Source organism: Podarcis pityusensis (assembly GCF_964106645.2).
Source record: "Podarcis pityusensis genome assembly, chromosome: 2".
Classification (NCBI taxonomy): Eukaryota; Metazoa; Chordata; class Lepidosauria; order Squamata; family Lacertidae; genus Podarcis; species Podarcis pityusensis.
In genome coordinates, this window is record NC_138029.1 from 43,053,808 (window position 1) to 43,291,945 (window position 238,138).

Genomic DNA, 238,138 nt, shown 5'->3' on the forward strand with positions numbered 1-238,138 from the left:
TAAGAACTCGCCTTCCTGAGATCATATTTTAATACAGTACTTCATCCAATAAAGGATGTGACTGCCTAACGATATAACTTCGCTGCCCAGAGTGGCTGGGGAAACCCAGCCAGATGGGCGGAGTAGAAATAATAAATTATTATTGTTAAAATAATTATTATATCTCCCAGGAATGGCCAGGAAACTTCCTTGAGAAGGCATGGTTCATTTTTACTTTAGGTTGGCAAGTATCATCAAGCTCCACAAGGCCTGCAATATTCTACCTCCCCATTAGGCCCCCTAACAGTTCTGTTCAGTTATTCCCTGTGTAGTCTGTTCTTCTTTTTTTTTAACATTTCCAGTCTTATTGCTACAGCAGTTGCTCACCACTGTGTGGCAGCAGAGATGGTAAAGCTGCCAACTTGTGCTGGGCTGTTCTAAGGGACTGCGTTTTCTATTACGAGTTTATTGCACACATAAATAAAATACAAATAGTAGTATCCTGTAATAATTTAGAGTTTCCTGGCACCTTAAGAACAAACAAATTTATTGGGCTTCAGATTTTTGTGAGTGTGAACCCATTTTATCAGACCTGTGAAGAAGAAGGTTCAGCCTCCCCACCCCCCTCCACCAACCTGGTGCCCTTGAGACATTTTGGGCTATAACTTCCATAAAATGCTGTCCTGTTTGGTTATTAAGAAAGAAAGCCACTTATGTGACCACTTCACTTACCTGCTCAAAGGACTCTTGCCCACAGACATTTATGCCACAATAAATTTGTTAGGTCTTTAAAGTATCCCAAGGTTCTGGTCTTGTTTTGCTGCGACAGCCTAATATGGCCTCTGAAAACCAAAGTTTTGCAGCCCCGAATCAGTGAAAATGTCAGAGATCCTGCATATGGGAAAGTGCCTATAGGAACCAAGTACAGTGGTACCTCAGGTTAAGTACTTAATTCGTTCCGGAGGTCCGTTCTTAACCTGAAACTGTTCTTAACCTGAAGCACCACTTTAGCTAATGGGGCCTCCCACTGCCGCCGCACCGCCAGAGCACAATTTCTGTTCTCATCCTGAAGCAAAGTTCTTAACCCGAGGTACTATTTCTGGGTTAGCGGAGTCTGTAACCTGAAGCATATGTAACCTGAAGCATACGTAACCCGAAGTACCACTGTACTGGTATTACAAATTGCAGCTGGGAAGCTACCGCTGAAAAATGAAGGTGTTAAGTGTGATGAGCCTGATTTAAATCACTTCACAGGGTGGGCCTGCACACGGAATAATTTTCACTGGGCCACCATAACGTAAGCTATATAGTTTGGGTGACACAGTGAGAGTCACTCCGTCCACGTTAGAAGCTACTATCAGGCGTTGACATCATATGCTTTCTGAGGGCCATGCTTCAGCTAGAGGCCCACTGCCACCCCTTAAACCCCCTGGCCCTGATCTTCCTCTTCCTTGTTCTGCTTCTGCCTGTTCACCTGCCCGCTTGGAGTGAGCAAAGAGGGACTAGTCTGCTTACTGGTGCACCTCTTGATATATGTGCAGGCTGCACCCAGATAAATAGGGAAAGCAAAATGGGTGGCAGTGACAGTTGTAAAGGGGTGGTGGATCCACTAAGACCATCTTGCTCAAGGCCCTCTCAAAAACTGACTGCTATGAATGAGCAGCTCCCCAGAGGAAAGTGTTGCCTTTAATACAATCCTTAGTTTCCGTCTTTTGCTACAGGCAAGATGGTCTTTTAGATGCAGCCATTAGTATTGCTTTAGGCTGGCCATGTTCTTGCTGATTTTGGCAGGTGTGATGGAGGTTTTCAGGCAAGGAACAAACCTAGACACTGGGAACTGTGATAGTTTTCTAGACCAATAGCTTTTGGGGGTGAGGGAGATAAGTGGAGAGACGGGGGGGCACTGAACTATTCTATCTTTAGCTAATAACTAGGATCTTCCTTCCATTCTTTTTTTAAAAAAAGCACAGTACAAGAAAACAAGGGGAAACATGCAAGTCTAGGGTACACGAGTGCATCAAAATTTAAAGTCTTGGGTCAATCTAATCCTATGCCCGTTTGCTTAGGAGTAAGCCTTATTTATCTCAATGAAACTATTGAGTCAACAGGTTGCAAAACCCACAAAAACCACTAGGTGGAGGTTGTTGTAAATCTCCAAGCCTGATGAGTCTCCCTGTAGTGAAATGCTACTTTCCAGGATGTTGAGAATTTCCTTAACCACCTGGATTGGGTTGTTTTCTTCACATCACGGCAGGGCTCCTCTATGAAAGGATATGCAGTGTTGTGGATATTTCCCGAACTAAGGATTAGTTACTAAGGATAACAAAGGATTCTACGGTTCTAGGATACTAAGTTAACTAAGGATAATGTAGACTCTACTTCATTGGAGAAAGAGACATTGGCCAGCCTTCTGTCCAGATTTCTTTAGTTGTGATTCCTGCATTGCACAGAGTGAAGTAGATGGCCCTTGGGTCCCTTCCAACTCTACAGTTCTACTATTCCACCGCACATTGGAAGAATATAAGGTAATGCCTGACTGCATGGTGACAGCTGTCCTGGGGAATGCTTTAAGGAGGCTTTAAGGTGGCCCCTGACTTCCTTCCCATTTATGTATTCATGTTCTACACTGTTGATTGTCACCAGAGATAGACAAAGTAAATCTCAGTTGGGTGTGTTGATCTCTTAATTTCCTGTCACATCGGATGTTATTTTTATTTTATGTAGAAGGATTTACAGATCACAACATTCTCGAAATGGTGTCCAGTATATGTCTCTAAGTGGCATACATACCTCTTAGGGTGATTCTAACATCCAAAGATAAGTGCCTATATTAGGTGAAGTCTGAGTCCAGGTCTAAGGAACAAATGAGGTAAGACTTCATGCATTGAATTAAGCCATGAAAGCTGACGCCATAGTAAACTTGTTATTATTTAAAGTGCCACAAGACCCTGTTATTTTTGCTGCAAGAGACAGCACAGCTACCACTATGGAATACGTTTCTGCTACTGATGGCAATCAAAGACCAGCAGGGAGACCTTTCCCCACACCTCCACCTGCAGATAGCAACAGGACAAAATTCTAGCAGGACACCCTCTAGCACAGTATTCCTCAAACCTTGGAGTCCCACATGCTGTTGAGCTAGAACTCCCGTCATCCCTGACCATTGGCTAAGCTGGTGGAGGATGATGGAGTACAATGCCATCAAGGCTGAAGAGCAGTGCTGCAGAAGCACCCCCCCCAAAGGTTCAACCTGTCTGAACACACACACACACACACACACACACACACACACCTGTGCTGGAATAAGATTTGAACTTCAGCCTTCTGTTGATGCCCTCAGAAGACTGTTCTCAGGCCTAAATGCCCTGGAGAGGGGGAAAGGGGAAGCTATTGGCAGGATGGGGAGATCCCATGGGTCAGCAGTTTCCTACTCTAGCTCTGCATTGCCTTGAAAACAGAGGTATGTGTCTTTGTGTGTCAAAATCTATGCACTGGGCTCTGTTCTACTAGCTAGAGAGAGTACCTGCAGCCCTCTACTAGACTTTCCCATCCCTATGCTTTCCCTGCTCACAGAGCTTTAATTGGACATGTCTGGGCCACTTAATCCTCTTACTTTCTAGACCAGGGCGTGCACATCACATGGTTGGTACAAAGTCTCTGGGGAATGTGAACCCCATGCCAGGGGATTAACCTTTTCTGGCCCCAGCAGATTGCATGCCTACAGGGACTCCATGTGCAAATTCAGAAGGGCAAGGTAATGCAAATTCCTCTCTCCCTCCTAGAATTGGCTGAGCTCGGTGGGGTGGATGGGCAGACCTAAGGACAGATGCCCATCACATCTTTGCAACCATATAATACCAACATGCCCCCCCCCCCCAATATGGTAATGCTGCTGCTGCTGTAGTAGCTAAGGGTTGAGCAGGCACAATGAGGGATGCTTTTTAAATTATTTTTTGCATGTTTGCATTGCAGGTCATCTAAGGATGCTGGATGGGGCTTTGCCTCTGCAGTACCGCCCTATTGGACAGCAGTGACATAACTCCAGAATCTGGCTGTTGGGAGGTGCAGAAGGAGAAGGAGCAGGCAGGAGGCCCCCAGGAGACAGGTTTCAGGAATCAAGCCAAGGGTGTGCCAACATGCATATCTGGGATGGGATAAATGCCAGAAGCCAGGACCTGCTGGGGCCTGCATGGCTCTGGCGCCTGCACTGGGGATGTGCCTGAAAGTGCCAGGGTGGAGTCAGACCGCACGTGTTGGCAAGTGTGCCATGTGGTAAAAAGCATTCCTGATCACAGCAGTGTTGCCAGGAGCCTTCATTTTAAGGGGGGCATTTCTTCAGAATCTCCACTGAGCTCATGCACCGCACCCAGGGCGGCAGAGCTGCGCACTGAGCCCCATTTCCCGACTCAGGAAATAGCTTTGCATGTGGATCAGGGCCCTTCTCCATAGCTTGCTGTGTAAGACAGGATTGGAACAAGGCAAAGCAACAGTGGGCTTCCTAATGGACACGTCGGTCAACTGAAAACACATTTAGGCTGTGGTTTCTCTTTGCTGGCACCTTAGCTGGCTGAACTTAGTCTAGATTTCAAGTCAGTTTTCAAAATTCTGCTTTAAGTGGCCTGTCTAAGAGAGCTCAGGTGTGCTCTAGAACGCAGGTAGACAATGTGGTCCTCCCAATACACATTCAACTCTCATCAGCCCCAACCGATGCAGCCAGTAGTCAGGGATAGTGGGAGCTGCACTCCAAAAACATCTTCCAGGCTACACTGCTAGGCTCTACCCCGAGTCTAAAGGAAGCTGGAAAAAAACCCAACTGTGCATGTGAGCCGTCTATTTATGTGAGAGGTTAATACCAGAGGAAGGGATTTGTGTGTGACCATGATAATTAGAAAAAATATTTTGTGCTTTACTGAATGTGCAAAAGGGAATCAGATATGAATCAGAGTGGGGAGAGGAAGAAGGAACTGGTATATGCTCAATCCTTCTTCCCCCCTCTCCTACACACAGTCAATTCATGGATGGAACATGGGGGGGGGAGGGGGTGTTGTCCCTGGAGCAGCTTCTGGCCAACATGTCTCCCACCGACATCAGGAAGCAAGGAAGAGAAAAACCCAAAGAGGGGATCCCACCCTGTCCCATTTCTAAATATGCAGAAATTTCTGAATATTCAGAAATGGAAGGAAGAAGATTATGCAGAGTTTGTGATGTCAATCAATCAATCAATCAATCAATATCACAGGTGCAGGTGCAGGTTTGTAAAAAGAAGAAGAAGTTAGGATAGTGTATGTTAACAGCTTTCCATTCTTCATACTGCTTAGGGTTGAGTTAGAGAAATCCATTTCTTCCCTCATAACAAACTGATTTAGAACACCTTTAGTATTAAAGCTTTCAAGAAACAAAACATTTTCTTCTGTTTGAAATTTCTCTTGGGAAGGCTGACCAGGAAACTGGGAAATTTCCCAGAACAAATGAGGACACCGAAAAATGACTAGAAAGATGGAAAAGTTGAAGGAGAGGGAGAAGCGGAGAGGGAGAGGTTTTTTCTGTCTCCATGATGGCAAATAAATCCACATATTGAGAGAGGGAACATATTCCTACTGATCACTCCCCCCAATGGGAGATTTGTACTTTTCTTAAAATGGAACTTAATCACGTCAACACGTCAAACAAATGTAGGTCATGTTCATCTCAGACTAGTTCTGGGCTCAGTGGGTCAGTGGAACTCAAGCCAGACAAGAGTGACATATTCACTAAAATAATTTTAATCAGCTTAAAGTCAGCTTTTTTTTTTAATCAGCACTGGGTGGGTGGTATCCCAGAAGACAGAACAAGTTTAAAAGATGGAACCAAGTTGAGTTTTATTTTAAAAACACACACAAAGGGGTCAGTTAATGTCATTGTTTATTGGGAGGCTGGTTCCATTCTGCCCCTGCATCTTTTATTTCCCACACTGGAGTTTTACCTGTGCTTATTTCAGAACACTTTAGCCCTGGGATTCTTTCCCTTCTTCTTTTGAAAGACATACCATAAGATGGTACAGGAAATGGTTAACTGCAGCTGAAGTTGTAAGGCTCTAGTGTGCTTCTCTTCTCCTGAAATGAGTGCAGACCAAGTTCAGGACCAACGTGGCTTGTGATGAGGAGTCACCCTGAACAGGCCCATACAGTCATCAAAACAGCCCCTGCACAGATGGATCCTTTTAAGACCCCACATTTTAGCAAGAACTGTTGCGCTGTCGCTTTTCTGCTTGAACTGCTCAGACAGCGTCGACCTTCTCTGTCTTTATTCATGTGCTAAGCAGGGCTCTGCATTAAACATGAATTAAGACACTTCTCTGTCCTCGAGTCCAGAAGACAAGGAAAATAACAGCGCAGCTAGGATTTCCACACCGCCTGCAAATAGCCCAGCAAAAGATCTCGCCCACCCGTCCTCTCTCTTCCTGCCACCCCTTTTCAATCAGCTGTGAGAGGCACATCTGTTTGCTATTCCCTAGCCATGCAGGCCCTCGGCTGCTCCCACAGAAATGTAACTTGGGTGTGTTGCATTAATGATACATACGGTTGTAAGAGTGTCCTGGGAAGTCGTCACAGCAGAGATGCATGATGGTTGGCAGATGTGCTGAACTGGAGGGAAAGCACTGGGGGTGTGTGCAAGAAATGGAAACCTCCTTTCTTAGCTGAGCTATGGAAACAGCCGCTGCATTTCAGCTTCTGCGGGAAGCTTGGTTTAAGGGGCTGCGGCTTGTGGAACAGTCTGGACACAGATGCATGTGGTCATTTTGTCAACGAATCCCCCCGTTAACATTCCTTTTCATAGCATATATTCATTAATACACACCCTTTCAATTTATTTTTAAACATTGTTTATGTGTTTGTTACTATGTGGCATCGGCTTCTTCCCAACCTGCAGCGTAAGCTAAATAAGCCTCTCTCTTGCTCACACTCAAGCGCTGCACATCATGTAAGCCAGTTTCGTGTCTCTTTTTGGCCATCTTTTTGGCCAAACTTTTTACGGCAATAAACAACACATGTAAAATCCCAGCAAACTGGAAACTAAGTGTGGTAGTCCCTATCTATAAGAAGGGAGACATTCAAGATCCAGCAAACTACCGCCCTATAAGCCTTCTGGACATCGCATACAAACTTTATACCCGGTACTTATTAAACAAGCTGGTAGATTGGGCGGACCATTCTAACCTGTTCAACCAGGAACAGGCAGGATTTAGAAAGGGCCACAATACGATAGGTCACTGCATGGTACTACAGACCCTGGTAGCTAAATATGCAAAAGCGTATAAGAGCAGACTCTTTGTGGCCTTCGTTGACTTGACATCTGCCTTCGACTCAATCTGTAGAGATAGACTATGGAAAAAATTATATGAAACGGACATTGACAGACGACTTTTAAAAATTCTCAGAGAGTTACATACAGACATTACAGTCAAAATCAGAACTGGGTCATCGGGAACTCTTACGGACCCACTGCCATTGGGGAAAGGGGTCAAACAGGGATGCCTGCTAGCCCCATTTCTTTTTAACTTTTATATAAACGACATTGTTCAGTACATGGCAAAGTACAAGTCATCGGCTCCAGCCCTTGAAGGTAAACGCCTGAATATTTTGCTATATGCCGATGACATGGTTTTAATGGCACTCACCCGAAGAGGCTTACGCAGCATGCTGGAGGGGATCGCAGCCTACTGTTCCCATAATTCACTAAAGATAAACCATGACAAAACAAAAATTGTGGTGTTCACTAGAGCTCGCCACACCTTTAGATGGTCTTTAGATGAACATGTGATTGAACAGTGCCCTTTTTTTAAATATCTGGGTGTTACATTCCAGGCTACATCTAGCTGGCTAGCCCACTTTAAGGCTGTAACCATCCTAACACGAAGAACAATTGGTGTTTTGCTTAGTTTCTTCCATACCAGGGGAGGACATTTGGTGATCCCGGCATTAAGAGCTTTTGTTGGGAAAGCTATTCCCCAGATGTTATATGGGATAGAACTCTGGGGGTGGAACCAGAGGCTGTTGGAACGGCTTGAAATTTTGCAAAACTACTATCTCAAGAGGATTCTAGGCCTTCCTCAAGGAACCCCAGCAGCTTTCTTGAGGGTGGAGGTTGGTTTACCCTCTGTGTCTGCCAGGGCCCACTTAAGATTCCTACGATTTTACATCAACCTTGCAAACACTTCAAACACCTTATTGGCCAAACAAGCCTTTGTATCTTTTCAAAAGAACACCACTTGGCGCCAAAACTTATCTGAGATCCTGGTTAGATACACCCTACCGGAGTTTAATATCCTCAAACGGTGGAGCCCGGACAAACTCCGGAAATGGATCCTGGAGAGAGACGCTCTGTTAGATACCACAAAAATACAGATCCCAGGGTCCTCCCACTGGTTTCCCCGACTGAAAGCAGTCAAAATCTGCGCCAATTACTTGGCGAATATCACCAATCCCACTCTTCGGAGAGCCTTTACTATGGCCCGTTTTCAAACCATTCCTACGGCCTATCTGTCAGGCAGATATGCAAAAATCCCAGTAGAGCAGCGGATATGTCCTTGTTATATGAGAACCAAAGAGGATCTCATACATTACATGTTGTATTGTCCCATCTATTCGGCCTTCAGGGATGCGATGCTACAAACTATTCCCAAATCAATAGTCAACTCTGAGGACCAAGTAAAGTTTTTACTGGTGGACGCTGATCCACGGATTTCTCACGTGGTAGCGGTCTTTGTGGTGAAGGCTATGAAAACTAGGGTATGGTTCCTGGATGAAACGGTGAGGTCCCTCCCATTGCTCTCCTAACCTGTTGTTGTATCTTCTTCCCTGAATGGTGGGGTTTATTGGGTAGTTTCCTTGCTGGGACAGCATGGCATGAATTTTAGCTTACTTTTATAATCTTTTTGTTTATCTTTTAATAATGTTTTATGGTATTTTGTGTAAAGGCATGGACCTCACAAATTTAATAAATTTGTTGTTGTTGTTGTTGTTGTTGTTGTTGTTGTTGTTGTTGTTGTTGTTGTGTCTCTTAGTTCTTCCTTCTAAGCTGGCCTGAGTGAGCTCTGCTTTCGCCTTCTCTTTAGGCATCAGAAAAGCAACATCAAGCCTTCTAAGCAACAAGCAATTGCTCTTGATCTGCAGCCAGCACTGTCTAGTCTTCTTTGTAACAGCAGAGAGAAAGCTCCAAGAGGCAAGCCCCTTCCATTAGGGATCTGTCCAAAATATGACGTGTTCCTTGGAGCCATGAATACAACTAGTTTGAGACCACCAAACCATTGCACCAACCAGCTTCAAAGAAGGATTTAAAAAAAAAAAAGTTTCAAAGCAACAATTGTTTGGGGAATATCTTTTAACCCTACTGGTTTATGCTTCTTCTTTCCTGGGCCATTAAAAAAAAAAACAACTATGATTTTTGGTTATACATTTCAATAGTTTTACAATCATTCTAACATTTCAAAACGTGACTTCCTTTCTTCTCTTTCTGTGGCTCCTTATTATTATTATTATTATTTTTACATTTCCTGCATATTCTAAATTAACTTACAATTTATTCATCTAAATATAATGAAACTGCAGGTTATTACAGTGGTACCTTGGTTGACGAACAGTCCGGTTTAAGAACAATTTGGTTTACAAACTCCCCAAAACCAGAAACAGTGTCTTGGTTTGAGAACTTTACCTCGGTCTAAGAACGGAATCCAAATGGTCGAAGGGCACCGGCGGCGAGAGGCCTCATTAGGGAAAGTGCACCTCGGTTTAAGAATGGTTTTGGTTTAAGAATGGACTTCCCGAACGTATTAAGTTCATAAACCGAGGTACCACTGTACAACAATCCTGCCATTATGCCATACTGTTCTTCTCATCTATCCCAGCCCCCCAATGTAAAGCACAATTCCTTTCCTACCTAAGCCTACCTACAGGATGGGAGGCACCCCAGCTTAGAGGGTCATCCATCAGGAATGTCCAGGCTTGCAACGTGACTCTCCCACCCCACCCCTGGAACAAAAGAAGAAACCTCTCTGCACCTCAGCAACAAAGTGCCTGTTAGGATAACGTGCCTCTGATGACGTGCACTCTAGCCCATGAAAGTTTTATTACATAATGAATTTGTTAGGGTTATGCAAAATGTGTTGCTCATAAAGGCTTTTCGAAATATTTCAAACACCAACTTAGGCCTCTCCCAAGGTTCCGTTAGCAGAACACAAACGGAATACATTTCTGGCAGCTCCACCTTCCTTCGTTTCATCTGCTCCTGGGGGATGGGGACCTTCCTGAGCAGATTCAGGGGAGGCACAGGGACTATAGGGTGGGGTGGGGGTAGATTGCTGCAACCATTGGACGCAACAGTAGGCTGCAATTCACTTGGAAGAAATCAGCCTTGCACTATATTGAACATTTCATCAGGGCCAGCTTTAAAATTTTACAGACAGAATAGGGTTGCTATACGTCCGGGAGATCCCTGACATGTCCTTCCGGGGCGGGGGGGGGGGAGTTTACAATTGTAAGCAAATATCCAGGTTTGGGGGGGTTCAGGATTGGGCTCTGGTGCAGGCAGCTCTGGCTCTGTTTCAGGCTCAGCGGTAGCCCCCCCCAAAACTCAACAACCTCTGGAAATACGGCAACCCTAAGATAGAGCAATCCCCTCGCACCCCCACCAAAGCATGTTTCTGGGGGGTTTCACAACCCACCCAGAGCCAATTTCAGAGGGTGTGTAGGGCACAGGAGGAGGAGGGGGCAGGAAAACATTGCACCAGGGCTTCTGCTGACAAGACTCTTTAGGCTGCTTACACATCTTACATTTAAAGCACATTCTGCTCCCCAGAGAATCCTAGGAACTGTAGTTTAAGGATGCTGGGAATTGTAGCTCGGTGAGCAGTAAACTACGGTTCCCACAGATGTGTGTGTGTGTGTGTGTGTGTGTGTGTGTAATGTGCTTTAACTCTTGAACGTGTACACAGCTTTTGTTTGTTTTGCAACTGTTCTGTCTAGTTACAGTTCAGAACTTGCCTCTGCCCAGAGCAGAATGCACCAGGTGGAGGGCTGATTTGCCTAGGCACCCATCATCATGCCACCCACACTAGAGGCCTGCGTTCTGCTTCTAACTGTTATCTTGCCTTGCCTAGCTATTAATTCATTTGCAAAATGAGCTCGTAGCCACTTAACGCTCCTTCGACTTGCAGAACAAGACCTTAATCAGAACTTTATAAGCAGGTAAATCACAAAGCAACTGTGAACATTATGAAAACTGCTCTGGTGAGTTGCACAAACAGGTAGACCAGCACAGAGTTTCAGTCTCTGCAAGGAATATGCTACCATGGAGAACTTCTCTTTAAACTCAGGCACCTCGGAAGCCCTGGACAAATCCCACAGGAGGTGTTTCCCTGCACCATCTAAAGGCAAAACTTCGTACCTAGAAATTGTTAGGGCCTTCCAGGTTTAAAATCCAGCAAATGTGCAAAAGTTGTCACTCACTTCTTGTGCAGGATCTAGCCTTTCCCTAATAGAGGGACTTCTGCTTGGAGTGAAGAGAGTATCATGTTTTCTTAGCCTGCAAAGCTCAACACACTATCTCTGGAAAAATATTATTCTTCCTCCTATTCTGGGCCACATGGTGGTCAAATATCGGCAGTCCGTCTATAAGCAGGGACTTGACCTAAACTTGCACGCAAGGTGAAACTGACAAAGTGCTTCTCCACACATCGCCCTGAGACTAGTCGGTTTCAACTTCCATGTGAATCCTGTCATCGCAAGTAGAGAGACACTCCCTATCTCATATCACTGGAGTGATTTTCATCATCCAGACTTTAAGAATAGGAACCCCCCTCCTTAAGCGAGGCTACCACCCATCCCATCCATTTTGTGTGGAATGCATATCATGTGACTGCTTTTGAAATGTGACTTGCAGGACTACGTTGCAAAACCCAGAATGCAGATGGGGCGTATTTTGGACTGACTCTGTCTGGATCAGCCTAAGCAGATTGAAAACAATTGAATCCTATACTGTCATGATGCTGAATGGTTAGGGAGCTGCTCTGTGGTGTTGGCATCACAGTTTCAAGGTCCTGGGAGCTCCCTGCCTTTCACCCCCAATATGGCTTTTTAGGGTGTGTGTGTGTGTGTAAAGGTCATACATGCAAAAGGTAAGTGGGGCCATGTTACTGCCTTCCTCTTGTTGAGGCTTGAGCTTCTCTCTCCTGCTTCCCAACCTCCTTCCCTATGGAGTGAGCCCTTGGAGGTGGCCACCACCAGTGTGTCTCTGTGGCTACCATTGTTGCATGTCTTGGCCACTCCCTACATCTGCTTTGCAAGAGGCTGCTTCCCTCCCTGGGTGAGCCTCAGATTATTGTCCCAGAAGGGCCGTGTGTGCTCTTTGCAGCTGTGCTGTGGGAATCATCCTCCTATCCTCCGTGTGTGTGTGTGTGTGTGTGTGTGTGTGTGTGCGCGCGCACGCATTGTGCTCCAAAATGTTGACTGTGAGGACCATAAGGAGATTTACACTCCTGGCTGCAGGATGTCTGGGACTGGCCACAACAGGGGCACTGCTGGGTCAGCCCCAGTGCTATATGGATTGGGGGCACTCTGGCATTGCTGTCTGTGTTGTGATGCAGGGAGCACATCATTGTGAGCTCATTGGCTCCTTCCATGTTTCGGTGGCATCTGAACATCGCCATTTGGCTTTGCCCCCAAATCAGTGGGTTGTGTTTCCAGGGCTGCTGAGGTGTGTGTGTGTGTCATTTTTTAACCCTACCATGGGATTTCATGTATGTTTGCTTTCCCTTCCCCTCCTAAGCTGAACATGTACAGAGCTCAGTAGCCATTCTGCTGGCATATCAGTGGAATCTCTCTTCCTCCCACTGGCACAAGTTTCCTTTGTCATACAGGTCTCTAATACTCCCCACACTCTGGGTTGGACAAATTCCCATGCCAAACCACATTTGCTCACCTCTCCCCGAACAAACTATCCATTGTTCACCCTCTTATTCCCTTTTGCATGAAATGTTTTGGTTCAATGCTGCAGATGAGTGTGTGTAGTGTGTGTGTGTGTGTGTGTGTGTGTGTGTGTGTGTGTATGTATGCAAACACATGCACAGCTACACAGACAAATTGCAGTGGAACTGATGGAATGGAAGATGGAGTCTGGAACTGCCATTTAACACGTTGGCTCTTCTCTGAGCCACAGACTTTTAAGTGCATCAGAATCTCACTCAGGTTAGGATATGACAAGCCTTATTTACTTTCTGTCTGCACGACTACACTGGCTCTTTACAGATCTCTCAGTAGTAACTGATTAGGGTAGATGCACACCATACATTTAAAGCACATTTATTGCACCTTTAAAGCTCACAGCTCTCTCCAAAGAATATTGGGAACTGTAGTTTGTTAAGGGTGCCAGGAATGCCAGGATTATTTGGGAGAGTTCATGCTCTTTAAATGTGCATTGAATGTGATTTAAATGTAGGGTGTGGATCTGCCCTCAATGTTGCATTTGTTCTTATATTTCCTGCTGGTGATGGCTCTCCTACCACTCCTTGCTTGAGGGAGAAAGAAATTAAAGGGAAAGCAGGCTTTGACAGCTTGCTTCTTTCCTGCTGGGTGGCTGGTTCCTTGTGCAGCTTGAATGGGAGGGTATCTCAGCCTTGAGGCTGGTCTTGAGCCAGTGGGTTTCATGACCCACAGCAATGAGGATGCAAAGTTACCCAGAGCTGGTCATGCTACTGGTACCAAGGCCATCTCAGGAGAAAGAGAAGAGAGAAGAGAAAAGATTGGTGAGAGAAGAAAGACAAGGAGGAGAGGAAAGAGACTGCAGGAGAGATGTACAGCATGATCCAATGGATGTTTACTCAGAAGTCATGTTGAGTTCAAGGTGACTTACACCCATACAGGTGTGTGTATGGTGGCAACCTTGGATAATGATAAAAATAATAAATAATGTCATCAGTTTGTGTCTTGTTGCATATGGGTGCTTAATTATGGTATTCACTCTCTTACATTGAAAAGTTCATAGCAGGCTAATCATGTTGCTGTTGTTGTTGTTAATAATAATAATAATAATAATAATAATAATAATAATAATAGAATCATTCTTTCAAAGTGCCCAAAGCCCTTCATATGAAATATCTAGTTGCCCACCTTACAGAACAACCTTGTATGATAAGTCTGAATTATTATCCCTTAATATTGCAGAAATGAGGACCATGAGACGGTGCCTAGACGGGCGATGTATAAATAATAAATTATTATTATTATTATTATGACAGAGGTAAGATCTGAACCAGGGACTTCCTGGTCCACAGCTCAATTTATTACCTGCTACACTATACCAGCTCTTGTGTGGTTCCTAGGCAATATCTTGTTGAGGTGATTTATGAAGCCAGACTTCTTTATCTTCAACAGTAGACCTACCTCATGCGCTTTTAAGACCAGATCTTGGACCTCAGAATGTTAAAGGTCTACCTCTGCTCTTGCGTCCAAGAGGCAAGGAGTTCAAGTTCAAGTTGAGTCTGAAGCAGGAAATAAATAATCAGTGCTGGATAAAGCAGAATTAGCCAAACTCATCAGTGAAATATTGATCATAGGGGAAATTTAGGTCATGCAATGGTGGGACTCGTGGGAGGCATTTCAGTGGCTACTAAACCACTTCAATTGTGATAAATCAACAGTACAGACACACACTATCATTCAAAAAATCTGGGGTGGGGAAGGAAAGAGCTGGAGTTGTACTAGAAATTACAGGGGGAAAAACATTTCCCTCTCTTCCTCTGTTCTGTCACCCTTGAGCTAAAACAGCATTCTTTCCATTCTTTAAGGTGTAACTGCTGTGCAGCTGCTCAGCTATAACTAATGGCACAATGTAATGATTTCAGACGGGCAGACCTTGGCATGTTGTACTTGCTTCTGTAAACAGCCAGCCGTCTTTTACGAGCAGATATTGGGATAAACAGCTTCATGTCTGAGCTGGTATGAAGTGAGTAAGACAGCAAGGTAGTTCAGTCCCCAGGGGGCGCTCTTCTCTCAGGTTCCACTGAGTTCAGTCCAGCTTTCCCCCAGGTAAGCATGGGCAGAATTGTAGCCAATGTGAGAAGAATCCAGAGGACTTTAGCAACAATAGCATGGGTCGAGATAATGTTGAGGTGACCCTGAGATGGGATGGTAGCACAGAGACTTGCTGGGGATGTCGGCTAGATTTGGGGTGGGTAAGTCAGGGACCCGGCATTCCTTGTTCTTTGAAACTGCATCCAAATCTCCTTCGGTTCTCATTCGCTTAGTGAGGGGAAATTTGTGCAAAACAATTGCTTTCAAAGGGAATGCTGGAACTATGATGACACAGAAGCAAAAATACTAATTCTAATACAGTGGTACCTTGGGTTAAGAACTTCATTCGTTCTGGAGGTCTGTTCTTAACCTGAAACTGTTCTCAACCTGAAGCACCACTTTAGCTAATAGGGCCTCCTGCTGCCGCTGCGCCGCCGGTGTGCAATTTCTGTTCTCATCCTGAAGCAAAGTTCTTAACCAGAGGTAATATTTCTGGGTTAGCGGAGTCTGTAACCTGAAGTGTATGTAACCTGAAGCGTATGTAACCCAAGGTACCACTGTAATACTAATAATAAAGTTTCTGCATTCAAATAATGTAATCACCAACCTTTTTCCTACCAAGGCCTTAGCAAAGCATGGAAGATGGCTTTCTCCATTTACTGGAGGAATGGTGACTTATCCTAAAGTTTGTAAATACACCTGTGAGAGAGACCCTAGAAACCAGACTCAGTCACTCTGGAGAGCTCTGCAGTTTGCTTTGACTGCCTTCACATAATGATTAACAGTGGGGAGCTTTGCAACTGCATTCCCTTACTGAAGTAATGCCAGACTTTGCCCTGCATATGAGGGCCTCTGCTTTTTGGATTCAACCGGTGGAGTACATGAGGCTGTTGCCAAAGGAAGCAGAACATCTGGGTTCACGTATCTACAATGTCAAACCCCAACTTGCTATAGTTCTGCATACTTTTGTTACATCCAGGTTAGGCTACTGTAATATGGTCAATGGGAAGCTGCCTGTGAAAACCGTTCAGAAATTTCCAGCGGTGTAGAAGTCTGTTTTTGTGATCGTATCAGAATTGTACCAACAGGAATTGTCTCTCAGTTGGCATCTGGGCTGAATTCAAAGTGCTAAATCTCAAATGATTTGGGACCTCAGAACTGAAGGGCAATTGAGGTTCTACAGAGGAAGTGAAAGGTGAGATATTGTAATGAGTAAAATGTAAAATCCTTGGCCTAAGACAAAGGTGGGGAACATGAGGCCTTTCTGAAGTTGGTGGATTGCCAGCTCTCATCAGCCCCAGACAGCACAGCTAATAGCCAAGGGAATGATGGGAGTTTGAGTCCAGCAACATTTGAGGGGGGGTGCTCACATGTTCAACGGATTTACCCCAAATGGGAGTTATGGGATTATGGTTTAAATCTCACCTGGTATCATGGCTGTCTGATGCCAACTAAAAGTATATCAGAAGACTGCTACATATGCTACATTAAATGTTTCTGTATAGGAAAATATGACACATTATTGCTTGTACTGATTGCATGTATTTCTAGGTACTGGTGGAGAAATTGGCACCAAAGGCATTAATTTAGTGTGCATGCAGCAAAATGCACACGATGGTACATGCAGATGGCATTTTATTTCCTATGTAAAAAAAAAAAGCGTAAAATTGTAAGTCATTGAAAATTTGGGCTTACCTCCATCCACCACATCCATCATCATCTCTGCCAGGGCTCAGCCCTGGAACAAGTGATGGAGAGGCAATATTGATCAGTGCTTCTGAGCCTGGGTAGAGTAGTCAAATGGCCACTACTTAACCCTACACACCTGGAACTAGGAAGAAGCACGTCTAAGCACGTCTGTCTAACTCTGTTGGGGACCCTGATAGACCACAACTAACTAGACAGTTTAGGGATGCATTGATGCATCCAGTGCTGCTGAAATGTCCTTATAAGCAACTGCTCAGCTTATTAGAAAATGTGTGATATTCTTTTGTTGTAGCATAGTGGAAGAAATTGCCATCAGAGGGTATAGTGAAAGAGCTTTGAACATGTGCATGTAAGATTTTCAGGTCTGATTTACCTGCTTGAGTGTATGTGTAGATCAGAGCTTTCCAAACTGTGTGTCACGACACGTTTGTGTGTTGGCTGCAGTGTGTAGGTGTGCAGCGCAAATGCTCCCCTCACACCTCCCTGGTCTGGAAAGGGGTTAGTTCAACCTCTGGTTTGCTAGGAAAACTGAATGACTGTGTCCCAAAATGATGCATGTCTAAAAAGTGTGTCACCAACATGAAAAGTTTGGAAAGCTCTGCTGTAGATAGATCTTAGCTTGTGTATTCATTATCTTGCTCCACATCACACATCTAAATAAAGGCACTCCTCCTCCACTCCTTCTTCCTCTCCACTATCTTGCCTGGACCTCAGTGGGGCCTAGCAACCCACCCTGATTATCGCAGGATAACAGTGATCAACTACTCAATGTTTAAAATGTTTTCTGAATGAGAAATGTACTTTGAGAACTACCACAATCCTTTTGGGTAGTGTTTCATTTTTTCATTTTTGTTTGGGACTGAGGGTATGTTTTCCAGATGTCTTTATTTTATAGGACATTCCAGATGTTAAAATTCTAATGCTCCAAAGTGCAATCCATTCAACGTTCTGTGTATTACCATGGAAATGATACCCAATACCACCAGATCAGCTCTACTGGGACACAGAGAACAGGCACATAGGGTCAACCCACGGAGTCTTGTTTCTTTCATTATTTGATCCTTGAATCTCTGAGTATTAACTCAGATTTTGCCCCATAGAACTAGTTACTTTGTTAAAATTAGTATTATGAAAATATTGGATTGTAGGGGGGAAAGCCTTATTTTAAATGAAGGTCAATTGGATCTTGGCAGCACATCTGGCCCTATATTTACTTAGAAATAAGCTCAAATTGCACCAGAACTTGGATTGCATGCAGTAGAACAACCCTCTTAGACTGAAGCCAGCTGGTTGAAAGAGCACTTTTAAGCCAGGGATGAGGCATTTTGGCCTTCCAGGTGTAACTAGGCCACAACTCCCAGCATCCCTGATGGTTGGCTATGCTAGCTAGTGTTGATGGGAGTTGTGGCCCAACAACATCTAGAGGGTCACAGGTTCCCTACCGCTGCCCATGCATTCTGCTTAGAGCTCCCTCTTCAAAGACACGAAGGCTGAAATGTGAGGGCGATCTGGCTGCGACATCTGTCACCCCATTGATTGCCAGGGTTAATTCGGCTGATCTGGCCGGCTAGGCGGGTGTCCCCTCCCTCCCTCACCACTCCATGTGCTTCCCTCCCAAAGCTGCACACTTGGTGGAAGAGGATGACCATCCCAGATAGGAGTGTACTGTTCTTCGGTCAAGTGTACAGTATACAATAGCTGTGCTCCCCTGCATAGAACCTCCAAGCAAGACCATGTCCCCTTTTGAGATGGATCCACTATTAAGAGCTAAAGAGCTGAACTGGGCCAGAGCAAGGGTCCGTCTGGCCCAGTATCCTGTTTCCAACAGTGGCCAGTAAGCCAGATGCTTCTAGGAAGCAGGGCAATCAAGTTAGTGGTTCTTCTTCATTGTTTGCTTTCCTTGCACCTAACACTAAGAGGCATATTGTGCCTGAAGGTCGAAGTTCAATTTAGGTGGCAGAGCTAATAGCTGGTTTTAGGCTAATCCTTCTTCACGAGTTGGTCTACTCCTTTTACAAAGTCACCTAAGTGCCAGACAAGTTCTGATGGTAGCAGATTCCATGTGTAGAATTAGGATTGCCACCAACTCCCTATAAATCCTGGGGTAGACTGGGTGATTTCAAGTATAGCATTGGTGGGAAAATAGGAACTAAACCCAGCCACGTCCCACTCACCCTTAACAAAAATGTTCCTTCTGTTCAAGCAACCTCAGCCAGGAGAAAACTAAATGGGGCACAGAGAGGATGAGGGGTCTGCTCCTTTTTCTGCATAGCTGTCAACTTTCAGATTTGAAAATAAGGGATCAGCAGCCTCGAAAATAAGGGATCAGCAGCCTCACCTGTCCCGGGGACAGTCTACGGGATATTTAACAATCTGGGATAGCAGCGGGAAATGGTGCTGGAATAAGGGTATTTCAACAAAAAGGGAAGGTTGACAGCTATGTTTTTTTGGTATGCTGTGCTTTACATCTCCTCCCTCTTCAGAGGAATCCGTAAGATACAGACAGAGTCCTGCAGTCAGCATCATGTCTGGCTGCACCAAAAGCAGTAGCCTGCCATCACGAGAACATTCATGCTGAATCAGGCCGAGGGCTCGTTTAGTATAGCGTCCCATTGTCATTGTGGCCAACCAGGTTCCTGTGGCAAACCATTGCAAGAACATGAAGCATATCAGCACTCTCTCCACTTTTAAAAAAAAGTTTTTATTAAAGGTTTTCTTGGGTTACAAAAGTATTTACAGTGTCTCTGTTTTCCATTCATAGAATCTTTTCTACAGATCAGTTATACTTGATGTGAGACACTAATGTTATAGGCACTCTTCCCCATTTGTGATCACCAACAAATGGTATTCTGAGGCATCCTGCCTCTGACAGATGAGGGAGGACATTCTAGTGAGTTGCCATTGGCAGTGTTATCCTCAATGAATTTCTAGTGTGCCTTTAAAGCCAGCTTTGGGGAGTCAATTCCAAAAAAATTATTTATCTGAATCTACTCCCAGTTTCATTGGGTAACCCAAGTTCTAGTCTTAGAGGAAAAAGAAAAATTTATTTCCTCCATTTATAATTTTATACACTTTTATCATTTCCCCCTTCTTCTAAACCAAAGCACTCCAAAACGTTTAGCCTTTCCTTGGAGTGAATGTGCTCCAACGCACTTGGGTGAACCTTCTTCTAAATTATTATTTTAAAAACATCCTTGTTGGGAAGGGCGGGAGAGAATCAGAACTGGGCTTAAGTTAATTCCGGGCAGGGGACAGCAAGAAGAATTTGCAGAGCCGGACACGCACCACGTACTACTTGAATAAATGAGAATTTGCGGGAAGGGGCCAGCGCGGGAGGCCACCTCACTTTCCCCGCGCCCCGTGGGAGGGTCATGCCTGCCTCCCAACATGGTGGAGGTGTGCATGGGAAGGAGGGCGGGCGCGGGCGCGCGCGCTCTCGCTTGCTCCAGCCGAGGCTGCGGCTCCTTTGTGTCTCTCCCTCTGCCGGAGAAAAGGGTTGGGGCGCTCGCTTGCAGCCTAGGCAAAGAGGAAGCGTTATGCCAGGAGGAAAGGGTTGGGGGGAGAGAGGGAGGGAGCAGGAGGAATCCCAGCCTCCTCTTTGCCGCGTGTGTTTGTAAGTAAGATCAATGGAGCTGCAGGCTCCCCCCACCAGCGCCAGGCTGCCTGCTTACTGCAAGGCGCGCACGCGCCCCACCCACCCCGGGCTGCAGCTCCATTCCACCCAACCCTCTTACACCGCCTGCTCCTCCCCCCCCCCCACCGCGCACCCGGGGCAATTACCTGTCTGCAAGCCCCGCCCCCGCGCTGATTGACGGCCCGGATCACGTGGGGGAGGGAAGAGGAGGAGGAGGACGCCGGGGCGGGCGCTCGCACCTGGAGCTGGAGGGGAGGGAAAACCGGACGGGGATGCGCTCGGCTGGGGCCGCCGCTACCGCCACCGCCACCAGCTCGTTCTGCGCCGCCGCCGCCGCCGCAGGCCGAACCCAGCTCCTGCGCCCGGTGGAGGGGCCATGGTGGCTGCTGCCCCTGCTGCAGCCGCGGCCATGAGGAAAAGCTTCCTGGTCCCCGAGATCAAGCCCTTGGATCAGTATGACTTCCCTCGGGCGCGCAGCGCCGCCAGCCTGGCCTGGGTGCTCGCCAAGGGCTACGGGGGTGCAGGTACGGCGGGAGCCCCGCGCGGGGAAGGGAGCGGGCAGCCCGTTGGCGGGGTCGGGGTTTCTTTCCCTTCCTGATCTCCCTTCCGAGGAGGAGGGGCGGGATCTCCAGTGGCTGCGTGTGAGTTAAGGAGAGAGGAAGCCGTGATTCCCGTCCCCCCCTCCCGCCTTCGACCCGATCTCGCCGTCCCTGGCGGGCTCCTGGGTTTGTGTTTCTTCTGCCTGCTCCTCCCCGGCTAGGATAATATGTCCGCCTCCCCATCGCGCTCGGCTCCGTGGGATGCCCTACCTGCTATAGCACCCGGGGAGGGATGGGATGGGGTGGGCTGCCTTGGCAACCAGCCCTGCTGCTTCCATCCCACCCTTTCAGCGCTAACAATGGGCTCCGCTCGGTCGCCGCCTTCTCGACTAGATAGCCCGGGTGGGGCTGGGGTGGAGGGGGGAGCGACTCGAGTCTGCTCCTTTCTTCCTGGCGAGGGTCGCCTAATGTCTCTCCCCACGCAGGTGCCGGGCTTCCCCAGGTGTGGACGGAGCTGTGATTAGGAGAGGGGAATTGGCGTCTGGGCTGGGAGGGCGCCTTTTTTGTAGGTCGAAGTGGGGCGTGTGAGGGGAGGGGGAGGCTGCCATGATAGCGGAGGGGTGGGTAGGTGTTCTGCCATGTCTGCTGCAGCTCCTTTGCTAAGAGCAGCCCTGGGTAAGCCTCAGCCCCCCCCCCTTCCACTAAGCTCAATTCCTCCCTGGCTTTTTGTGTTGCCTTTTGTTAACAGTGTTGGCAGCACCTGCATGACTGGCATACTGTTAGGTGAGATCAGAGCCGAAACATGCTCTTCCCTGGGGTCCAGCTGGTCTGCGGAGCCTGAGGGTGTCAGTGCCGCCCCACCCTGCTTAGTGACAGCATTCACTTGCAGAAGCCGAGAGCAGGGCGCTGCTGTTGGTGTTTACCTTTGCTAAGTGGCATTATTTTGTGGCGTTAAATTCCTCCAGGGGAAGCCCTGCCAATGGGTGCCACCAGAACGGCCCCAGCTGTGGAGCTGTATTCTGAGGCTAAGCTGTGGCAGCTGGAAGGCAGGGGGGAGAGAGAGATGGGAGGTAACTAGTAAGGCTTCTGTGCTTGTACTTGATCCTCTGGTTTTGCCATCTCGGTAAGGACTACTCAAGGACCACTTTGCATCTTTAGCTTGGTCCTCTTCAGCTCCTTGGCAGTTCTGGGCCCAGGACTGTGCTCCTTTCCTTGGCAACCCTGGGCTCTCCCCGCTGTTCCCTTTGTCTCTGCCAGGCCTGGAATTAATGTTCTGTGAGGATTTGCAGATTGGCGTTGCTTTCATGCATGATGGAGGAGGAGGAGGGGAGGGGGGAGCAGACAATCCCTAGTGGGGGATTGACCTTCTTGCTGTTGCTTCATAGAAGTGTGTGCTCTTTGTCGCTGCTCTGGTGCCCCTGCTAACCCAGATCCCTCTCCTGGCTTCGCCCTCTCTGCTGCCAAAAGGGTGGTGGGCCAGCCTGTGCGCTTTGTGTTCATTGAGAAGCCATGCTTCCTTCGTGTTGCTCCACAACTGTCAGACTTGTAAGGATTTGCAGAGTAGGGGGGGAGTGTTCTATGGATGAAGTAGCCTAAGCACGACTTACATGGCAAGGTGGAGGTGTGGGTAAGTGAGACGGCCCTTGACAGTGGCTTCTAAAGGTATAAGGAGCTTCATGTTGCTGGCATACCTGTAGGCAGAAGGCTACCAGCTAGTGTGTGACAGGCCTTCCTCATTGTGTATGGGCTGCTATGGGGAGGGGAGGAGAGGATGACGACAACGGGTGTTCCTCTGAGGCTGTTGACCTGAAAGTAACATAATAGGGTTTGAAGCCTGCTGGTCCACAGCCAGCTCTGGAGCTGGGAGCAACAGGAATGGCTTGCAAGGTTGTGTGACAATGAATAACCAGAGTCTCCCTCCCTCCCTCCCGCAACTGAGGGCCTTTCTGCCCAGAAGCTGTTTTCTTCTTAGAGACTAAATGTACCCTGCTTCTGGGCTGAGGTGGGAACCACCATTCCGTGAAGCAACAGGAGGACAGTGAATTGCTGTGCTTGGTGGATGTTGAAGTGCCTTGTGTGTGTGTTTCTGTGTGTGTATTCACAGGCGTGTATTTGGATGACCAGTTCTCTTATTTGGAGTTAGTGTAAATATAGGATCTGGTCAAGCCCAAGCGAGAACAGGTTCCCCTTGTCCCTGCCCTTCCTTGTCACCCCGATGACACACCAAACAGTACACTTTGGTGGTGGAAAGGAGAGAGCCTTGTCATTTGCCTTGGATGGAGGCCAGGGCGATCAGCCTTGCTCAGGCAGTGCTGGGTTCAAAGTCTAGTGAAGTGTGTCGAGAATGTGCTTGCTAGGGTTTGCCATAGTTTTCCAAATAGAGCCTGAAAACCCCTTCGGCCTGCAAGGCAAGCCTTTATGGAAGCGGCACCTGCTTACCTCACGTCAGAAAATGCACATGGCACTGCTAGCATCTGCTCCTGAAATAAGCTACTGGTCATGGTGGGAGTCATCATTCGGCCTCAAGCCAGGGATTTTTTGCGACTGCTATATGATCTAAAGGAACAGTGTGGGGGCTGTAGAAAGTTAATGTGAAATGGCAAAGAAATACATGGAAGTGGCTTTTTCAAGTTTTACACGACAAAATTTTAAGTAATTTCAGTATGCATTTGAAAATAAAGATCTGCAAGTGAAACTGAGTGCCAGCTTGCTTTACTAGACACACTGCTGCCTGCACTTATTTCTTCACCAATAAGTAAAAGAGCCAGATGCTTTTAATTTACTGAAAGCCAAATGAGGAAGGGACTTGGAATTCCCTCAGCCCAACCTGTAGCTACAGGGCCTATGACCCAATGCTACGTATTACTCAGCTGATACATCCGGCAACTGGTCCCTTTCCCATAACTGGGTCAGGAACTGGCTAACCTCTGCCAGGTGTCCTGATTGGCATTGCTGTGTTTGTTGCACACCCAAAGCAGTTGCTAGTAATTATGTGCAATGTTGTAGCACCCTGAGGTTAATTCCCTATATTACTTGTGATCCCCTTTGTGTTCGTTCACAAACTGGGGTAATCCCCACCCTCAAGGGTTTGTGGCAATGGGTGGGGCAGGAAATGGAGGAGGAGTGGGAGTGACCAGAGTGAGGCTCACCAGCTGAGATAGGTGTACACACGCAAATGGCGCTGTGGTCTAGACCACTGAGCTTCTTGGGCTTGCCGATCGGAAGGTCAGCGGTTCGAATCCCTGTGACGGGGTGAGCTCCCGTTGCTCTGTCCCAGCTTCTGCCAACCTAGCAGTTCGAAAGCATACCAGTGCAAGTAGATAAATAGGTACCGCTGCGGCGGGAAGGTAAACAGCATTTCCATGTGCTCTGGCACTTGTCATGGTCCTCCGTGTGCCAGAAGTGGTTTAGTCATGCTGGCAATATGACCCAGAAAGCACCGATACGACCCACAAACATCGGCTCCCTTGGCCTGAAAAGCGAGATGAGTGCCACACCCCATGATTGCCTTTGACTGGACTCGACCATCTAGGGGTCCTTTACCTTACCTTTACACACCTATTGCTTGGCTAGTGGGATGGGTCATAGCTCAGCGACAGAAGCATCTGCTTTGCATGTAAAAGATCCTGTGTTCAATCCCTGGTATATCAATGTAGGACTGGGAGAGATTGCTGCCCAAAGTTCTGGAGAGCTGTTGCCAGTCAGTGTAGAGAATACTGAGCTAGATGGACCAATGGTCTGACTCAGTATAAGGCACATTTCTATGTTCCTGGTAATCCAGTTAGGAGGACTGAGCCCTGCTGTCCCATTAACCGCTGATTCAGTTTCACTTGCCGTTCTGTAGGTTAAACAGGTGTGGCTGTCTGGATATTGACTCCTGTCTCACCTTCGCCCAGTGGCAAGTTCTTCCTCCACCAAAGACACCAAGAATAAAGCAAGATCTCAACTCATGGGCAGCTTATCCTTGCATTGCTCCCACAGCCAAACTGTACCCTGGTCTGTAGTGCAGGCATACGAAATGAAATGTTGCCCCTTTTCCCCAAATGGCGATTTATATACAAATCAAACCCAGCCAGTTTCACCCAGTCCTGAGCCATAGCGGATGCTTTTTGCACTTTAGCAAAACTACCTGGAGTCTTCTTGAAACCACAGAACGGAAGGCCTAAAATGTGATACACAAAGCCCAGTATGGGAGAAGAAACAACGTTTATGGCAGTGGGATGGAAGATGCATGGGTACAGCAGTGCTCTGTACTTCAGTGTCCTAGGTACATGAATGCTTTCTGCCCCCCTAGAAAGGCACCTGAGGCTTGGATCATCTAGTTTAACTCAGTCCTAGGACGGGGCTCCTCCTGCCTGTTGCTAGTCAGACAAGATGTTTCAGAGACCAGCCTGGGCAGCTTGCTCTGCTGTCCATTGTTCTGTAAATCCATTTTGCGGCAACTGGGACCCATGGCTATTTATCATTCCTGGTTCTGGTGAATGGTGGCTGTACCTATTCTTCGGGTAGTTCTCAATGTTTTATTCCTAGTATATGGCATTTGGGACTGCAGAGCTCTTGAGTTCAAGGCCCCGCTTGGCTTTGGGGAAATCATCATCATGTATCAGCCTAACAAACCTGATGCAATTATGGTGAGGATAAAATGGGTGAATCCATGAACATTGCTTTGTGCTTCTTTTGGGAGGAGACATGGCTTAGAAATGCAGATAAGTAAATGGCATATAGATGTCTTATATCAGGCACCCCCAAACTCGGCCCTCCAGCTGTTTTGGGATTACAACTCCCATCATCCCTAGCTAACAGGACCAGTGGTCAGAGATGATGGGAGTTGTAGTCCCAAGCTAGAGGGCCGAGTTTGGGGATGCCTGTCTTATATGAAAAAAGGACAGAATAAAAACCTTCCTTTTCCACCTGTAAAATGATTGTCGTCTTTAGCCTTTCTGTATACCGTATATTATTTTGCTAGCCCTTCAAAACATTCCTCTGTATCTTGCCCTTGTGTTCCTAGAAGGTAATCTCTAAGTAGAACCTTTTACTACTTCTTTGTGGTTTGCTTCAGTGAGTGAAGCTATGTGTTTTAAAACAACAACACCTCATTGCCAATTCCTATTTAGTTTATGTTGATTCAAAAGTCTACGTCCTTTTGATTCTTTGAGTGCCTTGCTTGTTCCTTGATTTTGTAAAGCTACTTTGGAGCTGCGTGCAATTACTAGAGGCCCTGGATGGGGGCGGTGCCTTGTCATCAGCATAAAATATCAACCTTATTTATTTAATTTGTCACTTTTTTCACAGAAGTGACTCAAAGCAACTTACAAAAAACAACATTAAAACCAAGCATTAAAAAACCCCCCAAGAATGAAATAGGAACCGATCCAGAAAATGGTCTACTGATGTTATTTTACTGCTTGCACTTCAGTTAGTCAAGGACACTCATTTTAATCCTGCCCTCTGTGGCGTCCCGAATTCCTTTGAACTTTTGCATTATCTGCAAAGTTGAACATATTACCTCTTTCTGCGAGTAATGAAAATGCTGAATAGCACTACCCCCTAGGAGATAACTCCTTTTGGACATCACACAACAACGCCTCCAGGCTCACCCCCACATACTTTTTAATGCCTTATTGGTTGTTCTTGTGCAGCTTGAAAGAATAAGGGTTGCTTTCCTCATGGTAGTGCCCTCTGATCCACCTGCCAAAGAATATTCTGTAGAACTGTGTGGAACCTTCTCCTAGAGACTAACTTACCACAGAGTGACATTGATGGGGCAAGGCCATGCCTCAGTGCTAAAGCATTTGCCTTGAGCACAGAAGGCCCCAGGTTCAATTCCCAGCAAATCCAGGTGGGGCTGGGAGAGACTCCCTGCCTGAAACCCTGGAGAGCCTCTGGCAGTCTGTGTAGACAATACTGAGCCTGATCAGCCAACAGTCTGACTCAGTATAAGGAAGCTTCTTATGTTCCACATTGGTTTGGTCTTGGCAAGTCCATGTTGGTTGTTAATGATCACCTCATTTTCTTCTACATTACATATATTCATTTTTGATGAATTTGTTCTCATAACGTCTTATAGGTAGACATTGGGCCTGTAATCTCCTGGTTTCTCCTATTCTCCCTGTTAAATATAGATGTGGTAGCTATTTTTTGCTAGTCTGCTGGAACCTCACTTGTCTTGAGAGATTTCTCAAAGATGACTGTTAGCAGCTTTGAGATTTCTACTTCTAGTTCATTTAGCATTTCAGGGTGTATTTTGTTGGGAGATTGATGCAGATATTAACTAGTTCTGCCATTCCTTTCACATCTCTTTGATCCGATCTGGCAACCATGTGTGTGTGTGTGTGTGGGAAACTGAAGTGAGTTTGACTCTTCTTGTGAAAAAGGACTGAAACAGGTATGCTGCGGTCTCCTCTGGTGCTGTTGGATTTCACTTGTTGACCATGAAGTTGTGTATTCATCTACTATGGAATCCTGTTCTGTGCACCATTTTACCTTATTTTGGTAGGGAATGCCTTACCATGTCAGGCTAGATTGGCACAAACCGAATCCTCTGCTAAGTGCTTGCTATAGTAGCCTCAACTGGTGCCAGGTCAGTTATTGGTAGGATCCCTTGTTGGTACTTCCCTGAGATCTTCTGGTCCTTTCTAACTGTGCCATAGATGCTTGTTGCTGATGGCCTATTTTTTCCCATTGGCCCTGCCTAGCACTGACCTGACAACATGCACAGCTATGTATGCCCTGTAAATCCTGTGCTGAGGAACTCTGAACGTCTGCTAGGCTTTGAACAGTAGAGAACCCAGAGATACTCTGTATCTTACAGGTGCTCAATCTGGCTCAGGAATTATGACTGCAGGCACATCCATATTGCCATATATCAGGGATGGGGCACCTTTTCCAGTCCAAGGCCCTCATTCCCATCTGTTGTGAGGGGGTTGTCAGTGGTGGGTGAGTCTGGAGGCAATGGTGGGTGCAGGAGCACATGTAAATGTTACCTTTGTACAGCAGGCAAGCTTCCACATACAATCCTCTTTTGTCTGGACAAGGAAGAGGAGTTATTAAGGATACACATTCCGACCAGGCAGAAGCTCTTTGTGTGTGAAGCAGTGCCAGTGGGAAATCTGGCCTGGAGAGAGTTCTGAGGGCCAGATACAGAAGCCTGGGGGCCACATTTGACCGCCCCAGGCCTGATGTTCACCTGTGCAAGGGGAGTAGCGTGGGAAAGAGAAACAAGATCCCAAATTAACACTTCACAACAAAGGGCTTGCCTTGGTTAACCTTTGGGATATTAGCAAAACTGTTGGTTGCTACTGAAGTAGCTGTTTTCCATTTAGAGCCTGCCTTCAGTTCCGTTCTGCAGCTTGGACCTTCACTTTTACTTCCTGTGGTACCATATTATGCATCCCACCTTTGCTGGGATGCATAAGCCCAAGAACCGCCACTGGAACATGGCACGCACATATCATAAGGGGCCCTACTCTTAACATTATGCTTTGTAGAAGCTGACATGCTGCTTGACCTCTCTTCACTTTCAGCAGGTGCTGGCAGGCCCACCTTACTACCTGCAACTCAGCGTAACCCTGAATTTTGCCTATAATTGCCTGTGTGCAGGTGCTGTCTGTGCCCCTGCTGTTGATTGCCTTGCCTGTTTGCTTAGTCTCCTTCTCGTGTCCCTTGACTTAAGCAGCCCTTACTCTCTTGCAAGGAGTCGGAAACCACTGGTGGGAACGAGGTTCTCACGTCTTTGTAGCTGTGGAGAACGTCCTTGCAGGTGGGAAGAGATTTGAATTCTGCTCTGTCATGCCAGCTAGAGTGGGGTGGAAGTTGCCTGACATTTCCCAGCAACTCCCCTTTCTTGGCTGTGCCTCCAATCTAGTTTAACCTGCTGGAGGCACCTAACATGACCATGAGCTTGACAGCCTTTGCCTCATGGTGCTTGCTGGAAAATGGGTGGGTTTGTTTCGCTGCTGTGCTGATTGGGTACGAGATGGTGCGAGAGCTTCTCCCAAAATGCAGCGCACACCCACTTCTGTCAAGGACCTCACTTAGGGAGTGTCATTTGGCATAGCAGTTTTTCATTTTCCGCTCCACCCCCTCTCCTGGCAATCCTATAGATGTTGCTGGACTCCATCTCCCACTGGCCCCATCCAGAGTGACCAGTGGTCAGGGAAGATGGGAGTTGTAGTTCAGCAACATCTGGATGGCCACAGGTCAGAGGATATTTTCCCAACCATTTTCTGTGTAGTAGGATATTTGTTCAAAGAAAGGGCTGCCAAAATGACCAGTGGGCTGGGCCAAGTCCCCAATGAGGAAAGTTTCTAACATTTGAGAATGTTTTTTAGCTGAGGAAAGAAGCAAGTAACGTGGAACATGGTAGAGGTGTTTTAACACTTTTGCATGAGAGAGAGAGATAAGTTCTTCTCCATCTCTCGTAATATTAGAATCTGGAGCTGTCCAGTGAAGCTGATTCAGGACAGATACGGAAGTACTTCACACAGTGCATAGCTAGAACTATGAAATTTGGTCCCACAAGAGGGACTACCAATTTGGGTGGCTTTAAGAGGGGATTAGACAAATTAATGGTGGATAAGGCCTTAAATGGCTGCTCGTTGTGAGGGCTTTATTATCTCCCATATTGGAAGCAGCATGCCTCTGAATACGTTGCTGGGAGCATAAGCGGGAGGGTGGCGTTGGGTACATGTCCTGCTTGTGGGTTTCCCAGGTTGGCCGCTGTGGGGAAACAGGAAGATCCAGCAGAGCTCTTACATGAAATTGGAAGCATACGGCCGTCCTGTGCCTTGATCCTGTGCAGGCCTACTGACATTGTCTTGCAGCTGGCATGCCTCTGGATTTCATAAGATTGTCCCTTAAGCTGCTGGCTGCCTCTGTGCCCCTCCCTCTTGCCTGGCTGTAACCCTGCCACAGAGTTGGAGCTGCGACCTTGGCCGTCTGAGAGGGTGGGGGAGGCGGTGGCGGCTGCCCTGCTTGTTTTTCTCTTTAATCCGGCTGCCTGGCTAAGGCTCCCATATGCAGGTTTCCCCTGCCTCAAGAATGGTTTCTGGGCTTGAGTCAAATGCCTTTGCCCCTTGAGTCCTGTATCACACTCTGCTTGTTGCCTCTTCAGTGTACCTGTCAGTTTCTGCTTCTGATCTGTGCCCAACACCCTCTAGACTTCTTCAGTCAGAGAGCCTCATGCCAATGGTGGGCAGAGCCAGAGGCAAATGTGGATGGAGCAACAAATGTAATAATAATAAAAATAAATGTTATTATTTATACCCTGCCCATATGTACACTGGGCTGGTTTCTGCACACTCTTACACCTTTCTCTGACCTCCATTCAAACAGACAAGAGGCATTATCAGAGCTCAAGGACGCATTCTAGCCATACAGAGCAGGATTGCACAGCACCCTGAGGGCCAGATAGGCGCAAAGGGCCACATTTGGCCCCTGGGCATGGGGTTCCCCTTCCTACTCTAGAATATAAACTTATCCATGAAGTTTACGGCAGGGAGAAATTACCTCCCTCACCCATCTTGGTCGTATTTGTTATTTTATTTGGAATATTTTTATTCTGCCTTTCTATCAAGAAAAGACATTAATAATTGTAATTCCCTGAAAACTTGATTCTATGTTGGGACCGAGAAATTTAGGCCCCTGTTTACAGGGACAGTAGAATGTGGGGGCAGAGTTGCCTACAGGTTTTCAGATGGTGGTCTACGAGCGCCATTGAGGTAGACCATGAAACGATTGTGAATGTCTGTACTTTGGCCTGCACATGATTTATACTTTGTTGGCAGTGGAAGGTGAGGCCATGTTGATCGGGCGCGGATAAGGTCCAATGATGTCCTGGCTTAAGGCCTGTGATTTTCATTACAGTGGTACCTCGGGTTACATACGCTTCAGGTTACAGACTCCGCTAACCCAGAAATAGTTCCTCGGATTAAGAACTTTGCTTCAGGATGAGAACAGAAATCGTGCTCCGGCGGCACGGCGGCAGTGGGATGCCCCATTAGCTATAGTGGTGCTTCAGGTTAAGAACAGTTTCAGGTTAAGAATGGACCTCCGGAATGAATTAAGTACTTAACCCGAGGTACCACTGTATATGGTGCTGGTGCAGTTCACTCATTTTTACCTTAAAACAACAATTGAAGGGACTCTTCTCAGTGCCTTGACCTACGGCTCATTATTTTTATGATCAGGTTCTGGTTTTGAGAATGCCAGCCCTGAAGGATGAGAAGTTTATGAAGTGGTTTGTCAAGATCCCCAACAATTTTTAAGTGGTCCATTGGGGGGCGGGGAAGAGATTGAGAACTGACTATACTTGTTGAGGAATAAATTGAGCAGGGCACAATTTTTGAAATCTCGTGCAGGTTAAAAACAAAGGGCATAATGGGGAGACGTTCTAGCCTATCTCCGACTCTCAGCTGTGCTAATTTTCTACCTGAAGTGGGGTTTTTTTAACGACAAAGCATTCAAAGATGTAAAACCTCCATATCTATTAAAGGAGCACTGCCCTATTTTACCACCTTGAGACTTGACCACCTCAGTCCCTTGCTATGTATTGATCTAGTCTGCATATCTGACTTTCAGTTCCTCTGAAACAAGAGTCCTGCTGATTAACATTACAAATACAGTGGTACCTCGGGTTAAGAACTTAATTCATTCTGGAGGTCTGTTCTTAACCTGAAACTGTTCTTAACCTGAGGTACCACTTTAGCTAATGGGGCCTTCCGCCACAGCCGCGCGGTTTCTGTTCTCATCCTGAAGCAAAGTTCTTAACCTGAGGTACTATTTATGGGTTAGTGGAGTCTGTAACCTGAAGTGTCTGTAACCCAAGGTAACACTGTGTATCTTTCCTTGATTTGTTTGGACTCTGTGCTCACTTTTCACAGAGCCTTGCCATCTAAAGCTGTAGAGTAGAAGCCTTTTGCCAAACTTGGCTCCCTGGATTGGACGCCAACACTCTCATCTCCAGCCAGCATGGACAGCAGCCAAGCATGATGGGAGTTGTAGTCCAAAAACATGAGGAGTAAGAGGAGTCACCTTTTCTTCCCCATGTCCCCATCCACTTCAGTGGTCATGCTGGGGAGGCAGGCCGTCCATGGGAGGAATTCAATGTCACACTAAGGAGATTGTTCAGTCAGAGGAAGCATTTTTTAATCTCTCCTCTGCTCCATTGCGCATTGTTCTGGGGGGTTCTCCCAATCCCTCCTGAGCCGTTTCTGGGGGTGAGGAAAAGCTCTATTATGATAGCGGGGAAACCCTTGCCTGGATTTCTGCTAGTGGGACCAGTTACCTGAATCTTGCCTCATGTTTGCCTGCTTCCTGGTGATAGCAAGTTCCATCTTTCCTCATGAGTTTTCACTACGCTGTTTCGCCCTCTTCTTAGTTTGTTCAGACCTAACCTTCCTGAGATGCAGGCTGTGCTGTTGCATCAGTGCGATCATTTCTCACCAGAGTTGCTGTGTGGACGAGTGCTTTAGAGGAAGCACCCTGTGCTGGGTAGCAAGCCTAGAATCATAGAGTTGGAAGGGACCACAAGGCCTGATGGATAACGGCAAGAATGTGTTTTGTATGTGTGTAATGTAGCACTGATGTCATTTCAGGGCACAGTACTTACGCCCTGGAGCCTGTGTTGCGTGCTGGGGCCTGTTGTCAGGTGGGGGTGTGGTGCTATGCCGGAGACAGGTTTTGCCTTCGCCCCTCTGGCTCTTGCATAGTTCCTGGGGCGCTCTTGTCACGTGTAATTGTACAAGCCCCTGCAGCTTCAGACTGCAGCCGAATAGGCTTGCCGAGGCCTATGGATGCTCTGTGGTGGGGCAGTCTGAAGCTGCTGCGCAAGAGGCTGGTGCAAGGCTCCTTGGTTCATTCCCTTTCTAGCCTTACCTGCTGGGACTGGGGCCTGATCTGTGAGGCACGTGCCAGTGACTTCTGGATGGAGTGTGGTTCCTGCAGATAATGCCCACTTCCTGTGTCCCAACAAACTGCGAAACCTGTGTTAGAATTGTCATTTGAGGCACTTCAGGGCACATCCCCATCATTAAGTCATGACTTAACGTGGATTAGTAAGTGCTCAAGGTGTTTTAACCACATGAGTCTTTGCTACCTAAGGCCCAAACTGTGTGCTAATTTCAAACATGTATAATGGTAGCTCAGGGACCCTTTTGGAATAGGGGAAAACACTCAGTTTCCAGTGGAGGCTACTGAAAGCGCTTGGGAGAGACAATCCTTTTTTCTCATGGCTGTCCAAATCTTTCTCTCCACCCCACCAAGGCTTTTCCCTCTGCAGGGTTTCAGATGCAGGTGTCTGAAGGCCAAACTAGATGTGGCTTTCAGTTCATTGTGGCATGTGGTGTTAAATATGCCTGTGAGGGATTTCTGTGGCTCAGTGGTAGGCCATAGGGTCAGCAGCAGAGCATCTTCCTTAAATGCAGACGGTCACAGGTTCAATCCCTGAATTTCCAGGTAAAGCTGGGAGATGCTTGCCTGGAATCCTGGAAAGCCACTGCCAGTCAAGGTGGACAATAATGGGTTAGGTAGACCAGTTGTGTAACTCAGTATAAGTCAGCTTCCTATCTTTCCACAATGCAAATATTTGCTTCAGAATATTTGTCTTAGGACCACAGCAAGGAAAGGACTAGCTAAGCTCCCCTTCCATGTCTGGTACTGTCACAATAGTTGACAGCCCCCTCACCTGTGATGCTATTTGAATTTAAAAATAAAAAATAGACCGGCATGTTAAATGCTTTGTGTCTGGTTTGGAGTTGAGAGAGCACAACATTGCTGGGAGCGCTGAGGCTGAGAGCAAGGACTGCTAGCTTCCTTTCCCAGGCTTGGGAGTTCCCACTTCTCTGAAACATGATGAGGCTCTCATTTGGAAGGTGTTCTCGTTGCACCATGGCGTGTCCCTGCTTTTCTGAAGTTTGTTTGAAGGAATCGGCACAGTGATATTTTATTAAGTTTTTGCCTGCATTTCCCCCTAAGACCTGCGGGCCCAAAGCTGATCCTAATCATGTGCTGCCACTCATCTCCCATTGCAATTATGTCTCCATGATGCTTTTCTCTCTGTGTCCTTTGTGGCTACAAGCTTACCACATTGGGATGTTGCCTGGCATCATTTTTGCTGCTCATTAAAAGTGCAAAAGCTCATGCCAGGATGGCTGGGGGCAAGGGAAGAGCAGTGGCCCTGGATATAATTGTTGGAGAGCTTGTGTTGTTTGGTCTGCTCTTTATGGTTCAGATTCTTTTTATTAAGTCAGTGGCCTATGTGGCACAGTAACTCCCTGTCATGAGAGCTGGGCTTATACCTTTCTAGCATCTCACTGGGTGTCAGATTAATATCTTAATGTGAAGAGCAAACTAGACGTGACATTTGTTCACTTGAATGTCTGATTTTAAAACAAGAAGTTGCCAATGATGACTTTTTTTGGGGAGGGGGAGACTCTACGCAGATTGGGACCATGGCATGGGAGATAGAGGGGCTTTAAACCTTTGCCTCCCACTACAGTCCTGCTTGGAGTTAGCGAATAACCCCTCTCTATATCTGGTTTTTGTAAAAATCAGAAAACTCTTGATGCCTATTTTCCTCACAGTCCTTCCTTGCTTGCTACCTTATTTCTATTGTCAATAGCAGGTGTGGGGACCTGATTCTAGTAAGTACCCTAGTGGGGACAAAGGGTTAACACCCCCCTGCCCTCCCCACCCCCACCATGGTTTCTATTCAACTTTGTTCCCTCTGCACGTGCTGTTTATTTCAAATTAACAGCCACACGAATTAAAGCCAAGTGCCAAATGTCATATCTGATTTTTCCCCAGGCTGGCAAGACCCCCTTATCAAGTAGCCCCTTCATCTATTGTGAAGTACAAAACAATAATATCCCCCTTGAGGTTGGTGAATCAGGACTGAGCTACTCTTCACGTGAGTTCTTGAGAAGCTTCAGTGACAGGTTCTATCTAACTTTCACCATATCTAGTCTTTCCCCTTTGTGCTTCCCTTACATCTGGTGTGGTAAGGAATGCAGATTCCAAAGATCAACCTTGGTTTGGAGCAAACTCTCCTCCCTTTGTAGCTGAGCAGGTCCATTTCTGTACTCCACTCATGGAGTTTCTGACAATGGTTCTACGCAGTGAGCAAGCTGCCATCATTTTAAGTTTATTTGCAGTGGGAAAGTGGTCGTCGCTGCCTGTCATGTGAAAAGGGGCTGATCCCTTTTCAATTCTCAGCTCTGGATACTGCTGAAAAGGCATCCAGGAGAGGATGTTAAGAGACAGTAAAACCTGTTGGCTTCATAATCCTTAGAGCTGCATTACTCCCCACCCCAAATATTGGGTTTGCCTGTTGTGCAGAGAAGCCGCCCATTGTGGTTGCAGGAGAGGACATGGGTCAGTACTAGCAACCATGCTAGCCTTGGGTAGTAATTGATGTGGGGTGGGTGTGTTGTGTGGCAGGGACCCAGAGTATTATACATAGCCATTCATGTCTAGGCTGACCTCTTTGCACTCCCTTAGGTTCTGGGCTACTATATGCAGGCTCTGCTTTGTGCTTGTCCCCCTCCAACAAGAAGTTTGGTAATGATCTTGGTGTCTATGCCAATATTGGTGAGCACATGAAAAGCTGGACCTTTTGGCAGACATTTCACAGATTGCTCAGTTGGTAGAGCACGAGACTTGATCTCAGAGTCATGGTTTCAAGCCCCATGTTGGGCAAAAGATTCCTGCATTGCAGGGGCTTGGGCTAGATGACCCTCATGGTCCCTCCCAGCTCCACAGTTCTATGCTGTGAGGTTTCAATTCAACGTTGGCCTGTGGCCCCTGTTAGCTCTGTTACCTGCTCTGTCTATATTTCTCTGTAACAACATGTGCCCCCCTCCACAAGTTCAGCTGTGCTTGGGAGGGAAGCTGTGCTATTCACAGCCTAAAAGATTTGACTAGGGACTTGTGTGTGTGTGTGTGTGTGTGTGTGTGTGTCCCACCACTCTCCTTATCCCTCCCAGCCAAAGTAGGCTGTTCCCAATGTTGGATGCCCTGAAGACTTGGAGGTGGGTGGGATGGGCTTTCTGCCAGGAGGGGTGGCTGGGCTTTGTTAGTTTGGGCTCTGAGCCATGGGGCGGGAAAGAAGCTGGGACTGCAGCCACAAGTCTGGTCCCGTGCAGTTGTGGCTGTGATCAGGTGCTGCTGAATCAGCTGGCGAAGCTGTTCCACCTGTTCCCCTTTGCACACTCGCGCGTTCAGGAATGTCCCGTCCCTCCCAGCCCTGCTCACTGGCAGGAGCTGACACGTAGATCTCCAGTCTCGTGGCCTCACCTCTTGAGGAAACAGCTGGTATAGCGCGTGCGTGTAAGCCTTGGCATGATCTTCCTGTCAGGAAGACGCTAATATGTCTTGCTTTCCCTATACCTGCCATCCGCAGGCCAGAGTACCGCAAACCCAGTGGGAGGAAGAGAGCTTACAGTTTCCAAAGGAGAAGCTTGTACCGCTGCCATTTATTACTGAGCCTGTGGGAGGCCTGCTTCCCAGTTCCTCCAAAGGCCTGCCCCTTTCCCAAAGCAAAAATTGGCCTGACTTCTCGCTCAACCCTTTAAATATAATTTGCCTCTTGCAATCCAGAGGCTAAACACAGGATTCCAAGCCTCCGGACACTCCACTGCCCCCTGAAATAGTGCTGTGATAACATTGCGGATCCCCTTTCTGTCGTAAGCCTGCAGTGGGAGGATGTGTCTGAGCCTGCTGATGTTAATCGTGTTGTCAGGGTAGAAATTAATACCCTCCTCTTACGGTTGGATGCCAGAGCTCTTGCAGTGGGTGCCCCCAAGCTATTTGTCTGCTCTGCACTTGCTTGTTGGGGTGTGTGGTTTGCGTGCAAGTCCCCAGCGGATGCACAGCCAAGGCTGCCCCTGTGAGGCTCCATCTCTGCCTTCTGTCCTGTAAGGTTTTATCTAAGATTGGGAGCGCTCGCCTAGCATTCAAGGGAATCTGGCTGCTAGCCATGCTGTTCCTTGCTTCTGCCTTTTTCCTCTTGGCATGCTAGGGGAAAGGTGCTCAAAAGAGGCAGTGCTTCTGCTGTGGAGATGAAAGTGCATGAAGGGGGAAACCCCTTGTCTCAAAATCACAAGTGTTGCCAAATCGCATCCATCTGGGGATGCTGTTCCAGTGTGTGCATGTTTTATGATGCCAGGAGACTTGTAAGGCGAGAGCAAGGAGGGATTAGTCTTTCCCTAGTTGCCTCATATCTATTCCAGGGATGGACAATCTTTTTACCCCCAGAGGCTACATGCGGCGATGGTGGGTGCTTACATACATGTACATATCACCACAGAGATATGTGCGCACATCCTTTGAAAGCAGCAATTGTGATGGCTAGCAAATATGATACTTGCTTTCTTTCCCTGCTCAGAGGAGAATAATTGACTCCCACCTCAGAATGAGCAGCTGTGTGGTGTGCTGTGAGTAGCACAGTTTACATACTTCCACCAGTAGTAAAATTCAGCAAAATTCAATTGGCATTGGGAATGGGTAGCTTGGGAACACACAGTGGGCTGCATGCAGCTTGCAGTTTGCTTGTGTGTGATCTAAGATGGTGACTTGTGATGCCATCATGGCCAGCCTTGGCCATCAGGAATGTTTGTTTCTGTTCTAAGCTCTTGACAGCACTAAGGAAAAGGCTTTGGGAAGAGCGGACTAAAGAAGCTATTGCTCTTTATAGACAGGCCAGGAATAAATTAGGGAAAGTATATTAACAGGCAATGAATCTGTGCAGTATGTTTTGGCTTTCCACATTTGGGGAGGTGACGTCGTTGGTGTAAGTTTTCCCCAAACCATTGAGTAGGGCTGGAAGAGGCCATGCAGGGAAACCTTCCACTTCCTGAAATCGGCATGTCCACCTGGCCGTAGGAAGGGAACGAGGGTGCAACAACCTTTAACCAGCCTACCCTCCAGGTATGCCAAGGCAAGTTTGGGGAAGCTGTGCCCACCCCTAGACATTGCTGGACTGCATCCTTGACCTATGGATATGCTGGCTGGGGCTGGTGGACTTTGGGAGCCCAGCAATGTTTGTAGGCCACAGGTCCCCCCTTCCCACTTCATTTTTTTTTTATAAGATATTTATTAGGATTTTCAAAATATTACAAAATAGAAAAAGAAAAAAGAAAAATACAAAATAAAAATAGTTAAAAACAATTCAGTCTTTCAATCACTTATCTTTCATTTGCTTGTTTCCCAGACCTCCTCACGCCTCCCTTTTCTGTATTCCACTTCAATTGTTAGTTTAGCAAATCCCTCCCCTCTTTGTTTATCCTAGTCTTAGATCTTAAAGTATTGTAACATTAAATTTTTACCTATTTATAGTCCATTTTTTCATATTCCCTTATAACATTACAGCTAAAAGCCACTTAGTTTCTATCCAACATCATTCTAACATCAATTTTACAATATTTCTGTAACAGATGGGTAGCCGTGTTGGTCTGCCATAGTCGAAATAAAAATTTTCTTCCTGTAGCACCTTAAAGACCAACTAAGTTAGTTCTTGGTATAAGCTTTCGTGTGCATGCACACTTCTTCAGATACACTGAAACAGAAGTTACCAGATCCTTCTATATATTGAGAAGGTGGGGAGGGGTATTACTTAGAAGGGTGGTGGGAATCGGAGATTGGCAGATAGCTGAGATGAGCTTGTTGACGACTCTTAACGACTGTAATAGGTCTTACAGGAAAAGGCAAGGGGTGAGAAGGTGAGAAATGGCTTAGTCATGTATAATGAGATAAGAATCCGATGTCTCTGTTCAGACCAGGTTTCTCCATTGTTTCTGTAAATATTTCTGTAAATAGTCTTTGAACTTTTTCCAATCTTCTTCCACCGACTCTTCTCCCTGGTCTCGGATTCTGCCAGTCATTTCCCCCCCTTCCCACTTCAGAGCCCAACTACTTGGGGCACTTTCATGTGCTGTGAGTAAATCAAAATGAGGGGCAGCTTCCTTTCCACTGTAAGTCCTTTACGCAAGGGATCAGGAACGTGCCAGGCACTGCAGCCAGCCCTCACTTACCCCTCATTTGCCATGATCAGCCAGAGGCTTTTCTGCCCTAGATTCCTAGCTGCTGGTGGTACTGTCATAAATCTGTGACCAAGGGACTGGGTAAATGGGAGGGCCAAACAGCAATGTTGGTGGGCCCTGGTATGATGCTTTGGGCCTGGTAGCTGCTTGAGCATGGGTAAGCAAACTAAGGCCCGGGGGCCTGGATCTGGCCCAATTGCCTTCTAAATCCGGCCTGTGGACAGTCCTGGAATCAGTGTGTTTTTACATGAGTAGAATGTGGCCTTTTATTTAAAATGCATCTCTGGGTTATTTGTGGGGCATAGGAATTCGTTCATTTCCCCCCCTCCAAAATATAGTCTGGTCCCCCACAAGATCTGAGGGACAGTGGACTGGCCCCCTGCTGAAAAAGTTTGCTGACTCCTGTCTGCTTTGAGGATGCTGGGTGCTACTTCTGGCCCTGGTCATGAATGGTGGGATTCACCCTGATGCAGCCTTGATCCACTGTATGTGCCTCTAACTTGTCTGATTCCCCCCACACCCAGACTGAGAGGAATAAAAGAGACAACCTATATCATTAAGAATCACCTGCTGGCCTTGACATTTGGAAGGCTTTCCAGGATCCCCTGCCTGTTTTGTGCCTGGGCTTGAGCCCACCTCCATCTGTGGAACTATTTCCCCCCTTTAACACTGGAGACAGGCCTGTGGGGACAGGGGAGAGAGACAGCAAAAGGCCCTGGAGGGGGACAACGTCATTATATCTGCAGCACCTCTTCTCTTGGTATAATTTTTCATTGCATTTCTACCCCATTCTTTATTACGGGAAGACAGAGGACAACGTGCATAGGATATCTTTTTCTCACAACAGTTCCTGTGGGATAAAATAGTCAAGGCTTCCCTAACCTGGTGCCCTTTAGATGTCCTCCAGAATTGCAATTCCCATAATTACTGTCCATTGACCATACTGGCTGTGATTGATGGGAGTTGTAGTCCAACAACTTTTGGAGGGCACCAGATTGGTGGGGAGACGCAGATCTGGTGTCTGAGCTTCAGGGTGGATTGAGGATTTATACTTGAATTTATTGCACCAAAATCCACTCTCTGCAGCTCACTGACTTGGGGCAGATAGTGGTGACAGAAAACTAATAGGGTACTGAGGATCAGGAGGCTCCGGGGGTTGGTGTGCAAAAGATACTGTGAGGCAGATGGGATATTTTAGAGAGGCTTGCTTAGTGCAAGGAATAATGTGACTGTTTCTCTCTTTGTGTGTACAGAGCACATCCCTGCTGAGCTACGTGAACCCTTCTATACAGACCAGTATGAACAGGAGCACATGAAGCCTCCTCTCATCCGCCTGTTGCATTCGTCTGACATCTACTGCCGTGCCTGGCGCCGGGCCCTGCCATCGGGTGCTGATGGCGCCCCTTCCCCCAAGGACAATGCTGCCTTGCTCCAGCTTCTGGCCCATCGTGGCTTGGTGCCCACCTTCCAAGACAAGCCCATCAAGGAGACAGATCTGCACCACAAACCAATCAGACTGGTAAGTCCACAAGCTTGGCATCTTCCCAGGGGTAAACATTTTGACTTGGTGCTCTTGCAGAAGGAGGGGGGGGGAGTGTACTGTTTATTCAAACTGGAGTGGGTGTTGGTGTTGGTTGCTGGAGAGTGGAAAGAAATTAATTGCCCTCCAACTCTCAGCTGAAACCAGGAGCAGAGGTGGGGAGCTCAGTTAGTGCCTTTCCAAGAATGAACGTGGTAGGATTGTTCCTTCTAAATTTCAGTGGGGTGCTACGATCCAGGGGTGGCTAACTTGCGGTTCTTCAGTTGTTGTTGGCCTCCATCACACATTGGCCCCTGCTAGCATGTCCAGCAGTCAGGGGTGATGGGAGCTGGGAGTCCGGCAAGATGTGGACAACTGCAGGCTGTGCTGACGTGAGTTGGAGGACCTGCTCTTTGAGGATTCAGGAGCAGAGCTAAGTTCATCATGGTCGGTTTCCCCACTGTACTGCAACAGTGTGGTGGGGGAGGCCGTGCTTGTGGTAGGCTATCCAGGATATCCACAACTTGCACACATTTAACTTGTGTGCATTCAGCTTTATGCACTTGGCAAAAAATAAAAAAGAGGTGAAAAGGGAGCAGACGTCCAGGTAAAACGGCTTTGGCAATCCCACCCACCATTGTACCCAAGGTGTTTTGACAATACATGATTTTAGCTTTAGGCATGATCCCCGGAATGTAAGTCCCACATAAGCATTAAAAATTAGTCTATATTAGTTAACCACAATGTGAAGCATGAATTTAGTAGTTTTGAAATGTGGTTGGCTCAAATGGGTGCAGTCATCGTCTAGATATATATATATATGCCTGGAGCTCTGTGACCTGGTATCACGATGACAGTAGCACAGGCTTCACTAGCTCTGGTGCTTTCCAGATGTTTGGGACCACCATTCCCCATCAGCGACTGTGCTGGCTGGGCCTGGTGGGAGTTGTGGTCCACAACATCTGGAAGGCACCAGGATGGTGAAGGCATCATTAGTGGCTAGGCGCTGCTGTACAGAGGAAGAGCACTGGCTGTTCTGGGCATATGTTTAATGTAACTGATGGTTTGGGGGAGAGGGTGGTGGAGAAAAAGCTTTTCTGTGAAAGGATCCCCCTGCCACCAGCCCAAAGGCAGGCTCTGAATTGTGGGGAGGACGCTCGCTGCTCCTGTTGATGGCCTTGTGTAAATGCTGCTCTCCCCAGTGCTGTCCTGTCCTGTGCAGTGGCATGGTGGAGGCCCTGAGGGTGACAGACAAATCCCCAAAACTCCTTCCCTCCTCCCTCCCTCCCTCCCTCCTTGCCTGCCTCTGTTAATACAAGGAGCGTCTTCTGTGGCGCCACAGCTTCAGGGTGGAGCCTTTACAAGCTTAGATCCCAGCCACCCCGTGGGAACCCCTTCCCTCATCTCTCTGTGGGTGGGGAGGGCTGAGGTGTGGCTAAAGACAGGAGAAGTTTCTTTCTACCCCCCCCCCCACCCTAAGGTCTTTTGACTCTCCCTCTTGGGAAGCTGAAGCCTCCTGTTGCTCCCTTCGAAACCCCCTTGGTTTGTAAAGTGCTGATATTATCAAGGAGAAAAGATGGGCCACAGCACTCTAAAGGTTAGATGGCCAGCATTAGGGACACCTGCCTCATGCCAGATGAGGCCGCTGGTCCTTCCAGCTGAGTGTTGTTTACACTGACTGGTAGCAGCACTCCAAAGGTTCTTCCTTCCCTGGAGACTCCCAAGGATTGAACCAGGGACCCTCTGCTGGCAAAGGAAGTTATTTACTGTTGGTCTAAGGCCTGGCAGGCACAAACATCTGTACACCTGTGAGAAGGAAGGTCCTCTGTAGAAGCTGCTAGTCCCTTTTCACTTGTACACAAGAACATGGGAATTCAGGTTTCCTTTAACTTGGGTGGGACCTTAGTGGTTTGTAGCATAGCAAATCCTAAGAAGGAGGGAGAACAGGATAATATCCTAGAATGAAGGGTGCTTTTTTGTTTGTTTGTTCTGGTTTAATGTTGCAGGGGTGAAACAGGGTCCTGGCTTTGTGTGTCCCCTTTTAGAAGCATCTATAACTAGCCAGCTCGGAGTGTGTGGGGGGTTGAGCAATAATAAGTGAACTTGGGGAAACTTATCTGCAATAGCTGACAACTCCACATCCTATCTCTCTTTCCAGTTTATCTATTTTCAGGAAGGGCTGTTGTGAGGAGGGGATGTGGTTGGAAAACACTGTGGGTGTCTCCCTCTCCCCTCTGCAAGAAAACAGATGGGAAAAAGAGAGCCGTGAAGGGTGGGAACCGTACACTTATTTAGGTGTGAAAGGCAAGAAGTGTGTGAGAAGAGAGAGGGGGGGTTCAGAAGGAGGCTGAGGTTGGAGTCTGTCTGTCCCTCACACCGAAGCCCACCCCACTGTGTATGAGGGATTTTAAAAGTGAAAATTGTTGAGGTGTTGATATGAGAATTCCAAATGGATACACTGGCAACAAAGGAGGTGGCAAAAGAAAGAAAACTCAGTTAAAACGCTAGGAAACCAAGGGAAGAGTGGAAGGGAAGTAAAGGTAAATATATATAGCATTTAAACAGCTTGGAAGAATATATATATGTGTGTGTGTATGTGTGTGTGTGTGTGTGTGTGTTACTATTATTAGTACATGTTTGTTTTATAAGCATGTTATCGTTTTTCTTTTCGTTTTGTGCATGCATGTAACAGAATATGTGTTGATGGCAAAAACAGAAAAGCAAATAAAAAATATTTTTTTTGGGAGGGGGGAGTTTGCTTTTGCAGTGGAGCAAAGGAAGACCTGGAATATGGGGAAAGCAACACAAAGCCAGCGCTAGGAAGGATGTACAAATTGTTAAAGCCTAGAAAGGGGGCTTGGGGATTTCTGCTTTCTGCTCCCTGGGCCCAGCAATTATCATTCTTCCGCCTGGTGCTTGTGTAATGGGAGGGGGAGGCGGGGAGGGGGAATCCCCGCTACTGGTGCGGCTCTGCTGGCAGGTGCCCGGCGGGATTGCTCCGCGCTGAGCGGGTATCTCTGATTGCTATTAATTTTGCTCTGGTGATTCTGTCAAGGCCGGGAGGAGAGGCAAGAGTGCCAGCTAGCTGGAGGGAGGGGTGTCCTCTATCTCCCTTGCTCCCAGCTGAGTGCTGGGGAAATGGTGCCCATGGAAGCAATTGGAAAGGGAAGGTTTAATTTTGCCCAGGGTTGAGGGTGAGGAGAATGATGGAGACTCTTGACTTTGATCCGGGCATTTGGAGCCCCTCCCAAGGAAAGTGTAGGTTGCGCGCCACATGGGACAAGATGTTTAGAGAGCACACAGCTAGGCTGCCGCCACACCCTGAACTCCAAGAGTATGGGAGAGCAAAGCAGCGGATTAGTTGCTCTGTGGAGGGAGCTGGTCGTGGCAGCCATGTTGGCTTTCTGCCAGCAATGATATTGGAAAGCAGACATCAGAGCCAGAGCCGAGCAGTGTGGCTATTATCCGACTCCCCTGGCCTCGTCTGACACGGCCTCAGTGTATTTATCCCACAAAGGCCTTATTGAGGCCCAAGCAGCTAGAGGGAGTGTGTCTGTGTCTGTTTTGGGCCTTGTCTTTGAAGGAGGGGAAGAAGAAACCAGGGGAACAGGGTTTTTTAGCCAGAGGTCCCCCGTCCTGAGGTGTGCTAGGTGTGGCCCCAGCTCTGAAGGGGAATGAGAGGCTTGTTCTCAGGCTTCTCCCTTCAGGCTTGGCACATCCCTTATTCTGCATTATTCTCTCTCTGTCTCCCAAGTACGAGCGCCCCATTAACACCCAAGCTTGATTCACTGTCGAGTCAACAGCTTTTTCCTCTGCTTCAGTTCCCGCTCTGCTGGTGCAGAAAATCAGGCTGCCAGGAAGGGCTGGGTGTGGTGTACCTAGAGGCCTGCATCTGGCCTGCTTGCTGCCTTTTGCTTGCAAGGACCCAGTTGCTGTTGGGCACTCAGTGAACTCACATTTTGATACTCCTGCTCTTCTTCCTTTGAACCCACCTCCTCACAAAAAAACCCATTCCTGGATCAGGCTAGAGCTGTAGTCATTTGAATAACCAAACAGACATGCGGTGTTTGTGTGACTACATAGCCCATTCTTAAAACGTTTGCCATGGTAGCAGTAAGTTTTATTTGATGACAAAACTTGGGTCCTAGGATCTGCATTAAAGATGGGTGGGAGCTTTCATTGCATTTTACAGTTGTGGGCTGACTTTCCATAACTTGTTCAGGCAGGGGTTTCAGTAAAAACTTTGTGCAGGGTGCACTAGTTTGGCCAGAACTGAGTAGCAAAGTTTGTCCCTTTTTGAATGCTGATCCCATACCTGCATGTAGAGAATGAGCATGTCAGGGAGAAGAGTTCAGTTTAGTCCAGGAGCAGAGAACCTTTAGCCCTCCAAGTGATGTTGGTCTCCAACTCCCATCAGACCCAACTAAGATGGCCAGTGGTCAGGGATAATGGGAGTTGTAGTCCAGCAACATCTCTGGAAGGCCACACATTGGCTACCTTTGGTCTAGTTTCATTAGTTCAACATTTTATTTTCATGGTGATAAGGCTTCAGACTTGCAATTCCTTCCATGCAGCCTGAAGAGGTACAGGCCAGAGAAACCTTCATCAATTTAATTTAGCTGATTGTATAAACTGTCCATCCTCGTATCGTTGTGAGGCAAGCCTTGAGCAGTATTCAGTTGTCCTGTTGGCACAAGGATTTCCACTTGGGCAACTGGGCTTCTACCACTACCACCTTTGCCTTGCATGTGCCATGCACCCTCCCTAAATCTACTCCAGAGGGTTGGAGAAACCCCTGGAACAGCTTTGCAGGGGGAGGAGAGGGGAAGAACATTCCGTTGCACAAGCAAAAATCCCCGTGCTGATGGAACATTCACTTTATGCTGCGCTGGATATTCCCCTCCCCCCTTGACTCAGCAGAGACTTCACTTTTTTCCATTTCTTGTTAGCAGATCACTGCTGGCAGAAAATCTTCTAGTGCTGCTTCTGCCATGGGGGTGAGGTTGTAGGAGGGAGAGTTCCCTGTCACATTTTCTGTTCAGGAGCTTAACAGACAAAAGTACCATTATTCAGGGCCTGGGACCTTCCTTCATATTTCCATAGGAAGTGGCTCAAGTTTATTCCACCTGCTTAAACCTCTTGGCTAGAAGGATTTCAGCTTCGCTTGGAGAGACCACAGGCAATTTTGGGTCTTCCAGTCTAATGTTCTATCTGCTGCTTCTCTCCCCATGTCTGTACATCACAACTGTGACCTTTGTCAACCACTGCAAGTCCATTGTGGACTGCAAATGGGTCCTATCAAGAAAAATCCTGTCTTCCATCTCCCCCTGCCACTTTAGAATATCAGAAGGCAGCTGGCATTGTTGCTAGGGTCTTCGCAGAGATAATTGGCTTGTAGGCTATCCTATTAGACCTGCCCAGAAGCAGAAGAGGCTGTTGCTCCTGGACCCATAGTTCCTGGGCTTGGGGCACTGAGAGATCTTGCATGCAGAATTTGGAGGGAAACATGGGGGCGGGCAGACTGCATGCATGATGACGATGCTGGTAATAAAGCCCAATATCTGCACCTAGCACATGTTCCCTTTGCCCCCAGGCTGCTCTCATCCAGGTTCTCCTTAACAGCATTAAAAGCTTAAGGCAACTAATCTGCTCTCCTGTGGTGTAAGACTGGGACTGAGCTTGCTCAGTCGGGCACAGCAAGGGGGATTCTCATGTTACCATGATCTGGCCCAAGACTCCAGTCCTTGTAGTGGGGTGGGACAGCTGAAAATAATGCCAATATATTTCATATCTGGCAACCAATGCACCCTTTTGGCTTCAGATAGTACATGGGTAGAGGAGGCTAAAAAGCCCAGGACACAAATTTGCACAGCCCTCTAGCAACTATGGTGGCTCATTTACCAGAAGTAATGTATTTAGCATTAACTCTGAAAGTGTATACTAGATTCTGACCAAACTAAGCCCCCTAGAGCAAAATATACACCAGGAAGCTTAGTTTGGTCAGAATCGAGTATGCACTTCCATTCATTCTGCTTGTTCACCCCAGCCAAGACGCTGTCCTTCCAGCATGCCCCCGACACTCTGTGTGCTTTATTACACTGGAGAAAGCAGCTTATGCCATGGAGGGCTAGCCTGTTGCCCTGTGATAGGAGAGCAGAACATACCGTATTTTTTGCTCTATAAGACTCACTTTTTCCCTCCTAAAAAGTAAGGGGAAATGTGCGTGTCTTATGGAGCGAATGCGGGCTGCACAGCTATCCCTGAAGCCAGAACAGCAAGAGGGATTGCTGCTTTCACTGCACAGCGATCCCTCTTGCTGTTCTGGCTTCTGAGATTCAGAATATATTTTTTCTTGTTTTCCTCCTCCCAAAACTAGGTGCGTCTTGTGGTCTGGTACATCTTATAGAGCGAAAAATACAGTAGTTGATCTGTGTCTCTGAACTTTAGGAAGCAGGGAGAAAAGTAAACTGAACTTGGCAATTCCTCCTGAGGAATGATGGAGCTTGCTTGCACCTGTCCCAGCATCAATGGAAAGATAGTTCTCCCTTTTCCTGTGTAATCTCACACCTGGGGTGGCCCCAACTATGTGCCTGGCTCCATTTGTGGGGTAAGGATACCCTCATGGCTGAACACAGGTTGCCTAACTTGTCTCTCTCTTCCTTGCCACACGTACAGGGTGCGCACCTGGCATTGATTGACTCACTGATGACAGCGTTTGCGTTGGAAGCCACCAGCTCACTCAGTGTTACGCCAGGCACTGATCTGGCAGCCATCTCCTGGGACCAGAAACTTCTGCACTGGATAGACATGGTACCTTATTTATTTACCAATCAATCAATCAATCAATCAATCAATCAATCAATCAATCAGCTATTCTTGATATTTGTGCTTCCTCCAGATTACTTAGGTGGGCATAGAGAGAGTTAATGTCCCACTTTATTCACACAGCAAGTTTGTTTGATTCTCTACTCCAGGAACCTTTACTCCTCTAGAGGTCAACTACAACTCCCATCAGCCCCTGCAAGGATAGCCAGTGGCCAGTGATGGTTGTAGTTGTAGTTCAGCAACATCTGGAGGGCCAGAGGTTCTCCACATCTGCACTAGTCCATGCCCAGCTGCACTGTCCAACCTCTGACATGGAAAATGTGAGGTTGGAGTAAAATGGTTTCGATGGATTACTTACAATTTGTGAGCCCTTTGGGGACATAGATTTATCCTACTAAAAATTGCTATAAAATCTCACCTGGAGCCCAAAGGATAGGGGCAGGATAATAAACATAGCTTTTTCATTGGTTTTGAATATGACCTCATAGAAACTTGGGATAAAATATTAAATAAAAGGGGCAGTTCCTTGATTCTGTTCCGGCCCGTTTCATTCTATCACCAATTTGCTGCTGTTGTGAAGGGGTGCTGGGCTTACTTTGCGTACATTTAAGCTCAAGTGGAGTTGCATTTCATTGCCCTTTCCTCTCCAGCAAAAGTTTTTTTACACCCACATGCCAATGGGGAATTAACTTCATGCATCTGATAAAGGGATCTCTAATCCATGAAAGTTTATCCCTGTAACACATTTGTCATCTTTAATAAGGTGCCACAAGTCATTTATCTCTCTTTTTGGCCTGGACTCAGGAAGGCAGTCATGTTTTTGGAGACACATATAACATGACCTGTTTGGGAAGGAGAGGAGAATAGCAGAGGAGGGACCTTCAGCACCTTAAAGTGGTCTGTGGGTGGGATGTGCAGGGATTGGTAAGGTGTGTGTGCCTCTTCCCAATACATTTTTTAAAAATATCTTTTATTTAAATTAGTTTGACTTTTATTGTATCCTGTGCTGAAAAAACCCCCAATAAAAATACAGTCATACCTTGGTTTTGGAACAGCTTACTGTATTTTCCCGTGTATTGGATGAGGTTTTTTGACACAAAAATCATGTCAAAGGTCGTCCAATACATGGATAGTGGCATGGGGGGAGATGCCGCTGGAAGTGCTGCGATCTGGAAGTGCTGGGTGGCGGCATGCAGCTTCTCCCGATGCTGCTGCCTACAGGGAGCGATCTGGGGGCACTGGCTGGCGGCACGCAGCTTCCCCTGATGCCACTGCGCATGGGAAGCACTCCTTGGATCATTTCCCGCGCGCACAGCAGCATCAGGGGAAGGTGCCCTCTGGCCAACCTGCTGGCTGGTTAGAGCACAACTTCCCTCGATGCTGATGCGTGAGGGAAACACTCCCTACCTGTGTGCGGGAAATGATCTAGGGAGTGTTTCCTGCCCACAGCTGCGTGGGGGGAGAGGCTCAACAACTTTGGGCCATCTTCCCTCATTTTCTTAAAACTGAGCCCCCCCAAATAGGGGGGTTGTCTTATACATGGGGGCATCTAATAGACAGAAAAGTATGGTAGTTCCCAAATGCCACAAACCCAGAAATGACTGTTCCAGTTTGCAAACGATTTTTGGAAGCCGAACATCCAACGGGGTTTCCGATTGGCTGCAGGAAGACAATCAGAAGCCACGCTTTGGTTTTTGAATGTTTTGGAAGTTGAACGGACTTCTGGAACAGATTCTGTTTGACTTCTAAGGTACTACTGTATTTATAAAAAGCAAAACAGAAAACAACAACGGCATGCTCCTTGCTTCCTCCCTCCAGATCATCCACAAGATACAGCAAAGCAGTGAGCAGGAATGCACTCAGCGGGCTGCGCCGGGGACAGACGGCCAGACCCAGGCCTCCAACAGCGGTCCCAAGGTGCGTTTGCTTGCCTCGTGCAGCTTCCTTCTGAATGGAGCAGGGAGGGAGTCTGGACTTGTGGCGTAGCTGGAGTGGGAGGGAGGGAGGCCATTTGTGGGCCCTGCCCCAGTAGCTAAAGCGTGGCGACGGAAGGGTGGCTTTATCCATGCCGGCTTTGTTCTGTGTACAAGCCACACCCTTTCCCTCCCGCTCTTTTCTTCGAAGATAGAATTTGCTTCCTTCCTTCTGACTGACTCCCTGCCCCCCAACTCTAGCTCATGTTTGGGAACTCCCTGCACCCCAAGGATTCCCTACCTCCCCCCCTTGTAAATCTGCTGCTTCGCCCTCCTCCTGTGAGGTGGCCTCTGTCTGCTTTGTCCTTGCTTTGTGGGCAACCAGAGATCCTTGACTTCTCCCCCAAATCCATTCTGTGGGGCTGGCTCACTGGCTCTGTTGGCCAGAGTGGTCAGACCATATTGAGGGGGGCGGAGGCGGGTTGCCTGCCTGAGAAGCTGCCCCGTTCATGTTCCCGATGGGCCCAACGACGAGGCCTCATCCCAGCCCAAGCTGCCCCTCCGGCTTTCTGTGCTGCGAGTGCGATACCGTCACGGTGTGTTATGTGACAGAGCTGTCTTTTTCTGCATCTTTTCCTCTGCTTCAGTGTCCCACAAGGTGGTACTGGAAACTGGTTCCTGTAAGTGGGTGGCTTTACTTATTATCTCCCTGCTGCTTTTGGCTCCTGCGCTGCATGCCAGGGGGACCCAGAGCAAAGGATGCTGGGGATTTAGGACCTTGGAGCAGAGATACCTGAGTGTGTGTGTGTGTGTGTGTGTTTGTTTCAGTGAGGGAAAGGCTGCGGGGACGACATTGCCCTGCTCCCTGTGGGATGGGCACCTGCCTGTACTTTGGGGAGACTTTGAGGGCAGAGGGGACCCTGTCCCGGGAGGAGGAGGAGGAGGAGGCGTGTTCCCACATGAGACACCAGCTGCTGGGATGCTGGTATATCCCAGCATCCTTTGTTCTCATCTCCCTTCCCTCCGCAACCCGCTCCTGCTTTGCTCTCTCTTAGCTCCGCGTGTTGGGGCACATGAGGGTTGGGTTCTGGCGGTGGCGGTGGGTGCTTAACGGATCTCTTCTTCCTGCCCTGAATAACGCAACCTCCTTGGGGTTACAGGTGCCCTGGGGTCTAACGGACAGGCAAGAGGGACTGCCTCAGAGATCAACCGAGAAGCCCCGGTTTTCATTTGTGCAGAGGGGTTAAGAGACAGCCAGAGCAGGGCAGCTCATGCCTGGAGCTGCCAAGTAGGAACAGCATGCTAGTTACACGACATTCCTTTATTCCCCCCTTCTGTGTTGCCTTCTGTCCCCCTCTCCCCGCCCCCCCCCCGCCATTTGCTTGCTGCCCAGCTGTACTCAGTGCAGCCCAGAGTGCGGACTAGTCTGAACTTAGGCCTGGATGCTACATTGCGTTTAGTGTTCAGGAGTGTGGGGTGCTCCGGAAGGGAGAGAGGGCTCTCTTGGGAGCCCCAGGTGCATGCTGGGGAGGCTTTAATCACCCCAGGTGGAAAGCTAGGCCTTGGCTAGGCCTTTCCTGCAACCCCCTACCCCTACCCTGTTCCCCAGCCTTGCAAGGCAGCAGCAGCAGCCCTTTCCTCCTCTCTCCTCCCTCCTTGCGGGTGCATTGATCAGGCTCTCTCTTTTCTTTGCTATTGCATCCAGCATGCCATCGCTTTTTGTTTGAAGGAGTCGGGGAATAAGCCTCCTGTGGTAATGTATCCGTCAGCGCGTGCCTCCCACCGCCCGCCTGCACCACCTTGCCATCCACCCGGGTTGCTGTTTTCTAGGACTTCGGGCCGTTCCTGCTGCAATGGGCCTGGGCCGCCTTTCTCCCCTGCCCCACAAGCTGCCAACTTGCCTGGGGCTAGGAGAGGCGAGCTTCCCTCTCCGCTGTGGACGTTTTCCAGGGTCCTCCTCCCTCCACGTTCAGAGCAACCAACAGCCGCCTCCAAGGGCTCCCCCCCCAAATTCCCACAAGAGATCTGCCATTTGCCCTCAGTTCTTGGGAGTTCGCCTCATCTTGTTGCTCACCCTCCAAACACAATCAGCCCCTTGCCTTTCCAGAGCCTGCAGAAATCCTGGGATGCATTTCTTGTTTTTGTTAGACACTCTGGTTTTTGTTCTATTTTAGGACGTTTAGTGTGGGGGCGTCTACCGACTTTTCTCTCTAGAGCTGTAAGGTGTCAGGAAGGGAAAGATGTGGGTGCAGCCAACAGCACAAACCCTCTCATTACCACCACTGCCCACCAAAACTCCTGCTGTGTTGAGAGTTGACCTGTTTTGGCCTCTGGGGCCAGGTGACCACCTCCTCCCTTGGTTCCTTTTGGGTCTCTTCTCCTGGGCTGGCTGGGGGGTGGGGAAGGCTTGCTCCATTAATTCCTGGCTTCAGCAGTGGTGGAGGAAGGGGTAGAGCATCTGTCAAGCTGGTCTCCAGAGCTTGCTGTCTACGGCCAACTCTTCCCCACCCCCAGGGATACGGCCCTTTCCCTCTGAAACCTCCCTCCAGCTCATTGCAGCAGGAATGGAGGTGCCCCATTTGCCTCTCTCTTTTTTTTTCTCCCCACCCTTTTTTATTTTTTGCTGGCCTGCTGGGTGTCTGTGCCTGTTTGTCTGTCTGGTCACCCCTTCCCCCCTCCCTTTGCCCTGTGCAATGTCTGCGCACGGCCTGCCCTGCTCTGTGTGTGTCTCTGGTGTGGGGGCTGCCTTTTGTTGTCTTGTCTGCTGTGTCCTGGGGTGAGGACAAGCATGTTTCCTTGGAGTGGGAAATGCAGTTATTTAGCAGGACTGACTTGCTGGCTCCTCTGTCTTCTCTTCCTACCCAGGGCAGACCCCCGACCCCCCCATTTAGCATTCCCTCACAGCCACTGTGGTGCTGCAGCCCACTGGGCCTAGCACTAGGCCAGAACCTCCCCTTGGAACATTTGTGTGGTGGGGAGAGTGAGGGGAGCTGGCAGCTGGTCTTTGGGGTCACTCAGAGCTGCTACAGAAGGGAGAGTGTCTCCTTTTCTCCTCCTATGCTGGCTGCTTCCTCCTCACTTCCCTCCTGCTTTTCTCCTCCTTGGCTGACACAGAGGGACTTGTGCCTTCGAGGGACTCGCTTGCGCCCCCCCACCCCGCTTTATATCCTTTGCCTCCCTCCCAGCATGCACTTTGCTCTTGGTATTGGGGCAGGGTGGGGGAGGTGTCATATTTTGTGCACACATATTCTTGGGGTGGGAAAGAGGGTGTTAATCTTGGCTGGTTCTTCACCCTCTGGGTATTCCCAGGAAGAATTTCATGAGGGCTTCTGCATGGTGGTGAAGTTGAGGGTGGGATGGAGGAGCTTAGAGTGTGAGGCCCTGGACCGAGAGGAGGCAGGGGGTGCATTCTTCAGGCTTTTTCTAGTGTCCCTCGTGTGGGGACCAGCTCCTTCTGTCGCTGTGTTGACTTCCTCCTGCGTTTCTGCCCTGCACAGATCCGCTATCGGAAGGACAAGGCGCTGCCCAAGCAGACTCCCTGCTTCCCTGCCATCACTGGCATGAAGGACCTGGCCAGCGGGGGTGCCATTGCTGCCACCATCCACTACTACTGCCCCCAGATTGTGCGCCTCGAGGGTGAGTCGGTGCTCTGGTTCCTGGGTGGAGGGATGGGGCAGCTGCTCGGAGCTTGCAGCCGTTGTGTGTGCATTGCTTCCACTCGCACGTGTGTGTGCACACGAATGCACCCCGCACGCTGATGGCTATTGTGTGCTTCCCTTGCCCCGTAGACGTGTGCCTGAAGGAGACCATGTCGGTGGCAGACAGCCTGTACAACCTGCAGCTGATCCAGGGCTTCTCTGCGGACTATTTGGGTGGCTCCTGCTTCCTCTCCTTGGAGGACCTGCTGTACATGCCACCTATGCTGAGGGTGAGTGCTGGGACTGGGCAGGAGGTGGAGCAGTCCTCTAGCCCCTCTGTACCTCTAGAGATAAAAACATGGCTGCCCTGGCTGCAGTAAGGGAAGCCCTCAGAGCTTCAGGGCCGAGGAGCTGCTTGGAAGGAGCCCTGGCATGGCAGAAGGAAGCCTTGCTCCGTGCCCCGTGTGGCTGCTCATGTGGAGCAAGTGGGGATTAGTGTTTGGTCTGAGCGTCCAGCCTGCCTTGGCCCTAATGAGCCTTGGCTGGGGCCTCCGGCTGCACTAATTGGAGGCTGATCGTGCAAGAACAATGAGGCCCTTCTGCAGTGGGTGGCAGGGCAGTGCTGGGGGCGGGGATTGCGGTGGGTCAGAAGAGAGACGTTGTAGGCACCAGGAAGAGTTCTTCTCAGGAGTGCTACCTGCAGATGGAGATGGTGGAGCAGAGACTAGGTCCTCTCCTCCCCCTTGTTCTCTGGACCCAACTCTGGCTAAGTGAGGGGAATGAAGGCTGCTTCCTCCAGAGACTATTTGGCTAACTCATTGCCCTTCCTCCCCAGATAAACGTCGGGGTGTTTCTGGCAGAGTTGTTCCTGTGCTTTGAGGTGCTTAAGCCTGACTTTGTGCACCCAAAGGAGCTGCCTGGACTTCAAGGTAAGAAGGTGGCAGGTGTGCTTGTATGTCTGTGGCACCCAGGAAGCTGCCCAGGTTCACGGGCTCGCACTGCTTTGGCTTGCTCCTTGTTGTGTGTAAACTGGCTGCTAGTGCCTCTCTGGGGTTTCAGGTCCAGAGCCTTTCCCCCTGACCTACCTGAGGATGCTAAGGATGCTGGAGTCTAAGGTATGGCTCCCCCCACCCTCCACACCTTAGTGGTAGCAGTTAGCTTGAGGAGCAACTAACCCAGGATAGGAGTGAGGCAGTCCATTCCCAGCCTGCAGAGCTGTGCTGTTTTGGGTATGTAGTATTGCAAGATATTTGTCGGTACATTCATTATGGGCAGACTCTTATATTTGGTATACTATGTGCTGATAATTTCCAATGTGCTGAGCAGGCAGAAAAACCCAAACTACCCCCCCCCCCGAATAACTTAACACCCACCCCCATTTAATAATTGTAGCATATATGGCAAAAAAAAAAATGTTTGTATACTTGTGAACATGAGAATTATGATTTTTGAAGTATATGGAATGCTGGTGGGATAATTAGAGTAGAGGAGGGAGCACAGTCGACATGGGGAGAGAAAGGAAGAAGCGCAGAACATCTTAATTGCAGCTGTATCTAATTGTTTCTGAAGACATTATTACTAGTTGCATGCTTTCCAGACATTTTGCAAATCTGGGGCCCACGCGCCTGCTTTTTCTTAATTTTGAGAATGAAAAGCTTCTCTTAAAGCCTTAGGAAATTTGTCTTCCACAAGTTATCTGTTACAGTTCGTACAGTGTTTTGAACTAGATAATTGGCAGTCAGGTCCTCCCTTCCTTTTAAGGGGGAGATGGAAAGAGGGTATAGCATATGCCTCCCATATTACGTGGTATAAACCAAAGGTGACTGGTATTTTTGTTTCACACCTTGTAGTCACTTTGATCTGATTAATTGAACAAACATATTCTGTCTGTGGAGCATCAATGGATCCTGTTGCAGGATTTAGATTGTGCTTGCCTTGGCTTTATCTTGACCAGCGTTCACGGCTTTTCCAAATACTTGTTAAAACCTTGGCCCTTCCTGGAAAGTTTGCATTTTGATGTTGCGAACGCTTTTCTGGTCTTGCTGCAAGAAAAGATACCTTTAATCCCCATTGTGCATTCTGTACATCAGGTGGTAAATTGCATGCCTGAAAAATAAGGAAAAGTAAAGGCTGCGCTATAAAGCCTGTCTGTGCACACAGGTATTTGATAGCAGCCTATCACTGTCACACTTCCCCTGCCGCCCTAAATCAGTTGTCCCACTGAGTAAGTGGAGCAGAGGCATGGGCTGCTGGGAGCTGGCATGCTCCAGCCTTGGAACAATGGTCTCCTGTGTGAGCCGAGATGGGAGCAGGTTCCTCTCCTGCCCTTTGGTACACGTGGTTGGCATTCCCACCCTTTCCTGACCTTCTAGTGACTTAATCCTCAGCGTGAGCTCTCTGCTCCCTTCCCCTCTCGGCTTGTTCAGTAAAGTGGCTGTTCTCTTCCAGATTCCCCTGGGCTGAATGACTCCCTGACGCCCAACAGTGGGAACAACAGCAGGTAAGGGAGCCTCTGCTACTCTCACCACCGCCACTTGGAGCCTGAAACCAGGCTTGCCCTCTCTTGCCCATGCTGGGAGTCAGATTTGGATGTTGTGCTTTGTGAGGAAGGTGTCTGTGGGCTGCTCTCTCTCTCTCTGGTTGCCTCATTCCAGAGCTAGGATTTTGTAAATGGATGATGATGTAGGAGCATGAGAAATTGCCTTATGCTGAACCAGACCCCATTGACCCACCTCTATCAATGTTGTCTACACCAGGGTTTCCCAAACTTGGGTCTCCAGCCGTTTTCAGACTACAACTCCCATCATCCCTAGCTATCAGAATCTGGTCAGGAATGATGGGAGCTGTAGTTTCAGACAGGGAGCCTCTCCCAGCCGTACCTAGAGATGCCAGGGATTGTCTTCTCTAGGGCACTAGTTCCCTACCTTTTCACCCACCAAGAGGACGGTCCCTGCATTCTGCCATGTCAGCTGCAGTTCCAGCTTATAAAACGAAGCTGCTTTAGCCTGAGTGTGTTGCTGTCACTAGCTTCCCTGTCTGGCAGCGTGGCTAGCCAGTCTCCCGTGTATGAATCAAAGCTGTTGGGAAGCCTTAGATGGGAGTCATGTCCAGACTGCTACCTGCAAGTCCACAAGCCATGATGTTGCTGACAGAGGACTCCAGGCAAGGAGCCTTTGGCTCTCAAAATGTTGCTGGACTCCAACCAGCAACAACCAATGTGGCTGCTGGTCAGGAATGATGGGAGTTGTACACTGTTGGTGGCTTAACTGTGCCCTTCCCAGTAGTGCTCAAAAACCGTGAATCCCTTTAGGAATAGTTAACTATCGTCTCTTCAAAGGGGCAATGTTGCTGTTGCAGCTGGCAGAGGTCTGGGAGAGTCCTTGAGGTCCTTCACGATTTCAGTGCTGTTGACGTAAGAGTCCTTGCTTTCCTAAAAAAAACTCCACCCAGCAACTTGCTCTTCAGATGTGTTAGTACTGTACTCCAAAGTGCCACAGCTTGACTTTCCCCCTCTCTGCTTGCCTAGGGGGCCTCTCCACATATTAATATTAGACAGTCTTTGGGGAAACGTGATCTGGAAGGAGTTATTCCTGTAATCAGGGTGGGGAGAGCTCCTTATGTTTTTTGTGGTGGCTCAGTGCCTCCTTATGTTTCAGGAGGGTTGGACCTTCCTTTGCTCTGGGGAGAAAACTGCGTCCCTGGCACTGTCAGTGTGTGAGTCGGGTGCTCCCTTCCCCTGATCAGCTGTAGCTGCTGATCAGGGGAGTCTTCGTGGTTTACCTGGATTGAGTTGCACTGGTGGAGTAAAGGGGAAAGCACTCTTGGCCAGAGCAGCTGCTCTCCCTTTGCTCCAGGCCAGCAGAAATTGTAGTTCTTCTTGCAGGGCAGGTGGGTGGGTGGGGGTGTGACTGGGCAAGCTTCTGATCTTTAAGGTAGGCACAGCTTTCCTCCCATGTGCAAGTTATGGGAATGCCTTTAGGCAGCAAATTAAAGGAACTTGTTCCTGCAAGTCTGTTCACTTCATTTGCCAAATGAATGAGCGGAATCAACACTTAGCAGAGTGCCTACATGTTCCACGTATAATGTAATGCAGTGATTCTAGTGTTGTGCAAATTCCTTCTTGGGTTTCTATCACCCCTCCCCTTTAAAAAAACAAACACAACAACCCACACCAAACTAGTCCTATTTCCTCAAAGGACTAGCTTTCAGCACCCAGTTTCCCTCTGCTGACTTCACTTGTGTGAGTGCAGACTGTGTTGGTGCTGCCAGAGGATTGTGGCTGGAGGCCTAACCAGTGTGCAGCAGCATCTGCTTCTCTCTGTGTGACAACAAGTTTTGTAGCAATGTTCTTAATCTGATCTCATCTCTCTCTCTCTCTCTCCCCCCCCCCCCCCGTAGCTCCCCAATTTTCAGCTTCCGCCACCCACTGCTGCCTGGAGGGCAGGCACAGTCCCCACTCTGTGGTTCTTTAGGTAAGGTGCTGCTGCTTTGTCTAGTCTCTCTCCCCCCACCCCGGCCAATACAAACCACATACAAGCTGTGGAGGAAGAAAAGGAGTCCTTCAGTTCTGTTGGGGGTAAAAGGTTAAGCAAAACACATGCAAGTCTCTTGGAGGTCCTTCTTAAGGCGTCATGATCATGACTGTCGGCATCCCCAGGGGCTTGTTTCTGTGGTTTCCCAAGCTCTTGGTCCTGGATAGCTGTTCAGCTTCACCCAGCAGCTGCTGCACATTTCTCAAGAGCAACAGAGCCATAGTATGCCTGCCTTAGATGGCACAATTTTAAGATGCTTTGGTAAAGGCGCAGTATGCTAGATTTCATTGCATGAGTAAGGGTGAGCTCTGTTGAACCTCTTGTAAGGCAATAAGGGCTGCAACCCTGTGCAACCAGAGAGGGGAAAGCTCTGCCCTTCTGGATGCTTTGAATCTCTTAACTCCCATCAGGCCCAACTGGCATGGCCCAAGGCCAAGGACGATGGGAGTTGTAGTCCAATTATGTTTGGAGGGCTGCAGGTTCCTCCTTCCTGGTTTACACCTGGAACACAGGGGAACTTTGCTTGTGAATAGGCATGCACAAAATTGTGCTGTGTAAACTGGCCTATCATGGGAAAAGATCATTCTGAGAAGGCAGGTTTTAATCTACATCTCACCTCAAGAGATGGCCCTAGACAGCCTGAGATATACCTGACGTCATCGGAGTTTGTGCTGCTGATGTCGTGCCCTCGTGGGCCTTTGGCTTCCTTTCAAACCTTGTCAAAGTAGAGTGGCTCTCCTTTTGTGTGCTTGCTCCTCCTTATTGTGACATGGAGGATACTGTCCCCCAAGGACAGCCTGGGCCAACTTGAGCCCTCCAGATGTTTTGGGTTGTAACTCCCATCAGACACATCAAGCATGGACAATGGTCAGGGAGGGATGGGAGCTGGAGTCTGAAACATCTGGCAAGCTGCTTGGATTCCTCCCACCCCTTGAGTTGAGGGCCTTGACTCCTGCCACCAAGTCTCTAGGACAACCCCGCGGTATCTTCTTGTTCTCTGCTCTCTTGTTCCTCTGATTTGGGTCCTTTTTGTGTCCTTAGGCTCCCTGCATCACTCCACATCCATGTCCCATGTTGAGGGCTTTGGTAAACCATGGAGCAAGAAGCAGCTCAGGTGAGGAGCACGGGGGGGTGGATTTCATATGGCCAGAGGAGGGGACAACTTCCCAGACCTCTGCTTATCCACCGACTTGGGATACAGAGTTCTGAGAAGCAGTACCAGCAGGTTGTGAGTGGAAGGTGGGCTTGGAATGTCCCAGCTTGTCCGTCCTTCTTTTGCTCCTAATCTTATCGCTTTGCTCCGCTTCCCTAGCCACCCGTTGTCGCAGGCGGTCTCCTTCAGCATCCCCTTTGGCTTGGACAGCGATGTGGACATTGTGATGGGGAACCCGGTGGGCATGCTGCGCTCTGTCAGCTCAGACAGCCTGGCCCCTGCCCTCTATTCCTCCTTGCCTCGCTCCCCGCGCCCACGGTCCACTGACGTGGTTGAGGCCCCCAATGGCTTAGTGACAACACCGCTCCACGGGGCTGGACCCAAGGCCCAGGAGGGGCTGGCCCTGGAAAACGGGCTGAGCGACGGCTACCCCGACCTGCCTACCATCGAGGAGGCCCTGCAGATCATCCACAGCAGCGAGCGCCTGCTCCCCGAGGGAGCGCCCGATGGCTTTTACCTGCACTCTCCGGAGCCACCGAAAACTTCTGTGCCAGAAAAGGCACCCATGGCTGCTGTTTACCGCTGCCACAATGGCCCCCCCAATGGGGCCGAGCCAGCCCAGGACGGCAGCCTAGACTCAGACGCAGAGGAGCCCACGCGAGCCCCTGGTGGCCCCGACGACTCCACCTCGTGCGTCAGTTCGCTGAGCTCGCAGCCCGACAGCACGGCTTCGTCTGCCTCTGGTGTGCGCATGACCAGCTTCGCGGAGCGCAAGAAGAAGCTGGCAGCGACAGACAGCAAGTCCAGTGGGATCAGCTCCGAGGGCTCTGAGGTTGGGCCTGTCCCGCCAGACGAGAGCCCCGCCCAGAGCCCCGCCCTCAGCTCAGAGATGAGCCAGCTGGGGGCGCGGCTGGAGGAGAAGCGCCGGGCCATCGAGGCTCAGAAGAAGCGCATTGAGGCCATCTTCACCCGGCACCGCCAGCGCCTGGGCAAGAGTGCCTTCCTGCAGCTACAGAAGGCCCCCGATGCCCAAGGCCAGTCGGAGGATGGCCGGCTCGCTCTCGAGGAGCGGCTTGCCCAGCTGGAGGCCGAGGAAGAGGCCGGAAGCCCTCGGGCCCGCCTAGACAACAAGCAGGTGACCTTTTCCCCGGAAATCACCAAGGGCGGAGCGTTGGACGAGAACCTGGGCGACTACAACCGGGCGGTGGCCAAGCTGAACACCGCCCTGAGCTCCCTGCAGCTGGACATGCAGCGACTGAGCGATCAGCAGCAGCGCCTCCTGCTGGATAAGAAGCCTAGTGTGCAGGCCTGGGTGATCCCAGCCCCAAGGACCGGCCGTGAGGGGGCTCCTCCCCGCTCCTCCCTGGAGCTGTCCTCCCCCTCGCCCTCGCCCTCCCCTTCCCGCAAGTCCCGCTCCCCTCAGCCCACCCCTAAGAAGTCTCCCGCCCCGGCTCCGCCCAAGAGCCCCCGGCACGCCCGGCCAGTGGAGCTGAAGCTGCCCCCCCTCACGCGGGTCCTGACGCCTCCCCACAACGTGGACACCCTCCCGCACCTCCGCAAGTTTTCCCCCAGCCAGGTGCCCATGCAGACCCGCTCCTCCATCCATTTTGCCGAGGACGAGGAGCTGCCCGTGCCGGAGGCCCAGGGGAACTTGCGGCCTGTGGCCTCGGTGCCCCCTCAGGGGGGCAATGGCCGTGTCTCTGGGGATGGCACCAGTGACGTCTCCTCGCCCAGCGACCGGCGCAGCAGCCTGATTGAAATCCCCTTGTCCAGCCTGAAGGGGGAGGAGGAAGACGACGATGCAGATGGCGACGACTCGCTGGAGGGATCCATCACCGAGGCCCTGGACTCCGAGCCGGCCCGGGCTGGCATGGGCTTCTACTTCAAGGTAAGCGCTTGAAGCGGAGACTGCAAACACCCATGACGGGCATTCTGCACTTTCTGTAGAAGAGCTTTTGGAGCATGGGCAAGAGGGAGCTGGGTATGGCTCGGCCCTTGGAGCCAGCCAGGGCTAGGCTGGGCTTCAGGTGGCTGTGCTGCTTCGCTCTTTCTTGGCTGGCTCAAGGTAACGGGAGTAGGCAGCCTGCAGTGGGACAGGGATTCCAAGGGGCCCCTTTTGACTGGCAGGAGCGTCTGCAGAATGTGCAGGTGGGGTTGCTGCAGCCAAGTGCTTGAACAAAGACACTGTGTGCGTGTGTCCAACTTAAAACAGACATCTCCTTTCTGAGATCCTTGTGGGTCAGGGAAGATCTTTTTTCAGACGTGTTTTTCTACTGCGCCGGCTTAAATCACACCAGCTGCTGCTGCTCTCTAGTGGCGATGCAGATCTCTGCAGCATCGTGGACTGGCCCAAAGATAGGACCATAAGCATGAGCTCCAGAAGCAGAACTCAGCCTCAAATGAAGAGAGGATGGAGTGTGGATCATGTACAGAATGACCTCTGCCAGGTTGACTTGGGATTTGCAGTGGGAGTTCAAGGTCTCAGTTCCTGAGCTTTCTGCCAGTTTTGGACCTCATTCTGAGGCTCGATAATCCTGGGACCTCCAGGCATCGATAAATCACATGAAGTTTTTTCCTTCTCTCTATCACCCACCTTTGGGATTCTGATCCTATCTGTAGGTGCTAGAAACCCCATTTTGGGCAAGCCCTATCTATAGCTGGCAGGATCACACAGGATACATGGAGTGGCATTTGCAGAGGGGTTGAGAGCAGTTGGCTCCAGTCCAGAGGAAGGTAGAGAAAGAACCTAAGAGCTCTGCTGGATCCGACCAATCTAGTTCAGCATCCAGTTGTCATTGTAGCCAACCATAAGGACAGGCCTGGCTGCTGCGTGACTCCTGTCCTGAAAGTGAAAAGTGACCCTGCATCTTAGAGGACTCACCCACCCTTTCTCTCTACTGACTCGCTGCGTTTGTTCAGGATGAGGCGAAGGCTGAGGAGGAAATGGCGCAGAAGCGCGCAAGCTTCCTAGAGAGGCAGCAGCGACGCACTGAGGAGGCGAAGCGCAGGAAGCAATGGCAGGAGGCGGAGAAGGAGAAAAAAGAGGAGGAGGCAAGGTGAGGTTGGGATGGGGGAAGCCACAGGGTCCTTCTCATTCTTGGCCCTCTTTGTAGGCATGGCCATGGTAGGTGCTTCTGCTGTGGCGGGAGGCCTTGTGCTTCCAGTATTCCACCCCCACCCCCAGCTCTATTTGGTTTCTCCAGTTCACATGCTACACCGACACTTACAAAAAATGGGTCACTCAAGTAATGCATCTATAACTACGGCTTCATTTGTTTTGTATTGGTTCTGATGCACTGGGATTTCCCATTGTGTGGAAATGGCTCTCATGTCACAGTGGGGCCTTGTGTGAATGGGGCCCTTTTCACTCAATCTTCCAGGGTTTCCACCCCCCTGCACACCCTAAAACTGGAGAGATCAGCCCACTTGTTGAGCTGCAGTGCACTTTAGTATGATGTTGAATCCTTCCTCCTATAACTACAAAATGTCTGCTGGGCTTGTAGTCACTTTTAACCTCTGGCTGTGTTCTTGCCTGTGCTTCTCCAGACAGCGGCAGGCAGAGGAGCAGCCCCGGCAAGAGGAGGAAGTGGTGGGGCCGAGGCGCGGTGACTTCACCCGCCTGGAATACCAGCGGCGCCACCAGCTCAAGCTGATGGAGGACCTGGACAAGGTGCTGCGGCAGAAGCCCACCACTGTGCGCGCCCTCAAGAAGGGGCGGCCCAAGACCGTCTTTTGTGACGACTCTGCCCTCGCGCGCAGCCCCGTGAAAGGCCTCCTTGGTAAGAGCTGTGGCTAGTTGGGAGAGGAGTTGGGCACGCTCTGCAGGGCGGCGGAAAACTTGTAAACGCAGTTGCCATGTGTCACGGTGGGACTAGAATGCAAAGGGACCGTGGTTCAGGAAAGGGACAGCTGTGGCCATGTAAACTTTGCCCCCATCTCCTGATCATGTGCCTGCCTATTCCTAGGCTCCAAACTCAGCAAGGTGTATTCCCAGTCGACACTCTCGCTTTCTACGGTGGCCAACGATCCTGGCAACTCTCTCTCCATCAAGAGGTCTTCTCGGTGAGTTTGTAGTACTTCTCCTTAGCCTTGTTACTCTAACGCATTAAGAGGGCACAGGGAAGATGCAGAAACCCTGGCAGTGTGCTCTAGGGTGGGTGGGGTTTGGGTTGGCCTTCTAGCTAGTAGCAGGCCCAAGGAAAATGGGTTTGTGCTGCGCTTGCAGAAGTTAAGGTGAGCACTTCTGTTTTGCAGAGCTGCATCTCCTTCTGGGCCAATGTCCCCCAGCCGGTTGCTGTCCAACCAGAACCGGGAGCGTGACTGGGAGAACGCATCGACCGCCTCCTCGCCAGCCTCCATTCCAGAGTATACGGGTAAACCTCTTGCTGTCTCAGTCCTCCCTTCCAGAAAATTCCTGCTTTCCTCCTGTGACACTACAGAGGGGCCTCTGCTAGATCCCCTTCTCCAAATGCACTGGCAAAGTGTCTTGATCTGGTGCCTGCTCTGCAAGGGCATCAAGAGACCTCTAGATCCTTTGCCTTGTCTTGCCAGGGCTGCCTTCCTTAGGGAGCCTCGTGAGCCTGTCTTCTCTGCTGAACTTTTCTTCTCTCTGCAGGGCCCAAGCTGTACAAGGAGCCCAGTGCCAAGTCCAATAAGTACATTATTCACAATGCACTGTCTCACTGCTGCCTTGCTGGCAAAGTCAATGAACCCCAGAAAAATCGCATCCTGGAGGTAAGCTGAGGGGGCAATAACGTGGGGTGGGATGGCAGGTTGTTAAATGGCTGTGGGCTGGGCAAGATGCATCCTTCGCCCTCGTCTTGCTGAACTGTGCACATCATGTAGATATCCTCCTCTGATCTCTGTGAATTTGGAAGAACATCATGTTGGCTCCAGCTCCTGACTCTGCATGGGCTTTGTAGCTATAGACGTTTGCCTTTGCTTAATACAGCAAGGCCTCACCTTCCGCTGTTAGAAAATAGTGGCATAAAAGCATCACACTGGCTGCACCACTGAGAGATGTTAATCATAGAACCCCATGTACAAAGGTGTTTGGTCACCTTCATTGGCTGTGAGCCTAGTGGCTGTTGAACCGTACTGTCAGAAGGTAGGAGAGCCCCCTACCCTCTGAAGAAATCTCCCTTTTCTCAGTGGAGATCAAGAAAATCATGTGTGACAGCTGCTGGCTCACAAGAACTTAGAACTGTACATGTTTGTTGTTGGTTCTGCAGACATGTCTAATGTTGGAATGTTTTATGTGCCTCAACTTGATTCTTACTCCTGTTTTACATGCATCTTCCTCACTGCCCCCCCCCCCCCATTTTAGGAAGTAGAGAAGAGCAAAGCCAATCACTTCCTCATCCTGTTCCGTGATTCGAGCTGCCAGTTCCGGGCGCTGTACACCCTGTCGCCAGACACGGAGGAACTGACGCGCCTGGCAGGCTACGGGCCGCGCACCATCACTCTGGCCATGATCGAGGGCATCTACAAGTACAGCTCTGACCGTAAGCGCTTCACGCAGATTCCCAGCAAGACCATGTCCATGAGTGTGGATGCCTTCACCATCCAAGGACACCTCTGGCAGACCAAGAAGCCAGGCACCCCCAAGAAGCCAGGCACCCCAAAATAGCCAGGCCTTTCCAACCTCAGTCCGTCTACTGCTTTTCTCTGCCTGGACTTTAGAGCTGCTACTTGTTAGGTTGCCAGCCAAAGTTGGATATATGGAACCCTACACATAACCTTCCAAAATGGGTGGCTTGTGTAGATGGGTCTGTTAAGCAGGGGGCTACATCTTGTACTGGACCAGCGTTCTCTCTGGCTGTATCAGAGCCACACAGGAATCTTGTGCATAGTTCTGATGCCTGTTCTAAGGAGACTACTTTTGGGGGGGGGGGGGTGTTGTTGACAGATGCTCTGGAAACTGCCAAATCCCATGATAATCTAGAGGCTCAGAGTTGCCATAGTGACACTGCCCTACATGCGGCCTGTGTGCGCTCGTCTGGGCTCCTGCATGCTCTGTCTGCCTCCAGCCACCACCTGAATGTTGGTCCACCACCACAGCAATGAAGGGTCTCTCTCTCTGACTCCTGCTTGCCTGGGGAACGGGGCCCAGGCCTTCTTTGGTTCTGTTTGGGGTTTCTTGTTTCCCTGGGTGCCCCTGTTTATATTTATACATACTTATACATATATATATAGATATATATATATATATATCTTGGAGCTATTTAATGATTTTTCAATTATTTGTATATAAAAAGGAACAAATTGCATTTGGAACAGTGGGGCAGGGTGAATTTGTATATGGAGATAGGCATGGTGGGGGGAGGGTAGCACAGAACAAGGTGTGTGTGTGTGTGTGGATGGATGTTTCCTCCTTTGGCGTTTTGTCTTTCTTCCTTTCCCCACTTCCCCTTTGGGCTTTTTTTTCCTGCTCCCTTGTTCACAAGGGCTATTTGGTGTAGGGATGGGCAAAGGCTGTTTACATGTCATAACTTTTTAGCAGGCATTTTGGGGGATGGCAGGGAGCCTGTGAATTTGGCAAGCTTCAGCTGGCCATTCTCATTCAAAATATTTGGAAGCTGGGAGTTGCTGTAGTCACAGAGCAGGCCTCTGTGGATCCTGAACTGAGCTGCCAAATGGAAAAAGCAAACTCCTACCTGCTCTAGGAAGAGAGCAGGCTCCAGCCTCTTCTTTCCTTCCTTCCTTACCAGTTTAGAGCTGCGCCTCTGGGCTGTAGCAGGCATTGAATGTAGGCTGCTCCTTCAGTTGTCCTCCCCAAGAGCCAGAGGAGGCCTGGGCACTGAGGGGCTTCTACCCTCTTTTCTTTCTCTTCTCCCCCACCCCCTACCCGGCCCACTTGCTGTTTGGGTCTTTTCCTCCGCCTCCTGCTCTTTTGGGGCTCTCGAGGCAGAGTGCAGGAGGGAGCTGGGGGAAGCCAGTCCTGTTCAGCTTGGGGTTCTGTCTTGTTCAACTTTATTCCAGGTCTCTCGTGGTTGCTTGTTGATGACCGAATGTCATGTAGGTGTTTGGGGATACAGTATAGTGCAGGGTTGGTGTTAAAAAAAATTTAAAAGGGCAGGTGGGAACTTTGTCCCTGGCTGCTTAATAAAGTAACTTAAATGAACTCTTTGCTGGTCATTACTTTGGTGTACTTCCATCCCACACAGAGTGGGGTGAATAAAAGACACTGGAGGCAGATTGTGTCTCTGGTTTTGAAAGCCTGCCTTTCCTTTCTCTCTATAATTGGCTTTAGCCTGTGCCCATTACTCAGCTGTTTTGGATAGCAGCGCGGAGGCACGGGCAATAGGAGTCTAGCCATTTTAAAGCCTTTTTTGTCGGATGTTTGTGCACTTGTTCCATGTTTAATGCAGGGTTAGAACTACTGGGGTGTGACCAGCTGCTGTTTCCTTGTTTGGGTTTAATTAAGCGTGGCTTCCTTGAAAGCAGCGAAAGTTTGGTAGGTGTTCAGCTGGTTGGTAGAAGGAAGTAAGGACATTCTCCCTGTTCCACCCAGCTATTTGTTGGACTTGCCCCCATGAGCATGACCAAGCAGGACAGGAATATACTTAAGAACAGGACTTGGGAGAAACTGCTATAGCAGGAAAAACAAATTATATATTGGCATTCACGGAAGGTATGTGGTAACAACCTCATCACTACTGCTTAACCCCCTTTCCTTAATGCTCATTGTTCCTAAACATCAAGAGCTTATTCACAAGTCTGTTTTAAGCTGCCAGGATCTTATGAAGTAACTGTTGTCACAACAGTTAAGCTAGTGAGAGAGGATGAATTCTTATCAGCAGCACAGTTAAGGAAATTCCATTAGGAAGGTGAGGGTTAAGCACTCCATTGTATTGAACATGGAACTGAACTGAAAGCAGTGTTTGACATAGATTGAAGAAGCCCCTTTTATTACACTTTTTAAGCTTAGGAGAGTTAGCATTTCAGTAATGAAAAGTATGCCAAACTAGCAGCTGGCAGTGCAGGTTACTTATTCTTGTTTACAGCAGCTGGCATTGTTGCCCACCTTTTCTCATAGAGCTGGAAGGGACCCTGAGGATCATCCAGTCCAACCCCTTGCAATGCACAAATTTGTAGCTGTCCCTTACGGGGATTGAAACTGCAACCCTGGTGTTGCCAACACCATGCTCTAACCAATTGAGCTAGTTTCCCATACAGACCTAAACCAGACATTTGATAAAAAGATTTTATAAATAGCAACATGACAGAATAGAAAAGGATACTATCAAGGAAAACAAACAAATTACACCAAGCCCAGCTTATACAGATACGACACTTGTAGCCCTAGTTCAAAAACAGTTCATCCATCTGCAGCTGCTCAATCATCCTTAAGGCCTCCAAACACAGCGGAAGGAACACTCTTCTGCTCCAGCTGCACCTCTGTAGGAGAGAAGATTTGGGATAATCAATATAAAGCAAGAACAGTCAGATGTCAGGCTTAGAGAAATGACTTTGCTGGGTTGGACCTCAGCATTCTAGCAACCATTTCTGATTTGTGCAAGAACTAAGCTGAACTCTCTTTTTCACACAAAAATATACTCTTAGTTTTGCCAAAAGTATCTTCAGCAATCCCCCTTTTTCTTGTGTGGAGACTTTTTAGAGACCTGGCAGATCAGAAACCCTTGCTGTCCTGTTGCAAATCACCTGGAGATCTACTGGTAAACCCTAGTGTACTTTGTGCCTATTCGCTTCAAAACCTAGACCATACAGCACCGTCTCTTACTTACCGTCAGGCTCATTATCCTCACTCTCATCTCCATCATCCAAATCAATGTCTATCTCATCAGGATTAGCCTGTTTGGAGAGTTCAGCCAGCTCACTGCGGGAAGCATCACTCCTAGAAATAAGGAACAAGAAACTGGTGAATCGTACAGGAGCCAGCACAGTATTATTCACACAGTGACTGCCCCATGCCTATACTGCAGGAAACAGGTCCATCCTGAGAAGATCAAGCTGGCTTTACAGGTTCACATGTCTCTTCTCCACTGCAGGCTGCAACTGAAAGCCACTAGATAAGCTACACCAACTATTAGAACCTGCAGCGTTAACTCAACTCTACAGCTTCACTATCCACATGATCATAACGCATTAAATGCATTTGGTTTCACTGTAACAACCATCAAGGCAAAACAGAACAAAAATGCATAGTGAAGGGACCAATGGAGGTTAAAACATAAGTCACACCATTGCTACATTTCTCCCTCTACCCTGATCTGCAAACTCTTAATCCTGTTTTGTGTTCCTTTCAGGCTTTAGTCTAATGTCAATATCTTAGACTTCTCACCTTAACGTTTAGCAGACAAGACTCCAGGTTCAAGTCACGTAACAACAAAGCCCAGCCTGGGTCTGACAGTGTGTGCCTGCCACTACCCAACGGAGCCACAAGTTTAATCATGATAAGAACTAGAATTCCACTACCTATCCAAATTGAGTGCATGTGGACACATACAGAATTTTAACATAGCAGATGGGCAAACTGAGCAGTTGTTTAAAAATGTCTCTTCCCCCACCCAACAACCACAAAAAAACCCTTTGAAGTAGTGGAGACAGTAGGCACAAGGTGGTTTCTGTGGCCCTGGCTATACTTCTGTGTCTCTTCTACTACCCAAATTCCAGGGGGAAATATTTTTAAAACCTCTAACCAGAACATACATGCATTAAGGTAAAAAATAATGTACACTCCACATTAAATAGATTCTGTCTACTACCTAGTTTCTCATGGCAAGAACACTGCATGTTTTCCTATTTCCAGCAGCAGCTACCTAGTGCTGCCATCCCTACTTCTACAACTCTCCAAGCTTACGACAAACAGCTTGGTTCTTGCCCAACCTGAAATATGACCCCTGGTGTATTGCATGCTGGGTGGTGACCTACAGCGAAGAGGTTAAGCAAGTCTCCCTGGCCTGCAGTACACTCACCTGACAAACAGGATCTTCTCCTTAGCTTGGGGCTGATCTCGCTCCGCTTCAGCTGCCAACTGCTCCGCCCGCTGCTCTAACAGTTTCATGTCATCCATGCCACTCTGCCCAGGTGCCAGGTCAGACACTGAAACCGAAAGACAAGCAGGAGGGAAGGGCAGAGGAAGGGTTAGAACGGAACAGGAGATGTAGCAGCAGACACCCCTCTCTGCAGGGACCTGGGGGGGGAAGAGAGAGACCTACCTGTGCCCGTGGCATTGCTGTACACCTTCAGCATCTGAGAGGCCATGAAGTTGACTTGTGTGTTGTAGGTCGCTTGCACGCTTCGTTTAATGCGAAGCATCTCCCGGATAGTGTCTTCGTTCCCATGCCGGATCTCAAATTCCTTCCATGTCTGCCAGAAATTGGCAGTAGTCTGGAAGGAGAAGAAAAAGTGTTTTGAGGGGTGGGGTGGGAAAGAAGGCAGTCACTGCGCGGTTCAACTGGAACTTCTTCCTGCTTCACTAGTCTTTCCCCTGAGTTCTGCTATGGGAAAAGCAACACGGAGGTGTGTCTGTGTACAGTGGTACCTCGCAAGACGAATGCCTCGCAAGACAAAAAACTCGCTAGACGAAAGGGTTTTTTGTTTTTTGAGCTGCTTCGCAAGACGGAAACGTCTTGCAAGTTTGTTTCCTTTTTCTTAACACTGTTAATACAGTTGCGACTTGACTTCGAGGAGCAACTCATAGAACGCGGCGTGGTAGCCTTTTTTGAGGTTTTTAAAGACTTTGGTGATTTTTGAAGCTTTTCCAAAACTTTCCCGACACCGTGCTTCGCAAGACGAAAAAAATCGCAAGACGACAAAACTCGCGGAACGAATTAATTTCGTCTTGCGAGGCACCACTGTGCAGAGATGAGTTGTGCTGTGTATCTTCTGCACCAGAAATGGAAATCCTTGCATCTTTGCGATAAATAAGTTATACTAACGATAATAATAATAATAATAATAATAAATAATATACTAATGATGCTGATAGAGTTATCCTTGAACATAATGGAGAGCTAGCTTTTCTCACCTTCCCACACTAGGTCCTAAAATGCCTTGCTCAGGCAGATGTATGACTAGTTCTCTAGTGTGTGGGAGAGATCATAGAATTGTAGCGCTGGAAGGGTCCCCGAGGGTCAACTAGTCCAACCCCCTGCAACGCAGGAATCGCAGCTAAAGAACCCCTGACAGATGGCCATCCAACTTAATTAGAAACTTCTCACAAAGGAGAGTCCACCAGGTGACTTACTCGGGGATCGCACATCTGCGAACAGTAGGAATAGATGGCCCGAGCTCGGTCTATTTCGCCCAGCTTGCACTCCATGTCGGCAAAGCGCAGGCACATCTCCCGAGCGTGTTCATCTGTCAGCACCTGCAATGGGGATACGTGTTAACACTGCACCCTGCCCGTCAATGTTTCTAAAATGGCTAACGAGTTAAAAACAAAAGCATCCAAACACATATTGCAAACCGAAAGGGACACAATAAGAGCGCAGCAGCAGAAAAAGTTGAATTGATGTTAGCAGTCCTGTTGCATGATGACAAAGATTTGCGTGGACACGAAGTGAGCCTCCCCAAGGGCAGCCTTCCAAAGGTTGGGGGTCACAATCAAAGGGACTGGCTCACTCTCAGCTCCTGAAGTGGACCTCAGAGCACAAGCAGGTATCTCTGGGAAATGTCCCAAGCTGTATAGGGCTTTATAAAAAGGTAGCACTCAACACTTTGACCTGTACTGAATAATAGCAAAAACAGCATATTGCACAATATCCTCATAGTTGTAATAGTGATTACAGAAGCTGTATTTGCATTTACCCCATATCATATAAGGGAACACAATCCTATTCAGCCATTACCTAGCAGACTACTTCCTCTCTAGGCGAGGGCAAGAGCCAGTGTGGTGTAGTGGTTAAGAGCGGTAGTTTCGTAATCTGGTGAACCGGGTTCGCGTCTCCGCTCCTCCACATGCAGCTGCTGGGTGACCTTGGGCCAGTCACACTTCTCTGAAGTCTCTCAGCCCCACTCACCCCACAGAGTGTTTGTTGTGGGGGAGGAAGGGAAAGGAGAATGTTAGCCGCTTTGAGACTCCTTAAAGGGAGTGAAAGGCGGGATATCAAATCCAAACTCTTCTTATCCTGGAGTTTTAAACACAGTGTTATTTATTGGGAAAGAAGTAACTAACCTCAATAGCCTTTTCATAGATGCTACGTGTGTGCGTGACCCCATAGATTTCAGCTGCTCTCTTGATGTAGATATTGTACATGTCATACTGCTCCGAAGGCTGCACAGCCTGAGTGGCCCTCTCATACACTGCCATGGCATGGCGTGCCAGCCCATATTCTTCCTCCAGTTTGGCATACAGCAGGTAGATAGCTGTGAACAGAGAAGAAATTAAAGCAAAACTACATTCCTCCCCCACCCCCAATCTTCGGATCAACTCTTCTCACCAAGACATTTTGGCCCTGTATGGACTACGTTAGTGACACTCCAGATACCATAGGAAAAGTTTTAAATAAGCACTGCCCCAAGGGAGAATTATTCAGATTGCCCTCTTGCACTGAAGAGGATGTGACAGAGATGTTCTCTCCATCTCAATGGCTCCTGCTGGACAGGAACTTATCAGGCCTCAATACAGATTGGCTACCCTAGGGGGTGCCCTGCAGATGTTTTGAACTACAGCTCCCATGATCCCAGACTACTGGGCTAAGCCAGCCCAGCTGAGGCAGATAGGAACTGTAATCCACAACCTCTGGAGAACACCACAATGGCAGCCACTGGGTTATGGATGCAGATGCCCTGTGGCTCGCTTTGGGGGCAAGTCCTCTAGCTTTGGCCTTGCTGTTTCCTGTATCTCAGCTTCCGTTGCCCAGGAAAACAGGACTGGGCATTTCCCATTATCTATCAGCTCCCACCTCCAGGCTTTTACTGCCTCTGCTCCCTTGCAACAGAGCACAGTTCCGCTTACTTTTAGCATATTTCTGGGGGCAGCCATCTAGAGCCTGTTCAAAGAGGTCCCGTGCACGCTCCAACTTCTTGCCACCATAGCGGTCGGTGAATTTGGTAAGATAGGTGTTCCAAATGTCATACACGTTTGGCCACTTGAACAATGAGATGCCCCTCTCATACGCCTGCCGGAGAGAAGGAATGGTAAGAAAAAGACAGCAAAAGCTTTCTTGTTGGTATACTCTTGCTTATATGAAAACCACCATCAGGTGATTGTGGTCTATGCAGTCCAGTACTATCTGCTCTGGCTGACAGCAGGAACCCACTATCTCCAAAATAGATAAATCTTTTCCCAGCTTTGCTACCTGAGGGTCTTTTAATCTGGAGATGCCAAGGAATGAATCACGGGACCCATTAGCTGAATCCTACCCCCCATGCTAATCTTTCCAAAGGTTACAGAGATGTAGGATCTGCATAGTTCCGCTCTGCTACCTAAGAAGTACACCACACACTGTAGATATTTTGAGCCCAAGGTCCTCTCTCTCAAGCTCCACAGCTTGCAGCAGGCAGCTTTTACGATTCAGTGGCTCCCAAACCAACCAGATGGGCAACTTCCCACTCCCCCAGCTGCTATGAGAGCAGACAGAGGTATTGATATGGCCAACTCACCTTGAAACTCTCTTCAAAGTAGCTGTGCTCTTCCAGGAAGAGGCCATAGTTAATGATGATTTGTGGGGTGGCAATGCGCAGGTCCAGAATGCGGTCATACACAGCTTTAGTAGACTAGGGGTGGTAACATAAAGAAACTTCAATATTAGGCTGAACCACAAAGAGACAGCTGAGTTACAGAGACAGCTTGAGGCCCTCAGTCACTGTTCCTTCCCCAGCTATGCCCAGAGATATAGAGGGAGGAGATCAGGAGGGAGGAAACAAGCCCCTGTGGTCAATACAGGCCTTTTAATGCAGAGCTGGCAGGGCTGCTGCCCACAGCTGCTCAAGGCAAGCGGTAAACAAGGCTCCCTATTACCGTCAAAGGGAATCAGTGGGCCCCAGTTGGATTGTCAGAAAATAAGGGAGCAAGAACTGTAGTGCTTCTCATGTAGTGTACTACTTCACATGTAGTGTACTACTACTGTGTGCTTCACATAGTGTTTTATTTATCGATTAAATTTGTCAACTACTTTATCTTGTCCAAGGCAATCCACAGCGACTTGCAACCAAACAGACAATAAACCTCACATAGATACATTAAAACCAAGAGAAAAGGGAAATGCATTAAAAATATCCCAGCGCCTTCTAAAAGGCTAGCTAGAAATAATCATGAAAAAAGGGGGAAACATTGAAGGCAGGAAAGAAGTCAGGAGAGCGCAGATAAATATGCTGAAAGAAGCTATGGGTACCAAAACCCACTCAGTTTCTTGAAGTAGAGACTTCGCTTCAGGGAACAGGAAGTCAGGGGCTTGAGTTGTGCAAGGCTGCTCTGCTACTGACTCCATGTAACAGAGCCAGTTCTCTGGGCCCTAATGCTACTCTCTAGCCAGGCACAGGAAGCAGCTGATGGAGCAAGACAGCCCCCCTCGCCATGCCTCAGAATCATACTATTTCAAAGCCAAAGCCATGGTGAATGGGGAGGAGAGGAGGGTACAGTCTCTAGAATAGCTTTAAGGTGACTAGGAAACAGTGAGGGTCTGTCGTTTTGGGTGGTTCAGAAGATCTCAAAGTATAGCATTAGCTAGCAAACCAAGAGGTCCACGGAATACCTAACCACTGATTTTGTGCCACTCAAAAGGCAAGGAATGCCAATTCAAAAACCAGCTCATTTGTGCGTGGCTAAAGCTTTTTTTTTTAAAAAGATGACTTTTGGGAGGGCTGATGAAGTGGCAAAAAGTCATTCACTTTCTGCACAGCTTGTCCCAGTGGTTAATCCTTTTGCCTGCTAAACTGGAGCCAGGTTTCTAATTTGTCTTTAGTCTAATTCCCAGATGTTGACCCTTATTCTGTCTTTCCCTGCTAGTTCAAGGAGACATTTACTGCCTACAGTACTTGCTTCCTTGGATAGTTCTCAGACACTTCTGGACAGAAGGCGATTAAAGCTGATTGAATAATACTATAAAAAACAGCCAGAGAGAAGTGCCATGATAGGAAAAAAGAACAGAAACCTAAAGCTAATGCTTTTCCTGTCTGGGTGAGGCAGGCTTCCATGACTGCTCCAGACAGGAAAAGTCGGCGCTTGCCCTTCCCACAACTCCAGAAGGCTCTGGCAGACAATGGAGGCCAGGAAAGGCCACTTACCTTGAAGGTGCCAAGACTTTCTTCCAGGTCAGCCAACATAGACCAAACCTTGAGGGACTTGTACACACGGTTCTGCACAGGTTCTGAGGAATCAAAATACTCTGCTTTCTTAGCTGGGATGGCTGTGGCTTTCTGAAGGAACAAGAGAAAACAGATGCCGGTGAATGTAAGAGAAGCCTATGGAAGTCTAGCAGCACATCCTGATGATTAAGGGTAGAATTCATATAGCACTAAGTGGGGTATGCACATGGGGAACAAGGCCTGCTCAAGCAAGAAGACGTCCTCCCTTCTCCCCGTGTGCCCTCTAAACCTGTTCTGAGGATCCTCTAACTTCCAGAGCAGATTTTCTTTTGGTGTGTGTGAGCGCAGAGGAATCCTGTTGTGGGAACAGACCTCACTTTGCGCTTGCAACAACTTAGTTGAATCCCACCCTTAGAATGTATCTCTCTCACTCTTTAGATATAAATTATCTCTGCAGACAGGAAATTGGGTGGCCTCACATTGTTAGAAATACAAAAGCTAAGAAATCTTGGTTTCCTGCTTTCTTATTTAGCCACAGCGCACCATTCAGCTAATAATGGTGCTTCCCTGTGATTTAACCACTAGAGCTCCAACTCCATTCAGGGAGATGTGGACAGAAGAAAGGAGTCTTGTTTTTGACTGCATGACTATACGCCCTTAACTCCGAAGTAATCCTCTGGAAACCCAAAAAGCAACACTTCTGGATTATCAGATGCCTGCCGCCCTATTTCTGCTCACCCGCAGGATGCGCAGCGCTTGGTCATAGTTCTCGTGCCGCAACTCCATCTCGCCATATTCACACCACACACTGGCCAGCTCATCCACTTGCTTGAAGTTGACCTTGGTAGCCTTTTCAAAAATGGTTCTGGCCTGGGAACAAGTAAGGTAGGCAAGGTGAGGGGGAAAGCAGGGCCAGAAAGAGCCCCCAGTTTCAGCATCTCCTCCTCCTGGACTGGGCTATGTGGTGGGGCAGGTCATCCGAGTAATGCTGCATCACCAAGGATGGTGGCTTTCCGGAGTTTGGGTTAGATTGACTGAATATAAGACTCACTCACCACAACCAAAATTCCTGAATCAATTTACAAGAAGAATGAAACACAGTAACAAAAATGCATGGAGTTAAGCCTGAGGCAGCTGTGGTGAAGGGTCTGTTGTGCTTCTGGGCAGCAGGCAGGAAAGTAAGGCAGGAAACATTTCGAAAGGCAAAGACAGAGCAGCGTTAGCCTCCCAAACCCATGCATCACTCACGTCTTCGATCTGTCCATTGACCTCGTAGAATTTGGCAAAAGAAACCCAGAGCGTATGTGTCTTTCCGGTGGCTTTAAAGGGGTCGACAGTCTGCACTGCTTCTGTGTATGTGTTGATGATCTGGAGGAAGCAGGGAGAGAGGTAGAAGAAAAGAAAAGATTGAGCTCTGGCAGGTTCCTAGGTCCCTTCCTTCCTGTACGGTTTGGTGGCTGTAGCTGCGAAGCACAACACAGAGGAAGTGAGAAGTGCCAACTAGTACAACCCCAATAAAGCTTTTATTGTGAAAAACGGCCTGCTTCTCAGCAGATCTAGAAGGCCACGGGATGGTGACAAGTGGGAGAAATGGCTCTCCATTTCCAGCTCAGCCCTGTGTGGCAGGTCAGTCTTCCAGGCAGCAGCTTAATTAGACCGGCATGAGTACCAGTCTATGAATGCCCTTCTGAGCAAACGTGGAAACTCCAGTGTGCTGAGCACCCATTAGTAGACAGAAGCTTTTTGAAACTTCATGAAATTTGCTTGGGGTGGAGGGAGCCCCAGTGGACAAAATGCTGTGTCAACTTCCATCAGTGACATGACCAACGTTGGGTGGCAGCAACTCCTTGGAGGGTATTCATATTCAGCTCCATACCCAAAACTTCGCTATTCATTACTGATGCTGCAACCCAGTGTTTAATACACGCTAGCCTGAAAGTTCAGCAGCTCCCTCGTTCCCAGCGCTGGGTCTGCTCATGCAATCCCTACTGTGGGGATTTCCTTACCTCGCGAGGTTTGCCTTCATACAGCTTCACCCGCTTGTGCCACTCGTGGACGTTGTGAGGATTCTGGCGCAAGAGGACACTGTTAAGAAGCAAGGGCCGGCGTGTGATCAGCTGCTCAAAGCGAGCCAGGCGCAGCTCCAGGTCCACGTCATCTGTTTCCCCAGGGGGGCAAAAGAGCAGGAATGAGAGATGGTGCAGGAAGGCAGCTACTTGCAGCTGAAATTCCCCCTCTATTTTCTCACCTACACATTCCATACCTATAGCTATGCCCTGGGTTCCTTTAGGAGGAAGGGCAGGATTTTATATGAGAAGATATATATATATCCCAAGTTCCAAAGGATGTCCACAAAATGCAAGGATATGAATTAAGAATTGCTGGGTCCACATCCAATGGCCTTAGGAGAGGGAAGCTCTTTTAATATAAGGCTTTATCAATGACGCAACCCCAGGGAGAAACGTCCATCACAACTTGAAAAAGTTTAGGGAGAACTGAGACATCCTCAGGAGTCTCAGCAACTCTGGCATGCATTCTCCTAGATGCAGTCTGGAGAAGAATTTCGCTGCTCTTACCCTCCTCCTCACGTCCCATCTCAGAGCTGGTCTCCATCTTGGCAGCAATCATGCTCTCCTCAAATTGGGCGTAGCTGTCAAACACCTGAGTGAAATCCCGCACTGTCATCACAGTCTGTATGGCTTCTTCGTAGACATCGCGAGCCTAAGACAGAGAGGGTGAAGGAATTACTGTTCCAGTCTGCAAAGCAATGCCTGTGGTCTCTGTTCCCATGGCCAGCTACCAAGCAGCTTCGACTTCTCTAATGGTTTTCCTGGGAAATGTTCTTAAGAAAGCACAGATCACCACTCAAGACGTATCCAGTTATATGGAACTCAAAGCTTTTTCTTATTGTGGGAGGAAACGGTGGGCCAAGAGGAACTGCCTCTGGCATGAAAATGATCTACAAAGAGGTTATCTGGAACAGGCAACATTAACTTCCCATGCCAAGAAAGAGCAGGTACCCGCAACTCAGTCCAAAGTGACAACTGCATTCTAACAGCTTTCAGAGCTCAACCCTATATTTAACAGGGATATTCAGGCTGGGGGAAATCATGCACTAGGTTGCCCATCAAATCCAAAGTCTATTGGCTAAATCAGTAGTTTTCAACCTGGGGTGCCTTGAACAATAGTCAGGGGTGCTGCGGGCAACACTGGCCTCTGTCCCTCTTTCCTTCCCTCCCTCCTGATGCCCTCTTGTGTCTCTGCCTCCCAAAGGCTTGCACAGCTGTTTGTTGCAGCAGTCCTTGCTACAAGCTCCTCAGGCAAATGGTGCCTCTGTAGCCAGCCAGGGGTTGCTTCCCAGGCCCCTGTGGGGCAGTTTGATGAGGCATCTCTCTTGGGGGGGGGGGGGACTCAGAGACCAGGGGCGGCAGCTGCAGCTGCCCAGGGGAGAGGAGGCTGAGGGAACCCTACACAAGGGAGGGTGTTCCAAAAAGGGTGAGAGGCTGCCAGCTTGGCAGGCAAGGGGTGGCATAGCTGGGCTCCTGAGCCCCACAGGGGTGCTGCGGAAAGAATGCAGTTGGTCAAGGGAGCCGTGAACTCAAAAAGGTTGAAAATCTCTGGGCTAAATGCTTTTGCCTTTGATTCTAATTTGAGGAGGAATCAAGTTACAGGATCACCCAGAAGTTTAAACCTGAACAACTGAGGGCTTGTTCAGATGTCCCAAAGGAGGAAACACATTATTGAGTACTATTTCTCAGTCTCCTCCAGCTGTCCATGCATCACATTTTTTTCACCGGTTTGCTGACCTCGGTACCAATTAAAAAAGCAAACAAACCATGATTTCTAAAAATCTACTCGGCATGACATTAAGACATGAAAATCCTGCTTGTTATGTACAGTCACCCCAGAAAGCATTAGGATTCTTCTTTGTTTTCCCTAGTGACTTTTCACAAACTTGGAACACTTCATGTATTATGAGACACTATGAATTCTTCTGATGGGCAGAAAGGCAGAACAGAAATAATATAATAAAAGAAGAAAATCACAGGAGATACACCCACTACCCTTTGTCCCTCCTCTATGCTCAGTAACTTTCCTCTATTGCCAGTCTTCCAGATTCTTCCATTTCCATTTCTGTTTGGTGGCTTGTAAGGATTTCTGTTGGTTATTTTGCCTGCTGTTCATTATCTGATCCCTACAAGCTCAGTAAACGCCTTATTTAAAAGAGTGAATTAGGAGAAGAGTGGAGACAGACAATAGCTCTTTTTAAGTGAGTTCAAAGTGATCTAAAAGAGGCTTCCCTTCTGGTCAAAAAGGGTCTCAGAACAATAGAAACACCTATAAAGTCTGCTTAGTAGGGGTACATGTGGGTGGCATGTATTTACCATTACTAGCAGACTTTTGTTCAAACTGTCTTCAGCCCTTCATAAAAATTAATGTCTGTCTCCAACCCAAGATTTTCACCAAATAAAGGTGAGTTCTTGCTCAGACCAGATGAATAAGGAATTTAAGAGGAAATAGCTGACAGACTTGAACGTTACACTCTGTGCCATTTTGAAGTTCCCCCTGGGATGCGACTCCAGCCAAGTCCCTGCATCACAGCACAAACCCTCAGGCCTAGGTGACTACCTTCTCAAAATGCCCACTGCGGATGTAGTAGTCTGCCAAGGAACACCATAGCTTGCCCAGCTGGTCGGTGAAGCGAGTCAGGCCGCCCCGGATTATGGCCCCCACATTGAGCGACTTCACCTTGTCCGGATTCTGCGAGATGAGGTCACAGAGCTCGTGCCACAGCTGCAACGGAGAGGACAAGGTGTCAGAGAGATCTTGGCAACGCTGAGAGGCAGGAAAAGCATCAAGTGTACAGGTTGTTCGGCAGCAGGCGTCTTTGGATGAAGGAGAAGAGAGATCCTTCACATAATTTTGGAGGGCTGACTGCCAGCTACCATGAGCCTCACTTGATAGTTGGATTTCCCCTCCTTGGAGATGAAGCGTTCATCATTCACCACAGCAGCAAGGCGGACAGCAGCCTCATCTAGGCGGTCAATGGAGCGCAGGTACTCAATATATTCCTCAGCATTCTCCGGGCTCAGCTGCAACATAAAAACGCGTACAGCTCAGAATCCACCAGAATGCTGACAAGACCAAAATAGTGGCAGTAGAAGAGCTAATGTAGATTAATTGCAGCACTGCAAGAAGTGCCAACTCAAGGTTAGCTAAGAATACAAGGAGTAGCTTACAACCTTTTGTGCATAGTGTGTTAAAGCTAATTAAGATTTGTCGGGGGGAACAAGTGTGATTTCAACATGACAAAATTTTCACTTATTCCAAAATTAAAATAAAAAACAGCAGAAGATTAAACAGACTACTATCTACAGATTTAGAGCAGACAACATTTTGTAAAGAGGTGTCCTAGTTCAGGAGTCCTAAGAAAAGGGTTTCAGACCCAGAACCTCTCTTTAAGTCCATCTGCAATGCAGGATCTACTTAAACGTTGGCATATGTTCATTTATCCTCGCTGTAGGGTGATCAGATGCAAAAAAAGTACAAGCACCTTGCATCTTTACCAGATGTATATAAAAGGGAGTTGTAAAAGATGGAATTTGTCATGTAGGGCTGCAAAAAAACCTGCCCCTGCTGAAATTTCCTGTTTTGTGAAACTACTGAAGGTTAAGGGATTGTGGCTTCCTTTGCATCTGGTGTCTAGGTTTCTTTAAAAATAACAGAAAAAAGAAAATTATTGGGCGCTACTGATGTAATTTACAGCAAGTTTCTGCATCTCAACTCCCAGCTGAAGGCCAGTTCTTGGGTTAACACAATGAAATGTGCATTAGTATTTCTGGAAAACCTCCCTCATCTGATCTAGAGAGGTACCCAATTAAATAACACTTTTGTCCAATACTCTCCCTTTGAGAAGGGATTTCTCTTTGCTGAAAAAGCAATTTTATTGTTCTCTGTCATAAATGAAATCAATCAAATATTTTGGTGCTATTGAAGAATTTGTTCCACAGCCTTCTGATCTCTCTGTACCCTCTCTAGTCACTTCCAAACACTATGAGTACCCAAGTCAAATACAGTATAGTATTCCAGTAGAAGTTTTGCAAGGGCTATGCACAAGACTAAAAGCAGGACAAGAATTCATTCAGTGCTAATAATGAAAAGGAGCCTAAAAGAGAAGAAACCCATTTAGGCAGTCATTGCACAAGGAAGACAACACCTTCTCTACAAAGATTACGCAGATGGCTCAGAGGTGGAAGAGTTTGGTAAGACAAATTAGTTGCAGACATGTGGGCCCGCTTACCTTCAGGTACCTGCGATAGACCCGTACAGCTGTCTCGGGTAATGGATACAGGCGAACAAACTTCAGGTAGAGTGGCCAGATACGATGGTGCTGTGTGATGGGCAGGGCCCGGAGCGCTCGGTCAAAGGTCCTACGGGTGCGGGTGATCCGACACTGGTCCATAAGAAACTGGCAGTAATCTAGCCATATCCGAGGCATCTACAATCAGACAGATAATAATAAGAAAATAGCATCTCCCTTTGGGGATCCGACCAAAGGTTAACACTGTCCCACAGCCTGCTTCTAATAGTGGCTACACATATGTGACTAGGAAGTTCACAAGTGGGCTATGACAACATTGGCTTGCATCTAGCATGCAGCAGTCAAGCAAGTCACTGCCTCTGAATACAGCTGTTCCATTTTTAGAAATTCTGCTTAATGGACTCCACTAATTTATCTATTTCTTTATTCAAAAAGCCAACGAACTTACTTGCAAACTCCACACTTTGTAATACTAGAGTTGCCATACATCTGGAATTTCCCAGACATAGCCAGGATTTGGCCATCCGAAACAGTGTCCAACAACTTTTGTGTGTTTCCTTTTTGCTTATCCTAAACCTATTGCAATCAATTACCGTATTTTTCCGTGTATAAAGTAGGTTTCCCCCCTAAAAAATAATGTCCAAAATTTGGGGGCATCTTATACATAGAAAGAGCTCTAATTTCACTAGGAGACTCAAGTGCTAGTGTTTTGAATAAAAAAATCTCTACAAAATGGTTCATCAGTTTATAAACCCTTCAGTGCTTTTCGTTAAGGCTTTCTTAAGGAAGGAGCTCCCCCATTATTTTTATCATTTCCTTCCCATTGCTATGTGGCATCTACAACAGTTTCTGAGACAAACTCACAGATTTAGGCTAAAGATTGTTGTTTTTAAGAGAGCTGAAAGTGGTATACTGAAGCCATTATTGCATTCCACATATGCACACATCTGAGAAACAGCTCTGGAATGAAAACATATGTGAGGCCTTCAGATAGACATCGTCATAACCAGCCATAATAGCAGCCATTATGATTGACTCATTTTCCCCAGGCGTTACCAGCCCTCTAAGCATATCACTAACCACTGTACCTTGTGCATGAAGACAAGGGCACGCTCATGACAGTTGTTCACTTCTTCATAGCTGGGATCCGTTACACACTTGCTCTTTACCTGCTTCCGTCGCTGCTTGAGATAATTATACCATAGCTTGTAGCTGCAAAACACAAAAGGGGCAACTATTAATATTAAAGTAAAAGATGTTGCCATGTTGCTCCCAGCTCTCATTACGAGGGGAGTTGGGTGATCATAGTGCCTTGCTCCTGAAATAAACCAGGGAAACATCAACAGGGACAGCAAGGGGTTCCATCTGTTGAGGGTATTCCTGTCTGCTTTCAGAAGAGACCAGAAAACAGACCATAAGAAACTCCCCTCACCTCTGGAGAAGTTAAGAGTTAATCTTTCATTTAAATTTTTTATACAACAATGCCTTATGAAAATCTGGATTGAAAAAGGTTACCCTACTACCTTCATGCAGTTTGCTAAAGAACTTTACATAAAAGAAAGAGACACAAGTGCATACCTGCCTGGCAATTCCTTAAGAGCTCTCTCATAGATCAGATTCAATATATGCTTAGGAGCATTTTGCTTGAACTCAATGTAGCGGATCCAGCACTTGACAGAGAAGGGGTTGCGCAATATTTCTTCTTCATATTGCAAGTCTTCCTCTTCCTGTGTAGGGGTGAGGAGCAAGGCGATATAAATTTAGAGAGAGGATGTACTATTATATTTCTTTGTGCAGCACCGTTATAACTTAGGCACCCCAATGCTATCTTCAGGCTTTTGAAAAATGCTACCTAATTTTACATGTGAGCGTATGAAAAATGAACCAAAAAATCATCACTTCATACTTTACTGCAGCCACAAATTCACTAAGTAATCTTTAGCAAGTCTCTGGCCCCAGCTCTAAGCTCAAATGTGGTGGTGGTGGTGGGAATGTACAGTCTTACCTTACAGGACCACTGTAGGTTAGTAAGGACCAAAGCAAATATTATAGAGCAGCATTTCTCAATCTTGGGTCCCAAATATTGCTGGACCACAACTCCCATCATTCCTGACCACTGGTCCTGCTAGCTAGAAATGACAGGAATTGTAGTCCAACAACATCTGGGAACCCAAGGTTGAGAAAGGCTGTTACAAAGAATCATACAACAGCTGTCACTCTAAGCCTCTTCCTTTTTAAATGTCTACTTAAAATAACATAGAGTGACATCATGATAAACACCCCACTTTAACACCATAGGCTGGCAGAAGGAGTATGATGATGTCATATCACAATCTTTTTTGGTATTAAATGTTACAAGAAGGAGTGAGTCAAAGGGCACAAAGAGACAGCGGTTCTTTCTTGTAACAACACTTGGCCTGGCCATGAAATACCATACGGTACACGGGACATTTTGAGCACTTAAAATTCGCTGCACGAATGCAAAGTAGAATTATTGCGCAAGGCGAATCGCCATTAGCAGGATTACATCGCTTTTCCTTGACTTGGTTCAATCTTGAGGGGGAAGAACTCTGCACATGTTCGAAGGAAGCCTCGCCTTTTATTTCACCGGCGGGGGGGAGAGAATTAAGTTCTGTGGGAGAAAGGGAGGCTCGGCCTAGGCAGGACCCGTCCGAGCATTTCACCCCCCGACACCTTCCCACCGGGGCCTACTCACGAAAAAGAGCTCCCGCTTCCCCAACACCGTCTCCAGCTCCGGCATCTTGGACGCTACCCACCCCGAGCGAGCGAGGCGCACGGCAATGACGCACAAGCGCAGCTGCGGTTCAGAGCTCGGGCTCTCTCCTCCGCTTGCGTCACTTGGCCAGCCACAGTCCTATTGGTCATCCGACAGGGAGGGCGTTTCCTTTCCGTCTTCCGGCCGCCATGTTGCTTGCGGGAGCCATCTTCGGGAGACTTTAGGGGCGTGGTATATGCAAAAGTAGGCGGGGCCAAAGGGTGGGCGGGGCCCGTTCAACATCGGCCAAGCGGCGCCATGGGGGTGAAGCTGGAGGTGTTCCGGGTCTGTGGCGCGCGGGGTCCTCCGGGGATGGGGATGGGGATTTCTCTTTCGCAGACAGAAAGTCTTGTGCAGCTCTCCCGGGGCAAAAACCCGGCAGTGACTCCCCCGGCAGGCTCTCTATTCGCTCTTGGGGGCTCGCTGGCCAACATGCGAGTTTAAGATAAGATCCTCCCCTCTCGGAGCCCTTCACGTGCCTCGGAGAGCTTCGGTTTTATGGGTTAAAATATATAACTGGAAGGGCAGGCAGGTCGATCGCTCGAGCTTATTTTCAAGGCAATAGATGCAGTTTTGAATATCTGTTAGGTTTCATACATGCATAATGTTGGGAAGCTCGTAGGAAAGAGCAGGTTACGCTTACTCGCGGGTATCTGTAGGGAAATGCCGCCTGTCCTCCCCGACACAGGTCGGGGTGGTTACAATTCCAATGCGGAAACTGGTGAAATGCGCTGCTCGTTGATGTGCCCGAGGTACCGCTGGCCCTGCGTTTTCCTTCGCCCTAGAAGCACAGCCCTTGGTGTTGTCAGTGATCCTTTCCTTCTCTCCCTCCTGCTGCCCAATAACTTCGCCTGCAACCTAGATGTGTTTCTCTTCCTTTATGCCATTTCTCCTTTCTACCGTTACCTCTGCCATATGATGGTCGTCCTCCTGACCTTTTGGCAAGGGATGAGAGGAAGCTTCTGCCGTTAAGGGCCAGATTGGGCAAAATCTAATAAAACCCTGCAAAGTGTCCCAATGCACCTGTATTACCATCTGACTTCCTATCTCCTTTCTCTTGCAGATGATGCTGTATTTATCTTTTCCTGTTGCTATGTTCTGGATTTCAAATCAGGCAGATTATTTTGAAGAATATGTTATCAAGCGGAAGGTCAGTTTTGTCATGTAATTAGAAAGGGAAGAACAGGGCGGACTGATGAAATCATTTCCAAACCTTTCCTGCGAGGTTTTATCTGTTTTAAAAAAATTATCATGCTGATTTTACCTCTGGAATTGGAAAAGAAAAACGCAGGCTTCCTTTTATTGCATTTTACTCAACAGCCATTTGCCGGGAGCCTGGCTTCTACAAGCAAGTACTGTATGCAAAAGCTGGCATTGCACACAATGCATCTAGTTGCTTCTGGTCTGCTGTTTAGCAGGAGTCATTGGTCTGTAAATAAACAAAATTAATAATAATAAGTGGAACCTGCAGCAAAATGTTGCAGCATATATTCTCTCCTAAAAGGAGGCTTCCTGTTCAGGGTTCCAGTCAGCCATTGCGTCCAAGGAGGGCTTTCCACTTCTCTCCTCTTCCTTTTTTATTTTTCAGCTCTCAGTCTATATTCTATGAGCATTCTTAACCCTGGGCTATTTGGGAGAGCATTGCCTCTTTCAGTTTTAGTTTTAAAGACCCCCCCCCACTTCTGCCACTATCAGGGTTACCCCAAGCATTCTGATGCTGTAACTTGGTGGCCCCATTTGGGTTATGCTACTGTCTGTGCTTGATACCTGAACTATTAGGAGAATAAACAAGATTTTTCTCAACTGTGTTAAGAGGCCAGGACTTACCTCTTTCTTTCCTAGGTAAATGTTCTTCTTAGGCATGGGACTCTTAATCTCAGGGTCTTAGGTTTGAGCCCCAGGTTGGACAAAAGATCTCTGCTTTGCAGGGAGTTGGACTAGATAACAACACCCTAGTGGTCCCAGGCCCTAAGGAAGTTAGATTGGCTTCAACCAGAGCCAGGGCCTTTTCAACTCTGGCTCCGGCCTGGTGGAACGCTCTGCCTCATGAGACCAGGGCCCTGCAGGATCTGATTTCTTTCCGCAGGGCCTGTAAGACAGAGTTGTTCCGCCTGGCCTTTGGCTTGGAGCCAATTTGATTCCCTCCCTCCCTCTCTTTCTTTTTTCTTTTCCTTCTCCTCCTGCAATGAGGCTACATTTTAATATTTTAATGCTCCATTATTTTAATGTTGTATTTTATTTTTGTTTTTAAGTTGTAATCATTCTTCTTGTTTTTATTATTGCTTGTAAGCCGCTCTGAGCCCGGCCTTGGCTGGGGAGGGCGGGGTATAAATAAAAAAATATTATTATTATTATATTATTATTATTAGATGACTTTAGTGTTCCCTTCCAACTCTACAATTCTGATTCTATCCCCAGTAACAGTCTCTTGAAAATTAGGAAGACTTTTCAGTTCTCGTAGAATTTTGGTTTGTTCCCTCACTCAAGCTGGCTGTATTTTCCCTGCCCTCTTGGTGTTTTTGACAAATTTGCCTGCTTTCTGCTTGTACGGCAGTGGAAATTTAGGTGGCATGGTTTTAATCTGTTTCAATATAAAAGCAGGACTTTCCAATAATATGATTCCCTTTTTAATCCTTTTCCTTCAGAGAGAGATATACCCACCTGAAGATAATTACCAGGTAAATATGCCTCAACAATGAATACTGCATGTCTAATCCAGGAGTGGAGAACCTGTGACCTTCCAAATGTTGGCCTGCAGCTCCCATCTTTCCTGACCATTGGCCATGCTGGCTAGGACTGATGGGCATTGGCATGCCAACTGGAGGGCCACAAGTAGCCCACCCCTGGTCTAAGCGAACAGATCATTTATGATGAAATTGGCACTTCTGTCTTCTCCAGAGAAAAGAACTGGAAGACTTCAAAGAGAGAATGAGGAAGGAACACGAGAAGCGGATGCTGCAGTCAGCTAAGGAATAATGATGTAGCATCATCCCCTTTCTCCCCAGGGTTTGATGCACTCTCAAGAAAGTTGTCATCACAAATCTCCTACTTTAACTTAATAAATGCCCTCTAAAACACTTTTTGTACTAAGAGATGAAGGGAACTGCAATGCAGTTTCACTCTGTATTCCTGAATAATGGTTCTGTGCATGCCTCCATGGCCATCAATGGAAAATGGAAAGAGGATATAGGCTCCTTCCTTCGTGTTCTTCTGGCTCTTGCTGGGTGAAGCTGCTGAACCCTGTCTGCAAGTCTGGCAGCTGTCTTAGGAGAGTCACTTTGAATAAAAAGTTATTTATAGAAAGACTGAATCTCTGTATGTCTTTCAATAAAGGTATCTGGGTGTCTTCAGAGATGCAAGTTATATTTCACTTGTCCTCCTTGGACTGAAGATCTATTTTATCCAGGTGGGTCCTTCTGCACTGCTTTCTTCTCTCATTGCTCTGGGTTTGCACATTACATTAAACCATAGTAAAATAAACTATTGTTTAGTGTGAATGGGCTGCTAAAAGCATGGGTGCAAGACAGATGGATGAACAGGACTTTGATTTGCTGGGATATAGCATGCAATTTTATGAAGACGGGAGAAAAGTAGTTTGGTGCTGCAGGTGAACAGCCGGCCGTGATCTCTCTTTTACATTTTGTCAAACTTTCCTTCTTGTGACTTCTGAAAACTAAAAGTACAACCCCCCCCCCGAGAACTCTGTAATTCTGGCAGTTCCATTGTGTAATCACCCAGTGCATTGAAAGCTTGATAGTTCAATATTCAAAATCCAACGTACTTTCATGGTGTTCTGTTCTTGCTGGGCATGACCCTGTTCCATAAATGACTACCCATTTTACACTTTGTTCTGAGAAACCTTTTTTAATTGCATTTAATGCATTTAATGCCTCAGTGTCCATGGGAACACTGAAGTAGAAGAAGCTGATGTGTATGTGGGGAGGGGGACTTTGTGGGTAGTACTGCTTGCATCCTATGGGGAAGCAGTGCCAGGGCTTAGTGGATTTGAGAAACAAGGTGTGTGCTTGTCTTGGGTAGTAGGACTTGACAAATATCTCATGCAAGGACATTGAAAGAACCTCGTTATCAAAAATATTTGTAGATTACATCCCTACTGCTGGGGTGGAGGAAATGTGAAGTTAAAGCAAAGCATGGTAGATTTGGGAGAGGAGGTCTTGCAGATCTGTGCCTTTAGGAGGAAGTGCTAGGATCCTGGGCACTGACGGGTTTGGGGGTTGGACTTTTTACTTTGCCCTTAGCAGCTTCAAGCTGCTTGCCATGGATGCGGTTGATGAAGGAGAAATAATCATCCATGGGTGCAATGGGAACGACTGATATATCTGAAGCGGCACCTTCTGGTAAAGCCAAGTCCTTGCTCTCCTGTTGAAGCAAAGAGAAAAGTCAGTTTCACCCCAGATTCTTCTTTCATGTCTTCATTTGGCATCTAATCTCATCCGTGACCCTGATAGCCTAAGACTAGCCTGCATGAACATAGATTATACCTTCCAGTATATCAAAATCCCGACCGCAGCAGCTTTGTGCAGTAAACAACCTCGAGTTCCCCATCAGAACCACCATTATCACCATCCACCCTTTTCTGTCACTCGTATAGTCCACATTACTATACCAACAGCTCTGAGCACTGGGTAGAATCTCAAGGTCTTCTGTCCTCCTAAGGGCAGGCAACTCTGGTCTATTAAGTCACATCACTTCCAAACCATCTGGAAAAGATGCGTCAGTTGTGAAAGGGACACATCTATTGAAAGACGTTTTGGGCACCCTGGTGGTTATCACCAACTGAAGCTTCATTACTCAAACCGCTCGATAAAAAGGGGAAGTGGCCTACATATAGAGATTTACTGAGAAATCAAGAAGGAAAATGGAAATTAAAAGATTATGAGGAAATTAAAGACCATTTTCAGAGTTGGCTTCATTACAGACAAATACATGAGATGTACAAGGAAGATAATAAGAAAGGGTGTAGCTGTACAAGTTATAGAAGAAGAAGTGAAGCTGCTGAAGAAAGCATATAGTATTCTGCCAGAATGGGAAACAAAAGATTAAGAGGTCAAATCAGTTATGATCAAATGGGCAGAAGATACAGGACACAATATATAGTTTGAGGACTGTGGAAGGTAGATTTGAAATTTACTGACTGTTCTCTGCTGAAAGAAAACTATATGGAAATGATGTATAGATGGTATATTACACCAGTACAAATAGCAAAAAAAACTGGATTGGAAATGTAAAGAAAAAGAAGGTACTTTCTATCATATGTGGTGGGAATGCAGAGAAGTTAAAAAATTTTGGGAAATGATATATAATGAATTGAAAAAAAATGTTTAAAATGACATTTGTAAAAAAACCAGAAGCATTTTTGTTAGGGATTGTAGGACAAGACCTGCCAAGAAAAAAACAACAACTTAGTTCTGTATGCTACAACAGCGGCAAGAGTCTTGTTAGCACAAAGATGGAAGAATGAGGAAATCCCAATGAAAGAACAGTGGCAAGAAAAATTGATGAGCTATGCTGAACTGGCCAAGTTGACATATAAACTGTGTGACAGGGACAATTGTGATTTCAAGGAAGAATGGGAATTTTTCACAAATTATTTAAAAAGACAACAAAAGGATTTGGACTCCTTGGCAGGTTTTGAATAAACATCCACAAATTTATTTGTTGAATATATGATAGATAAGGCAATGGTATGTACAATTTTACAATATGCAGAGGATAATATGTGTAAAGAAACCGGAGAGAGGAACTGAGGGAAGTCCTGGGGGGGGGGGATAAACAACGGGGGGAAATGTAAATGGATATATTGATTGATAAGCTGGTTGTGTGTGTGTGTGTGTGTGTGTGTGTGTGTGTGTGTGTTTTGGGGATTCAAGTTTAGGTGAGATGGATGACAACATTCGTTATTACACGGAAAGCAGAAGATAAAAACTTAGCCTGTACTTTTAAGTACTATTTCCATAGCTAAGTTCCTTACCAGCTCAGTTTCCACAGGCCTTCATTTCCTGCATCCCTCCCTCTCTCAGTCCACACATAAACGCAGATTACAAATTTCATTTCTTCCTCTCTGCCCAAGTGATGCTCTTTCAACCACACATACAGCATACATGAGCACATACAACCTATTCAGAAAATACTCCATGGGTAAATTTTTCACAACCCAAAATGCAACAGGGCCACCCAACTGGCTCTTGCAGGCACTGTGGTGGCCATGGGCACCAGGTTGGCAGTCCCTGCCTTATGTGTACAGTGTTGTTGATGAAAGGTTTCTGGCCAGATATATATATCCTTCAAGTTTCAAGGGTCTGGAACAGTTTGCGTTTCAGGGAAGAATGGCCTGAGGGGATCAGCAACAAGGTTACTTTAAAGATTTAATTATGTGCGCTCTTTCAGTTTTAAAGGAGTTATTCATAGTTTGCAAATACAGAGTCTGATACTGAAGTAGAATGCAGGGCTTAGGCATTAGCACAGTGTGAAGAAGGAAGATGAATTATGGTGCAGCCAAAGAACTTAGAAGCACTGTGGTTCCTATTACTGTTGTCAGCCAGGATCTTGTCTACTGTCCAGGGAATCAAGGTGTCGTACACTTCAGAGGCAGATCTGGATGAGTTGCTACACATTCTCATCCCAACCTCAAATTGCCTGGCTGTAGTGGTAGAATTTGCCCTTTTCCGGCAATAATTACCTCTTCATTTCTGTGCCATGGGAGTGTGGCAATCAGCACTTTCAAATGTGCTTTTCCCCAGTGCAAAGCTAACTTTGGGCCAGATAGTTTGTGGCAGACGTCTATATACATGCCTTATTTTTTAAAAAGAATCCTTGCTGAACGTAAGATGGCAAAGCAGCAGTGTACGTGGTGAATCGCTTCACACTGATCTCTGAATAGATGCATCCGCTCTTGGAATGGAGATAGAAGACGCACCAGGAAGCCAATGTGTGTTCATGTGTTTCAATCTGTGATTCTGCTGCCAACTTAATTTGCTGATGTTTGTGTGTTTCCAGAGTGCGTTGTAAAAAGAGCAGGAATGGCTGGCTGAGGATAGCTGCTGAAGCCAGTCTGCACCTACCTTCTTCAGTCTCACTCTGTTAATCATTGGCTGACAGCTGCTTATCCTGTTACAGAAGGTGGACTTATGTTACTCTGCAGTATCAGTGTACCCATAGGTAGATCTCATTGATGTGTGTGATTTGACCTGGGCATGGTGTACATGGAATTTAAGTCCGGATCAGAACGTGGCCATCACAGACTTGTTGGCTGAGCTTTCTGCTTATATATGAACCATAAGCCACCAAGGAACCCGTGATTCCCAATGCATACAATCCAACATTAAATTATGTGCACTTGTGAAGGCTGTTGGTGGGTGGCTAACTCTGTGTTGGGCTGTGATGGATATGTGTGTCATCACTCCATATTTATTCCAGGGGTAGCATCTCCACATAGTCACTTAATGTGTGCTCTTTCCTGTCTTTTCATTCCCATTACACTTGCGGCTAGTTATTGTAGTTGCTCACACACTTGATGTGTACGCACCACACCATACATACATGTTGGCATGCATATACACCCCTTGCGCTCACCTTCTTGCCATATAATTCCCAAGTATCAATCCCTCTATCTGTTAGCTATGTTCAGGGGTCAGGGCTAATTCTTATGTAGCCAAAATGGCACTACTGCACCCCAAAACAGTACTACCCAGGCACAAAAAGGAGGTATGAGCAAGATGGAGGTGTGTGCATACACAACCACACATGCTTATGCATGCCCTATCCAACTACTTGTGCTGTGTTTCAGTGAGTGGTTACTACATGTGCACATTCAGGGATCTGGTTTATGTTTCTTGATTTTATTTGTTCATTTACTGCATTTATAGTTCACCTTTTTCTCTGAGGAGCTCAATGTGGTATACCTGGTTCTCTCTCCTCATTCAACATCCATACAACAACCCTGTGAGGTAGGTCATGCTGAGTGGCAGTCATTCTCACAGTTTCTGTTATTGTTGTTGTTCCGCCTTTTTCCCCTGACAGGGACTCAAGGCAGCTTACAGCTAAAATTTTATTTCATTCCATTTGTCTGTGGAAGGCATTGATCCCTTCCCTCACACATTTTTTCTATACAACAACCCTGTGAGGTAGGTGAGGTTGCAATTGGCTCAAGGTGACCAATGTTGATGTATAGATGACGTCTATGTGTGAAGCAGGATCCAGCACAGGAGATGCTTCCTGATGGAGAACAGACCGTCCCTATTTTCCTCGGAGAAACGTTGGAGGGAATGTAACCATATACTTTCCATGTAAATGATCATCACAGAAGCTCAGTGGCTACTGATCCTACAGAGGGGGATTTAGAGTGGAGAAGCCTGGGGTGTAACTGTTTCCTTGCTCAACACTACTTTGCTCCTTGTAAAGGGTCATCCAGGCATCTGTTTTATAGTGCATTCATGGTGCTTTGCACTTAGGATGGTATTGGGCAGTTTCACACAATCCTGCTTTCAATTCTGTATGCAGAGGTGGATGGGGGGGTGAGGCTGGTTCAGTGGCACTGGGCATGGAACTGCAGGGGACACCACAATTATGATTTAGAATGGCGTGTGAGTGGCACCAATTTTTGGCGTCTCACTGGGGAATTCCTGAAATTTGAGACCCCAAAGTCCGCCACTGCTGTATGGACCGGGAAAGGTTTTGGGGCAGACTTACTGCTATGTTTCCAATAAGTGCATATCCCATAACTTTCTGCTGACATCCTGTAACTTTTTATACCACAAATGTTCTGGGGTGGTCCAGCTTTTGTGTGCAAGAGTGTCCTTATAGAATCTAGATGACAGTATTGCAATAACTTTGGGGAAGCATCACAGAACAACTAGTAAAGTGGCATGATGTGTGTAAATCTACCACTAAGGCGCTATTATTGGTCAATACGTGAGAAGAATTCCAGTCTGGAGGGGCCCAACCTCTCTTCTTGCACCTTCTGCCATTTTAATATGTGGGGTGGGTGGGTGTGTTTTAACTCTCAGGGGTGGGAGGGCAATAACACAAATATTAATAGTTTAGTGTTTAGAGCATAGATGTGAACCTGTGAACCACGAGATGATGTTGGACTACAACTCCCATCATTCCTGACCACTGGCTGTGCTGGCTGGGGCTGATGGGAATCGGAGTCACAACAACATGAACTGAATTAAACTGATTATTGCGATACATTTCAGTAAAGGTTCAGGCCTGCTTATGGGGCCGAATTGCCCTTGATCGCCCTGATGGATGATCTTTACAGGGACATAGTCAGTGGGAGTGTAGAGCCTCTTATTCTTACTTGATCACTCAGCAACTTTTGACACCATTGGCCTGTGATATCATGAACCAACACAGTAAGATGGGTATTTGGGACACTGTTTTACAATGGTTCCGATCCCATCCCTGAGGTGTGCTTCAAAGAAGAGCATGGGTGATTGAAGAAGAGCATGGTGATTTTGCTGTTGGATGCTGCAGGGACCATCTTGTCCCCAATGCTATTTAACATCTACACGAACCATTCTGAGTGGGCATTAGTAGATTTGAGGTGAGGTGACATTAATATGTTTATGATCCCCCGTTTTATTTCTTTGGGATATCTGAATCAGGAGAGACCATGAAACTGGCAAGGTTGAGGTGCTGTCAGTGAGCAGCTCTTGAGTTTGGATAATTGGTCAATTGCCTGTTTTGGACAGGGTCGTACTCCCCCTGAAGAAGCAGGTTTCTAGTCTGGGGAAAATCCTGGATTCATCTGTGTCATTAGAAGCCCTGTTGACTTCAGGATTGATTTTTAGCAACTTCAGCTATTAAGGCACCTACAGCTGTTCTTGGACCAGGATAGCTTAACCAGTGTCATCAGTGTACTATTAACCTCCAAACTGAATTACTTTAATGTACTTTTTGTGGGGCTGCCCCAGAAGCTGCAGCTGGTGCAAAACATAGCATCTTGACTGCTTACTGGGGTAGAATATTACCACATTATTTTAGTACTGAAGGGATTGCACTAGCTGCCGATTAGCTAGCAAGCTAAATTCAGGATGTTAGTACTGTTAGAATTCCTGCTCCGTGATTGCAGTCATAGGATTGTTGTCTATCATATGATGGTATATGTTTTGACTCCACAGAGTGGGAAGTGATGGAGACAGGATGATTGTGTTACTGTGTTCCGTGAAGTGGGACTATTGTCCTTTGTTCTTTCCCTTTGCTGTCTGATGCTAGAGAGACAGGGAGCCATGTTGCAGTGTTTTGTGTGTGTTTAGATGTAAATAAAGTAGATTAGCAAATATGATGAGTTGCTGAGGTCTGTCATGCAAGTTGCGAAGACTCTGTGGATCCCTAAGTGTGCTGTTCGGGCTGAAGAAAGCTTTTGAAGCTCCCAAACGATCGACCAGGAGGAAGGGAACATGCCAGTGGGCATGTGTCTCTGCCAGGGTCCTACTCGAGTGTAGGCTGAGCTCCTGACACTAGTGTGCAAAGCCCTGTGCGGTTTGGGACTAAGATGCCTAAAAGATTGTCTCATCCTTTATATATAATTGATCCCCACTACTCAGCAGGAGAGGGCCTCTTGCAGTTATTGTTTCTACAGGAGGTTCATTTCATGTAACACAGGAACTGGGCCTTTACTGTGGTGGCACCTACCCTTTGGAACTCCCTGTTATACGTCGGATAAGTGCTGTCTTTACTGTCTTTTGGATGCCTATTGAAGACCTTGGTTTTTTTTCAATAAGCCCTTTTAAGTGGAATTTTTTGTCCTCGTTTGTGTTGGATTTGAAATTGTTTTTATATATGTTTTCATTGTGCTTGTTTTGTTGCTTGTTTAAATTGCTTCAGAATGTTTCATAGGAAGCGATTTCAATTAAAACAGCGGAGGCCCACAGGTCCAATGATGGGGGTGTGTCAACATGTGTATACAATCCCACCCCACTCATCCATGTGTTACTGTTCAGCCCCCAACACTTACCTTTTCACTCTATGGGCCACTTCTGACAGTCCTTTATTAAACTCATTTTAAGATTTGCCCTCTATGTGCTTTCCCCCCATATACCTACAATTTTTCTGCTCATTTACTACTAATGTGAAAAGGCACGATTGCCCATCTGGTACAGGGGGTTTGGAACATGGACTTGAGTCGCATCCAGACGACCGGTTTGTTAAGCATTTGTCCTGATTTTTTCATACAAAATTTGCGAAGGGGGTTATAAGACGTTGGCTCTTTATTGAACATTCTGACTTGTTTGCAGGGAGGTTCAGTGTTGCTTCAAGCAAATGTAAATTCCACACTTTCTGGAGCATTTTCCTGTCAGTTATTGCAAAAAGTTTAACTTGGGATGGGTTGGGGAGGGAACAGAAAGCTAGTTTGTCGCAGAAGAGGTCCAAACCAGGTTTTAATTGTGCAACCTGAAATTGCCAGTATGTGACTGGAGCCTTCTTGAAAATAGTGACACTAGGTGTAAATTTATTGAAGTGGTTGTGACATGAAGAACACCCGTGAATTATGCTCAGTTCATCAGAGGGAAAGGCAGGATTCCAACTCCAGGAGCAGCTGGGAGTGACTTACTTAGTGCAATTTTACCTCCCCTCCTACCACCACGAGAGCATGCTATTTGCAACGGTTGTTTCATGTACAAGAGTGCAGTTCTCGTTTCCAAGCTCCCCTGCTGCTAAGGGTCATCTGCTAAGGAAACCGACAAGGAAGAAACCATCTGAGTCTTTATTGGACTGACAGGGCATGTACAGAGAATGAGCAGGGTGGGTACTGCAGTGAGGGGTTGCTACTGGGCGAGTGGCGGAGTGCTGTGCTTGGTGGCATTAGGTCGGTGTCTGTCTGCCACCTTCCCTGATCAGGACTGGGGAGGTACTCATTTCTGCAAAGAAGAAAATACAGTGGTGGTAGTGGAGCCAAGGACGGGAGCGTTTCCCTCCCTATAGAGCTGTCCATGCACATACAGACACATAAATACAGAAACATTGAACAGACTTCCATCAAGATTCCAAGAGGCTGTGGGTGGATGCAGTGTGTGCTGTCGCTGTTTCTCATATTCACTGATGACCTGCATCTCGAAGTGTTACCTGACACCACCTGTCTGTAGAGAGCCAAAACCATCTATTGTAGCCCCAAGCTAGGAATGGCTTGGCCACTGAGTGCTTAGGTCCAAGCACCCCAAGGATAGGAAAGGAAGAAAGGAAGGAAGGAAGGAAGGAAGAAAGGAAGGAAGGGGCTGCTACCTGAACCCTGGGCATTGTGGGTGATTACTGTAATCTAAGCAAGTGATGGCATTTTCAAGCCTTGCCTTTCATAAACTTCTGGACCCATTTCCAGCACCTAAAATGCTGCCTCCCAGGCTTGCTTCACTGTTTCATGGATATCAGAACCACAGGGTTGTCAAAAGGCAGAGCATGCCTTACTGTCCACCCTGTCCGGTGTTATGTACTAAGCTTGGATCCTAGAACAATAGGCAAGTAGGATCCTAGAATGCAACAACTGATTGGTCTTTCTCTTTAGCTAGATTCAGCTAATGCTCCTTCATGTGTAATGCCCCTTCTGTGTCCCAGAAGAAGTGTGCATAGATTTGCAGAGGCCCTATGTGTCTAGGCATTCACTTTACATCCATGTCACCAAGTCAAACCTAGCCCCGGGACATGAACAAGTTTTGTAGGAAGTGTCATCCTGGAGATGCCTCTTGTGGACACGGCACAGTACGGCACAGACAAGGTCTCATGTTGTTCCAGCCAGAAAACACAGGAAAGAAACAGAAATAAAGAGTTAATCAGTTGAATAACAAGGAGAATATCACAAGGCCACCCCGAGCAGGGCAAGGGTTAGTGACAGTCTGTCAAAGAGACTCAATAAGGAAGGTTAATACGTGCATCATTCAGGAGTATTAATGGGGCCACAGGGAAAAGACATTGTGCGGATATGTATGGCGGGACATCTTGTGAGGCGTAACTGCTCTTCTCTGCAGGGTGTGTGTTGCTGCTCTTCCTCAGTGGCAGAAAGTGATAGATTGGCTACTTTGCCAAAGCACACTGAAAACAGGTTTGGTAATTTAGTTTTTATGGAGGAATTCAACAGAGCGCTGAGGAAATTGCTCCATCCATGCAAGGTCTACTGCTAGCCTGATGGAACCATGTTCCCTCTCTTCCCCCTGCATGCTGCTTTGGAGGTTCTCCTGGAGCCTCCAATAATTTGGGAGTGCATAGGGGGAGAGGGAAATTCCCATTGCACAGGCTAGTGGGACATGTTAGCTGACTCCAGCCCTCAAAGATGAGAAGCACAATATGACTGATCACAGATAATGAGTGTTGTAGAACCTTGTGTTTGTTTATGCAGGTCTGGCTGGTAGATGGAACCAAGTAGGCTTGATGGGGTGAAAGGAAGAGAAGGAGAAGCTACTACATGAAGTAGCCCACAGTCCCATCTCGGAGGCCACAGTGGTTATGTAATGGCTAATCCCAGTCCCCTAAAGTCCACAATGTACTTAAATAGTACATCTCCCTTGGAGGTACAAAGGGAAATGGCCTGCAAGAGAGCCTTTTCTATAATGGCTAGAAAATTGTGGAATTTCCTCCTTACACAGGGGCATCAGACACTATTTCTTGACATGGTCATTGAAGAAGTGCATCTTCTCATTGGCTTTTGATAGCTGAATCAGCATTGCTAGTCAGTGTTTTTTTTCTGGGGGGACACGGGTATGCATACACCTAAACATTTTGTGAATCTTTGTACTTTTGTCCATTTACTGTATTTATTTTTCCCGATTTGAACAATAAAATGGTGATTTTCTGGAGTGAAAATGAGAGTACCCCTAAACATTTTTAAAGAAAAAAAGCACTGTTGCTAGTGTCTCCCCATATACCGTCGGTTTTGTTGATATGTACATATGCATTGTATGGCACTTTGGGGTGGGGCTGTTTTATTTTATTATACTCTTAAAAATTTTTTTTTAGATGGAACCTGCCCTGGGACTTTATGGTGAAGGGCATGTAACAAAAGTAAATGATGATGATGATGATGATGATGATAGTAGTATATGCAAGCAGAAATACATTTGCTGTATGTTACAATTTTGTAGATATAAATAGAATTAAGGTGGCCTGAGAGAAAAATAGAGAATAATGGTATGTGGGTATATGCATGCGTGTCTGCTTTTTCGCATTAAAATCTTGAGTTACTTGTGTCAAGTGTGAATGCTATTAATGTGGAAACAAACAAACAAACAAAAATCAGAAGCCTCTTAGTATGCAGACATGCAAAATAAATTATGATGATACCGACTTTGTGTCAACTCCTTGCTATCTGCTCTGTGTAGAGATGGTAATAAGTGAATCCTACTTGTTGCTGCAAGTGAATGTGGGAACTAGCAGAAACTCTTGTTAACAGACAATAGTTACCAGTTGGGATTTAAGCATCAGTTTAGCTTTAAGAAAATGTGATGCAAACAATTTTAGTAATAAAAGGTAAGTTTTCTGCTAGTGTGCAGTGTCCTGAGGGAACAAGTGATACTGCCCTCTAGTAGGCAGAATGTCTTTTAAGCGAAAATCATGGTAGTGGCACAGATGAAACTGATGTTTATTCGGAGATAGACAATGCTGCTTTTCAGGGTATTGAATGCATTATATTTTCTTAGTATTCATCCTTCTACTTTCATCTCTGGTAAACATATTTTGCAGGTTTTTGTAATGCTTGCACAACAAAACATGAACTTTGATGGTGGTATGTTGGCGGTGAAATGTTCGCATTTTGTTTTCACCGTGATGTCTTTTCAGGATTTTTACTGCTATTATTTGCATTATTTTGCCATTTCAGCTTGTTCTCCATTTCTGTTATTGTTCAATATTTGATATGGCTTTTAGTTATTGGCATGAATTGTTTATGTATGTCACCTTTTAGAGTGGAAAGACAGGGCAAACATTTTTAAAAAGTACATCAAGCCCGATGAACCACGGTGCCTCTACAAATCCTATTGCTTATTTCCAGAAACAAGCTGTGTTTGCAGAAACAGGCTGTGACTGTGACATAGCCTAACGTACGTGCATTTCCAGCTGTGCTACAGTTATACTGTGCAGGTAACTTTCGGGGCTGGACCTAGACTTAGACATGCGGGACTTACATTAGTCCCATTAACTGGGACTTAATGGTTCTGCTCTAAGCATGTCTAAGTCAAGATAGAACCCAGAGTCTCCCTGCCCTGCCCACTGCTTTCCCATCTCCCTCTCACCTTGGTGGCCCCAGAGGCCGGTTTGTTGCTGGCATTACGGTCAGCGTTTTGGAAGCCTGGGAGGTAGTTGAAGCTGACCCGCTGATCGTCCATCCGCCGGCTCTGCGTATGTGCCAGCATATCCATGAAGTTGTCCATCTCTGGGGGTGGGCTGGGGCTGTTCTCTGCCCAAGAAATGGAAGAGGGCATTAGGGAAAGGAATACAGAGGGAGCACAGCACTAGGACTGATCTTGCCTCCCTTAGGAATCATGGACTTCTAGCAGTCAGTATTTGGTATCAGATTCAGCAGAAAGAGCACCCTCCCATTAGCACAACAGTTCTCTGTGGAGTATAAGGGATGCGAGTGGTGCTGTGGGTTAAACTACAGAGCCTAGGACTTGCCGATCAGAAGGTCAGCGGTTCGAATCCCTGCAACGGGATGAGCTCCCGTTGCTCGGTCCCTGCTCCTACCAACTTAGCAGTTCGAAAGCACATCAAAGTACAAGTAGATAAATAGGTACCGCTCCGGAGGGAAGGTAAACGGCGCTTCCGTGCGCTGCTCTGGTTCGCCAGAAGCGGCTTAGTCATGCTGGCCACATGACCCAGAAGCTGTACACCGGCTCCCTCGGCCAATAAAGCGAGATGAGCGCCGCAAGTCCAGGGTCAGCCACGACTGGACCTAATGGTCAGGGGTCCCTTGACCTTTACCTCTCTGTGGAGTCAGCTTTCCTGATACAGAGCTGGGGGTGGGTAAATGTATCAGTTTTTGTTTCTCTCAGTTACTCATTTACCCAATATTACACTTATGCCTCCTATACAATTTTTCACAAAACAATTTCCCGTAATATGAATTTTAAAATATTTTATCTGATATATATGTATAATATGCACACTTTATGCTATGGCTGCCATATATCTGGGATTTCAAAGGTGGAATCGACATCTGGGGGGAATTTCCAAAAGGCGGCACTTTGTGCTAGATCTTAGGCATGTTTTTTTAAAAAAACAAAAGCTCAGCAATTTTGGGGCTTTCCTTTAAAATGTTCAACAGCTTTTGGGGTGTCCTGGTTTTACTTTTTGAAATATGACTACCCTAAATATGCATTTTTTTGGTACATGCTACTTGGCTGGAGAGCTGCATTACAATATTTGGAGAAGTATGAATTCCAAAAGATGGTTGCATTTTGCTCTGCGTATTCTTTTGAAAAGTGCAAAGGCAGCTTCACCTCTAAATGCAAACTGAGGAAGAAATTTAGCAGAGTACTACGGCAATTGTCCCATCAGCACAAGCTTTTCAGCTTGCCAGGAGGACCGATCCCCCCTCTCCTCTTCTCATGCACTGTCACGGGGGTTTTCCCAAACCATCCAGAACCAATTAATTGGGGGGGGGATGGAAGCCCAGTTGTGCTAGGGGAAGTCCTTGTGTGGGCTTGCATAAGTGGGACTAGATATCAGAGCCCCACCCTGAATCAAATCTCTCTCTCTCTCATCCTTGCTTTATTGTGCAAAGATGCTTTCAGCTAGCTTTGTACCTATGATCCACAAATGCATTGGAAGACTTTATGACCTAATAGAATTTCAAAAGCAGGTCCATAACAGTTGTTCACATATACCAAAATCTGAGACTGAGGTCAGCAGTTTTATGAGAAAACAGCCTCCAAGGAGAGATGGACCTCACCTAGGCTTGGAGTAGTCAGGACCAAGAGCTGTGCTAGCTTTTGCAAAAATGTGCCCACTGACCAGAACTTGCCCCCTTCCTTGCCCCTCTCACCCAGCCTTGGTTAACTCACTCTTCTCAGTGTCTGAGCCGCTCTTGTTGTGAACAATCTGAATGTTGCATCGTTGCTCATCCATGCGCCCTCCTTGTACATGGGTCAGCAGACTGAAGAATCCTTCTTGTTCTGGGGAACCCGACTGCAAAACAAGGACAACAAATAAACAGGGCCTGACATCATCTATCCTGTGCCCTTGTGGGTCTTCCCCTCTGGTTGGCTTTAATCAGCAACATGAGGAGCAAAGCTGTGTTGTTTCCTAACTTTTGCCAAAGCACTCAGCAGGAACTGCTGCAGGTAGGTGAGAGACACACACATGCCTCCAATGGGTTTTTTGACCCTCTTATATGGTGCTGGATTACAAACAGTTCTGTGGTGTCTTCCTCTGTTGATCCTATCTTCATCTGTCAGAGCTGGATTTTTGTGGGAAATGTGGAGAATACAGCTTCCTCTGCCTTGTTGAACTTAACCAGTCAGGCAGTTACAAAGCTTCCTGTACATTTTATGTACAAGGATGTGTAGGCATAAGATAGGCATTACCAGTAACAGTACTTAGCATTTATATAGTGTATTTTGAGTGTACAAAGCAGTTCACACACATCATCTCAATAATCCTTACAACAGCTCTGCAAGCGCCTCTTTACCCTGGCTTTTGATGTTTAAAGTGTATGTTTTTGGACCCAACTACACACACATCTATCCATTCTGAAGGAAATCAGCCCTGAGTGCTCACTAGAAGGACAGATCCTGAAGCTGAGGCTCCAATACTTTGGCCACCTCATGAGAAGAGAAGACTCCCTGGAAAAGACCCTGATGTTGGGAAAGATTGAGGGCACAAGGAGAAGGGGACAACAGAGGACGAGATGGTTGGACAGTGTTCTCGAAGCCACCGGCATGAGTTTGACCAAACTGCGGGAGGCAGTGGAAGACAGGAGTGCCTGGCGTGCTCTGGTCCATGGGGTCACGAAGAGTCGGACACGACTAAATGACTAAACAACAACAACAACACACACATCACATTCAGTATAATGCTGATTTCTGTTTCCAGATCTGCTTAGTATGGCAAAAGTTTCCTCATCCCTTAATTCACCCCAATATGCTGGCTGATTCTCCAGTGGATTGAAGGTTGGTGATCAGCGTACCCACTCATCTTTTGACAGCAGTTGTGCCAACTTGAATAAAATATTGGGAGAGGGGAGGTAAGCCCCACCCCACATAATCAATCATATGATGTGGTGCATGAACACCATTTGAATGGCAATGCCCATCAACTTTGGAGGGGGGGCAGTGCCCTTAAATAATTTATTGGGGGAGCCGAAGGCACCTTGGCCCTATGTTTGACAGTCACTTTGTTTAAAGTCTGAAAACAAGGGATTTTTTGTAGCCTAAAGCCTAAGATTATGTTATGGACCATGTGCACTGTGAGATAAGTATCCTTGCAGTTAACAACTCTCCTTAGGATCATATACCTAGACTGACACTGTCTTGTTGACGGAGTGCTCACAAGGCCTCTCAAGCACACTCCACACATGTGACAAATTTCCAGCATGGCTATAACTTCTTTGTAGAACACTGCTTGTCTTGTACAGCTAATACAGCCATGTATCTTTCAAGGTGTGCACTTGCTGCAAGAACCCACAGTCAATTGGGGCTGCCTACCCCATGTGCAGGTAATGGAACTGACACAGATGAGGCACATCTAATTTCCTACACACACAAGACCTACAAAGGAACATAATGTGCGAAGCTGCCTCCTTAGTCACCAATATGTTCAGGCTAAAAAGAAGCATAAAGCCCCAATTTGCTCTGGTGCATAAGAGCTGAACTAAGCCAACTGTGTCTGACTAAAGCAACTCTGAACAATGAGAATCCACCCACCTCCCCATGCAGCCTCTTCAATTACTTAATTCCCAATACTGCTAACTAGTGCAATTTTTCTACAAAAAGAGGTGCCGGAACTCACCACGAATGCCTCCCTTGCAGACCCTCCAAGTGTCCCTATTTTCCAGGGACGTCCCTGATTTAGAGAAGCCGTCCCAGTTTCTGATTTGATCCTGGAATGTCCCACTTTTCCTTAGAAGGTCCCTATTTTTATTGGAGAAATATTGGAAGGTATGGAGCTATCCAACCCCCAAGCCATCTGAAGGAAATCCTGTATAGGGAAGGGTTTTTTAAAAAAATGTTTAATGTTTTATTATGTTTTTATATACGTTGGAAGCTGCCCAGAGTGGCTGGGGCAACAGAGTAAGATGTGTGGGGTATAAATAGTAAAATTATTATGGAATGAGACATCCCTATTTTCATCAGAGAAATCTTGGAAGGTATGCCCTTGTTCTCTTACAAAGGCAATGGCGCCCACCTGAGAGGTGCTGGAGTGGAGTTCCGACTGAAAAAAAGCCCTGCTGCTGAACACATTTCTAGCCATTCTCCGTTTCTGACAATCATTTGCCTCCTCATACCAGATTTCTAAGCTGTTCCTACAGCCTCTCTTGGAATGCTTTTATTCAAACAAGTCACTTTTATTTTTCTCATTGATATAGTCAAATGACATCCCTTAAGAGGCTTATTTCATCATAAAGCTAGGTTTCCCCACCCCCACCCCGTCCTTCTTCAAATAATAATTATCATAGGTCTGTGGATTTCAGGCTTTAGAAATGATAGAATTGGATGTGCAGGTTTGAGGTTTTTGTTTTTTTTAAAGTATGAAATCTTCCATTTGCCTTTTATCCATCTTGTGAGTTCAAGGTTGATCTGAAGTTTGAATTGGGGTATTCACAGCTCAGTGTTTTAACTGTTAAATGTGATTTAACTATTATACTATATGGAGCTAAGTTTCATTTTGTACAGTGTTTGAATTATCGGGAAAGGCAGCAGGTTTTTAATAGAATCCACAAACTCCATTTTCATTCTTTGCCCAGTTGTGTGGTTTTTTTGCCAATCCATGCACCCCATTGTTTGTTGTTGTTGTTTTTTTTTATATATCATAATTGGCTCCATAAATTTGTATACTATTTTGTGTTGGCCTTATAAAAGTATTGCCATAATATGGATTTTGGAATTTTTTATAGGCTAACACAAGTTACCTTTTCCTTTTCGTTAGAAATTAATTTTTCATTAGAATATTAGATTTTCATATTAAAATGCAAATTGGGTTTTAGGTTCCAAAAAAAATTATTTCACTATCTATGTGGGAATAATGTCAACATTCACTTCAGGAAAACCACATGGTTGGAAAGCCATTGATCTCACCCAGGTATGTTTTTTTTGTTCTGTTACATTACGAGAAATTATTGAGGTTAGGTGCAGTGTGGAAGTTGGGGGGTTTGGAACAGTCTTTCAGGTGTGCTTGCTTTAACAAGCCTTCTCTTTCATCTTCTAGATATAACTTGAGGGCTCCCAGCAGGCCAGAAAGTTTCTTTCTGACTTGAATATGAGGAAGACTATAGACTTTTACAAAAACTAAAAAAAATAATGGATTAAAATCCATTTTCTTTTCACAATGAAGTGTCTGCAAATGCATGCTTTGTTCTTTACTTTAAAAAATGCTGCTGGATACACTATCAGGATACAACACAGATGCTTGCTTTTTTAAAGATTAAAAAAGAAAAATTCTTTCCTAGACACAGTATGAAGAATAACAAACAACATTACACAAAGTTTGACTTCTTTCCTGTTTCAGTTAAGAAGAGGAGTGCAGCTATGTATTGAAGTGCTGTATACTGAAGTGGCCTGTGCTTAATATTTTGGGGAACTGTTTTGGGGTTACATCACAGAGCCTAGGAATAAAAACTCCCTAAAATCAGCACCCTCTGTTGTGTGACAAGCCTGTGACTTGTTGTGATAGTGTAGCTGGCCACAGTGGAGCAATTAGGCAGCTGCAGCCTCTTTCTCCTGGCAATAGTAGTCCTTAGTTGGTATTCTTGAACATGTCCCAATGGAGCCCAGGTAGCCTGCTCCTAATCTGAGACTGCAGGCACAAACACAAAATAAATTATCCAAAATGAACCCAAACAAATTATATAATGTACTATTGAAAACATTATTTGCACAAGCACATCATTCCCTTTATTTCCAGTGTTCAGGCTGGGAGTGACATTATTTATGTAGCCAAAATGGTACTGGTCATGTACAAGGCGAAGGTGTCAGCAGGTTTGGAGAAGCTCCAAGATTTGCAAAAGTAGAACAGAATGTATGGGAAAATAGTAAACAGGGAAAAGGGAATCCTCAAACAGCCAGAGCCATATAAACTCAGAGCTTCATAGCTTTGCAAGGCAAGGGAATGTCAGTGGAAGTGCAAATGGAATTGAAGGTCCTGCAATCCACCACCACCTCACACCTTTTAAAGTTTAAAAGTCTGATGCACCACAGCAATCCTGCTGCTTATCCATGCACAACAGCACACAACCAACCTGTAACTGTGACTATCTTGTCACATCAGCAAACATTCCACATTTGCAGTTGTGGAATACAGATGAGTATGTGTGTGTTTGCATATATGCTTCGCATTGGCTACAAACTAATTGCATCAACTCAAATAAATAATATTCCAAAGTATCTGAAAACCTGCACCCAAAGAATTGTAGCATGAGTCCAAATCAATATGTGAAATTGCCTCAGATTATTCCCCCCCCCTGAAGCTGTCTCCTTTCTTCAGGCTCCCCTTTCTTAGCCCATTGCCTACTTTGTTCCTCTCCTTCAATTACCTTGACTTGGGGCACCCCAAATCTTTCCTACCTTCTGGGTTCTCTTTCCAGCCCTCAATCTGTTTCTCCGAAGCTATTCCCATCCCTGGACCCTATATGTATAAAAAGTTTTCCATTAGAAAAGCTGGCCTGCAAATATCTTGACAGAATGTTCATGAACATTCATTGTCGCACGCTGGCTCAGCGAATGGTTGTACACAGGTACAAGTGTAATACAGTACAGATTGTTACAGCACTGTGATTTCTTGTAGTACGATGATAGGATCAGGTGCATCAAATAGGCATGAACAAAATTGCATTGACCACCAAACAACAATGACAACGACACAATTCTAACACAATAATTTAAAACAGCATAAAGCTATCATGAGTCCTATATGCAGAATATACTGCTACTGAAAGAGCCAGACAATTGTGGTCATTTTTCCAAGTCATCTGGCAACATATAACAATCCCCAAACCCCCTTATTTCTAGGGTTGGCAGCAACACACTTTTGTCTCTGTTACAGCTATCTACAAATACTTCTTCATAACCCCTTTTTAGCTGTAAAAAAAAGAAAAAAAGAAAAGAGTGTTGCTATTTAGTTCTCCCAGTGTGCCCTATTTATATTTCTCTCCCCATATCGTATCAAATAATATTTTTTCCATTGCATTGTACACTCACACACAGAAAGCAGGTAGATGGGAAATAACTGCAGCTGGGTGGGAAATCATCTACATTTAAGTGTGTGGAAGACAACATCCACTGCTTGTTTATAAATCATTACCACAAACGTAGACATGTAACCTCTGCATCATAAATTGGTATATTCCCCACTTGCTCTTCCAAACCCGAGAGCGCTGATTCAAGGAAGCACTGCAGCCTATTACCCGTGCCGTACTGGTAATAAAATCAACCTTTGCTCTTCCCTATTTTGAGACAGAGCAACTGAATTCACCACATCCTCCCACAATTTCACAAAACAATTCAACCAACATGCATTGTACAGCTGCGGAAGCATTATTTACCATTTCACGGTTAAGTGGGTCAAGAGGTTCTCAAGGCAAAGATAAGCCAATATATAAGATTCAGAGTCATAGGGCTCCAATCCAAGAGGTACAGTAGGCCTTTTCTGTGTCAAGGAGGGTTACTCATTTTGGTGAGCAGACAGAACGAAGAAGTAGCTTTGCAAAGTTGTCCATGTGATTGCCTATTTGTTTACTGACTATGCAGGCATCAGATATACTGGAGAAGGGATAGTATTACTGGAAGTAAGGCTTTATTATGTTTTTATATATGCTGGAGTGGCTGGGGAAACCCAGTCAGATGGACAGGAAACAAATAAAGTGTTATTAAATTATTCTTATTATTAATAGCTTGCCCTTCTCCACCATATAGAGTAAAGAATGTTTTCTTCCAAATCTATAAGCTATCATTTGAGGGGGGAAGCCATCAACAAAGGTGGCCATTTACACAACACAGAAATGTGAAGGGATAATAAATGGATCAATGTCAAGCTGAGGTGTCCTGGCACCTTTCTAGCTCCTGGCTTCACTTCCTCCGATAATTTTCTAGCATTGACTAGGGAAAAGTGAGGAAGGATAAAGATCCAACTACAATATTAAGGAAGAACAAAAAATGGAACAGTGTTTGGATGCAACAGGGGAGTTGCTATGGGCAGGAAGGCCTCAGGTATCATATAACAAGGTCACAGTATATAGAGAGAGGGAGTGGTGATTGTGGAAGATGAATGCACAATACACAATACACAAAGATGAAAATTGGGGGGGCGGGGAGTAGTCAATAACATCTTAGCCCTAGGGGTCAGGTGGCAGGGGTCAGATTGGTGAAACTGGAAGCAGTGCACATAGAATCATAGAGTTGGAAGGCAACTCCTCTAGCCCACCCTGTTGCTGGTGCTTGATCTGGACATTAGCTTTGAAAGAAAGACACCCAACCCTAGTGCATTAGGAAACCTGAGATATGCTTGAGTTAGAAAAAACACCAAGGGTACCTTAGAAACCAGACATGAGAGGGCAAAGAGAACAGAGCACCCTATTGGAAATCAGCAACTAAGAATTGGCAGGGTTAAGCTGATACAAAGGGGATTGAGGCCAAACTGTAGAGGAAGTGATAGACATGGAGGGGGAGGGAGGAATATCAGTCAGCACTGGAGCGAAGCCAGCAAGTGTTCAGAATTAAGGCATTAATCTCCTTTCTAACTGTGTGGTCTGGTCCTCCTGCGGCACTAACTGAAAAATTAAACTTAATGGGGGCATTTGGCTACAAAGATATGCTTATTTATACGTGAGGTTAGTCACTACGTCTGGCAGTGTGATTCAAATGAATAAATGTGGCCCAGCTAGGCTTTTTTTTTTTTTTAACCATCTCAGACTTCAAGGCTCAAGTAACCACTGACAGGGACTGACATCTCTTCCCTAAACAGTCTGCCTCATATATTTTTTCCCCAACCACTCTTAGCAAAGACTCTTCATTCAGCTCCTTTCTATCAGGCCCATTTATGTTTTAATCTAAAAACCACAGCTGCTTTTTTCAACACTCTTGAATTTTCAACATCCTTCAAAATGAAGGGTCAAAGAATGGTCAGAATATTATTCTCAGGAACTTCAAAGTGCCATGTTCCTTACCCAACCAGATATTGCATTTGTCCTCTGTCTTGCTACCATGTTGCCCTAGATGTTCAAAAGTAGAATTCATGTTTCTACTATAACCCTTTAATCTTGTTCAGATTCCCTAGTTTCCACAAGATGTTTTCCTGTTGAATTGGTGCTTCTTGTGTTCCTGTATCTCAGAATATGGCCTTGCTTTGAACCAGGGGTGGGGAACCTACAGCCCTCCAGATGTTGGACTCCAACATCCATCATCCCCAGACAGCATGAGAGCTGTAGTTCAGCAAGAGCTGGAGGGCCACAGGTTTCCCACTACTGCTTTAGCCTGTGAAATACCATATGACTAGAAAGGTCCCAAGAACCAAAGAATCTAGACCTTGTTGTACAGAACTGCTACCCCATCAAGCTGGGCATCACTTTGACAGCATTTTTCTTTAACTTTTAAAGTTGATAAAATGATTTTGTGTTTGTACATGCACTCGCATGTAATCGCCAATTAGCTGGAAAAAAACAACCTGTTCATATTCTAGTGTCTTTCAATTATATCAACTTTATATCATTAGTTCTCAGATTTAAATGCGGTCAGTAATATACCAATCCATAAAGTGAAGTCACTGAAGGAAAGGGTTATTGAGTAATGCTCATGAAAACATGAATCAATGTCACACAAGAAAGCAAGGCCATTGATGACAGAAACACACAGGGGTTATAGACAAATAGATGCTGGCAATGTAGTCACACAGAAAACCGTAACTGGAAGAAAGTGTCCCATTGCACACAACCAACTAAGAATGACTATCAGATGTGGAGGGAAAGGGCAGAACACAATGAGGAAACTAATAAAGGAGAGAAGGTTGACACCTGAGCACCAAATGAAAGGAGTGGGAGAGAGCCATCAGAAACGGACATGTCAGAATGCTACCAGAACAGAATGTGTGACGCATTTTCTTTTCAAAAGGTATCCAATTAATTGTGGGTCCAACCTGTCCATAAATGACTCCTGCTCCTTTCACTTCTATCAGCCAACCCTATTTTTGGATAAATGCCACTCCCCCACCCCTGAGCCCAAACTCAATGGCTGCCACAGACATTCTAAGTCCCACAGCAGTGGAAAAACTGGGTGAAGACCTCTATTTGCAGCCCGTCACACCATGTCCAGGCCAACCTTACCCCGCTTGATGGGTTGGATGCTGGTGCTGCCTCTGGTGCTGCCTCTGGCAATGCCTCTGGAGCTGGAGCTGGTGCTGAATCTGGCTCCTTTTTCTCTCTCTTCAGTTTTGGCTTCTACTGTTGTCATTGTGAAACACCCCTCCTGTAAGTACTGCTCAAAATAGGTTCCTTCTCCCAGCGAAAAAGCTGTTTATCCCCTTGAGTTGGTGGTACAGGACCTGTCGGCGCTGTGCACTTTCCCTGCCCTCTGGCCACTCTGACAGTCCTGATGCCCGCTGCTCTTAGTGATTTATACAGAACTACAGCAGCAAGCACCCCCTCGCCGGCTCAGTGCCACCCTCTCCCCCGCACAGCCTCACTCTCTCCACACAGGAGATCAAAATCCATATTTTAATAAACACAGGCGTCCAATCTGCTCCCTCCATCGGATCCCCGTAATCTGCATAAAGATTATCCTGGATAATTGTCTCAAAAGAGCCAACACACACTTTGTTAGTGAGTGTGTGTGTGCTTATGTGTTCCCATGTGTGCACATGCACATGTGTTGCACCACAAGGAAACTGAGGAAAGCACATGCCTTTCCTTCTCGCCACTACATTTTGTTTTGATCTGGCGTCATCCAGGCTGCTAGCACAGTCCTTGTTTCCCTTGCCCTAATCAAGCCATGATCCGACTTCTCGTGATGTCCACTTTCAAATAAGATGTACTACACCTCTGACATGATACGACACTACTCCTTTCGGGGCCTGGTAGCTGAGTCAGCTACAGGCCTTAGTCCTTGGCCAGCCACTGTGAATTCTGGCTCAAGCTGACTCACACCCCTCTGGGGTGATGTGGGAGGTAAGACTTGGCCCAGTCAAGAATGCACTGCTACACATATGTGTGAACACACTTCCTAGAGATGGGCCTACACTAATAAATGCTTGGCACAATAGTGACAGGAAGAAAGTCACTGGCCTGTACTAAGCAGGTAGCAATAAAGTGAATCAATCTCTAATTTGTTACTTCATTAACAGTTATCTGAGCATGGAATTTCCTTTCTTGCGCTCTTAGCTCACTCATATATTTAGCCCCCCACATTACAAATGAGGAAATTATTCTGACAGTGTTCTGCCACACCCCTATAGAAGTAAAAGGGTAATAGGAAACAGCCAATGTTCTCTTAGGTAAGCAGGATCTTTCGATCCTGTCTTTATACTTTCCTTTCTCATAGTGGGACATGGGGATAAAATTGAACCAGGTAGTGGATTTGGTGAGCCCTTATTTTTGGCCCATGGAATAAAAGCTGAAATATATGAGTTGTGGCCAAGAAGCTTGTGTTCTGGATGTGCTTGCTGCATGAAGCATATAAGTGTTTAAATTGTCTGCAGCAGCTGTAAGGTTCTTAAGGGAAAACGTGGGCTTTCATAGCAAAAAAGTATATGGGAGGAAAGGGCTGGGAAAGTTGTTAGTCATGAACTATTTACAGATGAGGGCTGGTGGAGAAAGCAGGTACACAGGCCGGCCCAGTCCACTGAGCCTAAATACATCTGCAGTATGAGGAAGAGCAGCTGAGTGTCAAAGGTTGACCTGGTCCAGCTGGTGCAGTTGGCCAGCTGTTGAGTTCAACAGGTGGCAAGTGGATCTTTTGAGACACAGGGATGCCAAGGGATTTGTACAGCTTTGCAAGAGCAACTGTGGCCCTAACTTCTGCCTCCAGATTAAAGCAGAGCCATATTGTTACTCTAGGCAACTTGCCCAGCAAATGTTGGCAGCAGGGTCCGGAATAGGGTGCACAGGACTAGTAAGGTGAGTAGAAATTGACCCTGATGGTAAATACCAACAAACAGGGTAGCCTGATGAAGGACAGAGGAGAGGCTTGGGGGACGGGTCATGTCACTCACTCACTGAATGAGGCATCTTGGTATTCTTGGTGCTGGTGTAGCGGGTGCTGGCATCATAGTCACCAAGAAAGGCACTGGGCAAGGCTTGGTACTGGCGGCCAGGCATGGACAGAGCCCTGAGAGAGCACAGGAAGAACTTCCGTGGACGCTTAACACTTCCAAGACTCTTCTTCTTCACCACCTACAAAAATGTCCAAGTCAAAGGATCAGATGGGGAAATGTATGAGGGATATGCTGGTTTCCTTACCCCCTGCCCTCCTCCCCATACTTGCCAGTTTCTTTCCAAACCCATTGGCTTTCTCAGCCATTTGGATTCTCTGGTGATTGTCACCAGATTGTCATAAGCTTCTCAAGGCTTATGCTTTATGCTCCCCAAAAGGCCACTGAGACCAATTGTAAGCATTTTCTCGAAATATATCCCAAGTTTAGCAGTAACCTCTCATTTGAAAAAATCCCTACCTGGGCAGACATGTTCCCACTTTGATGATACGATGTTGCAGTGATGGTCTGGGATGAGATATGCTGAGAGAGAAACATAATTAGACAATGTAGGCAGCAAGACAGGCCCCAACAAAAACGTTGCTCCACCTCAGGACAAGAGCCTCCTGGAAAGTCTGGGCCATCCCCATGGAGCTTGCTGAATTTTTTGTTTAGAAATATATAGTGTTAATTCAGATCAGTATAGCCATATAGATCTTGATGTTTTATTTCAGAACGTCATAACTGTATATAAATTAACTGAATAGTTATCAGGGACAGGGCCTTCTCTGTGGTGGCATCTGTGAAAACACTTGCACAATCTTTTCACAGCATCCTGTGTTTGACATATCCTCTCTAGGACTTTGCTGGCTTTGAGAAAAACCATAAAAAAAAATCCAGAGAGCTTTTGGGTGATTTTATGGCACTGCATTTTAATAATGAGTTTATCTTCTGGTGTTGTTTTTAATGTTACTGAATGTTGTTGTTGCTTCATCTTATTGTTTAATATATTTCTAATACCTCCTGCTGTTGTTTTGTTGTCACCCTGGGAGGGTGAACACCCAAGGGTTGCCAACTTTTTTGAACTTCAGGTCACATTTGTAATTTTGATAAAGGGATGTGGGTAGCAGTTGCAAAATAGCTGCCATGCAGTGTGTGGCATATCACAAAGTGGCTATTGTCGGACATGACACATCACAAAATGTTTGTCACTTCTAAAAGAGCAGGAGAAGAGACACAACCAAAAAATTGTGCAGAGAAGACTAATTAAAAAATGTTTGTAACATGGGCATGTAAAGATCCAAGCATATTCCAGAAACCTCCTTCGCCACCAAAAAGTGAGTTTGTACTGAATTACCTAGACACTAGGGATACTGAAGTACTTTGGCATGGTTTTTATACTTGATGTTCAACAAGCACTGTCAAATCACAGATCACATTTGTCTCAATGGACTGAAATGTAGAATCAGAGATCCAGCGCATCCCATGCCACAGATTTGTCAATTCTTATTATTTTCTCATCTGCTCTAAACCACAATCAAATCTGAGTCCACACCTACAAATTCTATATGTCTATAGGTTTTTCTCGGGGGGCGGACGGTGTCCTTGTAAAGATCACAAAGATCCATATGGCTCCACACCAGAGATTTGAGTTGGCACTAAAGAGCAACTTATCTGTAATTTTTATTTTCTTAAAGTTCATTGAGACAGATGTGTTCTGTGCCTGATGGCTGCTTTGGGACATATCTTGTGTGAAGATCATTCTTGTGAAAGAAAAGTTTTCATGTGAAGCTATACTGCATGAATAGAGTTCAGGTAAGTTCAGGGTGGAGGGGGCACAGGGCTGCCTTCATTCTATTGAACACACAGACACACAAACATACACACACAAAAACCCTGGTCAATTGGTGAAAACGAAGGAGAAATCCTGAAGCCAGTAACATATCACTTTCACAGGGAAGAAGGGCAAACCAATGGGAAAGTGCCATGGCAGGCATCTACTTTGAGTGCAGAAGGTCTTGGGTTCATTCCCTGGCATCTCCAGGTAAGGGGTGGAAGTGTCCTCAGTGCGAAACCACAGCCAAACAGCAAAGTAGACAATACTGAGCCAAATATACCAATGGCTGGAGCTGGTACAAGGCAACTTCTAACAGTCCTAAGTGAGGCATGCCCCAGAGATTCCAGCAACCCTTTTAAAGAAAAAGTGACCATTGGGGGGCAAGCAAGCACTCAAGCTATGTGGAGGCAAGCCAGTGGGTGGGAATCCACCCTGCCGTCTCCAGCACCCCCTTTCTAAAATGTGAACAAACAACTGTTCACTCTGGAACAGGAGAAGCAGCTTCTGTGAAGGCAGCCAAGCAAAGGGGGTCCCTCCTGGCACTACCTCAAGTGTAAACAAAGAACTAAACCCCCTTCTTCAGGTTTTTTTTTTTTTTTAAGTCCCTTCAGCCAGGCCCAAAACACCACTTTGGGCAAGTACTGCAGCTGCTGGCATGAGGTGGGCCTCACAAGTTCTGACATCGTCCCCTCAAACCTCTATGTACCACGGTCACCATGGCTTGCTTACCAAAGCCTAGTGGTGCCTCTTCTCCAAGTGAAGTCTCTGTTGCATTGAGACAAGAGGGGAGGCATCCAATCACAGCCACGACCCACTATTCCCGGCATCCAATCAAAACTGAGTATTGCAAATGGGCGTGCTCAGGCCCACTCTAGGCCTAGCCAAAGAGACATACACCAAAGAGAATTGAAGTAGGCACTGCAGTAGGGCTTGGTGGGGGCACTGGTGCCCATGGGCAGGGCATTGGTAAACCAGGGCCGCATAAGAGTGGGATTTTTAAAGTATGTTGAATGAATTTTAAATTTAAATATACCACAGCTCTGTAACATCTTATATTTTCAAAACATTGAGCTGGCACTGTGTAAAAAAAAAAAAAAAAAAAAAAAAGGTGTTTATGTACTCACCCACCTTAAGCCAGGATTTGATACCCACAGTCCCATCTGTTTTGAGCAGAGGAGACATCAAAAGAAGCTCTCTCTGTGAACAAGTGCAGTGGTAGCTCATATCAGTGCTCTCCCCCACCCCCCAACTGATGGGGCAGCTGGTACGAGTTGTGGAGATGCCTGCACCATTCTTTTTCTTTTACTGCTCTTTTGGATTTGGCAGCCATTTTGCATTACGCCACAGCTATTTTGCGATTGGCACCCATGGCATTTTCTCAATATTCCAAATGTGCTCATTGGTCCCAAAAGGTTGGCCAGTTATATCCCAGGGAGTAGCCTAACCCCAGGTCCAATCCAGAACATTCTGTGATGTCAAAATTATCCCGGTAATTTAAATTCCTACAGGGAATTGATCCATTAGATCACTTAACCAGCTAATGAAATATTTCTTCAGGATCTTACCTGGTTCCAAATGGATGCATGCACAGGAACTGTCTATAAAACAAATCAAAACACCACACAATCTGCATTTATTTATGAAAATGTTTATACTGTATTCTACATTTTTGTCTTTGCAAAAGACTCAAGTGGCTAACAAAACAAAACCCAGCCAGATGAGCGGGGTATAAAAAATTTATCATAATCATCATCTTAGTAAAAAGTTTAACTCTCTTTTCTGTCTATAAGTATAAATGCTCTTAGTCAAAAGTATATCATATTAGTCAAGATACACCCCTGAACACATTTTTCATGGCTGTATTGTGGAAGAAGTCAATGTAAAAAATTTGTTCTTTACTGATAGCTTTCTAACATCTGCTAAATGCAGTAATAGTGCTGTCCAAGAATCTTTTTATGTTGTGTTTGAGAAAACATAGCTATTATTATAATCACTCCAGATAAGATTTTGCACTTTTAAGATAACTGAAACATATTTGTGTGAGCATGTAATTTTTGCATTATAAAGAACAGGTAATTGCTAGAGGAAGTTGGTGAGGAAAGCCTGCGAACAGACAGCAAACATGTTTCTTACCTGTAGACGTGATACAGAACAGGTAAATATGAGAGGTAATGTGAAAAGAAGGGAAATCAAGAAACTACCTAGTAGCACCAAGCACCTAATGGTGCTAATGGAGCAAATACGTAAGTGTGACATCACATTTCCACCATCTCATCTGCAACCTTGACATTATCAGCACCATATTCATCTGTAGGAATTGAGGAAATTGCCTTATAGATGAGAAACTATTTGTCCATCTAGCCTGCATTACCCATTATGGCAGGCAGCAGCTTCCCAGCAGAGAAGCCTCTTTCAAATGGAGATGCCATTTGTACCTTTGGTATGCAAAGCACATTCTTTACCTCTGACTGAGCTATAGTCCCTTCCCTTAAAAGAGAAAGCATTTTCCTACAGATACCTATAGTCTTTGCCATTTCCTTCCCTTTGGGTGTGTGATGTACTTTATGAGTGGGAAAAGGCACACCAGAACTAGTTTGCCTTCCTAAACCTGATGGAGAAATTCTAATGACTTCACATACACCCATCGCCTGCCCATTTGTTCTTCTCACTTACCTGAGATGCTCACATCCACTACTTGTAGACCGTCCTCTGCTATCTCCATTTCCTTGCGCTATCAGATGCAGGGTGGATGGAGTTTCGTGGCCCCTGGAGCCTTGTTAGCACTAGCATCAGTGCATTTGCCAACTTAGCCAAAGCAAGTTTCTATGGCACCTGACTCCTCTAGGGAACGGTGGTAAGAAAAGAAAAGGAACAGATCGATATAGAGAGAAAAAACTGGTCTTCAATGGCCTTTAAAAGGAAGGTATGAAAGATAAAGAATTCCCCTATTGAAGCAGAGAATAACTTGAGTTGGAAACTCCTCTTGCACTGAAGGAGGGCAGTGTCAGCCAAAAGATATGTGTATGTGTGTGTGTGTTCAAGCGCAACATACTCAGCTTTAGAATGTCAGGAGAACACCTGCTTTAGGGTGACAGTAGCATTTGAGGGAGTGCAACCACAAGTGCAAGTAGATAAATAGGTACCGCTCCAGCGGGAAGGTAAACGGCATTTCCGTGCGCTGCTCTGGTTTGCCAGAAGCAGCTTAGTCATGCTGGCCACATGACCCGGAAGCTGGCTGTGGACAAACGCCTGCTCCCTCAGCCTATAGAGCGAGATGAGCGCCGCAACCCCAGAGTCGGTCACGACTGGACCTAATGGTCAGAGGTCCCTTTACCTTTAACCCCAACACCGGGAAACTCAGCTGGGATTTTTTTTTAAGTGGGAGAGAACAGCAAGCTTGCCCTTAGTGGAGAAGCTGCAAGGGCCCCAACAGCCACAATGCAGGTGCAAGTAAAATGGCTCCAAGTTGCTAGATCTATTTCTTCCCCACAGAATATTTGGTTTCTACTGAATGCATATGAAGCAAACATATTTGCCTTCAGCACATCTCCCCCAACTGCTGAACACAGGATTTAGAACCATGAAAATACAGCAGTCAGACATAGGCGAGCTTGTACTTTGGTTTTTCTTGCCGGCATTCAATAACTATGTGCCAGACGAAACATTGTTTTCATGAATATAGCATGTCGACTTAACAGTGGGTTCAAAAGTCCCTTGGGACTGTGGTGTGAGCAATCACAACAGATTAGTGAGCTAATTCAGAGTGGTGCAAGTGCTCCCCAACTGCTCCTTTCTTCATGGCCCCGTAGCTGCTTTTTAAAGGGAGCTGTGATACCAGTGACAGCGGGCAAGACAGATCAAACCCAGAGTCCTGGTACTATAGGCAGGGTTCAGCATACCTGCTTTAGCAAACTGGACACAGATGCTCTGGATTCATTCAGATGCCTGCTGTGATTGAGAGGTGTTCACCTTATGCTGGCACAACAAAAGAGGGTAATACAAATATCATGTAACTATCACGTCAGCTTTCCCCCCCCCAGTTGACACAGAGCAGATGGGGTTAGGAGTTATTTGGAGCCTGTCCAGTAATTAGGAAATGAGGTTTTATTTCAAGCAATGGAAAAACTCTGAAGCCACTTTTGAAACGGCTTTGGACAGCGGTTGCTTACAAGGTTTTAACCAGCATTAGGGGCCAGTTGTGTAACTGTAAAGCAGCAACTAGCTGTTGCCTGTCTCCAGGAGGAACGGACTACGTGGGCCATGGGAGATATGTAAAGTTTCAACCTAGTTGAGGATTGCTACAGAAATGCAACAAGGAAATGGAGGGAAGACCTCCATTTTCATTGGAGCTGTAGAAGCTGTAGAAAAAAGCACTGAGCAAGATAGGAAGGAACTACCCCAAGGCAACACCTACAGAATCAGGTTGGATTGCTATTTATTCACTTCTGGGCTGAATATGGCTTTGCTGCCGTGTTACCGCAGGGCACTTGTTACTGTCTGCATAAGCCACCACAATAACATGCAATTGTATAACAAGATTCCTACACAAATTACTGGGATAAAGTCTGCAAGGTGCTTTGAACATGATGTAGGAGGCAGCTTGTCACCATTCAAATCCTATTAAGTCCTTTAAAAATGAAGAAGCTTGGTCCAAAGTTTTTGACTGACCATGCTGGGACCTGCAAAACTGAGAGCTGGCACATTTTCAGAGATAGGAATCCCTTTAGCCCCAGCAGGGAGGGATGCAAGGTGATTGCTCTGCTCATGCTCTGGAGATTGTTTCTGCATCAGGAAGTTGCTAGTTGGGTTTGGAAGAATGAGCTCTAGTCACTAAGCATTGATTTGCTTATGCAGCCCTCTCCTCAAGATCAGGTCAAAACCCATCGAGGCACTAGCGATTCCTAAACAAACATTCGTACTAATTCATCACCCCAAATCCACTACCCACCCACATGGCAGCTGCTGTACAGCAATTATCCAAATGGATATTAATTGCAGATGATAATTCCCAAGCGGGGATCAGGACTAAAAGCTCCATACACAGCAGATTGGGCTGGGGGTGTCCAAGGCAGATCTACGGCAGGACATCATGTAAACATCCCTTACTAGGCTATTGGGGTCTTGACCCCACTCAACACAACTGGGAGGCAGCTGAAACCAGGCAATAAGCAACGGTTGGTTAGCTTGTATATCAAAAAAGGGGGAAGCCCAGCCCCAAAGATCAAGGAGGAACATGGAATCTCACAGGTATCAACAAATAGCTATTCACACTTTACAGAAACAGCAGCCCTAGTTTTAACACAGTAAGTGCACACACCGTGAGGTATTACAGCCAATCCTGGCTTGCTGGTGCTGTCGCAAACAGGATAAATATGTTTAAAACATTCATATCTAACATTTTAGTATACATAACAAAAAAACATGTGAAACAGCCCCCCCCCCAAAAAAAAGAAAAGAAAAAACTGCCAAAATTTTGCTCCCATGTTTTATAATTCAGTCAGGATGGCTCCACTCTTTATGTGGTAAATACAATTCCTGAATCTAGAGAAGTGGCACACAGATGTCTTCCTGCAACCACCCCATCAATGTAGGTAAACTACATACATCTTCAAATTCCTGTATGCAAATCTGGTTACAGACAATCATTTTTTTCATTCACACTTTGGATTTGACGCATAAACCACCACTGGTGCATTTGAAGAACTTGTGTTAGCTGCATAAATGTGAAGCTGCCCTCAAATGTCCTCTGGTGTTGGGTGTTTAAACGTCATCTCAGAGAGTCTTTCCACCTGAATCTATGATGCCATGAAATGGATTGGCTGGCACCACACTGGACCTTTTCAGAGGTGCCACCATAACATGGGATGCGGAAGTTGTTGCCCTCCAGATGTTGCTGTACAACTCCCATCATCCCTGACTATTGGTCATAAGACAAGAGGGCCTCAAACTCCCTACTCTAGTGCTTTAGGAACAAGCAGAAGAAAGTATTGGGCTGGCACACTCGTGTCTCCTCTTCATGCAAGGTTACAATAAGATCAGAAGCATCAGTTTCCTCTTAAAAACTAAGTATAGCTCATAATAATTAATAAATAATAATAATAATAATAATAATAATAATAATAATAATAATTTATTACTTATACCCCACCCATCTGGCAGGACCTCCCCAGCCATTCTGGGAGGCTCCCAACAGAATATTAAAAACACGATTAACATCAAACATTAAAAACTTCCCTAAACATGTCTGAACTTGGCAAACTTCAATTAATTTAAATCCTGGGTGAGGAATCTGTGGTCCAAATATTGTTGGACTACAACTCCCATTATCCCTGACCACTGGCCATGCTAGTTGGGGCTGATGGGAATCAAGTCAAACAACATCTAGAGGGTCACAGGGCCCTCACAGTTTAAACACTGGTTTGCTCAAACAAGCCAGGATCAAATCATTATTTTATGTCCCTGGCTTGTTTGAGCAAACCAGAGTTTAAACTAACCAGCCCCCCCCCCCCCCGTTCAAATGTAACAGGGAACTCTGGTTAGTTTAAAAGTGGAATTTTCCAATCTCCTTGTGGCTGCGCTAGAAGAGATGACAGGAGGGAGGAGCAAATGTAACACTAAAGTTTTATGTCAAGTCCAAATTGGGCCTCCCTCATCCTACATGAGGAAGTAGGGCGAACAGAAGAGAGCAGGGCCACATAAACCCTTAACAAGATTTAAGGTTCCTGGCGAGGAACAAAAAATTCTTAAAGGAAAAAAAGGAGCGAGCTGATCCACCATCAAGTGGGATACCATCCTGCCTGCTAACTTCATTTTGTGCCACTACCAAAGTTTCACAGCTTGAGTCACAGAACAAATTATGTAGACAACTTTAATTTTCACATTTATTTATATACACTGGGATTCTTCAGCAGAGATAAACAAGTCTCACAATGCAAGTAGTACACAGCACCTCCCATACATTCATCTCCGCTGGCCTTTTAAAAATAGTAGTATCCCCCGTCTTATACTAAGCGTCAGCACAACCAGTAGGCCAGCAACACTGGGCATCCGGGAACAGCTACTGCTTCTACACGTTACATAGGATTGGGGGGGTGAATGGTCTTGAATCCATTCAAACTTTTCCTCAAACCAACAACAACCAAAAATAAGTTATTTCAGTGAGCAATCTACCTTTGCCCTCCCAAAAAAAGAAAAAGAAAAAGAAGAAGAATGAGAACCAAGCTGGAGTCTAGACAAGGACATGTGTGTAGACATCAAAGAAGCTCATTTCCTGGAAATCCCCCTCGAAGGAGTAAATAACTGCACTGATGAAGGGAGAAGTAGGAGATGCTTATCCATCAGATATATACAGTTTACACTTCCCCTCCTTTTGGGGAAGGCTGGGCGGAGGTTGGGGGGGGGGGGGAGAGGAACAGAAAATAAAGTGCAACCAGAAACCTCATCACAGTGTTAAATAAAGGATTCACGTAACAGGTGGCTGGACCCTTGTCTTCAGCCTGGACACCAGACCAGGTCCTCCAATGTCATGCTCGTTCATGATAGCTGGCTGAAGGAGGGGTCAGTCTTAAAAGGACAGAAGCAAAGACAGCTGTGTGCGTGAAAAGGCATCTCTTTGAGAATAAAGGTTTATCTGGACAGATAAACAGAACTGCTGTCAGACAGTCTCTTAGGGGCGTGGGATGTTCTTAGGACTTCAGTGGAGCTTGCTCAGTCAGATTGCGCACTTCTTCCAGGAACTGCTTGGGAGTCAGGATGTGGGATGAGCCTGTGTAGCAGAGAAGAAAAGTTGGCAGGGCAACCTTAGAGGAGTCCATCACAGATCACATGTGTGCGATATGATTCTGCAGATCACACTGAGCAAACAGGCCCACATGTTAAGAAGCTGCTGCGCTCTGTCAGCACCTAGCTCATCATTACTTGATACCTCCCACATGACGGACTTCTGGACAGGAATGCTGCCGCTGCTCTATATCTCAATCTACAACTGGTTTCTCCAGCCATGGTTTGAAGAAGAATGTAGCAAACAACCTTCCCAGGTCCATGCCAACAGTTGGGAGAAGATTTTACCCAAAGAGCTTCAGGACACACAAGTGATTCTCAACAAATCCATGTAGTGAAAGTTGGCAATATATAGGTTGGCATCAAAAAGCTGCTGCCACAAGCAGCCACACCTGCCAGGGCAACCCCTCTCTAGCGAAGAACTTTATCTTAAGCCAGAAATAATTCATTTGTAGAAGCATTACATCTCCCCATTGCATCAATAATGATAATAATAATAATGATGATGATGATGATGATGTTTATATGTATACTACTTTTAACCCCGAAGCCCCCATTGCTAGAAGAGTGCATTGTCAAGTTCCAGAAAACCCGTCTGAATTTGCTTTCTGCTCTCTGTGTTCCAATATATGTTGCAAGGAACACCAGGAAAATTCCTGAATCATTTACTTGCCTACGAATGGTTTCCAGCCTAAAGAGTGACCTGTGCCCTAGACACGCCCCTCACCAGCACACTTACCAATTAGCACCTCCCACTTTCCATCCGTGGCATCAGTGACTTCATAGGCACAGCGCATTTCCGACATGGTAACTCCCCCCAGTACAAACAGGATGAGGCGGGGTCCTGTCCGGTACTCGGTGGCTGTCTTGGTCTTGTGCCAATGACCAAAGCGAGCACTGAGGGGGAAAAGATGTTATGTGAGCACAGGGCACCAGCTGCAAGAAGACTGTCAAGTTAAGTACATGCCAGCTAGCAAAGCAGTTTTTCTCTCTGTGCTGGGCCTGCTGCTTCCGGAAAGGATGGCTCCTGCACAGTCTCAGCCCAGGGAACAAGCAACATATTGCTCCAGCGGCTATGTGAGTTAGAGTTAAGAATGAGAAAAGGAAACCTTAAAAAGAGCTTCTACAAAAAATAAAATAAAATAAATCAAACACAGCAGGAAAGGGAAACATAACACACATGGAGTTTTATTTGGAAAAAAAAGCACCAGCAGAAAAAAAAGCACCAGCAGTTTCAGATGCAGTTCTCTTGTTCTTTCATGGTGTATTGGGTCCTGTATCATACTTTGGCATCATAGAACTACGAGGTTTGATGTGACTCATCACAGCGCTATGAGGTTCGGCACCACAAAATAGTGCCTGTTCAATCTCTTTCACCTTGCAACCACCACCCAATCCTGCTGCACAAACACTCGTGTATAGGGTTTATCCCTCTCTCTTACCCCTCCCTGCAGCCCCTCCAGACAAATTTAGGCACCATCACCCCCTTCTTTGCCTTTGCCTGGAGAAAAATAATCCCTACTGCATACTCTGCAGCTGTAGAATTCTCATGTTGTGCCTTATAAAGGAAGAGATATTGTCCACCAATAAGTCTCAGGAAGATAAACACACACACACACACACTTTTTAAAAGGCTTTTCCTTGGTTCATTTCTCACTTGGTTTAGATTTATTTATGGCCTTTCGTTCCCTTAAAAGGGGGGGGGGGCTTGAAATAAAACATTTGGAATGTAGATGCAAGCCCTGGAATTGTGTGTTTGTGGAGACCTGGGAAACGGGTGGGATAGAGAAAGGAGGCATCACAAAATACTTCCACTTTTCCTTACCTCACAGCAGCTTGTGAGGAGGGGCCTGGGGCTGGGCAAGACACGTAAGGCCACAACTTCTTGTCCAGCTTGTCCTCGATGACGTCCTGTGAAAACATGAACAAAGGAGAAAAGATATTTCTTTCTTCTCAGTTCTGCTGGAAATAATAAGCTGCAGGGCTCATTCCACTGTTCAACTTGACTATGTATTTGGGGTGGGGGTTGGCTTGTTAACAAGCCAAAGCATAAAGGTGAATTATTCAGCACCCCTGAGGAAAACAACAAGGGTTGATTTCCACCAGGCAGTTACCACAACATTGGTCAACATTACAGAAGGCGTGGCATAACACCACAGAAAATGGCACAGGGCAGATAATATAAGGCATGCTGAACTATCACCACTTATTTGCTACTCCAAAATCCCTCCTCTGTGGCAGAAATACTATCAGAATCTCTTTCCCCCATCCCTCTAAGCATTACTCACAACCAAACCACTCCAGCAGCTCAGAGGCACATGGGCCTGGGCTATACAACAACACGGGAATGCTTCATAATGAGGACTTTCAGATTAATCCTTTGTTGACTTTTTACGGTGGGAGCTTAATGTTTTGTGCAGCCCAGCTCACAGAGCTACGTGGAGTTGGCTGGGGCGAAAGGCTCCTTTGATTGGATTTAACTATCAGATTGAAGCTGGATCAATGGGCAGTACCAAGATGAATCGTCAGGGTAATAGCATCCTTGTCAGCCAAGGGCAGCCTGGCCCAAGTGAAGGAATGCAAGCCACCCCCACCCCACCCCATGGCCTGCATGATTCAGAGTGACCACAGCAAAAGTTAAACAAGGACAAACACATACAGGAGCCCCCAAAACAAGACAAAATGTTAGGCTGGCCACATTCTCAGACCAGAAGTGGGGAAGGAATGGGAGACGGCAAGGACCTAGCACACTGTAAACGTGTTACTCATGGTAGTCACAAGAAAGGGCAAAACAGGTCCAGGTGACTAATATGGAGAGACTGCACCACAGGCCCTGCCTTAGAATGCTTTCAGTTGGTACTACTCTTTTGTGGGGGGAATCAAGTGAACCCCACCAAAATGGGCAGCTCTCTTGCTGCTCTAGAGGGACCGAACAGGATATGCAAGCCATCTGCATAATTGGTTCCCAGTCTGGGGAGACAGAAGGGGAAAAGAAAGGAACAGATACCTGCCTTTCCCAAGGTACATTCCATGTTCCTGGATGTGCACTGTAGTGCCCAACTGGGAGCATGAAACTGTTTGAAATGTTGAAGGGTATCCATGCTGGGCTGGCCTTGATTTTTTGCCCTGTGCTCTACATCTTGATAGCCTCACCTCCAAAGGGGCCTCTCTTATACAACTGCTCTGCCTCCAAAGGGAGTGGTGCCCCCCCTGTGGAATGCCCTCCCACCAGATGTCAAAGAAAACAACAACTACCAGACTTTTAGAAGACATCTGAAGGCAGCCCTGTTTAGGGAAGCTTTTAATGTTTGCTGTATTACAGTATTTTAATATTTTTTTGGAAGCCGCCCAGAGTGGCTGGCGAAGCCCAGCCAGATGGGCAGGGTATAAATAAATTATTATTAATTATTATTATTATTATTATTATTATTATTATCTCTGCAGTGAAGTCCCCCAGGACTTCTGAGGCAGTTGGCATAAAGAGACCCTCTCCTTTCCTGTAGCATTTCCGACCTTCCCCACCCCACCCTAACCCTTGTCTGTGTACCTCCATGACATCCTTAAGAAAAGGAATCCACCGGGAGAGCTGGTAGGTAGGCTCCAGTCGCACTTTCCTTATAGGTTTCATGTGTGCACCAATGTCCTGTGAGGTGAGGAATCAGTGAAACAAAATAAATTAAAGTTGAAAGTCAGCTGCACTGGAGGAGGGGAGTGGAAAGAGATTCAGGAATGAGCAACTGCTTACCAAACAGGCTCCAGCTGGTTTGGCCAAAGAGACAGGCAAAGAGGCAAAAGAGAAAAATAACAAAGCAGAATGAGATAGATGGACAGACAGACAGACAGACAGACAGATGGAAGGGCTTCCCTCCCTCTGGAGAGCCACCTTATCAGGAAACCCAGAAGTTACTTCCCGAAAGACCAAGAACTGCCTTGACTCTCAAAGAACACCGGCAACAGCAGAAGCACAACCTGACCCAGCCATAACAGCTTAGGCCAGCCTTCAACTGGGGCTTTCCAGACGTTGCCGAATACCACTCCCATCATCTAGATGGGCTGGCACCAATGGAATCTGGAGTCCAACAACATCTAGAAGGCACCACATTGGGCACCAGGTTGGGGGAAGCTGGCCCAGCCGCAAGCCACCTGCAAAGAGATTGCAACAAAGAATGGGACTGCGATACCTCTGGCATGATGGCGGCTCCCAGGCAGTGCATGTTGTAGAGGATGTCCCTGTCCTGCTGTATGTTGGCATGCTGGATGAGCTTGGTGAGGTTCTCCTCATTGATGCCTATGCAGAGAGAACGCGGCTCAGAAAAACAGAACTCCAGGATGCTAGATGTGGCCCTCAGGGTCACGCCAGCACCTGCCCCAAGCAGCTGTACATAAGATATATGTACCAACCCACTTGTGCTGCTGGGTGCTGAGAAAGAGCCCAACAATAGTCCCATGAACCCATGCCTCAGTTTTTCTCAAGGCAACAGCGGCAAAACTCAAACCACATCTTGGGAGGAAAGCGGCTGGGTGGCAGGCCTCAGTCTAGATGAAAGCTGCCCTTCCTTTCCTCAGATCAGGCCTTTGCCCTGGGCCTCCGTGGACGATGCAATGGAGGAGAAGAAGTGGACAAGGGAGTACCGTTCTGGAGGAGGATGCAGAGCAGGATGATGCGGATCTTATCCAATGCGGCCACGTTGGTGTCCAGGACAATCGGCACAATAGTCTTCATAGGGTTTTTGATTTTCTCTCCATCAACATCTGTACCCGTGGCTAAGTCCTGGAGGCAGAGAAGACATCCATCAAGCCCCTTCTGCGTGGCTGCTCTCATGGAGCCATCTCCCAAGATCACAGGACAGCATTACTCAAGAAAGAAGGGGAGATTGTCCATTGCTCTTTGTGTCTGTCCATGGCCTGAGCTCTGAGTGAGCAAAGTTGGAGGGGAGGTAAGGCTATCCAGCCCCTCCTACATTGCTCCAGACTCTTTAACATGCTCACCTGCTCCACGCCGCACAACCTCTCCACTGTGCCCTTGAAGGAATTCATGCAGTCCTCTGCCAGGTGCAGATGTGTGGAATACTGCAGGGTGAAGGAGGTGGGGAACGGGGGGGGGGAGGGGTAGGATAATGATTACTTCCTCAGCCAATCAGTCTTTGACCATCCCTTCTCCTTGCCTCAAAGTGCAACCTCAATGGGCAAGCAGCAATCTCTGGGGGCTCCTTTACTGGATGGGATGCAACAGAGCACCTCTTATGTAAGCGAAGGCTTCTAGCTTTTAGGTTCTATTTAGTTTCATGTTTGTTTTAATGTTTGCATTATACTGTAGGTCGCTTTGAGTCCACTTTTTGTTTTAAAAAGTGACTAGTAAGAACAACAAACAAACAAACAAACAAACAAACCAAGAAATATAAAAATACTGCTCTTCTAAAAGAACAAGCAGCATATCTGTAAGTCCCAAGGTGCCGATTTTGAACTCTGAAGCCTCAAGCAAACATCTTAGGTATTTTTAAGGACTGTCTCCTTCCATGTGAGGCTGCCATGCTTTGGTCTTCTGGGGAGGCCCTGCTCCATGTTGGCGCTGCCATCCAGTTGCTCTCTCCTAGCCTTCCAAAGCCAGGTAGAAGCAATTAAAAACAATTTGGAAATGTAATGATATACTTCTGGTATTTTCATTCCTGCTAATTGTTGCTGAATGGTTTCTGGATTTTTAAAAAATCTGTTTCTTACTTCCATGAGAGGTAGATGCTCTGAGAGTGGAAAGGTGGTGGTGGTGGTGAGAATAGAATATTCAAAGCAAAATGACAGTCCTGGTGCCTTGCATCTGTTACCTTGTGCAGTTCTTTCTGGTACTGGGGCATCTTCTTCAGGATCTGAGACAGGTCTTTAATGTTGGCCTAGAAAGGGAAATGGAGAGACCAGCAATGCCAAGATCAGGTGGCATCAGAGATATGGACCAAAAACATCTTTCCCTACACTAAGAGGATCTGCAGGCTGGGGGATCCCAACTCAGTCAACTCTTACCCAACCCCATGTACCCTGGAGCTTCCAGCCAGCAACACTTGAGATCTCCATGAAAGTGAACATGAAAACTCCAAGTGGTGGGGAGTTTCAGCTAAGCATCTCCAGCCTTGGTAAGTTGCTGGATGGGACACTTCCAGGGAGCCTCTCTGAACTCCCCAGGGGAAGAACAGCTAGAAGAGTAACACATAGGCATCAGCCTAGCAGCCTCACCTTGTCCGTAGTGAGTCTCTTGCTCTCACAGAAGGTCCGCAGGAGCTCAGTCACTTTCCTGTGGAAGGAAGTCACATTCATGGCCTGCTCTGGAATGGGCTCTCTGAAGAGCTACAGCCAAACAGAAGGCAAGCAGAAGGGCCATAGCTCAGGGGCAGGGCATCTGCTTCACATGCAGAAGGTCCCAAGGTCAATCCCCAACATGACAGGACTGGGACAGACCGCTACCTGAAACCCTGGGGAGCTGCTGCCAATCAGTGTACACAATAGGGCTAGAGGGACCCAATGATCTGATTCAGTATAAGGCAGCTACCGATGTTCCTAACAACTCGCAGAGAACTGACTCTCAGCCTCTGCAATAAACAGCAGTGCTCCATGCAAGCTGCAAAAGTCAGAACTCCCTACAGCAGAAGGGATGTTAATATTAGGGGCAGCAGCAGCGCCGGGGTAGGAAGACTGTATTTCCTATTGCCACCTGATTCAGTCTGGCTGCAGACATAAGTTGTAACCCAAGTGGACCTAGGAAGTGAGGCAACAGCTATCAAAATAATTGATTCAGACACATCTGGGATGGATTACTTCCAGCAACCAGGAAGCAGAGCGCGTATGTGTGTCTGCGCGCACACACAAACAAGTTCTCACTTGGAGACATCGGCAATGTGCATATGGCGCAGATCCACCCACAGGTCATCGTCCTCATCCAGCAGTACCACTTTTTCTCGTGAGTCGCTGATGCCTGTGGATTCATACCTGGCAGGGTTGAGGAAAGGCAAGAGTGAAAAAAGGCTTTGGTAAGGCACACATGGCTGCTGCCTGAGCAAAGAGGCATTCTCCCCCTCCAGGGATTTCTACCTTTGCATTCTTGCCACCACAGCCACCACCACCACTGGACCTCACCTATATGTATCATTCTCAATGGTGAGCAGGTCATAGGCCATGGCCTGCAAGGTGAGCTCATGGAGAAGCGGAGATACCAGGTCACAGCTGCGGTCTACAATCAAAAGCTGAGAGCGAGATTTGTCAGGACCCTGAGAAGAGTGGAAGAGGGAAGGGGAGGAGAGAGATTAGCAGCCATTTGAGGCCAGCACCAAGCAGCCCAGAAGGAAAGGCTGTGTGCTCCAGTTCCCTGGGCCTCGCGCCTCCTCCCTCCCCACCCCATAAACCTGCCTGCTGCACTAGCTACCAGTTGCGTGCAACCTCTCCAGCAAGCTCAGGGCAGAGGGCATGGTCAGAAATGCAATTATTAAAATGTACCAAATCCCTTCCCAATTGGCAGTGCACAATCCCATTAGTGCAGAGATGACTCAAAACATGTTGGGCTGTGGACGCTGCGAAGGAAAGAAGCCGTCACTGTGAGCCACAGACCTGCCTGTTATCTGGGGTAGAAATTCTGCCTCTGGTGCTCTTTTACAAAAGTTATTTAGGGTTTGCTTGGACAACGGGGACTGCCTATAAATTCTTTCACAGATGTCTACTAGAAGTCAGCTTGGATGAGGCCAAATTTGCAAGTTAAAAAAGGAGACACTGCATTCCAAAGTATTTAGGCTGCCTTGATGACAGGAAAAAATCTATATATGAATGCAGTGGCAAGCAGCAGCTTGGGAGCTAAAAACAAACTATCCAAAATTGCAGCCCAAGTCAGGCTTTCAAATCCCAGCACTAAGTCTCATTTCCCAGCAATGTTCAAGCCTAGTCAGAATGAGCACAGGAATGTGCCTTTACACATTTGTGCAGTACATTCCAATGCCAGCAGGTGGCCACACAAACACATAGCAGTATCCTATAGATGCTCTTTTCAGATGGATCAAGAAACACTGCAGACAAGGAAGATAACACAGAGAAAGGGTAGCCTGTGTTGTGCTCCCCAGGTGTTGTTGGACTGTAGGTCCCAACATCGCTGCCCACTGGCTGGACCTGATAAGAGTTGGCAGTCCAATAACACCTGAAGGGCACCCCCTGGGTTAAAGGCACTTGAAGTACCTTTGTTGAGGTCACACCTCCTTCAGAAGCTACACTTTCAAGGCTACCCTCAGTCTTCTCAAAACAGTAGAACTATTGCTGATCGTGGGCAGTACCTCTTGTTCCCTGCCCTGTGAGATAATTATTGTTTGAGGGCAAAGCTGCTTCAAAGCAAATTGTTTCCTGCAACTAGCACTGCAGTAGCACATCCTTTGGGCTGGAGGAGTTGGCTCCATCAATGCAATGGGAACATAATGGATGATTTCTGTGACATCAGCTGGAAGTGAGCCAAAAGTCCCTTTCCCTCTTATGCACACAATTTTGAAATCCCCAGAACATGAAGTTGGCCTTAATTCCTGCTAACATAACATTGCCTGACATACCTGTGGAAAACAACTATTTCCAGCAAGCGAGACCAATCCTGGTCTGCCCCCTTTCTTTATAAATGGGGATTCGAATATCATTGCAAGGGAGCCAACTTGGTGTTCTGGTCTCTAATTCCCATCAGTCCCAGCCAGCACAGCCCAACCACCAGGGATGATGGGAATTGTAGTCCATCATCATCTAGAGGGCACCCTGGCCTAGAACTACTGCAGCAACACCAGAAAGAAATGGGACTCAAAGCCAGAGGGAAATGCCCTGTTTGGAAGTCATCTTGCACAGGACATCTTAGCCTTCCTACAGTGAGGTTCCCTAAAATGGAACATTTCCGTGCCAAACTAAATGATGGATGAGGGAAACATGTGAACCATCTCTCTAGGTATTTTGCTTCGTTCACCTTTTTTTGAAATGAAATACGGCAGCGGGAGGCCTGATCAGAGCAGCACTTTGTGTATACACTTGTGCAACTGTGTGTGCTTTAACCCTTTCCCTGTAGACCATTTTTTGGGATCATCATACACATGTCTCCTTAGTGTCTTTTTCACTCATGAGAAAAAAACAAGGTTGTGGAGAGCAGTGAAGAAAGATGGCCCGTGGGGAAGGGGCTAAAGCACCCATGCACTTGTACACACACAGCCCCTGTTGCGATAAAATTCACAGCCTCCCCCTGCTGTGTTTTAGTTTTAATATCAAACGGAAATAAAATGATGGGGAACTTTTTGCCCATCTACTTTGGTTCTTAGTACATGTCTAAACTCTCACAGGCAGCCTCTGCAAGAGCACATCTTGTGGGTGTTTGGCAAGACACTCGGCATCCAGTTAAACGGAACATGCTAGCCATCAAGGGCAGGGCTTGGAGGAGATGAAGGCAGTGGAGTGGTCAGGCTTCACACCGAATTGTCCACCCGTGAATTAGTCACAAAGCTGAAGGCCAGTCATCAGCCACCCTGCCCCAACTTAGGCACAGCCCAGGTTGTTTTTCATCTCTGCGTGGAGGAAGGTCACTTCTGCATTCTCCTGCACTTCAAGGGAGTTTCCCCAGATCTCTCCTCAAGTCATCATACTCACGCTCTTCTAGTGAAATGCTGCAGGGCTTTCTGAAATTGTATCAGAACAGCTGACCTCCCACTACCTCGGCCTCTTGCTCTAGCTCCAGAGGCTGTGGCAAAAACGCTGGGATCGCTCACCTCTCCCATGGTGGGGTTGTCCGCTTTGAAGGCATTCAGTTTTGCCAACACTGCATGGGCCAACAGGCAGCATTCTTCAGAGCCACTACAACAAAACATCAACAGGGTAAGGCTATAGAGGAGCACTGCTTCCTGCGCTGGATATGGCAACCAGGCGAGGTCTTGAGCCAGTTATTTCATCAACAGATAAGAACCCCGGTTCTCACCCCCTCTCTCTGTAGTAGAACTGGCACCTGGCAGTGAACCCACATCCAGAGCAGGTGGCCAAGGATTCTTTACCATTCCAACAATAAGTTGCAGGACACTTCCTCACTCCATAACACAGCCTTCCCCAACCTGGTGCTCTTCTGATGTTTTGGAGTACTGTGCTGATGGGAATGTACTCCAAAACTTCAGGAAAACAGGATTCCAGGAAAAGCTGGTGTAATGAATAGTTGGGTTATCTCTCATAGTAACTCCTAATATAAGACCCCCACCAACTTCTCTGCAAAGTATTATGGCCTGTTATGCTTCTGTCCACATCCTCCTGGTATCGCAAGTTCCCCGTCCCTTCCCTCCCACTCCTCAGTATGCAGTGGTACTGACTTCCTGTAGCGTATCGAAGGGTACTCCTTGAGGGTATCGCATAATGTGGCAATTTGCTCTGCCATTCTTTCTAAGTGATTGTTCTTATCCTCCCTGCAGTAAGGGCTAAAGAGATGGTGGAAACTCTGGGGGCTGTCCAGGGTGTACACCTAGAAAGAGAAAAAATGGGAGAAAGGGAATAATACACTAGTGGTCTGTTAGGAAGCCACTGGGAACCTACACCATGCTCTAGCAATGCTCTTTCACAACAATCTGCCAGAAAAACCACAGAAAGGCCCCTTTCCCAAGAAATATCTTTCTGAAAATAGCCTCTCCCTGGATTACTGTGTTTGAAAACATCACCTCCTACGCTGTATGTCAACGGGTGCAAACATGACAGGGCAACCTGTATCTTAAAATCCATCTCATCATAATCTCATAATCCAGGACATCACACGATCATCACTGGGGCAAGAGCTAATGGTTATTTGTGAACTCTGAACGTGCAACACTTTTAAGGTCATTAAAAGTTGCTGGGTTCTTGGTTCTCTGAAGCCTCTGAAGTGCTGTAATAGGTCCTGGGCCTATACAGGCCTCCAATTGGCATCCTTCCCTCAAGCTCTTTGGGGCTCTCATTCATCACCTGTACAGGGACTATCTAGCACAAGACAGACTCATCTGGCAACTTGCTTGAGGTGATGAGAGCATATTAAGCTCTATAGCAGCTGCAAGATGATTTGATGAAAGGCGAGGAATAATTGCTAAACCTCAGTTCCCTTTTCTTTGTAAACTTTTAACTTCTGGTTAACCTTTTAATAAAATAGCTATAGTTTAAAAAAGAAAAGAAAATTTTATACGAGTTGCCTGTTAACCCACCCATCCACCCAAATCTAGTCCTGCACCCCAATACTGAGAATGAACTATGAGATGATTCACTTGCAGCAGAAGTGAACATCAGAGGTATACTTGACCGACAGTATTAGGCAAGATGCTATTCTCAATAGTTTGGCAGAATAATTAAAATATAAATTCTCTTGCTAGTCCCTACTAGCTGAAATGGTCGCTTAAGTGACAGTCTGATACTTTTTCTGCAATTACTTAGCAGCTAAGGTTCCATTATCAGAGCAGGCACAGCACGCATCCAGCCACACGGAGGAATCCAAGCTACAAGCGGTCCTCAACTTTAAGCAGATATGGCTTCTTCCATCCTTCCCCAACCTGGTGCCCTCCACATGTGGTTGGATTCCAACTCCCTTCAGTACCAGCTAGCATGGGCAATGGTCAGGGATGATGGGAACTGTAGTCCAAGGACAACTGCAGCACACCAGGTTGGGTAAGTCTGATTTACCCAGCTGGATTGTTCCTTTCCAGCTACTAAGATGTGGCCAAAGTATAAACTCCTGAGGGAGGTCTGAGGGATATACATCACACACCTCAAGAAATCTCAACTGCAAGGCTGCCACCTCAAATTTTGTACAGCCTCTGCAGAAAGCTCCCACACAAGAATTCCTGCGCGTGGTGCCACATGTTCTTAACAATGGCAACATCCCTCATGCAAAACGTTACAATGACAGAGCCGCTGCCCCTCCATTTGCAAGCAATTCTAGTCCACAGTCTGCTCATCCGTCTCCTCACCTGTGATTCATAGGGAAGGAAGGCAACATTTATTTCCTTCAGTGTTTTGATGGCTTTGGTGATTCGCGACTTGCCGAGCTCATTGAAGAGGTTCTCGGGGCAGGCTGAAAGTCAAGGAGGAGGAGGCAGGAATTACTCTGATCTTCCCCATTTTCCTCACCAAACTAACTGCACAGCAAGTTTCCTTAGGTAACAGCCCCCCACCCCACCCCACTCCGACAGCTACCAAGGCAGGAAAACAAAGGGTTGCAGTGTGACATGTGGGTCCAGAACTGGAGGCCACCCTGAGCAGTGCTGGTCAGCGTCTTCCTTTACTTCTGCCCAATGCTGACTAGAAAACTCATGGGAAGTTCCAAGAAGCTCACAAATAGGGCACTGAGAAGGACTGAGACTTCTCCTCTTCAAGCAGAAGCATCAACTTCTCTCCAAGCCATGGGACACGGGAGGCTCAGGGACATACTTTTGGAGTCTTCCAAAATGCACATGCTCACTGGGGCCAAAACACATTGAACCCTGTTGATAATACGTCAAGCAACAGTTTGTGCTTCAGAGCACAGTCCAAAACCTACAGGTACGAGTGGAATTTGTGGCAGGAAGGCCTTCAGGTAGGCCAGCAAGGCCCTCGATGACCAGAAAAGCCACGGGACTGAAGCCAAATCTCTCAGTAGGATTATGGAGTGTTCCTCTAACCCACCATCTGCTCATCTCTCTCCCTTCCCAGAACAAGCCTTGACCAGGCCTTCCTGTTTGATTAGGAGCAGGCCCTGAACTTACTGTCAGTGAAGAAGACGTGGGCAGCCTTGTATGTGAAGGTGGGAGTGGATTTGAAGTCGTTTATCAGAGCATGCACAGACTGCAGAAGGAAAATGGATTATTAGCAACAGCTATATCTGCATTTGAGCTTCCACCACTACCTTCCCTCACCTTGGTTTCACAAACAGGGATACTCCAGCCATACCAGGAATACTTAAATTGGACAGATTTCTGGGAGGAGCAGATTTCCTGGCCTACGGGAATTATATGGAACCCACAGGGGCTTCAGGAAACAGCGGCAGCCAGCCAGTGACACCTGCCCCACTTGCCCCCAGTTCTTCCCACCAACTTCCTCCCTTCCTAAGGGCCACATGTAGAAATAAGGAACTGGGTGACTATTGTGGGATTTCCCCTCTATCAAGTGGCATCTGGAGGATCTCGCCAATTCAGTGTCTGACCAAGTATGCAGAGATTAAGGACCTACCGTCTCAATGGGGCTGATCAAGTAGATTGCTTCCAGGCTGGGGAGGGGCTCTCTGCGCTTGTTAATGTCTTCAATAACTGGAGAGAGGAAATGTATTTGAGATGTCTGAATTTTGGAAGGGAAAGAAAGAAAGAAAGAAAGAAAGAAAGAAAGAAAGAAAGAGGATGGAGGGGAACAATGACACCAGATTCACTGACTTGACTAAAAGCATGAAGGTGCCAAGAGGAGGAGGTTTCTATTTTGTTCCAGGATTATACTATGCAGCAACTTGCAGATCCACCTTACTTTCAACTGATACACATATAATTCATTGGAATGGAAGGGAGGTGTCAGTGCCAGAGAGACGATAGGAGCATTTCTCAAAGTGGTATAAGCCTCTGATTAAAACAGGATTAAAACAGAGCATACAAGGCTCTTGCTCAAGTACTCACTTGTGATTCCTTCAGCCAAAAGGTCTGACATCTTAAAACAAGATGAGAGAATGCGGGTGCTTGGATGATCCATAACAAGTACCTGCAGGGACAAAGAGGGGAGGAACGCTGGGAGTGAACACAAATCTGGTGGTCCACAAGGAAGCCATTTTTAACTGAGAAGAAGAGAGATTTTCTAAAAATTAAAATAATAATCACACCACTAAAAAGGCAGCATGGCAGAATCATGCTTGCTCCATTCCATTTCTTCCTGTGCTCTAGAATTATCAATCCACCTATCCTGTCCCACCCAATTACATTCTAAGCTATTAACGCTCTGCTTTCTTTCTAAAAATGAGCATGGAAAACTTTCAATTCTTACATATTCTGAGGGCGAAAGTGGCCCCAGCATAGAGTAGCTAATGCAATGGAGTTGGAGGATCCACTGTGGACTACTGGAGATATATTTTGCTTGTAAAAAGGTCTGCTGGCTAAAGCATTCCAAAGAGAGGACAATTGAGTGAATTAACCTTACGCAGAATCCCCGCCAGCTCTTACATTCAGGATTATGGGAGCATCAGATTGTTTTCCAGGGCAGAGGTGGGGAACTGGTGGCTCTCCAAATGGGGTTGGACTCAAGATCCCATTAATCGCAGCCAGCATGGCTGAGGATGATGGGAGTTGGAGTCCAATAATATATGGAACGCATGGGTTCCCCATCTCTGTTCTAGGTGCTAAAGACCTTTTCACTTGTACCAAAGAAAGCTCTACAAAACATATCAATTCAGGATGTACTGAGTCTCATAAACCAGCTTCCTGATGTTTGTGGTGTGGGGAGGGGATAACTCCCAGGTCTGCTTTCTAACCCTTACAAGATTTTCAGCTGCTACAACACATAATCAGACAAAGCAAAAAGGGATCTCTTTCTCTCTCTCAGTCTATTTGCAGTCTACAGGGGCAACAGAGAGATCCAATACTTTCCCTTTCTGGAGGAAGAAATCAGAAAAGAATTAGAAGTCAACTCTACAGAAATCACAACAAGCCCTTGGAGAACCAGTGGAGCAAAGCTTATTCCAATAACCTCTTTGGTCTGTTGACAGCCAGTAATTTCATGGCTGACCTGGCAACGCACCCTCTTATGTCAGCAAAAGTTATGGGGAGTTCTAGGAATGGTAATTGCCACGGAAGACACAGGGAACACATGGCCCAAATAATAACAACACACTTGCTACAGTGCAGTTTAAGTGTGGACAGCAATGGTCTGACTGAATTAAGCAACTTTGCAGTGCCCAGTAGAAATGCAGGCAATTTTTATTAGTAGGCTGAGAGATCACTGATCTGTAGGCAATAGGAACCCTGTAGTCAGACTATGTGTAGCTCACCCCACACATGCAGTGCTCTGAGCTGCAGCAACCATTTTTACCTTCCATTCTCCTTCCTTCTTCATGCTGCGGATGACATCGTTCAATATCTCTGAAAGGTGAAGGAAAGCTCTGAATTAGCACCGAGGCAACTACTAGATGCAATTAGAATAACTGGCTGACTCCTGTGCTGGAGAGTGATAAGCAATGCCTCTGACCGCCCCAGTGTAGACATCTTCTGTCACTTTCAATAAGCAGAGTCTAACTTTACTGTCCACACAAGACAAAGTGGGAATGCATCTGTTCTGATTCACATGCCCTGTGGGGGAGCCCTCCAAGCAGCAGTTTTTAAGGCACTAGGAGACCTGTACCCCTAACCTGGTGAAGCAGTTAGCTTCCAGGTTTTGGAGGAGCAGGGGAAAGAAGTGGAGTGAGTAGGAACATAGGTGTCTGCCCTGAATAGTATCAGACCATGGCTCCATCTAGCTATCTACATATATTAGCTGGGAAAAGCTCTCAAGACAGGTCTCTTTCTCAGCTCAACCTGTGGACTGAACCTGGGATCTTTTGCATGCAGAGCATATGCTCTTCCCACAGAGCAACTGCCTTCCTCATTTCAGACTGTCTGAGACCAGGGTATTTAAGAAAATGGCCTACTCCCATATTGTCATGTCAGGTGAACCAGGGGAATGGGGCGGCATCTACCAGGGGCTGGACCTTTTCAGTGCTGGTGCTTCAAGTATGGCAATTTGCCCCCTTATCAGCCCAGCTTGTGTCATATTTAACATCATTTAGACACCAGGTGGTTTGGAAAAGTTTGCTGCCATTAGAAGATACAGCGGTACCTCGAGCTACATACGCTTCAGGTTACAGACTCCAATACCCAGAAAAAGTACCTCGGGTTAAGAACTTTGCTTCAGGATGAGAACAGAAATTGTGCTCCGGCGGCACGGCGGCAGCAGGAGGCCCCATTAGCTAAAGTGGTGCTTCAGGTTATGAATAGTTTCAAGTTAAGAACAGACCTCCAGAATGAATTACTGCATTTTTCGCTCTATAAGACACACTTCCCCCCTCCTAAAAAGTAAGAGGAAATGTGTGTGTGTCTTATGGAGTGAATGCAGGCTGCACAGCTCTCGCTGAAGCCAGGAGAGCAAGAGGGATTGGTGCGTACCGATCCCTCTTGCTCTCCTGGCTTCAGGGATAGCCCCTTCCGTTTCTCCTCCCGCTTTTCTGGAGAGGCGCTGCGCAGAGAGGGAGAGAATATTTTTTTTCTTGTTCTCCTCTAAAACTAGGTGCGTCTTATGGTTGGGTGCATCTTATAGAGCGAAAAATACGGTAAGTTCTTAACCCGAGGTACCACTGTAGTGCTTAATTGCTGCTTTATCACTGTATTAAGCACACACCATACTTTGAAAACATTTTATTCAAAATCTGGGTCTGAAATGTTTTAAAGTGATCGGATGAGTCCCCTAACACGACATTTCCACTTTATGAATGGGACAGAAGTCAGGCGCATTAGTCATCAGGAAATTAAACAGGCGCTTCTCTCTAATTGGAACACACTCTGCATTCTCCCTCATTAAGTGTTCAGTTGGTAACTAATATTTTTTTTAAAAAACAACAACTACCAAGAGCCTTGATGCTGAACCAAGAACTGCAGGTGTTCACACTTCTTCAAAAGTTATACTTTGGGGTCATCAGTGGGAGAGAAGCAAGGCTCACTACAGATAGTTTACTAGCAATAAAGATAACAAATCATGAGCTTGACTGCTCTCTACAGAGGACTGGCAGGTGGAGAGCCAACAATGCCCAGAACTGCAATGTCAATACATCTTAGTTGTGCTCCAGCACTGCTCACCAGATATAGGTAGTTTTTAAGCAAGATTCACTAAGGGCTGATTCATACATTACAGGCACAGTGTGGTGGTTGATTACCTCTGCCTGGAACCTACACTGCTCTGGTGATGTCTGAGCAAACAAACCTGAGTGGGTGGAGGTAGATCACAGTCTCCAAGGCCAAATGGAGAGATGGAGGGGACTGGCAGACCTACAGGCCAAAGTTTGTTCTCACTGCTGTAGACCATGGATGGGGAAACTGTACCCCATCTAGATACTGTTGGACTACTCTAGCTATGCTGGCTGGGGCTGATGCAAGCCGCAACCCAACTCTTCCTGGAGGGCCACTCATTTTTCACCCCTGATCTAGGCAATAGCCAGTCAGACAAAGTGAGGGGCAGACCCACTCTTTTGGTAAAGGGTCACTGCCAGCCTAAGAGCATGTGATGATCCCCGAGATAAAATGGGGTCAACCCTCTGAGCCAGACAAGCTAAAAACAAAAACGGGTCAAAGTTTTCTAGGATCAGCTATGTGATAAATGCTGCTGACGAACACAGGTTACAGTCATAAGGCATAAGGAAGTGATGTCCTCAGTGGGGAGGTAGCCTGCACAAAAAGACAGAAAACATAAAATGCTTCTTCTGCAGTAAAATGATCTTCAGTACTCCAGTTCAACTGACCTTATCCCACACCGTATCTCCCTCATTGCAACACACTAGTTCATCCATGGCATGGGGAAGGGGGACAAGAGCAAACAGTTCCATTTTCTAAACTTACTCTGATCTCTAATAAACTGACAAGTCTCCCTTGGGAGGTTGTGGACTCTCTTTCCTTGGAGGTTTTAAAGCAGAATTTGGATTGTCATCTGTCATGGATACCCGGAGAGTCACGTTTTAGACATAAAAAAAAAAAGATTGTCCAGGATTTTAACTGGTTTTGTATCTACTGCTTTTTTGTATTTTTAATGTTACTATGATTATTGTTTTTGTTCCTGATGTTTTTGATCTGTTTTATATTTGCTTTATGGTTCTCTTTTGCAGGCTATCTTGAAAATCTAGATTAATAAAATTATTTTAAAAAAATAATGGATGCTTTATCTGAGATTCCTGCATTGCAGGGGGTTGGACTAGATGACTCTTGAGGTCCCTTCCAACTCTACAATTCTATGATTCTAAGTGGCAGAAGTTTCCCCCCGGATTAACCAAAAGCGCTTCCTGTCTTAGCAACTGCACACCAGTTTAAATCAGATCTCATGAGCTGTAATGCTGATAAACCTGATGATTCACTCAAAATCTAAACCCAAAATTGAATTAATGGATGGGAATGAGATATGGTATCCTTTCTTTCTGACAATCTCTCTCTCTCTCTCTCTCTCTCTCTCTCTCTCCCTTTCTGTGTGTGTGTGTGTGTGTACATAGTTCATCTGGGGTACTAAATCCAAGACGCCTGAAACCGATGCCTCTGAATTAGTGTCACATGTTAATAGCGAGTGCTAAGTCTTTTTAAATTAGACACTCAAGGTGCTTTGAATGCTCCACGTACCCAGCCCAAAACCACATAAATGAACATAAACACTGTAACTGGACAGGTCGAATTAAAAAGAGTAACTGGTAATACTTGTTTAAAAGAGTTGTGACAATGAGCAGGGAAGAAAACAAGGCTATAAAACTACCAGCTGTGACAAAGTGAAAATTCTTTGGAGGAATCCAGCTGCCAAACTAGAGCACTGACTAAGAAAAGGCAGTGAAAAGTACACAAGGGAGCAACCAAGTCAGAAAGACCCTGGATATGCCACCGGCCACATTACCATAGACAATACAAATAAAATGGTTCTGCCTCAGAAACCATTCATGTTTTTTAAAAAACAAAAAACCCAGGCATATATTAGGGGCTGTGCCTCTGCTTGCTCTGCTCTCCAGCTCCCTACCATTCCTGCCACATTAACTCTATGGAGCTTCCCCTTCCCATCCCATGCAACTATTAACCTTGCTTGTCCCCTTCCCAGCCACATTTCTAAAGCCACTTTTCTATTCCACAGCCTTGTTTTGCACCCCTTTTCACCTTCACCCCCATGTCTATGCCTCCTCTCTCCTTTCCTTTGTGCAACCCCACTTGCATGGTAAATTCATGTATTTTCCTCTTCCCACACATTGAAATTACTAAGCATCCATTTCATCCTTTGCTCAATTATGAACCCAACATTCCCTCCTATTCTTCAGATCCTTTCATGTCCCTGCTTTCATCTTCAAACCCTTTTCCCGTGCCGCCTCCTCCTTCCTTTTTCTTTTGTTTTGCAAGCCCCCTTTCCACCTCCACTGCTTTTACTCCCTTCTCTTCCTTCTCCTCAATTTCTCAATTTTCCCTTGCGCACAGGACACCCCCCCAAATTTCCGTGCCTCCTCATCTCTCCTATTCTGCAGCCCCTTTGCGCACACAGTCCATGCTGTATCTTTAAAATGAACAGAATCATAACAGCAAGTCTGTCAGGGCTCATCCACACTTCTTTTTGTGCTGAGTTTCTAGGTACAGTCATACCTCATTTTACGTCTGCTTCATGTTACGTTCTTTCAGGTTACGTCCCGAGGCGACCCGGAAGTACCAGAAAGGGTTACTTCTGGGTTTTGCCGCTCGCGCATGCACAGACGCGCAAAATGACGTCATGCGCATGCACAGAAGCGGAGAATCGCAACCCACGCATACACAGACGCGCCGCTGTGAGTTGCGCTCTTTTCATGTTGCAAACAGGTCTCCGGAACGGATCCCGTTCGCAACCAGAGGTACCACTGTACAGGTCTGGGCTTCACAGGTCTATGTTTGAGTGTGGTGTTTGTGTGTGTCCCAGTGCTTCCACCTGCGTTTTATTGCTGAATCGAAGTGGCGGTGGGTATGGCAGACTATTTTAGAACGCTGGTTATGAGCTCCATGTTCTGAGCAGGACAATGCCATAACACTTCAGGAGGGGCAAGCCTGGGCAGCGGGCAAGAGCTGAAAATGAGCAACACAGAAGGCATACACAGCTGGAGAGACTTCACTATTTGGATAAGCTGTGGGTGGTCTGTTTCATGCCCCAGGTCAGTGGACTATGTGCGTGTGAATCACAATATTGGTGTTATGAAGACAAGAGGCTCAGGGCAGCCAAGGGGCTAGAGCGACAGTGTGAAAAAGCAAATCACTTTGGACAATTCCTATCAGCACTGGGTGAGAAGACTAGGCCAGTGAACAGTTGGGGGGGGAGCATCTGGTAATGGAGGGGGTGTGTGGGGAGTGCCGAAATTTAACACAAGCAAATGCATATTAGGATCAACTATCTATGTCGACCTTGCGGCTAGGTAATTTGACTTTGGATACAATTATCTACTGTTTATTCATCTCATCTATATTGTGCATCTAATAATACGCCACAGGAATTGTCATTTAATCAACTACTTTGGTATTTGCTACTGATTAGAATGTCTGCTGAGAAATACAATCCTTTAAGTGCGTTTCAGGCTTGTAAAAATAATAATTTCATTTCGTTTCATGACTAATGCTTCTTTCCTGACAAGAAGCTAAAACTCTTCTTGGGTTTTTGACACTATATGAGCTCACAGGACCTGCTTCAGATTCTGTTGTCTTCCCCCATGGTCTGCAAAGTATGCCCCTGCTCCAAACGTGAATCCCAAAACGTGGCACTCTCCCTTTGCAAGATGAGGTCCATGACACCCAACCCCGGGCATCCTATATATTAAGAAGTGCCCTCAACATGGGACTTTCTGGCAACAGATTGGCCCTCTCGACTTCAGGACCGTACTGTAAGGTAGCATGGATCAGATGCAGGATGGAAAAGCAAAGAAGGTGACTCCCCAAAACTAATCCGCCCTTCACCCTTGCCCTTTATTTTTAACTACGTCACATATGTCTCTTACTATTCTTGAAGAGACAATGCAAGTTACAACCAAAATCATAGCAAGCCCTTGTGATACTAATTGTACATGTCAGAGAAATTCCCATGAGCAATCCTCTTTCAAACTATCTTCTATGCAAGAGACAAACTGCCCATTGCACACAAAATGTTTCTGGTAAAGCAGGGAGGGAGGCATTCCTAACGAGGAAGCAATGGGTGGGGTGCTTAACCCTTTCCCCACTGGCCACTTCCCCCTCTGAAATTCACTCCTCATCCGTTTCCTTTCCTCAGGGTTCAAAACACGGGTAAACACATACTTGCAACCTTATGGCTGGGAAGAGGAGAGAGGGAACAGATGTAGGAGGGGGCCTGGAGTAGAAAAATGACCAATTCTCTTCTCCCTGGGAGACACCTGTCAGATAATACTAGGAATATTATTAATATTTTAGAAAAACTGCAAGTTAACATCAATACCAAAGCTGTTTTAATATTTGTAGATGCAGAGAAAGCGTTTGACAATATTTCTTGGAGTTTTATGAAGAAAAACTTGCAGGGGATGGGGGTAGGCCAAAGTTTTGAAAATGGTATAGGTGCAATTTACTCGGAACAAAAAGCTAAGCTTATTGTGAACAATGTAGTTACAGAAGAATTTAAGATAGAGAAAGGAACAAGACAGGGTTGCCCAATCTCCCCATTGCTTTTTATATCGGTCCTGGAGGTTTTGCTCAATAGGATTAGAAAAGACCAATTGGTTAAAGGTATACAACTCGGAGCTAAACAGTACAAATTGAAAGCTTTCGCTGATGATTTAGTTTTGACATTACAGGAGCCAGAAGCCATCACAAAAAGAGTATTACAATTAATCCAAGAATTTGGTCAAGTAGCAGGTTTTAAATTAAACAAGACGAAAACTAAGGTATTAGAGAAAAACCTTACAGAGATTGAGAAAGAGAGGTTTCAGAAAGAGACAGGATTAACAATAGTTAACAAAGTGAAATATCTAGGGGTGAATATGACTGCTAAAAATGTGAATTTGTTTAAATATAATTATGAAAAATGTTGGTCAGAAGTGAAGAAGGATTTAGAAACATGGTCAAAATTGAAGTTATCATTGTTGGGCCGAATTGCTGCGATAAAGATGAATGTATTGCCTAGAATGTTGTTTTTGTTTCAAACATTGCAAATTGTGGATAAAATGGACTGTTTCAAGAGGTGGCAAAGAGATATTTCCAAATTTATCTGGCAGGGCAAAAAGCCTAGAATAAAATTTAAGATATTAACAGATGCGAAGGAAAGAGGGGGATTTGCCCTGCCAGATCTTAAACTTTACTATGAATCAGCCGCTTTTTGCTGGCTGAAAGATTGGCTACTTCTTGAAAACGTGGACATTTTGGATCTAGAAGGCTTTGATAACGTGTTTGGATGGCATGCATATTTATGGTATGACAAAGTTAAAGCGCATAAGGCCTTTAAGAATCATATTGTCAGGAAAGCATTGTTTAATGTTTGGGTGAGATATAAGGATTTGTTGGAAAGTAAAACACCAAGGTGGCTGTCACCAATGGAGGCAAAGGCATTGAAAAAAACTAATATGGAGACAAATTGGCCAAAATATTGTGAAATTTTAGAACAAGTTGGAGATAAACTAAAACTGCAGAGTTTTGACAAATTAAAAACTAAAGTCCGAGATTGGCTTCATTATTACCAAATAAGGGAGGTTTTTAACCTAGATAAAAAGATTGGTTTCCAGGAGGAAAAATCCAAACTGGAAATGGAATTGCTAGAGCCTAAAACTAAAAATTTGTCAAGAATGTATAACCTGCTGTCGAAATGGAATACACAGGATGAAACGGTTAAGTCTGCTATGATTAAATGGGCACAAGATGTTGGGCATAATATTATGTTTGCTGACTGGGAACGGTTATGGATCACAGGTATGAAGTTTACGGCTTGCAATGCATTAAGAGAAAATATAATGAAAATGATTTACAGGTGGTACTTAACCCCAGTCAAGCTAGCCAAAATTTATCATTTGCCCGATAATAAATGTTGGAAATGTAAAGAAAATGAAGGTACCTTTTTCCACCTTTGGTGGACGTGCCCAAAGATCAAGGCCTTCTGGGAAATGATATATAATGAACTAAAAAAGGTACTGAAATACACTTTTGTGAAGAAACCAGAGGCCTTCCTCCTGGGCATGGTCGGCCAATTGGTGCGAAGGGAAGATAGGAATTTTTTTATGTATGCGACAGCAGCGGCAAGAATACTCATTGGGAAATATTGGAAGACACAAGAATTGCCTACCCGAGAAGAATGGCAGATGAAAGTGATGGACTATATGGAACTGGCTGAGATGACCAGCAGAATCCGAGATCAGGAAGAAGGGTTGATGGAAGAAGACTGGAGAAAATTTAAAATATATCTTCAGAAACACTGTAATATAAAAGAATGTTAGAAAAAGGTTGGAAAAGAATATCAGGCTGTATTGGCTGACATGGTACAATGGAATAAGTAAATATGAAGTGTAAAATGAGGACAGAGGAGAATTAAATACTTTCGAATGTTAAAATAAGTAAAAGAAAAGAAGGTTAGAAGGATTTGCTGGAGATACGATTTAAACTAGAATACAAAGCAGGGAGGTGAGAGGAAGTCATGGAAATAAGTAAAAGGGAAAAAGGTTGTAAAGGTCTAATTTGATTTTTGTTATTTTTTACTGTGATTTTTTGTTTTTTCTTATTTCTTTTTTATTGTCTGTTTTTTTGTAAGATGTGTGTGGTTTGTTTTTTCTATATTTTTTGTAACTTTAAAATTGGAATAAATATTCTTTAAAAAAAGAAAAAGAAAAATGACCAATTCTCATCCCTGACCTCCAGCTATGGGCTCATCTCAAAGATGCATCAAGAAAAGCAGTCACAGAGACAGCTACATGCAATTTGTAGCTTTTTTCTAAGCCACAGTTAAGTCCTTGTTTGAACAATGTGTGGCAATGGAAAACTGTTTGTGTCAATCATGCTGCTATAATTAAAGAGCTTCTCTATTCTTCTATTAACCAAGTTTAGCCTCAACTCCAATCTCAATTAGCCCAGCTCTGCTATCTGGCAGTTTCCATTCCACACCTGCTTTATGAGAAAGAAGGGAAGGTTGCTATCATACCCACACCTGGCAGCTAGCATTGCAGTGCTTATTGCATCAGGCAACATGCTAAGCAGAACAGAACAGAGAACTAGTCAAACTGGACCTTTTGGAGTATGAAAGGCATACTGGAAATGCTCCCATTCCTGTACGATCAGTTTTAGATATCACCTGCTCTAGACATGTCCCAAGGCATGGTCTGAGGGCACCTGATGCAGCCACCTTGCTGGAGCTAAGCAGGTCTGGGTCTGGTCAGTGGCTGGATGGGAGACCTCTTCAGAACCTCATGTGCACAGCTTTTGAGTTCCACAATGGAAAAATATGTAATAAATAATGCCATCCCCACCAAAGGCACTAGCTAACTTGCTACAACAAACAGTTTTCATAGAACATAACATAGCAACATAGCAATAATGGCATGGACACCGTCCACATAGCTAATCAGGGAAGCTGAGACGCACAGTTGCTTTCTCCAAGGTCATTTTCAGATATTGCAAAACCAGAATTGTTATACTGGAACGGAATGTCTCCAGAGTGACTTATAATCATCTGAAAGTGATTATTGCTGGACTAGAAGTGTAGAGCTACGTTTTTATCTGCTCAGTCAGTTATTGCATACACAATGCAATCCTAAACATGCTTCCTCAGAAGGAAGTTGGATACAACCAACAGAATTTGGAAGAAACTAAGTTCTACTCAGGAGAGACCTACTGAAATTCAAGGATCTAGGTTAGCCATGTCCAGTCATTTAACTGGGTATGCTCCAAGTAGGACTAACACTGTATACCACCCATTGGAACTTACTCACTGGTAAGTATGTTTATAACTAGCCTGAAAGTTCCAAAATCATCCCAAAATAAGTATCTGTTCCTTGTTTGTTGAAAAACAAATGCTTTTTCAGGTGGCATAGAATCTCAACAGGCAACAATGACATGGAACAAAGTTCTAGGAAGCAGACACCAGAAGCCAGTTGTTAAGCCAATGGGAATCTAACCAATCAGAGTGTATTCGTTAAACAGAACCAAGTCAGAAACTAAGAACCACACTGACTTTTACAGGCAGACTGTTGAAAATTGTGGCCTTCCAGATACTATTGGATCTCAATTCCCATCAGTCCCAGCCAGTGTGGAAAATGGTCAGGGGTGACAGGAGCTGGAGTCCAGTAACAGCTGAAGAGCCAGACATTCCCCACCCCTGAATGGATGTTAGAAGGGAGACAAGAGAGATATATGGCCCTATGGGATATGTGCATGTGTAATACGAAAACTGATTTAACTAGCCTCCCAGAGGCAATTTCTACTCTCCACTAGTGGATATCGTTGCAAATCTGTTCTATTCCATATGACATATTCTTGTCCTGATCCAAAATGTTATATAACAGTAAAGGTAGCTATGGAAGTCAACTAACTGTCTTCATGCCCAAACTGGAGATGGGGAGTGCAAGTAATTCAAAATCAGCTCAGCAGGTGTCACTGACATAATCAGGGACTGCCATTCAGAAGTAAAGACAAGTGTGAACAAAGAGATCCCTCTCTCCATAGAGACCTGACCTTGTAATGTGGTGACAGAAAGTGGCCTTCTCAGGGAAAGAAGGTTTGGGCAGTCTTCCAACCTTTCACTGCAGTAGAAAAGAAGCCTTGAATCCACACAGAAACCAAGTTCCTCTAAATGAAACACATTTGTTTCTCTTATGTCTTTTAGCCACGAAGACCCAATCAAACTTTTGAAAATGCAAAATTCACATAGCATCTTTGAAAAGCAACCATGTCTGGGAAACAAGAAGCACCTGTATGTAGACTGAAATAAAAGGCAAGAGGCAGCCTGGGTCTACTCCTAGTCTGAGAAAGTGCTAGCATAAGACAGAGATACAAAAAGGGGCTTAGGCTACAATCTGTGCACACTTACCGTATTTTTCGCTCCATAAGACGCACTTTTTTCCTCCTAAAAAGTAAGGGAAATTGTCTGTGCGTCTTATGAAACGAATGCTGCACGGAGGAGGGACGTGTAAGTGGCTGCTGTCCGCTTTGCTGCTTTAAAGCGAGCCACAGAGGAGGGAAGGAAGGGAAGCCATGGCTCCCGTCCGTCCGCCCCTCCTCCGCAGCTCACTTTAAAGCAGCAAAGTGGACAGGAGCAGCCCGCTTTGCTGCTTTAAATAGTTTAGTACCACATTCAATCCAGAATATTTTTTTTCATGTTTTCCTCCTCTAAAAACTAGGTGCATCTTATGGTCAGATGCATCTTATGGAGCGAAAAATACGTTATCTGGAAGTGAGCCCCACTGAACTCAACTGAACGGTTCCAAGCGCACATGCATAGGATTGTGCTGTAAGGATTGCCTGGCACACGAGAGGCCCCAGTGCCATCACACCAGCGTCATTGCACATGCATGGTGGACTGATGATGCAGAAGTTCATAATGCACTAACAGCTTTGGCAGAGAGCACTGCCAGAGGATCACCCACTAACCCTGCATAATCTACCAGGAAACACCTTGTAATTGCAGATGTCCACAACATTTGGTGCCAAAGATCTGAAACTATTAATATAGCACAGCTATTTGCATCCCAACTAGAGGACAGGGATGACAACTGTGGGTTGTGGAGGAAATGAAAGACTTTGTGCATCACATCTAGCTTCAATTATGGGAATGGGACAAAATTTCAGAAAGTCTGAAGGCCTCATTTCTCCAACTTCTACTTTTAAATCACAATTGAATAGAGTTTCCAGAATGTGACATGGGGAGACTGTCCACAGTCTTGCAGTGTGAATAACATCACGGAGCATATGAAAGAAGCCTTTTTTCAGCTAAAAGGAAGCAAATTGATACTATAGTTAAAATTCAAAATGCAGCCACTTATGCAGCATATTCTCTTTCCTTGGATGTTTTCAAGAAAGGTTGGGGACTGATCTGTTAAGCATGTCTTTGGGAAAGAATGCTCTTTCTCTGAGCCTTTTAGTAGCTGATATAATCAAAAACTACAAAAAGCATACCTTATAAAGCAAGAGAGAGCATTTGTTGCCAAGCAACAAAGGAGCAAGTTGACCCCACAAATCAGCTTGCAAGTACAAACACTCAGTACAGTCCTTAACCCAAGATAACAAACATTTGCAGACACAGGGCAACACCCTGGTAAACCTTGAACACTGTATCAGATATCCAAGGTGCATACATAAACGTCCCCAATTAAGAAAAACAGAGAAACTACCCCAGACAGAAATGTAAGAAAACTTCCTTGATCACCAATTCTCTTCTCTTCAAGGTGTATGAGACCAGTAAAATAAATTTTGTCTCACAGTGAATCATCACAGAGGAACAGGCCAGTTTGGCCTGCCTGCTGCATCTTAACAAACACTTGCTTTCCTTATGTCAGGAAAAAAAACCCTCTTACAACAGTGCCAGCCTTGACACGCAGTAACAGCTCTTGCTATAAACATCTAGTAACCAATACTATAAAGAGGCCAGTCAAGCATCTCAGTCCAAGAAACCTTCATTCACCACCAGTTGGGAGAGCGAGCAGGTTGCTCTACTAGGAAAACCGGTGAGGAAAGATCACTTCTAAAATTCATGGTTTGGCCTTGACATATAAAGCGCAGTTTGTTGCTGCTAATGCATCCAGCCTCAAGTCACTGGACGTCTGTGACCTTGAAGCTGTTTTACAAGTACAAAAATTTCTCCCTCCACCTCCTCCTAGCCTGCCCACCGTTAGGTAATAATTACCAGGCTACCTGGGCAGCAAGTCTGGTGAGCTGCCGGCCCTGAGGGGAGTGAATCAGTATAAAATCATTTCACATGCCTACTTGGTGCACAAACTAAGCTTCAGATTTATTCTGCAATATCAGAATCAAGTACAGGCACTATGCAAAATGGCCTAACTATGCCTTCATGGTGAAGTCACTGGATTTAGTCAGAATATCACACTTCCTGCTTTTATTTCTATTTTTGAACAAGTCCAATTTTTATACATATTCACATTGTGACTCTTTGGCATTTATAAACATAAGGACCCCCCCCAAAAAAAAAGTTTAAAAGGGGTGGGGGTCACAAATCTATATTTAAACATGAGCACAGCAAAAAAGCACAAATCCAGATAAAATGTGTAATAACTTAATCGATATGACTCAAGAACTGTACTGTGCACTCCAAGGGGAATATAAAAATAGATCAAATGGGAAACAGCTACCTCAAAGATTTTTCCAGGAGAGAGGCTTAAATTGGTGCTTGTCTTCCTTCTGATAATCATGAAAGCACCTTTTCTCCTAGCTCTGCCTGAGACAGGCCTGCTTGGAGCTCTCCTGTAAGACTTGTGAAAAATAGAGTAATTATTTGTCGCTCTGCTGGCAAGTTAATCCAGCACTTAATATTTCTCAGTCTCATTTGCTTTTGTCCTTAAGAAGGGCTCTGCTCAAAAAAGCATTCCCAGTTACCCACTTGCGACCATCTTGCTGAAACAGTTCTCTTGCCAAGTACCACTGAAAGAAGCCAACTGCATTTAAATCTTCACACTTTTCCAGTTAGAGAAAGAGGCCATTTTGTACTTAACCAGTTATGTACTTAACTAGTTTTGAGGTGGGCAAGGGGGAATCAGGCCTGGCTTCCACACTGAGCACAGGAACTCAGCAGAACAGACCCCCCCACCCCCCAGTACAGATACTCAGCAGCTCAACTAGAATTTTCCATTCTTGACTCAACTAAAACAGGCACCTGTTACTTATCCAAAATAAGTGCCTATTTACATGCACATTTCACTGAGAGAGTAATAAGATTCTGAACCCATAATCCCCCTGCCTAGAGTGTAACAAGTGACTAAAAAGTTCAAATAATAAATAAATTATCAAGCAAGCAAGCCTCTACACAGGCACCAATGTAGGGCTGCAACAGAAACCCAAAGAAAGTTCTTTCATTTCTTAGTAGTGTTCAGAAGACTTTCCATTTGTGGCAGGAGAAACGGAAAGCCTGATGAAATGATGCCTTCTCAGTAAATTTGCACATGATAGTGGCTTTCACACTCCATGAGAGGATTCAGAAAACTAGCAGGCTGTCAACAATGTGTGTTGTCAACTAAAAGGTGTACAAGGCATTTGTTAATGTGGCTCCTGCTGCATTGTAGCCTTCAGCATTGCACTGTACAATTCAGCAGAACTGCTAGAATAACAAAAACAAAACCAGTTTGCAGTTCTGGAAAAGTATGCTTGAAAGAATGCATGCATGTTAAAAATCTGAGAAGCCCAAGGGGAGATAAGCGATTACAGCAACCAGCGGAGCAGCTTTCCTTGTCTTCTGTTCTTCCTGCACCTCTTCCCAGATCTAGCACCCAAGAGCCAATGAATGGTGGCAAGAAGAAAACTGATTTTGGCCTGGGGAGTTCCAGGCCTATAATGCCCACTTATAATGTACAGGGTGGCCTTAGGACAGTTGCCACCTCTTAACTGATATTCTAGGGAGGAATAGCAATAGTTTTGGCACACTATGTTTCTTACAGAAAGGATGAGGTGCTAAATTATGCATGCAAAAGAACAAATTACACAGACACACACCATTTTTTGTGGGGGGAGGAAAAAACTGGCTTAATTTTTATGATTTATCCAAGCTTTGGCATTTCTTGGAACAACTGATAAAGGAACAGGCTATACTCAGTCCTGATTACCGTTCTATTACTTTTGAGTACCCAAAAATTATAAGCTCTAGATTGCAGCCACCCTTCACCAGCCTTGCAATATTCATCCCAGACACATTCAGACATTAATGATGGAACAAAAGGTTTGACCCTAGTCTGTGGGGTAAAAGAATCTACATGCTAGAAGAGCATTTAAGTGTGTTCATAAGCACCAGTGTGCAATATATAAAGAAGTTGCTCTTGAACAAGAGTTTCATATCTGAAATGTAACAAACTGTTCTCCTTGCACCTCTTGAGGGATATTTTTCTCCCCCAGTCCCATTTCTCTCTCTTCTTTGGTACTGCTTATTTTGTTCCTCTGGAATTTTAGATGCCTGGTTTCAGTTCCAGCAACAGTCCCAAAGTAACAACAAGGAAGCCATTCAAGGCTTCAGCTCCCAGCTAAGAGATGAGGATTACAGTGGCGCCCCGCAAGACGAATGCCTCGCAAGACGAAAAACTCGCTAGACAAAAGGGTTTTGCGTTTTTTGAGTCGTTCCGCAAGACGAATTTCCCTATGGGCTTGCTTCGCAAGACGGAACGTCTTGCGAGTTCTTGCGAGTTTGTTTCCTTTTTCTTAAAGCCGCTAAGCCGTTAATAGCCGCTAATCCGCTAATAGCCGCTAATCCGCTAATAGCCGTGCTTCGCAAGACGAAAAAACCGCAAGACGAAGAGACTCGCAGAACGGATTAATTTCGTCTTGCGAGGCACCACTGTACTTCCCCCAGTCTACCTTCACAAGTAATTCATTCCATGACTTCTGTTTAGAGACCTCCAACCTTCCTTGGTACTATCTTGGATCATTTAATGGGGATCCCAGTTTGACTGCATTGCACCATACAGAGGACTGGAACTCCTCCTTCACATTTTAAAAAAAGCATGATGGCAGCCTGCTCCATGAGGCACAATGATGATCATTTACAATGCATAACTATAAAATGCACTCTTTATCAAGAAGCAATCAATCTCAAGCGCCTTCTAGCAGTCTGGACTTTGAATGTTACCAGCTGAATGAAGAAAGACCCTTCTTCATTAGTCTAAATATATAAACTGCCCATGCCTGCATTTGCATATAATGTAAGCAACGCTTATAATCATTTTATTGTTAATTCTTAATTATATGACTTTGTAGAATCAGCTTATAATGGTCTCATCTCATTGAGATGAGATGTTTTGTTCTGTGTTCTATTATTAAATTTATTGCTGCTGCTGATACTTATTTTTTATGAGCCACTTTGGGATGGACTTGAACAGAAAGCGGCAGAGAATCAATCAATCAATCAATCAATCAATCAATCAATCATAGGAACAAGCTGCTATGAGTCTCAATCTCATGCATTCCCTTCTCTGGTGCCAATTTGTTGAAACAAGCCTGCTTCACAACCCAAGCTGTCCATGGTTGCCTAGTGTGGATCTATGTTGAAGCCAGTATGTGAGATTGTCCAGTACATCTCCACTTTGGCCCATGTCATACCATTAAAAGGCAAGGCAAGGGTATGTACGCAACAGTACTTTCCAGAGCTTTTGGTCACAAATTAATTTTTTTAAAAAAACTTTCAATTCACAGCCACCCTTCTCTGAACTTGTCTATATGTTAGATGAATCTGGAACGAATAATTGCAAGTAACAACCCCTAATCTTCCATCACAATGGAGGGTAAACCAACAAATTCTAAGCAAACCCTAGGCTTGGGTGGAAAACTTGGAAAACATTGGTGATTATGTTCCACCCTTCCCTTTTGTGGTCTGGAATCAAACAACAGCTCGACAACACAAATCCAAAACTAGATAACGAGGTATTACCCTAACAACAATCTTCATACATCACTGGAACTTCAAGAACTAAAACGACCATAGCTGAAGAATCAAGTTACCCTGTTAAGTGCTATTACAACAGCATGAGAGTCAAATACCATCTTCATTTAATAAATGCTAATGGAATCAACCAGCTACTGCTATTTGTTTTTCTACCTCAGAAATGGGAAACTGGATATTGCTGGACTGTAACACTACAGTAACTGCCATAATTTGTGACCATTGGCCATACATGCAGAGACGGATGGAAGCTGGGAAGTTCACAGGTTCCCATTCCCTGTTCAGACAAGTCCCACCAACACTAATACTGCTTTTTAGCTAGTGCTCCTTCTGCAATTACTATTTTCAAATCTCATTAAAAAAAACAACAACAACTTAGATGGTTGCCTGTAGACAAGAACTGCCTGCAGGTGCCAGCAATACTGTTCAGCATACAGATAATACAGTGGCTTGTTACAGTGAGATGCATGCAACTCTAGGGAGACTGCAGGCATGACTTTATGCCCACTACTAGTCCCAGCTACCTGGGAGTAGCGGAAACATGGGGGTTGAGTAGGAATCAGATTGGGTAGGAGCAGAGATGAGGAGCAGCCCATTCCCCCATATATATATATATATATATATATATAGTGTGTGTGTGTGTATATATATATATATATATATATATATACATACACACACACACACACACACACATGCATGCATGCTATTTTAACCAATTTTCTTTAAAAGAGGACAGATAAATAAAATGGTGAAGTGGGAACAAAACAAACCACATTTCTGAGAATCACAGCGGGAAATGCCTAGAAATAGGGCTGAAGCCATTAGTACATTAGGTGACCTATTTGAATCTATTAAATGGCTGCATCACAAATTAAAGTAAGAGCCTCTTAAGTGAGTCAGACCCTTTCCTGCTGTGGTCACCAGGACCTGATCCATTTTTGCTGCTCAATTCTTCTTGGAGCTCCCTCTATACTGCCCTGTTTCTGAAGGATTTGAACAGAACACTCACGCAGAATTCAGCTAGAGTGGAGTTGCTCTGGGCAGGCAAAGGGGAGAAAACACACACAGGTGACCTTAATGTCCCTTTCAAGTAGACTGCAACACAATGAGAAGGGCACAAAAATGCCACAGAGGCTTTAATATGAACAGGTTTACTAGGGTTGGAGTCAACAACATGAACAGGTTTACTATGGTTGGAGTCAACAACATGGGCAGGTTTACTATGGTTGGAGTCAACGTACAGATTGAGGATTGAAGAAGAGGTCTGTGTACATCACTGTACTTACAACTCAAGCCCAATGCCTCATTTCATGAACAGTGTTAGAAATTAGCCAGGCACCAGGCGTGTTTTGCGACTGGTGCAGGTCCAATTATGACCATGTAGAGATTTCTGGATGCCAGGCTGGCGACAGACATCTCCAACTGGCTGGCCTCTCCAGCTCTCCTAAGCAGGTTAGCAGAAGAGCTTATTTATTGCATTTATATCCCACCTTTCCCCCCCAAGGAGTACATGGTTCACTCCCCTCCTCAGTTAATCCTTGCAATGACCCTGTGAGATAGGTTAAGAGGCTGTGACTGGCCCAATGTCACCTGGTGAGCTTCATGACTGAGCGGGACTTTGAACTCTGATCTCTCAAGTTCTAGCCTGGCACTCAAACCACTACACCACACTGGCTTCCTTGAGTACTTCTGCTATGGGGCAGGTATATAAATTAAGAAGGTAAATAAATATGGGGAAAGCAAAATGTCACTTAGAGAAGGATCTGAAGAATTTCCCTTGAAGCTTGAATTTGTTTTATTTGTTTTATTCTGGATTGTTTTATTTGATGTTTTAAACCACTTTGAGATTTCCCCCCCTTTAAAACCCCCTTTAAAATACAGTGGTGCCCCGCAAGACGAATGCCTCGCAAGACGGAAAACCCGCTAGACGAAAGGGTTTTCCTTTTTTCGATGTGCTTCGCAGGACGAATTTCCCTATGGGCTTGCTTCGCAAGACGAATTTCCCTATGGGCTTGCTTCGCAAGACGAAAATGTCTTGCGAGTCTTGAGATTTTTTTCCGCTCCCCCCCCTTTTTCTAAGCCGCTAAGCCGCTAATAGCCTTTTAGCAGCTAAACCGCTAAGCCGCTAAGCCTTTAATAGCCGCTAAACCGCTAATAGCGCTAATCCGCTAATAGGGTTGCTTCGCAAGACGAAAAAACCGCTAGACGAAGAGACTCGCGGAACGGATTAATTTCGTCTTGCGAGGCACCACTGTATAAAGTGGTACAGAAATAATATGAATAAAATAATTTTTAAAATCTCATCGGGAAAAAGGCACCTAGACATTCTGGTTTGGCGACCACAACCTAGGTTTAAGGTGCCATTTGGTGATTAGCTTATATAGCTGAGATTCTAACACTGTCCATGAATCTGGAGACAGTGGACTGCTTCTACCTATAAGAACCTCATACCGTGACAATCTTGTTAATTTCTAGAAGGCTGCAGCAGATTAAACAAACTGAAATGGATTGCCCCAGGGTTTCCAGTCACATGAAGAGCACATTTTGGATTGATGATTCCCAAAGTGTGTGGGCACCACTCACCTTCCTCACATTGTATTGTTGATTGCTAAGTCCGGAAAGCCAAATACTACTGGTGAAGAACTCCTCCTACCAGCAGTTAGTGAGGTTCCGAGTACTGTTTTGCATAAGTCACCACACCATATAATTAAGATTATTCTTCTCAGCAACAATTCAGTGCAAAGACGCATAGATGAAATGACTGAGAACGTTGAAGAGACATTGTGCAGCTTACTGAGGACAACAGAATTCACATTACTACTGGATGAGTCAATTCTGCCAGGCAATGAATATTTGCTTCTCGCTTATGTGCGCTTTACAAAAGATGAAAGTCTGGCTCAAGAGTTGTTATTTGCAAGGCAAAGAGAAACAGATACAGATACAGAGTCAATATTTCTTGTTAACTCTATTCAAGCACAGTATAGGCTGTCTCGAGTGACACCAATTTCCAAATATGTCTGAGCTAGAAGAGAAAGGTGGGATAAGAATTGATGATCTGCAAGGTTATTTTACCACCTGGATATACTGCATATATGTTTGAGTGATTTGGGGATCTTCTTTTAGTGGTAATTCCAGATTGGGTGATAAATCCATTTTCAGATACTGAGGAAGTTGGGGTAGTAGAGGAAGAACTAGCCGAGCTACAAAATGACACTGAGCTGAAGTCAAAGTTTAAGAAATTGTACAAAGAGTTTTGGTTACGGAAGGAAATTTCGGATCGCTATTCTGCACTATGGACAGTACAGTGGTACCTCGGGTTACATACGCTTCAGGTTACAGACTCCGCTAACCCAGAAATATTGCTTCAGGTTAAGGACTTTGCTTCAGGATGAGAACAGAAATCGTGCTCCAGCGGCACGGCGGCAGCAGGAGGCCCCATTAGCTAAAGTGGTGCTTCAGGTTAAGAACAGTTTGAGGTTAAGAACAGACCTCCGGAACGAATTAAGTACTTAACCTGAGGTACCACTGTAGTTAAGAAACTTAATGTTACATTTGCAACATCATATTTGGTGGAACATGGTTTTCGTGTGCCCATACAACTTGTCACCAAGCAAAGGAATCAACTCCAGATTACTAAGCACAGTGATTTAAGACTCCTGTTAAGTGACTTTAAACCAGACATTTCGAAACTGGTATCACTTCATCAAGCCCATTCATTGCACTGATGAGTTACTGAACAGTGAAGTAGTTACTATATGTGGTACCTCTTAAGACTCTTGTTAAATGATTATCAGACTTTGAAAAGGAAATTCATGAATTCTGCTAAATTAATTAAACTAAATAGCTCAAACTGGATTTTTAATAAATATGCAATTAATTGTTACTTTTTGAATTTTATTGTGTTATTATCTTCCTTAGTGTGTTGTGCAAACTGCTATTCTGAATAATGCTTTTAATATGGTAGGGTAGGGGGCACTGGGAATCAGTTTATGGAACCAAGGAGGCAGTGGCCCAAAAATTTTTTTGAATCACTGCTCTAGATGCACAGAATGGCTTTTCAGACCTTCACAGTAGAACACACAAAGGTCACAGAATCATATATCAGATAATTGTGAAGTTGGAAGAGACCACATGGGTCATTTAGTCCAACCCCCTGCAATGCAGGAATTTTTTGCCCAAGGTGTGGCTTGAACCCACAACTTTGGGATTAAGAGTCTCATGCTCTACCAACTGAGTTAATACCAGCTTATTAGGTGTGATCTCACTCCTCTTCCAGACGTTAAGTCTATGTTTAATGGAGAAGTTCTAGAATCAGCCACTCTTTTGGAATTGGTAATATTGCAAACTTAAAAAAATAAATCAAAATCTACGGAAGAGCTGATCAAACAAACAGAGTTAAACAATGGCACACAGTTATGCTGTTGAACTCAGCAGACAGTAAGCTCCACATTCTGTCCCTACTCAGCTACTTATACTGTGTTGTATAGAGTAGAAGAACAACAGTTCTCGTTCTTTAGATACTGGAGACTAAAAGCTATCCTCAAATCCTTTGAGAAAGATTGAAACTTGATTTAGTGGTTATTGCACCAAATTCTCACCGGAAGCAAGCGGATGAGAACTATTCTGAGGACTCCGTATCACATACCTGTTATTCTTTTGCAAATGGAAATAGTGTCTCACTATGCAAATTCCCACCTGCCCACCTGCAAATTCTCAGTTATTGGCTTGACATTTCAGCAAAGGAAGAAGCAAGACTTACAAAATTATTATCTTTAAGAGCAAGTGTAAGCAGTCTAGATAATGACTGTTCTTAGCAGTAAAGGCTTCCCCTTTACTCAGAACCAATTCACACTTCAAACAACAAGTATGTTTTATTAAATGCACATCACTTTCTACAGCAAAAAAGTGCAAAGGGAAGATGTGCATTTCTAAACATGTAGTGACATTAAGTAATTTTAAAAGTCATGTCTATGATACAAACAAAAGTTCTTCAACTGATTGAAAGCCTTCATAATTTGAAATGTTCCTTTTCTTCCAGTAGTTATCACTGTACATAAGCCATGAAGAATAAAGGCTATACAGTATGCAAATCCACAAGGTTTGGCTCTCGGCAGTTTTTTATGTCAAGTGTGCAGAGCACTGTGATTCTGGTATTTATCATAGTTGCTAGACTTTAGTAGATTTAATAAGTGTCAGAATGAAACCTTTGTCAGTAAATTCAAACAGGAAGAAAAGGTCAGAGCCTCATAATGCTCATAAACCACCTCCATCATCTTCTCTCTCCGCAGAATGAATGTATTACCGTATTTTTCGCTCTATAAGACACACCGGACCAGAAGACTTTTTGGAGGAGGAAAATAAGAAAAAAAAATATTCTGAATCCCAGAAGCCAGAACAGCAAGAGGGATCACTGCGCAGCAAAAGCAGCGATCCCTCTTGCTGTTCCTGGCTTCTGGGATAGCTGCGCAGCCTGCATTTGCTCCATAAGACACACACACATTTCCCCTTACTTTTTAGGAGAGAAAAAGTGAGACTTATAGAGCAAAAAATACGGTAGGTCTGTTCACATATCCTGTAGGAATGAAAACAAACCTAAATACATGCCTTGCTCACATTGCACTTGAAGCACTGGAATTTGCTCTGGGAAGGTTCAGTTAAAGCCCTGCCTCTCCTAAGGACTCATTTTGTGGCTTCCAGCAAAATTCTCTTTCTTAACCTCAGGTCCCTAGTTGTTAATAGCAACAACAGTTATGTATCTTTCATGGCACTATCGCTAACAATAGGATTTTGTAAGACACACTTCTAATTAAGATTGCTTCATACTACTACTTGTAGGTGAGTTAGGAAATCACCTGATGTTTCCTTAAGGGAGGGTTTTAATTCAGTCAGTCTTCATCCATCCATTAGGAATTCAGTGGCCTAGTTGCTACATGCAGGGAGCAGGGGAAGCTGTCAGAATTTGAAGACGTGTGCATGCACACGAAAGCTCACACCAATAACAAACTTAGTTGGTCTCTAAGGTGCTACTGGAAGGAATTTGGTTTGTTTGTTTGTTTGTTCGATTAAGGCAGACCAACACGGCTACCTACCTCTAACTAGAATTTGAACGGCAGGGATTCTAAAACAGTAGTAACATCCCACAGATTATCTTTTCCATGTCACATTTCTATGAAGTAACACTCATTTGCTGCATCATGCATGGAATAACCCAGTGATGACAGTCAAAGCACCTGTAAGTATTAGCAGAGTGTGCAACAGTTTCAAGATTAGTCAATTACTAATACAATGCTTTAATTAAACACCATCTTGGGGTGCTCGCAGGCACAAGCTTTCTTGCATAAAGTCATTAGTTTTATGCATTTAGTTGCTTGCAGCACTACAATGGAAATCTACCTGATTCTCTCTCTTGCTGTGCCCCACTAAGAAAACCTCATTGGACAATGCTTAAGAAGCAGTATATAAATTACTGGGAAAAATAAAATAGTAATATTTTGGCTCCACACCATTATCTTTGGATTTATTTGGTTTGATCCTGTTTCCTGTCCACCCCAGTAGGCAGAATGGGATGGGATGGGTCCAGAATTTGTCTCTGCTATCACTCCCCTCATTCCTCCCACTGAACCACCTGTGTTTTCAGAGCTTATAAACAAGTGTTTTGAACACCTGCATACACTCCTTTAAAAACAACAACACAAGCCATCAGAAGTGCAGAATGTTAAGATCTCAGAAGTCTCACTGACCAATGCAGGAACTGATTCACCCTCTCTCTTTTCCAGCCCTCTCCACACCTTTGCCCCTCGCCACTGCAAGCAAGTAGGGATTAGTACCCAGAGGTAACATCCATAAAATGCAGCCACTTTGTGTAACAAGCATCAAAAGAAAGTACAAGAGTTATTAGAGCAATCTTTCATCTTCTCTCACACAACAGTTGACTAATAGAGGCAATAGTTTACTTTACCTTATTTCAGCATATTTACATAAAATTAGCATTACAAGCTAACTTGTTCTGTATCATCTGCCTTGATTAAATCTGGTCTTAACCTGCTGCCAAACAAGAAATCAAGAAACTTATAGCCCACTCTTAGGATGTTTACTCAGGAATAAGCTCAAGGATAATTGTGCATAGTAGGACTGTAACCTAGGAGTAAAACCACCCTTGACTGTTCAAACTACTTTTAATTGTGAGGAATTATCATACAAATGAGAAATAACAAGCACCCTGGCCAATCCCTACTGTTGACAGAAACTTTGGGTCCGATCTATGATGTTGTTGTTCTTACTACCTGTCCCAGTTTCTGTTATACCATCAAGCATCTCAACGTAAACAGAGTAAACTGATAACTTCAAGCAGACTGTGAGTAAACTGTGCCACTCTGAAGTTGCTACAATTCAGGGAAGGATGCTGCCAAATTGTGAAAGATTTAGCAAACAACTGTGAAGAGAAAGCAAAACAAAGGATACCAGGGCAAAAAACCCCAAGTATATTTAGTACAGGAAAAAAGATAAACTGAGCAGAGGGGACACATTTTGGCAGTTTTCAGATATTTAAAAGATCATCATCATCAAGATGGAGCACGATTACATATTCTGAATAGGAACTAAAGACCAGACAGAAAGAAATGCTTTTAAATGATAAGACATAATGTGTCTTGTGTACTAAGGGTGGCGGAGGTGGGGGTGCATCCTAAGAACAGTTTAGTGCTGAAACTCTTTAAAAGATAAGGAAGAATCTCTTAGAGAGGAGGGTTCAGTGACCACAGAAGATTACATTAGCAATGCATGATCACTTAATTCAGAATAAATGGATAGAATCAGAGTTGAGAGGGATCTCCCAGGGTCATCTAGTCCAACCCCCTGCAATGCTGGAATCTTTTTGGCCATCGTGGGGCTCGAATCCTTGACCCCCTGAGATTAATGAGTCTCATGCTTTAGTGCACTGATGGTGCACAGGTGAAGAATGCGAACACTTCAGACGGCACTGCCTAGGAAACACCAACCGGAGTTTTAAAGCCCAATTCTCATGTTCTAGGAGAAGAGAGTCGGTGCCCTGCCCTTGCCAGGGAGTGCTGCTATCACCGAGGCACCTGTGGCTACGCCAAAAAGCGCAGAGATCTCATTTGGGACCCTCCCCCGAAAGACACAATATGAAATATGGGGGGGGGGGGTTTGAGGGAAAGATGGGGCCCAGCAGCGTCCCCCATCTTGACTGGGCAGAGTCGCTCTCCGCGATTGCGTGAAAGGCTGTGTGACAGGGAGGAAACGACACCCTTTCATCCTCCCCACCCACCCCGCGAAAGCCAAGAACTGCGCGCTCTCTCACACGCGCGCGCACGCAAATATATCTGGATACACACAGGGTGTGGGGCACGCGTGTCGTGCCCCCTGTCGGGCCAGCGCCCTCCTCCCGCAGCCTGTCCCCACTCACTCTCGCCCACTATCGCCTTCAGTCCCGCCGGCGCCATGACTCCCGCGTCCCGCTTCGGCTCCTGCTGTCCCAGAGGCCAACACTTCCGCGTCTGCAGGCGGGCGGAGCCGACCTCGGGACTCGCCCCTTTTGTGAGCCGGCCTGCGGTAGGCGCACCTCGGGCGTGCAGGGCGGGGTGCTCCGCTTCCGCGCGGAGGGGCTGCCCGAGCGCACCTGCGCACCACGCAGGCTGGTTCAGACGGCCAGACCTGTCCTAGGGGGTAAGGCTGCTTGTCTTTGTCTTCCTGCTCTGACAGGACGGCCGGCCCCTTGCAGGTGAAGTGCCGCCCAACTCCGTGCACGAGATCGGGCTACAAACCCGATGCCGGAACAGGATGGCTCCACAGACAGATGCACTTCGCGCAGCGGCCTGCGGGGCGGCGCCAGGCAGGACGCGTGGCAGGGCGGGGTGCATCTTCCAGCTCGCGGCGGACACGTGTCCAGGGGTGTCAATACTATGAATAAAATATTGGGGGTCCGGGTAAGCCCCGTCATGGGCATAGCCAAGCAGAACGGAGGGGGAACAGCCCCTCCTAAATAAATACAAATCTGAAGTTCTGCCCCCCTCGATATGGCTCAGGAAAAGCGTGAGGAAAAAGAATCAGTGCATCTGGTGGTTTCACAGGTCCTGAAATGAAGCAAAGGCACGTTTTATTTTGACATTATTGGCCCAATAAAAGTAAACACAGCTAACAGGATTGGGACCAAAATGAAACTACTGAGAAACAAGAGGGATGTATCAGCAAGGTTTGGCGGAACCTTGAGGCTGAGAGAAGTACAAAGGATATTTTGAAAAACTGAAGGTGGCAGCCCCTGGCAGGAATATAGGGCAATAAGGACTGTTTTCTACTGCTAACTATATGTCTGTATTTAATAAGATTGTCCTGGGGAGGACTCAGTAGTTGGGAAAAATAGGAGGAGGGAGAGGAAGGAAGCAGAGAAAATATATATGCTGAGATTGTGACTTGAATAACTTGTGACTTGTTATTAATATCTCCATAAGAATCGTTTGAATATCTCTTTCCTAGATAAAGAGGTAGATGGGGGGAGGGAATAGGACTTTTAAAAAACCACAGGAAACAAGCTTCAGACATCTGAAGGCAGCCCTGTTTAGGGAAGTTTTTAATGTTTGAAGTTTTATTCTGTTTTTAGTGTTCTGCTGGGAGCCGCCCAGAGTGGCTAAGGAAGCCCAGCCAGATGGGCGGGGTATAAATAATAAAATAATAATAAATATTAATATATTTTTTTAATAATAATTTTTTTATTAACCGACCAATCACATCAAATCAAACCAAATTACATAAATTCCAAATTACACAGCCAAATTTTAAATTTTTGTTGGGGGTACCCATATTTCAAGTTCCGAAGGGATCCAATCAACTTCTTGCTTCTTACTGCTGTTTTAATGTCCACAAATCTAACCTTATGATGTTCACAGTACTATCCAGTCCTTTCTTATTATTTTTCCACATCTCTTGTTGTTATTTTCATATACTTTTCCTTTCTCTTTGTGACCTCTGATAGTCTCCGCAAGCTGGTTAGAACAGTTTGTAATCCTGCGTGGATATTATTTTTTTTTATCCAGTAGCCATATCCAGACGTTTTCCATATAACATCACTTCCATACATCAAAACAGTCTTAGCGTCATTAATCTTCACCAATCTGCCTCCTTTCTCAAAACCTCTGAGGAGATTCACTAGGAATGCAGTCTGAAAACAAATCTGTTCTTCCTCCCGGCTATAAATCCTTTGGCAAGATGGCGACTCCGAATTAATTGCTGTGCCATTCCCAAAAGCTCTTATTGCTTCTCGGTCTCCATAAAGCATACTTTTGGTTAAAGTTTATCTCCACACAGACCTTAATCATCCTGCTTGGGTCAGTTCAACCGACGGTTCTAATGAGGAGGGGTTCTTGTAAATCACATAGAAGGAAAGTAAAAAAGGTTCCCCCCCCATTCAGCCCCGTTGTCAACATACCCCGCCTTTGGTGTATGTTCATCGTAAAATATTCCTGTTTCTCCAGCCCGTCGTCTTCTTTCGCAGAGGTCACTTAAATTAGCAGACTTCACTCCCCTTCTTCACTTGAAATATGTGCATTTGCTTCTTTTGTAATTAATTATTCCAAATTGCTGCAACTAGTGCGCGATCAGAGACAGCGTCCAGGAGAGCCGATGTCCACACGGGGGCATTCTGCCTAGGGCCCTCACCCCCTTCTTTCGAATTAGGGGGTGATTTATGGGCACAGCAGGCAAGGGTAGTGTTCCCCATTTCCTTGGGGCAACAAGGGAGGCTGCCTACTCCCATAACAGCCTCTTAATTACCCCGTGTGGGTCGGAGAGATGGTATTGTCGGCCATCCTCCAATGCGCCCCCTAGTGGCCCCCAAAATTATTATTATTATTATTATTATTATTATACTCTGGTTTCTCTTCAGATCGTATAAATCTTTCGCCTTTTAATAATAAAAATTATTATTATTATTATTATTATTATTATTCTTAAGCTTCCCACCTGCATTTTCTGCTTAAACTTCTAAGCCCTTCAGTCATTTTCTGCAGCTGCTCCCAGTTCATGACAGTGCAAGGCCTCAAGAGGGATCTCCTGCTTTTTGTAGCAGCAGCAGCTGCTGCTTCCGTATTTCAGTTCTTGAGCCTTTGCATTTCCTTGATTTTGCTGCAGCTTCTCCTACCACTCCATCAACCAAATCACATTCACCACTTTTCTTCCTGCCCACCCTTGGGAACCTCCACGTTCCTGAAAACAGTGCAAGGCCCACTTTTGCAATTACTGTTATCTCCTTACCATTCAGATAAATGTTAAACTGAAGACTTTACTTCACTGCTTGGGCCCAGAAGGCCAGGTCTATACAGTGGTACCTCGGGTTACATACGCTTCAGGTTACGGACGCTTCAGGTTACAGACTCCGCTTCAGGTTACAGACTCGGGTTAAGAACTTTGCTTCAGGATGAGAACAGAAATCATGCTCCGGCGGCACGGCAGCAGCAGGAGGTCCCATTAGCTAAAGTGGTGCTTCAGGTTAAGAACCGTTTCAGGTTAAGAACGGACCTCCGGAACGAATTAAGTACTTAACCTAAGGTACCACTGTACTGTATTAATCTATCCTCCCTTCCTGCTGTGGCACAGGATGCAAATCCTTAAGTACTTCGGGATGAGCACTTTAATTCCCCTATAAATGTGATTGCTGAACAGTACATATTCCCTTTGAGGGTTCAGTTACCAGGAGATTAGATCAATATGCAACTGCATTATGTGCATTGAGTGCCACTTGTGTTTTTGGCAACATATATGAAGAAATGATTAAAGACCAATTGTTCTGGAAACCTTCCAGACTTCAAGGGAAACCCTTAATGGAAAGGCAGCTTACTTTGAATGTAGCTGTTGAAATAGCAAGAGGGCTGAGAATACTCTTCACTGTGCCAAATCCAGTGCCGGATTTATGTATAGGTTAAGTAGGCTGAAGCCTAGGGCCTCTAAATCTAGGGGGCCTCGCCAGCCTGCCCACTCCCCAGTGCCGCAGTCTCCCCTCTCCCAAAATTGCAAACCCAAGACTTCATGCGAGGGCAGGACAACCCAGGCCTCTAAATCTAGGGGGCCTCGCCAGCCTGCCTGCTCCACAGTGCCACAGTCTCCCCTCTCCCAAAATTGTAAACCCAAGACTTCATGCAAGGGCAGGGCAACTCAGGCCCATCAACTATTAGACTGAGGGCTAGCTAGTGGGTCCAATTTGAAGCAGTGGGGCACAACTTGAATTTTTTTTTTGTAGGGCCCCAGTTCACAGCCAAAGTCTGCAAAATCTTATAGATATAAATAAAATCCATCTAGATTGCCCTGGTGCAGGGGTCCCAATTTGGCCCAATTGCTCCAATTGCCTTAAGGGCAGCCCTGATGAGACTGTGCAGGGGTTGGACTGACAAGCCCTGCACTTTCTAGGTCCCTGGTGTCACCATTCAGAGTACAGACTCAAGAACTTGTTATGGAAATAAAGGGAGGGCACTTATTGGAAATCAGTTTTGTAAACTCTTCCCCCCCAAACCCCAAGACAATGAGCCCAGCTACCTTTTATTCACAGTCGCATAAGCACTACACTACAGCATGGCCATAAACTTGTACGTTCAACTGCTGAAATATACACCCAATATGTAGCAATGGAGATTTATGTTACTGCTTTATGAATGAACACTGTGTTTTATGAATGGACTCTATTTTGTGAATTACCTAAGAGCCACCAACAGGGAGCTCTAGAATCTGACAGCTAACCAATTGGGTACTACCAAACAGCGATCCCTATTGCTGAAAGCAGGTAACCAGCAGGGAATGCTTCAGCTCAGCCTTTGCACTGTTGACGGAACATCCCTTGCTGTGCAGTTAATATAGAGAGCTCATAAATTGTATCCCTTCTAGCATCCTGGACAATTCTATTACGTTGGTGTAAACCCTGGTGCACCAGAAGCACAGAATTGCAGCAAATAAAATCCGCTCATACGTCAACAACTGATAAGACTTGTCAACCAGTTCTTCCAAAGTCTTCCTAAATGATAAAGCTCCAAAATACAGGCCAAAAGAGATATTGGAAGACTGAGGCATACAATGGGCACCACCAGTGAAAAGGCCCTGCTCCGTGTAATCTTCCGTGTAACTTCTGCCCTGTCATTTGATAAAGTGCCCACTTGCCCTCCTTCTTGACGTGGAATGCTCTCTGTTGGAGTCTCCAGGTCCAATACAAAGACCATAAGAAGGGAGAGCCGGGACCTTGAAGTTCCCAACAGCTGTTAAGCAAGCAAGCAAGCAAGCACACAGGTCAGCTTTGTCACAGTCAGGATGCCTATGTTCTGGCCAGGCCTGCACCCAATCTTGTTATTGTACAATCTTGTTTGTCCTCAGTAACCAAAATTATATTATCAACATATACAAGCAGAAAAGTTGTTTCCCTTCATTTGCAAGGAATCGTACAAAACAAAGTGACACTAATAAAGAAAAGTTCCCCGGTGGCAACAGAAAGCAAACTAAAAATGCTTTTGCAGTTCATCAAAACTATCCAGCAATATCAAGTTATAGGAAAACTGTTGCTTCCTTCCCAAATCCTGGGAAGCTTCTGCCCAGCTTAGGGAGGCACAATGTTCTGACAGGGTCCAAGAACCTGCCCGCCACCTTCCTAAAGCCCACTCAGCTTTGGGAAGGAGGCTGGAGGGCTCCAGCATCCTGTGCTTTTGTAGCTAGGGGGTGCTCTTGATCCATCATTGTCAAAACACAGGTATCCTCAACAGCATGGAGTGCCTTATACAGCTTACATTTATTTGTTGAATTTATTTATTGCCTTTACTCCCCAAACAGCCCAAGGTGGCACACACATCCACATTTTAAAAAAGTATTCTAAAATAGCTAAAATATTCTAAAACCAGTTAAAAAAAATCTAAAAGCAGTTTCAGTTAAAAACATTCTAAAAACATTATTTTGCCTACTGATCTGAGGGTTGTAAGGAACAGTATTCTGCAGGCACGAAGTGTGAACTCCTGAAAGAATGATGGAGGCATATGGCATTCCACAAATGGGGAACAACCATTGATTGCAAAGGCCCTGTTATGTGTCACAAGTTAGTGCCAACTCAGATCATTGAGTCTGGAGGTGCTTGATGTTCACAAGGCACAATTTTAGGTATTTGGTTCCCAAGCCATTTCGGGCTTTATGTGCTAGTGGGAACATCTTGAACTGGGTTTGTTATCTCACTGGCAGCCAATCCAGTGCTTTCAGGACTGGTGACACATGATTCCACCAGGCTGCCTCACTTACCAATTCAGTAGACACATTGTACACAAGTGCAGCCTCTGGACCATCTTCAATGGCAGCCGCAAGAAAAACGCATTATAGTAGATCACACAGAAAGTCACTAGACCTTAGTATAAACATCCTGCTCCTAAGAGTTGCAAAAATATCATTATATCTAATCTTTGTGTTCACCAGCAAACATTAATTATCACCCTCCTGTAAGCAGGAACCAGACGCCACATAGACAATGAAATCTTTTTTGAAGTACACTTATTATTCAGGAACTACAGAGAGATAGATGTGGCCTTCCCATAATTAAGCATGTTCCCCCCCCCCCCCAATACTTCAAATCTATTTCAGTAAACACAATGGTAAGCTACCATAGAATCATAGAATCATAGAGCTGGAAGAGACCACAAGGGCCATCGAGTCCAACCCCCTGCCAAGCAGGAAACACCATCAGAGCACTCCTGACATATGGTTGTCAAGCCTCTGCTTAAAGACCTCCAAAGAAGGAGACTCCACCAAAGAAGGAGACTCCACCGAAGGAGACTCTACCAGGAATGACAATAGTTCAAAAAACTTAGGCATTACATTATTCACTCTCTCAGGAAGCCCTATTAGTTAGCATGAAACTTTACTTTTCAGTGGTTAGTCAGCTCACAGCTCCAACAGGACCTCCTCTTTGCTCCTCCAGGATCTCAAAGATCAACCCTGCGCTTTGCTGGACCACAGACCAAATGAACAGGTGAGAGACACTTACCTTGCTGGCACAGAATCCTGAAGGTGAGAACTTAACTCTCAGAGAGCTATGATCCCTGACTTTGCATTCCACTTGCCCAACTTCGGGCTCAACCCTATGACCGTGAAGTTAAGAGTCTCATGCTCTACTAAGCTACATATCTGCTTGCAACTAGAGAGTTGGAAAGTGAACTGTGGGAGGAAAGTTGTGTATGCTGTTGACCATTCCTATGTTTAACCTTCTTCATAACAATTATTTTAAAATTTTCTTTTTAGTAAACTTTAAACCTTTAATCTTAAAATTTGGGGGGTCTCCATTGATTCAGCACCCACATCTAAAAGTCCAGTTCCACACCACCTTGGAGGTCCTTGAGGAAGACCCAGGGACGGTTTTAGGCTGTGTGGTGGAAGGTAGCCTTGTAGGAAATCAAATCCTTTCACCTGGTAGCAGTAAAGTTTTAAAAGGAAGGGTGTGCAATAAGAGGTGGACACTCTGTCCTAGCCAGAACTCCTTTCTGCACATGGCTCAAGTCCCAGGGTGCAGCTGGGGAGCCGTCAGCCCTGCTTGTGCTGTGCTGTGTAGTTGCCTCTCGAGGCGGCAATAATGCAGTAACACTGGGAAGCTTTGCACAACTAATAAAGTGGAACGAAGCATGGACAATCCAGTATAAATCCACCACTAAGACAATAATATTTTGTCAATGGCATGCTACAAAATACACCTGTAAAAAGACTCCCACCAGTCTGTAGGGACCCCCAATATATCTAAATGTCACTGATTTTATTACTCTTGCCAGAAACATGACCAGCTGACTGGTTTTTATCTTTGTAGCTGGGCTTTGTTTTGTTGGAACGGTTGTTCAGATATTTAATTTGTGTCTATCTTAGCACTGGATTTGATCTATTGATAGGTTGATTTCACTGACTATAAAAACGGTTTTATTGTATGATTTAATTCTCACTGTTTTCCTTTGTATGTCTCCATATTTATGATAAATAAATACACCATAGTGCACATGCCACCCTTTTCAAATATCTACCGGTACACTTCAATGTCTCTGGTGTTCAGCCTCCACCCTATTGTAAAACACCACTGTAAATGGACAGCTGAGAAGTGGAAGCTGTTTGCACAGTCTTTGCTGTATTGCATAAAAAATGTTTGAAGTAGCTTTATATCACTAAAAGCTTTCAGCAGTAAGGATGCCCCAACCCCTAACGCTAACCAGGAAATATTGTGATAACATTGTACAATGGGGTGTTCTAGGGGGTGTCCCTATTGTGGACAGGTTGTATATGTGCACCTTTGGGGCAGAGGAGTAAAATGTTTTGAAAGGTGAAACCAGTCAGGTGGGCGTGTTTGCAAAACTGTACTTAAAGCGGGGGGTAGTTTGGTTGGTGAATGAAACTTCTGGAAAGAAAATTGTGCTTTTGAAGGTACGTGGCTTTTGACAAAGTAATGGTGAAAAATAACAGTAGGCAGGCTTTTATATCTTCTGGATTCATATTCCAAGTAAGGCTATCAACAGATTGATGCTGTACATTAATGTCTTAAGATATATATTGATAATTATTGCTCATAAATGATTGATCTGATTAACAGCTTATCTCTAATAGACTTAATTAATTAATTACCAGTTAAACCCTCAGTAGAGACAATGTTTTGAGAAGGCTGAGGGAAGTATCTGTATTGGGAGTTTTAGCGGTTTCTTTTGACTCTGCTGCAGATTCAAATTGGGTTGGGTTAGGAATGTCATCTTAATTGCACTTCAAGGACCTTAGTTTCAATTAACATTTTAAAAAAAACAACCAACCTGGTGGTGATTATAGATAATAATTAAGTTATACCATGGGATTGATCACCACCTTCTGCAAGTTAATTGATTCCCTCCTTCTCCAAGGTGTTTTTACTTTTCTGAAGGACAAACTACGGTACACATAACACACAAAATGCCCTCCATCTTCCTTTCTCCCTTCCTGATCCCAGATGCCCATTTATCCTGGGAAATACACTTCTGGAATTCCACTGGGATAGAAATGAGAGTTAAAACAGCCGGGGGGGGGGGGAGTTTCATATGCCCTTCAGCATGGAGGTTGTGCACTGAAAGCCCTATATTTTTCTGTATATAGAAAATGAAAACCTTGATCCTGTCTTTCACACATTGACATGTAACATGTAGTTTGCCCCAGATGTATCAGCATATGCTATCTGTAGTATTGGTTGGGAGGTTCAGGCCACATTTATACCATATATTTAAAGCACGATGATATCCCTTTAAACAGTTATTGCTTCCTCCAAACAATTCTGGGAGTTGTAGTTAAGGGTGCTGAGAGTTGTTAGGATATCCCTATTTCCCTCCCAGGGCCACAATTCCTAGAGCGGTGTAAGAATCAACCCGTCTTTGCAGGCAACCCTAGTCATTGTGGCTCTGTGAGGACAATAGAGGTCTCTTAGTAACTCTCAGTACCACATTAGCTATATACCCATCCATGACCAACAGTACTTCTGTCTTATCTGAATGAAGTTCCGCTCAGTTGCTTACAGCCACCAGGTAGTTCAGGTTTTCAGCCATGGGTCAGATTTGTGCAATTCTCCACCTCTCCCCAGTGCAACATTTCAAAAAGAAGCTCAGTCTTGCTCAAGTGACTCGGAGAGACTCATGGCATAAATGGAAATAGTGATGATGATTTATAATCTTAGATGTCTTCTAGTGACCGTGTCATTGGTGCAGGTTTGCTGACACTGTGTGTCCTGCATGCAAAGAAACACACCTAAAGAAAATCCCCAAACAGATTCTCTGACAGTGCTCAGCCTCAGCGAGCTTAGCACCAGCACTGGAAAATGTCAGGGTCAGTATTGCAGCCTACCAAGGACAGAGAACAGGCACAGGAAGTCCTAAATCAGACAGCAGTGCCTCCCACCCTCCCTTGACTGGAAGCAGAAGTGAAAAAGGGAAGAGTGGGAATTCTCTCTGCAGTGGCACCAAGAATCCTGGGGGCCTTACATTTCCTTTATGGGGAACAATGCAGCACCCACGTGGCCTCTGTAATACAAAAAGTAATAGGCCTCATGGACCCCTACTGGTATCTTCAGTTGGTTCCAATAAATACATTGTTCCTACGCGGGTGGCGCTGTGGGTTAAACCACATAGCCTTGGGTTTGCCGATCAGAAGGTTGGCGGTTTGAATCCCCGCGACGGAGTGAGCTCCTGTTGCTCGGTCCCTGCTCCTGCCAACCTAGCAGTTCGAAAGCACGAAGTGCAAGTAGATAAATAGGTACCGCTCTGGCAGGAAGGTAAACGGCATTTCCGTGCGCTGCTCTGGTTTCGCCAGAAGCGGCTTAGTCATGCTGGCCACATGACCCGAAAGCTGTACGCCAGCTCCCTCGGCCAGTAAAGCGAGATGAGCTGTTGTCCGCGACTGGATTTAACAGTCAGGAGTCCCTTTACCTTTATGTCTTCTTATGACTCAACTCTTACTTTCTGGTTAGATTATGATGCTGATAATCCCAAGGTTGCAGGTTCGATCCCCGTATGGGATGACTGCATATTCTTGTATTGCAGGGGCTGGACTAGATGATCCTCAGGGTCCCTTCCAACTCTATGATTCTACTTCCTCATGCTTTTCCTCCAAATTTTGCCATTTGTGACATGGCAAAGTATGCAATAGCTGGATTTTATTTTTTTTAATCTGTACAGGAAATTCTTCACCAGCATGATGAAATTCACCATATTCCTTATCTTTGCTGTGGTGTTTCCTGCAAAACATGCAAGTCCTCAGTCATGTGTTATTGATACTCTGATTAATGGGAAGATCCAGGCAGCAATTGATTCCAAAGGTATTTGGATCCAAGGCCTCTTTATGATGCTTGAAAATCTGTTCCCTATTGTCATTCTAAGATTCCCAGGTTCTTCCAGAATTGTCTGCTTCTAATAATAATGTTGAATGCTTCATTTGGAGATTATTGTATCACCGAAGTTTTACTCACTGTAAGGTAAAAAGGGGCATGAACCGTAAACCCATTACCCATACCAGAAAAATTATTCCATTTTTCCTAGATTAAATTCACTCCAGTTTGGTAAGGTTAGCTTCAACTGGGGATCTTGTTTGATTCATAGATCTGATTTCTCATTGGAAAGTGTCTGGAGATGCTGCAATTCAGAGTTGTTGTTGTTTTTTGTTATTCTGCTGCATTAAAGAATTTATGTTAGCTCTAATTGTGATCTCTAATTGGAGATCACACTAGACAAGAGTTTCAAAAAGCATGGGGAAAATGCAGAGAATACTTCACAAAACAGTGCCCTAAAATACATACCTGGACTTGTTTCGATTAATGTCAGCAGGAGACTTTGTGGATATTTAAGTTATAATTAGAAAAATCTTAATAATTATTCATAAAAGAAACAGTTTATAAGAAATAAATAAGAAGGCCAGATACAGGATAAAGGAAGTCTTTTATTTCGTTGTTTGTATTGTTATGCTCACTGTATGTTATGTTCACATTTAATGAGGGTGGATTGTGTATTGGGGTGGGGAGTTTATGTTATGTTGTAAATATTCCAATAAAAAAGTATTTAAAAAAAGAAAAGAATTTATGTTAGGACAGCTGGCATTTTCTGTAATGCATAGTTAACAGTCCAATACAGAAATAACAGTTGATGCTCTGATTTAAGTGAGTTTAAAATGCAAAACTGAACACATTGTACTAATTTTGAAAATTGGTTGGCAAATTGTTGTTTTTCTTGCAGTTGTAAAACACACAATGGTGATGTAGGGGAAACAGAAATGTTAATTGTTTGCTTTACAGCTGAAGTGGCACATAATTTAATTTTAATTTGCTTTAAATCAAGGGAAGAGAAAGTGGCAACGCTAATGTTTAGCCTTGTTTTCTTGTGGCTCAGATAGAAAAATCTGGGGAGACAGTCATTTCTGCTCCCAATCTTTGTGTAGACAGACACAAAAATGATTAGAAATTTTGTTAACAAGGAGCAACCAAGAACCAAGAGGGTTAAAAAAAAAGTTTTCAGACTAGGAGATGCCTGTCATAACTTTTCTCTTGCCCTGAGAATTCCTTAAGAGCTGTGAACTGAACAGTTCTCGATTGTGTGAAAGATTTTGCATCTTCAGGAGCTACTGATATATAGCATGCACAAGCAATTCAGAGAGATTCATGTGACAAATGCAATATGGAAATCAATCTTGCATCTTTGAGGGAGTAGGATGATTTTTTAGCTATGGGGTCAAGCATACAAGTCTTCTCTTGGAGGGCAGGGAATATACTTCAAATGTATGGGGTGTATACAGCCTCAGAATGAATAGTATGTTGCTTGTAGCTATCTAAATAGCAGCAAGAACAAAGAAAGCTTTTCTATTTGAGCAATGATGGCATGCAGTAGAACCCTAATCCTCCTGTCTTTATTTACAGTGCACTCAATTCTGGCAAAGAGACGGCTGATTTGCACAACCGCATTTTCTCGTGGTGCTAATGCCTACTGTCCTTCAGGTAAGACATATTTTGCGGAGAAGAGCAGAGACTGGGAGGGTATTAGGAGCAGGGACATGGAGGACAGGAAAATGACTTACTCTGTGAGTAGCAGCTAAACACATCCCTATGGATGTCTGCTTGCTTTGTTTGGTCATGCGTATAAAACCAAGGTCATGGCTGAGGGAAACTGGTTGGGTGTCTAAAACTGTGGCATTAGCACAGCAGCACCAAGGACTTGCACCTCAGCTGTGATGGTGTCTGATCAGGTGGATATCCTCCACATCATGGGGATAAAAGTGCTCCGCTGCCTGTTTCTCTAACTTCTCTTTTCTACTCCCAGGGTACCTGGCCACTGGATGTGCCTGTGGAATGGCTTGTGGTTCCTGGGATATACGTGGCGATGCTACCTGTCACTGCCAGTGTGCCAACATTGACTGGACTTCTGCCCGGTGCTGCAAAGTGGCCATTGTTGGCTGATTTCTCCCCAGCTCCCTGTTGACTCCAGCTTCTATGCTCAATAAACTCGCTTCTATGATTTTATGAACATTCTTGTGGATTAGTCTTTTTTTTTTAATGTATCTGGAATGGCAGCTGTTGAGAGATGTCAGAAATCCATCTTCTTCTACTTCCTGGTGTGAAAAGTTCACAAGGGTTAAAGGAAAATATTGTGATTATTGTTATGTACTGAAGTTCTCACCCTGGGCCAGCAGGGGGATACTGTAGATAGTTTTCACTCAGGTCCACATATGCAAATAAGGGATTGAAAGTGACATTCAGTGATTGGATAGTTACAGAAAGTTGTTACAGTTGCGTTGTATATAAGCAGGCTGGCTGAACCCTTCAGTTCAGTTCTGTTCTGGCCTGTGAATAAACAAGAGCTGTTTGAAGAATCGCTGTGTCGTCTGATATGTTCACCCACAATTTAACAGACATGTTGCAGAATACACCCACAAAAATCTGCACCGGTCTGGAGCGGTCCTCAATACCTCTCAGTGTCACTGATTTAATTTGATTATACTCTTGGCAGAATCATGACAATTTGACTGGTTTTTCGCTATTGTAGCTGGGCTGTGTTTTGTTCAATTAGTTTAGGGTTGCCATATTTCAAAAAGTGAAAATCCGGCAAAGTTGTTGAGCAAAATCTCCAAAAGTTGAACATAGATGACCACAATGCACCTCCCACCCTTTCAAATACCTCCATGTGTCCCACGTTCTGCCTCTACCTTCCTGTAAAACACCTTTGTAAACACTAAGAACTTTCTTCAAATGCTGGTTTCCTGGAAGCTGTTTGCACCACTTTTGCTGTTTTGCATAGAAGAACAGTGCTCCTGTTGTTTGCAAATTTGTATTGAATAGCAAGGCTCTCATTTTTATGCTGGATCGCAAGAGTGGTAGGTCCAGGGGGAAACCCCTGGAATGTCCTAATTCCATGGCTAGTTGCCACATTCCTTTATTGCAGTAGAGTTTCACAACCAAGAGTTTTGGAAAAAAGCATGCTTTGTTTCTTTGACCCCCTGCTTTGTGACCTAAACAAGGAAACGTTGTGAGAACATTGTGCAAGGTGGTGTTCTGGACAGCCCCTGGGGGCGAGGGGGTGTAAAATGTTTTGAAAAGGTAAACCAATTGGATTAGAGATTTTACAGCTCAGCTGTATTTAAAGGGGAGCAGTTTGCTCAGTGAATGAAACTTCTTGAAAGAAATTCATGTTTTTGAAGGTATGTGCTTTCTGACAAGGTAAGGGTATTTGACAAGGTATTATGTATGGTAGGTGGGATTTTGTATCTTCTGAGTACATAGTCTAAGTAAGGCTCTCAACAGAAGCTTGTCAAACATTAATGCTTTATAATATATTGTTAATTCTTGCTCATAAATGACTGATTGATTAATAGCTTATCTCTAGTGGACCCAATCAATGAATTTCCTATTGAATCCTCAGTAGAGGTCACATTTTGAGAGCACTGAATGAAATATCTTTTGACTCTGCTGCAGATTCCAATTGCATACCTTCCAAGTGTCCCAATTTTCCAGAGACAGTCCCAGAATTATAGAAGCCATCCCAATTTCTGATTTGATCACAGAATGTCCTGGTTTTCCTTTTTCCTCCCCTCCATGTTTTGGAGAACAATTAAATGTGGTGTGTGTGTGTAGGAGCAAAAACAGAATCCTATTTATACAGAAAATAAAATACCTGCACCAGATGAAGCTGGCGTACAAGGCCCTTCCTAAACATGAACAATCCACTTTACATTCTATAATTGCAATGCTTCACCAGCCAGCCATTTCTTGGGAAACAAAGGGAGTGTTTATTCCTTTATTGTAAATGAAGCCTTACATTGTCTACTCAGAAGTCAGTCCCACTGTTTTCAATGGAGCTTACTCCCAGGTAACTGGGTAAAGACTGAGTAGCCTTACCTGGCGATACTAAGCATTTTTACTCAGAACTGAGGGAAGTTTTTAATGTTTGAAGTTTTATTGTGTTTTTAATTTTCTGTTGGCAGCCACCCAGAGTAGATGGGGCAACCCAGTAAGATGGGTGCCATAGAAATATTATTATTATTATTATTTATTATTGAGTTCAGTAGGATTTATTCACTGGTATGTTCCAGATTATTCTCACAGTTTCTACTATTAGTAGTAGTAGTAATAGTATTATCATGATGATGATGATGATGATTATCCACAGTGCTCTTTTTCTAGAAAAAGAAGTGCTGGAGCTCACCATGATTTCCTCCCTTGTTCTCTACCAGCAACATCTTTCCATCTTCCCACCCACCCACTTTCCCCTCTGCTTTCCCCATATATATATATATATCTCCCAGACAAAGACAGAGTGCTTGAGGAAGGGTTGTGTGAAACTTGGAAGCTAAACCACCTCTTCATAATAGCCTCTATCCAGGTAACCACAAACAACAACCCAGCAGCAGCAATACAGACCAATGGAAGTTTTCAGACTCCATTTAGGAGCAGTCTCACATTGAGTGTGCTTCAGTAGGTGTAGTCTGGAGGCTATTAGTGCATGAATTACAGTGTGACTACGCCTGTCTTCTCCAGGAAGTTGTACGAGGCAGCTGAAGAAAAGTAAGGCACCCTTGCCACTTTTGCATCAAGAGGCAGCAGCACATTACAGAGCACTCCAAACTGCCAACTGGTATCTTAAGGTGGGGAGGTGAGTTTCTACCTCATCTCACACTGGCTATATACAACACTGAACAAAAGATTCCAGCATTGCAGGGGTTGGACTAGATAGGTGATTGTTGTGGTGGTCTCTCCCAAATCTACAATTCTGTGATGCAATGAATCTAGATGTTGAGCTTTTTTTTAAAGGAAACCTACCTTTCAGTCATCAGACAGTTCAGGGTATCAGCCCCTTTGCTGACAGAGCCTGTATTGCAGCCCACCGAGCACAGAGGGCAGGCACAGGAAGTCCTAAGACAGACAGCCAAGCAGTGCCCCTACCCTCCAATCTCTGGAAGCACCAAGAATCCTGGAGGCCTCATATTTCCTGTATGTGATTGGCTCCAGTGAGGCTTCTGCCTTTGTAATATGGAAAACGGCCTCAAGGCCTCAAACTGGAATCTTCAGTTGGTCCAAACCAATATATTGCTCCTGTGTCTTCTTATGATTCTATTTCTACTTGTAATCCTTGCCCTCTGGATTCTGCGATTCCTGACAAGGCGGCTGCATTTTTTAATCTCTGCAGGACGTTCTGCAACAGCATGATGAAATTCGCCATATTCTTGTTCTTTGCTGCATTGATTCCTGCAAAGTACGCAAGTGCTCAGACATGTATTATCGAGAGTCTGATTAATGAGAAGGTCCAGGCAGCAGTCGATTCCAAAGGTATTTGGATCTGAGTGCCCTTTATGATGCTGGAAACTCTGGGCCCTATTGTCATTCTATGATTCCCAGTTTCTTCTAGGTCTGCATCCAAGATATGGGAACTGTGGGCTGTTTGATCACCAAACTGTTGCTGGGAAGAGGGATTGATTGTTAAACCACTCTAGACATGGTAGCTCTGTGAAGGAACTAGAACACCACCATTTTTAATTGGGCAGCTTACAGTTAAGACTAAACATGTCTACTCAGAAGTTAGTTATATTGAATTCAGTTGTGTTTACTCCCAAGGTGAATGGAGTTAAGGTCGCAGCTTTGTTTTTTAAAGAACAATACCATTTTGAATTGGGAAACTCAGCACCTTACAGTGCAATCCTAACCACTAGGATTTGGAAGTAAATTCTCTATTTAGAAGTAAATCCAATGGGACCAACTCCCAAGTTAATGGTGTTAGGAGTGCAGCTTTAGCTAGGGGAGCAAAAGCAAGGATCCACCTCCATCCAACTTTCCAGTGACTCTCCTAGGTAAACCAGTTTACCACCCATGAACTGCAGAGGCACACAGACAGAGAGAAAAGCACCTGTGCAACTACCAGCACTCTGAGAGAAGCTCTGTTCTGAACTTAAAAAGCGGGAGAATGTCGGCTCTGTGTCAGAGATAATTCCACAGCAAAATGAGATTTTTGTGGCCTGGGGAGGCATAACTCACAGAAGCTTGAGTGAGATTTCCATTTTTTGCTATATACCCATACCATACATTTAAATCACATTCCCCATCCCAGAGAATCCTGGGACTTATAGTTTACATCTCACAGAGCTACAGTTCCCAGCACTCTTAACAAACCCCAGTTCCAAGGATTCTTTTATGGGCAAATATGCATTAAATGTATGGTGTGTACATAGCCTCAGAATGAAGCCTCTGTTTCCTGTAACTGTCTAAATTGCACAATTAACCAAGTTTTCTATTTGATTCAGTGTAACTCTGATCCTCCTGTCTCTTCTTGCAGTGTCCTCAATCCTCACGAAGGCTCAGCTGACTTGCACAAGCACATCTGCACCTGGTGCTGATGCTTTCTGCCCTTCAGGTGAGACATCTTGCTGAGAGAGAACAGAAAGGGAGAAAATCCATAGCAGAAAGACTGAGGCCAAGGGAGCAAGAAGAGAACTCGTTTCCATGGAACTCTGTAGACATGAGTATTAAATATAAGCTCATAGCTGGGGGAAGCTGGTTGGGTTGCTTAGCTGGATTATTAGCACTGCAGTGCCATATGTTGGGTGGAAGATAAATATAGATCACCCATGTGGGTTAATTAATAAAAGATGTGAGGTAATTAATAAGAGATGTGGGGTAATTAATAAACGATCCCTAGATCCAAAGTGCGGGGCTAAACACGCTCCAGTAAGAGAGCCCCAGCAGAGTTTAAAAGACACAAAATGTGCAGCAACAGTGAAGTGTTAGGAATAGAGACCTTCTAATTTCCTGTTTAGTCCACTTACATGTTTTACTTACAAACTTCAAAGGTCTAATTCAGGAGCTATTTCATGCAGCAGCAGGAAAGGCACAGGCAGAAAATTCTTAGGTTACAAAATACAGAAAAATACAGGAAAAAAGCCCAGACATGTTGCCTGGTTGGCTTCACATTGTGGAAGAGAGTAAACAAAGGAAGCTTCACTTTCTTCTTCACTTTCTTCTTCACCGGAGGTGAGCAGGTGTGACGAGTCTGGGAATTCAATTTTGTGGTCTTAACCCCTTAAGCTTGATAGTTATATTTGACTGCAATATCCCACACTGAACACTTGCACCTTAACTGTGATGGTGTCTGATCAGGTGGATATCCTCCACATCATGGGGATTAAAGTGCTCCCCTGCCCGTTTCTCTAACTTCTCTCTTTCACTCCCAGGGTACCTGGCCACTGGATGTGCCTGTGGAATGGCTTGTGGTTCCTGGGATATCCGTGCTGATACTGCCTGTCACTGCCAGTGTGCCAGAATTGACTGGACTGCTGCCCGCTGCTGCAAAGTGGCCATTGTTGGCTGATATCTCCCCAGCTCCCTGTTGACTCCAGCTTCTATGCTCAATAAACATGACGTTTAATTTTCTCATGCTCAAGTATTTTCTTTGAATGTATCTGGAGTGGCAGCTGCCCAGAGATGAGAAACTGGGAACAGAGGAAGCTGCTGCCTTACACAGAATTACCAAGAGTTCATCGAGCTTGTCTACGTTGGCTGGCAGAGGCTCTCCAGGGTTTCAAGCAGGGAGTCTTGCCCAGCTCTTCCTGCAGGTGCTTGAGATAAAACCTGGGACCTTCTGCTTAAAATGCAGGTGCTGTAACCACTGAGCATCCATCTGCCTTTGCACCGCAGATTGCGGAGTCAGTGTGGTCAGTGCTGCCACTCAAATGTCAAGGACTAGCAGGGCTCCCTGTAGTGGCTGGAAGAGGTAGTGGCGCCAGAGCGGCGCCAGAGCTTCATCCAGGGGAAAGGGGGAGCTATTTATATGGTTTTGTGCCTTCCACGAGGCACTAGCCAGAGCTGGAGGATGCGGAGAGGGCTGGGCTGTAGTTTTTTATTTTGTCAATAGAGAATTAAACTACCAGCTGTTTGTCCTCTTGTGCTCAGGACATCAAGACTCCTAAGAGGCTTTGACTCTCTTCTGTTTGTGCCTGCTGCATCACGCTTGCATTGTGGAATCACACAATTCTACTTTTGCAGTACCAAAGTACATACTATATATGGGAAGGGAGAAATACATTAGAAAGGCAGTAACTTGTTGACACAGGGTGGGGTGGAGTGGCAGTGCTTACATGGCTTCTGTCTGGTGGCAGCAAAGGCCTAATGGGAACAGGGGGCAAGCAGAGGGTACTACAAGGGAGCGGGTGGTGTTGTGGTCTACACAACTGAGCCTCTTGGACTTGCCAACCCAAAGGTCGGTGTTTCTAATCCCCACGACGGGGTGAGCGCCCGTTGCTCTGTCCCAACTCCTGCCAACCTAGCCGTTCGAAAGCAAGCCAATGCAAGTAGATAAATAGGTACCGCTGTGGCGGGAAGGTAAATGGCGTTTCCATGTGCTCTGGTTTCTGTCACGGTGTTCCGTTGCGCCAGAAGCGGTTTAGTCATGCTGGCCACATGACCCAGAAAGCTGTCTATGGACAAACGCCGGCTCCCTCGGCCTGAAAAGCGAGATGAGCACCGCAACCCTATAGTTGCCTTTGAATGGACTTAACCGTCCAGGGGTCCTTTACGTTTACCTTTACCTTTACAAGGTGTGCACCTGAACCCAGCACTCACCTGTATTCCTATGCACATTCCCAAGAACTTTAGGATCTTTTACTGGATTTAAAAGACTCATCCATTATGGATGTGTTTTTAGCCTCAACCTTATGCCCCAAGAGGCTCATACGCCAAAGGAATAAACAACGCTTGGTTTATTACATGAAATGAAAATGACAGGGTATATGGATGCCACTTTCAAACAGCAAAGTTACAATATAAGCAGGCAGCAAATCACGCAGCATACACACCTTAAATCTAAAAGAGCGAGGTAACTCCATGAAAATGTCAACTCATTTTTCATTTTCATATATAGTTAACATGTTCTCTATCATTTTAAAGATAATCTTCAAAAGCTTCATGATCTGGCAAACAGTTTTTCAAAAGGGCACTTCACATCTGAGTAAAGCAACAAGAAGCGTGACGTGCAAGATGGCTCGAATTTTCTCTGTTTTCTTCCCCTAAAGTTCAGTTAAAGACCTCTTCAAGAAAATAGATAATAGGTTAATTGTATTCATTATTGTATTGATAGTTTAGCTTTCTCATTTGGTGAAAAGACAGGACAATACTATGTTACGTTAGGAACAAAATCAGATGAGCTAATGACAAACTTACAATGGTTGAGTGTTACATTAGTCACGAAAGCACATACCCCCCCATAACAAATGAAAATAAAAATGGATATGTTTTAACTTTATTTTCTTTGTTAAGGTTCTTAGCATTTTGAAAATATGGTGAAATGTGTTGTACATGCAACATTTCTTGTGACCAGTGTAACCCAACAATGGCGCAACTTCCATAGCAGAAATATGTTGTCATGTGTGCCATTTAAACTTATTTTTAGGACTGTCATATTTTCTTTCCTGATCATCTAATAATTTAATAATTATTAGAGGAGCAATCCTAATGTCAAAATCCCTTTCGCTCCCATTGGAGCAAGATCAGGCTTAAAAGGGAAGACAGGGAGAAGCCTCTGAGAGTTTCTTTTACTCCCAATCGCACTGCAGTCTTAAAGAGGGAGGAGGAAATTACTTTACTGTAGTAGAGTTGCCCCACCAAGAGCTTTGGACAACAAGTATGCCCCAGCCCCTTTACTGCATGCTCTGTGACCTAACATGGAAATGTTGTGAGCACGTGGTGCAAAGGGGTCTTCTGGGGGTGTTCCTGTTTTGGACAGGGTGCACGCGTGCAACTGGGCAAGTGAGTAAAATGTTCTGAAAGTTGGATGAGAGCTTTTGCAACCCTGCTGTATTTAAAGGGGAGCAGTTTGCTCAGTGAATGCAACTTCTCGAAAGAAATTTGAGTTCCTCAAGGTATGTGCTTTTTGACAAGGTAAAGGGGGGGTGGGAATAATCGTAGGCAGGCCCCAGCGATGTCAGCATATGCCGTGTGCCATATTGGTTGCTAGGTTTAGAGAGATGCTTCTGAGTGATGAAATTACTTATGTGAGCATAGCTCAGTAGCTCTATCTCAGGCATCCCCAAACTCAGCCCTCCAGCTGTTTTGAGACTACAACTCCCATCATCCCTAGCGAGCAGGACCAGTGGTCAGGGATGATGAAGAAGAAGAGTTTGGATATGATTTCCCGCTTTATCACTACCCTAAGGAGTCTCAAAGTGGCTAACAATCTCCTTTCCCTTCCTCCCCCACAACAAACACTCTGTGAGATGGTGGGGCTGAGAGACTTCAAAGAAGTGTGACTAGCCCAAGGTCCCCCAGCAGCTGCATGTGGAGGAGCGGGGAATCAAACCCGATTCACCAGATTATGAGTCTACCACTCTTAACCACTACACCACACCGGCTCTCATTACACCCACTGGATGATGGGAATTGTAGTCCCAAAACAGCTGGAGGGCTGTGTTTGGGGGTGTCTGCTCTACCTGGTCACCTCCATACAACAACCTGGCAGTTGCATTAAAGGATGGAGGCTTGGAGGTTTTCAGACTTTTAAAGAACAGGTACAAATTGCTCATTTTTCAACAGCCAGTCTAGATATCACTAGTGCATGAATTTCTGTGGCTTAGGACTGCCTTCTGCAGGAAAAGACATGGTTGTTTTATGAGGCAGCTAAGAAAGGTAGACAGTCACCCTTCTCACTTGAGTAGCACCACATTAAGAGGCAGCACCAGTTTAGGAAGCACCTCCAAGCTGCAAGCTCGTGCCTTATGGGGTAGTCCGACCTCATACCACCTTGGTCATATGCATAACCTAGGTTAATAATGTATTTGGATTTCATTTCATTTTTTTCATCCATATGCAGGGCCGTAGCTAGGGGGTGGCGAGGTGGGCGCCTGCTAGGGGCGCAGGAGAGGGGCACGCGCAAAATCAGCTTTAAATATGTCCAAAATTACATCTATAAATAAAAATATCAATTATTGCCTCATAAGAAAAGGTTTTTAACAGAGGGTGAATTGAATGGGTGGAGGGGTTGGGGTTGAAGGAGAGGCAGAAAGAAGAGCTAATTTTTCCATGGCTAGGGGGCGCAATCTGGACAGTTCTGCCAGGGGCGCAAGATCACCTAGCTACGGCTCTGTCCATATGCAGCGGTTCCTTGCTGCCACCAGAAAGTTCAGGGTTTCAGGCCCCTCCTTGGGGTCAGGCTTAGGGGATTCTCCAGTGTAGCATTTCACAGAGGACTTCCGTCTTGTCCCTAGTGACTCTGAGAGACCCATGGCCGTAAGTGGAAGTGGTGATGACATGTAGCCATGGGTTGCAGAAGTGGTTATAAGAGTGAGTGTGAACAGGTTGCAGGAAAGCGCGTGCCCTACTGGGGGCATGGCCGTCTGTCATGGATGCTTTAGCTGAGATTCATGCATTGAAATAACTGCTCTTTCCCCCCTTCTGTAGGAAGTTCTGCACCATCATGATGAAGCTGATTGTTTTCGTTCTCTTAGCTGTCTTAATTCCTGCAAAATATGCAAGTGATCAGCAGTCCTGTGGTTATCCATGTATTCCAGAGAGTCAGATTAACCAGAAGATCCAGGAAGCAGTTGATTCCAAAGGTATTTGGATAGGATAATAATAATAATAATAATAATAATAATAATAATAATAATAATTTATTATTTATACCCCGCCCATCTGGCTGAGTTTCCCCAGCCACTCTGGGCGGCTCCCAATCAAGTGTTAAAAACAGTACAGCGTTACATATTAAAAACTTCCCTGAACAGGGCTGCCTTAAGATGTCTTCTGAATGTCAGGTAATTGTTTATCTCTTTGACATCTGATGGGAGGGCGTTCCACAGGGCGGGCGCCACTACCGAGAAGGCCCTCTGTCTGGTTCCCTGTAGCCTCACTTCTCGCAATGAGGGAACCGCCAGAAGGCCCTCGGCACTGGATCTCAGTGTCCGGGCTGAACGATGGGGGTGGAGATGCTCCTTCAGGTATACAGGACCGAGGCCGTTTAGGGCTTTAAAGGTCAGCACCAACACTTTGAATCGTGCTCGGAAACGTACTGGGAGCCAATGCAGATCTCTCAGAACTGGTGTTATGTGGTCCCAGCGGCCACTCCCAGTCACCAGTCTAGCTGCCACATTCTGGATTAATTGCAGTTTCTGGGTCACCTTCAAAGGTAGCCCCATGTAGAGCGTGTTGCAGTAGTCCAAGCGTGAGATAACTAGAGCATGTACCACTCTGGCGAGACAGTTCGCGGGCAGGTAGGGTCTTAGCCTGCGTACCAGATGGAGCTGGTAGACAGCTGCCCTGGACACAGAGTTAACCTGCGCCTCCATGGACAGCTGTGAGTCCAAAATGACTCCCAGGCTGCACACCTGGTCCTTCAGGGGCACAGTTACCCCATTCAAGACCAGGGAATCCCCCACACCCACCCGCTCCCTGTCCCAAAAACAGTACTTCTGTCTTGTCAGGATTCAACCTCAATCTGTTAGCCGCCATCCATCCTCCAACCGCCTCCAGGCACTCACACAGGACCTTCACCGCCTTCACTGGTTCTGATTTAAAGGAGAGGTAGAGCTGGGTGTCATCTGCATACTGATGAACACCCAGTTCAAACCCCCTGATAATCTCTCCCAGCAGCTTCATATAGATATTAAAAAGCATGGGGGAGAGGACGGAACCCTGAGGCACCCCACAAGTGAGAGCCCAGGGGTCTGAACACTCATCCCCCACACCACTTTCTGGACATGGCCCAGGAGGAAGGAGCGGAACCACTGTATGACAGTGCCTCCAGCTCCCAGCCCCTCTAGACGGTCCAGAAGGATGTTATGGTCGCTGGTGTCAAGGGCCGCCGAGAGATCCAGCAGAACTAGGAAACAGCTCTCACCTTTGTCCCTAGCCCGCCAGAGATCATCAACCAGCGCGACCAAGGAAGTTTCAGTCCCATGGTGAGGCCTGAATCCCGATTGGAAGGGATCCAAATGGTCCGCTTCCTTCAGGCGTGCTTGGAGTTGTTCAGCAACCTCCCGCTCAATCACCTTGCCCAAGAATGGTAGATTTGAGACTGGGCGATAGTTGGCCAAATTGGCCGGGTCTAAAGATGCTTTTTTAAGAAGCGGTTTAATGACCGCCTCTTTCAGCGGGTCTGGGAAGGCTCCCTCACAGAGGGAAGCATTCACCACCCCGCAGAGCCCATCGCCCAGCCCTTCCCGGCTCGCTTTTATCAGCCAGGATGGGCAAGGATCAAGGAGACAGGTGGTTGGTTTCACTTGTCCAAGCAGCCTGTCCACATCCTCGGAGGTAACAGATTGGAATTGATCCCATGTAACAGGACCAGACAGAACTCTAGCACTCTCCCGCCCTGGCCCTGCTCCCACGGTGGAGTCTACCTCCTTCTGAATCTGAGCGACTTTATCTGCAAAAAACTTTGCAAAAGCATTGCAGGAGATCTTGGGGTCCCTACCAGGCCCCGGTGGTACAGGTGGTTCTGATAGATTGCGAACCACCTGAAAAAGTCTCCTGCTGCTGTTTTCTGCAGATGCAATGGAGGCGGCGAAGAAGGCCCTCTTCGCCGTCGCCATTGCCACTTGGTAGGCTCGACGGTGAGCTCTAGCCCGTGTCCAGTCTGATTCAGAATGAGTTTTCCGCCACCGGCGCTCTAGCCATCTCAACGATTGTTTCATCGCCCTCAGCTCCGGGGAAAACCACGGGGCTGTCCGGGCTCCATGCAATCGGAGAGGGCGCTTCGGAGCCAGACAGTCAATAGCCCTGGTTAACTCCGCATTCCAGCGTGCCACCAGGGAATCAGCTGAAAGGCCATCAACTTGGGATAAAACATCCCCTACCACTCTCTGGAAGCCAATTGGATCCATTAAGTGGCGGGGGCGGACCATCCGAATCGGTCCCACCTCCCTGCAGAGGGGAAGGGTTGCGGAGAAGTCCAGTTGCACCAGGAAGTGATCTGACCATGACACTTCTTTTGTTTCGCTTTTAGTTAGTGTCAGATCACCAACATCCGTAGGCCCCTTTATGATGTTTGAAGCTCTGCGCCCCATTGTCATTCTAAGATTCCCAGTTTCATCCAGGACTGTCTGTTTCTAATTAAAAGTCATAGGACTTCTTTTGAAGATCTGGGAACCCAGGGTTATCACCAAAGTTTTACCCTGAACCATAATCCGATTACTCATACCAGAAAAGTCCTTATATGTTTTTTGTTTTTGCTAGATTAAAGTTTGTTAACGTGAACATCTTCAGGTTCTACTGATATATAGCTTGTACAAGAAATCCAAAAAGATTCATGTGATATCTATAACATGAGAATCAGTCTTGAATCTTGGGCTGGTATTAGGGCAGTGTTTTTAACTATGGGTCTGACAAGCCACTCTTCTCTGCCTGTCGTATAAGTTCCCACCTTATTTCCATGCCTTTCTGTGAAACATAAACATGAGACCTCAGAAAGGCAAGTGGAATATGACACTTACAGCCCAAACATGAAAGTGTTCAATCATTGTTGCTTTTGTCCTCTTCAGTGTAGCCCCTGGCCTGACCTGCTGTCAGAAATAATCCCATGGGAGAATGGGACTTTTGTGGCCTGGAGAGGCATAACACCTATAAACTTGAGGGGGATTTCTGTTGTGGTTAAATGTGCACATACACACACACACAATGCGTTTAAAGCATCCTCCTCCCAGTAGCCCAGGAACTCTATTTTACTTCTCACAGAACTACAACTCCCAGCACCCTTAACAAATTACAGTTCCAAGGATTCTTTTGGGGACAAATGTGTTTTAAATGTGTGTTGTGGTCACAGCTTCAGATTGATTTCCCTATTGCTTGCAACTGTTTAAATAGCAGGAGGAACAAAGAAAGCATTTTCTATTTGAGCAAGGGTGTCATGTAGTATAACCTGAAGTCTCATGACTCTTCTTGCAGTGTCCTCTGTCCTGTTGAAGAGCCAGCTGGTTTGCACAGATGCATTTGCACGTGCTGCTGATGCCCACTGCCCTTCAGGTGAGACACTTTGCTGGGAGAGGAGAACAGATTGGGAAGAAATTAGAAGTGGGCTCATGGTGGCCAGAAGGGCAAGAACAGAACTCCCTCTGTGGGTAGATGCAAAACACATTTCCACAAACCTCTGCTTCCTTTGTGCAGACGTCAGTATAAAATATAAGCTCAGAGCTGGAGGCAGCTGGTTGGGTTGCTTAGCTGGATCATTAGCACAGCATGCACTTGCATCTTTACTTGCTGGTGGAAGGACAACAAGGAGGGAGCCAGTCTAACTTCTCTAGGGAGGGATTTCTAAAGTTTGGGAGCAGCCACTGAGAAGGCCCTCTCCTGTGAATTGGACCCAGAAACAGACCAGTGGAGCTATTGTCACAAGGGAGTTGTATGCTCCCTCCATACCATGGCGATTCAATGCTCTGCTGCCTGTCGCTCTAACTTTTCTTTTCCACTCTCAGGTCACAAGGCCACTGGATGTGCCTGTGGAATGGCTTGTGGTTCCTGGGATATTCGTGGTGATACTGCCTGCCACTGCCAGTGTGCCAACATTGACTGGACTTCTGCCCGCTGCTGCAAAGTGGCCATTGTTGGCTGATGGCTCCTTCGCTACCTGTTGGCTGCAGCTTCTATGCTCGATAAATCTGCATCTATAATTTTCTGAACAGTCTCGTGCTCAAATTTTTTTTTATTGACTTAAGAAAATTATACAGACAGCAAAACGAAGAAGCCTCAATTAACATTGCCTTCTACCAATAAGAAATAATAACTATTACAATAATGAAAATACTAAAAATACATTTACTTCCCCTTTTGAACTTCTATTCTGGTTACAATATATTACTGTTCTATAAGAATCTATTAAATCCTTTGCTGTCCCATATATTATTTTAGTTCCCAAATTCAACCTAACCCTCCCCTCCTCCCCACTGCTTCCCTTCACCTGTGTGAGATCTTCCCATCATAATATTTTTTTCTAGTTGCTTTAATAAAATAGAATAACATGAAAACTGTTAAATTATAATTACTTCTTTTGTCCTTACACGCTTAACAATTGCCTATTAAGAGTTCTGCCGAATCTTTTCTTTGTAAGTATCTGGAGTGGCAGCTGTCTGGAGATGAGAAACTGAGTTAGACCAAACAATTCACTGAGCTCAGAACTGTCTACGCTACTTGGTAGTGGCTGCCCAAGGATTCAGGCAGAGGTCAATGCTGTTACTCCAAACGGCTTCACCCTCTACTGAGAGAAAATGTAGGCGGCCCTTGGCAGATTGGGGTTGGGCTGCAGTGCTTCCTGGGTTTCCCAGTGCTTGGGTTGCTGCCAGTTACTGGGAGGGAGAGGGTGGCGCAGTGTGGCCACAGCCATGATGGAACCAATCAGGTTTCTCCCGCTGCTGCATGTGCACCATGCCTACTTCTCCAGCACCTCGCCATCCCCCCTGTTGGTAACCAACAGCGACTTGAGCATTGGGAGGCCAGTGCAGTGCAGACCCACCTCGCAGGGCCCTGCCTACTGCCACTGGCAAAATATTTGTTCCCTATCCAAAGGTCTCCAACTGCAGCACAACTAGGGACACATATGTCAACCCTCACAGTAGTAATGAGGCAGATCTTTATACACACATATGGTATGTTGAGATGGGATAGATGTCATCCTGTAACACAGGGGTCAGCAACCTTTTTCAGCCGTGGGCCGGTCCACCATCCCTCAGACCATGTGGTGGGCTGGACTATATTTTTGGGGGGGAAATGAACGAATTCCTATGCCCCACAAATAACCCAGAGATGCATTTCAAATAAAAGCACACATTCTACTCATGTAAAGATATCAGGCAGGCCCCACAAATAAGCCAGGGATGCATTTGAAATAAAAGGATACATTCTACTCATGTAAAAACACGCTGATTCCTGGACTGTCCGCAGGCCAGATTGAGAAGGCGATTGGGCCGCATCTGGCCCGCGGGCCTTAGGTTGCCTACCCCTGCTGTAACAAATCTGGGATGTACTGCCTATGGAGAGTTTAAAGGGTGGCCTGGTATTGATTCTCATATCCCAACAGCTCTTTCTAAGTGCTAAAGAAAAAGAAAAAGAAAAATGCATCCATATCCTGTCCAGAATTATAATGAACTGCTGCTCATCTTGAGACTGGGAACTCAAGAGCTGATTTATGCTTCTGTCAGCCCGGATATGTGGAAGCGAGTTCTTCAGATTATCAGACTGATCACTTCAGAAATAAATTGAGAACATGTTCTGTCCTGACAAAGACGTATGCCGTCACCCATTTCTACACAATACTTAGAGCCTTCTTCCCACATTATGATGAATGTGCGTAAGGAAGTGGGGGGGGGGGGGAGAGGGCGGTGACCACTTTCCTTGCTCTTCCTATCATGCCCCTTTGACATAACTTGTGAAAGAGCCTATATAGGTACAGACTGCATGTGCAGTAGGAGACCCTGCCTTTCCTTTTGACACCAATGGCATAGAGAGAGTCCATGGTGGAATCAAGACACATATTTAAAAAAACGCATTGTGAAAATACTTTTTTTAAAAAAAGTTTTGAAAAATATAACGAATTTGCTATAGCTCACCATCACCATCTAGTATTACATTTGCATAATGCACTTTACAACACACTTAAAATGTTTCATTTGCAGCTGTATAGCTGAGTCCCATATGTAGGAAAGTTTTATTGTGTATGTCAGGTGTAGCCAACATGGTTCCTCCAGATGGACTACAACTTCCATCACTCCCAAGTATTGGCCATGGCTCACAGCATCTGAAGGGCACCATGTTGGTTACCCCATGATGGTGGGTTTTTCCTAGAAATTATGCTGAACATGCATAGGAAGACAAAGAGAGATCAGCAGCCACAATCCCGCTTATTGTAATGTATGAAGAAGACTTGGGTGACAGACTAATGGGGTAGAATTCTGGACTGTACTACCTCACTGTGCCTGGGTGAAAGGTGTGTGTTACATTTACGTTGTTTTTCAAACTGAGGGCTCCCTGCCTGAAATACCCCAGTGCCTCAAGGATAGGGCTTTGCTAAATCTTTTTTCCTGATGTGCTACTTTTCTATGGTAAAGGAGCTATGATCATTCTAAAATATATCCATCCTGGGCTGCAACCTGGAACGAGACGCTACAGAAGCCTTTGCTCACATTGATATTTATTGCAAATGTTACAGAGATAAAAGACAGCTATACATCCAGCTGGGAAAGCTTGCTGGGAAATAGGTGTCTTCCATTGTTTCCAGTGGGCACCTATCACATCCCAACGACAATGGCATTCCATGGAACGGGGAACAGAAAAAGCAGCTTTCCAATCGTTTGCATGAACCAGAAGCCATGTCTTGTGGTACACACTTAATTGAACCCTGCTTCCAACTTTGACAGCCACTTTTGAAAAAATTAAGAATGAGGTGGGTGAGTTCCCAAATCAACTTCCAAAATGCTGCATTATTGGTTTTTAAAAAACAAACAAAACAAAACCCTTGAGAGGATATATGAAGGAAGACCATGAAGCAGATGCATATTGAATACTATATAAAATGACTCTCAGAGATGGACGAAAATGTTACACAGGCTGTAAGGGAAAACAGCCTGCCTTTCTCTTGCAGTTTGACAGTGTTAATCTGACATGTTTTTCATATAAGTACCTTTGGAGAGAAATGAATTACCGTTCTGAGCAATTGCAGTCCATGGCACCTTCCCGACACTTGCCAGACTAAGAGCTGCAATTGCATGAAAATGACTCTCCATTAGTAGTGAGCTTTGCTCCCTTCCCAGTGCCCCTGCTTCACATTCCAGGCTGTAGCAGCTACTGGGGGACCTCAGCACCTGAGAGTAATTGTGCTCTGAATTGAGTAACCTTTCCCCTGCAGTTGCAAAGCAACTGGGTCAACAAGTTTTACAACAGCACAACTCTTACGTACTGATGACTCCATATCCTTTTTATTTCTGAAATGTCTTTTTTTTATGCCAGTCAAGTTTTACATTTGCATGCGAACATGTACAAAGCAATCCACTTTGAATTATTCATCTTCACACTTGCCATGCCTTTCACATTCTCTCATTACAACACAGAATCTTAATAAGCAACAAATAACAACTAAATTAGCTTTCAAACAGCAACACAAACTGAAAGATGAAGCCTAAACCAAATGTATATTTGTGGAATTCAAGAAAGAAGACCAAATGTGTATATGTTTTGAAAAACTGCATGCTCATTTTCACGTTTTCATGTTTCTACTTCTCGCACCTGATTTTGATATGTCAATGCAGTGTGTCTTCCATAACCTTCATAGCAGATATTGCTAGCTCAAAAATATTTTTTTCATGTTTTTCTTCATCTTCAAGATTTGGATTATTAGTATCAAGTATCTGTTGCCATGTGCATCTACTCAAAAGAGGTAAAAGGGGGAAAGCCGTAACTCAGTGGTAGAACATCTCCTTTGCATGCAGAAGCTCCCAGAGTTGGTTCCTGCCATCTCCAGGAAGGACTGGGACTGTCCCTGTCTGAAACCCTGATTTCCTGTTAGTCAGTTGTAGTGGTTCTAGGGGTTGATCGTGCGTAAGCCGGTGCAAACACCTGGCTGGGTTGCCTGAGTGAACCTTTTCTGTCCGGACAGCCACTCACCCGTGGCTGTCTCAATCGCTGGCAGAATCCGTCAGTGGGCGTTTCTTAAACTTCTTCCAGCAAAGAAGCTCTTTGACCCCTAGTCTCCTCCTACTCTCTCTGCGCGAAAGCCTTCTGCGCAAGGAGGGCGTAGGCAGTGGAGGACCTCTACTCTCCCCGCTGGTCCCCGGCAAGGAGTCATGGGACCGCCTCGCTGCTTCCCCCATCTGCCCCCCTTCTCCACTGGTGCTACGCTGATTCTCTTCCCCAGAAGATGGGCTGCCTCTCCCAATCCCGGGACGCTCTCTGGAATCCCTCTGGATTTTGCTCTCTCCCTCCGGCACTGATGGCAGTTCCCTGACATCAGTGTATATGGACCAATGTTTTGACTCAATATAAAGCAGCTATCCTACGTTCCTAAAAGTAAGCCCTATTGAATTCAATTGTGCTTACACCTAGGAACCAGGGCATAGGACTGTTAAGTGTAATTGTTTAATTGTACATTGAAATGGACAAAAATATATTTATATGCTCTGTATGTGTATTGCTAAGTGGCATGGAAAATTCCATTGAGCTAAACTAAAGAGCTCTCTGAGCACCCAGTGGATTGATAATTAATTTAGGATGTATCTCTGCTAGCTTTCATGTGGTGTTTAACCTTGGATCACATGAGTAAGGTATGCAGTTGCAAATCACTATTATGAGGGAGCTTTTGTTCTGAAGCCACCGAAGACAAAGGTGACCAAATGTGCCTCTCCTGAAAAAAGCTCAAGGCTGTAATTAAGGCTATGGAGAGAGACGGACCTTTGATTTCAGGTCTGTTTGGAGTTATTTCATATTTGTAAGAAGCTGAACCTGTGCTTGGATAAGCACATGATTTTATGCAACTATTCGGATATCTCATTCTTTCTTCATGTTTTGGAACAAGTTCTGTTGTTAAAGCTTTGAAAATACTTTGTATTTTGGGTCTGGACAGTTTTTATGCTGAGGAGTCAGTTTTTATTCAACCTATTGCTTCAAGCTGTGCAGTATTAATATCTGCAATAAGGACCACAGTCTCAGTTTCACTTTAGATTTGGATTTAGTTATTTTTTACAGCAAAGATAAATATTCATTTATTTAAAATTCATGTCTAAGGCTTAATGACTGCCAGAAAGGAGAAAACCACAACTCCTTGGAAGAATTCTATTCTTCCTTATTTCTGCTTTTAAGACCCTTGCTCTAAATCCAGAGGTGGACATTCACACACACTGCATCAACATTCCTTGACTAAGTTTGCTCATTAGCTTCCTTGGTCATTGTGGTTACAATGACAAAAAGTATGTCTGTTATGGGCAAATAGATTCACAACTCTTACACAAAGCCCAGAAGCACGACTTATGAGGGTGGACCATGTTCCGGTATATCAAAACTCTAAAGTTGAAGGCTGAACTGGCAACTCTGCCCTTTAACTAATGTGCAGATGTAAGTCAATAAAGCTTCCAGTCAATAAAGCTTCCACGAGTCAGCTTAAGTCATCACCCATGCACATCCACCTGGGAGATCTTAGTACAAGACAGGTTTCCTTCAGATCATCTTAACTCTCTGAAACTAAAAACCAGCTATGCCCAAACAAGAGAACAGCTCATCTTAAGATGGGTGTGGTGGGAAGATATGGATGCAGCAGTCTCAGCATCCAGATGGTGACTAGACATGCCTGCAATGACATTGTTTCACAATAATTATTTGGGAATGCATCAAGGCTCTGACTGCAAACAGTACTCATGTCATTAGATTTTAACCCTGGAATTTAGGGTTCTGCCCATTTAAGGAGTTGGCTTATTCATCCATCTAGCACCACTTTTTAGTCCTAGGCCAATGACCTTCTCTCTTTTTGTTCTATTCCTTCATCCCTAGGATGGCTCAGGAGATCAGTAAGAGCTGCTTTTTGCCTGTAAATAAGGCCCTGCTTTTGTCCAGTAGGGCCCTAGGATGCCTGGGATGTGAGATCAGGCCTCTCTGTGAACAAAATGGTCCCAGGAGATTCATTATATCTCAAGCACTCAACCGTCTCTTTCCATTCACTGGCTGACGTGTGCAGCAACATAAGCCGAGAGCAGGGACATCGGTCTATCTTATTACACAATAAGACTTGGTAATTGTGTCTCTCGGCTTCCTTGAATTAGGATGAGTTATCTCTTCTCAACTCTTACCTCTTATTAGGTTGAAATTAAACAGCCTTATTTATAAGAGCCGCCTCACAGGCACAGAGAATGCCAAAAGGATTCCACTGTCTCCACGCCTAGGCAGAAAACCCAGGAATTATTTCTAAGGCACTGATGTTCTGTTTTGCTATGGGGCTGAAGCAAGGAAAGTGCCAAGATGCCTCAGGGGACAGTGTCTAGGGTGACTAAGGCAAGGAAGTTAGCAATATCTCCTGTGATGTTGTAGGATATGTGCCATTTTACGGGATCATCCATAATCTATGCCATATATTGAAGAGCTAGGAGGAAACAGCAAAGCTGTGACAAATGAAGGATTTTGTCAAAACAATTCAAAGAGGAGTAAAGGGGGTGTTAAATAAAAGGCTTTAGTAAGTGTGACATATTTTATGGATGCTCCATTTTACATGAAGCAGAAGCAGTTAGAGTCAAGATGTGACAAGAATTAGACATAGGAGTAATCTATGGCGCCTCTAGCTGCCCTTTTAAGTGTGCATTCTTGATGATTTGTGCTCATCAGGGCAGTTATACACAATCCCGCTTTCAATACTGTTTGTACCTGCAAAAGTTTCAGGGTGGACATACTGCTTCATTTCCAACAAATGCATGTTCTGTAACTTCCTACTGAAATTCTGTACCTTTTAATACTACCAATGTTTCAGTTTAATTTTGCCTCACTTTTGCTGTGCAAGAGTGCCTATTTATTCATTTATTAATGCATTTATATACAATATGCACATTCCTCCAAGGAGATCAAGGTGGCATATGTGGCTCTCCTTCCTCTCCATTTGATCCTCAGAACAATCCAGTGAGGTCAGTTAGGCTGACAGATTGTGAGTAGCCGAAGGTCACCCAGCAAGCTTCATGGCTTAGTGGGGATTTGAACCCTGGTCTTCCAGGTCCAACACCCTAACCACTACACCACACTGGCTCTAATTTCAGAATTGGAAATCCAGAACAGCTAATAAAGTGGACTGATGATGCAGGTATGGTCCAATGTAAGTCTACCAGTAATGCATTATTACTGTGTCAATGACATGTTGCAGAATACACCCACAAAAAAGAAAAAAAGAAACCCAGTCAATGACATCACTACGAAGTACCTTTATTCTCCCACATAACAATGTGAGTTTTCAGAATGAGTATGACAGATTGAACCACCACACTATGCCTCATTGTTAGAAAGCAACTTACTATCTTTTTAAAGCTGCTTTTTGACTTAAACTTATACCAAGAATGTCAGGATAACCCCAAGAAAAGGAAACAGCTCTTTTTCAAAAACAAGCTCTACGCTTGTTTGTTGTTGTTTACAATCTCTGGAAGCCCTTCCTCCCTTTAAATATTTTTTTTAAAAACTAAGCTGTGGTGAAGTTAGGCAATCTGGGACTTCACAGTCTTATATGAGGGCCCTTCTATAGATGGCAATGTGTATTACTTCATGTACTTCAAAATGTGTAAATCGGTCTTGCCTAATTTGGGGGCTTTCCTTCCCAATCTGCTGAGTGAGGCCTTGAACTTCTGTCCTGATGGCACCACTGACTGTGCAGGCCAAACAGCATGTGATTCTGAAGGCTGCCTCAGCCAACCTCTGTGGAAATGCCCTCTCTTCAGTATCAGAGTTTGAAGGACTCCCCCTCACCACTGCCCTCCAGAGAATATATTTTTTATGGCAGGAATTCATGGTTCCGGGCTCTTGTAGAAAAATATAGCATAGTCAGAGACAGATATCTAAGCTGGCGAGAGATTTATAACAAACAAACAAAAATATTTATCTGGCAGAGTGGTTTTCAGTCACTCCAGTGATGCAGAGAGGACACAATAATTTGCCTTTTGTGGTTTACAAAGGCTCCTTGTGAGTTTATCTTTAGATGAATTTAGTCAAGCCTCTCCAGAGAGACGGTCATGCCAGGCGATGTGCTTGCTAACCCGCCTGGTGTTTGGCTGCTGATTTCCTAATCATCCAATTTGCCAGCTTGGTAAATGTGTTTATTGCTGATTAGTTCTGACTCAGATGTCTGCTGTTCTCTTTGGGGGAGAGTCTGTGTTCTTGAGAATGATCCTGCTGGCTTTACATCATGATGCAAAAAACTTTACAAAAAGGTCTGTGAGGGAGCTCTGTACTACACCTCTGGATCAGAGATAGGGCCAAGTCATAGTGGTGTGTTCTGAATATGAGTTGAATGCATACTCATAGCATTCAGCTGGTTGAAGTGACTGTGATCACTCATGCCCTCCTTGCAACTCAACACACATTTATCAATGGTAGCCTAAGCACATCTGGAGGACCACAGGCTCCCCAGCTCAGCCCAGGAAGACTGTACTATCTCATTCTGTTCTATGCATAGACCAGACCAGAGGTGTTGATGTTCAAGCCAGCCTGCAAGACACATGCTCTCTAATCCCAGGTGCAGGAAGGTTCAAGAATATCCAGGAATCTGATCTCACAGCAGGTACATTGGCATGCAGGTCTGGGGACTGAGCCATCATTTACAATGATCTAGATTGAGGGAAGGTGATATCAGACAGTCCCAGAGATTGAGCAATCCATGAGGCATTGGCAGTCCAGTGTAGTGCAGTTTCTAGAGGGGTCAGACTAGGACCGGGGAGATCCAGGTTCAAGTCCTCATGACACTCAGCCACAAACCTTTTGAGGGAGCTGCTGTTTTTCAGTACAATCCAGCTCACAAGGTTGCTTTGAGATTAAAAATAATAATGGTTCATGTATGCAACTTTGAGCTTCTTGGAAGGGTAGCTGTGGTAGCCATAGTAGTCCTTGGCAGGTATTTGCTTTGACACCTTGGTTCTAAATTAACCTGAGGGGAACTGAGGAAGAGAAGTTCCATCAAAAGCAAGCTCTTTTGATGGGTCAATTGAATTCTCACCATGAGTTCTTATGAGCCACTAAGAAAAGGACTAGCTGTGGTAGTCTCATCAGGCATTTGCTTAGACACCTTGGTTCTAAATTAATTTGAGGAAGGCAGAGAGAAGCTCCATCATAAGCAAGCTTTGGAGAGAGGCAGAGACCAAGGGTGTGTTCACATTGCCGCCTTACAGTGCATCACAGTTGTTTTCCCCCTGAGGTGCTTTACTGCTCTTTTGCTCCCCACCAGCTGTTCACATCAGTACAGCTTAATTAGTATGAGGTTCATTTTTGTTTGCTTATACAAACAAATTAGTAACAGCTTAAGGAATCCAATCAGTGTGAAGCTGGTTTGAGAAATGATGCATCAACCAGCAGTACAGGATACATATGCATTTTGGATCATGCTGTGTGAACGTGGGTTAAAAACCCAGCACTGGAGATGCAGTAAGTGCACGGCAAACAGGAGTTGAATGTGGTCCAAGAGTAGAACAGGACTCTGCACTTGGCTTCCTCCCATTTTGTTATTTCCCCACTCTCTCCCCTTCCTTTCGTCTGCCCTTATACTTCATTACCAATATGGCTCTGCCTCATTGTGTGCTTTCCCATCCTTAACGCCTCTTTGCTTATTGAGGTCTTTATGCCAGCATGTGTCACCATGGCACTAGAACTAAGAGGCCTATGAAAAGCTCTTCCAAAGAAATCATAGAAGAGAATGGATGGAGAGAATGCTGTGCCTTATTAGCAAATGAAGAAGAAGAGAATATTGAGCAGCCCCCCAAAAGAGATGAGACAGTCATCTCTCGGTAAAATTGGCTTAGGATGAAAAGCAAATAAAGAAACACTTGGACATTTTTATATCAGGAAGCCACTCATACCTTTCAGAAGCATTCAAGAGAGAAGATAAGCTTCTTCCTTTTTTTTTTTTTTTTTTTTTTAATAATATTTTTTATTGCTTATTTTCCAAAGTCAAAATCCATCATCAATTTACACAACAAAAGCAGTTTTACAAAGAAAGAACAAATTAGAAAAAAAAAAAAAGAAAATTCACTTTTCCACATCTTTTTTCATATTCAACTGGACTTCCCCAAATCTTCCATCCCTGCATTCTTTACAATAAAAGAGTATTATACAGCAAATTAATACCTTGTTTCGTATGTTTTTGTACTTTCATCTGTTTATATATTCTAAATTAAAACTTTTCACCGTTATAACTTAGTTTCAATCATTTTCAATTTTCAATACTGAAGCATGTTTTCCTCAAAACTTAGCAAATTCTCAACTTTCATATAGCTTATAATGTTTTTGTAGATAGTCCTTAAATTTTTTCCAGTCCTCTTCCACTGCCTCTTCTCCCAGGTCTCGGATTCTGCCCGTCATTTCGGCTAATTCCATGTAGTCCATCAGTTGCGTGTGCCACTCTTCCAGTGTGGGTAGCTCCTGTGCCTTCCAATATTTAGCTATAAGAATTCTTGCTGCTGTAGTTGCATATAAAAAGAAAGTTCTATCTTTCTTTAACACTCTCTGGCCCACAATGCCCAGAAGGAAGGCTTCTGGTTTCTTATTAAAGGTATACCTAAATACCTTTTTCAACTCGTTATAAATCATTTCCCAAAAAGCCTTCACTCTCGGACATGTCCACCAGAGGTGAAAGAATGTTCCTTCAGCCTCCTTACATTTCCAACATTTATTGTCTGACAAATGGTATATCTTTGCAAGTTTGACTGGGGTCATGTACCACCTGTATATCATTTTCATAATGTTTTCTTTTAAGGCACTACATGCCGTAAATTTCATACCGGTGGTCCATAACCTTTCCCAGTCTTCAAACATAATGTTGTATCCAATGTCTTGTGCCCATTTAATCATGGCTGATTTAACCATCTCATCTTGAGTATTCCATTTAAGCAACAAGTTATACATTCTTGAAAGCACTTTCGTCTTAGGTTCAAGTAATTCCAACTCTAATTCTGATTTTTCCACCTGGAAGCCGATTTTTTTATCTTTTTTAAAGATCTCTAAAATTTGGGCATAATGCAACCAGTCTCGCACCTTTCCTTTCAATTTTTCAAAACTCTGCAACCTCCAAGTGTCACCTTCTCTTTCTATTATTTCACAATATTTTGCCCAGCCACCCCCCATATTAAGTATTTTTGTGGCCTTAGCCTCCATCGGTGATAGCCACCTCGGAGTCTTATTTTCAATTAAGTCCTTGTATTTAGTCCAGACAATGAACAAAGATTTCCTGACAATATGGTTTTTAAACATCTTATGAGACTTCACCTTGTCGTACCACAAATATGCATGCCATCCAAAAGCATTGTTAAACCCTTCCAGATCTAGGACATCAGTGTTTTCTAACAAAAACCAATCTTTCATCCAGCAGAAGGATGCAGCTTCATAGTACAACCTTAAGTCCGGCAGGGCAAATCCCCCTCTTTCCTTTGCATCTGTTAATATTTTAAATTTTATTCTGGGCTTTTTGCCCTGCCAGACAAACTTCATAATGTCCCTCTGCCACTTTCCAAAACACTCCACTCTGTCCACGATCTGCAGGGCTTGAAACAGAAACAGCATTCTTGGCAATACATTCATCTTAACGGCAGCAATTCTTCCCAACAAGGAAAGTTTCAATCTTGACCAAATTTCTAGGTCCTTTTTGATTTCTGTCCAACATTTTACATAATTGTCTTTAAATAGATTCAAATTTTTCCCGGTCAAGTTAACCCCCAGGTATTTCACTTTTTTAACCACATTTAATTCTGTTTCCTTTTGAAACCCATCTATTTCTGAAGGTGTCAAATTTTTTACCAAAACCTTAGTTTTTTGTTTGTTTAATCTAAATCCCGCCACCCGACCAAACTCAGAAATTAGTTCTAAAGCTCTTTTTGTGCTAGATTCTGGCTCCTGTAATGTCAAAACCAAATCGTCTGCAAAAGCCTTCAGTTTATATTGTTTTCCTCCGACCTGTATTCCTTCCACCTGCTGATCCTTCCTGATCAAGTTAAGCAGCACCTCCAGGACAGAAATAAATAGCAAGGGTGATAAGGGGCACCCCTGTCGTGTTCCTTTTTCAATTTTAAACTCCTCTGTCACCACATTATTTACTATCAATTTAGCTTTTTGCTCTGAATAGATTGCTTCAATACCATTTTGAAACGCCCTTCCCACTCCCATCCCTTCCAAATTTTTCTTCATAAACTTCCAAGATATATTATCAAAGGCCTTCTCCGCATCTATAAAAATCAAAGCTGCTTTCGTATTCAAATTTGTCTGCAATAACTCCAAAACATCAACAATATTCCTGGTGTTGTCAGACAAATGCCTGCCAGGGAGAAAGCCTGCTTGGTCTTTATGAATTACTTCTTTTAAAACTTTTTTCAGTCTATTTGCCAAGATATCAGCAAAAATTTTGTAATCCACGTTTAGGAGTGAGATGGGACGGTAGTTCTTAAGTTGAGTCTTTTCAGATTCCAATTTTGGTATCAAGGTGATGAATGCCTCTTTCCACGATTCTGGTGCCCCCTTCCCTTCCATAATTTGGTTACATACCTCCATTAATGGTTGAGCCAAATATTCCTTCAATGTCTTATAATATTTGGAGGTAAGTCCATCTGGGCCTGGGGATTTGCCCAATTGCATGTTCTGAATGGCACTTTCAATTTCCTGTTGTGATATTTTGTAATTCAGGGCTGTTTGTTTATCTTGTGTAAGTTTTTGCAGGCCATGACTTTTTAAAAATTTATTTATCTCCATCTCCACTTGGGGTCCTTGGGTGAACAATTTTTTAAAATATCTCTGGAAACACTTTCTAATTTCTTCTGGTTTCTGAATACATTCTCCTTCAACCTCTAGATTGGTAACAAAGTTCAATTTTTGTCTCTTTTTCAGCTGCCATGCCAGCAGCTTCCCACATTTATTAGCCGACTCAAATGATCTTTGTTTCATCTGTTTAATTTTCCATTCAATTTCTTGATTTGTCAATTTCACATATTGTGCTTGATGGAACTTTATTTCTCTTAAAACCTCTTTTGATTTTGGATTAAGTCTCAACTTTTTCTCTCCGTCTCTTATCTTCTCCAAAATCTTGTCCTTTTTACCATTCCAGAGTTTTTTCTTTATAGTATTCTGTTGTATCAGGAACCCTCTCATAACAGCTTTACTCGCGTCCCAGATTGTTTTCTTTTCCACCGAAGTGTTCAAATTTATTTCAAAATAATCTTTCATCGTTTTTTGGGCCTTCTTCACAATTTCCTGATCTCTAAACAGGGAGTCATTCATTCTCCATCTGAAGGATCCAGCTGGTGTAAGTCTTAAATCTATTTTCAAAGCATTATGGTCGGAGCAAGTTTTAGGGCAGATCTCTATTTTTTTAGTCTTAGGAGCCAGTCCTCTAGATATCCAGATTTGGTCGATTCTTGTCCAAGATAGGTGGGCTTCAGAAAAGAATGTTCCCTCTTTACCTAGAGGGTTTTTTGTCCTCCAAATATCAATCAAGTCCATATTGTCTGTAAGTTCAAAAAAAGTCTTAGGTAGTCTGCCAACTTTAGTCAAATTTTGGTTTTGTGACTTATCCATATGTGTGGAGACAACCCCATTCATATCTCCCATCAAAATGATGTTAGTATAGTCAATATATTCCAGCATTATCTCATGCAGCTTTTTATAAAATTCCGATTTCCCCTCGTTTGGTGCATAAATTCCTACTATCAGAAATTTTTCTCCTTGTGATTGTATTTCAATCGCCAAAATTCTTCCTTGTTCATCTTTAAACACAAATTTTGGTACTAGGCTCTCCTTTGCATATATCACCACTCCTCTTTTTTTGACTTTATCTAATGATGTAAATTCTTGGCCTAGTCTCTTGTTAGTTAATACTCTTCTATGGAGCCTAGTTACATGAGTTTCTTGAAGGCAAATGACGTCTAATTGTTCTTTCCTCAATATATGAAAAATTCTCTTCCTTTTCTCGGGGGAATTTGCGCCATTAATATTCCAACTAAAAAGCTGCAAAGACATCCTGGCTCAATTTGTCAACCAGTGGGGTTGTCTCCCTTGTCGTCTATATCCAGAGGTGGATCTGGTTTTGCACCAGGCGTGGGGGGTGGCCAAGTGCCTATTGTTCCTTTCCGAAGGTCCTCCCCGTAGTCGTTTAGGAACTTTTCCTGCTCTTCTGCTGTTCTAATTTTTACCTTCTTCCCTTTCACACTAAAAGATAGTCCTTGAGGGAATTCCCACCTGTATCGGATTGAGTTGTTTCTCAGCAAGCTTGCCAAGTCTTTATATGTAGTTCTTAAATCCAACAACTGTTTTGGTATATCTCTAAAGATTTCTGCTGTCTTTCCCTGTATCACCAATGGATTTTTAAAATGTAGGCCGAGTATGTTCTCTTTTTCTTGCTTATATCTCAAAATGATCAAGCAGTCTCTTGGTTTGTCCTTTTTGACCACTCTTCCCAATCTAAAAGCGGTGACAATTTTAAAATCCTTCTCTTCTGCCAAACCCCAGAACTTAGATATTTCTGCTGTCAAATAGCCAATCAAGTCTTCTTTTTCTAGTTCTGGGATATTTCTAAGCCTAAGATTGCTTTCCCTATTTTTCAATTCTGCCATCGACAGATACGCTTGCTGTTCGGTAACCTGTCTACTCAGTGGTCTTACTTCCCCACTAAGTTCCTCTATCCTTTTTTTATTAAGGTCTGCTTTTGTACTTGCTTCCTCAGCTAATTTTCGATTTTCTGTTATACTTTTTTCAAAATTTCCTATTGCCTGTGTATTTTGGGCAACTTGGTCTGTCAATCTATTTATTGTAGCTGTCACCTGGTCAAATTTGGTCGCTTGTTCATCTGCTTTCTTGTTTAATGCCGCCAGCTGGTCCAATATTTCTTTAGAAACAGGGTCTGGCCCTCCTGCAGCCATATCCCCAAAAGCTGGCTGTCTAGATTGGCCTTCTTGTAGACCTGTCACAATTGGAACAGATGACCTACGTACCTGCACTGGCAGAGTTGATTGCAACAGTTCAGTTTGTTTTGCTTTCTTAGCAGCCCTTGTTTTTGCTGCACCACTCATTCCACAGCTGTCCAAGTTTCAAGGTCAAATTGTAAATCCCATGGGAAAAGCAATCTAGAAAGTAAACATCCAAACACACAAAAAAAAATTCCAAGGCAGGCAGCAGTTCTCAGAGACAAATAGTTCCACAATCCAGCAGGGGGAGCTCCCCAAAAAATTAGGGAGAAGGATAGAAATTTTCCACCATTAAGTTCCCAAATAAAAATTGAATAAAAACCAAAACAAGGGAGAGAGCCCTCTGGGTTCACTTTAGACTGCAGAAATAAAAGTTCTTTACAAAGGTGCACACCACAGTTCCTTTCTTGTAATTTACAAAGTAGCCCAATGTAACTTTAATGCCTCATACACAGTTACCACTGTCTGATGTTACTTTGTGTCCAGGCAGCCCGAGAGCTGAGTTCGTAACTTTGTAATCCACAAAAAGTAGAGAAAAAAATCACAGTCTCTGTCCACTTATAATATAGTTTTAACTTTTCTTTTACTTTTATCCAATCAAGTCCGAATTTGCAGGGTATATTCCAACTTCTTTTAAGCTCCTTTCCAAGCTTCAGTTTTAAAAAGAACTTTGCTTGATACTTTAAACAAAGACGGAAGACTGACTTCCTTTTTAGCGTCTCCCGCTTTCAGCCAAAATTTACAAATTTGAGTTCAAATAGAGTCTCAGATTTCTTACTCACGAGTAAGTAGTTTCAGGATCAAATGTTGAAAGAAGAAAGGTCAGCGCTCATCAGCAGCAGCCGCGCGGCTTCACTTCCGCGGAAAGAGCGATGGATTCACAGCACCGCTACCCCCTCCACGTTCCGGGGCTCCTTACGGGGTCCCTTCTTCGTTTCGGAGGTCGCTGAGAAGATAAGCTTCTTCCTGAGAACGATTGCTATTCTAGGTGGTCATTCATTCATTCATTCTTCATTTATAGAAACTGGAGATATTGGGGGTGGAGGAACGGGGCGGGGGAAAGAAAAACAATGCTCGTATTAGTTAAGAGGCTGGAAAGCAGATGCCTCAGGGGTGAAGGACAAATACTCATTTGGAGGGGATGAAACTATCAAAATAAGTGGAGTGGCAGAAGTAAGAGCCAGTGCATGTAAAAGGGTATGATCTTTGAAGGACCTGGCTGAGGTTGGTTGCTTAGGTCTGCCTTGTTCCCCAAACAGAGGTGGTTCCTATAATAAATTCATGCCTTAATTATAAAACAGAAGATGACCCTCTCCCTGTGTACCATGGGAAGGGCTCTTCTCCAAACCTTGCTTCAAGTATCGGAAGCTTGAGAATCCCTTCGGATCAAGTGCTGGAAACAAACAGTGGAGGCCTAGGTTCAATTTGTGTCAGGCCATGAAGGTGCCAACCTTTTCCAAGCTTGATTTACCCTCAGAGGCTTGTTGTGATTGGGGCAGGAGGGGCACCTAGAATCCCCCTCATTATATAACCCCATTCACTATAAGGGGGGGGGGGAGCACAGCAGGTGTTTAAGCAAATGAGAGGTTCCAACTCACAGGCTACCATTTCAAACAATTACTAGGCAAGGAGCCAACATTTGTCCATGTAGCTCAGTACTGTCTAGCTACACCCACGTTCCCCAACCTGGTGTCCTCTAGACGTTTTGGACTGCAACTCCCATAATCCCTGTCCGCTGGCCATGCTGTCTGGAACTGATGGGACTTTGAGTCCCACAACATTGGAAGGGCCACAGACTAGGGAAGGCTGGTCAGCAGAAATCTAGGATCTGCAGAAGTAGTTTTTCCCCCATCACCTACTGCTGAAGTGCTTTCACTTGGAGATGCCCAGATTTGAACCTGAGTCCTTCTGAAATGCAAGCCATTTATTTAAAAGGGAGCAGGGAACTCAGCAAGGATTTATTTTTCTTTAAATGGGTTTTCTTGAGCTTTAGGTACTTATGTTGTTGTTTTTTTGCAAATAAAATAAAGATTTTGTTCATTTTTTAATTGTGCAGGATAGTGTGCTTAACCCTAACTGAAAGTTTTCAGAAATGCTGAAAAGGAAAATCAGCCCCCCACTCACCCACCCAATAACTCACAGTCCCATTCACACTGTCAAAGAATCCAAATATGCAGGAAAACCGGGAAAGTTTTTTGTGTCATGGATTCATAGAATTGTGGAGTTGGAGGGGATCCCCAGGGTCAACCCGTTGCAAGTCATGGTTCAGTTCAGTACCTCTGCAGAAAGAAGCAAGGCTTGTGATTCCTTCCTCGATTTAAATCAGAGAGGACCACGGAAAACACCCAAGGTCATCTCAGGAAAATAGTGGCCTCTGTGTTCTCACGGAGTAACTTTCAGGGAGACCTCTGGAGTCCTCCTGTCCGCCAGACTCACATTTCTAAGCGTCCACGTTTGATCTGCTCGCTCTCTTTTCGCCTCTGCTTTCCCGCTCTGCGGGAGGGGTTGCAGCTGAGCCGGCGTGTGAGACAGAGGATGGTCTTCTTTTCTGCCAAACACTAGCGCGCATCGCGTGGATCCTTTCTGCTGTGCACTTGCCTGCCGCTCCCTTCGTCCCGGACTGGGCATTTTCAAGCCTCCCCCGCGCACTTGTGGACTGCATCCCTGGGAGCCAATCAGAGCCGCCTTTTCTTCCCCTCATCGGCAAGTTCAGCTTGCCTGCTGCGCCTCTCCTTGGGTGCAGAGCCCAGCGTCGGTCAGGGTAAGCCCCGGGAAGGATGCTGCGCCAAAGGAGGCGGGTGGAAAAGAAGGAGTTGGTACAGGAAGGAGCTCAGGACCCCCCAGCGCAGTGGAAAGGGCAGACGGAGAGAAGGAGAGAGAGTTGCCAGCACGCTGTGGTGCAGATGAGGGTGAAGGGGTGTGCGGGGGTCTCTGTTCTGGCACAGGAGAAGGATTGCAGGAATAATGGGATCAACGCAGAGAGAACCCACCAGCGCAAAAGATGCTCTTTTGCCAACCCCACCTCTAATAATTGCTGCATCACCTTGCTACTGCCCCTGAGCCTGAAAGGTTGGAGAAACCTTAGGAAGCTTCTTAATTGTTTCTTCCTTCCACCCAAAGACCTGCTTAAGCTTTGAAGTTTAACGGGGGATGTCTCCTTTCCCTACATTTGGCAGCCAACGCTATTCCTGCCAGGACTTTGCAAGTCACACACCCCTCTCTCCTGTGGCTAAGAAGAAATTGATCACCCTTGGGACATCAGTAGTTGCTTTAGTCCCTGCTACATCATCTCTCTGTCTCTCTCTCTCTCTCCTTTCAGAGAAATTAGTAAGACTTCCCACCCACATTGCTTAGGAAGGAAGGCTGCCCAGGTAGGGTTGTTGTGGGTCCTCCCCTTCGCTCCAGGAATGGAGGCTGAGCTTTCGCCTTCCGAGGCCTGGTCCAGCGGGACAGCAGAACCCACCATGCCCTGGCTGATGGAGCTTAGCAGTGTTGGGCCCAGCACAGATGGTGCCCTCCCAGTTGGGATGCAGCTGTGGATCTTCAACAGCAGTGGAGAGGAGGACACCTCACCCCCGTTTCTGACCGACGCCTGGCTTGTGCCTGTCTTCTACGCCCTCATCATGCTGCTTGGTCTGGTGGGGAACTCACTGGTCATCTATGTCATCAGCAAGCACCGCCAGATGCGCACAGCCACCAACTTCTACATTGGTGAGTGAACCCTGCCTGCTTGCTTTCCTGTGCTCTAGGCTTGCCCCACGACCACCTTGACTGCTGACGGGTGTCTTGGGGGGAAAGAAGGAGTGTAAAACTTCTTCCAACTCTCCTCTCTGATCTTCTTCAACCTGCCACATGTCACAGTGCCCAGACATGACTTTAGGCTTCTGTTATGCCAGAGAGTGCCCATCCGTCCTAACCAGGATTGCTAATGGAATATTTCATATCCCCAGTATGCACAGCCCTTTCCCAATGTTACTGCCAGTTCTTCCATAACATAAACAGAACAGGAAAGGCTGTTGAAAACTAACCTCATAGTGAATTTGCCTGACATGCCTTCTCCAGCCGGTGTGGTAAATACAGTATTACCTATTATTGGTCAGCCTCCCACTGCTAAGACAATTCAGTCTTGATTGCATTTTACTGATTCCGCAGACAGATGGTTAAAATACCCATCCATCCCAATTTTTATTTTCATTTTAAACTGATTCTCATCCAGCTGGATATCTTAGTTGGTTAGAACATGGTGCTGACAATGCCAAGGTTGCAGGTTCAATTTCAATCCCCATACGGGGCAACTGCATATTCCTGCATTGCAGGGGGATGGACTGGATGATCCTTAGGGTCCCTTCCAACCTTATAATTCTAAGAGTTTCTTTTAAAATAGTTTATTTCTGGCTTTAAAATATACATCATCAGTTTGAAAATCTCAGAAATCTCAGATTAACAGTCTTGAGTTGGGACATTGTAAAATACGGGGCAGCCAAAGAAGGCAACTCAAGCTCCCTGAGAGAGAATTCATAATACTGCCAGAGAGGAGAAGGATGCAAAGGGCTGAGATGCAGGACTACACAAAAGGAGCTCTGGGAGGAAGGCTGCAGCAGCAGGACTAACACAGACCTGATCCTCAATTCTCCTGCAGGTTTTCGCTGCCACCCAGACCCATGTGAAATAAATGGCACGGTTAGGTTGCACTCGAGAATGATCTCCTTTCTCTTCCCTCCTCCCAACCTTTAGTACAATAGAATTAAAGGAAGTGGACATTGGTCTCAATCAACATCGTAGTAACTGCTTGGAATTGTCCGTTTGGTGGCTGCAATTGTGACAGTTTCAGATTGCCTTATGTGCAGTTGTGCAGCCCAAGTGTAGTATCTAAGAGCTTCTAAGAATACATTTATGGTCCATAGTGACCTGTAGCCTCCTGCTTGCACAGTTCCTGGTATCTAACTTGTTCTGATGTCTTCCAGTGATTATCTACAATCAGGGGAAGAGAATCTTACTCTCCTCTATGCTCATCAGGTATCTTCAGTACACTTGCTCTAACTTTAAAATAATCGCGGATGTAACTTATCTTCAAGATGTATGTTGATTTACCAAAAGAAAATACTGCAAATTGGTATATTACTTAATGTGTTTTTTCCATTATTTACTATACAAATTTCGTGCCCTGATATAACAACTCTCACAATTTCATAGCTCTCCATGTACTATCAACATATTTAGATTGCGTGCCACAGTTATAGTGTCTACTTTGAAGTAAGTCCCACTGAGTTCAGCGTTGAATATAGTGGGACTCTGTTCTGAGAAAACATGCAAAGGAACCCTCGGGAGCTCACTTTAAGCGCCTGAATTTTTCTTTTGAACCGTGTCCTTACCTTCCTCCACATACAATTCTAGGTTTGGAGCAGGCAGGCATAGTCTGAGGGAAACAGCTTCATGGGACCAGTAACAGGCTTAATTAGGTTTGAGGGCTGGAGGTTCACCATCCAGATATATAAGCTTGTCCTTTTAAAAAGCAAGCATTTTACCCATTAAACAGATACCAGGGGAGGGGGCAGAACACACAGGTATCTCAGTGCTAGATGCAAATTCAGTACACAACAGCAACAGGAACACAGTACAGTGGTACCTCAGGTTGCAGATGCTTCAGGTTACAGACGCTTCAGGTTACAGACTCTCCTAACCCAGAAATAGTACCTCGGGTTAAGAACTTTGCTTCAGGATGAGAACAGAAATTGTGCAGTGGTGGCGCAGCGGTAGCAGGAGGCTCCATTAGCTAAAGTGGTACCTCAGGTCAAGAACAGTTTCAGGTTAAGAACGGACCTCCAGAATGAATTAACCCGAGGTACCACTGTACAACATGCACATTATGATTGTGGGAGCAAGAGGTTTCCCTCCCTTTTGTGCTCAGTTTCCTTAAATGTTTAAACTGCCCGAGAAACATCTACAACTCACTGGTTGGAGCTTTAGTTTAATTTAAGTAGTTTGTTTATACATTTATATCCTACCCTTCCTCCCTAAGGCAGCAGATGAGAAGTGATAAAACATCTTCAAAATATTTCGAAAAGCTAAACAGAGATGCAAATTTGCTGCCTGATGAGCCATACTACAGCTGTTCAACAAGGACAGTATAAAGGGAAGCTCCCCATGGTTTCACATTTTCAATTTCCTTGAGCTAGCCAAGGGATTCAGCCAATATAATGTGTGAAGCTGGTCAGCGTCTGCATCCAAAGCATAGCTTGGTGAGTCTAGATGAGAAATCCCCACTCGCAGTCCTTAGCACAGAAAGTGTTTCTTTGTCTGATTACCACGATCCACCACCCTGCCCTCTGCTTTTCCTTAGTGTGTGAAGACTGCCAGTATTTTGCATGGTCTAGTTTAGTTTGTTTTCCATCTCACAATCATTGTTAGGCTTTCCATTATTAGTGTGAAGGCTTGTATCTCATCAAAAATAGTTTTGTGACTGCTCTAGACAAAATAGCTCCTCTTCTGAGCTATTTTCCAGTCCCATTCTCCGTCATTACTGTGGTCTGTTATTGGTCCTCCTCCTAACCTATATTTACCCTATTACCGGTATACCCTGGACCCATTCTCCATTTTCATGAATGCAACTATTTTCTAACATTCTTTTACCAAAAGCTGCATCTAACTGGCTGCAACCTGCTCTCAGGGCACTTTCACACTATCACTTTTTCAGGTGGGATTCAGACACATACAGTACTAGCAATTTCAGGTTGCACAGTTCTAGTTGATTGAGTGGTCTTTTGCGACAAATCTGCTTCCCCAAAATACTGGACTTATTTGCAATAAGGAAAGTGATGGGAAAGTTATGGGATAACACTTGCTTTGATGCAAGGTCATCTAACTGCCCAGGAGCCAGCATTGTCTAATCTTTCTGCAAACAAATCAGTGTGAATGCTCAATAAACAGGTCACCTGGAAGTCCTCAGCCCTATTTTTTGTGCATTAAATATCCCGGTATTTTTTTTAATTAGTTAATTTTATTAAAACTTTTATTTAAAAATTGCAGTACAGCTCTGTCTGCTGCTGCCAAAATATCACAGAATGATCACCCCAATCCTCAATCCCACATCACTGTCATGTTGGCTCACCAAATATCCTCAAATATCCTGGTATGTGTAGGGATACATTGGTGCAATTGCTCAATTTTAAAGTGTTATTGATAGGAAATAAAACACCATCACCACCTGCACTTGCAGTTATGGAAGCAGTTTTATACAGGAACTGTGCAAAGATACCACAGGACTAACTAGCAACAACAGCCCTTGTCTCAATGTTCCTTTATTCTGGAGCGTTCAAGGGGCTCCATCAGAAATGTCACTATTCCAAAATTCTGGATGCAGTGAGCATCCAGTGAGCAACATGATGCAGAATATTATTTGTTTGTTTGTTTGTTTGTTTGTTTCATTTTTAAGTGCCACAATTCTTCCTAAAAGAGCCTGGAGCAGTAAGCCACAAAGCAAAGGAATTGTGAATTGTAAAAACATTTCAAAACAACCACATGCCTCCACAGCAAATGATAGAAACTTTCATAGAGCTGGAAGGGACCCACTGGTCATCTAGTCTAACCCTCTGCAATGCAGGAATCTCGGCTAAAGCATCCATGGCAGATGGCCACCCAACCTCTGCTTAAAAACCTCCAAGGAAGGAGAGTCCACCACCTCTTGTGGGAGTCTGTTCCACTGCCTGGCTTTTACTGCCAGATAGTTTTTCCGAATGTTTAGTCGGAATCTCCTTTCTTGTAACTTGAAGCCATTGCCTCAAGTCCTACCCTCAAGAGCAGTAGAAAACTAGCTTGCTCCATCTTCCATACCATTTTAAGGTTTCCAGGAGCAGTATCTTTAAGCCATTACATGCCTCAGGAAACAGAAATCTTTTATAAATTGCTCCTGTATGTGATGGTGATGATGTTACTAAGAAACTTTTTATTGTTTATATGTTACCCATTTGATTGGATTGTTATTAATAACAGAGGCAGTAAGATGGAGGGAGGCAGTAACAGGAACTTCCCACTGCAACCAATACCGATTCAAGCACACGCATGTGTGATCTTTATTCAGTGGTGTAGCGTGGGGGGTGCAGGGGGGGCCAGCCGCACCGGGCGCAACATCGGGGGGGGGGGCGCTCGCACTCGCACCTCTAGTGGAAGAGACTTGAGTGCTAAAATCCACGGGTTAGGGGGCGCAAATTACTTGCCTTGCCCCGGGTGCTGGCAACCCACGCTACGCCACTGTCTTTATTGAGCCTATTATGCCTAAGTCCCATGCTGATGTTGACTCTATCTTTTGCAGCAAACCTGGCTACCACTGACATAATTTTCTTAGTGTGCTGCGTTCCCTTCACCGCCACACTCTATCCCCTCCCCAGCTGGGTGTTTGGGGACTTCATGTGCAAATTCGTCAACTATTTGCAGCAGGTGAGCTTGAATGGTGGAATAACCTATGTGTGATATTTTAGTGGATTTACGATATTACGTGTGTTGCAGTGAGGGCAAGTGTGATGGCCTGGGATTTGGACTCGGAGGCTGAACCTGAGGAATCCCAGCCTGCACAGGAGTCCCCGCCTCCAGAACCAGCTGAGCCGGGGCGGGGGCTTGAGCCTGAAGGGTCCTCACCTGTGCTGGATCCTCAGGTGCAGGCACCAGCTGAGTCTGCTCTGGCCCCTGAGGTGATGGAGGACCCATTGCCTGCAGGTGCTCTACTCTCAGCCCCGTCAGGGGAAGCTGAGGTTGCCTCTGGGTCCGGTAACCCTCCAGCCTCTCCTGAGCTGCAGAAGCTCAGGGCAGAGAGGCAGAGGGAACTAAATTCCCGCAGGAGGAGTGCTCGCCTCCAGGCCAGGAGAGGCAAGTCACCTGTGGACCGGGGCCGCCCTATGCCTCGGGGCAGATAAAAGCCAGCCAGCCCCAGTCCCAGGTTGTGGGAGCAACATTGTTGGTAGCCTGTTCCTGCCTGCACCCTGTCCTGCTCTTCTGCCAGAGTTCCTGACCTCACCCGACTCCCTGCCTTGGACCCAGCTTCAGCTTTGACGGACATCCTCCATACCGCACCCTTGAATTTGGACTGGACTCGGACCTCACCGCACGGTTAACTCTCGGGACCAGCACAGCGAGTGTCTGTGCACTGTATATCATACATATGTGTCAGGGGTTCAGGGCCCTGACAATATGTGTGCAGCTATTTGGGAACAGTGCCTTTTCCATGAAGGGGGTGGAGGTGTGCTGGAGTCTCATGTGGTCTCCCTTGCCAGTTGTTTCTCTTCTCACCAGGTGACTGTGCAGGCTACGTGCATCACTCTAATGGCGATGAGTATGGACCGCTGCTATGCCACACTGTACCCACTGAAATCACTCCGTTATCGGACCCCCCAGGTAGCCATGGCAGTCAGCTTTGCGATCTGGATTGGTGAGTGAGGGCAGCAAAGTCTATGAACACAAATTTATGGGGAAGAAAGGGGCTGGCGCTTGCTTGATACAGAGGAGCCAGGTAAACTTAAATCCTAACCCATCCAGTTTGGTATTCCTGGCATCAGGCTTGTCACTCAGCATCTAAGCAAGTACCAGCTTCTTTATTGACTCTTTGGTGTACGCATTTACTTTGGTCAATAAAGAAGAAGTTGGTACTTGCTTACATGCTAATACCAACTTCTTTATTGACCAAAATAGCTAATTTCATGGGCTATAGTCCACTTCATCAGATGCATCACATGCAACCCTCTGTTAGCAGGTATTTTTACATGTGGGTATACTTAACCGTCCAGGGGTCCTTTACCGTATCTCTTTTTTTACCTTTTATAGAGAATAATCATACACAGTGAGGTGAGAGAGTAATGGGGTGCAAAAAATACAGATTGTCATAATTTCTTTAAAGCACACATGTGTGTAAGATGAGTGCAGTAACCATTCATAAATCAGTATTGGTAACAGAAACACAATGACATTGGGAAGTTAATTAACACCCTGCAGTACATTAAGAAATAAGCAGGCTATAAGCAGAATTGGTGGTTCCAGTGTCTTCACTGGCTCTAACGTTCACTTCAGTTGCTGTCAAAATCCTGGTCTCACCTTTTCTTCACAGGCCCACTCCTATTTACTGAAGAACAAGATCTGCCTTAATCACATGGTATCCAAATAAGGCCTGGTTTGTTTATTGTTGCTTGTTGATGTTATTTTGATCTCTGTAGGTTTTGCTTTGATCTCTGCAGGTTACAAGATGGAGCATCGCTGCATAGGAGCTTAACATCTGTGTCTTTGACCCCCTAGGTTCCTTCATTCTCTCATTGCCCATGGCTGTGTACCATCGCACTGAGGTCGGCTACTGGTATGGCTTACGCACCTACTGTATTGAGGCATTCACCAGCAAGAGCCAGGAGCGAATCTTCATTCTATACACTTTCTTGGCTGTCTATCTGTTGCCCCTCCTCACTATCTGCCTTTGCTACTCTATTATGCTCAAGCGCCTTGGACGCCCTGTGGTGGAACCCATGGACCATGATTACCAGGTAAGTCGGTGGACAGAAATTGAATAGTCACCCTGTTTCTTGTTGGGCTTTCACAACTCTGTCACCCTATACACGTCACAGGCAAATTTTCAATTTCGCTATTCTAAAGGAGGCCTATTAAATCTATACCAAACTGCTGAAAGACAGGCAAAGTACTAAACACCTAGGGGAGGAGTCAACTAACAAGCCCTGTCAACGGGGCTGGATTAACCATTATGCAAAAGACACATGTGCTTAGGGCATCAAGGGAAGGGGGGGGGCACGGCAAAAATTTTCCATTGCTGAATTTACCATGGGCCATATGGTGCAGCTGGGGGAAAAAATGGCCTCCACAATAAATGAAAAAATTACATATATATCTGTGCAAGAATAAAAAGAAATAATAATAATAATAATAATAATAATAATAATAATAATAGAGATTAATGATATACAACAAAATATATAACAAAATTAAAATCTGGTAAACTGCCACTTGGTCCACCAAGGCTCACATGTTTATATTTTGAATTAGATATATATGGGGGCACCAAAATCTTTTAAGTGCTTAGGGCCTCTAAAGGTCTTAATCTGGCCCTGCCTGTCAACATAAGTCCTGCACAAGGACTGATTTTTATTATATTTTTAATTTTTATTGTATTTTAAATATTTTGTTCAAGGCCTCCCAGAGTGGCTGGGAAAACCCAGCCAGATGGGTGGGGTATAAATATTATTATTATTATTATTATTATTATTATTCCACTTGCATAATGGGGCTTTCCCGCCTCCCCTCCAGGCCTCCTGTTTGGTGGGTGTTGATTAGGGGGGTCGGGAGACCCCTTGGAACAAGGCGTGTGGGGAGGAGAGAGGGGGGTCATTCCACCTGCTAAGCCGAAAGGCTTTCACTGATGGAACAAGTAGAAGAGCAGGACGTCAAATTCCTCCCCTATTCTCTTATCGTGTAGCAAGTTTCCAAAAAGGGCAACTAAAATGATCAAAGGGTTGGAGCATCTCCCTTATGAGGAAAGGTTACAACACTGGGGGCTTTTCAGTTTAAAAAAATGATCGGGTTGGGGGCATGATAGAAATTTATAAAATCATGCATGGCATGGAGAAAGTGGATCTCCCTCTCTCATAATGCTGTTACATGCATGTCCTGTTTTCAGGCTTCCAATAGGAATCTGAGAAAAGGATGCTGGGTTTAGATGGGCCTTTGGTGTGATCCACCAGGGCTCTTCCTATTCTCTTACACTGGGTGGACCACCTGTGACTTTTCTGTTCAGTCCCAGCAGGTGCAACATATGTCTGAGCGCTCAGCTGCCATGAGGGCCAAGATTTCCAAGATGGTGGTGGTGATTGTGCTGCTGTTCACCATTTGCTGGGGTCCTATCCAGCTTTACTTGCTCTTCCAGGGCTTCTACCGCCACTTCCAGGCCAACTATGAGACCTACAAGATCAAGACGTGGGCCAATTGCATGTCATATGCCAACTCGTCTCTCAACCCCATTGTCTATGCTTTCATGGGAGACAGCTTCCGCAAATCCTTCAAGAAGGCTTTCCCCTTCCTGTTCCGGCAGCGGGTTGGGGACAATGGCGTGCATTCAGGCTGCCGCAATGCGGAAGTGAAATTTGTCATGGAGGGAACTTAACCCTTTCGCCTGACCTGGCTTCTGTCATGAACGATTCTGCCTGGTCTGCACTGCCAAAGGATGCCGAGAAGGACAAAGACGCAGAGCAAGATGACCTGTAAGCCATCAAGGGTCTCACAGAGAGAAATTTGTGGTTATTTCAATACAGTAACCAGAACACTAAGATTTTAGTTCATCGATACACAGTAATAATGCCTTGGCGGAAGGTCTGATTGTGGATTTTAGTTTTAACTTAAATGATGCAGGAATCTGAACCGAAGTGCTATGCCACAAGATTAGCAGAAGCAAGCCTCTCTTTTTGTGTTTGTGGAGTGGATAACATGAGTGTACTCTGCCTTCTTCAAAACATGGTTTTGTGTTTGGCACTCCATCTTGGATTTATCCTGGACCTTCAAATGTAAGAATAAAGCTTTTTCAAACTGCATTTCCTCCGAGGCTTAAATACATTTACAACCTGTGTTTCCCAGGTTCTGCTCATCCAGCACTGTAACCACTACACCACACTGCCACAGGGCCAGCAGCATAGGTTCCATTGTCCATACCACTGCAGACAGACATTAGATAGTAGCAACCTCCTTTTAAGATGTTTCACCTTTCTCCTGCCATGAAGATGGGATAATCCAGAGGTCAAAAAGAACAAAATGTTCCTTCTCGTCATTCTCATTAGAAGGTGTTGCGTAGGCAGGTTGAAGTGAGCAGTAGCCACAATAATTTCACCCGAAGTTCTGGAAAATTACATTATCAACAGCTATTGCTCCTCCTGGTGGGTTCATTCTGCACATTGTTCTGTGTTCTCAAGGGCCACCTACTGGTTGATGTTTCAGTCTGCAGTCCTGTTGCTTATATGGGAACTTCCATAGCTGTCAACTTACAGATTTGAAAATAAGGGACCAGCAGCCTCGAAAATAAGGGATCAGCAGCCAAAATAAGGGATTTTAGTCAACCAGCTGAAATACAAAGTTAATAGGGACCAGATAATTTTGGAGAGCAGTGCTGGTTTTTAGCCCTTCATTTCCAGAGGTTGCTGCCCAGCTGATGAAACACTGCAATTAAATAACTACAAGCAGCAGCCACTTCTCATGCAAAACGAAGTCCAAGCTACGAAGATGCTGCTGCAGTTCTGTATCTTTTCTCTCGTGCTCCATCTGCAGCTCTCAGTTCCATCAGGCGGGGCGGGAGGAGGGGGGGGGGAAATAGTGCCCGAAGTAAACCCACAGATCAGAACATCTATGCTAGTCTACCACTACAGATCTATGGGAGAAGCGCTTGCGGTCCTTCCTCCGCTTTCCCTTTCTATGGTTAGCCCTTGGAACACCTGCCCGCGCCTCCGCCTCCACCTCCTCTCTCTGAACTGCTTTCTCTATAGTTGCCCTCACTCTCCTCTCAAGGCTCCTCAGCAATTCATAGGCCGTGCCAGGCTGCCCATCTCATCTGGGTCCTTCGGTGGCGCAGCCACAGTACGGCCTAGTGGGAGCGGCGGGGGGCAGAGGGGAGGCCCCAGGCAGAGACGCTCAGTTTGGCGGCCGCGAGGAGGATGGTGGCAGAAGGGCCCGAGGCTCCCGCCAGTCCCAGCGGGAAGGGACTCCCAGGGGCCGAGGCTGGTGAGAGGAGGCCGGAGGGGGGCAGACCGGGCAGCCAGGCAACACAGTTGGAGCCTCCCTCCTCCCTGGCCGGCAGGGAGGGAGGGAGAGGAGCTGCTTACTTTGAAACCCGGGAAATTTAAGGGACATCATCAATAAGGGACGGCAGTGGGACACGGCGCTGGGATAAGGGAGTTTCCCGCCAAATAAGGGACGGTTGACAGCTATGATGGGAACTCAGTGAGGCTTCTCAGTAAAAATGCCTGGGATTGTGCTGTTAATACCCAATTAATCTGGAATGCACATTTTAAAAAGGTCCAAACTAAGCACATTGGTGCCCAAAGAAAAACTGCTTTTATGTAGCCATTGTCAACACTTTGTTAAGATGTAAGTAGTCAACCTTAGGGCTGCCATGAGGGTTTTCCTTTAAAGAAGCTCAACCGTTTTGGGTGGTCCTGGTTTTTACTTTTTGAAATATGGCAACCCTAGTCGACCTCCTTACTGTGCTGCAGGTTCTATGGAGAAGGAAATGGTTTTTGCAGACTAGCAAGAATCCATGTGGGGTTTCGTGAGTGCATATATGTGCATCTGTTTCTGTTCATCAACTTCCTGATGCCCCTTGTATAAATCAGCAGGAAGGAGGAGGAAGAGGGAAGAACTAGAACCGGTTCGCTACACTGGTCATTGGCCCTGGCTCCACCTACTATTACTCTCTCTGCCTTCTGTCCTGCCAGTTCTAATGGGCACTAGCTGTTACTGTTAGTTATCACAGTGGTTAAGTATAAGACCCTATGCACACTTACTTAGAGTGTGCATTAGATTCAGTAGGACTGACTTATAAGAAAACATGCGTAGAAGTGGGATTATGTCAGTAGCCCAGTCAGAAACAAGGAACCGTAGGGATTACATGAACAGGAGATTGGAAACATGTGCCTGTGGTTGTCCTGGAGCATATTCTCTGTAGCTTGCAAAGCTCCTCACTTTGCTTGGCTAATGTGCCTAACATCTTTGCAACCCACAGAGAAGGTATTCCAAAACAACTAAAGGTGCAGGTACCTGATTTCCTATAGCCAGTAAGTGGTTTATTTGCATGTTTATAAAATATTTAGAGCCTATGTCTGAACTTTCATTTTCAAGGCAGTTTATACAACACTTCTTCTTCTTCTTCTTTAAACACATTAAAAGAGGAATAACGGAACCGAAACGTAAAAGCAGAATAGTATAGTAAAAAGAATAGAATTATACAGGCAATAACTACGGAGGCCACTTTCATATCATCAAGGAAGTGCATTAACTGGAAAAGAATAATAATGAGAGCCCAGTTTTGTAGACTTCCTAACTATGGCAGAGGTATATTGTATTTCTGTTTAAATTATAGTCATTATTTCTAAATTTGCATGTAGAAGAGGATGTGTGGAGATGCAAATTTGGAAATAATGACTGCAGTTTAAACAGAAATACAGTGCATATTATCCAGATTTCATCTCCATTTTAAATGCATTTTGAACACATTTTAACACTGCCAGCCACTCAAATTAAGGGGACAGTCCCTGAAAGTCATGCAAAACCTTAAACTTTTTATATCCTTCATTGTGTGGTAAGAAGAAGAAGAAGAAGAAGAAGAAGAAGAAGAAGAGGAGTTTGGATTTGATATCCCACTTTATCACTACCCGAAGGAATCTCAAAGTGGCTAACCTTCTCCTTTCCCTTCCTCCCCCACAACAAACACTCTGTGAGGTGAGTGGGGCTGAGAGACTTCAGAGAAGTGTGACTAGCCCAAGGTCACCCAGCAGCTACATGTGGAGGAGCGGAGACGCGAACCTGGTTCACCAGATTACGAGTCTACCGCTCTTAACCACTACACCACACTGGCTCTCCAGTGTGAACTCCATTGGGGGACAAGACCTGGGAGAGGAAATTAATATGGTTAAGGTGGAGTAAGATCTGGCCCTCAAAACAATTGTCTTCAGTTTCAACCACCATTACAGAAAATTCAATGAAAATAATTCACAGTTGTTTTCTCATGCCTGCATGGATGGGGATCATTTTTAGAAACCAGGTAACAAGTTATGTTGGTGTAATTGTGGAGCCATAGGGACATATTGGCACCTTTGGTGCCCCTGCCCATCAGTTTGCACTTTCTGGTCCAATGTAATAGCAGAAACTAGCACTACTATTGGTAATGTGGTACAGGCAGACCTGGCTTTGTGCCTCCTACCTATATTCAAAGGCAGTAACTTCTCTGTCGTGCTGAAACTCTTTATTATCTATCTGTTAATGGCTGCTCAGCTCATAGTGGCCCAGGGGTATAAGGATCCCTCAAACATCACAGTGAATAATTGGCTTAGGGAAGCTCTGCACATTGCAGTCTTGGAAAAACTCAGGCACCATCTAAGAGTCGGGGGGACGGACGACAACAAAAAACCAGAGAATTTTGCAGCTGTTTGGTCGATTTTTATGATTTTTGCTTGCCTGTAAATGGAAACATTAATGACTCTTGACATCATTTGATTGGGCATTATACTAACAGACAATTTTGTCTACGTGGGTTCCACCATAACCAGCAACCTCTCCATTGACACTAAGCTGGACTTCTGTATTGGCAATGCAGTTATGGCAATGGCTTGCCTCTCCAGAAGGGTATGGGAGAATGTGATGCTAATGCCCAGTACCAAGATGAAGGTCTTCCCTGACACTCTCTCTCTCTCTCTCTCTCTCTCTCTCTCTCTTATAGCAATAGAACCTATTGCTCACCTGCTAGTTCTTCTGGGTATTTGTCTTTCAAGCCTAAATTAAATGTTTCCAAATGACAAGAATCCCTACATTGTGAATTATAGAATTGTAGATTTGGAAGGCACCCTGAGGGTCATCTTGTCCAGCCCCCTGTAATGCAGCAATCCTACCCACCAAACCTCTGGTTAACAGCCAGATGTACTGACCCATTGCTTTGCACAATCTCTGTACACAACTGAAAGGTTTGTGCTTACTCACCTTTTGTTGTATACTGTTTTTCTTTATCTTGCTTCTCTCCTTTTTGTGTTGGACTAATCCAATTAAAAAGAAGAAAGAAAGAAAGAAAGAAAGAAAGAAAGAAAGAAAGAAAGAAAGACAATGCCTCTCACCCAGGTTACCTATGTGCCTGCTCAGTCTGCTGCCTAGGTAAAAACCAGTGCATTTTTTCAGCCAGAGTGTGCTGGAACACAGTTCCGGCACCTCTCAGTTGGGTGCCATTGAGGGACAGCTCTCCCCTGCCTGCTTCTTGCCTTTACGTACTTCCCTTCCTCCCCCACAACAAACACTCTGTGAGGTGAGTGGGGCTGAGAGATTTCAGAGAAGTGTGACTAGCCCAAGGTCACCCAGCAGCTGCATGTGGAGGAGCAGGGACATGAATCTGGTTCACCAGATTACGAGTCCACCACTCTTAACCACTACACCACACTGGCTCTGGCACTGGCAGGGGCACATTTATTTGACCTGCACCAGAACCAGGGGTGACCCAAAAATTAGCTAGGGAGACAGCTTGCCCTAGTTTTTCACTCCTCTGCCTGCGGTGAACGAAGCTGTTGTCAAACCAGCATCTGTTCAGGGTTGTCGAGCAGCAACTTACTGTAACAACTTCATGGTGAGAACCTATTTTCTTGAAAATAGCACCTATTTTCTTGAAAAAAAAGCACTGGTAATAACCATTGATGGACAAAGTCATGGCCCCTTCTGCTCTTCTGCTCTCCCTTCATAGGCCCTTTAAATAGAGGCTGTCTCACAGCAGCCTCATAAACTTAAAAGATATAGAATGAAATTGGTATTAAGGAACATTTAAGCTTAGAACTGCTCCAGAGCCAGACTCAATCACATCTTTTTAAAGGCCATGGGTCTATTAGAAGTAGGCATGAATAGTTGAATCTTCAGCTAATGTTTCATGGTCAATGGGGTCTCCCCACCCCAATTTAATATTGAATATAGGCTAGGATTAGACTAAACGTTGGTGTTAATCTTGGCCCTTCTCCTGAAGTCTCTTCTTCTACCCGATACAGAACCTTGAAATGGCGGACTTTCACAGTATGCCTTTAGTAAAACTGTCTACCAGTCCAACTCAGAAGGCAGATGACCTTCCATTAGCAAATATGACTGCTAGCTGTCATGGTTTCCAAGGCAACAAAAGGTGGATGAGATTCAGGAACAATGCCTATCCCTTCTGATGACAGGGAAATTAGGTCAAGGACTCCAGTATGCCAAATGGTGCTTGAGCGTAGGGTGTGAGTGACTAAAACGGGCTGGAAATAGAAAGCACCTTTGCTGAACTCAGCCCCTAGCTTTAGTCCTATTATTTTAGAACAAGTGAAGGCAAGGGACATTTTGTTAAGGCAGCAATTCAACTGGTGGTGTTCCTGTTCATGAAACTACTGATAATAATCCATTCTTCAGGGAGCTAAGCAGTCCAGAGCAATGCCACCTGAGACAAGCAGAGGGGAGGTCGTGGGCTTTGGCAAACAGATTTGGGATGGTTAGCTAGCTGGAAGAACAGGAGAAACTCTACTGAAGGAGAACAAAGAAGGACAATGGATCCAACTAGGGTATCTGTTGTAAGTTTTAACCACCTTTCTTCTCACTTCCTTAAAACTTGGTAGGCAATTATGCAATATGAACTGATTTCCTTAGAAACATTTACCACCCACACTGAACGGTTTTTTCCAAGTACCTCAAAAAAATTGTCATGAGTGCATGGCACCACTTCCCTAAGTGGCAAGACATCAAGGACAGTCCTACAGGGTTTAATTCCCTCTGGATGAGGTAGCATTGAAGACTTACCATTCCTTGAACATTTGAGAAAAAGTTCTGCTGTGCAAAATGCTCCTGTTCGGTGACCCACAGATCTATGCCCCTTCCCATCATACTCCATTCCCTTCTTCATATGGCCAATGGGCATGCCCAGTCTTCATTGGTGTGGTTTTTTTATGAAAGGTGGTGGTGTTCCACTTTCTTAGGTTTTTCCCCCTACTTTGAAAACTTAGGGTTTCCATGAGTATGCTGATACCTCCAGCTTGTTCCCCAGTGGCCTTGTTTCGGCTACAGTTTTGTTGGTATGCAACACCTGCCTACAGCTAGAAGTGATATATAAGCAGAGCCTTTTGGAAGCAAATAGACACTCCATCAGCAGGCAGATCCCCAGAGAAACTTTGGCAGCTTCCATCACCACAGCTGAACTCCATCTACAAAGTCTCAGCTGTCTGACCCTCTCTCTTTCGGGACACATAAATGTGCTCACTCACAGGGACTGCTGTGTGTTTATGTGTGGTTTACCCACAGATCTACAAAATTTGATTCCAAATAACATCTGCAAAGATGATATTCAGTGAATTGTGAAATACAGTGGTACCTTGGTTCTCAAACGGCTTGGATCCCAAACATATCGCCTCCCAAACGCCGCAAACCTGGAAGTAAGTGTTGCAGTTTGCGAACGTTTTTTGGAAGCCGAACGTCCATTTCGGCTGTCAGCATTGTTTCCAGGGCCAATCAGCCAATCAGAAGCCATGCCTTGGTTTGCGAATGGACTTCCAGAACAGATTGGGTTCAAGAACCAAGGTACCAGTGTACTCAGAATCCAATCGTTATTGCTACTATCTTATTCATTTGAAATACTTCTCAGTTTATGCCAGTCAAGAAGTGTTTGCATTTGTAATTTGACCTAGTTTGAAGGGCGAAGATCAAACTTTGCATACTGAAGTAAATCTACCCAATCCAGACTTCTAGACCCAGTACACAAGCACAAGACACAGCTATCCTTTGAAATTTGCACTTTTGTGATGCAAAATTTAACAACAATAACAACAGTATGTAAAAGAACAATAACAACAATAACAACAGTATGTAAAAGAATGCAGACATTAAAAATATGTGTTAGTGATAATAGCATATTAGGGAATATGCTGGCAAAAATGCATACGCTGGGCACAACTGCATCCAAAACACATCAGGAGAAAAGCACAGGAAAATGCAAATAATTTTTCATGAACTTTAAAAATATTTACAAACTGATGCAGAAATAAGGGTGAATTAAGATTGGAAAAAATTGAAATGAGGAGAAACCAAAACTGTGAGATTTGTCTATCTTTAACTCAGCATTTCTCAAGCAAGTTCCATACACAACAGTGTATTACTTTAGGCTCAGCTCAATTCCTTGAAATCAGGTAAGTATAATTTGAGCTTCTTCTTCTGTATTTTCATTTTCATTCTTTGCCTTCCCTTATTTTTACACGTTTGCATAATCATCCAGTCATATCCTGAACTTTAGAAAGGCTGAATCAAAGCCAGCACTGAACATTTTTCCTCTTTTTCCTCTTTCTTCTTTCGTATTTTCAATATTAGTTCACATTGCCAGATGAGCAGCGAGGCAATTTTCTCTGATTTCCCTCTTATTACTGAGGCACATTTCTAACATCCTTTTTTTCTGGCTGAAATCCACTTTTGGAACTGTTTTTCAGTTTGCTGTTCCCTTGTTCTCGTAACATGCTTGTGCTATTTAAAGCCATATTTAATGCTCTCTCTCGCCCTTCCCATTTCCTGTTTACTTCCTTTTCTTTCTTTTTTCAGTTTTCAGAGCATGATCCATTTCTGCCCCCAACAGTGATGTGGTGGAAGACAAGATGCAAAGTCTCTGCACAAACACACACAAGAAGACCAAGAGCTGGTCGCTGCAAGCAGACACACCTGCTCTTTAGTGTTATACCAAATTAAAAAAAGACCATTCTCAGCTGTTTGCCCACCTCAAAATTGGCTGTTTTGTTTCTGCTCTGGAGATATACTTCCATAGCACTATAACAGCCATGTGAGACATATTCCTGTGCAACCGGCCATAGAAGTGCAAAGTCCGCCGTACATTGAAACAATGAACAGAGCACATACATAGACGAGCACATTACAGCTACATGCCGTAATTTTTCACAAATGACAATATAAAGCTTACAAAGTAACATGGAAATATATCGTTTCTTATGCTTGATATTTTTCACAAATGTAATGCAAAGGATGGGTGCAAGAAGTTTGTGAAGGAGCAATCGTATTGTTTTTCCAGGAGACAAATGTACAATTTTCATTTTCTGTCTTCCGAGTTCTATAAAGAAAGAATAACATGCTTCATTTTTACTGGGAAAGAATGACCCAATTCTACAAGTGTCAGTTAAGGAACACACAAGGACACGTAGATTGCTTTCAACTGATCAGGACCCTTTAGCACTGGTGAGGCATTCATTGCCTTTCTGCAATCAGTTGGAAGCAGAATTAAAACATGACACTTTAGATAACGCTGTTTTCATTGGGCAAAGTTCCACTATATATATTACTAATTCATTTTATTGGAGCATTTCCATCTGAGCTCTCCAATTCCAAAATGAAACACTCAAAGTGTCTAACATAAATACAACCAATTAACGACAATAAACTCCTCCACTCCTGTAATTTGCAGGGAACAGGAAATGACTTATGAAGGACAATTCATGAAAGTCATGGCCATAGTGACTGAAAAGGATGTGACTAATTAAAAAGGTACAATAACTCAAAAGTACTCTCCATAGTACTTTGCCAGTCCACACTAGACAGACTGGTGCTGCAATTGTATTTTACAACAAAAAGAAGCCCTTATCAGGTCTGAATAAATTGGGAAGACAGCAGAGGAGCTCACATGGGCTGTCATTACAAATGAAATTTACACATAAAAAATTAGTGAACAAAGGAGGTCAATTCCAGTGAAAATAGGGCGGAAGTGACCTTAAAGGAAGGTCCGGATGAAGGATTTATTGGGTGTTGAATATGCTGATTCACTGCACAGGTAACAAAAAAATCCAGTCTCTCCCCCTCTCAATCACTTTAGGAGAATCTACATCTACATCTAGAAACCCTGTACTCCATTGCCTAGGAGAGAACAACTCATGTCGAAAGCATCACACGCACAGAAGATGGACCCCCACTGCTCTCCATCTGACATGAAACATCAGAAGGAGGTTGGCTCCATTCACACACCTTGTCACACCTCACTGGATTGTTGGCAAATGCTAATGATAAAATTTCCCTTGGTGGATATGATAAGCCTCAATGATGTGATATCAAGGAGAACTGGCTTCCTTTGGTTGGCCAATCCCCTTCCTAACTGATCAGCACTTCCTACCAACTGTAAAATCTCTCATTCTAATTGGTTAACAGGGTTCTCATTCTGCTATTTTAGAAATCTTCAATATATGCTATACTTTTATGTGGTTGTTTGGAAACTTGCCTTGATCTAAACCGGTGCCTTAGATCTCTTTGGTCACACTGGGCTAACATGTAAGTGTTTTGTTCTGCTGGAGGCTACACACAGCAGAGAGTAGCGTTTTAGTTCTTATTTCCTGGAATCTTGCAGGAGTCTGGCATCTCCCAGGTCTGAGTTGGGGGTGGACTGTTAACAGGAGTGGTGACAGCCTATCAGTTTGGGGGTTTCGATTGACACTGAACCCCTTAACCTTTACAGGTCTGTGCTCTAAGTTCCTACAGAAACATCAGGAGGTAGAAACAATTACAGTACCTAGTGTGACAATTTACTTAGGGAAGCACTGGTAGGTTTGTCATCTCTTGAATAACATTTGGTGCCCACCTAAAGGCTTGGTTCTCAGTATTTTTAATGTGATAATTTCTCCATATATGGACTCCTCTGGAGAATTCTGATATGACGGACCAGCTTTCTGAGTGCTTTGGTTAGTCAGAATTACAACTTGCCATATCCAGGGCTTAACCCACACTAGTAGGGTTTCTCAAGAAAACTGAGATATACTGAAGGCTCATCCATACTTCTGCTTGCTCTGAATTAGAGCTAAAGAGCAGGTTTTCTGGGGAAAAGTGGCGGGGCAAAGGCAAAACCACTAGATTTATGCCTAGAAAGCATGGGACCAGCAGAAAATCACTCAGAGCCATGTTTTCTAGGCACAGGACAAGAAGCAGGATGGGCCCTGAGATGGAATCTTGTGTTGTACATGATGCAGCATTCCCAGGATCTCTGGGGAAAATAAACTTGTGGTGAATTCATCACACAAACTAAAGGTTGTATACATTGGCATTCATATAATTGCTCTACCTAGCCCACACTGGTCTTCGTTCTGTCTCTCTCTCTCTTCTGGAGCTTAATGGATACCTACAGCCCATGATGTGACCCTTGTCAGCTGATTTCATAATGTTCTCTTTTGAAAAGTGCAGCACACATTTGCAGCTTCATGTGGTCATAAAATTCTTGTGAGCAGATAGGAATTTGGAGAGGAGGCCAACAGCAGTAAATGAAGCTTACTTACCTGCCAGTCACTTTATTCTGTTCTCCTTCAGGGTTGTCAACCCAGTATTGAGAATTATTTCCAAGGTTCAGATTAACTTCCTTGATCTAAGGAGAGATGATGATGATGATGATGATGATGATGATGATTTTATTGAATTTATATACCACCCTATACCCGGAGGTTCCAGGGTGGTTCACAGAAAAGATAAACATAAAAACCACAATATATATATATAACCACAATAAAAACAACAACCCAATAACACATCCCCCCATAAGAGAGCCACATTTTAAAAGCGCATAGGATGTCAATCAGCTCAACCAAAGGCATGGTTAAAAAGAAACATTTTTGCCTGGCACCTAAAGGTATATAATGAAGGTGCCAGGCGAACGTCCCTGGGGAGAGCATTCCACAGATGGGGAGCCACTGTAGAGAAGGCCCGTTCTCATGTTGCCACCCTCCTGACCTCTCAAGGTGGAGGCACATGAAGAAGGGCCTCAGAAGATGATCTCAGGGTCCAGGTAGTTTCATATGGGAAGAGACGGTCCTTGAGGTGTTGTGATCCTGAGTCGTTTAAGGCTTTATAGGTCAAAACCAGCACCTTGAATTGGGCCCGGAAACTAACTGGTAGCCAGTGCAGTCAGACCAGGATCGGAGTAATATGCTCAAACCATCTTGCTCTGGTGAGCAACCTAGCTGCTGAATTCTGCACTTGCTGAAGTTTCTGAACTGTCTTCGGAAAACAGGAAAGGTCAGATCAGAGTCTGCTCTTTGCCCTCCCCCTCACTCCAGAAGAGTATAAGCAGCACTAAAAAGGAACTGCAAGTTACCCTCCAAATTAGGACCTCTGAGATAGCTCTGGACTATAGCAACTGCACCTCTAATTTAACAAACTAAATGAGATTGACTGACTGAGTGCTCACTAATGGTTCCTCGTCATCCTGGAAAAAAAGGGACAAGTGGGTTGCCATGGGGTTCTGTGCCGGGCCCATGGTTCTTCAACGTCTTTATAAACAACTTAGATGAAGGAATTAAGGGGATGCTCATCCAATTTGCAGGTGACACCAAACTGGGAAGGGGAGCCAATGCCACAGAAGGCAGAATCAGGATTCAAGATGGGCCCAGAAAACAAAACCCCAAGGTGGCTGTCACCGATGGAAGCGAAAGCCTTGAAAAAGGTCAATATGGAGGTCAAATGGCCGAAATATTGGGAAATCTTGGAACAAGACGGAGATAGACTGAAATTGCAGAGTTTTGAAAAACTAAAAAACAAAGTGCGAGACTGGCTTCATTATTATCAGATAATGGAGGCATTTAAATTGGACAGGAAAATTGGCTTCCAGGTGGAAAGATCCAAACTAGAAACAGAATTGTTAGAACCCAAAACTAAGAATTTGTCAAGAATGTATAACTTACTGCTGAAATGGAATACTCAAGATGAAACAGTAAAATCGGCTATGATTAAATGGGCCCAGGACGTTGGACATAACATTATGTTTGCTGACTGGGAACAGTTATGGACCACAGGTATGAAATTTACGGCATGCAATGCCTTAAGAGAGAATATTATGAAAATGATATACAGGTGGTACATAACCCCAGTCAAGCTTGCGAAAATCTATCACTTGCCCGATAACAAATGTTGGAAATGTAAAGAAACTGAAGGTACATTTTTTCACCTTTGGTGGACGTGCCCAAAGATTAAGGCTTTCTGGGAAAAGATATATAATGAATTAAAAAAGGTATTTAAGTATACCTTTCCTAAGAAACCAGAGGCCTTTCTCCTGGGCATAGTGGGCCAAATGGTGTTAAAAAAGGATAGAACTTTCTTTATGTATGCGACAACAGCAGCAAGAATACTTATCGCAAAGTATTGGAAGACACAAGAACTTCCCACGCTGGAGGAATGGCAGATGAAACTCATGGACTATATGGAATTGGCGGAAATGACTGGCAGAATCCGTGACCAGGGAGAAGAGTCGATGGAGGAAGATTGGAAGAAATTTAAAGACTATCTTCAGAAACACTGCAAAATTAAGGAATGTTAGAGCGATGTTGGATTGAAAATAAGTGGTTTCCAGCTGTACAGGTTAAAGTTAAGGACAGATTAAGACTAAAGATCATGATTAAAGATGTTTAAAGAAATGGAAATTTGATAATAAAAGGGAAAAATTTAAATGTATATGACATTAAGAATAAGGATTAGGTTTAAAAAAAGTAGAAGTTATATATTTTAACATTTTATTAAATTAAAGATTGGGTTTAAAAAGTGGAAAAGAAACTGCTGGACAAATAATGTGGATTGGAATACAAAAGAGGGAGGTATGAGGAAGTCTAGAAAATAAGTAATGTAAAATTGGGAATAGAAAAGAGAGTTTGTTTTTAATTGTTACGTTTTGTGTTTTTATTGTTAAATTTTGTATTGTTTTTTCTGTGTGTGTTGTTTTTCTGTTTTCTGTGTTCAAAACCTTAATAAAAAATTATTAAAAAAAAAAAAAAAAGGATTCAAGATGGGCCCAAACTAACATAATTAATATCAATAGGCTCAAATGTAAATTTCTACACTTAGACAGGAAGAATCAGCTGCACAAATATAAGATGGGGGACACCTGGCTTGCCAGTACAGTAGTACCTTGGGTTATAAAGTTAATTCGTTCCGGAGGTCCGTTCTTAACCCGAAACCATTCTTAACCTGAGGCGCGCTTTCGCTAATGGGGCCTCCCGCTGCTGCTGTGCCACCAGTGCGTGATTTCTGTTCTCATCCTGGGGCAAAGTTCTCAACCCAAGGTACTACTTCCAGGTTAGCAGAGTTTGTAACCCGAAGTGTTTGTAACCCAAAGCATTTGTAACCCGATGTACCACTGTAGTACATATGAAAAGTATCCAGAGGTCTTAGTAGACAACAGCTTAACATGAGCCAGCAGCAGCAGCAGCAGCAGCAGCAGCAGCAACAACAACAAAAAACAGCTAATGCTATTCTAGGCTACATCAACAGAACTATACTGTCCAGATCAAGGGAAGTCATACTCCAAGCAGAAGTGTGAATTAGCACTCAGCTTGAATTTGTTCTTATTTGTGATATAAAGTTGCTTTATATAACTAGTTCATACTATTCTATTTTGTATAATTTTGATATTTAGATCTCATTTGTTGTGGGTGGTTGGGTTGGGACATATTTCTTCTTTGTTGGGTTCAACATCCCACAGTGGCCAATGAGGTGCCTTCAGCACATTTGGCAGTGTTCAGGAAACAAATGGCAGGAGAAAGTTGTGAAGCGAGAATCTGAGTAAAATTCTGGGAAGGGGAAAGGTCACACATGGTACATAAGAGGCTGCAATTGTATGCCACTACTGTACCTAGGAATAGAGTTAAGTAAAGAAACTGAGTAGCAGATGGACCATCACAGAAAACTATGAGGATCAAGAATGGGAAGAACAGTGTGTGTGTGTGTGTGTGTGTGTGTGTGTGTGTGTGTCCTGCATCACTGAAATCTAATTAATTCTCTATGCAAGGTTAGTTCCAGGAAATTCACCAATGCTCACCGCTTCAGCCGTTGCCAGGGGCGCACTTCGCCTACTGCAGTCCCTCCGTGCCTCTGCCCAGGTATGTTTATGAGTGGAGATGTAAAGGCACTTTGTTTGATACTTCTGAAAGTCCCCTGGACACTGAGGAATAACTGAAACACACAGAGCCCTGGGATAAGAAACCATGGTACTGAAACGATTCTATGTACTAATCATGAAAGCTCCAGATCTTAGCATAGCTTGCTAGTCATACACATCCATCCAAAACTGGGCTCCCCATTCTATACTGTTCAGTGCTTAATGCTGTGGATATTTGCACATTTATATATTACAAATGTATTCTACCCAGCCCAGCAGAGAGTACATAAGGTTTTGATCCATTGCCCATGGATCATCACAACAGGCTGTGGATTTAACCTATAATTCAGCCCTGTCTTTCCTCTATTCCTTTGGGCTGTAGAGCTCCTAACACCATTTTCCCTCTAACAACTTGGCTACTGTTCTTCCAGTGTACATGCCGGTGCTACAGCAACATAGCTGAACTATCCTCAGAAACCCAAGGCAGCTAGCTATCCTCTAAAAGAGCCAAATCTGTATTTGAATATTTAATCAACTGGTGCTTGACAACCTCTCACATACACAATAGTCCCATGAAAATCACATCAGGAAGTGACCACATCAGCTGCCCACAGCAAAAGGCTTTGATTCTGTGTATCAGAGATGGTGAACCTGTGGCCCTCTAGATGCTAGTAGAGTACAACTTCCATCACCCTAACCACTTGCCATGCTGGCTGGGGCTGACAAAGGTTGGAGGCCAACAGCATCAGGAAGGCCACAGACAGAGGCGGATTTAAGGGTACTCAACCGGTTTGTCCACACTGGGTGCCGAACCAAGAGGGTGCCACATTTTCTCCACTCCTCCTCACAACACACCTTTTGCCCTAACATCAATTAGTACAATGCCTCATGAACTTCTGATAAGTGCACTTTTTTCTGGAGAGAAGCTGAAGGTACATTTCATTCTCACATCCAAGAAGGGTCCATACATGAGCATGCTAAGAGTGAGAACTTCCTTTACCCACGCAAGAAGCCCGACTGCTGCATTTCCATCTGAGTGGCTCTGGGCCTGCTGCATTAGCAGTGACTGATCAGACAATGCAGAAAGGTGTGGTAACATGACTCGCCCCATTCTGGTGGGGTTGAATGGAAGAAGGCAAGAACTGTACATAATGAGGAAACACAGTGGGCTTCCTCCTCTGGGAGTGGGTACTTTAGGCTAGCAGGAATCCTATATTTTTTAGTCTGTTTCCTGTGGCACATTAACAGTTCCTCTCACAGTATAAAGTTTGAGAATGTTTGGACTAAAATGACCAGTGGCATAGGATGATGTGCCCTTCCGGGTCCTCTGTTGAACTTACATTTCAGAAAGGCCAGCACAAAGGCAGCTGACGCTATTAACAGGGAAACAAACACCAAGATGTAGAGGGTGACGATAGAAGCTCTCCGACAACAGCAGTCCGTATGATCAGTAAATCTGGTGGGTGTGGGCACACCTGCAGATAACCAATAAGAGTGACTATTATAGCACACACAGATAAATAGCTGGTATCACAGAGTAAGGGGCCAGATGTGACATGTACATATGTAAAAGGCATGTGTATATGAGATGACATGCTTAAGTGCAGCCCACTTCCTCCCCCCACTACACCTGCTGTGGATGGGAGATGGTGGGATCTGTAGTTCAAAGATAAGGTGGGGTGGTGGAGGGTGATACTTGGGGTGAACCCCCCTAATGTATATTGACAGGCCCCTGCAGAGGGAGGGACACAGATGGGTATACTTGCCCTGGGCCTCGGAGGCCTAAGCCAGCTGAAGGTGGGGTGGGCAGGGACTGGCTGCTTTTTTGTTTATAGTTTTATTCTATCAAGAATCCTGCCCTGTGCCTCAGACAAACTCTCCATGGGCCTGTTAAGTGGTGCCTCAGACCACCAATTTCCTTGTCTTCTAGGCTCAATCCTTCTGAAAGGACAGATGAGCCCAGTGTGTACAGCAGGCAGATAAGCACCAGGCATCCTGATATATGATCTGTAATAGATGGTGTTTGATCAAAGCAGGAGAAGGAGGGCTTCTGGGGTGGGTCATCTGAGGGAGGTACGTTCCGGCACCATTCTGTCTAGAAAAAAAAATGCTGCTTATATGAAAATGATGTTTTGAATGTGCTATAAAGGTACAGTGTGCACACAGCCTTAGTTTAAGGGAGGTGTATCGCTCAAGGACACATCCATTCTACCTTTCTGCACGAAGCTGACCTATCAGCATCAGTGAGTCATTTAACGAAACATCCTATTGGTTAAAAATAATGAAGGCCTTGGAAAGATGTCAACATGGTGTGGTCACTCAGCTCATGATCTGCGTCAACCTACTCCCCTAATTTGTTGTTTAGTCGTTTAGTCGTGTCTGACTCTTTGTGACCCCATGGACCAGAGCATGCCAGGCACTCCTGTCTTCCACTGCCTCCCGCAGTTTGGTCAGACTCATGTTTGTAGCTTCGAGAACACTGTCCAACCATCTCGTCCTCTGTCGTCCCCTTCTTCTTGTGCCCTCCATCTTTCCCAACATCAGGGTCTTTTCCAGGGAGTCTTCTCTTCTCATGAGGTGGCCAAAGTATTGGAGCCTCAGCTTCACGGTCTGTCCTTCCAGTCAGCACTCAGGGCTGATTTCCTTAAGAATGGATATGTTTGATCTTCTTGCAGTCCATGGGACTCTCAAGAGTCTCCTCCAGCACCATAATTCAAAAGCATCAATTCTTCGGCAATCAGCCTTCTTTATGGTCCAGCTCTCACTTCCATACATCAGTACTGGGAAAACCATGGCTTTAACTATACGAATGGCTTTAACTCCCCCAATATATGGCTTTAACTCCCCCAATAGGATAGTTTATTTATTTTCCTGGAAATGATCTAGGTGAGCAATTATTTAAACAGGTTCTAGTGGGCCCTTTGGATGGGGTGATAGGGTGAGACCTCACAGGCATTTCCACAGCGCATGCATTGGCTTCTTCCCAATCCCCAAACCAGATTGAGGCCATGGACATTATTGTGCTGTTAAGAATCACTTACCTGTATCTGCTTTCTGTGTTTGCTGTGGGGTTGGTTGTTGCCATCTCAGCAAATGGGGAGGTACAACATTCTCATAATCCCTTTCAGATGGGGTCAAACTTTCTATGGAATCTAGAGAAAGAAACAGTAGCTAAGGGGTGGTATTAAAATCCACACACCCTTTGAAAATCATCATTTACTGTATTCTGTTTATGCCAGGCATGTCCAAAGTCTGTTTTGGGGGCCTAATCCGGTCCCTGTGGCAGTTTATTTCCTGGGGTAAAATCCTAAAAAAACCTCCAGTCCTAAAAGAAACTCAACAACTCCAACCCTAAAAGAAGCTCAACAACTTCAATCCTAAAAAAAGGTCAACAACTTTGGTTGGCCCTTTGGTTGGCAGCCACGGCCCTTCACTTCATCAAATCTGGCCCTCTTTGAAAAACGTTTGGACACCACTGGTTTATGCAAAATGGCCATGTAGAAAAATATGTAATGTGGCTTAGAAAGTACACAGTGACCCAGTTCTTATGGCTGTACGTGATCAAGACAGCATGCTGGTATTCACAGCAAAACTGCAGCTATTTCACTCCTCCTCCAGTCCAGCAGCTGCTCCATTACCCAGAGCTTACCCATGGTTTGGTTTGGTGTTACATGCAAACTTGGGCATGTTGCTTGTCTCCCCCAGATAAACCAGTGCCAGATTTATGTATAAGCTAAACAAGCTATAGCTTAGGGCTCCACTCTCTTGGGGGCCCCAAAAAAATTTAAAGGAAAAAAACTGGATGTACGTTTCCAAAATATAAGATGAAAGAAACAAATAAAATAAAACCTACATACAGCAACAGTGTTTGTGTTGTGTATGGACCTATTAGGTCCATAAATTACCATATAGCATATATTCAACACAAAAAACAGTGACAATTTGTGGTTGACAAAGGACAGCTGGACATATAAAGGCCCCATTACCTTCAGTAACTTAGGGCCTCCTCAAACCTAAATCTGCCACTGAGACAAACCTATGAGTGATAAGCAGAGAACAAACCTTGACTACAGCCTGTAGCTTGACTGAAGTGAGGGAACCCAGGAATCCAAGTTTAGACATCATGCTAAGCCAAACTATGGCTTAGGTCCAGGTAGCAAACCAGGATAGTGAGAGTTGTAGCTGTGAGTGGCTGGAAAAACTACTGCCACAACTGCAGAAGTGGCTGTGTACCACCTAACAAGTATTTCTTCTCCATATGGGTAAGGCCATGTACAAAGCCACATGGAACAAAATAATAGTCAATATAAGAACAACTGCCTAGAAATTGGTGCCTGAGTTTTGCTTTTTCTCTTCTCTCCTTGTTGCTTTTCCCTTGTGTGTCTGTGTTTTTAAGACCGCAAGCCTACAAGCAGGGAGTGTTTTGTTTTGATTTTATGTAAGCCTCTCTAGAAAGCTTCTCAAGAGCAGGGTACAAATGCCTAAAATAAATGAAGCACATGGGAAATGGATGCCCTTAGTGTCTATGAGATCAGTATCACAGAGGCCAGATCCAAATCTGGTAAAAGGCCCCATTCAGATAGCTTTGTAGCCCCAGCTGTATGGAGCAAATTTTGTAAGAGCCAATGGGACCACTCAACTTTTCAGTGATGTTTCAACACAAACACAGGTTAACCCCCCTCCAAAAAACCACCACATCCTATGATTGTATGCATCACCACAGAAATGTAGCATAGTTCCAGTGAGAGATGCATTGCTTCCTCCACGTGTGGCCACCATTGGATTGCTTTGCTTGAGGTATTCTAATAGGTATGAGAATGATTACTATGAGAACAGTCACTGTCCCACTTGTTTGATCCTTTGGAGAATGTTCTATGAGCTGGGGTAGAGTAGGTAATAAGTTAAAAAAAATTATTCCGCTTCTTTCCCCAGCCCTCATATTCTCATATAATGCAACTGTTTACTACATGGCTAACCAACAACGTTAAATCCACATCTCTGTGCTAGGTTGCTCACTGATACAGGTGTGCAAAGTTGACACAGAACACTTCAATGGGAATTAGTAATTATCTTGTTTTTATTTCTTAAAGCAAAAACAACTAACTTTTGCACATTGGAGCAAAAAATTATAACTTCACTTATATACTAATCTAGTCTGAAGTGGGGGTGACTGACCAGGAATTTCAAGGCCTTGGTGGATGGTTAAATGAAAATGTTGAACCCCAACATGCAGCAGTTATGAAAATAGTAAATTCTGTGTTGGGCTCATTAGGAAACGGATTAACTGTCAACATCATAAAGCCCTTATACAAATCTATGATGTGACTGCACTAGGAATACGATATACACTACAGTTCTGGTCACAACACATCAAAAAGGATATTGGGGACTGAAAAGGTTTCAGAAAAGCCCAACCAATGGAGAGGGTGGAAGAACTTCCCTATGAAGAAAAGTTACATCATTTTGGGTTTTTCAGTTTAGAAGATGTGGAAAGTGATAGACGTGTATAAAGACATGTGCTTCATGGTGTGAAGAAAGTGAAGAGAGTATCTTAGTATTTTTTAATGCTAGAGCCTGGGGCTATCCAATGAAGCTAAACATTGGAAGATATAAAAGGAAGTACTTCTTCACACAGCATATGCTGTATTTTTCGCTCTATAAGACTCACCAGACCATAAGATGCACCTAGTTTTTGGAGGAGGAAAACAAGAAAAAAAATATTCTGAATCCCAGAAGGCAGAACAGCAAGAGGGATCGCTGCGCAGCGAAAGCAGCGATCCGTCTTGCTGTTCTGGCTTCTGGGATAGCTGCACAGCCTGCATTCGCTCCATAAGACGCACACACATTTCCCCTTACTTTTTAGGAGGGAAAAAGTGAGTCTTATACAGCAAAAAATAAGGTAGTTAAAACCATGGAACAGGATTCAACAAAGAGTCCCATCCGTGGAAGCAATGCAAGAACTTCTACTTGTTAAATGGTGCTTTCCCCGCCCTGCTCCCATCCACATGCCTCAAAATTGGGTCACTGAGGGGTGCCAGGAGAAACACCCCCCCCCCCCTGAACAGTGCATGCGAGGAGAAGAATGAAGATCATTCCTCCTGGAAAGCCCAAATGTTGAAACTATTGGCTTTGTGCAACATTGAATTATTCCCCTTGAATTCAATACCATAAGATATATGAAGGGCTTGGTTTGCTTTAAAGGAGGATTAGAGAAATTAATGAAAGATAAGGTTATTAATGGTTACTAGTTATGGTGGCTGTATATTAACTCCAGTACCACAGGCAGCATGCCTCTGAATACCAGCTGCTCAGGAGCACAGTGGGAGGTTGCTTCTGCATTCATGTTCTGCTTCTGGGCTTCACAGAAGTATGAGGGTGTTCAGGAGGGCACCCTCTATATCGGGGTTGGGGAACCTTCCTTAGTCTGGGGGCCACTGGTGAAGGAACAGGGGGGGGGAGCGCAAGATCCTGGTGGTACGATCCGGCTGGGGTGCCATCGCGGCTGCCCCCTCATCCAGCGCTGGGTGCCATGCCCCTGCAGGCGGTGCGCCACGCCCCCTGGGATGCACGCCAGCCGCGCCCCTGCCTGCTCTCGCCCCCCCCGAGCTTGAAGCTCCACCACGGCTGGGGGCCAAAGGTTTAAGTGTGTGATGTTGTATTGTGGTTTTAATGTTTTCTGTTGGGAGTTGCCTAGAGTGGCTGGGCAATCCAGGCAGATGGGCACAGGGGCGAACCCAGGCTTTATTTCACCAGGGTCAAAGACCCAGTTTGGCACACGCACCAAACACACATATGCATACACACACACACACACAGGCTAGGAGCCTTAATGGCACCCCTCTGGAAGCTTCACCTGGGGCAAAACAATCTGGCTAGCCCCCCCCCCCAACTATGCCTCTGGATGGAAGGCATATATTATTATTATTATTTGGTTGGCCACAGTGGGGAAGATGATGCTTGATTAGATGGGCCTTTGGTCAAGGGCTCTTCCTGTGTTATGTTCTCAAGGAGTGCTGTTTGCATGTGTATATTTGGCAAAATTGCATGCATGAATGTGTCCATGAGGAGAAATTCACACTAGAATGCAAATGAATGTAACCGTAACTTCTCCCACTTTTAAGAAGCATCAAATTTACGATCTTTCTCCAAAACGAATTATGATACAAATGAATGTTCATGATGTAATTTTTTTGTTAAAAAACAAACAAACCTTAAACTGATGCAGAAGAGCGGAGAAGTGAATTTAAGATTTAAGAAATTAGAAACTGAGAAACAGAAATTGACAGATTCATCCATTGCAAGCTGTAAGCCACCCACTGCCCCACTCACAGCATGTGTGCAGGAGTGAGACAGAAAATGCTATGGAAAGGGATGGACAAGGGAAAAGATGTGTGACAGAAAAAGGGTGCATTGGAGGAGAGAAATACACGATAGAGCAAGGTTCTTTCTGCAGACTGACAATTAGCTAGTGTGCCTTTGAGTTCACCAGCCAAAACACTAAACACAGGCTTCTTGTACAGTGGTACCTCGGGTTAAGAACTTAATTCATTCTGGAGGTCCATTCTTAACCTGAAACTGTTCTTAACCTGAAGCACCACTTTAGCTAATGGGGCCTCCTGCTGCTGCCGCACCACCGCCGCACAATTTCTGTTCTCATCCTGAAGCAAAGTTCTTAACCCAAGGTACTATTTCTGGGTTAGCGGAGTCTGTAACCTGAAGCATCTGTAACCTGAAGCGTCTGTAACCCGAGGTACCACTGTAGTTATAACCATCAAAGCAAATAGGGCATTATTTTATATTGTTATAGGTTTGAGGGGAGTCAGTCTGAACGATACTCATGGATCCCTTCCAAACCTGTGATCCTATGTATGTGAGGTTAGAATCCACAAGAGGAAACCCTTCTTCACATGATCTCAGGGCGGGGGATAGTGACAAAAAACACCTGATAGTAAAACAAATAAAATACATATTGTAATACTAGTATATGAGCAGGAAAAAAACACATCAGTTAAAAACTACAGAGTCTGCCTATAAAATTCCTAAGCTCCCTGAAAATACATCTGGCAAGTATGCATAGCTTATAGAAAGGAGAAAGAAAAGGTGAACAGGAAATGTATGCCTCTGGTTGTAAGCTGAGCCAAAATTTCTTTTTATTATTTGGCCATTCTGTTGCCTCTTTATAGGAACTGCTTTCTATCTCTTGCCTTCTATGAGTAGAACCTTTGCAAAGTTGAGTCCCAGCCAGACGCAGTATACTTCACATGGCTTTCCTGCCCATATCACCATGATCTCATTAAGCATATGTTGCAAGGGAGGGCAGGGAACAAACTGGGGAGATGGTGCTCCATACATCCCATTGATTCTAGGGTAACAAACTAATCATGTAATCTAGTTGGCCACTGCCTTATGTGTTACTATGGTTTTTGTTTTGGAAGGCTGGGTAAAATGGACAGGTTTGATACAAGCACACATCTACCTTAAATATATATAAATTCCATTTTTAAGCTGCTCTCACAGCAGTGCTAGCGCTTCCTTATTATATCTCTTCCTGTCTGGCATGCCTTATCAAAGAATGCTACAGTTGCAGCCAGCTAAATCACTGTGCATGCAGAACAACTTCCGTAAGTAGAATGGCACTTCTCCTCCTTCTCCTCTTCTCACGTGCCTCCTGCACTGCCCCAAATTTGTTTTCCAAGGCTGAGTGTGAGAACTGGGGGCCAAGCAAGGCGAAGAGAGTGAAACTGAAGTCCTCATGTGGAATGAGAAGCTGGATACAACCCATAATATAAATAAAATCCAGGTAGAGATATAGGTAACCTTTGATACTGGTTATTGCTTTAGACTAAATATGTTTTAGAAATATGTATTGTGAGTTTTAATACACTGTACACCACCCTGAGACCATACAGTGAAAGATAAAGAAACATCTAAATAAACTAACTGCAGATACCCATTTCATATTATGTGGAGGTAAACTTTATTTTTTATGTATAACATTCATATCCCACTCTACATGCAATGTACAGGGCAGTTTCTAGATATCCTGTGTTATTTCACAGTCACACTTGGTAGATTGCGGTGGGTGGGGGGGAGGCGGGGAGAGACAGACATACAGACATTATCCGGAAGAGGTTTAACCCAAAGCCTCCCTTTCCATCCAGAGTCAGAGATAAAGAGAGTAGAATGAAACTCAAGAGAGAATGCCCAAATCATAATCTCAAAGAGGCAGCCAGGAGTGGGTGGGTGGGTCATGGAAGAGTATGCATGCCAGGTTGCAGAGGTGTGTTCAAAAGCAGTGTGGTCCTTTGTATCATCATCACATTTATATCCTACCTTCCCTCCAAGGAGCTTAAGGAGGCAGACACACTTCTCCCCACCCCCATTTTATTCTCACAAACATCCTATCAGGCTAAGAAATGGTGACTGGCCCAAAGGCACTCAGTAAACTTTCTGGCTGATTTGGGATTTGAACCCTAGTCTTCCAGGTCCTAGTTCAACACTTTAACCGCTATATCACAAGGGCTCTTTGTTTAGTAAAGACAGTGGGCTAGAAGTCAAGAAACACTGGGGGCAAATATTAAATCAATAAGCCAGGATGAGTCACTGCTTCTCTACCAGAAACACATAATGTTGGGAGCAGGTCAACCAGGAATGCTGGTGAGACCAGTATCCTCACGGATAGAGTCAGGCTGCTTCTTTACTTGATTTCGCAGAGCAAGCACACACTGCTCCATCCCATTCACACTGTGCTTTTGCTGAACCTGATGAAGCCTCTGTTCTGCCCACATAGTTAGCCTAATAATTACCCTCTAAATTGGTATTGGTCTCCCTTTTCAAACGTCACTTCTTTCAGTAGAGTAAGTAGACCAATCCATCAAAGCAAACGCTGGTCAAGGTAGAGAAGACAGGCCTACGTGCACACACACAAACCCTTCAAGGTTCTTTTTTTGCTGTCCAGTTCCTACCTGGCCTCCGACGTGCCATTTGTTCTTTTCTCGTGGTGTAGTACAGCTCCAGCGCTCCAGAACTGTTTGGGCACTTAGCACTGTTTGCTGTTCCCTCAAAAGTGAGATGTGGCTACTTCCCCAAAGGCAGGCGTCACTGACTTGTACAACAAGTGGACCTAAATGTTTATGTCTTGCAAAATTCTCAGACGCTTCCTTTAGCTCAGAGACCACAAGCCATAAAAGGTCTACACATCATGACTCTTCTACCAGCCCCCTCAGTTCCTTAACCCTGCTTAGTGTGTATTGCTGGGAGGGGAGGGCGAGCAGCCTTAGCTGCTTTTAACTTGTTTTTCATTACCTTATATGTAAATCGCCTTGAGGCAGTGGTTTAGAATGTGATTATTAATAAATGAAATACAATAATGGTGAGCCATCTTGGGCTAGTCATAGCACAAAGCAGATCAGTTTCGAAGCAAGCTGAGTCACTAAGGGGCAAAGAAGAGGAAAGGAAGAAAAAGGCTATGGGACATGAATTATCACCAGTCATCAATTTATATACCACTTACAAGTTTCCAAGCAATTAAGACAAAATAGCCTCCCTGACCTTGTACAGACAATTCTGCTTCCGCTCTAAGTAACATGGAACTCTGTGACAAACCTTATTACAAAGTTCTGGCCCTGTTGGAACAAGAGACACCAGGATGCAAACTCAAAGACACCAAATGTTATATTCTGTGGTTTTAATGTTTTAGTTGTTGTTAAATTTTATGAGCCATCTTGGGTTGATCTTTGATGGACTGGAATGCAAGTTATTAAAATAAAAGTAGTAGTAGTAATAGAGTGAGAGAATTAAACATTATTTATTTAATATACCGTTGCTCACCACCAAAATCTCCAAGCAGTGTGA

At 45.2% G+C, this 238,138-nt stretch overlaps 10 protein-coding genes across 23 annotated transcripts; 6 read left to right on the plus strand and 4 right to left on the minus strand.

The window, feature by feature from the left end:
- Positions 1-20,511: 20,511 nt before the first annotated feature.
- Positions 20,512-65,641, plus strand: CAMSAP3 (calmodulin regulated spectrin associated protein family member 3). Of its 4 annotated transcripts, XM_080996181.1 has the most exons (19): positions 20,512-20,888; positions 40,192-40,457; positions 47,133-47,267; positions 49,101-49,199; positions 49,843-49,875; positions 50,901-50,948; positions 52,693-52,831; positions 52,984-53,123; positions 53,669-53,762; positions 55,282-55,333; positions 57,232-57,305; positions 58,407-58,479; positions 58,678-60,406; positions 61,438-61,574; positions 62,065-62,297; positions 62,484-62,580; positions 62,773-62,891; positions 63,134-63,252; positions 63,845-65,641. In XM_080996181.1, the coding sequence occupies exons 1-19, from the start codon at positions 20,741-20,743 to the stop codon at positions 64,145-64,147; spliced, it is 4,038 nt and encodes a 1,345-aa protein (XP_080852307.1). In that variant the 5' UTR covers positions 20,512-20,740; the 3' UTR covers positions 64,148-65,641. The 4 variants fall into 4 exon arrangements, with proteins under 4 accessions (XP_080852307.1, XP_080852308.1, XP_080852309.1 ...); XM_080996182.1 differs by lacking the exon at positions 49,843-49,875 and having other exon boundaries at positions 20,513-20,888; XM_080996183.1 differs by lacking the exon at positions 50,901-50,948 and having other exon boundaries at positions 20,514-20,888.
- A 1,069-nt stretch (positions 65,642-66,710) lies between these two features.
- On the minus strand, positions 66,711-82,957 carry XAB2 (XPA binding protein 2). The gene is given in 20 exon segments (XM_080996185.1): positions 66,711-66,918; positions 67,266-67,375; positions 68,457-68,583; positions 68,700-68,871; positions 69,731-69,853; positions 70,661-70,851; positions 71,444-71,606; positions 72,091-72,204; positions 73,714-73,845; positions 74,473-74,604; positions 74,983-75,102; positions 75,741-75,892; positions 76,311-76,455; positions 78,364-78,528; positions 78,693-78,827; positions 80,036-80,233; positions 81,145-81,268; positions 81,635-81,783; positions 82,773-82,834; positions 82,837-82,957. Coding segments are annotated over 20 exon segments (2,682 nt in total). The 5' UTR covers positions 82,943-82,957; the 3' UTR covers positions 66,711-66,856.
- Positions 82,958-83,023: 66 nt separating this feature from the next.
- PET100 (PET100 cytochrome c oxidase chaperone) lies at positions 83,024-86,135 on the plus strand. Its single transcript, XM_080996191.1, has 4 exons — positions 83,024-83,117; positions 83,896-83,982; positions 85,478-85,510; positions 85,731-86,135. Exons 1-4 carry the CDS (start codon positions 83,091-83,093, stop codon positions 85,806-85,808), a joined length of 225 nt encoding a protein of 74 aa, XP_080852317.1. The 5' UTR covers positions 83,024-83,090; the 3' UTR covers positions 85,809-86,135.
- Positions 86,136-86,749: 614 nt separating this feature from the next.
- On the minus strand, positions 86,750-115,013 carry PCP2 (Purkinje cell protein 2). Of its 7 annotated transcripts, none has more exons than XM_080996059.1 (6): positions 114,679-115,013; positions 110,649-110,711; positions 110,194-110,370; positions 99,842-99,965; positions 98,072-98,235; positions 86,750-87,212 (listed from the first exon to the last, which is right to left on the minus strand). In XM_080996059.1, exons 2-6 carry the CDS (start codon positions 110,658-110,660, stop codon positions 87,024-87,026), a joined length of 666 nt encoding a protein of 221 aa, XP_080852185.1. In that variant the 5' UTR covers positions 110,661-110,711; positions 114,679-115,013; the 3' UTR covers positions 86,750-87,023. The 7 variants fall into 7 exon arrangements, with proteins under 7 accessions (XP_080852185.1, XP_080852181.1, XP_080852182.1 ...); XM_080996055.1 differs by lacking the exon at positions 114,679-115,013 and adding an exon at positions 113,134-113,390; XM_080996056.1 differs by lacking the exon at positions 114,679-115,013 and adding an exon at positions 113,130-113,265.
- Positions 115,014-118,872: 3,859 nt separating this feature from the next.
- Positions 118,873-159,579, minus strand: STXBP2 (syntaxin binding protein 2). The gene is made up of 19 exons (XM_080996186.1): positions 159,488-159,579; positions 134,803-134,852; positions 133,401-133,482; positions 132,970-133,046; positions 132,507-132,585; positions 131,733-131,836; positions 130,119-130,267; positions 129,534-129,618; positions 126,904-127,034; positions 126,649-126,756; positions 126,007-126,064; positions 125,604-125,669; positions 124,774-124,854; positions 124,417-124,555; positions 123,966-124,072; positions 123,332-123,427; positions 121,610-121,695; positions 120,524-120,681; positions 118,873-119,770 (listed from the first exon to the last, which is right to left on the minus strand). The coding sequence occupies exons 1-19, from the start codon at positions 159,522-159,524 to the stop codon at positions 119,691-119,693; spliced, it is 1,773 nt and encodes a 590-aa protein (XP_080852312.1). The 5' UTR covers positions 159,525-159,579; the 3' UTR covers positions 118,873-119,690.
- On the plus strand, positions 159,494-172,076 carry LOC308471897 (resistin-like). Its single transcript, XM_080996192.1, has 5 exons — positions 159,494-159,802; positions 166,007-166,057; positions 169,746-169,885; positions 171,473-171,550; positions 171,873-172,076. Exons 2-5 carry the CDS (start codon positions 166,050-166,052, stop codon positions 172,007-172,009), a joined length of 363 nt encoding a protein of 120 aa, XP_080852318.1. The 5' UTR covers positions 159,494-159,802; positions 166,007-166,049; the 3' UTR covers positions 172,010-172,076.
- Positions 172,077-173,104: 1,028 nt separating this feature from the next.
- On the plus strand, positions 173,105-177,469 carry LOC308471895 (resistin-like). 3 transcript variants are annotated; one of them, XM_080996189.1, is made up of 5 exons: positions 174,302-174,428; positions 174,584-174,698; positions 175,233-175,372; positions 176,373-176,450; positions 177,268-177,469. In XM_080996189.1, exons 3-5 carry the CDS (start codon positions 175,249-175,251, stop codon positions 177,402-177,404), a joined length of 339 nt encoding a protein of 112 aa, XP_080852315.1. In that variant the 5' UTR covers positions 174,302-174,428; positions 174,584-174,698; positions 175,233-175,248; the 3' UTR covers positions 177,405-177,469. The 3 variants fall into 3 exon arrangements, with proteins under 3 accessions (XP_080852316.1, XP_080852314.1, XP_080852315.1); XM_080996190.1 differs by lacking the exons at positions 174,302-174,428; positions 174,584-174,698 and adding an exon at positions 173,105-173,247; XM_080996188.1 differs by lacking the exons at positions 174,302-174,428; positions 174,584-174,698 and adding an exon at positions 173,165-173,266.
- A 2,388-nt stretch (positions 177,470-179,857) lies between these two features.
- Positions 179,858-186,039, plus strand: LOC308471894 (resistin-like). The gene is made up of 4 exons (XM_080996187.1): positions 179,858-179,949; positions 181,484-181,638; positions 184,964-185,041; positions 185,491-186,039. Exons 1-4 carry the CDS (start codon positions 179,915-179,917, stop codon positions 185,625-185,627), a joined length of 405 nt encoding a protein of 134 aa, XP_080852313.1. The 5' UTR covers positions 179,858-179,914; the 3' UTR covers positions 185,628-186,039.
- Positions 186,040-194,271: 8,232 nt separating this feature from the next.
- Positions 194,272-213,236, plus strand: LOC308470344 (G-protein coupled receptor 54-like). 3 transcript variants are annotated; one of them, XM_080993502.1, is made up of 7 exons: positions 194,272-194,297; positions 203,233-203,431; positions 203,990-204,381; positions 208,979-209,103; positions 209,953-210,088; positions 210,946-211,184; positions 212,447-213,236. In XM_080993502.1, exons 3-7 carry the CDS (start codon positions 204,078-204,080, stop codon positions 212,810-212,812), a joined length of 1,170 nt encoding a protein of 389 aa, XP_080849628.1. In that variant the 5' UTR covers positions 194,272-194,297; positions 203,233-203,431; positions 203,990-204,077; the 3' UTR covers positions 212,813-213,236. The 3 variants fall into 3 exon arrangements, with proteins under 3 accessions (XP_080849628.1, XP_080849630.1, XP_080849629.1); XM_080993504.1 differs by lacking the exon at positions 194,272-194,297 and having other exon boundaries at positions 202,806-203,431; positions 212,576-213,236; XM_080993503.1 differs by lacking the exons at positions 194,272-194,297; positions 203,233-203,431 and adding an exon at positions 203,454-203,739.
- A 7,152-nt stretch (positions 213,237-220,388) lies between these two features.
- On the minus strand, positions 220,389-237,407 carry LOC308471914 (killer cell lectin-like receptor subfamily B member 1). The gene is made up of 6 exons (XM_080996223.1): positions 237,250-237,407; positions 230,326-230,436; positions 228,625-228,759; positions 227,225-227,358; positions 223,701-223,786; positions 220,389-221,500 (listed from the first exon to the last, which is right to left on the minus strand). Exons 1-6 carry the CDS (start codon positions 237,266-237,268, stop codon positions 221,380-221,382), a joined length of 606 nt encoding a protein of 201 aa, XP_080852349.1. The 5' UTR covers positions 237,269-237,407; the 3' UTR covers positions 220,389-221,379.
- Between the last annotated feature and the right edge of the window lie 731 nt (positions 237,408-238,138).

Excerpts from the sequence above, each read along its gene's own strand:
- PCP2 (XM_080996055.1), bottom strand. The coding sequence starts at position 113,229 with ATGAGCTACCACTGCACTTGTTCACAGAGAGAGCTTCTTTTGATGTCT. Across the intron at positions 99,966-110,193 it reads ATACCAAGATGCCTCATTCA|TCGGGTTCCCCAGAACAAGA; the intron begins GTGAGTGAGTGA and ends CTTGTTTTGCAG. Across the intron at positions 98,236-99,841 it reads CGGCTCAGACACTGAGAAGA|AGAACAGCCCCAGCCCACCC; the intron begins GTGAGTTAACCA and ends TTTCTTGGGCAG.
- STXBP2 (XM_080996186.1), bottom strand. The coding sequence starts at position 159,524 with ATGGCGCCGGCGGGACTGAAGGCGATAGTGGGCGAGA. Across the intron at positions 124,855-125,603 it reads ACCAGAAAGAACTGCACAAG|TATTCCACACATCTGCACCT; the intron begins GTAACAGATGCA and ends TTCACCCTGCAG. Across the intron at positions 124,073-124,416 it reads CTGCATCCTCCTCCAGAACG|GCATCAATGAGGAGAACCTC; the intron begins GTACTCCCTTGT and ends CTCTCTGCATAG.
- LOC308471895 (XM_080996188.1), top strand. Across the intron at positions 175,373-176,372 it reads GGCAGCAGTCGATTCCAAAG|TGTCCTCAATCCTCACGAAG; the intron begins GTATTTGGATCT and ends CTCTTCTTGCAG. Across the intron at positions 176,451-177,267 it reads TGATGCTTTCTGCCCTTCAG|GGTACCTGGCCACTGGATGT; the intron begins GTGAGACATCTT and ends TTTCACTCCCAG.
- PET100 (XM_080996191.1), top strand. The coding sequence starts at position 83,091 with ATGGGGGTGAAGCTGGAGGTGTTCCGG. Across the intron at positions 83,118-83,895 it reads TGAAGCTGGAGGTGTTCCGG|ATGATGCTGTATTTATCTTT; the intron begins GTCTGTGGCGCG and ends TTTCTCTTGCAG. Across the intron at positions 83,983-85,477 it reads AATATGTTATCAAGCGGAAG|AGAGAGATATACCCACCTGA; the intron begins GTCAGTTTTGTC and ends CTTTTCCTTCAG.
- LOC308471914 (XM_080996223.1), bottom strand. Across the intron at positions 228,760-230,325 it reads AACACAGAAAGCAGATACAG|GTGTGCCCACACCCACCAGA; the intron begins GTAAGTGATTCT and ends GGTTATCTGCAG. Across the intron at positions 223,787-227,224 it reads CCCTGGCAACGGCTGAAGCG|ATCAAGGAAGTTAATCTGAA; the intron begins GTGAGCATTGGT and ends ATCTCTCCTTAG.
- LOC308471894 (XM_080996187.1), top strand. The coding sequence starts at position 179,915 with ATGCAACTTCTCGAAAGAAATTTGAGTTCCTCAAG. Across the intron at positions 181,639-184,963 it reads GGAAGCAGTTGATTCCAAAG|TGTCCTCTGTCCTGTTGAAG; the intron begins GTATTTGGATAG and ends CTCTTCTTGCAG. Across the intron at positions 185,042-185,490 it reads TGATGCCCACTGCCCTTCAG|GTCACAAGGCCACTGGATGT; the intron begins GTGAGACACTTT and ends TTCCACTCTCAG.
- CAMSAP3 (XM_080996181.1), top strand. The coding sequence starts at position 20,741 with ATGGTGGCTGCTGCCCCTGCTGCAGCCGCGGCCATGAGGAAAAGCTTC. Across the intron at positions 40,458-47,132 it reads ACCACAAACCAATCAGACTG|GGTGCGCACCTGGCATTGAT; the intron begins GTAAGTCCACAA and ends CCACACGTACAG. Across the intron at positions 53,124-53,668 it reads ACATGCCACCTATGCTGAGG|ATAAACGTCGGGGTGTTTCT; the intron begins GTGAGTGCTGGG and ends CTTCCTCCCCAG.
- LOC308470344 (XM_080993502.1), top strand. The coding sequence starts at position 204,078 with ATGGAGGCTGAGCTTTCGCCTTCCGAGGCCTGGTCCAGCGGGACAGCA. Across the intron at positions 209,104-209,952 it reads TCGTCAACTATTTGCAGCAG|GTGACTGTGCAGGCTACGTG; the intron begins GTGAGCTTGAAT and ends TCTTCTCACCAG. Across the intron at positions 211,185-212,446 it reads CCATGGACCATGATTACCAG|TCCCAGCAGGTGCAACATAT; the intron begins GTAAGTCGGTGG and ends TTTTCTGTTCAG.
- LOC308471897 (XM_080996192.1), top strand. Across the intron at positions 169,886-171,472 it reads GGCAGCAATTGATTCCAAAG|TGCACTCAATTCTGGCAAAG; the intron begins GTATTTGGATCC and ends CTTTATTTACAG. Across the intron at positions 171,551-171,872 it reads TAATGCCTACTGTCCTTCAG|GGTACCTGGCCACTGGATGT; the intron begins GTAAGACATATT and ends TTCTACTCCCAG.